Source organism: Lipophrys pholis, assembly GCF_963383615.2.
Source record: "Lipophrys pholis genome assembly, chromosome: 20".
NCBI classification, from domain to species: domain Eukaryota; kingdom Metazoa; phylum Chordata; class Actinopteri; order Blenniiformes; family Blenniidae; genus Lipophrys; species Lipophrys pholis.
Genome location: NC_137648.1, coordinates 12,655,836 through 12,943,056, shown reverse-complemented (window position 1 = coordinate 12,943,056; position 287,221 = coordinate 12,655,836). Strand labels below are relative to the sequence as shown.

The window sequence follows — 287,221 nt, the reverse complement described above, 5'->3', positions numbered from 1 at the left end:
CTTCTTTTACTCATCATCTCACTAGCCTCTGCCTCCATGACCTGGGTAAAAGAGTAACAGACCATAGAAGGAAAATTCCATTCCATTGTTGGAGTGAAAACTACCCAAAAATATTCCTCAAGATCAATGTTTTGGTGGCTGAACAGTTATGACAACTATTCAAACTCCATTACCAGGAATAACCAAGAAATGGAAATGTATCATTAATATGATTTTCACTTTTGTCCTCAATAAATGACTTTATATCACTATGAAGACAGTTTCAGTTGCAATTTATATTTTTAACATATGTTTAAAAGTGGCAATGCAATTAAATAAGTGTTTGTCAATTTATATCTCAATGCTAAAGCGGGATTTGTTTATCCACAAAATCAGGAATGTTCATTTCAACATGTTGGAGGATTTACAGTCTGTTTCAGTTTCTGTATTTTGTAAAACACTCACATTAAGCATGAGGATTCCCTCCTTAACTTGCCACGTGCTTCCAATGACATTTAAGGATGTTTCCGGTCTGGCTTTAAGCCCGTGATTTCCAGGTCTGTGTGTGAAGGCGTGGATTTGAAGCGTACACTGAGAGGGAAAGTGGGCGGAGAGTCGCTGCAGCCATGTTGTTTTGGGAAGGTACGAATAATCGTGAGTTACCTGCATAGCGAGCTGTGATGTTACCTGTCCTGACCTTTTCCCCTGCAGGTGACAGGATGCCGAGCAGCAGGCGAGCGCGGCAGTGAGTCCGTGATTAGAGCTGGTCTGAGCTGCGGGGTGTGGTGTTCTCGATACCGCTGTCACACACATCAAACAGTCAGGTGTCCCCATCAGGTACGAGTGAGCAGCAGGACACAGGGAGACTGGAGGTGGAGAGTGACTCAAAGCTTTACTCCCCCATTTCTCTTGTGTCTCTGCCGGCCCTGTGACCCCGGGCTCTGCTCACATCCTTCAGGCTGAGCGTCTACCTACGTTCTTGAAGTTCTCACTCTGTGGAGCCTGAAACCTGGGAGCACATTGCACTTGTTGGGTTCTTGATGCAGGGCATTATGGGGTTATTTTCTACATGTATTTAGAGGTTAAGATGCAGTTTTATGGTTAAGGTTACAGTGAAGGTCAGAGTCAAAGTAATGGACTCAATTGTGAGATTCGAGTTTCAGAACTTAAATGGAAATCTGAAAAGTATTTTGTTTCTAAGATCTCCAGCAGTGTTATCATCAATAGATACATAATTGAATAGCAGAGGAGTGTAGTCTAAAGGTGCTGTCCATATTATAATTCATTAGTTTCATTCAAGCAATAAGAAGAATGTATTATTTAAGGACAGGCAGGGAATGCATTATGTCAATAGGACGAACTCACATGGATACAGCTCTGTGTGTGTGTGTGTGTGTGTGTGTGTGTGTGTGTGTGTGTGTGTGTGTGTGTGTGTGTGTGTGTGTGTGTGTGTGTGTGTGTGTGTGTGTGTGTGTGTGTGTGTGTGTGTGTGTGTGTGTGTGTGTGTGTGTGTGTGTGTGCATGTGTGCGTGTGTGCGTGCCTGTGCAAGTGTGACAGCCAGGAGGAGGTGAAGGTGAATGAGTGTAAATGAATTAACCCTGAGCAGCTCTCACACCAGCAGAAAAACAAATTTGCACCTCTTTCACACTGACCTGGTTGCATAATTCATAAGCCTCCCTCATGAAAAAGGGCGTGACAGCAAACCTGGAGAACCTGCAGTAATGTATTATACTTGTAATGTTACAATTTAACACAAATGAACACTTCAACACTTAAAGTTTACACTAGTAACATTCACAGACACGTTTTGTTTTGCTGTGTGGTCTTTGTTGTGTATTCATTTGATTATTGTTTTTTTACAAGTAATCCTGAACTATAAGAGTAGTTTCACATAAAGTTGCTCCGTTTTCTCCACAAGTAAATCAGTGTCAAGTGCATAAAAACACTTGTTTAGCACGAGTAAACATTCATTAATTCTGCATCCAATAAAAATGCTTTGTTGAACATATTTGCCCCTCCCCTACATGACACACAGGGTTTCTCATATGCACCCTCAGCAAAGCAGGCTTTGGACATTGAGATGTTAAATGTGATGAGCACAAATGGCTACTGAGAATGTCAATCACATCTGGAACAAGTCTCTCCTGTTTTTTAATAGTTTTATGGAATACGCACAATAAAAAAACTCACGTTTCACAAAATTCACATGTTTTGTGACAAAAAAGCAATGACTACTATGTGAGCGTTTCTCTTTTTGCTTTATCTATTCTAAGGAATTGCACCGTTGGCGTGAGGTCAGCGTTGTTCCTTGGTCCTTGATCACATGTCAAAGTGTTATTGACTAAGACACTGAACCACAGATTGCTTCAAGTGGTGTGCAAAAACCTTGCCTATCATGCATCACCACTGGTATGTGAGCGTGTGAATGACTGTGTGAGTGAAAAGCTGAATGTGATTGATCATTTACGACATGTTGAGACTGCTCAGGCTGTAAAATGTGCTCTAGCATAGATACCTTTTTTTTTTTTGCCTTTATTTACTCACCACATTTACTCACTTTATTTAGTTGTTGTGATATCTGTTGAATCTGCAGCATTACTAAACATCTCTTATGTTAAGTTACTCATTTGCTTTCTCTGTAAACACTGGCACAGAATACACTTTTTGACACAAGCAACAAAAAAAGACTATAAACAAAAAATGTTATTTACTACACCTACATCTACTGTATATCACCTACAGTGATGCAATATCCATCGCTGACTCATGTTTCACTGCACTGAAGTTTTAGGTTAGATGTGAGTTGCATGCATATTAACAATAACCCTTACCATCTGGTTGGGTCAGCTGAGTTGAATGAGGCTACAGTTTTGTTAAAGTCTTCCTCGTTTCTTTTTTGAAGGTCTAACAGCTGACGTCAACCAGAGATTCATATGCAGACAGTTGGGATAAAACCTGAACCTCAATCGATGTACATAGGTGTCCGAGTGAGCTAATGAAACAGTATTTATACGAATGATTAATTAGGTGACAAGGGGCAGATGTGCAGGTAGGTAATGGTGGTACATCGAGAGGGAATGGAAAGTACCACCAGTTGATGAGGGAACAGCACAGTCTGAAATGAAAGGAACAAATGATGCGTAAAACAAGTGAGAGAAAGCTCAATCCATGACACACTGCCCACGTTTGAACTGACAGCTTATTTTTTTAAATGAAAAAAAATAAAAAATCTGGAATGAAAATTTAACTAAATGTTCCAGAAGGTGTGACTGTGGAAGTTGGCGTCATTATTGTTAGGACAAATGGATGAACTGATATCACACAAAGTGATAAGGAAGCCTTTTTTTTTTTTTTTTTTTTATGTTTTTGATGTCTGAATGTGTGAGTTGCACTAACTCCAAGGAGAAAATGAACACTAGAAGCTTTCAACTCTCTCTACTCCTGCTTTTCAGTGGAGTAGAAAGTGTGATGGGAAATCAGCGAGGAGTCAGCCAGACTGACCAGATCTATTTTCTGTCTGAATCGATATTCTAATGATTCTCTGACCCGAATCCCTAAAGAACCATATTCACTCCCCAAACGCTGTAATTCCAGTCTGACCTCAAGCGAGGGACCAGTGTGCTTTCGATCTATTGTTTCTTATGTTTAATGTTTTGTTTAATGGAGGACAAACTCTCAATTGTATCTACCTAAGTCGTGAAAATTTTATATTTGTAAGTATTCCGAAGGAAAATCTCAGTAAAGAGTAGAGTAATGACAAGGAGGCACAGTACTTCAATTTGGTTTCAGTGAGAGCCCATCCTCTATGTGTGGGTGTGCTCCTGGGTGAGTCTTTAGTGTCCTCTGGCCAGCAGGCAGTGTGATCTGTCACACCACAAAAGTGAGACAGTTCACCAGAACATCTGCCCGCACTGTTTAGTCGTGAACATTTCGGAGCCTCCTGATCTTTGGCCGTATCTGCGTCAGACAATGAGAAGCTGTCACAAAGTGTTTGTTTTATGAGGCTGAATTAAATGACCTAATGCTCAGTCTAAGTAAAGAAGTGAGGTTTGTCCGAGCTGCACGGGGCTGGGAGGGGCAAAGAGGTGAGGAATTACGTCATCTGGGAGCGGCTAAACACAAATCACCAGGGCCTTATGGTCGCAGTTCAGTGTTTACAGAAGGACTCATCGACACTGCTCTCAAAAGAAAACCAAGTGATTGAATCAAAAATAAAAGATAACACTTACAGAGAGAAGGGAGTTTGACATTGTGCTCTGATTCAGAGGAGGTGGATAAAAATAACTAAAAAATCTGAATTCAAGAGCTGCATCATCCCTTGCCAGATCCTCCATTCAATTAAATATTTCAATTTGATGTTTCATGCTGTGTTTTGGCCCGTCTGGATTAGCACCACTGAAAGATGAATGATGGGGGGAAAAAAAACAGTGAGGCGGGCGAGGCAGTAAGACATCCAACTCAAACTTTTCTCATTGCAAACTTCTGAGTTTGACTTTACAAGAAATATGTTGTGAATCTAATCTAATTTAAGATAGCTAAATGTTGCAGTGCAAAAACAATTTGGGGACTGCAACAAAAATAAATGAAAAAATCTGACAGATTAAAAAAGGCTTCTCACCTGCACTCATAATTAAAATGTAAAAGGTCATTTCATTATTTGCACATGTTGTGGGATTTAAAGTTTTAAAGTCGAGAAACTTCAGTTTTTGCCTTTAAACAGCCCATAAGACAGTTTACTGGTTTGTTACAGATGTCAGTCTCCTGATTACACATCACAATAAATCTCTTGAGGTCTTCCTAAAGGCTTAGCAAGTGTCTGGCCTAACAAATTCCCAAATATATGTTGTTGTTGTTTGGCCCACTTGTCATACCTGTTGGCTTCATAAGCGGTTCAAAATCTTTTTGCCAAAGACTTTTTTACCAACATACAAAAGCAGGAGACATTAAAGAAAAACATATGTGTCTAATACATGTAAGAGCAGGCAAAGCCTCAGCCACCTCAGCAAAACCCAAAGACCCCGGGTTGGGGAATCACTAATTTGTGCGGAATTACCCTTTAATCACCACAGCATGTGAAGCTGATGGTTGCGGTTGATTCTCTGACACTCGCTGTGTTATGTCAGGCAACGGATCTGCATGCGAGGGATACCTGTTAAACTGGGATCACACGCAACCAGCTGAGGCCCCGAGTCCATATGACGGGTGACTGAACGAGACGTGGCGTGATGAGGCAGGAGCTCAGACACGCATGGTGCCCTGTGATGTACAGCGCTCCCTCTCCCTGTTCTCATTATCCTCTCTCTGGGTGTTAAGGAGGAGTGGAGGCGAGAGGGAGGAGGGTTGTGGCGGTGGAGACTGGCTGGCTAACCCGACGTCCCCCATGGACAGGGAACAGATGGGACCTGACTCCCTTCACACACAGATCACTGCCAAGAAAGCTTCGGCCTGCTCCACTGACTGCTTCAAAGTGACGACTCGTGTTGGCTGAAATAAGGGGAGTGTCTGGGGTTAGGGGAGACACACACACTCCACTAACAGTAGCCAATGTGTTTTAGGGCAAATTCAAACTGTGCTCACGTTTTAGTGTAAGAGATTGCAATGTAACTCAACATATTTATTGAAACTCTACAGAAGTTCCACGTTTGTTGTTGTTGTTGCATGAAGTAGCTTTTCACTGCTGATGTTAGTATATGAAACACACACTTCTCTAGTGCATGATTACTATCGAACAACACATCATCAGTAGGGTAAAACTAACTGTACCTCACGTTCCCTATTAGTGGGTGGACAATCCAACACTTGGTGAACTCTGCTTCACAATGAGAGGAAGCGACGTCACTATGAATGCTTGGCAGTCACAAGCCAGTTTTCCCTGGGCTAACTTCCCTGACACCTGCTGCTTAAAACCCCAAAAGTCAGAAAGATGATGAGGCCTGCCTCACTGCCTGTATTCATACTGAAAATCAAGATCAAGCAAGCTTTTGCTCCTCTGCTCTACGGGAGGTTTCTCTCCTCCCTGAGCTCGTTCATCGCTATTTTGTTTCTTTATTTTATTATATATTCATATTATATTATGAAATAGCGTTCTGTTGCTGCACAACATGATGTTAGCTCTTGAAGGATACAATAGGTTCATTTGAATCTGCCTAATAGTCAAATAACATTTTGGACCATTAAGTACTGACACTACAATCAAATGTGGTCAAAACAGGAGAGAATATGCATTGATGGATTGATTGTAGCTCTTTACTCTCAGAAAGGACAGTACAACCTTGTACATCTAGGGCTTGGACAGAAACTTCCCATTGAAGTAGTATATACTAAACCACCTGCCTTTCTTCCTTTGGCCTCTGATTCCGCAGCGAAGACAAACACAAGAGCCTTGAAATTGAAAGCCGTTTTGTAGCTCTGAAGTAAAGCCTCAGAGGAGATAAATCCCACCGTGTGAGTGCAGATTCTAGACCCCACTTCTGTAGAGTACTGGCAAAGTCCCCTTTGGTTCATATCTGGTACAAAGACATAATTTCAGTGGTTGACCTTCATGTTTTTTATTCTGACATTGAGAGGAAAAAAGGTGCTGTGTATAAATATCTTCATATCATTTTTGGTGGACAAATTATCTATCTATCTATCTATCTATCTATCTATCTATCTATCTATCTATCTATCTATCTATCTATCTATCTATCTATCTATCTATCTATCTATCTATCTATCTATCTATCTATCTATCTATCTATCTATCTATCTATCTATCTATCTATCTATCTATCTCACAGTAATGACTGTGTGAGACTAGACAAGATACAAGCTTCCATTTTGAGGATATGTCGACGTAATTTGTGTCAAACATGGCAGAAATCTAAGATGGGTAGTTGGGAAGTCCCTGCTGCTTTCAAACTGTATGGCCCACACACAAAATGACATTGATTGTAAGATATAGAGAATGAAACTTAACTCTGGCAACACATGCATGCAGCCAGAGAGGGATTTAATAACTCATGTCAAGTAAAGTCAAGCCAATCTTTATAAGAGGTACATTTTTTATCTGTGTGTCGGTAGTCCTGCTGCTTAAAGCAGACACCCGCTTGCTTCACCTGTGTATGCATTCCATCATTGAGTGTTATTTCCAGAACCCCACTCTATACTTACTTTCCATTTCACTTATGGTGTCATACCAAAACATGCTCCATTCTGCCTTATCTTACACTCTTCACAGTATCCAGTTGGTTGCTTCCCTTAAGTAAATGCATTTCACTTATGTAGCACTTTTTCCACCCCTTCAGGGGTCCCAAAGCGCTTTACATCGTTCGTCACACACACTCACACTCACACTGTGTGCAGTAACAGCTGCCAATGCAAAGCACTCGACTTCCAATGGGAGCAACTTCAGGTTCAGTGTCTTGCTCAAGGACACGTTGACATTTTGGACAGGGTGAGATGTGGGAATAGAACCTTCAACTTTGCAGTTGAAAAGCAATCTGGTCGGACAACTAAAGCCACGGCTGTATTCGACATGAAGTCTATATATTTTTGTAACTCATTTTCAATGCATGACTCTCTAACTCCAAAATGAACCGTTGTTACAATAACTGAACACTTTTAGGTGTTTTGGAATTTGTGAATTATGTGAAGTGTTGGCATTACATTTCATTCTTCTTTTTTTTGTAATTAAGATCTTACTGCTGTTTACAAGTCATTAACAATTTTCCCAAGTATACATTAAAGTTTCAACTAATCACAACATGTGAAAAAAAAATCTCTATATGTAACTGGAAACTGGTATATATTGGATCCGCTTTGTGGTTTTGTTCTTATTTCAATATTTTACGATACACAGCCGGAAAAAAAAAAGAAAGGAAAAAGAGTCTAAAATGACATGATGAGAATAATGAGGTTTGCATTGCCAGACTATTTATGCTGTGTCCTGTAAAAATAATAAAAGTTCTTTCTTCAAAACAACAAAAAAAGTTCTTACCACAAGTCTAGTGGTCTGTCTGTGGGTTTAAGGCAATTATTCCATGAAAAAAAAAAAACCTACGAAAATGGAGGAAGAAGTTTTTAGTTAGAATTTCTACTGAGGGAAAAGGTTTGCTACCTTTGATAGGCTGTGGCTCAGTTTGTAGAGAGGGTTGTCTCAAGCATCTCAAGGCTGGTGTTGCACGGTCAAGGGACGGAGAGCCAAAGAGGACAAAACTCAAGAAAAGACACTGTTGTTGAGTTTATATATGTGTTCTTGTAGTTTTGAGTCCAACTAACTGAGTGCCATTCTGTTTTTACATATTGAATAGAAAACAAACCTCTGTACAAATAATGTCTGCAACACTCAGGATCCTTCATCAAAATAATACTGGTGGTGCGATATATTCGGACGACAGACATGACAAAAAAAAAAAAGATTTATTTGGTGCTGCTTGCATGCAAATCGTTTCACAGGAAAGCTGAATGTCTTGTTTCGTACATGACGTATTATAGGGCAAAGTCACTTCACAGCTTCAAACAAAAAGCAGCCAGCAGTGTCAGTCAGCTGTTTGTGTGAATTGAAGGGAGATTACAAACAGCAGTCACACCAACAGATCTTCACCATTTGTGAAAATGAATAAATAAATAGATAAATTAATTAATAAATAAATGAAAAAGGTTTAAATTCAGCTCTGAAGTGACGATAAACTCCCACTATCCTGATTAAGATTGTACTGTAATTGTGAACAAAGAAGCAGTGGCCCACTCTCCTTCCTCCAGGAATATTGGAAGAAGTGATTAATTAACGGTACCATTCATCCCACTGTCTTCCTCCAGTCCACCCACCCACCTGTCAGAAGCCTCGGGTACCTGGGTAATGTAGTCATCCACTGGGGACATAATTAGAGAGCTGCCACCTGTATTTCTCTCCTTCGTCCTCTTCTTATTCTCCTCCTTCCCTCTCCTCCTTCTCCTCCTCCTCCTCCTCCTCCTCCTCCTCCTCCTCCTCCACAATGAGACAGCCCTCATTAGAGAGACCTGAGCCTCTTTGTGTGGGGGAACAAGAGTAAATTAATCTACAGTAGAAATCTGACACTAATTAGTATTTTTGGCCGAAATGTTTAAAGGTCCGCAGAGACAAAAGCAGTTAGTCGTTGAATACATTTTAATTGTGCTTGTTAGACAGAGAAAACAAAAACACATCAAAACACAGTGACTGGATTTTAATGAACATCCATTAACAGCGCAAAACTGCCAGAACAGTGAAGCCCCCTCCAATCCTCCGAAGATTCGGGTCTATAAATACTACCTGACCAATGAGTGTGTTTGTGTGCATTCGTGTCACTCATGTTGAGGAGACATAAATGTGTTTAGACAGTCAAAAAATGGTCACACACATTTTCCCTTTTGCGAAACAAAACAAACAACAAGCAAAAAAAAAATTATTAAATGCTGAGGTAAGCTGTAACAATAAAGATGTTTCTCTTAGCACTACTGGGGATTGTTGATAGTTTTTGTTCATGTTTACCTCACCTGGTGAACAGCGAAGTCTGACATTTTCATTCTTAAAACACAAATTTGACAATAACCACATACAAGTTACCACACGCAATATCCAGAACAACATTTAATCAGCGAAACAGCTTGATTTTCACAGGCACAGTCTATATGAGACTAATAAAAAACAAAAATATCAATTAAAATAAGTTCAGAAATCTGTATTACTTTCATGTGCATGAGGCTCATTATGATTTGACAAATGGTGCTGTTCAGGGAAAAATGTTGGTTAATTGATTTTGATTTGTTTAACAATGTCTGACAGAGGCTACCGTTGTCACTTTGCAACAAGACCTTTCCTTTGAGAAGTTTGGATGTTCTGCCAGATCTGGTTTTATCCAGGTACTTTGGCTTAATCTGATAATAAAAAAACTACAAAAACTATGGCTGTTGGGTTGAATGGTGACTCCAAATTGGCAGTAAATTTTGTTTGTGAGGGTGGGTGATTGTCTGTCTCTATTTGTTAACTCCATGGTGGACTGGCATCCGGTCCAGACTGTTCCTGCCATCACCCAATGTTAGCCGAGACTGCGTACGACAGCCTTCTGAATAAAGTGTGTATAAAAGTTGGATGAATAAAAGGTTTGCAGTTTAGATGAGTTACACTGTGTTCTTCATTGTGTTTGCAGATGCAGTTTTAAGTAATCCCAGCTTCATTAAATAGGTTTTCACTGTTTCTTTTTGAGAAATCTTCCTCTACAAAAAAGAAAAAAAAAAAAAAAAAACATGCTGATCATGCCAGTTATCTGATTTGGCAAAAATAAATGTTGCACAAAAAGCTTAAAACCAAACAAATGTCATCCTGCGCACAAAGATATAAAACTAAAGCTTGATATTTAGCTTGAATTTTTCTAACTGCTGAAACATTATTATTATTAACTCTTCACCAAACTTAGAGTATATTTAAAAATACATCACCAACTTGCACACATGGCTCAGGGATTGGCAGATTTATTGTCACCAGGGCAAGTCTGCTAACTATTGGTTTATTCATAAACAATGGAACCGGCAGTAGTGGAGCAGATGCTGCTGTCATCCACTCAGATGGTCTGTTTGTCATCTTTTGGGAGGAAACAAAGATCAAATAGAGCCAAAACACATCTTGCTGCTTGGTGTAAACCAATGAGAGGAGGCACTGAGACGGAAAAACTATGTGACAAACAAATGTGTCAGTGATATGAATTTAATAGCCACAGAGTCGAGGTTCTGCCCGTCATATAGTGCATAATAAACAAATATCTTCATTATATAAACTGTGGTTACACAAAACTTGATTTCAAATTCCACACGGTTGAGAATTAACTGCATGGAGACGCAATGGAGCGAGCATTATTTAGTGCTATACAAAAAATACTTGTAACTAAACATACCATCCTGATACTGAAGTCATCCACAGACATGACTCAAGAACATTCAGTTCTCTTTTTTTTTTGACATCTTCAAAAATATCATTTTAACCCTTCTAAACCAATAGTGCTCACGACAAGAGAGTTCATAGTCAACCAGCAAGCTGCAGGTTCATTTGTAACACAAGCCGCTATTGTGGATACTATTGTGTCGGTCCATAGACATCTTGAATCAATGCATTCCACTTATATTTAACCCTTTGAAGCTATGTACTGTATACACCCCTCTGTTTCCACATCAGTAGAGTGTGCGTTTCATTTGTTGTGCAGTTTGGCATAAAGCCACAGATATATTTGGAAGTTGGTTGACTTAATGACACTAGATTGATTTTGTCATTTATTTGATTCGTGTTGGAATCATTATTCTTCTCCTATGTGTAACATCTCTATATTTTTCCATAATTTTTGCGCTGCTTTCACTGGTTATGGTTGAATTTTCCATCTGAAATATTTTCTCTGTTTTCCAAGGATTGAACGCTTCCTGTACCACGTGCATAAATCAGTCTGTGGGTAGCTTCACCCACCTCACAAAGCTGTTATGTCTCACTTCTCAACCACCAGTGAAGTGTAAAATGCACTATAATTAAAGAACATACAAAAAAAAAAGATACCAAACTATAAAGCTACATACAAACAAATGTAATGAAATCAATGCCACAAAACAAATGAGGAAACTGTTCTGCACTGCACCAATTTCCTCTTTAGAAATACACATGCAACCCCATCACAAAGCGAGAATGCTGTGCTATAGTTCTTAAAAGAAACAACATTGTGTGTTTACCCAATTGCTTCTCCAGGCTTAGATAAACACTTGCAGTATCTTCCAATAATTTTACCAATGTGGCACAAATATTTACATAATTCAAACCGATTGCAGAAGTCATATTTTAGTGGAATGTCTGTATTTAAACTGTCTGACAGACTGTGAAGCAATAGGAGACACCAATATGGTTAGGCACCAGATGGTAGAGACACAGAGTTTCTAGGCAGCAATTAATCAACATACATTCATGTAAATACACACAAACGAGACATTTGTGGACACTTTTAAAATAAGTCAACCTGTAAAACTGATCATTCCATAGCAATGCCGTTCAGGATTTACATTATATTTCACATTCAGATGTTCAACTGTACACGATCACCAGCAGACTCCCGGGGTCGGTCTGCCCTGGGTGGCACAAACAAATCAAACCCCAACAACAGTCAGAGCCGAAGTGAGAGGATGGTTAATTAACACTCTAAATTTAGCTGCAGCTCACACAATGCAGTTGTCGGGCAACATTATGAATGCTCGACTCATGTGAATGAAGCACAAACTCAATGAAGATGTCTGTAAAAAAAATTAAAAAAAGACAAGAAGGGCCACACTCAGCTTGTCTTCATCATTATGCGCATGTAAACTGCTGCTTGTGTCTCAAGGTTCAGGACCAGACGAGGAGAAAGCAACTCATGATGGAAAGGTGAGTGAGGCAGCAGGGCGACTGTGTCACTACAAAGAGAGCTAAAGATGTGGGAGGAGGTCCGGAGGTTTGTATGAGGTGGAGTAAATGTGTGAAGTAAGATGAGACACTTTCCAAGACGTCCACGGTTTCCCTGACAGCGTGGTCAAAGAGACAATCGGAGCTGGTTTGCCAAGAGATTGTGACAGAGTGTGAAAGAGGCTGACTCAGACCGCGTCCACACTAACAGGGAAGATTCTTGAGTACTCCAGTACAAAGTGTAAAAAGGACACAAAACAAGAGATCAGCGCACATCCAAGCTTTGCTCTCTTCCTTTTGTCAACCAAGTGGCAAAATTGCATCATAATTTCTTTGTGCCATTATTCATACTGTGTTCTGAACTCCGAGCTGCAAACTTTAAGGATCTCATCTCCTGCCTGCTTGCCTTTGTGCAACACTGAGCTGCGTGTGTTGACAAGTCAGAAATATACAACCAGAGGACAGATTGAAAGGTAAAATGTATTTTGAGAGACGTGTGTAGCAGCACAACATTTTTGTAATTTCTGTAACACATCCTCATAACCAAGTCATTGTCAAACCTTTAATTTTCTATTCCATTATCTTCCAATGTGAGGACGAAGGTCAACAATGGAATTTGTCAGGATATATATACTGTGTGTGTGTGTGTGTGTGTGTGTGTGTGTGTGTGTGTGTGTGTGTGTGTGTGTGTGTGTGTGTGTGTGTGTGTGTGTGTGTGTGTGTGTCCGTGTGCGTGGTTCTATCAGAGTTGCACCATATCGTTACTGACATTTGTGTTTTCCACCTACTCACCGCCACATGGAGAGAAGGCAAACAAAGGCGTGCAGAAGTGCGAATGTGATATCTGCAATTACACATGTTGAACTAACAAGGCAGGGAAACAAAGTGTTGACCAGCTTCTACATATCAAACAGGAGGCTGTGGAAATAAAGTGTACGGGAGCTCTCTCTCTCTCTCTCTCTCTCGCTCTCTCTCTCTCTCTCTCTCTCTCTCTCTCTCTCTCTCTCTCTCTCTCTCTCTCTCTCTCTCTCTCTCTCTCTCTCTCTGTTTCAGCAGTAATGTTTGAACCCAATAAACACACACAATGTTTGAAAAATTTAATGAAATCATAGTATTTAAGGTTCACTAATAGAGGTTGGTGTTGAGATGTGAAACAATAAAAGAGTCACATTGACAGTTTTAAAAATTGGCCACAATTCAGCTGCACTTAATTTGAAATGCATTAATTGATTTTCAGGGCATCATAAAGTTGTGGACTCAATCACAAAGCAAATATCCTTATAGTGTAGCAGCCGAGCCTGCCCATCTCTCGATCTCTGTCTCTTCTCTGCTTGTGTGTGTGGATCCTCACTCGTCAGGATACTCCTGCAAGCGATCATCTCATCATCCTGAAGCTTCGTTAAACTGGATCCCCAGCCGTTCACCTCCAGTTTGACAGTTTTGATTCATTCTGAAGGCTACAGCTACCTTAATACATATCCGAAGTCTTGTTAGTTTTACTTGAAAATAGCTTTTCCTCTCCAGGATCTCATCTTCTGCTGTCGTTTCTTCTTCCTTCCTCGTCGCCCTTTTCTCGAGTTCCCCTTCATATACACTCTAACATTTTCACACTTGAAGTCTGCATTTGAGTCCAATCTGTCACAAAATCTTAACACCTGACAATAAAATGCTGTGACTTTTCTTCTGATTCTCCTACTTTATAATCAAAAGGTTAAAATCACATGAACCTTCTCTGGTTTGAGTTTTAATGAGTATCTGAAATTGCAGCACTTTAATGAAACCACTCATTTGTTCTTAAACCCATTGTAGCTAGTTTCCCTCATTATACTCGTGTTTGTTGTCAGCATCGTAATTAAAGTCTGCCTCACCTGTTGGGTCTTAGATAACCTTCGAAGTTCATATTTGTCACTGATAACAGCCTTCTGAACTAACTTCCTTCATAGCTTCCTGAATATACGCAGTTAGTTTACCCTACAATCTCTGTGGAACCAATAAACAACAATGGCCTTTTAGCTGTTCTGATTTGAAATGAGCCGTGAGTCATAAAACTCCCCACTGGGAGGAGATGTGTTCACCTCACCTATTGTATTGTTGTTGTTTTTTAATTCAATCTCACAACCACCTAAAATCCAAAACAGTTGTTTTTTGATTATAACGTACCCATGTGAATGTGAGGGTGTATGGTTACCCCATGTTGGGCTGATATCCTATCCAAGGTGTGCCTTCGCCCATAGCCAGCATCCTTTGGTCAGAAAAGGAAATATACGCCATCACAGACACAGACAATGAATTACCGTGTCGTCTGTTTGTGTTTAGACACTATCATCTCCTGAATCCTTTTCTAGCTTTAATCAAAACTTAACAATTCTTATCTTTACCCGACGGATTCCAGCATAGCGAAACCCTAAATAGGGATTTCTTTATTTTTTATTAAGAGACTCGTGCGCACAATCGATGAGAGCTTGCTGGCCCTCTCTTGTGCTTGGCCAGGGGCATGCTCATACATGCAAACAGCAGGATTATGACGTCTGAGAGCGTTTGTCTATGGAGAGCATGGAGCAGCGGTTGGTGAGAGGGAAACACACACACACACACACACACACCCACACACACACACACACACACCCGCACAAGCCGTCACATATGTCACTGCGTGGGAATGTTTGTCAGTCAGTCACAAGTGGTGTGAATATTAGCTGCATGGACAGAATGCAAATGAATCCTTCCTACAAGGCCTTTCAGCATTTACTCATTAGCCTGAGTTGAATGTCTTGCCTTGTAAACTAAACACAAGACAGTAACATAACTTTGAATCAAACACCTCACTGAAAGTAGAAACAACACACCAGCACAATGAACCTTGCAGTAATTAAAAAAAGAAAATGACCAATGTGGTGAAAATTGTCAGGATAATTCACTTCCCATGGGAAGAGTTGAAGGGTTCGCTTCACTTTCTCTCCAGGCATCCCCGCAGGTAAACTCAGCTCTGTTCTGTGGCATCCTGTGCTCTGACTATAACTCAAGTCTTTATCCTTGACATGGAGCTGAAGAGGTTGGGCGTCTCCATTTTGAAATGCCTTCATAGTAGCTCGTCTGCTGGATGTGCACAAAAGCTATTTCTTTCTGCCACAATCACCATCGGTTATCTAAGCTTACAATGTGTCAGTTGTTGTTGTAACTCCAAGTCATTCTATGTGAATAATCCGTTTGGTTCCATTTAAGCTTTCCCTCTTCTACATTTTCTTTTTCCGACACCTTCATGTTGGGTTTTTATGAGGGTTAGAGGCCCCTCAGGGTGTTTGTGTAGTTTCATCCGAAGGTTTTGAATAATTCTTCTTCATGAATTCACAACTCCAGCTTCAGTTGCGAGAGATCTGGTTCAACAGCAGGAGGGAAGAGTTTTGTGGGATTACTTAATGAAGTAAAATCATTTGCCATAGCATTAGTGGTTCTCAAAGCTTTGTGTCTCTTAAAACCAAAGGTTGTGTTAATGTCTCTGTGGCGTTGACCCCGACTCCATGTTGGCCGGCAGAAGGATTTTCCACAAACACCAGATTAGGTGTGGTATTAATGAAATATCCCAAAATTGTAATGTAATCTCAGGTGGTGTGAACTCTGACATTATTGATTCTCTTCGTCGCTCTTGAGTGACTGATCAGCAAGGCCGAGGGTCAGGACTGAATCATTTTGGATGGGCTTTAAGTGCATGTCCTCTCTTGTCAGGTTTGGTGCAATGAAAACAAACGCTGCTGCAAATGGTGCGTCATTGTAGTTAATTAGTGAATGTATGCATGCTGCCATCTGGACCCTGGCAACACTCAGACTGAGTCAATCTAAAAAGTCCAAATAAACTGTGGTGCATTCTGATCCCAGTGTGACTCAATTATAGACGGTGCACATACTATACCTCTCTACACACTTAGCTGAGTTTTAGAAGTGCTGAATCCTCAAAGCTGTAAAAAAGAGACGTGCACTCAGCTACAGTTGGAAGGAGTTTAATCGGCAAACTGCTTTGTTGGAAAAGTTTGATAAGTTGAGTTGCATTAGAAGCTTCAGCATTTGTTATCTTGACATCTTCAGATGAAAAATGAGCAAACATCTGCAATGGCTTGAAAATAGGAGTCGATAGGGAGACATTTTGAGCGGGTAGGTATTTTGGAACCTTTCAGCAACCATACTGAATTATTAACCATTTTCAGCAATAGGCTTTTTAATTGACCTAACACAAAGGACAGTACTGTGTTACGTACACCCCCCCTACAGCTCAAATGTTCTTGGTTCGAATCCCGTTGGTTAACAATTCTCAAACATGCACATTGGTTGTCTGGAGACTGGAAGTTGGCCAATGGTGTGAATGTGTGTAACTGCGTGTCTCTGTGTTTGCCCTTTGATCGACTGGCCTCCTGTCTAGGGAATACCGTACCTCTCAAGATGCTGTTTCAAGTCAAAATGACAGACTTTGGTCGTGTTTTGGCTGTTTGTTTACGCCACAATGGTTTTCAGAGTTATTGACAACAGAATTTCATGAAATGTCTTTCATACACCAGGTTCTCAGTGGGCCATTACCCCAAAGAACGACAGTTTAAACTCAAGTGAATGTTTACATGTTCTCTGGGTGCATTCGTGGGTGGTTGTATTACAAAAACACAGCACTCTTTAATGGCCTCACGCGAAAACCACATAATTTCTGGTGTTTCTGTGTATTTTGCTATTGTTTTTAAGACATTGCCATCTCCACATGAAACTTTTCAGTGGTGTCATCAGTTGAATGGGATCTAAAAACACGTAGAGATGAATTTAAAATCCGTCTTAGCACTGGCAATAACGCCTGCATGAGCATCAGTGACCACAGGGAAAAAACAAAGAAGCACATGAAATGATTCTTAAGCAGCAACATTTCAGTTTACAAGCAACTAGTGTACACTGAAATTTGGAAACAAGACTTTCTTAATCAAGAAACTCAATCACGTACTGAAAGAGGGAAATCACTTCAAGCACCTGAATGAGCAAGAATAGATTTGAGTTTATGCAGTGTGATACTTACGTGTAATCCCCAAAGTTACAAACTTAATATAAAAACTGTTTTGATACAACAGGATGTCACACGTTGAGCTGAAGCGATGACAGCAGGGTCTCATTTCATACATTCACTGCACGATCGTACTGTAGATCATTCACACATAAACAACGAAGATACTTGGCTTTCCCCTGTTGGCCTGTGCTGTTTTTCAACCCCAACCAAGTCCTGAGCTGCTGATCTGAAACGTCTTTTGATATGGAAATTGAACTGCTAATTTGGTCGTACGTTTTACTCCTGAGAGGATTTACCAGACTGTTGAGTGGTCACGTCAAATAGATGAAATATTTAGTAAACATTGACATTTCTGCCATGCAGCTCTTTCATCTCCTTTGAAATGCCAACGGCAAAACTGATAGGATACTCTTTTTATTACCAGCTACTTGTGTTATCTATATTTAGATGTGAATGACGCATGAAGAGTTTGGACTTGTCTTGCACTTGCAAAATTGGAGAAAGTGATAAGTGTGTGGCCATAACAGTGAAGTGTGACAGATTGACAGATAAAGAGAAACACAGTCACAATTTTGCAGCTGCCAATTTTACACCCTCTTCATAGAAACCTGCAATATTATCGCTGTGACACCCACACCAACAGATTAATTTATATTACAGTGGGCAACTGCACAATGTTTGCCTACCTTAAGTCAACAGAAAGTGAGAACACATTCAAATTTCCTGTTTGTAATAAATGGGTGTTGTGAAGCATGTGTGATTTGTTTGACAGTCATTTGAAAGTCATTCAATTTTGTTTGCCTATTTGTTCAGATGGACGAGCAAACAACTTTATCGGCGGTGGAAATTAAGTGTTGTTTCTGGGTCAGTACAAGTTACCGCTTTCAGTACATTCATGTTCACTGCAAATCAAATCAAGTTTGAGTAATCCCGATTTTAGCTTTTTTTGGGGGGGGGCTTTTATGACTCTAGGCTCAAGATTTCAGCTCAGTTAAATGTACAAAATTTTATTTTAGAATACGTAAACTGACAAAGTTTTAGGCAAAGTAATTTCAGATGTATTACCAGAGGCAAATAACTTGAAATAATAAAGTCAGTAGAAAAATGAATACTAACTATGCGCTCTCTCACTTAACCCTTTATTTGCCTTAAATGGTGAGTCCGTGTTTTATAAATAGCAGAAGTTTTTCAAGTCGGGGGTATCCTAGCACCAAAAAACTATGATATAGTCATAATACTTTTTCTGAGAATAAAAAAAAACTCAACATATTACTAGAACGGATGTTTCATTTTAAATGTATGGAGAATTGGTCAATAATAGCGGCCTATCCTCCCACACTTTGAAAATCCCATTTTAAAGTGTGTTGCGCAGGCCGTGAATGACTAAACTGTTATTGTGTTATAACACATAAATTATTATTATCATAAATGTGACATGATGAGAAAAAAATTTCTTCAGTTTTATGTTTATAACATTAATTAAAATCTGTTTAAGCCTAGAGGTCACTGCAATTTACAGCTATTAAAAAGCTGTTTTATTGTATTTGCGTGAGTTTTTATAGTGTAGTTGCACAACTATCACTACAATGGAGGCTATTACATCATCTCATACATTGCTACCTGGTAGCAAGCCAATGCAAGTGAAAACCCACCAACAAGCAAAATCCCCAATTTTCTCCCCTTTTCTGCTTAAACACTGTATAAAGAAAGTTTTAGAAAGTTAGAAACATACGGTGACGTCAAGTACTAAAATCTCACCATAATGATTTTATATTGGGAGGAAATGATGGCTCATCACATGTTCGGTAAAGTGTACATCATGCTATATTTCAGGTACAGTTCATAGGCTACAATTAGTTTATTACAGCTGGTGTTATTGAAAATACTTAATCTGTAGTGACCTTTGTTCAGCGCTATAAATCACCTTGTGTTTGCAGTGCTAAACAGACAGCACAGAGGAGGTATCCAAACAATTACTTCAGTAAGAGTAATGAAGTACTTGGATTAAAAACTACACAACCAGGGAGTAAATGCTGACTAACCTCATTTCGTGTCATTAGAGTGTGCAAATTGAAGCCTGAGGGAAGTCAGTCAACACTGACACTGATAGCTAAGTGGTGGCGGTATATACCCTCATCAGGGAGTTCCAGGCTTTATGTTATGTAGTTAGAGAATTAGCTTTTCCTGAGCTGCTCACATTACTCTAATAATGGACAGGATCATTTGTCCTCAACTGATTTCTTCTTTTACTCTTTATCCGCTTCTGGGCGGGGGGTTCACGAGAAACAGTCATAATTCAGAAGTCTTTCGATAAGAAGGGGATTTATTTCCAATGAGGTTAAAAAAAAAAAAACAACAACTTCCAAGCAACTTCCTTTTTTTTCTCCAGTTTTACTTTTTAAGTGTTTTTAGTCAATACAGTACTTAAAGTTTTTAATGTGCTTTGTGGTGAAAAGCGGTCTGATGCTGGTATAAATAATATAGTGACACAGAGTAAAAGCGGAGCAATTTCACTTGAGGATAATCAATATGTTTGACTTTCCTGAGTTTCTTCTTCTAATCGCCGTAGTCTGACCACAGCGCCAAGCCGCTGATGGACTCGTGAGTGTCATTATCAGTGTGAGTACTCCCACGCTGCACACGGAGTGCCTCAGTAGTGAGCCAGTCCTTAACCTTTTGGGGGTCATTATAGGCAAATAGGAGCTCGTTTTGGTTTCATAACTAATGTCTGATATGAAATATTCAATGCCTCTGCCAATTAGCCAAGCTGTAGGTGGTCAATGATGCTTCTCTGACAGCCCTCATTGTGACTATATGAATACGTGACCCCTTTGCCGTCAAGGCTGCAGTCTGTGTCTTCGTCAGGGTGAGGAGGTGCATTCAGAGTAAGTGCATTTCATAAAGGAGCTGCAGTTTATTGTTTTCTACAACACAAAGGCGTGTTTTTTCTTGCAATATTCAAAGATTTTCCAAGGTTTTAGCTGTAACTATGCTATTTTTTTTTTTTTTGTAAAGTGTTGCAGGTTTGGAGCACTTGACAACTCAACCTCACCACTTACACTGTCACCAAAGTTTGTCTGGTTGAGATGAACTTAAACTGATAATATTCATTTTACTTAAATAATTAATACTTAATTTGGGATATGTGAGTTCCCAAACCTGCATGCTGGAGGGATTTGCTGAGAGTTAGATCAAGATAAGAATGATTGGTATATGATCAATTCAGAGTGCAAATTGTTGAATTGTATTGTTTTATCTAATAATCATCCAACTATAGTCATCAACTCAAGGTCAGAACACACGATGTTTGTAACACAAAAAGGCAAGAAAAGTGATGATGATGCACAGACTGATGAGGCAGAAATCTCTGCAAGAGTCCAACAACAAAAAGAAAAGGGTGTGTACAAAATATGAGAGTGAGAAAGAAAACTGACCTAATAAAGTAACCTAACTATTTTGGCTGGTCATGATATTTAGCTAAATAAATTTAGATATTACAGAAAATGTATTAAAAGAAGGTGCTAATAATAATCAGAATGGCAGTCATCTCACTTGTTAGAAAAGTCTGCAATCTGCCCAACGCATCCCTGAAGTCACCTCGCTCAGCGCAGGGCGGTGCAGGTAATTCTGTGTGACAGCTGAGGAGGAGGGAGTGGTGACGGGGACGTTGACGTGGGAAAATATCGTGCCACTGCTGAGATTAAACAGCAGCTGAATCAATGGGGAGCTCGCCTCATGAATGATGTATGAGGGGCGTTCTCCCGACAAGTCTCTTCAAAGCCTCAAACAGGAAGCACAAACAAAGTGTGTGCAGCTGGAGGTCAGACTGCTGGCATTTGGTCGTGAGTATGTCGAGGGAGTCGGACGACAGATCGGGTACAAGGGCATCAACATTTACATGGTGAACGTGACATGGGCATTTATTACTACCTTAAGTCAGGAGAACCTGAAACAAACGCTGCATTGGCTTCTTGATGGCCTGTTAAGGAAGGCTTTCCTTTTTGTTTTACAAGGTCTGAATGAAATTCAATGTGCTTGACCCTTCCAGGATGGTGGAAGAGGAAATAAATAGAAACACAGAGCAAACAGTATTTACACAATGCTTTAAAAGTGATGAGGAAGGAAATACCATTCATGGAAATATTTAAGTCACTTCAGTACGATTTTCATAGCTGGTAATGCCATATACAGGGTGATTTCAGCCTAAGAATAAAATAAAAAATAGAATCAATAGTTTATGTTGAAGGTCAAACATTAGAATGCTGCCGGGCACCATTGCTGGGATCCACTGAGTTTAGTTTCCATGTTTTATGGATGCTCACACGCATCAGCTTCTATTGGGCTTATCAAAAACCAATGACATTCTAACAACATCGTCTCTACTACACATTCTGTGTGACCAATCCCCTGCCTCACTGAAAAGGGTAGGTTGGGTCAACACAACAACTTCCTTTACTCGTGGCACTTGTAGCACTGTTGTTGCTTCCATTCCTGTTCCTGGTCTTCCACTTGATTCATTCTGGTGTAGCACTGCTCTCACTGGCTGACAAAAGAAGCTTTCACTCAGTAAAAATATAATAAACTTGAATATATGGGGCTGGTGAAAGCTACAGAAATTTCAAGATCTTAGTAAAAAAAGAAAGAACAAAAACAACAAAAAGTGACAACCACTTGTAACTTTAAGAAACAAAATATTCATGTTTATATCAATACTGTCAAATGAGAATCTTTTTGAATCAGATTAATCACAGGGTTGCTATAGATTAATTATGATTAATCGCCATTAAATATAATTTATTTTTAATCTGTATTCATCGTGTTTCATTTGTCATGACAGACTCAAGAAATAAGGAAAGATGTCTGCACTTAACACAATTAACAGTTCATGTTATTAAAAAAAGGGCTGACCACTTCTTACTGCAACTGAGAACAGTCAGCAGAATCCCAGACTATTGTATGCTTATGCTATTCCATCTTGTGGTTTTTCTTTTTTTACTAGTTCTGTCACTACCTGATCAATGGCCTATTTGTGCATGCGTAGCGACAATATATGCACGATATTCGCAGCGGTGGCGGTGTACGTTGTGGTAAGTCTACTTGGGATTTTGAGTCATTCTGTGCTACAGATGGGTTAACTATGATGGGCTAAAATGTTTAATCAGATTAATCATGATGATAGATTAATCCATTCATTTTGACAGCCCTAATTTATATACATCACAATGGGAATATATGAAGATAAACAGGGCGGCAAATGCACAATGTTTTGGGAAAGATGATTAATTGGGTGAAAAGATGGGATGTATGTCAAAAGGATTATAGCCATGCTTTGAAGGGAAAAATATATTGATACAAAAACAGTGATAATGATTTGCTGATCCACTAATAGTGGACTTTGCAGCTATAGTGCATATTCACTGCTTCATTAGTCTCATTGTGCTTCATACAATCATTAACATTCCCCCATTCATACACACAATTGTTCACCAATGGCCACAGCAGCCAAGCCATGGTTTCTTTTACTAGCAATGAGAGCAAATAGTGGTTCAGTCTCCTGCCCAGAGAAATTTCGACAAACGGACGTGCAGAGATGGAAATCAAACCAAGTTTGGCTTTTGGAAGATGGCCTCCTCTACCAACTGAGCTGCGGCCGCTCCACGAGGTGCTCACTTACAAATGCACCACACCACCAGTGGTTTTATCACTTCAATACAAGCATATGTGTTTTGGGAACTTCCTAAAATCACTGATGGTGCCATTTTTCTAACAGCTCAAAGGTGTGAAGCGATGTGAAAACGGTAGAAAAAAGCAAGTGCTAGCATTTTTAACAGCATATGATGAGGTGTTGAATTTGACAGCCACCGTTCAAGCACAAGTATGTGAGAGAAATCCAGATGACGGTGGTGGTGGGGATGATGGGGATGATGGGGATGATGATGCAAGCAATATTACTAAAATTAAGTTCTGTCTCTCTGAATCTATGTGAGTGCTGTCATTAGTTCTTGTGGTGAATCTAGAATTATTTTTTTAATTCTGTTAGTCTGTAAATGTTTCATTCGAGCTAACGGTCCTTCAGAGTTTCTATGCCAACAAGTCAGTTGTTCCTGAGAATACTGGGGGAGGCTGTGCACTTTCTGGAGGCATTCCTCGCTGTACACAACAGGTTCATGGTGTCATTGTGAAAAGCACTAACAAGCAGCCTGTTCATTAACACCTAATTCCAGTTTAAGAGCTCTGATATTAATTTACAAATTTCATGTTTAACAGCGGCACAATTATTTTCCAGAGAAGTTTCATAACACTTCTTGATGTTAAAGAAAGTCACAATTTCTCTTCCTGAAAATGTATAATTAGCTTTTTCAGAGTAAACCCACGTTTGATTTATATTTGCTCAAATTAAACTGTATTTTTGATGAACTTTTAATGGATTTCCTGCCACATATAATATGTTTAATTTTTTTTTTTTATTAATAATGATCATGGCTAAACTTTCACAATGAACTTCATGTTTGGTCTGGTTATTTTTTGTCTTTTGAAAATAAATCAATATATTTGTGTTCTTCCGCCCTCCTTGGGGCTCTGCGACTGTCTTGCAGGTAAACTGCAGAGCTCTAAATGGCATGTTCACAAGATTTTCCCGTTGCATCCTAAAGCAAGACACTTTGCCACACGCACTCCTTGGAATTCACATTAATTGGCAGCTTTGCAACAAACCTGGTCTATTGCTGGACATAATACAACCTCAAAACCCCAAACATTCCTGATACAGACCCTGGCAATGCACATCAGGAGAGCTTGTCACCCACTCACATTTTCACCTTTACTCCCACAACAACACACTCCTGCTATTGAATCTATTGTCCAGTAATGTGTAGAACTCCACATGCTACATACAAGCGGAAACCTGCGCAGGTTGCATCACATCACAGCTTTCATCTAGGGCACTTTTTTGTCACTAAAATTCAGCGAAGCCAGGTGTAGTGCTGGACGCATCAAAGGCCTTTCAATGCAACTCAATTTCAGAGGTGGTTTCCTGTCGGTCTACTACGGGAACACCTGCTCAGTTGGACCTGGCAGTGTTTTTCAGTCGTCCATTCAAATCTACTGGGAGCCTCATGCCTGAATGCCATGAGCGCTTTGCCATTTCAGAGTTACAACAATTCCAATAAGCAGCTAACCTTGAGCTTGTATTGATTACATTCACACAGTTTTATCATCAGACCTGTTTGGTGCTTTTTGTGTGTGTGTGTGTGTGTGTGTGTTGACAATCAATTTTTGTTGTAGAAACCAGAAATACAGCATTTTCCAGACGAGTCTAAGGTGTTGCATCAACTGCCGAGTGCAGTTTTTGCATGCTGGTATTTTGTTTCAAGTCATTTAATTAAGAGTATGATCCCTTGGCATTATGAGTGTGGTAGGTGGATGCACTCTCGGCTCGTGTTGATCAGACTCTAGTACCATCAACTTCAAGAAACAGGCCAGCGTGGGAATTCAGTGCAGCTCTGCCCTCCATCAGGGAGCTCAGCTGCTGCTGCTTCTTAATAATCACTAAACACACCTGAGCTCCATCTCAGAGAACCTAATTTAGATGCTCCCAGTTTGTTTTTAATTATGTCCTGCTTATATTAATTACACGCTCCCTCTTGAAAGTGTCCCTGTATTATTTTGTCGCACCAAATGTTTGATAGAATAGTTTTGTAAGTGTTTAAACAACCCAAGTAGCGGGACATATATGACTTTATCCTCCTTTACATATAGCTTTTTCTTAACAAAGAAATGTACTTCTCAGTCATATTTGAATCAATCTTAATTGTGTTTCAGAAGTTTGATTGACTGATGAGTTGATTGATATTGTAATCGAAATCAATTAGCAACATGTTTCCAGGGCTTTCAGGGTTTAGTTTGGCAAAAATAACATTAGAACTTAAGGTTAAGCAGTACATAAATAAGGTGGTGTTGGTAGAGGATGTTTAGAAAAACAAAGCACACTAACATTAGTTTAAATCCATGAGTAAACTACAGGATGGATGGATTGAACTAAATTGCCGATTAGAAGAAAAAAAAGTCAATAACTCGTAAATAATTAAAGCTCAGTTGAAGTGTGGAACGTCAGTTATGTTATACCGAGTAGTGATGAAATGAATACTAACACACAACTAGGCAACAAATGATACAGCTCCTGTAATGTTCCTTCAGACACCAACTTTGGGCCCGGTTCTCTCTGAAAGTGAACACTGTGGCTTAAAGACTGATTGAAAGAAGAAAGCAGACAGCTGTCTGGGAGCCACTCACTGACACAGTAAACATGGAGGATAAGCCTCAATTCACCATCACCGAAAGGAGTGGCTGTTTTCAGAGCCACATCAGAGCAGATTCATTAAAAGTTAACTGAGAGAGCAAGGTGTGACAGGAAATGGTGTGTGCGCAATGGGGATGAAGTCAGCCGTGAAAGACAGGCAAGGAAACTTGGAAGTTGAAGGGTTTTATAAGGAGTGAACTGAGGCTGGAGTCAAATCATCAATAGCTAACACACAGACAGACGTGTCCAGGAAATGAGCCTCAAGTGTCAAACTCACAATGTCAAACTACTACTGAGCAAGAGGAAATATCAGAGGCTTCTTACCTGGACTGACAGATGAACTAGATCATTGCACAGTGGTCTATTTTCCAAATTCAGAGTACGTCAATCTTTCATCTAGTTAATAATGCAACAGCTCGGCATTGCTGTTGTTCTTGTTTTGTTTTAGGTCGGATCGAGGGAGGTTTAACTGTTAAAATATAATTTTACCTTGTGCCAGAGCTGTTCGAGCTATGCTAATACTTTAAATGTTGAAACAAGAAACGTTTTATTCCACGATTATTTTCACTGAAAACTAAACTCTGTTTTTCTGAATCAGCCGCACAGAAAGACCCCCGAATCTCCTCCCACACATACCTTTTCACTTCACTTTCCCATAGTGTTTGTCAGCAGCTTGTTGCTCCAATACATCCATTCAATGCAGATGAATAATAGTGAATGTGCAGCCCCATAATGCACTTAATTCTTCAGTGGGCAGATCAATATAGAGCGGTAGGCCTTGACTGAATGGATGAGCGTGTGTGGGTTTAGGGGGATGATGCTGTCATTGCATGTTTGAATACATGTTAATTGACTGCACTGGATTTTTCTTTCTTTCAAAGCTCAACCTTGATGGGAATCATTGCTCTCGCCTTTTTTTTTTTCCTAATTGTTTGCATCCAATAATTTCATTGAAAGGTGTGAAATGTTGAGTCTCATGGCTGAACCTTGCCTCGAATAAGAGGCTAGCGTTTCTGAAAGAAAAAATGTTAATCAATACTAAATCCGTACATAGGTAGAGAGCTGTACTGTAACACAAATCTCCATATTGAATTACACTTAGATCACCAAGAAATGTTTTGTGGTTTAATGCATTGTTAAGTTTTCCAAGTTTAATATGGAAGAAACACCGATCTGCTAGTTGGTATTCTTCCATAAACACCTCCGCAGCAAAGCCTGACTGGTCATTTGTTCTCCCATGAGGCCATTACGCTTCCTGAAAGCTTAAGTAGCAGACTGAAGCAACAAGCTGCTAATGAGCAGGAAAACGTAGAGGGTGGACATGGCTTAATGAAACAAAATACTTGACTAAAGAAAGCTTTAACGATCACAGAGGAAATGTTTGGATCCATTTTAATGCTAATGATTGAAGACAACCGCTTTCACATTGAAGCATCTTTTCAATGACCTGCCACTGTTTGATTGATTGATTTATTTGTTTAGTTTGTCCGGATGAATAATACAAGATCGCGAATTTCACCATCTTTGCAAGGGACCGACTCAAATTAAAAATAAGGCAGTGCAATCAAAAACTTTAACGTTGAATTGTGTTGTCGGCATGTATTTGTTATTCATCTGTAACTTTGAGCTGAGCCGTTTCCTACTCGTATTAAGTTTGCCAACAAGTTTCATGTTGGTGTGACGTGCATTAATCTCCAGGTCGTAGTGCCACCATTCAAATAACAGGAACCATTAATTAAAGATAGTGACACTTGAACTTTTGCAGGAACAAGCTGACATGCAGCCAAACCCTATTCCTCCTCACACATAATGAGACACTGTGCAGCCGCCAATGGAGCATTTTTAATCCAAGTAAAGCTATTTGTACTCCAAAGAGCATTAACGTCTTGCACCTAGCATTTTTCCACAATGTTAGTTCGTCATCATTTTCTTTACTTTTAGTGAAAAAAATTCAATATTATAATTGAACAGCCTATAAAGACATAAAACGTTTGTTGCCGACTGTGAAGTTTGGCTTCATTATAAAACAAAACGCCACGGCAATAATTTGGTGTAAATCATGAAATATATCCCAAAAGGATCTTTGGTGATGATCACATTCATACTGTAAATTATCTGGCAATGGCCAAGAATTAAAATCTTTTTTTTTTTTTTTTTAATTTGATAGATAATTTATTATCTTAAATTTAGATGACGATTTAAAGATTTCCTCTCAAGTAAAATGTACTTGCTGCATGGATGATAATTTTCTTTTCAAATTTAGTGTTTATATCTCATTTTCTGGCTAGCCTTTGTTGCAGTGCATTGACCAGATAATGAAAGAAGGAAATTTTGGCTGAAAGAGTTTGCAATGACACATGTGAGAAGTTAGGAATTACAGTCAAATCAGATATTGAAATTCCCTGGCGATCTAAATTTATTATCAGAGGTTTGACAAACAGAGGTAATAATTCTTGGCCTAAATACGATGAATTTAGGATTCCAGTGTATCTGTAAGAGCAGTGCATGACGTGTGAAAAGTGGATTTTATGTGAATGTCAGTTGAGACGTTTGGCAAATCTTCCCTCCATCCCTTCATCTTCTGTACCACTTTATCCCCCGTCGCCAATCTTTAACTATTATATCCGAAGTGCACAATCAAAGCAAAGGTTTCAGTTCGCAGAGATTATCAAATCGCAGCTAAAAGTTCAGAGAAGGTTTGATCTTCGTTTGAATTGACATGTACAGTAGGCAGATTGGTCTCTCGCTCTCCCTCCCTCCCTCTCTCTCTCTCTCTTTCTGAAGATGACAGGGTCTGTGGAAACTGGTGACACCAACACGAAGCTATAGTCCACACACACACACACACACACACACACACACACACACACACACACACACACACACACACACACACACACACACACACACACACACACACACACACACACACACACACACACACACACACACACACACACACGCAGGCTGACATACATGACTCAGTGAGATGCTTGTTGCCCAGCAGGGAGGCTGCAAGAGGAGCTGATCTGTTCTACTATGCATCCCAAAATGCCAGCGGGTCAAACCCAAACCGCTCTGAATTCCCCAGTGCAGTATGTGCATTGTGAGACAATGCAAACCTCCTACAGGCTGCCTGCTGCTGTCCCTTCATGTAATAAGAGTACGGAGGTGAATACAAAGTACAGTCGCGCAATGACTGGTGGACTCGGGTTCAACTTTCACCGTCGGCTGAAAGGTGGAAAATCGATCAAACCATAGCACGTACAAAAATGTAACATGAAAAATAAAATCAATAATAAAAAAAAAGTTCCAATTATTCATCTATAATATGCTATTTGAATGTAAAAGTCTTATATTAGAGACCATAAGAATGTCATTTAAGTAAAGGTGGTGAGATATATAAAAAAGATAAAAAATAGCAGTGCTTAACCATCAAATTTCATTTTTGTACCTGTGGCACAAAATACCTCTCAAGCTCCATGCACGGGTGTTTCTAAAGATTATCAATTACATTTTAAGGATTTATTAGGTTTTGAGTAACGTTAGTCTGTAGTATTTTACAAAGCTTTTTCTTTTCGAGGCTCTAAAATCTATCCTAGCTGATAAGAAATGACAAAGGCTGTTTAATAGGAATACATTTTAATGTACATGTCCAGTGTCACCTAATTGCACTGTTGCGGATGTATGAAGCCTGGTCTCTCTCTCTCTCTCTCTCTCTCTCTCGCTCACGCTGTTTTCTGCTCTTTCATGCAATCTGCAAGTCAAAGCACGTTGGGAAATGTATCTGTTCCCTTCAACTGACAATGTGCTAAATGCCAAAGACCAATTAGCCTCCTGTGGCCACCACTGCTGGGTTTTCCAGCAGAGCCTTAATTCCAACCAAGCTCTTTGCCTGACACCTTGTCCAGCCACAAGGCCAACAGACGAAAGAGTCTCCACTTTCTCCCGTTACTTACAGTATCATCTTATCACAGAGGAAGCATGTCCCTGACATTAGTCCAAACAGTTTTATCCAGACATCCTTCACGGGAGGGTGATCTCTGAACTCCCTCTGTGTTTAGACGTGACCAAAGTGAAAAATAAAGATAATAATAATAATGCACTGTTACTTCTTGTCTATCATTCATTTGACACGTCTGAGAAGAATTTCATGATCTAAAAATGTCCATCAGACAGAATGACAACCAAAAGATGATATCCGGGAAAAGTTTCAGTTTTAGTTTTTTTTAACGTTTAGGTTTGAATTCTGTGATTTCAATTTCAACCACTGCATCACGTTCAAAACCTCTTTTACAGTTGTTGTCTTTTTCTAAATTCTTCTTCTTTGTTTGATCCGTCACCTGCTACGGCAGTATGGCAAAGTTGCCAAAGTCTGTGACAGACAATGTCTGTGTCTGTGTGAAACTAGAGGACAGATATTAACATACTTTTTGTCAAACATGGCGTGTGGTTGGGTTTTCTCTGTAAAAGTACACTGAAATGTCTTTGTTGTATTTGGCGCCATAGAAATAAAGTTGAATTGAAGATGGGTCATTGGGAAGCCCCTGCTGCTTTCATGCTGAATGACCTGTACACAAAATGACATTGAGTGTAAAACACAAGTGGAGGAAAATATCTTGTAGCGACCCATGGATGCAGCCAGAGATGGATTTATTAACTCATATAAAGTCAAGTCAATCTTTATAATAGGTTCATTTGTTGAATGAACATTTTCACGACTCAGTTAAATTCAATAAAAATTCACTGTGACCGTTATCTTCAATTACCAAAGTGTAGGGTAGACATAGTTTAGTGACACTATAGAGAAAATGGAACAGAAGAGATTATGGTAGAAAAGCCACTAATAATGCATTTTGTATGAGTATTTTGATGGTGACACTTGCAGCATAATGAAACCATAAACCAGAGTCTGATTGGAGGAGGGAGTGTAACAGTCTGCCCTATCATTGCCATGATTGACAGAATAAATCAGGCACAGAGCATGTGTCTGCCCCTTAAACTTTAATGAAGGTAATGAATGGACATGAGCAAATTATCCTGCCCCTCTTGCTGTCATGGCCCTCTGCTCACATACACTCCCAGCTCCCTCCTTCATCTCCATCAGGGAAATTCACTACTGCTCAATCCATAATCAAGGTGCTGCCCGGGGGGTGCCGTGTTCATATCAAATGTGTGAACAGATATGGTGCTGGTAGTTTCAAAGTTTTTTTTTTTTTTCTTGCTTTACTTTTTTCTCCAACAAATATGTCAGATGTTGCTCATTTATTCACATTCTATTTCTTAATGCCGTTTCCAGGGTAACTACAAGAATGTTATTAAAGCAAGATCTTCATCTAATTAGTTGCATCCGTAATTAAATCTTTTGAAAATCAGAAGAAGGCTCCTATTAACATAATTCAAGTTAATGACCCCAGAGAGGAACACTGGGGCATAATTTTATCGCAAATTTGGAAAATGAACCAAACTTCCACTTGAAAAATTTTGGACTGGCGTAGAGTTTTAGCAAAGTTTTCTAAAGAAACATTAACAGTAAGGGCCCCATAGTCTTGGTTAGCATTGCAAAACTGACTTTTTAGGCATCGCGTGGCCTTCCAAATCTGTCAATTCCACAACACAGAAATGAAGTTTTGCCATGCAAACAGTGTGCTTACTTCGTGTTTGATCGTTTGATTTGACACCTGAGAGTGAATGGAAGCTTGCAAAGATGGCATCTGTGCTTTGTTGATTTGCAAGTGAAATTGAGTTAGACTTTTCAACGGAACATCACAGGAATAATTGAGGAAGTTAGTCTTTGCCACACATTTTTGGGGGGTTTTACATGAGTGAGTTTTAAAGAGCTCATCTAAGTAGCTGTGACACAGATTTCTGAGATATAGCAAGGTCATGTAAGCGGGCCTCATTGTGAGAAGCCCAACAAATAATTTTCACAGCGAAGGGCGAGTGTCGAGACTACAGGAACATTTGCGCTCGTAAATCACAAATGACACTTTTATTTCAATCTTAGCCATATGTTACAATTTTGTGAGGCATGTATAAGCAGGACACATCTAGCAGACAGTGAAGGACATGAATCTGAGCCAAGACCATCAATATGAGAGCCAATCTCCTGGGTGGTCAGCTGACCAAGCGTACTCGATTTAGCAGGCCGGAGATACCATGATCAATGCAGTTTAGGTTTACTGATGAGAAAAAGGGCACTTTTGGTCATATATAGGAAGGTTCAAATAGGAAAATAATAACCGAAACAATTCAGAATCTCATATTAGCTGTTGAGAACTGGTGAAGAAATGCATCATCGACCAAAGTTAGTTTCATTCAGTCTTCTACAACCAATGTGATTTATGATTCATATTAATCTGCACGACAAAAAACTATTGAAGTCTTTTCTTACCGAGTTCTGTTGTTTTAGCTCTGTATTTAGTTTTCTCTGTTTTACCTGATTTGATCCTCCACTAATTAGATTAAGTAAAAAATTCAACGTAACTGTAATTTCATGCATGTGGGTCCACATTTAGACAGCCTTGGCACATCTAATGGCTCCTACAAGCTACAGATTTTGTAGTCTCAAAGGTTTGTTGCCTGTTGCACTGTGCAACATTGGTTTCAAAAACTTTGGTACGACTAAGTTCTATTGCACATCGTCACTCTCCATTGAATTGGAGTAGAATTTGCTATAAATAAAGCCAAGAATAGAGTCGTTGTTCTACTGGTGATGTAGATGTAGGTCAGGTTGCAGTGGCAGAAGGACGAGCAAAGGAGCTGAGACATCTCGACAAACCTGTCCCCCGCAACTTCCTCCCCTTCTGCTTCCTGTTTAATCTGTGTGCTCCGTTGAGCTATACTGCAATAGGACTGAAAACTTAAAAATCACAGAAAATACATTTTACCAACATCAGTCAATAAAGATGTTTCTTGAAGGAGAAAAACTACTGTAATTTAAACACTTAATTGTTTTTGGTGAGGAAAGCCAAGTTTGTGTTGCAAGTTGCAATGATTTGCTTTGGCGACCTCTCACACCTCCCACTCCCTTTATCTCTCTTACTCTCTTTCTTTTTAATGTCTCAAGTATATTTATATTAACTGGGACTTGTCTGCCGTCACACGTAATTACTGCAGGAGTTTGCTGATCCCAAAATAATTAGTGAGCTCATTTAATGTCAGTCTGCCAGCAGCTGTATTTCTGCACTTCAGCATTAAAATGTTATAGATTTGGTTTCAAGATGCAGCTTCTTTAATGAATAAAATGCAATGTAGCTGGATGAATAAATCCAAATATAGAACAGCGTGAATGTTTTTGTATATCTTTGGCTGAATGGCATTCGCAATAAAAAAAAAAAAAAGTAGAAATAGAAGAAATGAACTCATATTCTGAGACAATAAGACATTTTTTACCTGAATCTGAATAGCAAGAGTTATATAAACCTATTCAATATACAGTGAGGTGACTCAAATAGGCTCTAGGAGGTGGATACCACATTTCAGCAATATTAAAATGTCTGTGCGCCTGTATCGCCTATGGTGCTGTGGAACCTATGTTCTAATCACATCATGATCATTAATGATGTTGTAGAATTATTCCCCTTCGTTGTGATTTAGGAGCTGTTGTCATCTCAAACTTGCCATGAGTGAAGTTTTGAATTGAAGTTTTATACCAGCATAAACTCTTGGCAGAGTGAAGCAGAAACAAGCACCAGTCCTCATCAGGTCATTAAATATTTACAACTTTTCCAGCTCTCTCACATCTGCCGGCTGTCGCAGTCGCAAAATGTGTGAATTTGTTACATTTTTCAAACGCTGTTTAGCTCCAAACAAGACATTACTGCAGATTAGAAGAGATGAGAGTCGAGACCTGCGGATCGAGGATCATTGTCTCCTCAGCCACAAGGGCTTCATGCTCATGTTGCCCCTAACAGTGGCCAGCCAGACAGCAGCAATTATTCACCATAAAGCAACGCAGCGCTGGCTGGGAGTAAATTATTGAGAGAGCCTCGGCCAATTACGTCTTGTAATGGTGAGACAAATCTCATTTGACACTGAAACACCCTTGCATCGAATGGACCAATAATGAGCAAAATCCAATGTTTCTATAAAACAGGAGGAGGAAACACTCATCTCGGCAAAGCATCCTCTTAATTAAACATTGCATGAAGAAAAGGTTTTCAATATAAATACAACCTGCAAGCTCAGACTGTAGTTACATCTTTTTTATGATATTTTGTCAATTATTCAGATTTGAACCATTATAATCCAGTGTAATGTATACTGAGGGTCAACATGACAGCTGGATGTAAAATCCCCCACCAGGTAGATTTTGTTTGACCGGATACCCTTGGGCTATATGAGCTGTCTTATGTGAGCTGAGAGATCAGGCTGCCTTGCCCTGCCTGTCATCAGGAAAACGCTGCGCACACAAATGGAACCCCCACCCCCCACTGTTAATACCACACCCCCCTTCCGGTTCACGAGACCCTCCCCCAAAGGGTGACAGTGTGGTTTCAACTCTCACTTTACAAGATAATTATCTGTTTAAGTTTGAAAATTACAAACACAATCACAGTTATATCGAGAATATTTATATCTGAGGTGGTGTTTGCCGCCACTCAACCTTCCTACTATTAATTGGGAGGCAACATGTCACTTGGAAAAAACAAGAGTTATATCAGCATTTTACCACCCCGACACATATATGTATTTATACAGCATCCACAAAATACTGTATGTTTTGTGTAGGATTTCAGAACAAGGGAAATGAATACACTCTATATTGAACCTAATGCAAAATAAATATAAATGCACATAAAAAACATAATTTTTTTAATGTAATTAAAGAGACGGTTTTTTGCATCTTAAGTCCTTATTTCTTCATCGTGGTCCTCGTCAAAGTATCCTTCTTTAGGGTTGGTTTCAGGACATTAATACCACTTCAGGTTTGTTTGTTACATCAGATTAATCAGGCACCTCTTAATGGCATGTGCATCAATAATACAGTCTTTTGTGACCATTTTTTTTATTTCCAAAAAGGGCTTTTAGCCCTGCTTGTAGGTACTTAAATTAGACTTAAAGTTTGCTAAAAATGGCTAATAATTTCAATTTATTCAATGTTTGCGTCCTCCATTTGGATAGAAAATTCAGACATCAATTCAATGCTCGGAGGTCTATTTGTTTAATATTTTATTATCTACAACTATTTTGTAGAAGGGCTGTACATGACAGCCTCTTGAGGAATATGTCACACAATAAAGTGCTGCCGTATTCTTTACATAACCCCAGTCAATTCGAATGCATATCCTCTGAAAAAGTATAAAAAATTCATATACTCGTGAATTGATCCCCAAAATATGGTCGCACTAACAGGACTCAGAAAATGAAAAAAAATAAAAAATGGTGTTCATGTTAAATAGTGTAAAACTTTACATATTTTGAGAGCATTGCACATTAATGCAATGTGCCTCTACCTGGTGTGAAGAAATATATATAATGTCATACTTATAGTTAGTACTGTTGGGAAAATAAAGTCTCACTAAAGTTGCTTTAGTAAATTTTTTTGCTACAATGTATTTCTTATCACAGTAAAAAAATATATTGCGTGATTGCATTTGAATTTGCACATCCTGTTGTTAACATGAACGTCTTTAGATTTTATAAGTGAGACCACTCCGCATATAGTTCCCCCCCCCAACTAAAGGACAAACTATGAGTCGGTTTTCTCCAGCCCTCATTGGGAATTCCGCCATTCTCATAACATTTGATTCAATGCAAACAGTAAATATATTGTGGCGAATAAATGAAGAACTTGTCCTTTCCTCAGAGGTCACCGGGGGATTCATGGCATACAGTAGCTCACTGTATTTATCTCATATTGAATAAATGTTAATTTAAGGCGAGCGCATGTGAAATAGGTGGACTGCGGGATCAGCAAAAGTTTAGAAACTGAATGTGAGTTAGTGGTAAGAAAACAAACATCACAAATGCATCTGAAGAGCATTTCTTAGTAAATAAATAACAGCACCAAAGCAGACAAGGCCCTTAAATTAAAATAGTGAGGCAAAATCATTTGAAAGATTAATTTGCATGTCTTTACGTACATTTTTATTTCCACCTGGTGAACTTCCATCAAAGTTATATGAGAAGGAATTTCAGTTAAAAGCTTCCTGAAACCTCCTCAGTGTCAAACAGCCACTGTCCCTCTGGGGACGACTTGATGTGGATTATAATGGAACCATTAGCAACTGTGGCCCTCTTCATCTTATAGTCTATAAAAATTGATTCTTAATTATTTACAATTTTGTATTATTTATTTCATCAACAACATTTGGTAAACAGACTCAAGTTCACAGTCAGCTCTTATTATTTCTACACACTTTAACCTAATGTGTGACTAATTGCTGTATTACTGGCTACAATGATTGCTGATTAATGCGTTTTCCTGATTATGGTAATAATCTGTTATTCGTGCAGTGTTTGTGCAGCCGGGACGTCGTTAGTAAGCAGTTGGAAAGGTCTCTTTTACCAGGTCACATGACATTACAAACAAGCAACATGGCCACATCAAGCTGAAATGAAGCTCAGGAGGTTCATTGGAAATTCATACTACATCCATAAAGATTTATATTTCCATATCTCAAGAGAACCTGTTTATGTTTATGCGTATAAGCAAAAATGTGTTTGAAATAACTCAGGTAGTTTTTGTTTTAGTAGCCATGGAAAAGGTTTTTTTGAATCAATAAAAAAGCAAAAATCCTGGCTGAGAAAGCCTGACTGAACTTTTTGAGAGTAAAAATAATCAATAAAGCAAGATATACATGCAAATTCATTTCTATTGGAAATTGTTGATTAAAGTGACTTGATCTTCCTGGGCTGTTTTTAGAAAAAATTGCTCGACAGCAGACAGAAGTCTGTCGCAGATCTCTTCCTCTCTAATTCATAATGTGACCATTCATCTGAGAAAAAAACTGCTCTTTGGTGAGCTCTTTTAACTCACTGTGGTGCTTGATGGTGTTGTAAATATATGACATAATTAGCTTGGTTCAAATGGAGCACGAGGATATACAGATGACACCCAAGAGCCTCGCCCCTCCACTTTTTTTTTCACCCAGAAAACGGCTTTGTTGAATGATTCAGGGCTGTCAGTAGATATGGCGTGCTCAGTCTTTTTTAATAAGCCCCGAGCTTAACAGTACTGTTCACTTTTAGTCGGTTATGGTGCTGATTCTGTCATAACTGGTTGTTTGTTGCTCAGCAGAGATTTTTCAGTGTATGCGAGGGACAAATAAATGAGAATCATGCATATTTTAAGGCTCCAAACTTGAAGGAGACTGTAGATTTTATGTAAGAAATACAACTGTTTCCACCCTCACTCATCTTTAAAGTCTGGAGCAGCTGCGTTGCTGAGTTATTCATGGCCGTCTGTCTTTATAATAACTCATTTTGGCATTATTTATCAGCTACAAAATGATGATGTCAGTGCTTTGTGATTGTTCAGTCGTTCGCTCCCCGCTGCTTCATGAACACTTCCGCCCGGCAGCATTACCTCAGGAGGAATCTGAGAAGACAAGAGACTTTATTTCAGGAGCAGTCACTGTCTGCTAAGATGAACTGTGAACAGCTAAAGATAGAGACTCTATTTTAGTAACTGGGGATATTAAAGATACATATGAAACAGGCAGCTGAGAAGATGAGAATGATGGCGCACTCATTCACACAGTAGCTGACTGTAAAACAACTTCAATGAAACATCTAGAGGTCAGTCAGCGACCATCAGGGCACAGGACATTTACACTGAAGTACAACTTCTGCTACTTTGGTTAAATTGTACTCAATTACTAAACTAATGAGTTATACAGTAGTGTAGTGGTGAGCACTCACGCCTCACAGTGAATATATGGCACACTCGCAACTTGGCAAAGTCAAAGACATGGTGTAATTCTACTGAAATCTAAGTTTAAAAAAGATTTCTATGCTTGTCTTAATATGAAAATGGCTTCTGTTAATTCTGTTGTACATTATGACTGTGGTTGTTTTTTAAGTGGCTTTAGTTGTATTTTATATCACACTTGGTCGCGACTGTAAATAACCCAAAGTATCCTACTTTACTGATTAGATATGTCTGTTCCTGGTGTCCACCAGTGTAAAGTGTACGTTTAAGCAAATGTAACGGAGCTGCTAATTGGTTCAGTATTTGTTTGACATCATTAATCCACTGATTCATTATGTAAGCACATCAAACGCTCTGGGAATCCGAATCATCCAGATGATATGCAGCAAAGGGCCAAGAAGAGAAGGAAATGCTGTGTTTCTGTAAAGTTTGTCTACCTTACAAAAATATGTTAATGATATGTAAACTCCAAAGAGGGACGAATGACTCAGTTGTTTAACCATGAAGAGGATCAGGTTCAGAACAAGCTGTCTAATCAAGTGTGACAGGAAATTAATTTGACTCCAAAAAGCAGATTGTAATGGCCTTGGAGCTATTGCTCCGCTAATTTAGAAATATGTTTCATGTTGAGTCACATCTAATTACCTTTCCCATTCATCATTTGTTGATTTACGTGTCATTGTGACGGTGGCCACCTAAAAAGGGGTTAAAGGATTCCATGAAATCTGATTAGGCTGCCACTCACTTGGGCAACAAGGGAGACCGATGGAGGAAATCTGCAATGAAGACAAATAACAAGAGCTTTTCTTCAAATGTCAGCGCAAACCTTGTGCTGCGCTGATGTGAAATAAGACAAATGAAAGGCCCCGTCATAGAAATGCTGCCACGTATTGGCAGGATAGGAGGCAGCGATTGTACTCATATACTAAGAAGTGTGTGTGTGTGTGTGTGTGTGTGTGTGTGTGTGTGTGTGTGTGTGTGTGTGTGTGTGTGTGTGTGTGTGTGTGTGTGTGTGTGTGTGTGTGTGTGTGTGTGTGTGTGTGTGTGTGTGTGTGTGTGTGTGTGTGTGTGTGTGTGTGTGTGTGTAGATGGTACACTGTGATCGTGAAGTGACTGGAAGTAAAAAAAAGTTGAGGTGATCCGGGCATCTTATTAGGATGCACCTCCTATTACAAGTTTCCCCGGCACGTCCAACTGGGAGAAGGCCCCGAGGTTGGTGAGAAATTACATCCTTTGTTTGGTCTGGGAGCAGCTTGGGTTCCCCCAGAAGAGCTGGGAGGAGTTGCAGGGGAGAGGAACGTCTGGGTTTCTTTGCTCTCTGTACCTCCTCTGTGACCTCATGTGAACCAAACAGGAACGCAGATGGATGTTGAACTTGTCTCATTGCCTGTCCGGGTTATTGCTAAGAGTAGATCATCAGCTATGGTTAGTATCTCGTCTAAACTAACATTCAAGTTAAATTCTGATTGCTCCTTGGTGACTTAGTGTCTGGGATATTTCAAAGAAAGTGTTTTCCTCTCTTCTTTAAGGTTGTTTTAACTTTGTGCACCACTGAAAATAAAATTTGAGTAGGATTGAGGGTTATTATTTCCAGGTAGTAATTAGCACTGTATTTTGTCCCATCTTTAGTTCATGCACACACGCACGCACACTTTTGTCAATTATTCATGTAGATGGTGAGTCACTGGTCGGATTTGAAAAAAAAGAAGTTTTTTTTTTTTTTTCAGGACTGCTGAAGAACATAGAACAGAAGGCTAGAATGAATGAAATGAGTGCACTTGATGTATTTGATACAGTTTTTTTTAAGAAACGTCTGAACTATTCTGGTCGTGAATGATTTATTTGAGCTTGCTGTGTGCTTTCTGCAATAATAGAAGGCAGGTCTATATACACGTCAGCACAAGTGAGATGAATTTACTCTTCTGTCTTCGACAGGATTTGGAGCAAGTTGTTAAACTGATTGATTACCACTATCTCATTGGTGTCAGATGAATGATGACCATCCAGATATGAAAACTAATCCAAGAAGATAAGGAACAGCCTCTTTTTCCTCTGTTTTTTCCAACCTCCCAGCACAGCGCAGGAGCAGCGTTTGATGTGGAGACATGAGTATGATTTTAATTGTGTACCTAACTGCCAGATCTCTTCATGTGTGTTTGACCTTCTTTGTCCTGTATGCTCGCAAAACTTACAACCACTGTCTCTCTCAGTGATGATTTCATGAGGTAATACAGTCTGCTAATGGATGGATCGATAGTGTAACGACAGAAGATGCATATTAATGGCGCTGTGACGCGGGTATCTGTGGGTCCAGCTAAGCTTTGAGACCCACGGTGTCTCTAATGATGTGAGAGAAATGACATCAGGGGTCAGTTGACAAGCCCAGTAATGAGTACAACGTTCAGTCCAAATCCAGGAACATGCTCCCCAAACTCTAGCCTCTGAACCTGACCGCCATGACGTCTGAGGCAGGAGAATGCTAATTGGGCTCTGATGTACTGAACAGCACCCTCCGAGAGAAAGAAAGCGGCAAGGTTGAGGAGGAAACAAAAGAAAAAAGACCTGTGCTACAGTATGTGCAGCAAATCCAAGTTTGACAAGTCTATCCAAATAAAATATTCTGAATTCACAATTCAAATAAGAATCTTTGTTTTCGGCAGATTCTCATTGATCTGATTGTTATCTTTTGTCCAGCACATAATGATTCAGTGAGAAAGGAGAGATAAAAAGCTGAAATTCTAACCAGTTAACAAGGTAGGCTGTGAACTGCGGTCAGCTCTCTCCACTCACCGTACACCGCTCATGAAGAACAAAAACTACACACACACATAAAAACACACATGTATGCACATTGTAAAATTTTTTTACCTGAAAATACAATTAAACAAATTACTGCATCGGCCATTGCTGCTATATCAAATGTTCGAATGTCACATTTTCACGATTCACGTTTTCCTCTACCGATACAAACAAATAAAAATGGTAAATGGATTTCACTTATATATGTTCATCACATTCAACCATTCACTCACACATTCACACATCAGTGGAGGCTGCAGCCATACAAGGGGCTGCCACTCCAGTGGAAGCAGTTTGGGGTTCATTGTCTTGCCCAAGGACACTTTGGTATATAGACAGGTGGCGATAAGAATCGACCCTGTAACCTTCGTAACCCTAACCCCAAGAATATATGTGTAGTTTAATGGGGAAACATTTCATAATTCAACAATAACTGAATAAAATATGAAAGACAAAGAAATTACGAATAACTTTACAGAATCAGGCGATAATACTCCGAGCAAAGTGCACCCGGAGTGCTATCGCTAGTTTCTGTTAATGTGGTTGGCAGGTTCCCATTTGGTTCATGTACTTGTACTGTATATGATGTTCTCATCACAATTCACCTATACACCTGTTGGTCTTCAAATGCAGTTTATTTAAGAATATCGATGTTACACTGTTATCTAGAAGAAAGAAATTGCCGTTTTGATGAACAAAACCAAGCCGTATATCAGCAGAATGCTGTTTGCTTGTCTGCATTCACTGTTTCTTCAGAATGTGGCATTAAAAAAGATTATTCACCCAAATGTAAAGCTATTAGTCCTCATGGCGTCATATCGCCAACTCTCTGTGTGACATCGACTGTAAACTATCATTTTATCATATCCCCCAAAGTGAAGCTCGTAGATGTGTCTTGAACATAATATGTTAATGTAAATGTGAGAAATAGCATCAGTATTTATCTGTCTCTGACATAAGGACAGGATGGGTCGGGATCTGACAGAAGATAGTATTGTGTACATTTGACCTTTTCAGGTGAACGTGGTGTCACGCAGAAATAACTGATTCATCACACAGACCTAAGTCTTTTTTACTACTGTTTGTAAAATCTGCACAAAAGCAATGTGGCAAGCTGAGAGTGTGAAGGGCCAATATGAAGATTCAGCCACACCTCGACTCAACATTTATATTTAATACATACAGCACAAATAAGAATTTGTAACAAGAGCCTGCATAACAAAAAAAACATTCACCAACACCAGTGTCAGAGATTGGTAGACAATCGTGCAAAACTGAACCAATGGATTCTCATTAGAAGGGATAATACTCGTTTCCCACAGAGAACACACAGTTAGCTTTTCAACAACAAAAAAAGATCTATTAAACATTTATTAGCATTTATTAGGGACAATCTGTCAGGAATTTGTCCACAAAAAAAAAAAATAAACATTTGTCTTTATTGCTATAGTTTCCTTGGTATTCTTACATGTCATCTCTCCTGAAAAGGTTTTATCCAATTCAATCAAAAACTAACTTATCTGGCGTAAATAGTTTCATGCTGTATGTTTTCCTCCTGTGATGCAGGTGTCATTATATGCATGACACGTTGATCCTGAATTCCTCTTTTCGTTCATGAGTTTAGAAATGTTCAGCCAATCATACCAGACATTTTCACTCTATTGCTGCAAACTGTGTATTGAGTTGACCAAGGTTGTCTTTTGTTGCAGTAAAATTGACTTTTCATTTATGAAAGAGGTGTGTCATGTTTTTCCTTTCCTTTGCAAATTGAATGGCATCACCTTGAAAGGTTGCTGTTACAAGTAAGAATAAGAAAAAATACACATGGAACAAACAAAGCAGATCAGTGTCTTAACTATACAACTATGATCAAGCACTTAGTCAAATAATAAATTTGAGAGCTTATTCTTGAAAATATGAATCCATTCATGTTTTATAAATGTTAGTATTATACATACATGTAAGATGTTCTCCATATTTTAAATTGCCTGTCTCCCTGCTCCAGTACGTCTGGGGTAAATGAGTGGATCACTATCAAGCTCTGCCAGATTGATGTAAGTTGCATTCGTGTTTCTTTTCTTCCTTTAAAAGGTCACAGTGCCAAAAATAGACCGGCTGGGATGTTTTTCGTGGACTTTTTCACAGTCTCAAACTCAAACAGCAAAATACAGCAAAACTTTGATTAAACCCAACTACTTAACAGATTTCTCCTTCATGAGAAATCAGCCACTTGAAAATCTGTTCTAGCTTTGCATGAGACTCTTCATAAGGGCTGAACTTTTGCACCGTGCTGCAGTCAGTCAAGCAAGGCCCGGGGGGCAGGTCTGATGAAAGAGCTTCATGCGGATTCCCCCTCTAGAAAGCTGTCACTCACGCAAGCCCCCATTGGAGCAGAGGGGATCCTGAGATGATGCTTGGAGTTTAGATTGTGCAACAGTCGCCGAAAGTGTGAAAGCCAAGCTTTAAAGCAGCCACTGCAAACAGTGAGTGTTACCCTTAGTGGCAACATGGATCGATGTGCGTGCAATCTTCCATCCAACGGCAATTTGTTTTTAGTTTCATTCAAACATTATGCAGAAAACCATGAGGCTCAACTGCATTTTTGATTTGTTTGTTTGCTTTGTTTGCAATTTGTACCGATTTATAAAACCTGACAGCATCTCAGAAAATAACTACTTCACATGTACACTTTGTTCACCTAAGTGTGTTCACATGCTATCTTTAGCATCGATCTTACGAGACGACCGATCTCAAGTAAAGTCCCACAGCGCTGGAGCAATCACGTTCTTCAAATGCCAAATGTGTTTGCACCCATCTGAGCACACGTCTGTGTTGGTCTTAAAATAATGTGTGGCATGCACACCGTTGGGGTTTTGCTGTCTAGAGTTGCACAGAGCATTTCCACCGATGGTCATAAAGTCAAGAGTTAATTCAATCAACTCATTTTATTATTGTAGAGTGCTACATACCTGTATATATATGAGTAGTTCAAGTAAAGAAATTAACAAACAAACAAATCGATCATTTCGGTTTTTCCACCTGGCTTAATAGAAGGGGAATAATGCTGAATTTATGTGCAGCTCCAATGGTCCCACATTGTGATTTAATTCTTCTCTAGAGGGTTCACGCATTTTATATCAGTTGCAAGGCTGCAAAAAAAAAAAACTGTTCCACAAACATTCACAAATTACTTTCACAAATCACTGCACTGTAATCATAAAACTTCTTAACCATCAATGAAATCTTCACTGTTGTTTGTTGCTTTTCTACATGTACGGCAGCAGTGCAGCACAGAGAACAAAATGTTCTCTGAGTCTGCAAGATGTTGTTCCAACTGAAGTATTCCCCCTCACGTGATTACACTTAACATACAGTCCATTTGAAGCAGGCCTCTAACGACCTGTTCAGGTTACTACCTGGGAAACAGATAAAGGTGGAAGTGGAAACCAAAAGGCTCTTTTATCATGCGCTTTATATCCATCAGGAAATACATCAATTCGTGTTGGTTTTCGTAAGCCTTGGTGTTAGTGTTACTGAACTTGGAGGGATTAATATTTTCCTCTGATTGTTTTTTTTAACTCCTATATCACATCCTTTGTTTTGTGTTTCGTCTGTGAGGAGATATTTGTTACGCTGTGCGTGTTCCTGTCTGTGCACTTCTATGAATCACTGTGAATTACTCAACCTCTGTTTTCCTGGATGAGATCTTTCATCAGCCCCTCCCCGCAACTTGCCATTTCGGCCTGCAGAAGACAACATAGCTGAGACCGGAGCCATTTGAGTGAAATATATCCGACGTGATCTTTTGATTCTCGGGGAGGCCACCAGCACCTTACCCACTCCCGGCGCATCCTCCTGGGACCGGTTGCCTGGCAACACTGGCTGATTAGGTTAGCGGGGTTAAGAAAGGGTCTGGCACGGGCCAGAGGAATCAGATCATTCCCATTGATCATCCTCTGTCTGCGCTCCACTGAGAGCCGAGGCCGTGGTCACAAAATCAAAGCCCTGCCTTCATGTCTGAGAGGCAGTTATTACGCACACGGGGGAGCAGAAAGAGACACGACAAGCTTTGTGTGGCAGCCCAGTCTAACATCCCATACCGCACACGGCAGTGTGCTGCCGCAGCTACTCACAGGCACAAGTGATGTGATTGTAAATGAAGCCCATTAAAGAGATTTCAGGCATTACAGTGAGCATGTCTGCAGTGCGGGGGTGTGCAGACAAGCTTTCAAAGTGTAGAAAAGGTCCTGCTCTCTGGTGACCTATTAACAGATATCATGATATATGGGGGATCTATTTGAGGTCATTAGATGTAATTGAGAATGACATGCCGCTATAAAAAGGTGTCACTTGTGGGGAAAGAGAACAGGGTGGAGGGCTTTTCCAAATGCCACCCGCAGCACCCATAATGTAGGAGCCTCAGCGGGTGGGAGAGACACTAAATTGATACTGCCACACATCTCACTCTTTCATCATTAGCATTCTCCTTTTAAATAAACACAGTTTGTGTATTTCGAATCCCACTGATACTCTTGCTGCAGCAAAATATTTTGCTTTCACTCCATTATTCAGTCTGACATTGTTATTTTTCAAGTGAAATTTACACAGAAAACAGTGCTGGTGTAAATAGTTCTCCCACTGTGAACTGTTTCTAGTCATTTCTTATCAAGACAAGAAAACAATCACAATCGTCTTGACATTTCTTGTGAAAATGTGAGGGGGGGGGGGGACTATATACTGTAGTATCAAAATAACCACTAACATATTTAGCTGTGAAATGACTGTGATAGTGCACAGCAAGGCTTCATGGGTTTATTTTAATTGATAACTGACCTGGCATGTTTCTTAGCAGTAAGTTTCACTTTTTGTGCTGTTGATTGTCATATTATTGCACTGTATTATTGTTGTATTGTTAATGCAAGTTTTGATTAAAAAGCTTTTCTCTAACTTCCTGTTATTCTCCTTCATGTACAAATTGACCCCTTATCATTCTACAATCCGGTGAAGGAAAATATGATTCATTGACATGGGATAATTTCCCCTTCAGTTTTGGGAAATAATTTGAGATATTCCAATGAAGTCCATCTCAAATAGAGCCTGTAACTACTGTTTTTAAATCACAATCTGCATTTCAGTTCCCAACATGTGGGCATATACAGTACTCCCTGATTCCAGAACATGCCTAGTTGAAACCAGTTTGCGCCAGTTCATTTGCTTCACATTGTTGTGTTTGGCAGAAAAAAGTGCATGTACCAGTGTTGAGACTGGCCAACTGTTCAACCAGTCCCCCAAGCCTTTGGTGGTGAACGCTGAAGTCCTGGAGAGGTGTAAAGTGCAGCGAGGCAGTGTGCGGCGCGGGCTGGGTGATCCCTCCCACGTCTCTTTACTCATGCTGTCCTGAGGGGAGGTAGACACCCAGCCAACTGGTGTCACTGTTCCTCCGCCAAACCGACTGAGTCACTGTGAAAATGGGGCTGAGGCTTGGAGCTTTCTGGTCTTCCATTTTTTTTTTTTCCTTTGTTGCAGGCTTGTTTTGCATCTTCTTTAAGTTTCCGACCATCTACATAAATAACACCGACACCAATAAAGAAAACCGTTCTCACACTCCTTTTATTTGTTTTTCCAGGATGAGTAACCGGTGTCCGCTTCACACGTGTGCCCGTTGAGTCTGGTTTGTTTTATGATGCTGCATCATATTTGACTTCATGTGCTTTTGTTTTTTTGTGCTACTGATATTTCACTACCATTACACATTTAAATGTACCACACCATCCCATTGAACTGTTGAGGGAGGGTCGACTTCCAGTGTTTCCTCAAACAATGGTGCACTTTGTTTCCCTGTTAAATATCTTTTAAGACTTATGGTGATATTTGCTCCAAAGATTAGACGAAATGTTTTTGTTGTTTACAAAAATTTATTCATACAAATCTTACAACACGTTTTTTTTTGTTTTTTTTAAACATTTATTGACTTGACCCTTTGCAGATCGCCATTTGAAGAAGTAATCTAATACTCACTTTTCACACAGTAAATATATATATATATTTATATCTTTGAAGATTCTTTCATTTTTGTAAGGCTATTGGCGCTTTCATTATAATACAGATAATGTTTCATGAAGAGCAGGAAACTGTTCCTTCCCTGTATTTTCACACAAAAAATTACAACTAGAGCTCTAAAAACAAGGCGCAAATGAAAGCAGAGCAAGCAGCAACGCTTGGCATCTAAGCTGGATGATACTAAAGATCCTATCAAACATCTGTGCAACACAAAAACAACAACAAAAGGGTGAAATGTAAGCTGATGATGTGCAGCATTGTAGGGCCACTAAATAGCCATCTGTGATTCATGGCGATTTTAAAGTCGATGCAAGGCACCACAGCCGCAAACTGCTTCCTGCGTCACAAAGCCTAGAGGGGAATGCAAAATTAAAGAAAGATTGATACAGTAAACACAGATCGAAGAACTTCACCCTGCTGCTTGAAAAGGCTAAAGCCCAGCTTCCTCAAAATTTGTATTCCTTCCTCACAAATGTGTGCGCAGCCTGGGGAACCAATAAGACAGTTGGTCTTTGCTTGAACCATGCTGGCTGTATAAGATTTCCAGAACCCCTGACTCTTTATCATTTGTTTTCTTTCCTTTGGTTTCTCTCTAATTCAGTTTTCTTGCTCTAGTCCTTTTCTCTTCTGTAAATGTAGACATATGGCAGCTAATGTGCCTCACTGCTGAAAAGATCATTGAAAATGACCACTTTAATTCTTCAAAGCTTTTTCTACATGTCCAACTTAACAGTAGGTTACAAACGATCTCCAGTTGTCTAAATAACAGCATCTATAAAGCATTAGACATTAGACTGAGAAACTGTTGCCGGCATTAAAGTACATTCAGAGTGAATCTTCAATGGAGGACAAGGTTCAACATACATCTTGTGTAGAAATGTAAGTAAGGAGAACAGAACACAAAACAACATCCAGAGATGACAGAGATGTATGTTTGTAGTAGTCAGAAAGCAAGCAAAATCATCTTGTTGGAGTCGTCTGCACGGATGCGGTGGCTAGTGCAATTACTTTAATCATGCAATCTACTGTAGTTTTTACATTGGTTCACATGACAGAAGAGGGAAGCACAATAGACCCAAAAGGTTCAAACACAAAACTTTTAACTGCCTCAAATGTCTCTCACAATTAACAAACTGATGGTAAAAGTCACCATTTAACAAGTATCATATTGTTTTTCCTTTTCTTTTCTTTTCTTTTTTTTCTTTTTTACTTTTTTAAATTTGCCTTCTGGCGCTTGAGATGCCACTGATACTTATTATATGGGCAGAGAGACATGAGAAAACCTTCAGCAGAATCTGAGGTTTTCCAAACACAGAATCCAGTTGATAGAAACACAAGATTGGCACTTTACATAAGTCAAAGGTGTCAGCTCACTCTGTAAACAGTTGCGGGAGAAAAACGGCAGGAAAAACCTCAAAAGTACTCTGGTCCTCACCACAAATTTGGAATTTTTGACCCCCGACTTGACTTAAAACATTATCATTTGGAGGGATCCAAAGCCAACAAGGGATCTAATCTGATCCAGCCAAGAATGATTAAATTCTTATTTCTTTTTATATCAATCGGCACTGATATGTTGAAAATTGGCCTCTCTTTAAAGAGCCCCCACATTCAACCTGTATGCTCTTGACCATACAGGTGGCTTTAAAAAAAACAAAAACTGTGAGACTCTGGAAAGACAGGAGCACAAATGAGGTGGAAGAAGAGTTGAGTTTGAGTGTTTGAAGCAAGATCACAAGAGTTAAAAGGTAGGAAATAAAGGGAGGGGCATGAGACACCCCCGCAAGGACATGGCCTCAGGAAAGAGCCTAAAACTCACCAGAAATTCAGGAGAGAACTGTTTCAGCCAGTCTCCCAAAAAAGCCTCAAACTCATCCCCGTCCGGAAGGGCATCAAAGTCTATGTCTTGTAGGATAGGGTGAAAACCTATGTCTTCAAGGCTGTTGTGAATAAAGACAACTAATCTCTTAGTGTCACTTTACAAAAGCAGCATTCAATACATTGATTGTCTTTTAAACTATTTATTTTCTGCACATTCATATCTTTTTACTAAATGTTTAAAAGACAGGGCTGTTGGAGCATATCATCATGTCAAACAATTGTGTCCCCTCAATAAATAAGACTTAAAAAAATCAAATCAATGAATACATAAATAGAGGCTATTTTTTCTTTTCTTCAAATCAACAAAAATTGGTCCACAAAGTAGATATGTGCGTCCTCAAGTGCATTAAGTAGAAAATAAAAAACAATATTATTATCAAAATATTCATTTTAATGGCTTACTTCATACATAAATACATGTTTAGGAACACAAAAGCAATCCACTGATTGGTCAGATCTCAAAATGACTTCATTTGGGGCTGCACACACTTAAGATTTTTTTTGTTTGTTTGATTTTTTTTGTTAGTTTTTCAGGAGGGGAGAGAAGGATGCTACAAATATGCCAGCCGCCGTCCTTTGTTTCTAATTCTCTGTCTATACCTTTTCCCAAGGACTGCTGCCAGGTATTTCTTGACTGCCATTTGCTTTCGGTAGCGGCTGTAGCTGTCTGTGAAGATCCCATCTGAGTGTCGCTTGGACAGGGTCTCTGAGCTGTCATCCAACGCCTTCCCCCCACTGCAGGAGAGATGAGAGGCCCGTCTCACTACCATCACACTGACACATGTGCATTCACATGAACCCATCCTCCCCACTTCAACACCACCCTGTGTGTACAGCATAGACCGTTTGGATATGGAGCTGAGAGAATTTCCCTTATCTTTATTGCTACCAAACACAATCTTAGCTCCTGTTTTTAAGACACTGTAAAAAAAATTGGGGAATAATTTAAAAAAAAAAAGGCATTCAGTGTGAATTCTGGTTGTTTGAAGCAGGACTGTCTTTTGCAGACAGATTCTGCACGGAAAATGTTTCCTGAATGCTCCTCCAAAAGACTTTTAACCTGGAAAAATATTCCTAATCCCTTTCTTATTAACTTTTAGCCCGGCCCAGAACAATTTGGCATGTCTTTCCCACCCACAATAAGAAGTGCTGGGCCTGCTCATGAAGCTAGAGTAACAGCAACCCCCTCCTCCCATTGGGAATCACTGAGACTAAGACCTATAAATTATTCATATGGAAATAAATTTAAACTTGTGTGGGTTAATTCTTCCCTCTGAGCCTCACACTGCACTGAGCTCAGAAAACGACTCTTCCCAAATCAATCAAGTGCGCGTTTGTGCGCCTCAACAATTCTATAGCAATAATAAAGACTGATTCGGAGGGTGAGGGCGCCAGTTTTAACTGCATGCTGGAAGATAATGGGACCGCAGACACACACACAAGACATATAACAGCGTGAATTATGAGTTTTTACAGAATCAGTCAAATGGGAAAAAAAATGCACACTGGACAGGAAACAATAAATCTACAAATATATACATTAAAAAAAAAAGAAGACAGCCAAGAAGGTGTTCTTACCCTACACGTTTTGCCATCAGAGAATGAAGGTATTTCCTTGCTGATAACTGACCCAGCGCTTTCCTGTAGGCTTTATTAAACATGCCGTCTGCATGCCTTTCCGTTCTGGGATGATAGATAGCCACACAGTAAAATCACCACACACCCAGCGCAAGAGGCAACAATGTCAACTCCCTACACTGCAAAAACACATCCATCTGAAGCATGAGCCTAAAACCTGGCCTTAAACAACGTTTATCTTGTTTAAGGTTTAAATTATTCACGTAATTTCGAGATATTATGTTTTATAATATATTTATGTTAATGTAGGGAATATGGGTTGTTTTTCTTGACTGCATTATTTTTGCTTGGAAACACAAAAATCCACCATATATCGGAATATCTACTTCTCAACTTAAAAAGAAATGACCTTAAGGCTCAATCGGAGGGAGCGCCATTTCAGCGCATCTTTGCGCAGAACGATTTCTATCAGTCCAAGAAAGCACGAATTCACTCGATTAGCTTCCCCTTGGAGTTGAGTAAAAGAAAAAGAAATAGACAGGACTAATTCAATATGAAATTAGAAGAAATTAAATGAACAAAAGAAATGTTTTTATCTTGTTGGAAGTTGCAAAATTTCGACGATTGACACAAAACGCACAACATATGGACATAAATAAGATGAGATGTCGAACATGTAGATGTATTGAATGGGGAAAAGTTATTTTCCCTCAACGCGGGGGCAGTAGTCACCTTTTCTCCGGAGGATAGTACAACGTGTAGACGTCGTCAGCTACAGACGGAGCGCTTCTCACATCCAGTTGGTCTCTGTCATAATCCAGGGAGGACAAGGAATTGCCATCCTCATCATAAATCTCACTGTCAAGTCTGCAAAAAGATGTAACTTTTTCAAAAATCAGTCGTCCAGTTTGTACTCTGAGAGCGCACAATACTAGTTTTATTCAATCAAGTGAAATCGGGTAGAAGGAGATGATCAGACCGTTGAACCTTTTACGCACAATTATAACCACACATTATCGTGCAACTATCTAAAGATGTGACAAGTTGATAGCTTCTTTTTTTTTTTTAATCATATCATTTGCTTTTAATCATTTCATAAACGGTCGATCGCTGGCGGCAGATCAGATTCAGACGCTGTACTTTACTGCCACAACAGCCTCAATTACATTACCGCGACTCCCTGTGAATGTTTCTCTGCCCGATGGATTGGCTGTCAGATGATGTTACTCACTGATCCAATAGACTATTATAATCACTTACAGCAAAGCAAGTATGGTCTCTACCCTGTGACCTGCATCGGATGCTCTGCGTAAAAGTGACAAACTCGGCTTTCGAATGCGTAAAACAGAGAAAACGAAGTGAAGCATGAAAAGGGTGTACCTACCTAGCACTGGGAAAGCTAAGCCCCACAGGTGAGCAGTTGACGCTGTAATGCATTATGATCCCATAGATGAGTAATGCTAAAGTCGCTTTGCTTGACATTGTCCCGCTGCAAAAGAAAAAGACATCAAGTGAGTGAAGGTGTCAAATTTACAGTTCACCAATGTACAGAGGTAGAGTCACATTTCCCTATATTTAGCAACTTCAGCCACACACCAGTGTTAAAAAAAATCAGTCACTTCAGACTTTTTCCAAACTCTTTTTTTTTTCTTTTTCTTTTTTTTTCTCTTGCTGCGTGAAAACCCGGAGAAGTGCGTCCTCTTACCCGTTGCCAGACGCTGAACGCGATGCGCTGAAGATCTCAACTAGGAGAGTGAGATAGGATCTCTATCTCAGTCTCTCTCTAACTCTCTCTCTCTCTCTCACCCTTACTCTATCCCTTCAGTGAAGCTCTTCTTCAGCGCCTTTGTGCTTTTTCCGAGTGTGCAGCCCCTCCGTGCGCCCCGCAAGCTCAGTTCTTGGGAATTTCTACCCGGTCATGGACGGAATGGAGACCACCAAGCATTTATCTGCAGAAGCACTTCCCCTCCTGCGTCCTAAGAATTTGTCTTCCTTTTGGTTTTTTATCTATGAATCAGATAGGCATGCCTTTTTCACTTGGCACGTAGGTACAGGGGGGTGTGGATAGGGGAGGTGGGCAGTTGCGTCATCTGCCCCTGTCCCATCGGAGTGGATCCTTCTTCCGCGTCAATGAAAGACCCCAAGTCAAGTCCTAAAAAAGGAATGGATCTTAGATTCACACATTATCATTAATTAAACAGTGAATTAATATCAACACTTGACGTCACACCTTATAGAGAACCACGTGCTCGGCCCACTGAAGCCCGCAGGGAGGAGGAGCTGTCCAGTGCTGAAATTCACCTTACAGTTCACGATCTGTCTTCTACAAGAAGCTCCTTCAATTATTGCAATGAGAAATTTGTCTCTTTGGTATTTAATTCACAAAATTGATCAATACATGGTGCTTATTTTACTTTCTTAGCTTAAGTCAGAGGTGAGGCTTTGTTACACAATTAGATTTTTAATCCAGTTCATAGACGCACCTCATGCGTCTTAGTATTATGGTTAAATTGTTTTTTACATCCTCCTGGTTCCAGTTTTGATTATAAATTTGGTTTTGTTGCTTTCTTTCATCATAAAGCTGTCATATTTGCATTTTTATGAAGACTAATAGATGTGTAAGACTGGATCGTATCTTATGGAGCTGTTCAGCTTCACCCGATGGAAGTTATGGTACCAAAGAAATGGCTGAGGGAGCTTATTCAATTTAGCATTTATTATTATTTGTTATTCGCAGTGACGATATGTACCCAGGTTTTTCTAATACTTTGTATTTTATCAATAATTTCGAATTTTTTTTTCCTCCCTACAAAAAACATTGATGTAATTGTAGCTCCACTTCATATGAAAAAGAAAATCCACATTAAAATAAATTGTTATAAATGATCGTTTGCAGTGCCTTGTATCATATGTAATACAAACTATTCTCTTGTGGATCTGCTGAAATATGAGTCATTTTCTCGTCACTTCAACAAAATGCTTACATTGACTTCTCAGAATACTGGTATGTGTCATGCAGAAACTTTAATGTAATTGAGACTTTGAAGCTGAGTCACTTGTTTGAAGGTGATTCTCTTTGACGATTCTCTTCATGAAACACACTGTCATGAAATGAAAAACACCAACACAATATTGGAAATCTACTCTCATCCTGTACATTAGTAGAACATTAACTGGCCAAAACACACTGTTATAAGTGCATTCATAGTACAAAAGTACATTTCGCCACAATTGAAAAAAGTACCCCCTCTACAGAGAGCTCTATTATCTCATTATTGTTAATACTGATGCATCACCATGCTGTTGTAGCTCATCAGTGTGGAGCTACTTGATGTACTTTGATTTGGTCTCATGGTTCTCAAACTATGCCTCTTAAAAACCACAATCAATGATGATGAAGGATTATGATTTTTTTTTTTTTTACCAGAGCTGGACTTTTATTGCTGCTTGTTTTTATCACATATATGCATCTATCTAATGTAGCCATCTAAAAGGAGTTGTCGTTTTTTCAATTGTTGATAAATGGCATAAATTAAGAAATTTGTATGACGTGTGTGAGGTTTGCATGAGAAATTTGGGAATGAGACATAAAAGTGGGATCTGAAACATGAGGGGAAAAGCCACAAAAGAACCCTCGTGCTTCTTTTAGTATGGGGAAATAAGGAGAACCTGTTTTTTTTTTAACTCCAACTTTTGATTTGACACCCTTTTCCTCCTGCTGCTTTAATAGCATGGAAACATTTTATTGAAAATCAGCTGTGTCCAGCTCTCAGCATCAGAATTATGTGGGGGGCGGGGGCATAGTCTCTGACGTCACGTGCTTCAGCTCGAGTGACCCTCTACACTGAATTCTTAAGGAAGGGGGTTTAGGGGTTGAGGGGTGGTCTGTGAAAATATCTCTCCAAGCTGATTCCGTTTTCAGCTGTGAGTGAACACTGCACCCTAGTGGTTATGGCAAGAGTATGCCCCATTATATCTTCCAGCTTTATATCTAAGTCAGGGTCACAGGAAGTTATAGCCAATCCCAGCTGACTTTATCTAAAGGAGAGAAGTTTACTCAACAAGAAAACAGGCAGGACATGCACTCACATTCAAATCTAAGGCCAAGAGTTAACGTCAAATGTTTTTTAAACTGTGGGAGGAAAGCAGAATACTTTGACATATCTAAACATGTAAAGACAGAACAGCTTTGATATTTGAAATCATAATTGATACAGCCTACTGAGTCAACCACACAAAGAAACACATTTACTATAAAAAATATTTAACCGTTATCTAACCAGGAATAAAAACCCATTGAGACCGAGATCACTTTTACAAGGGCGACCTGACCAAGACGTCGACAGCACATCATCATATTTAAGACCAACAAATTTGACAATTATATAACAGTTAAAATGATCAAATGCAGATTGTGTAAAACAGATTGGAATAAAGTGCAATAGTTAGATATTAAGGTGCATTACCTTTCTGTAAAAAGACTAAAACCGACAAACACTGATTGAAGCTTGCTCTTGCATCAAAAAAGAAGAGGCAGATATACACTTTGTCCACACTTATAAAATGTAAAGGTGAACGCAATAATAAAGTGATACAAAACAATAGAGCTTTCAAAGGATAGCCAAAAAACTACTTCAAACACAAAACAATCAGCTGCAAAGGGACTCAAAACCAACACACACACACACACACACACACACACACACACACACACACACACACACACACACACACACACACACACACACACACACACACACACACACACACACACACACACACACACACACACACACACACACACACACACAGCCATAATTACAACAGTGATGCAAAAATAGCAGACTTAAAACAACAGTGAATATACACAAATAGCTGGTTCAGTGAAAACAAAGATTCAAAACAGCAGCAAATCTTTTCCACAGTTATGATCTTGTGTCAGTGGCCTCATCAAAACAAATATCATCTTAATACATACAGATGATATTTGTGTATAATTAGATATAGATATTTATGTATAATAATATCATTTCCTTGAACATTCTCTTTCTTCTCTTTCTGTAAAATGGTGCCAAGTGTTGGATGACTCATCCTGCACTCGTGGGAGTTTCCTCGCTCTGCATCCGATGTAAATGCGGAAGCAGCTTCACCCGCCGTCTCCTCTGCACCAACAGCAGTTCTGGTATATTTACACAAGATCACTTACAAGGTGAGTGATTCAGGTATTCACACCTTCAGCCACACGTCAAAAGTGGAATAGAGTAACTTTTCAGAGAGCGAGCAAGTTACTACAGTGGCATCAAAACAGCCAAAGATCCCTCCTGACTAATGTAAAGAAGCAGCAAATATTCAGTTGTATCAAAAGTGTGACCAGGACAAAGCCGTGTGTCTGTAAGAAAACATTTTGTTCATTATACATTAGGCTTCCCGCATTTCGCGTTAAGATGACATGTAACTAATGTGAGCAAGAGAAAGAACAAGAATATGCCCCCTTTAATTTCAAGCATTTCATACCTGAAATTGTCTACATAAAGGGGATAAATCAAATACCTTTCCTGCATGTTTTCACTGGTCCTTCAGTGTCAAGAACTAAAGGGAGGAAGAAACTGAAGACATAATCTGAACTCAAAATGTAAACATAGCTGTTTTTTTTATTTGTGAGGTGAAATGAACTCAAAGTGTTCTTGTTAACTATCAACTGCATAACTTTTTAAAATGGGTCAGCTGTTTCTTGAACCTGTAACTGTGTGATTATAATGAACACGATTAAGACACTCAAACAATGATCATAATTGTCTTTGGTTGAGTTGAATCAGAGCCATCAGGGTAAAGTGGTGATTACTCATTCAGCGCTGATCGTCATCTTTTAATAATGTTAAATAAGCATTTGCTCTGATGTTGCTTTATCTAAATCTAATTACAGAGAGCATAAAGTAGATAAGGATATTTATCCAGTAATCACACGATGCTTGACTCACCCACACCTTATTAGGGCGGAAACAATCGTGGCAGATTATTAATATACCTGCAGCCCTGAGGAGCTAATTTTGCCAGTTAAAAAACATATCTTTTTATTATCTCAAGTAGTAAGATGGCTGAAAAGATTCTTCACAATGTAGAGATATGCTAATTTACTGCTAGTGAGGAAAACACAGTAGCAGAACATCATGGGAATGACTTTCCTCTGCATGTTTTATCCCGTTAATGAATAAATATTGTTAAAAAGAAAGAAGATAGGCATTAGATCATTGGTTATTTCACAAAATCTTTAGAAATGAGGTGAATAAGCATAATAGAGACTGTTTAAAGCTAATAAATGAGCTTTAGGGTAAAACAGTTATGGCAGCAGCAGACTACGTATGAAGACTCATTTGAAAGCATCTAACTGGCATAGGAATTATACTATTATTATACTCCCTATAATCCCAAGAGCTGATAACAATATTATATTGTAACATTTCAGCTAAACAATAGTTAGTGTGAGACAAAGTGTGTATGACATGGAGGTTATGGGGGTGTTAAGTGATTCAAGCTGTTTGTTGTGGTAAAAACAGCTTCTGTGAACCTCCTTGCTAATATTTTTTTACCTTTTACTTGGAAAAGTACCAGACCACGCAATGTCTGCCCGAGCATTATCACACCAAACAACACGGAGGAACAACATATGACTCATTCTAATTTTAGCACTGTTCTCCTTTTTATAGCACCTGCCAGAGTAGTCAACCTTTATTGATACTGCAGTGCCATGGCTTAAGTCGGTAATACTCAGGTTGTACTGTTTGTGACTAAGTGCTGACAGAGCTTGTGTCAATCTAATTCGAAAGGTGCGTTTGTGTTTGTGTGACTCATGTTGTGGGAAGATATTTGTACAGTTGATGTGCATTGTAGGGGTTGTGGACAGAAACCAAATAAACTAAAGCCTCTCTTTGTGAGTCATCCAATTAAATGGTAAAGGGAGCGATTTATTGTGTGAAGGAAATTAATGTACAGCAATATAACATTCTGAAATGGATTAAAACACAAAAAGATGCCATTTATTCCCACAGTTGGAATAGAGTACTGAAAATCTTACAGCTTCAGTTTCATACATCCAGTCATTTTCCAGCTGACTGTTGGTGAAAGAAGGGTAAATCCTGGACAGGTTGACAGTCCATCGCGGGGCAAAAACAAAGAACGGCCGATCAAACACACACAGATTAACCTTGGGTTCAATATTTTTTGGACTGTGGGAGGAAATGAGAGTACTAAAAGTGGGTAGAACACAGCAAACTGCACAGAGAAAGACCCATTGCTGGACTCAAACCATTGATATTTTCACTGGGAGGCAGGAAGGCAAACCACCACTCACACATACAACTACTATTCAGCAGCTCTTTTTATTATACTGTAGACATGACTATTTTATTATTGCCAGACACCCTACCGTCCATGGCACAAATCGGCCACATTTTGAAAAAGTACTCCTAAAAATACAAGTTCCCTAATTCCAACTTTTTCTTTTGTTCCCATAAATGATTTAAAAGTTTCTGAGCTTGTTCAATTTTTTTTTTTGTTTTCAATGGAAAACATTATTGCTTCCATATGGAATATATTGAATAATAAAAATACAAATACGATCCGGGAGGTTTCTATATAAAAACACATTACACATATCCAGCCATTACGTTTATCAAAAATGTGTAAAACTGTCTTCTTAATAGAGGTATGTCAAAAGGTATTTTATAAAAACACAATTACATTGTGAAACTCTTCTTATGACAAGGTCAATTAGAGGTTGTTTTTTCACATGCTATGATCTATATATAATTGTCTGCATGTTTCAGTCTTTATTGACATACATGGAACCTTTTGATCAACACTAAAAGAGAAGTGGGTTTGTATTGAATAAACACAAATTAGAGTGTGGCCTCAATTACTGTCGGTGGCTGCTGTTTGGCAAGTGAGGAGAAATGTCCTGATAAGAAGTGGAAGGGCTGTCATTAAAGTGGTGATTTGTTCTGTATTAAAATTAGTTTTCAAAGCAGAGAGAGAGAGAGAGAGAGAGAGAGAGAGAGAGAGAGAGAGAGAGAGAGAGTTTCACTCTGAAGTATGATAACCTCAGGCAAGCGTTGTCAAACAGCTGATATATATATATATATATATATATATATATATATATATATATATATATATATATATATATATATATATATGTCCATAACTTAAAAAACAAAATCTAAAAAGTAAGTGAACTCAAGCAACAATTTATATAAAGATGAGTGAATCATCTAGAGTTACTTGTGGTATTGGTGAATTAATTCAGAGAGGAATCATCAACACTGATGATCATATATATTTTATAACAATCTTTTGTGTACTATTGTATTATTTCAAATGTTCCAATTCAGCAATAACACTTGTATTGCAGTTTTTTTTTCTATTGTGTGTGATTTGGGACAGTCTCAGAATTTATCACCAGTTATCATGTTAGCATGACTTTGTTGTTGTTTGGTACTATCTGATGGCAAACAATTTGTTATTGCCTCATTGTGAGTTTTATTCCATGGTTTCTCATCTTTTAATTAACATAAAAGGGCACACTCAGTAATGACAGGCCATTAAACTGTTGTCCTAACATCCGGCTAGCCATAGTCCACATGAAATAATTGTAACCTCGGAGGTGGCGGGCTGTAAACTTGAGGATGTTTTTACTGGAGCTATAAACAGACCAACAGCAATAACCAAACGTGGTAGTGGAAACAATAATCTATGATATACATATCTATTTTTTTAATACGCACACTCTCTTGTCCATAAAAAGTTTTACAAGACAATAAAAACTTTTTTTTCCATGTTATTTTGCTGATAATGGAACGGTGAAAGCTTCTCCTGTTGAACTTATTTTACCTTAATAACCTAAGATCTAACACACACACACACACACACACACACACACACACACACACACACACACACACACACACACACACACACACACACACACACACACACAGTCACTTTGTGAGTCACGGGTGAAGTTCAACTCTATTCAATATGCAGGAATTATTTCATGCAGTTGAACTGGCACGTGGCATAAGCAATTCATAATAAAAAAAACATATGTATCTGCATAGATATGAGAAAAGCACAAACACAATAATGAACAAATATAAAATAGAGGGGTTTTTCCTTGTGTGAGTACACTATTCCTCATGTTATGTGTGGTTTGTCTATAGTTTTGATAATATATGTGAATGCATGTGTAAGACTTCACTCATAAAACGGTTATAACATTGTTCCTGAATACACTGTTATGGTATCAGTGACTTTTCGCACTAAATTCAGAGTATCTTCTTCAAAATGCTTGAGATTTTTTTGTTCCCAGGTGAAAATGATTCTCATTCGTATTCGTAAGATACCTTGTGTAGATTAAAACCACAGCTGCAAGATGATGTATTGAAATTGAAGAAGAAAAGTTGATTCCTTTGCGTAACAAACTGTGTATTAAAGACATAAAAAAGCGCACGATCCCTTGTGCCACATGGCAGCTCCGCCCCTGTACCTGGAGCAGGCTCACGTGATCCCGGGTCACCTCTGCGTGAACTGAATCCTCGTGGCTGCACAGCTGCCTCGTGAGCTGCGTTAGGGGGCTTTCAACCAGCAGGGGGCGTCACAGACCTGCATTTGTGATTAAAAACCACACAAACTGAGTCCTCCTTTTTTTTTTCTTCCCCCACATACAACCGTCCCTCCTCCGGCCGCTCTCCGCGCCTTATTCTCTCGCACAGATCTCCCCCTTTTCCACCGTTATTGGTGATATTAATTATTCTCGCAGCTTCCCCCGGCTGGCCCCTCAGCGGTCGCCTCCTGCTCGCGCTCCACCAGGACGGATCCACTGCTCCTCGTGCGCCTCCTGCATCTCCAGCTGTGTGGCTCCAGCCCCGCAGGCTGGGTCGGCCATGTTGTTGTGTGGGGGTTGATGGAAGTTTAGTAGTAGGAAGTAAAGCCTACCAAGCGTTGGGATACTTTTTCTTTTTTCTTTTTTTAAATCCTTGCCATGCCGCTGCTGGATCCATCCTCTCTGACCTGCGCGCGCCCACAACAATGAGCGTCTCCTCCTGCTCCGCCGCCGCCGCCGCCGCCGCCATCCTCCTGGACCGCAACACTTGAGCCGCTTTGATTCAACTTCAACACACAAAAAAAAATAAAAAAATCTGAGCTCAGTCTCTCTGCTGGGAGGATGAAGTGAGGATGAGGGCGGCTCGGTCCCGGCTGGAATAACTCGGATTTCTCTTCTCTTCTCTTCTCTTCTCTTCTCTCATCTTCTCTTCTCTTCTCTTCTCCTGCTCCGATCGGAGGAAAAAAAAGGAGAAAACAGCTCAGGAGGACGTGGAATTGTGAAGGTAAATAGAGAAAAGTCTTTGTGAGAGAAGCAGGGTTTTAAATGAAGATGGGCCGCCTGTCTGACCTGTCATCAACAAAGGAATGACGCTTTCGTTTAGTAGTAATAAAGATGATAACCCTGGACTTTACACCCCAGGTTTCTTCTCTCTAAATCTGGCGCCACGTATTAATTATTTTTAATGGTTTACACGCAGATGAAATGTCAGTGAAAAGACAGCATGTACTGACCCCCCCATGAGGAAAATTAACACGACCATATGCAGATAAACACTAAAGTAGGGCAAGCACAGTATGTTACAGCATGGTAGAGTTTTCATTATAGTGAGGAGTTTTCCTGTCTCGGTTTAATTATCATTATGAGGTTTGACTTGTCATTGATGGATTGCACAGGGAACTCAAACGTTGAAACTTAAAACTCCTAAAACTGACTGATTCTATGAGCTTACGTGCACAATATTTGTATTTTGCACGATTCATTTAGACGAAAGTGTATTGGGAGAATTGCCACCTCATCATCTGAGTGTTTGACTCATGCTGATTCCGATTATTCAGAGATCAGGATGGAGTTAGGAAGGAGAGAGAGGAGGAGGAAGAGGGGGTGGAGGTCTGGGTCCATTTGATGATGTTGCACAGTTTAAGTTCAAAGTAACTGATATAACAGCTGAGTCACACTTTAAGCTGCTGCTTTATTCTTCTACTTTTCCATCTCCACTTTCAGGGCAGCGGCTGGGGGACTGCACTTTTCACTTTTCACCCACAGTCTTCTTTTTTTTTTCCCCAACTCCTTTCAAAGTTCGGCTTTAAAGTGACGAAGTTCGGCTGTCATATCCTGACTAGCTCTGCACTTTTTCACAGCTGAAAACTGAATCATGGACAGCATCTCTGAGTGATCACACAATCATCTTGGTTTGAAAACATAAACTTAAAATAAAAGATACATAAGGAAGAAACACGGTATTGATAAGTCGACAGTATTGTTTTTAAAGCATACCGGTACCTTTTTTTTTTAATCTTAATGTTTCTATAAAGTTATTATTGAGCTACGTGTCATTTAAGGTGTTGTATGGCTTCAGGTTTTCAAATTAGAAGATTTGTTGCTTGTTTCAAACTAATTCTAGTTTAGTTCCTCATTAATATGTTTGACAGCTTCATGCAAAATCTGTAGATTAATATACTCCTTTCTACTTTGATTACTTAATTATCTGTGTAGGAATCAAATTCAGACCTTCGCCTGTAAGTTATGGTTTCATGAGTCTGGGTGGAGTTTGCATGTTCTTCTTGGCTTTTCTGAGGTGCTCTGATTTCCTTCTGCAGTCTATTTACATCCAAAGAGGACAAATGATGTCACGATCACGCCTCACTGGGAAAACTTTGCCTGGTTCGATTCCCGCTTGGGTCTGTTTCTATCTTCTCCCTTGTGCCTGCTTGAGATGTCTTATGGGTGCTGCTGCTTCCAGCCACAGTCCAAATGCATATAATTAGGTGAATTAATGTCATCGTGTTCCTGGCAGTGGTGTAATTATCTGTCCTTTTTTGTACCTTGACCCCTGTGGTGGACTATTGACCCGTCCCTGCCTTTTGTCCAGTGTCAGCTGGATCCTGGGTGGGATAAAAGATGGATGGTTTGGCCAACAACAGACCGGCCAGAATATCTACGAATATCTTATCTGATAACTGTGCTCTTTTTGTTATGTCCCTGCATCACTAATTTAATACATGAATCAATTCCATACTGGTTATAGAAAGATGAACCAAACATGGAATTTAAAATTCACAAACAAGCTGTATTCAATGTGTGTTTGTCCCATTAACGGCTTAATTATAGGCCATTATTCGGAAATTTTGGACTCTCGACTTTAAATAGGTCACCATTTACCCTTTTGGTGCCCATACTGATGATACATCCTGCGTGACCCAAAAAGCAAACATCTGAAGGTGACCTTCTTATCAGCCCTCGATAGGGAAGAGCGGGTTCACATTCCTTTTGTCTGACTTAAATTATTCAGCATAAATGCAGGAGACTGCTGCCTGAATTTTAAACTCCTTGTGCCAAAATCCGCATGTAAAATTCAGTCTGAATTTTTTTGAATAAATTTTGCCAGAAAAGAGAGTCAAACACAGGATCTCGCATGTGTTCAACTGTCACTTTACAAGATGTTGACACTTTAAACATCCGGCACCGTTATGTGCTGACAAAAAGATGATAGCAGATGCACTCGGATTCCCAAAATAGCTCACACACCTTCCCATTCAGGTGTTCCCAGGAGGCCTGCTATTCTCCAAAGTGTGTGATGTCTGTTCTCTGGCAGCACAACTGACATGAGCACCGCCGCAAGCTGTTCGCCGAGGTCTTGTGCTTCACACGCTTGACAAGTTGAAAGTCAGTTTAAGTTAAAAAAAAAAGAAATAATAAAAAATCGGCGATGATACAAACACACAAATCTAGGACGGCTGTTTATTTATCCCGGTATGAAAGTGCCAGCGGATGAGGAGCAGCTTGAGCAGCTGTATTTTGAAGTGAAATATAATCGTTTCAAGCCTCCCGATCCGTTTACTATGAGCGTGCTCGCCGCAGAACTTGAAACCCGGCACAGTGTAAATGTCATTATGAGCCATTTATTGATGCTCTGCGGCGTCGCATACCCGTGGTCACATGACGACTCCTCAGACCCGGTTTTTAACACTTTGGTATCAGAGGAATGTGGCGAGCAGCATCTGTTGAGGATCTGAAGCCCAGTAAAGCTCCACGGACCCTTCCTGTCTGCAGCCACAGCGTCAGCCGCTCACAGCTGTCGGGCTGAGACATCGGTCAGACCGATGAATGTAGGAGCTCCACCGTCAGGCCAACCTCCAGCTAGACCGCCAGCTGTCAGCCGCCCAAACATCAACTTCAGATCGTGTGAACCTCCGAGGAACGAAGCCTGTTTGAACTAATGAGGCTCTAACTATAATTGACAACGAGGCTTCAAGATGTCTATAATGGATAAGATGCTAAATAAAGGGCTAAAAGTTAGTTTCAGTATTGAGGGATCCAATAATATGTGCTTCACAATTACTCCTCATATTCAGGGTAAAAGCGTCGACATGTATTTTTGATGAAACTCCCAAGCTTGAATTGGAGCCTTGTCGTACGCCACCACAGGTGGTAAAGTCGCAGTTGACCTCAATCAGTTTTCCCAGCAGTGACGACTGTTGAGAAGTGTAATTATAAGTCGAGTGTGTGGTCCATTGTTGAGATACATATTTTGAAAAAAAAAAAAGAAAGAAAAGGGGGACAAGAAGGAGGTCACACCCATGAGAGGAAGAGTGACAGAATTTAAGATTAATTCCAGGTTTTCAATGGGTTTGTTAAGGTGACCGTTTGCATTAAGTGTCTTTCCAGAGATATCACATCGAAGGGACATTACAGCCAAAGACATGGACTCCGTTAAAAATCATTTATTCACTCTATAGTTATTTAATCAAAGGCTTTCTTGATTCATAAAGCAGCACACACAGGGGACATGCCAACAGTCCGCCACAGGGTCAATTAATGAACACGGGAAGGAAAACGATTAATAAAACACAAATTTATTCGAATGGCCATTTGAAGTCAATCATTAACATAACAAGTATGTCTTATGTATAGTCAGTGGAGGTCGTATTATGCTCACCCAGGGAGAAAATACCAATTCCACACAGAAATACTTCAATCCTCAATAATGTCTGCATGGCCATGATCTTACGTCAACAAACAATTTCAGATGAAAACTTTTAACCAATCTTGGCGTATGAGGAGCAGCAGTCGGGGAGAAATAATAAATACAATTGACATAAATGATTCAGTGACTGATTCAAAGATTCAACTTTTTAAATGTATTTTATTTGCCGGTATTTTTCTTTGTCAACAAGGCCGCAAGTAACTGTTATACGTAATCAATATTGATCAATCTATTATTGTTTGGGATTTATTACTTCAACAAGTCTCTTTGTCTAAAAGTAGCCAGAGACTCCCTCCGACATTGTTGTGTTTTTATCTTCTTTAACTTAAACTTTGTCTCTGCAGTGCTTTTTAAAATTCTGAACCATGACCACCGTGATGCACAAGCTTCTACAGCACCACCAGAGAGTGCAGGAGGGAAAAACCTGAGCTGTCCTTCCTCTTATCAGCATTTTGTGAAGCCTGTATGGGATAATCACGCTGTGGTTGCAGAGGGGGAAGACAGCCGTAGGAAGGTCATTGATAAGAAGTATGCAGGTTAAAACGGTCACTTTCATAATACGTGAATAGTGACTCTGTAGGTTTAATATACCGAAATAGTTTTATTTTCTGTCCACAACTGGTGTTTCAGGTTGATTATCTGGACACAACCCTCCCTCAGTCGCCGTTGCACATTTTATGTTGGTATAAATTGACTAATTCTGGGATCATGTGATCCTAAAAGTTATTAAATGCATGAAAAGTGAAAGTGTGCAGCTAAAGTATGTGAAAAGGACACAGACAAAGAGTCTACGGAGCCACTAGCCTCTGGACATCCGTGCACGCATGAACTTCTGGCGTTCATGGAAAAACTGGGGTCTCTCGGGGAAACATCTGCAGCTGCGTCTGATGTCAGCAAATATAACTTGTTTATCATGCATTTCCTGTCATCTCAATGCAAGCCTGCCGTACTAACCCCCGACTAGCTTTAGAGGAATCCAGCAAATACGTCCCTCTATGACGTGTCCTTCTGTGAGACACTGAATCCTTTTCCGCTGTCAAGTCTCTGACAGAGCATTTGGACCTCACATAGGGAAATACATTAAACAAAGGTAATAACTATTTGAACTCCCTCGCTCAATCACCAGAGAATTCTTTATGTTTTTGTCTGTTTTTCTTTTCTTTTTGCTGCAGTACTTACCTCATTATTGTTGTTATGCATTACAACATAGCAGAATAAATCTCGCCACCAGAGCAGCCATATTAACATGATGAATAATTACAGAAATTAGTTTTTAGGATAAGTACATTTTTAACTGCTCTTTTACTTCTGTTTGGCCCCGATAGTCTGTGTGACTGACAGCGCAGCACAAGGAATAATAATGACTACTATACAGTCAGACACTACTACATAGAGAACACTGTAAAGTACATGTATAATGGCCTATATAGGGGACTGTGAGTGATTCCACAGAGGATCATTTCCATCCAATACCCTCTGTGTGTCATGAATCTCCTCACTGGCCTTCCTCTTTTCCTCTTTCCTCGCGGCTCCATCCTTAGCTTCCTTTTCCCGACTATCAAGTGTCCTAGATACACGACCAAACCACCTCAACCTTGTCCCTCCCACTTTCCCGTCAATCTGCCCATCAGAGCCTCAAATGAACTCGTTCTTAATCCCGTCCATTCTGCTCTCGCTCAGTAAAAAAAAAAAAGCAAACTAAACACCCTCAGCTGTCACACCTCTGGTTTGTCAGTCCCATCGTCTTTAAACCGTAGAGCTGCTCTCCCTCTCACCCTGCCTGTACTCTCTTCTGAGCTTTTTCACACCTTCCACTGCTTTGGGCGGCTCACCCTGAAGTAATGTAGTCTGTGGTCCTTAGAACTGTGGAGAAATGTTGTTATTCCAGTAACAACAGGAACTTTAGCAGTGGCTTTTCCAATATCTGTCTTTATGCCTTTTTGCAATATATTTCCATCTATTTGGTGTTCTTGTAAAAAGAAAAGAATGCTGGTCGCAGTAAAAAAAAAAAAGACTCACATAGCAGTCAAGTGAATACATCTTTGTTTTTAACATCTATCTCTCTTTCTTTCTTTCTCTCTCTCTCTCTCTCTCTCTGCACAATGGGATTTTCATTTTCAACCGAGCACTTTGAATAATGTGAAAGAAAATTGAACGGCTTTGATTCAGGCTGAGTGAAATGACAAGTTGACTTGTTCTTGATTTTTTTGTCTCTGTGAGGCAGAATGGAGAAGCGCTCAGACAATGGAGCCACACCTTTCTAATCAGACGGCGAGGAAGCCTCAGTTTACTCTGTGTGTGTAGAAAAAACTTCCTCACTGAAGGTAATTGTCTGTCCCGTGCATTGCTTCTTTGTGGCTCCGACGGTTGCGCCTGGCAGTCGTACCTTGTTTGCATGCGATCCACTGTTGTAGGTCATGGTATCATCCCAGGGGCAGAGGGATGCTGGTTGCAATTGGTATGAGTTACTATAATTAGCAGGAAAGCAGATTTTCCTTGTGGTTTCGTGACTCTGCTGTTCAGGGATGACGGTGTGTGAAGGTGAATAAACTTGGATCTAAAAGCGAGCGAGATATTTTATAGTTTCAGATTCATGGCCTCACAGTTTTGGCTTTGTTATTTCGCCGAGGTGTGATATTTCGTGTGAAGTTGGATTTTTTATTTTTTTTCTCTCCTACTTCTTCTTTTGCATTTTGACTGCTTGCCCTTTATATCTTCAAAATGCCACCCGAGGCACGTTGTTTGCTTTGCATCTTTATTCAGGACGAGTGCGGTTTTGGTTTGATGCTGCCTTGTACAATGCTTGCAAATGCACACCGAGATCGCGGTCACATTATGTGACGGCTGGCTGGTTTAACCGATTGATACCACAGGATGAGCTGATTTCAGGGGCAACGCCAGGCCGCATCGCATCATCACAAGCAGGAGTCCTTGTGATGAGCCTCTTCAACTGAGAGCTCACTCATGTGAAAAGCACATGAATGAACACAACAAATACTGAAGGATGCTACTGGCCAAGATGTCTGCAGAGTCAGGGGTCTTCTCTGTTTTTTAGGCGAGAGGCGTTGGTGGCCACTCCTGTTTTTTTTTTGGTTTGTGGGTATTATCCTCTTAGGGGAAATCCAAAATCCTCATAATCCTCCTGGTAGTTCAAACTGCCAGCGTGTGCCTGATTGCCCCCCCACCTTTCATTTAGCCAAACTGCTGTCTCCCTGCTTCTCCCTGCATGTATCATAAATCTCAATCCTTTCCTTTGTGCCCAAACAGACCCTAATAGGGATTTCTTTTTTTCTGAGTTTTTTTTTTATGTTTCCCTCTGCAGCGCTTCACTCATCATCTTGCACAGCACAAAAGCAAATATCATATTTTCTTGATCTGTGTTCATGCAAATATATATATGCATATACGCATCCCCTTGGTGTCTGAAAGCTTTATAGTGCTTGTTGCTCTCTTGGGAATTCCTGTGTATTTTGGAGCTCTGATTCAAAATCAAAATGGAAAAATAAAGCAAATTGTCAGCAGCTGTTCACAATCGGGTTGTTTGGACCACCTATTTAATCATTGGCTGATCATTTGCTGCACTAAATGTCTTTCACCTTTTTCCTCCTGTCCTGTCGCTTCTGCAAATTAAACCCCTATACCCCGTATGACATTGAGTAAATTCAAAGATTACCACAAAGAAGAGAAATAGATGTTTGCGCCTATACACAAGTCATTATGATGGCTTCCAGGACTGATAGTCCAAATAATGACAAGAGTCACCACTGTGTTGTTATGAAGCCGCTTCAGCATCTCCATGCAGCATGTTCGCAATTTGAACAATCCTGCTCTACATCAATCATTATGTGATTTTATTCTTCACTATGAATAAACGATAAAGATATTCACAAGCGGTGTTATATCGAAAAAAAAGTTATAATTTTCATAGTTGCTCAATAAAAGAACATCAGAAATACCTGCTAAGTTATTTACAGCAAATATAGCACAAGATAAAATAGACAAATATATAATGAAGTTTAATGTTTTAGAAGGCAAAGAGCATTTTCAGGTGCAGATATTCCCGGGATGCAGGCCAGTGTCTTACAGCTTCGTAACTTCTCTCCTGACCTGACGAGTCAGACTCACATCTGTCTGATCATAAAGTTCAAAGCCCACCGTGGTTGACCAAGCCAGTGAGCGAGCCTTCTGCTTTCCATGACGCTTGGTTTTGTCTGGAGGTTAAATGAAAGGTTGGCTCGGAAAAGGAAAGTCTTTTATTTTCTCCCTTGCCAGCGCGCTCAGCTTATTGGCAGCACATCTGACGTCTAAGATTAGATTTATTGGCGTATTAATTTTAAGGGATTTAAAGAAATCTGTTTAATTCGGAATCACCTCCATCAACTGACCACTCATAAAAAAGTTTTTTCGAGGACCGCCTCTGAAGGGAGCGCAACTTAGAACCTGCGATTTAAGCAGTTGTACATTTTTATTTGAGCAAAGTGTTCAGTATCTCTGCAGGGTTTCTGTGGCTGTCCCTGGTTTGTTGATGTCTTTGGCAGTTCAGCTGGAGAACTCGATGAACTCTTGATTGTGTACTTCCCTCGAGCATGAAGGCGAACAACTCCCTCCCACCTCCTAACACCAAGGCCACACTTCCAAAAACCAGAGAAAGATGCATTTCTGCACCAGCAGATCCTTTTTTATTTTTTATTTTTTTATCTTTTGAAAGTACGGCCGCGACCGTGGAACTCTGTGAACTTCCATCCTTGCCACTTCTCTCACCCGCTGTGCCACCATGCTGCTCCGTCGCCCTGTTTGCTTAATCACATCAAACGTCTCCTTTGCTTTTAGTGAAACACTCAGTTTCACATAATTTCTCTTCTTTCTTTTTTTTTACTGTCTTTTAACATGTCAACACCACTTACCCGCGTCCGGCTCCTCGTGCAGTCGCTGTTGTTGGCGAGCGGAATCGCTCAGGCCCCTCTGTGCTCTGACTTGCTTTACGAGCGTGTCTGATTGTCTCCACATTTTCCGGGCCTTCACCTCACAAAGGAATGGCTCAGTGTGACTGAGTCCAAATTATGTTGGAATACAGGAATGACAACCACGCAGATGGAGACAACACACTCCAGTGTTGTACATCTTCTCTGGCGTTGCCAGATGACTTGTGAATCAGTGGATCGCTGATCCCTCCTCACCTCACCTACAGAGAATATTGTGTTTCTTTGTTGTTGTTTTGAGGATTTTTGAAGTTCAACTTTTTAAATTATGAGTAACTTTTCTGCCATGAATCTTAAACCGTGACATGTTTTACTGACTTTTACATCCTATTCACACTCACACAAGATCATTCCTGAACAGCATGAAGCCACAAGGATTGATTTATGAATTGATGTTGAAAATCTTTTTGGGGGGGATTTCCATCATAATATTGTGTGGAAATCCTGACTCCATGATATTGTCAGGTATTGTGTGTAAAACTTTTTTTCCCCCTTGCTTTCTGATAGTTTCTCAAAAAATTCTAGATGTCATCAACAGTCAAGAAGTTGTAGTTCTGAGAAGTTCACATGTGGATATCGTGTCAGCTGCTGTTCATGGTTTTAGACAGATCAGGTTCAAATACCGACTTCAGGTAGGAGAGGGTTTCATTATGGGTAAGAGGGGACATAAAGAAGGTGGTGGTGATGATGATGATGATGATGATGATAAAGGAGAAACCATGTGGGCAGATGGGGGTGACACAAGTGGATTCTGAACAAACAAACAAAAGTGAATTGAGACAAACCAGCCAGATTTCCAATGTGAGCTTATGATGAGTGGATGAGGCTTCTCGGGTGTCTCTTTCCATGAACCTTCTGCAGTTTTGAGTTTTCTTTGTACTTTATCGGGTCTTTGGTCTTCGCTTGTCTGTTTGTAGCATTTTTCAAGCACTTTTTTATTTCCCTGTCTGGTTGTTGTCCACCCTGTTCAAGTTACATTGTGTGTCTTTTAACATCACTACTCATCGCGTTGTTATTGTTTCTCTTTGTACTTGTTTTTGTTCCTCCTTTCAGATTATTTTATGCCTCCTTGGAGCAGCTTTGTATATTTTTGTGGTTGGCTTTGTGTGTTTTGTCACCATTTGTGTGTGCTTTGACTGTTTTTGTCTCCTCTGTCTATTTGTTTCTGGAGTCGTTCATCACATTGTCTTCCTTTTGTGTGTCTAACTGGTCTGATTGTTTGTCTTTGTTGATAAAATACAGATGCTCAGATCTCTGAGCTCTGTGACCCCTCGGACCCCTGGTGAGGTTGTCTGGTAGATCTATTGGGTAACCATCTGTGTATTTAGGGCAGTGCAGAGGGCTGTTTGGGTGGAAGAAGACAGAAACATATAAACCACAATCTTTTCTCTACATTTGAAGACATACAAGAGAAGCTTTGGAAAAAAATGAAATCTGTCATTTGTTTACAAGCATTATGAAAATCACTTCTCTAAGTTGTCATGGAACATCACGACCATAAACTCACCTCATCTGCATTATCTTTTCATCTCTCGTGTAATACACCTCAAAACATTCATGCACAATTAAATCCACATGGCCATGTTTCAGTCAGGAGTGATTTAAAGCAGATTTACTGTTTATCCATATGTCCTAGTTACCACAAGGCTTATAGTCTTAACACTTGTATCAACAACAAGATGATTCACATGTCAATATCACATCTATCAGTTTCATTTCCCAACATTTGTTCCAGTACCTGCAGGCCTTGTGTTGCAGGACCATTCTCTCTATACTTTCCTGTCCTCTCATGTCTGCATTACACGATTTCTTGTTGTGTCTGTCCTGGCAGGGTGGGACGATGGGCTGCATTAAAAGCAAAGAAGACAAAGGCCCTGCCATGAAGTATCAGTCAGAGAATTCCCCGGTGTCGGACGCCAACACTGTCGCCACCACCCCCCATTTGGGCCACTACGGGCCAGATCCCACTCAGCTACAGCAGAATCAAGCTGCTTCATCTTCATCTGGCTCCGGGGTTGTAAATTTCAACCACACCCTCACGCCGTTCGGGGGCTCCTCCTCCGTCATGACTCCCTTTGGAGGGACATCATCCTCCTTCTCAGGCCCTGTATCCAACTCCTTCTCTGGTGCTGTCTCAAGTGAGTAGTGGATACACCATTGTCTCATGATGTGCTTGACTGATCTGGACCAAAGGTGATTAAAAAACAAACACACGCACAACTGAACAAGAGATGTAAAGAGAGCACACTGTGAACAGCTGCTGTGATGTAACCTTAATGTCTTCCATACTGATGTTGTGTTTGGGGATTATTGCAGTGCTTGTGGGATTATTGTGGTTGTTTATTGTTTCCATCTGAGGGTACACCAGCACACAGATCACATCTTAGCATATTTGTTTAAAAAAAGAATAGAGGTAGTGTTATTTTAGGGCCTTTAGCGTCCAATTGAAAACGCAGCAGAGCTCAACTACATTCTGACGGCTCTTGTGTTAATTGGTTCAATGTGCTTCCAGCTGTTTTGCTAAGTGGACTGCATAAATAAACCAGGTTAGAGCAAATACCTTTTCTCACCCTGAATATCAAAGTTACAGCAAATTTAACAAAATGTTTGTTGATTCTCAAAATCATATGTAGCACAAAGTTCATATGTATCTTAGTATCACCTGGACTTGCTTGAAGAGGCTTTTTACATCCATCAGGCCTCTTCTGAATTATCCATTTTCCATTTGATGATATTGCTTAGAGAAATTAAGTCACTTCCAGAAGGCTAAAATGCAACATTATATTAAGGAAAATTACCTTAATTTATGAAGGCGGACTTTAAACCTGTAAATGTCGATGAACATGCTTATTTTTGAAGGTGAAACAACGCCCCTGGCTTGATCATTTGCCTTACAAACAGCACATGTTCTGCATACGAAGAGAGGCGGTCCAGGTATTAAATAATGCCGTAGCTAGAACTTGTAAACACCTCCGAAATTAAACTCAGCTTGATCAGTATGCAGATTCACCTTCACAAAGTCACATCTATTACCGGCCATAAACAGGGGCCCACCATTAGATGTGATAACAAACATTAGAGCAGAGAGACGTTGCTGCTGAACCCTCCTGTTTAGGTGGGATTTATATTGTAATCCTCCTTGCTATTGGATTATCTGATCTCACAGGGGGATGAAGGTGGTATTGGCATTGTATTTTCTTTCAGCAGGTGATAATGGGATTACTGTTGACAACATTGTTGTCGGCGGTGGGTATATGACTGTCATCTATCTGGATCTGGATCTCAGGACAAAATGAGGAGCTGATTTATACCAATAACTGTAATAAAAAAACTGTGGCTTTCTAATGTTGTAAAGCTTTTTTAATGTGATGTGTGGTTAATGTGATCTATAATATGACCGCCTCAATGACTTTTATAAGCTGGTTTGAAATATGGAGTCCTATTTGGCTTGTTTATGCCCGACGGCTGCAGGACTCAGTCTCAGGTGTATTTCCATGCAGGCAAAGTACAGACGCAATAAAATCACAAGCAAAGAAAATCAATACAGACCTTGGCGAGACAGATTTATCCACCTAAACTGGCCTTTACACAGTCACAGATATAAAGACTCCCACCTACCATTAAGCTGCCCTCCCACATCACTGTCTGTGTTTACATTTCAGAAACTCGGGTTATTTGCTGATGTGTGTGTGTCTGCTCTTGTGTTTTCAGGTGGCGTTACATTCTTTGTGGCCTTGTATGACTATGAAGCCAGAACATCAGATGATCTCACATTTAAAAAGGGCGATCGCTTCCAGATCATTAACAACACGTAAGATTTTCTTACTTCACGGGTGTTTGTTTAAAAATGTTTCCTTGCGAGTGGCGCAGTGATTACAAGATACTTTTTCTTGTGGTTGGCGATGCCCAGCTGCACCTGCTCGCAGTGTGAATGAGGTAGATTGCGGGTTTCAAACGGAGCGCTGTCGTTTGCCTGAGGTTAAAGCTTTGTAATGTAAAGTTGATTAGTCTCATTCAATCCCATTGTGAAGGTGGTTTTCAGTCTTAAACACCTTTAAATACCTTTGATGTCAAATCTGGAGTTCTAGCAGAAAGGATGAGAAGTTACATGCCTCCAAACCCTTTCTGTAAAACACAATTGGCATGTTAAAGACTGGATAATTTTAGACGAGGGTGACCTGTGAGTCATTAGCAACCATTAACAGTATTTCATCCTCAGTATCAGCTACATTGCACTATATGAGCAGTGGTCCTTGGTTGACAGTAAAATGAGTCGTTAATCCCATCTCTCATTTGTCATTGTCATCCTGCAGGGAAGGAGACTGGTGGGAGGCTCGCTCCATCAACACGGGGAAGAAAGGCTATATCCCCAGCAATTATGTGGCTCCTGCTGACTCCATCCAGGCTGAAGAGTAAGACCTTGTTACAACGTCTCAGACTCTAGTGCCTCGTGGCAATTGTGCTACAAAGCTAATGGCAGTAGCAGGAGCTCATCTCTTGTGGCCGAAAGTGCACAGTCCAGTGTTAACAGCTCCAGTGACCCTCTGAGGAAGAATCTTCATGTGAATTTGATGTTGATATCTTTTCATAATCTAGTTTTACAGCCGTTTTGTTCACGTGTTGTTGCGTTCGCAGGTGGTACTTTGGTAAAATGGGACGCAAAGATGCTGAGAGGCTGCTGCTGAATCCTGGGAATCACCGGGGAACATTCCTGGTGCGAGAAAGTGAAACTACTAAAGGTGATAATCGCCTTCTTAAAACGAAGCAGAAAAAAGAGGACCGTCAATGTCAGGCAGACAAGCTATTGCTTGTGCATATTTTTCTTTTCTTTTTTTTTTTAACACTTTTTTTTTTGAATTGTTTACCTTTCAAGTCTAATTCATTTTCTGTCTGGATGATCTGAGCAACTTCATCAATCTCGATGTAAACCGACATGGAAAATCACTTATTTAATCAACATTACAAATTATGAGGAAGTAATCAGGTACAGTAATTAGAATCTGAAAAATTTATTTACTTTCAGACAAAAGAATTAATCATCACAGAACTTATCAAAAATATATTGTCAGCACATCAACAGCTGAGCAACAGCTAGGAAAGATGATTATTAGAAAATAGATGAGCCGCTTTTCATCATGGTATTTCCAGATCCTCGGTGCATATCGATGGGTGAAAAAACATACCGGCAACCTTCATTTGGTAGTGTCACTGACTTTTTTTTTGTACAGTTTAGTTTTGCAGTATTTAAAAAAAAAATTTTAATTAAAAAAAGAAGACGATGAAATAAAAGTTCAAAGTTAAAGACCACAAACACTTTCTGAAGCTTTGAGTCAAACCCATATAATATAACTCACCAGCCTGTGAGCATGCTATTATGTGCTTATGAGCTTCAAACACAGGGTCTGAACCCTTCTTGACTTTTTATGTTAGATATTAGTCACTCATGTCAACTCAACTATTCATCAGTCTCACCCAAAGAAAGAAAATGATTTCATTTAAATCCTAAAATATTACACAATCTTGATGCATTAGTGAATATATAAGGTAAAGAAGTTGCCAACTCCTGGGCATTGAGCATGAGAGTCACGCATCGATCAACCAACTATAAACATTCGACCCTCACCAAACACTCAAATACATCTTCTTGAGCAACGAGAGAAAACTCAGAGAGAACATGCAAACTCCCCACAGCAAGGCCGACAAACAAAACCCAGACCTGAACAAAAATCTACAAATCTCTTAAAAAATCTCATCATTGTGTCTATTTTTCTTCTCTAGTTGATGCTTTTGGCATTATTGTATTCTGGATTGGTAATAAATGCATTCTGTGTGTGTGCCTGTGTGTCCAAGCACATTACAACTGTTTTTTTTTTTTCAACCTGTGAAATTTCCATGTTAAAAATGTCTCCAAGCTTCTGTTTAAGAGATGTATGGTTTTATAGGCAGCATACTGTCACGTTATGGATGCCCAAGACTGGAAGCATGAGCAACGTGTCGTCTGTCTCCCCCAGGTGCCTACTCTCTCTCCATAAGAGACTGGGATGAAGCCAAAGGAGACAATGTGAAACACTACAAGATCCGCAAGCTTGATAACGGAGGGTACTACATCACCACGCGAGCACAGTTCGACACGTTACAGAAACTCGTCAAACACTACACAGGTATTTCGTGGATGTCGTTCCCTACAATGTGCGCGCTCTCTTCTTGCATCTCCTCTCATTCATAATTCATCAGTCTTTCATCACACCTCCAGGAATGATCATGAAAATTAGTCCCAGTCTCACCCGCTGCTCCTCGCCATACAGTTTGCTGTGTTACCGCGGCGTTACCATGGGAGATGAATGGCCTTTAATTTTAATAACAATTGATGGCGCACTTATGATTTTGAGCCTCCCGCCTGAGGTGGACTGAGGTTGAGTCTCTGTGATCCCAACTTCATTTCAGTTTGACTCCAGAGAGAGCTTCGGTGTGTTAAAAAGCCACTTCATCTCATTTATATTTGATCACAGTTCGTATAAGAGCATCTAAATTCATCCATATTAAATGGAATGAAGTGACGCATGTAACAGACTGAAGTTAATAAAAATTAATTAATTAATTAAAAAAAACTGCTTCCTGCTGTTGCAGACACTTTGTGTGGGTGTGAGTGCGGCACCGACGGGAGTAAGGCTGCATTTTAATCTCTCTCTTCCTGCATTACAGAGCATGCAGATGGGCTTTGCCACAGACTGACCACAGTATGCCCCACAGTCAAGCCTCAGACTCAGGGGCTCGCTAAAGATGCCTGGGAGATTCCCCGGGAGTCCCTGCAACTGGAGCTCAAACTGGGCCAGGGCTGCTTTGGAGAGGTCTGGATGGGTAAGAGAGCAAAACCGACATGACAGAGAAAACGCCTCATGGTGATCGTCAATGTTTAGTATTTGCTTGCAGTCATCTGGACGTGGAAATACAAACTAAGACCAGGTTTATGAGAGAAACGCAGGAAAAGTACATTTCATATTTATTGCGTTTGTGTTTTTCCAAACTGGAGTTTTGCACGTCCTGCAGTTGCTTCCTCTGTCGAATCTCCAGAGATCTCCTCGCTCAGGAGGACTGTGCCACCGCAATCTATTCACTCGCTTTTGAATTGCGAGCTTGCATCCACTCATCCCAGGGATATTATTGCAAGAAGTGCATGCATGACAGCACATGTCTGAGCGAATTACAAGACCTAATTAATGATATTGTCCTGCTCCCAGCCCATTAACAACTCTGATTACCCATGTGGCCTGTGGGGGTTTCACTCTCCTCCCTTTATCTCTGCAGGCACATGGAATGGCACCACCAAGGTAGCCATAAAGACGCTGAAGCCGGGAACCATGTCGCCGGAGGCCTTCCTCCAAGAGGCGCAGATTATGAAGAAGCTCAGACATGATAAACTGGTGCCTCTTTATGCAGTGGTGTCTGAGGAACCCATCTATATCGTCACAGAGTACATGGCCAAAGGTAAAGTCAGTTATTTGACAAATTTCAACAAAGATTCTGGCATGTTTTTGTCGCAGTCAAACAATTTTATTGTGAAGCACAATGCATTTTTAAGGTAAATGCAATCGGGCCTGCACTTGCACGCTTTTCACGCACCTGATCACACACCCTCGGTCTGCCAGGCACAGGGGTGATGTCAGAGTTATGCACGACGACTTCCTCAGAGGAGAAAATGTACATTTTATGTACGTTTTAATTAATACGCTCTACAGATTGAAAGTCCTTGAAAGTCTCTTGTGGTTCCCCGAAGCCTGAAGCTGGGGATGGTTAATTGAAAGCTGCAGCAGTTTTGTGGGCAGCTTCCACAGCTTTCGCTGCAATGTATTTTATTTTTAATGTTTAATGAGTAATTAGATTTATGTGCGTGTAAATGCTTAACTCTATGGCATATGCTACTTGTGCGTGTTTCAGTGCCGGCAGTTTGTTGGGATTTCATAGAACGACTGTGTTTGTATCTTGCAAAGTTGTTCAGAAATCGCCTTTGATAGACTCTCAATGGAAAACATGGATTAGCTGCCACATGTATTATTCAGTTTAATTTAGCATTTTGTATAATGTTGCTGTATATCAGTAGGCAGCTCACTCACGTTCCTCGCACGTGCAGTATATCACACAGCTGCCCTGTACTATAAGCTTCTCGTGTTTGCTGTTTTCATAGGGAGCTTGCTCGACTTCCTCAAAGAAGGTGACGGTAAATACTTGAAGCTCGTCCTGCTGGTGGACATGGCTGCAAAGGTGAGACAAACACCTGCGTTTTCCTTGAGAGCAGAATGTGTGCCAGTGAACTGTTAGAATTGGAGCTGTATTTAAAGTCTCTGATTCAAAAAAAGAAAGAGCCTCGGGTAACCATGTCTTCCTCCTCCTGTCATGGCAGGCTTTTGCTTTTTGTTCTTTTGCTTTGTGTCGGCTTTTCTGCTCGGCGCGAGAGAAACGGCGAGGATATTTACTCAAGCGCCGTCAAAATGCTCTGTTTTCCAGATAGCTGACGGGATGGCTTTCATCGAGAGGATGAACTACATTCACAGGGACCTGCGTGCCGCCAACATCCTCGTGGGTGAGAACCTGGCGTGCAAGATCGCCGACTTTGGCCTGGCCAGGTTGATAGAGGACAACGAGTACACAGCAAGGCAAGGTTGGTACACACACACACACACACACACACACACACACACACACACACACACACACACACACACACACACAGTCACTTTGTGAGTCACGGGTGAACGGGGTGTCAGGGTAGAAATGGAAAGAGAAGTGACCTCACTGCTGGGATGACTCCCTGTTGCCTGCTATCATGGTGAATTACTCTAATAGTGGAAACCAGACGCTTCTATTCTCTCTGATTAGTTACACTTTTTTCGTGCTGGGAGAGTTCATCTCTCTGCCATGTCGGCAGAGAGTGTTAAATTCACACAGACACACACACACACTCACACTCACACACACACACACACACACACACACACACACACACTCAAATCAAATTTTCCACTGGTGGTTTTGAAGATGGATGGATAGAATATTGAGTATTTGTGTATTTTGACACTACAATAGAGTGTCTGCTCTTGGGTTTAGCTGCGTAGCTATATGATAAGTCAAACACTCTTTGGGGTAAACAGACATTTGTTGGTGGTTCACAATACAATGGAACATTACTTGTAACAAAACAATGCAATTTCTGAAAAAAAAACTGGCATAAAATTGCTGCTTGTGATTGATCCAAAAACAAGGGTTTGGACAAGTTCAAGTTCAAGTTCAAGTTCAAAAAGTTTATTTGTCAGATATGCTGCATGTTGCCATGCAGCACAAATGAAATTGCAGTCCTCCCCATCAGTGCAAAAGTGCAAACAATTTAGGAGTAAATAAAGTAAAAGAAAACAAAATAACAGGAATAGAATACTATACAGTCTATACAATCTATACAATCTATACAATCTATACAACAGTGCGGAAACAGATTCAAGTTGGCAGGTTGGCAGTGAGTGTAGTGATTGTGGGAATGGGGGGGAGAGCAGGGAGTGAGTTGAGTCTCCTGACTGCTTGGGGGAAAAAGCTGTCCTTGAGCCTGCTGGTTCGAGCTCGGAGACTCTGCAGTCTCCTCCCGGATGGCAGCCGGCTGAAGAGGCTGTGAGACGGGTGGGTGGGGTCGCCTGCAATCCTGATGGATTTGCGGGTGAGACGGGAGTTGTAGATGTCCAGAAGGGGGGGAAGAGAGACACCAATGATCTTCTCCGCTGCTCTCACGATGCCTCACAAAGACAAGGTTCATAAAAAACGTAAATTAAAGTTTTGAAACAGCAGAGACACTAATGAGTACCTAAATGAGTAGTGTGCCGCAGCCTGAAGGGAAGGTCGTAATGCTGATTTCCTGTCAGAACTGTAACTCCTATCACTAAAGTTAAAATGCCATAATTACTCTGACAAGTGTTTCACTTAAAAGTGTCAATTTAAGATGATTTGTGTCGGAAATATGGACACAGGAGCACTTGAATCTGTCTTTCAGATATCGCTTTTCATCATTCCATGGCTCACCTTACGGAAAAGTGGGTAATTCAGGGAATAAATATACATTTTCCTTGGTTTTAGTGACATAAAAAAGCTTGCTGAACGAAAGACACTCGTTTTGCAGGAAGTTGTAATGATTTTATAGAAATATATAACTGCCCTTCTGTTTTTCCCTGTTTTCTTCCCGTTTCTTGTTTCAGAACAAATTAGATTCTTTGTTTTTTTGTTGGGTTTTGCCCACCAAAAGATTGTTAAAGATTGCTAGTTGTTTAGTTGTTTTTTTTTGTCTCCTGGAGCATCTGGGAATAAACCCATTCCTGACAAACAATTTCAATTATTTCCACTCTGAATTTTCTGTCCATGCAATTCAAGTTTGGAGCAAATCCCAGATGATTATAGGTGAAGACAGGTTACGCCCTGGTCACAGACAGACACTCCAACTCCCACTCACACCTCCAGGTGATCTTAGACACCACTTAACCTTAGAAGTCTGTTTTGGACTGTGTGGGGAAACTGAAGTACCTGAGGAAAAACCCATGCAAGCACTGGGAACATACAGTAAACGTCACTCAGAAAGGCCCTTCTATACTTTTGCATGCCTTTAATCACATTTTTTTGTTGTTGGATTTTTAAAGCGGTGAATGTAGTTATATAGGTAGCTCAACTGGATAGACGCAATTCAAATTCAAGATAAAACTACTCTTAAATAAATGTTTTCTGTAGTATTTTGCTTTGTTTTGAGCCTCACAGATATATTTGTCTGACAAAGTCACTTTTTAAATTCTCACATTTTCCATTCCTCAATTCTTTAATGGGAATGCTTGCGTCATGCTTGGATCACGGGAAGTCACACTCAAGTTATTTTATCCCAAGATTCCCTCCTTCTCATCCCTCCAAGCCTAATTTTCAGAGTTGTAGGAACTTCCTTTGAGCTGCATGAGACTCGTTACCAAAACATGATTCATGACTCTTGTAATTGCTGTAATTGTGTGTCACTGAGCTTTGTCATTTCCTGGAAGCCAGAAGTAAAGTCAAATGCCCTCTAGTGGAAACATGTCAACCGACTCCTCTCCACTGCGCGCAGGAGCCAAGTTCCCCATTAAGTGGACGGCCCCGGAGGCTGCGCTGTACGGTCGCTTCACCATCAAGTCGGACGTCTGGTCTTTTGGCATCCTGCTTACCGAGCTTGTCACCAAAGGCAGAGTGCCCTACCCAGGTATGTGACAGGGTCATCACTCTCCCTCTCTCTCTCTCTCTGTCTCTCTCTCACACACACACACACACACACACTGGATTAAACGTGTGTTGGTTGTGGCAGCAGAGGGAGGTGATTCATGGCCAAAGTTATCAGCCTCTTCTCTGTCAGAAGACGTCAAACTGTCGTGCTTGTTAATGTCGGAGGATGAAGTGAAGCTGTCTGACATTGTCTGTGCCGGTTGTTTATGCCTCTGCAGGGAAAGCACTGAGACACACACACACACACACACACACACACACACACACACACACACACACACACACACACACACACACAGATGTCCTCACACACACATCTGAGATTAGACGAGACCATCTGGTGGCGGACGATCGGGAGATTGAACACCATTCTTGTTTCTAACCATCTGCCACACTGATCCGGCCCCGGGGAGCCGTCGCCTGCGGCGTTCTGCGCTACCTTTACACAGCTCAATAACAAACCTGACGTAGCGCCGAAACAATTAATAGATTGGTTCAGTGAGAGGAAATAATGGGGGGAAATGTTTAAGATAATTAGTTTTTCAGTTTGGGAAATACACTCAGTTGCGTCTTTGACAAGAGCTGGATGGGAGGATTTAAGTCATTCAGTCAGAGTGGTGTCAATCTTTTCATCCAACAGTTGGTCAGAAAATGAAAGTACAGACAGTTTTCACAATTTTGCTACGTTTGTGTTGGAAAATGTCGACGTGTGAATACTTTAGAAAGGCTGAAAAGATGAAGAAATGCTTTTCAACAGCGCACACAAAGGCCTCCCAGGAAAATACAAAAAATTATCTGCTGTTTTGTGTTTCAAGGATAAAATCAAAAGGTTGAAATAAAGTATTCTCAATGGTTCATATTTATGCTCAAAATACTCTTTTAGCTTTATTCTTTAGATTTGAAATTATTGTCAATCTTATCATTTGACAATTTTTCTAGACATTTGATCTCTATTTCTAATATTATTTGTCATTTTTAGTTCAGGGGTCAAATTTAACCCAGTTTGATCTCAAATCAGTGAGATGACTCTAATAACCTACAGATGTGAAGAACTCTGAGGTTCTTCACATCTTCAGTGCACAACAATTCAAATAAATGCTGATTTGTTCATCTTTAATGGATTGTTATGACACAAAGGTCCCCACAAAACGTGGATCAGCATTTCTTTTTCGACTAATATGAGAAAAAGCATTTTGGTTTTTCTCATTACACAGGATATCTGCAGACCTTTTAGTTCATGTTTTCACCAACTCACCCTCATGTGAGTGCTGTGATGCATTCACTTAGCTTTAACTGTTGCCTCACCGATCTCTGTAATCATTATTGTTGCCATCTGCTGTTCACTTTACAGTCTCATGGTGCATTCTTCTCCTATCTTCTTTATTTATTCGCACAAAGATTGATGTGAAATAACAACAAAGAATAGAAATGTTGAATTACAAAGTCTTGCACAAGAAAGTGACAAGCCTAAAGTTATATCACTATAACAAGTCATTAAAACGTGCAATCTTAAAAACCAGTCAGAGAAAAAATATAAACATACACCAGATGAATACTAGTTATACAAGAGTCTCCTCCAATAAAGGTTTATTGTTTTTCAGATATATCTTAAAGAAGATGATAGAGATTAAATCGTTTAAAAAAGGAGCTCTGAATTTGATGACCTTCATAATGAAACACAGCGACCCCTAGTGAATAAACCGGGAACAGCAGCTGTTATTCTAGGAAACATTATAGTTAATGTCTTCTTTGTTGTTTTAAAAAATTTGTAAGTTCATAGCACAAGTCAGAAAGCTTTTGCAAGGCAATTTCTGTTTGACATGCATGATTTATACTAAACTCAGCTCATTTTACTTCAGGGGCCACATACAGCACACATTGATCTCAAATGGGCCAGACCAGTGTAATATCTAAATAACTACAACTCCAAATCTCTGTCTTGTACAGCAAACTATTATTATATCATTAATAGGTTCCCATTTAATGAACTATCCCTTTACAACACATGACAGACCGGGAATTTCAATAAAAGAACTGCAATTTCAACAAATTATGCCTCATTTCACTATATGCTTTAAGACTTACAGATCAATGTGGATTTTTATTATACTATTTACATCTTTATAAAACATTTGGTCAGAATATGATCAGAATAACTTCTAGAAATGATCTTTAGTCATATTTCTACATCTGTGTAGTAATCCTGTTCAGCTGGTCTCAGTGGCCACATAATACAAACTAAATTGCTCCCCTGGTGGTAAAATAAACACATTGCAGTTAATGTCATGATTTCTCACAGCTGGCAGATTAAAATTTTGCAAGGATTAGACTCTGGCAGGATAGTTCTGTCCCCGCGGTCCGTATGTTTGACATCCCTGATTTAGACCTTCTTAAAATTGTATTCTCAACATTTCTTAAAAAGGTGCCAAGTTACCAGAATTGATCTTCCTGCACATTGAAAACCCCTGGTATAGTCGATATCTTGGGTTATTCAGGTCCTTCAGGCTGCTTCATTCATGGCATGAAGTTTCTGTCTTCTTCTCTCACACCTCGTCTTCCTCCGTCTCAGGCATGGTGAACCGTGAGGTGCTGGAGCAGGTGGAGCGCGGCTACCGAATGCCGTGCCCTCAGGGTTGCCCCGAGTCGCTGCACGAGATGATGAAGCTCTGCTGGAAGAAAGAGCCCGACGAGAGGCCCACCTTCGAGTACCTGCAGTCTTTCCTGGAGGATTACTTCACCTCCACAGAGCCTCAGTACCAGCCTGGAGAGAACCTATAGCCTGCCTGCACTGTGCGGCGGACCCTTCCCCCCCGGATGGAGGCTCGGTTAACGACAGACACGTCTACAACAGTCATTCGCACAAACAACAACTTGCTCCCCTCTTTTGGTCCTCATTCTTTTGGATTATATGGTTTTGTTACATTTCTATATATTTTTTTAATTCTCATTACTGCATAAGTCTTAGCTGTGTGAAATGTACATTTTTTTATGTGGATATTTCCACCACACGTGTTCGATCAGATGTTTTAAAAAAGCGTCACTAAATGCGGCATTCTTTCTGACAAACGCAGTATTATATTTCTGTGAAATAAGCTGTGACTAAGGCTTGCAAAATAGAAATAAACCCCAAAGTTAACCCCAATAAGTGATTGAATGTGGACATTTTCAGCTGATTTTTCCTCCAAATTGTAGCACATTAGCAAAATATGCACCCAAATGATTCGCTATTGAAAATTTATATATTTTCTTAATAGGCAGACATGCTCAGGGGGTTGATGGTTTTTGTCACAGCCCAGTTGGCAGTGATGATTTCAAAGCAAGTCCCACACAGCCTAACTATAATTACATTTCATCTGTTTCTCCTTTTGGTTGTTTTTTTGTTTTTTTTTTAAATAATGTTTGACTAAGATTTTATCATGAGTGTGTTCATATCAAATGGACTTTGTTTGAAAGCCTCATTTTAACACTTATTTTGCAGTTCATCATCTTCCAGAAAAGTCCTTTATGAAACTGAGGCCATAATACCTCCTGCCCTTCCCTGCCCTGCTTGTTATAATCTCACTGTAATCATTACAGAGACACGCTTACATAACAGCAGGTTGGATGTAGTGTCACTGATTTGATTTCAATTCGTGGAAGGTTTTTTTTTTTTTTTTTCAAACCAGACTGACACATAGGGTGTAGTAATCATCTGTTTGGGCGTAAAAGAGGATTTTACTGGTTGTTGGACTATTTTTGATGCGATCAAAGCCACAAAAGAGACAGAAACAACCGTTTTATCCTCTGCTGAAGAGCTCGCTGACTTTCACGGTCACGTATTTGAAGGTGGCACAGTAAAGCCATTTGCACTGCACTGACATGGCAGTTTTTACAGAAAGTGTTTGGTATTTTGTTCCTGTATGGATTCATGAGGACCGTATTAAAGTGAGAGCTCACCAAGAAGGGCTTTGCATATTTCAAAGTTCTCATTTTGTATTACAATTAATAACGCTGACAAGACAGTAGACGTGATTTGAGACTCTTCTGAGGGTATTTGTACAATAAAGATGTGATTTTAAAAGCGCGTGCTTGTGTTTTTAAAATAATTAACTAATAATTAGTTTCTGTGTGCCTCTTTAAGCGAGAAGTGGGTGTGGTCACCTTTGACAGGTCCCTTCCAAACAAACTTCTCCCAACAGTTTTCGTCTGAGTTCCAAATATCACTGCAGTCTGAAAGGTGAGATGTTGCACAAAATCCTTGACGTGACCGTGAAGGATGTGAGATTCCCGACGTCTCTGGAGCAGCACGGCTCAGACGCAATGGTGAGGAACTTTCTGCAGGACTTTGTGTGTCAACTTCCAAATGCGCCGTGAATGCAACTGCATGCCTGCAGGAATAAAGAGACTTTATGCTGCAGCACACCGACCCGGATTATTCCGTCGCTTATGTGATCGTCCACACGGACTGCGGACTGAAAGGCTTCGGCTTCACGTTCACGTTGGGGAAAGGCACTGAGATCGGTAAGATTTACTCAGTCAGTAGATAACGTAGTTCAACAAAAACAAACGGAACACCAAGGCCGCAGCTTGCTGTTGCGTCCAGGAACGCCCAATAAAGTCGGAATATGTAAACGCGTAATTTGGTTCAGCTGGAAAGACACATTAAGTACAATTAAATACACATTGTTTAGCAAGAGCGTTTTCTGGATATTTTCTTTTACACATTGCATTTCACGTTGCTACTTTAAATAAACATTTAATACACCCACAATTTATAATGCTACAGCGCAGTGTTTTATGTAATCTGAAGGGCAAACGGAGCTGTATTTTTTTTTTCTTGAACTGTAAGCTACTTGCATAATTCAAGGATTGAAACAGCAGAGCTTGTTTTTCCTGACTGTCCCTGAATCTAGCACTTGCCTCACGGCGCCCTCTAGTGGTTCATGTTGCATCTGTCCAGAGCAAACGTACAATCTGTAACAGCGATTTATTTTGAGAATAATAAAATTGATAAATACTGTAAACAATCCTCCTTTCGTGTGTGGATTGTGTCCTGATAGTTATGAGGAGCTTTATTTAAATATGTGGGCATTTTAAAAGTTACAGCTTTGTTTTTTTTATGAATATTATTTGATTATTCTAACTGCTGTTTCTATTCTGCCCTGTTATGAAATGTCTGTGCTCAAGAGCGGAAGCACCACTGAGTATCATGTAACAGAAACTAAAATCAACAAGTCACAACCTTCATGGGGGCAAGAGTTATAAAACTGTTAAACTCTTTATGGCGTCTGTGAAAGCTTGTATTCATTGAGGGGTTGTTTTCTGCTTGTTTGAACGCTGCAGTGGTGTGTGCTGTCAAGGCTCTGGCCCCACTGCTGGTTGGCAAAACTTTACAGGAGATTGTGAGCGACTTTGGTGGGTTTTACCGGCTCCTGACCAGTGATGGCCAGATGAGATGGGTAAGAGTAATCAAACTCACCTTTACAACGTTTATCGTAGTATAATTGTTTTACCCCCCCCAAAAAAGCAGCTTTTCTTTATACTGTTCTGTTCTGTCACTTGTTTGTCATTTCTGAAAATTACAAATGATTTTACACTCAATACATTCAATCTTTTTGTTTATTTTTTACTTTGTTAGGGTTTTTATTTTTTTTTAACATCTTACCTGTTTTAACTTACCAGTGTTTTGATTGATTCTGACCTCTGCAGCCACTGCTATCACCTGGGGGACATTAAGGGCCTTGCTCAGGCCGTTTTTTTTTGAACAAGTAGGACCTTTCACTTTCCCCACCAAACTCTTTTGTCCATCCATAATTTGAACCTTCCCGTGAGAAGCTCGCTAAATTTTAGGTCACCTCTGCTCCCATCGATGGCCTTTTACTACATATCAGTTAAGACATTGAGTAAAATCAGTTGAAAGCGGAGTCATGAAAAGACCAAATGTAAAAATGATTCACTGACACAGTGTCTCCCAGTCATGTTTATATAACACTGATTTAATTAGGAGAACATCAAGAGTGTTGAAATCGGCGCTCTTGTCTGTCACAGTTGGGTCCAGAGAAAGGTGTGATCCACTTGGCCACCGCGGCCGTCCTGAACGCCGTGTGGGACCTGTGGGCGAGGGCCGAGGGGAAGGTGAGGCCTCCACATGTGAACTGCAATTCCTGTCACAACTATGTCGCCTGGTGACTCACAGCCTGCTGTCACCATTTTCCTCATAGCCTCTGTGGAAGCTGCTGGTCGACATGGTGAGTCACAGATAATTCCCAACATTGATTTATGTTCGGGATGTGATCACTGTGGGGGGGGGAAATATCAGGTCTTCGTGTGTGTTGATCCAAGGATCCCAGGCAGATTGTGTCATGCATCGACTTCAGATACATCACTGATGTGCTCACAGAGGAGGAAGCTCTTGGTAAGACTGGCCTAAAAGGACATGTCTAATGTCCAATACATGTCAAGAGAAGGAATCCCTTGTTTCTATGTGTGGCAGAGACATAAAAGAACTCATCTCACACAGATTTACTCGTGAAAGCTCGGGAAGGCAAGCAGCAAAGAGGTGAGCACACTGATCAGTCATCGCGCTGTTTCCAGGAGCTTTAGCTGTTAAAGTAGATTCCTTCTTCATCCGCCAGAGGATCAGATGCTGAGGGAGGGTTACCCGGCATACACCACCTCCTGCGCTTGGCTTGGCTACTCAGACCGGCGGCTCAAACAGGTCTCCGTGCTATAAAACACCTGAAATGCAGCATCTTCAGTGACAGCCACAGGTTTTCACCTACAACTCCTTTTTTCCTCAAGCTCTGCACAGACGCGCTCCGAAGTGGTTGGACCAGGTTCAAGGTGAAGGTCGGCGCTGATCTCCAGGACGACATTCGCAGATGCCGCCTGATAAGGGAAATGATCGGACCTGAGAACATCATGGTGAAGTGGTTTCCCTCCCGTCGCTCTCGCACGTCAAACAAACGGCCGCAAAACTGAAGTGTTTTCGTGTGCCAGATGATTGATGCCAACCAGAGGTGGGACGTAGCGGAGGCCATCCGCTGGGTGGGCAGTCTGGCTGAATTCAAGCCTCTTTGGATCGAAGAGCCCACGTCGCCTGATGACATCCTCGGTCACGCCACTATTTCGAAGGTGAAACGTTGGCCATAGGTGCTGAATCCCAATCAAGATTGAATAATGAGACGTTCGGAGTGCAAATGGAGGAAACGGATCACCTAGAAAACTGTATCTGTCATTTACATTCTTTTTGATTTTATATTTGACATATTTTGAGTATTTTAATGGTTGTTCTTCATCTCTTTGACGCTACGCTTGTAAGGTGTTTTGTGTCTTAATCGTTTCATGTCTATTTGAACTTGTTTTCTTGGGTGGCTGGTTTAAACTTTATCTGTACATAGCTGTTTGGCAAAAGCCTAATAGAGGTTTATATTTAAGCGGGGACTCTGTCAAGAGTCTCTCGCTGTACATTTAATAATTTGTTGCAGGCTTTGGCTCCACTCGGGATCGGAGTGGCCACCGGAGAGCAGGTCAGCGCTTGTATTTGATCAGACGCACAAAAAGGAGAAAACGGAGGCTGTTCTGAGTGTATTTGGGTTTCCCCTGCAGTGTCACAACAGGGTGATGTTTAAGCAGCTCCTGCAGGCTTCCGCGCTGCAGTTCGTCCAGATCGACGGCTGCCGGCTGGGCAGCGTCAACGAGAACCTCGCCGTGCTGCTGATGGCGCACAAGTTTCAAGGTGGGGAAAAGCTTGAGGGATTACAACGGTCACAACTCACAAGGAGCCCCAATGTAAAAGCGTGACATGTTTCAGGAAGCCAAAGGGCGAAAAGGAAAACGGACAAAACAAAAGCCTTTAACAAAAAACTATTATAAAAACCTTACAAAGAACACATCAAATGAGCAGATTGCATAAATAATATCTTACATGGTGTGCTTTGAGATTGGATTTAAATATTAATTTAAGTTTTGAAAAGTTACTCAACCAAGTAATTCAGTGACTCATTTCAATTGTATAAAAATGTACGTTAAATGTCACTGCTGTTGAATCTCATAACCAATTACCGGTAAAACATCCTCAAATGTAAACACACTGCAGATTAAACTAGTGAGCCGAGGTTTAAATATGTATGGTATATTAATACCTTCCCACCGTTGATTCATGTGTGTGACTGTATTTCTTGTTCCTCAGTGCCGGTGTGTCCTCACGCCGGAGGTGTTGGTCTCTGTGAGCTCGTGCAACATCTCATTCTGTTCGACTACATCTGCGTGTCTGCAGATCTGAGCAACAGGTAACAGCTGCCCTCATCTAGTGGTTTTTTTTTTTTTTTTTTAACTGATCATCACTGATCTGACTGATCATTTCTTTTCCAGAATGTGTGAGTTTGTAGATCACCTCCACGAGCACTTCACCAGTCCCGTGGTGATTCAGAACGCCCGCTACATGCCCCCAAAGGTCTGGATTGAATCCAGTATTAACAACCACTTAAGTTTGTTGGGAGCAATTAATCGGAGCTTTAAAAAAAACCACAACAAATATTCTTGTTTTGCCTGAGTTGGTGGTCGTGTACTTTGTTTTCAGGATCCAGGTTATTCTTGTGAGATGTTGGAGGCGTCAGTGAAGACACACGAGTTCCCTGAAGGGGAAATATGGAGGCAGCACATGAAGAAATGAGTCTGATAAATAAATCAGTTTTTGCACCATTTGAGGATCGTGAGAATCAAAAATGCTTCAATTCATTTAAGCACATTTTTCTTCCGCCACCAGTTTTATCTATCTAGTAACGACAAGGTACTCTGAACAGATCCTCCTTCACACAGATTTCATGAGTTCACCTCCCATTGATTTTTAGCGATTCACACTCAGTTGAAGACCTATGTGTGCATTATGTGATGTTAAATGGTCATGGGTCTCTGCAACAAAGCTTCCAGTCGTCAATGCTCCACTCTGACTTTAACGCATTTAATGCAGGAACAAACCAACTGTGGAAGACCTTCAGAGTTAATATATTTGTAAAACACAAGAAATACTTTTTCTAATTCTGTAAATATAATATAAAATACATTTTTTACTAAATGACAAACAGATTTACTCAACAAAACCACTTTCAGTTATCAGAATGTCTAACTTTGAGGCAGACATCCAGCATTGTACCAACAGAGAACATATAGAATTATTTAATAAACCATTTGACAGTTTCACACAGCCATCTGCATCTTTATGGCGGGATGTGGGTTGTAGTCGCAGATCTCAAAGTCCTCTACCAGGAAGTCATCGATGTTCTCAACCTGTCTCCGGATCTTCAGTTTGGGGAACGCTCGGATTTCTCTCTGAAGCTGCACATTTTGACAGGAGAGACGGCGAGTTAAAAAGGTGGACAGAGAAGAGAAACGTTGGGGGAGGGGGGGCAGTGACAAACTCACCTGCTCTTTGAGAGGCTCGACATGGTTGATGTAGACGTGAGCGTCTCCTAGGGTGTGAACGAAGTCGCCCGGCTGAAGGAGCAAAGCACAAGGACATGCAGGTCAGATGAGCTAATGATGATGATGACGATGATGATGAGCTCGCTGCAGGAGAAAGACAACGTGTCACCTTGAGCCCTGTAATGTGTGCGATCATGTAGGTGAGAAGAGCGTAGCTGGCGATGTTGAAAGGCACCCCCAGGCCCATGTCGCCGGAGCGCTGGTACAGCTGACACGACAGCTCGCCGTCGCACACGAAGAACTGACAGAGGGCGTGGCAGGGGGGCAGAGCCATGAGGGGCAGATCTGCGGGGGGGGGGGGGCACAGTACCAAGAATTCTTCACCAAGACACAAGAACCCAGCAGGAGTGTTGACTTCATCTTTACACGCTTCATCTCTCAAACATCTTTTTGCAGCCGTCTCACCTTTTGGGTTCCAGGCGCACATGATGATCCGTCGATCCTCCGGGTTTCTCTTGATGGTGTCAATGATTTTCTGCAGCTGGTCAACACCTTGTCCTGAGTAATCTGCCCGGAGAATTAATGTCAATGACAGCTTGGGAAAGACGTGTCCAAACAACGGCCAGTGGTCCATTATGAATCAACCTCTAGGATTTATTAAACAGAATTTCCAAACATTATACTACTGTTACTTTAATAGACCCATGATACCCATGAAGTTGTGCAACTAAACTGTCGAGTAAGAAGAGGTTTGTCAGCACGTCTGGATACCAAATGAAGTAGATCCATCCTCTGCTCATTGTGCCGTGAACACGGCATAAAGGACATAGCGAATTATTAACAGATTGATTTAAAATAAATCTTTTAAATTTCACAAAGGGTTCTTTGTAATGAACGCTAAACGTCTCACTTTAAATAAAAAAGTGCACATGATGGCAGCAGACGTCGTCTCTCAACGTACCTGCATGCATGTCGCTGTACTCGGCACCAAAGTGCCTCCACTGGAACCCGTACACAGGCCCCAGGTCGCCCTCCTCTCTGCCCGTGAAGCCGAGCTTATCCAGGAAGGCACGGGATCCGTTTGCTTCCCAGATCTTCACACCTTTCTCTGACAGCTCCTTGGCATTCGTGGATCCCTGCGATACATCACGGCAGTGTTGGTGGGGTTTGGACGAGGTTGTGTCACCACGGCAAACAATAACTGAAAAGAACTGAACTTTCATCCTCTTCACCAGTCTCACCTTGACGAACCACAGCAGCTCCTCCAGGATCCCTCTCCAGAACACTCGCTTGGTCGTCAGCAAAGGAAACTGATCTGAAAATGTTAATGACAGAAAGACATTGTAGTCTGATGGGACATTTTCACAAGATCTTAAAACATTTCAACACAATCCAAATAAACATCGGGACACTTGTATGTATTAAAGGCGTCATTACTTTGGTTATCAAAGATAGTGTACCGAGTGAAATTAGTAAGACATGTAACATGTCTTTCTAAACTAAAACCGCACTTATCAGCGCTCTCTGGTGGACAAACTATTTAATACAGTTTGCATATAATAAAGACAAGCTACAGCATATATCTCCAGTTTGCGCTTACCAATATCAATAATTTGGGACACATTATTCCACAATAAATATGAGAGGAATCAAAACAATGTTCTTTTCGATAAATGTAAAAATTAAATGGGTTTTATATAAATGCCTCTCAAAGTATTTGATTATTGAAAATGTCATTTTTATGTCGGTTATGGATCTACTCCTATCGTTAGAACTAAAAAGGTTCAAGATATAATAATGATTAATATGATCTCTGATTAAAAAAAAGTAGAAACACCACTTCTTATAGAACAGAAGTTGATATAAGGGAAAGTGGGTTTACATACTTTCACTTTATGATCTCAAAAGGAATTATATAACTAAAATCACACTATAACTGTTTGCAGTCACTGACATGTGTAGAGATTGGGTGCATTTAATCTGATTATCATCATGCTGATTTATAAGTTTAACTTTAATCTGAATATCAATGCAGTGTATACATCAACAACTACCGGAAGTTAGTTTTCTGGACTTGATGTTATAGAAAGGATACTTCATCATATAGTATTGTACCTCGAAGGCTGTATCTGGCCTGAGCCCCGAACACAGAGATGACTCCGGTCCCGGTTCGGTCTCCCTTCGTGCGGCCGTTCTGCAGGATGAACTCCACCTGGTCCAGATACCCGCGCTCGTCACAGAAAATACCAAACTTCTTGGCTTCCGCCGCAGGAGTCTTCTCCTCCTTCTTCTCTGGCTGCAAGCTGAGGATTTCAGAGTGCATTTTGACTGAACAAGTCGCACTAAAACACAAACTGATGCCGTGAGCGGTGAGAGCCACTTTTCCCGGGTGATTTTGTACAAACCCGCTCACAAGCTGAACAGCCAATAGGAGAGCGGAGTGCCAACACGAGAAGTATCGAGAAATCGCGCGCGATTTCTTAAAAATGCGAGGGGTGGGTTGTTTTCTTTCCCCCCTCTAACTTTATGTAGAAATTCAGGAAACACAACCGACCAACAACAAACAGATAGAAAAGAGCGCGCATTAAGATTTAATTGTTAAAAGTGAGGTCGAATATCAAAAGAACATGATCTTAAATATATAGATTCATTTAGTTGAATAGACTTAAGAAACTTTTTTGACAAATAAATTAACAAAAACAAACAAATGAAAGACTGGCTTGTGCAATGTGCAGTTTTATTGCAGAAAGAGGTAAAACACAAATAATAAGCAGCATACATAAACAACAATATAATCTGTACATGTAAAAGTTTAGAAGTCTATCGTGAGACGATCGGGTTGTTAAAATAATGATCTTGATTGCATGATTGTGCAGAACTCTTTATTCAGCATCTATAGAATCTGTTGGTATGTCGGGATCTTCACAGTTGCCCATTCCTGTGTAAAAGAAAATAGCAATAAAACAGGTTTGTGAACATTCATAGGCCAACAAATGCCAGTAAATTTCATATGGTTCTGAGATTGATTCATTATCTTATTAAACACTTTGTAATTGACAATGTGTATCTTTGAATTAAATTTTTATTTTTTTTTTTAATTTTGCTCAATCTCTATTTGGAGCTCAAGATATTGCTGGAGCCAGAATATTGCAGTAAAGGCTGAATGCCGGTGGGATAAATACCTCTGAGTTGATGTTTATGAATCTCCAGGGCCTCCTGAGCAACAAACTGGATGAAAGCCGGTTCATCCACTTCCAGATCTGCAGGGACGGATATGCTAAGTGGGGCTGAGTGGAGTATGGAGACAACTACGCTGGTGTTGGCTTGAGATCTGTTATCCATCACCTGTTGCTGTGGATTTACCTGCAAAAATGAGGTAAGGAGGAATTGCATTAGGTCTCTTTTCCAACACAAAATAGTTGGGGAATACACTGATTGCTGATTATGCTTATATTTAAAACTGAAAGTTATTAATATATTTCTACAGCATCAGATAGAAACTGAGCACAACGTTTGATTAAACCACAAACATACTGTGATCACATGGAAGATGTTGGCTGGCTCCACTGTGCTGCCAGACAGCTGGCTGACCCAGCCGTGCTTATCGTCCATGGATCTGAGCCACCTCCAAGTGTCTGCCGTGTGTCTGTGGACCAGCTGCAGCCTGTCGTCGTACTTCTGACGGGAGGCGTTCAGCAGCATGTACATCTGCTCCAACTCAGAGTACAACTGCTGCACGCTGGAGCACTCTGCCATAGGGAAGCGTGGATAAATAGACAAGTACAGGAAGAACGCATGCAGAGAAGGCCACACAGCTTCATTTGCAGATTTTCACTCAAGCCCAGACGTTCCCGTCCCCTGCAACTTTTCTCCAGCTCTTTGGCTTAACCCCACGCCCCTGACAGACCAACCCAGAGAAGTAATCCCTGCAGCCGCCACAGACCTGAGGCCTCTTCCCGGCTGAAACTACACAAACTGACTGCTCTCAACGTGGAGCACCACTGAACAAATCTTCAATCTCAGATGAAACAAACAGAAAGATCTTGCACGAGTGATTTACCTTTTAATAGAAGATCCCGACACGTTTCACAGAAGTCTTGGAGTTGCCAGCACTCTGACGCTTGCCTGCGCAGTCGCCGGCACAGATTTCCACTTGAATACTGCCAGGCAGAGAATGATCCTGTAGATTTTACAGATTAAGACAACCAATCATTACCCGGGAACAAATAAAGTGAACAAGCTTCTACATACTGGAACAGAAAGCACGCAGTACCTGCGGTGGATTGTTGGACATACTCTTCAGCTTCTTGTATTTCCTCATACACTTCAGCCACAGTGGAGCTGAAATCCTCCAGAACATTCTTTCCAAAATCATACGCTGAGTCAAGGATTCGATCTAAACCCACAGAGCCAAAGAGGAAAGCTTTCAGTCCACCCTGTGTGGTTGAGCGCAAGCTGATTTGGGGCTCCGTGGTGATGGCTGCAAGAAAGGAGCGGTCAGACACCTGCTGGATCTTCCTGATCAGAAGGAGGCTGTGGTTGTACAGAACGCTGACATTTGACTGCAGGTGGTTGAACGACGCTTCGGCCTGCAGGAGCTCCAGATTGTCTCCATCTTCTGTGAGTTGTTTGTCAGCCGAGGGGGTCACACCGGAATCTTCCTGTTTCTGATCGTCAACATGCTCTGGTGCTTCCAACTGGATGTCCATTTCCCTGAAGAAGTCTTCGACCTAAACAAAGAGAGTCGTTCATAAATCTGTACCATCTGTCTTGACTCAATTGGTAAAAGCATTTTTGTCGATTAAACCTTTGGAATCAAACCTTGGAGGAGAAGGAGGCAAAGCCGCGGCGACACGTCGAAGTGTAGAAGCCTTTACAACGGTCTTCCAGACAAGGTCGACAGTTCCGAAAAGAAGATTTGGTTGAATCTTGACAATGTTTTTCAGCTTCCTTGAGTTTCCCCTCTGTCTCTTTGGCCAGGTGAGCGGCTCCCTGAAGGAATCCCAAAACAAAAGAACTCAGTCTCAGATATGTTAAACCAGGTAAAACCTGATTTTTCATCTAAAATAACCTAGAGAAACTATTTAAATCTACTGGCAGTTGTCTTATCACAAAACTGCAATACTAATTCAGAATGTACCTTCTTCTTTTCACTGCTGAGTCTCACGGCCTCCACCAGGTGCCTGTGCTTCTCTTCTTTTTCCAGTATCTTTTCCTTCATCTGCATCACTCCAAGTAAACTCTGCTTTATTTCTTCATCAATGTACCTTTGTCCGGCCACCGACAGCTCTGCACACACCAGTGAAATGCACTGCATTTAGTTTCTCCAACACCAACTCTTAAAATCTTGTTTTCTGACCGGACCTTACTTGTCAGGCGGTCCTCACTGAGCAGAAGAGGCCCAGCGGCACAAAGCAGAACTTCAGTGATGCAGAAAAGTTCAATAACAAGCTTCCTCATCTTGGGGAAAAAGTAAAGCAATTGTTATTTCCATGACATAATATGCAGGAAATAAAGCTAAACTGAAATACACCACAAGATGGTGCCATTTTTCAAGCAGATTTATTCAGAAGCCATTTCTAAGCGTATACAACAATAAACTAAGTACCATTGTAGGAATAAAGGCTTTATCATTATCTCCATGCACCTCATCAGTGTTTCAACAAACATGACTAACTGATGAAATCCGTATTAAGTAATGCAGCCCTCAGTTAATCTTTATGCAGCACCATTTCATACTACATGCAACTGAAAGGTACATCGAACTACAAAGTGGATTTCTAGGGGAAAAGACATTAGATGCTCCTGCTGTTGGACCTGGAAAGGTAGTAATTGTCACTCAAAGACAGAATTGCATGTCTATGAGCATTTGACACACACGTTTAAAGAAAACAATGCAATTTAAGTGTAACATAGTCAGCTTTACAGCAGTTATATCTGTAAATTTGTATTGTTTCATATTATAACCTCCCTCCTAAAAGATCATTTCCCTTTGCCTCACTCCTTTTGCTTTTGTATTTCTTGGGAATAAGATCCAGAGCTGTACACTATAACTAATGGAGCAAACTGAAATCACCTCCAAAGATAAACACAATCTTACTCTCTTTAAATAATATAACACAAACAAAAGAAAACTAGAGCATAAAGGTTATTTGGCACATATTGTTCAACTCCAAATTTGAGTAAACTCCTGTATGTTTGCAAGTACTCTTCAATAAATCTTTATTTATTCACATAATTATGCTTTTTAAGTAGCTTGTGTATTCAAAGTCAAGTTTACCAGCATAAACACACTCTTATATACTTACTATGAAAGACACATCACTGCCAGATCTGCCTTCACACTTTGAATTGTGTGTGTCTGTGTGATTCTCCATAAAACAGAAAGGTAGAGCAGCAAATTACCTTGAGAATTATGAAAACATCCGACTCCAGCACAAAAAGCAGCCTGTTGAGAGGTTGGTGAGGTGAGACTGAGGGAATCTGCTACCCTTGGAGGGTTGTTCTATTTTTATTGATCTACTCAGTGGTTCAGATCCTATTAGTGTGTTGGCATTATTGGTTATTAATCCTCATGTGCAATGCAAACCGTCAGATTATGCTGGGCTTTAATGCACAGTAAATATAACATGCTCACTTGTTTGCAGGTCAAGCTCTCTCACTTAATGGTCTCCGGAGCCCTCCTCAGCTGAAACGTTATGCTCTAATCTCCATCAGACTGACAGTAAGCCTGGACCTCCTGTAGGGACCTGGCACATAATAGCATGGTTTCAATCATGGACTAAGCTCAACAGGGGCAGGAGGTCTCCATGCACGTGTACTAAACAGCACGAAGAGAAAAGCAAGCTGTTTACATGGTTTCCTTTGGCTACGAAGCATGCATATTATTTGTGGATCTCTGTCATTAAAGACAATCAAAGACACTTTAATAAACCTGAAGTATCAAGTCACCACAGTCAGCGATGTTGGAGCAGAGCCACATCACTCTGTGGTTTGTGGTTTGACTTTAATTGTCGGCACTGCTTTGGGTCAAACAGGTCACGAATACAAAATCTCTTTCAAATTTCTAAAGTATAGCTGCATGTTTTGTGAAATGTATGTTATACACTTAAATACATAAAATGTATCAATTTATCAAAAAATTATCTCAAACTGCAAAACCACCTCTAACTCCTGATGCCCGGATAAAAAAAATCTTGGGAAGCCAAGAGAAGCATTGGAGTAGCGAGTCTACCTTCCTTCAGCAATCCAAAAACAGGTTTCTAAGGTGTGTATGTGTGTGTAGATGATTTGTATTGACCTTGTTAAAGACAAGAGACCTGACCACAGTGTACACTAGTGTTTGCATCATGGTGTTATTGGGTGCAAATTTCCAATCACAATTATCTGAATGAAATAGAGTGAGGAGATGGACGGATGGGTGGCTGGGTCCTGGACTAGGACAGAGACGATCATTTCATTCCCTGGGTGATCTGGAGCGAAGGGTCACAGGAGGGGGGGGAGATGGAGGTTGTCTCCTGGTTTGCACTGTTGTCCTTGGTGCCTATCGTCATGCTGCTATTTGGGTTCATTATCCCAAGGACATGATGTAGGAAGCAATCTGGACCCAATGATATTTGGATGATCCTCATCCGGTTTGAAGTGTCAATGAACTTTATCCTACTGGAGATGCATGTTAAAGTCAGCCACATAATCAGGGCTAAAAGGTAAGAGAAAGATTCACTTCTTGTCATGAAAAGGAGCTTGTTGCATCTATTATATATTACTCCTGGCCCTCGGTTTAGTCCTAATTGTTGAACTATATTTCTGCGACCTTGTTTGCCTTTTCTGCCTGTGGTGCGTCCTGAGTCAATTTTTTGTCGTGCATTTCATTCAGAACTGTCACGTTGTGATTTCGGTTAAATTTTCACCCACCAGGTTTTAATGGAGGCCAAAATTTGCACTTTGTAAATCAATCATATTTCTGTAATTGAATGAAACTTGTCCCTGTTGCCGCTGGGTTATCAAAATCAAGATGTTCTTTGCAGTTCACCTAAACTTTCTGTTTAAAAATCCAACAGAATACATATACATTCTAATTATACTCCATATAGTATCAAAGCTATTTCTTTTTAAATAAATATAAACTGGGAAATTGCGGCTACTGTGTTATTATTGTGGCGCTGTATAAAAGAGTGCATCTTTTCCTGACTGCCTCTCTTCTCCCTCGACTGACTTTCCTGCAACAGGCTGGATCATCTGAGTCGTCGTTGTTCATATCATGAGATCTGAACATGGGAGCAGCGTGGTTAATGTGGAATTTCTGTGTGCTTTCTAAGTCTTCTGTTAATCTCAGCCCACTGCCGAAAGCCTTGACCCAGCAAATGAGGTCCCAACCCCTGAATGAGGACCAGCAGGAGCCTGGCTGTAAGATACCTGACCCTCAGCTGCTTTTTATCAGCTTGCCACAATCTCTATCTGGGCCCTAATACCAGCCTGCTGCTCCAATTATGGCCGACAGTAAAATAACCGTTTTGAAGCCTTTAGCAAAACAAGTAATTAGTCGCTTTATCATCTCAGGCTGGTCTGGAATCTAATATGTGGCAGGCTGGGTCAAACTGGAGCTATTAGTGCTGAGCCTGGGTTTGAAGGCTGTGTTATCTAAAGAGAGAAGGAAAACAGATCTGAGTTTGATGTCTGTGTGGCTTTAGAAAAAAGAAGCTGAGGATTTCACAGCTGAGACAGAGGATGTTATCTCTAACTTTTCCTCTAAAACGACTGGTTTGACTTGAGTGCGTTTGTAATGATAAAAAACAGAAAATCCACATCGAGGCCACATCGTGTAACTCGGTGACATTAACGGGCACTGCAGCTGTGAGAGTGGCTCTGTCTCATTTCTTTGACGGCCATTGTAAGTCTGGGAGGATGCAGCTGGTTTTCTGCCTTTGATGAGTGATTTGCATCTGCAGACCTGAGAGATTATAGACTCAGGAAGTGTTGGAATTATCACAGCACCTGGAGGCGTTAAATAGAAATGGTCACTGATGCATCCCAGAGTCAACGATGGATAATTGTCAGGGAAAAGTAAACTAATCAAAATACCTGTATCTTTTCTGTCTTTGAATAACCACAAGTACCTTGTATAAATTATCATGAAGCTTTATCGATGGGGAATGAAAACCTATCAAGCCTGACAGAGCCAGTTCAGCAGTGAAAACTGTGGATGTCTATTTGAAAATGACAATCGCTGTGTAGAATATTAATACATTGTGACAATGCATAAACAAAAACATTGTCAGTGATCACATAAAAGACATTTATTTCAGGCAGAAAAAGAGAATTTCCAGAAGAAAAGATAAAAGGGAGAACATGCAAACTCCAAAGAAAAGCAAACCTGAACTCAAACCAGGAACTGATGTTTATTCATTCATTCATTCGTTTATTCATTCATTATTTCATTCATTCGTTCATATACGTATTTGCATTTATATCAGAAAATGCATAAGACAAACTACTGATTCCTATCAAAAAAAGGAAAAATAATCAAGCAAATTCTACTGTACTGTACTGTACTGTACTGTACTGTACTGTACCGTACCGTACTGTACCGTACGCTTTTGACTGATGTTATTCCCTGACTATTATTAAATCTATATATACACTACACTGTTGTATATTGCCATGTGTACATATAGCTGTTCACTCAATTTCTTTAAAAGAAACATTTCTTTTAAACATGTCAGATTTTGCTGTATATCTCTCTCGAACTCACAGTTAATTTATTATGAAGTGACACATAGATTTAATAGATTTTCACGTCAATCTCAAAGTGTTCTCTTTTTTTGGGGGGGGGGTGTCCTTGAAAGTCGAGTTCTATAATGTAAAACTGAGGAAGTGCACAGCCTCGCTCCCTCCCCTTCACCTTCCAAAAACCTTTGAAATGATCTGTAATGGGTACCAGATTTTCACCAGGGGACGCGATTGCCATCATCAAACCCCCAGTAACTCAATCTCACCTCCGGCTGGATTAGCGCGGACGTCCCGGGGTGTGCGGTGTTGAAAGCGGTGCGCACCTCCTCTCTGCGGGACAACGGGACCGGCACCGGGAAAGACACATGGAGACACAGACAACCACAGATGACACGAGAGGAAAAGGTGACACCACTGCCAAAGGTGTGCACAGATGATCTGTGCCAGAGGTCTTCATCTTTTGTCACCCGAAGAGACGTTTTTGTCACTTTCCACTTAAAGAAAAATGACATTTCTGTTGTATATGCGTTCAACGTTTAATTTTTTTTTTTAATACATGTGTTTATTGCTCTCACCTCTATCAGGTGGCATGGTTAGTGTTCTCATCTCATAGAAACAAAAGCTTGTTTGAATCAAGTTTTTTCTATGTGGAGTTTGCACGTTCTCCACATGCATCTAAAAACACACACGTGAGGTTAATTGATGACCCTCAATTGCCCCTTGGCGTCTCAGTGTCCAGGATGTGCCTTGTCAGCCCGAGCTGGATGAAGAAGTAGAACATGAATGGATGGAACTAAACTTGTATCAACTACAAAAACCAAAATGTCGAAACAACTGAAAATAATACTTAAGTAACTAAAAAAAAAAACAACGGAGTTCCAGTCGCTCCTGTCACGTTTGTTTTGGCACTAATGTCACACAGAATCCTCATACAACCTGAGCAGTTGAAGGTTGAGAAACAAGCGAAATTGTTGGAGGGCTTTGCATTGAAAGGGTTTTTTTGTTTGTTTTTGGTGATGGAAACAGTAGATGTACTGTAGGATTGGCGTGTTGCAGCAGGAGCAGCAGCATGTTGGACCCTCATGTCCTGTAACTTGACACTTTGCTCGGCTCTCCTCCTCCAGCTGTGCGCTCTGAGCTCATCACAGCTCCGCCACAGAGAGAAGAAACTCCTCCGAGCCGCAGCGAGCAGCACATCGCTTACGATGGGATTTTAAACTTCAAAACCAAACATGAACATACGCCTGTAACTTTTTTTTTTTTTTTTTTTGTTGCTCTGGTTCATCGGCCACAGTCTGTGGAGAAAGTTCGCACCTCAACACTGGATGCGGAGATGCGCGCAAAGTAAAAAAAAAAAAAAAAGTGACAGTTGGTCCTCATCGCTTCTACAGTCCACAACAAGTTATAAAACGCCATGAAAGGTAGGTAGCCTGTAGCTCAAAGCCAAGTGCATGCTTTTACATGTAAATCCACATAATTCCCCTCTTCGGGGACTTCTCTCAATCCGTGCGTATTTCTTTGTGGTCTGAGAGCCACATCTGGATGACATTACGGTGCTGCGGTGCAGAAATTGTGAAATACTCGGGAGTTGTTGTTGTTTTTTTTCCTTCTTCTTCCTCCACCAGTTGCTATTAAAAAGATTGAAACACCAAAATTTGCATGCGCAGCTTCTATAAATCCCCCAAAACATCGAAGGACAGTCAGATCCGGATGCAGGTCAAATGATACAAATGATGACACGCAACGTTTCATCAATAAGAGCTGGGCTGGTGTTCATACTCAAAAAGTAGCCTAGAAATAATATGTGTGTATGTGCAGCATCAGTAAATACAACATTTGATTCCCTTTGAGAGAAAGTGAAATAAAGCAGCTCATGGATGAATGATTTTCTCAGCATCAGTGGATCTCTGTACTCTTGACCCCCCACCAACAAACACACTCAGCTCATCCCTCCAGGTCTCCCCTGTCTTCCCCGGTTCTCCCCATCTGTTTACCATTAGCAGAGATGTTCTCCATGCTCTGCTCCAGTCCTCAGTGTAGTGGAGCAGAGTGTAATTAGGGTTTACTGTCAACAACCCAGAGAAACCGCAGCCTGTGGCTTTTACGGTTCTCTGGAACCCCCCCCCCCAACTTATCTACGCACACACACACACACACACACACACACACACACACACACACACACACACACACACACACACACACACACACACACACACACGCACACACACAATACTCCATATCTCCCCCCTGTCTTGCTCTATGCTTTATCTTTTTATTCAAATATGATAGTGTAATTGGCTCTGTGCTGTTTCCCTGCACTGTTTTTTTCTTTTTCTCATTTTGTTTACGGACCCCCACCAAATGCTTTAAACACACCATAACCCCCTGTAGCGTGTGTTCAGCCTATTGATGTCATATGTTTCTGATTATGTCACACAGACGACTTTGCAGACGAGGAGGAAGTACAGTCTTTTGGATACAAGAGGTTCGGTGAGTAACCCTTTCGCTTCTTTTTAAAGGTGGAGGCTAGAAAAGGCCAGCTCACTTGGAGCTCCAATCATAAAACTTTTACTGTTTTGTGAAAAGAAAATTTCCATGGATTTAAAGTGCTAAGTGTGTGGGCTTAGCTCTTTCTCTTTTCCCTGCTGTTACATGCCCAGAATTAGCTTTATATTTATGGACATGCTGCTCTTGAGTCCTTTTTTCGTGTCAGGTGAGACAGCTGGCTGCCTGAGCCTCATCTGTTCTGATATTTGGCTCTAATAATCTGTCAGGATTTGGATGTGCAGAATTTGGTTTGAATATGAATGTGGGCGGACAGTCTGTGAGGTCCGGCTCACCACAGGCCCAAGAACTGCTATCAGAGCCCCTCCGACCTCAAGACGTTTCTCCTCACTCTCTTTTATCCTGTTAAACGGAGTCACTTAAACATGTTGACTCACACAAGCATGCCTCGAAGATGTGGTTCCTCAGACTGAAATTACAGTCGAAGCAGATTTCTCTGTTGTGGCACAACACAAGCATTTGTTTTGCGAACAAGCGCCACAATTGTGAAACTCTGACGAAGTCGTCCTTCCCTTTTTCCAAACACATTTTACAAGTTTCCCTCCTACAGTTCTAAACTTGCAGTGAACCGGTCCGGACCTTACAGATAAAGTTTAGAAAACTTAAGGGATCACTTAACCCAAATTACATGCAAACTTATTTTCTCACTTATCACTCAGTTTCTCATGCGGCTGGTTTTTGAGCATCTTATTTTCCCAGGATTCTCTTTGTTCTGCCTAAAAACACTGATAACGATGCCTCAGACCCACAAAGGGGGTCACATGAAACTTTCTATCCAGCTGGATAATTATGAACAAGCTGTGCACATCATGTATACAACCTCGCTCATGCTATTAACACAGGGCTGCAAAGTGGTGTAGTGGTTAGCTCTCTTGCCTCACACGAAGAATATCCCTCATTCAAGTACGAACTTGGTGGCCTTTCTGTACTGAGGCGGCATGTTCCCCCAGTGCGAGTTGGATCAGCTCTGTCACCCCGTAACTCGGTTGACGAATGCACGAAAACATCAAATGTAAATCTAAGACAGTCTGAGAACTGAGTACCTTCACTGTACCTTCACCCTAGTCATTGTTTTGTATTATCTAAATACTGTAAAATTAAACAGTTCTGTCTTTATAATCAGATGTCTCTCATTGCTCTAAATCTAAACAAACCGTTTTGATGAATTTTCCTGCTAAAACAAAAAAATTTTTCTGTCAGAGCGTGTGTCCAAACAGCTGGGAAAGTTAGCAATAGGGAAAATCCAACTTCCAAGTTTGGAGTAGTCGCATAACAACAACAAAACGCTTAGAAGTCTGCCCTCATATGATCTGTTTTCCTCAGTCAGGAGTGGGAACTTGGATAGAAGTCCTTGTTACCTGCAAACACACCATCACAGGAAAAGACATTTACAGGATACCTCCTTTCTGTGTACTTCTAAATGTACTTTCTTTCGCTCATTCATGCTAGTTTAATTTCTGAAGTTGCAACAGATACGCCAGATCTTTTTTGGCAGGATTTTTGAATCAAGTACATGGACTCATGCTTTTGGAAGAGAATTAAAAAGAGGCACCAAACGACATTTGCCTTGTCACACTTACTCAAACACGTCATTGTCAACTACGGGTGGAGACAGAACACTCGCGCCGTCTCTTGTCCCGTTACAGTGATTTGGGATCAGGAGTCAGAGTGTCTCTGTACCGAGGGTGTTACTGCAGGATGACTCACACACACATGCATACACACTTTGAATGAGGTCCGTGAGAAGAGATGGGAGGCGGCAGACGAGGCTGCTTAACTCGGCAGCGGCGGAGACGAATTCAAACTGTGTTGAAACACAATGTCTTTCATCCCCAGTCACCCAAGCCCAGGCATCCTGTTTGTCTTTCCCTGCGAGCGCGTGCAAAGTCCCATTCGTGGGTTAGATTAGAGCGCAGCACGGAACCGATCCAAATCCAGCTCGCTTTTAACTTTATTCAAATGAACTCTTGACATTCATCGGAGGAGGAAGACAGCGCCGCTGAACTCTTCGCCGAGTGCCGTTGGCCCTCGCAGGGACACGGCAGCTGTTTGGAGGGGCCGGCTCCAAGGGTCTGCCTCACTCCTCCAGAGGCTCCGTTATGCAATAGAACTGTATTCATACAAACCACCACAAGCTGCTCATACCTCCATGATTAGTGTTGTAACATCAGCACTCAAGGGGAAGCAAACACTTATTTCCTCCCAACATGTTTTGCTTTCATTCATTCTGGTGTCCCAGGAGACTCGTACTGTTTGGACGTGTTGTGACATGTCAAAGCTGCTAATGTTGTGTTCAGTTGTAAAGCTACTGCCAAACTTAAAAGGGGATCAATTTGCAGGGGAATACGCAGCACTTAATCTTGCTTCTACAGAGTGAAAGTAAAGTCGGAACAATGTTTAGAGTGAGATTTTCAAAAATCAAGAAGATATATTGTGCAGAGTGTGGCAACATTAGTTTTCAAAGTTTTGCAACTTATGTTGCAATGAGCTCTCATGGAGGCTCCACTAGATTGTTTTATTGTATTAGTCTTTCAACGTTTTCTATTGTGCTGATTATTTTTGTGTGCAGCACTTTGTGTCCCTGTGTTTGTTTTTAAGTGAGAGCCACCCAGCAGGGTTTTTTTTTAATTTCTAAAGAAGTACATGTGATGCTAGAATCTTCGTCAACAGCCTGAAAATATCTATTCTAGGAGTAACTGTTAATATTCATAACAAAATGTTAAAACGACAGTTCCAGTGCACAGAATTAACCCTAACCCTAAACCCCGGGTTTGAGAGAAAACTGGAGTACCTTGAAGAAACCTTTTGCACGCATAGTGAGAAAAACATGCAACTGGGGACCTTTCCCCCAATGAGGAGAGACTGCTAACCACTACATCAGTGCATGTAGCCCTATTTAGCACATTTTATCCACTTTGCAAGGCCCCTGAACGTTTTCAGAAGCTCTTCATAAGTTTTCCTGTCAGCAACGAATTACTGCAAATTCTTTCACTGAATGAAAATCATCTCGCAGAGGCCTGAAACGGGGGATACCTCAGGAATGGGCAGCTGTCAGCAGATCATGCATTCCCCGAGTTTAGACCCACGCCTTGCATGATTGCTCACTGGCATTAGTCTGTGAGAATCTGTGAATAACCAATATACAACTCAAAGGTGACGTGTTGTGTCATAGTGTCCAAGAAATCAAGTGTGGTTTCAAAATGAAAACATTCCTATAATCTGAGTTGGTCAGAAGGAAATTAAAAAGTGGCCTCCAGCATTTGAGTCACTACATCATACATGCAGTCAATTTAAAAATAGCTAAATGTCATAAATTATATTAAAAAACTCCACCACATACAAAAACACTTGCAGAACTAATTGGACTACGAATATGTGTGTGTCACAGGTTATTAGCAGCTGTAGTAAGGTTGAGGTGACAGGGACTGTGTAGCTTCTGGATCTTGTACTTTCCCACCAGCACTTGAATTACAAAAGCATCACCTCAGAAACATAAATGTTTTTAGTATCTCAAGGAAATTTCATACCCTATCTAACTTTGAACAAATCTGCTCTAATAGCAGTTGCTATGTAATCAAAAGCATGCTACAGTTTTGTAAAGGGTTTTAATTAATTATCTGCAATGTGCAATGTGTCCTTGCAACAATGGTGCTTTTCAGCCCTAAATGTTTTTGAACAAGCAACTCGAGTGTTTTGACTTTCTCTAAGGAATATATGAGAAACGTTAGTGGAGCCATAAAGTACCACGTTGTTTGATTGTGAGTTTCATCTTCCCAGACGGTTGTTTATCAAACCCTCCTCCTCATTTCATGCAGTCATTTCAGTTCTGCAGTATTGCAGCTGGAATGAAAATTTGCACAACTTTCATCCAGTTTCCGGGCTAAAACTTCAACAAACCAGCAAACTCAGGCATACCTCTCTCCTTGTTTCAAGGATCTTTGTAAGGGTTGTTTTAAAACTATAAGGTATAATATCAACACGCATGGACTAAGTAACACATCATGGCCATGTGTTGAGATGTTTTAAAAAGTATGTTTGGGGTTTGTAGACTTTTGCTGACATGCAAAGTAAAAGGTCAGATTCCCTAAGGGCAGAAAAAGCCAGATAGGGAAACTGACATGCATTTTAACCAGTGTGGGCTGTTTCTGATATATATATATATCTTTAACATAATGTCATACATAAAGCAAGCATACATCATGTATATGTACATGCCTATATACATTTTGCAATCTTTTATATACAGATATAAATGAACGGCACATTACACATAAGCACACACACCAGAGTGTATTCATATGGTAATCCCATCTGTCTTCCTGCCAAGTTGAAACCGGGCCAGAATAGCTTCCACAGAGCTCAAGGTTTGAACATATTTATTTTTCTGTGGGGGGTTGACATAAGAAGGCCATCTGAATAAAAACAAAACCTACCTGAGCTTTGGCTGAACTCTCACTGCTCTTACAGCTCCACTCGGGCCAGTTGAAGTCAGTGGAAGTAAGCAGATGGTTTTGGCCGGCCTTAAACCATGAACTCTTCATGAAGCATTATTGAAAGGAGTCAAAATGGCTGCACAGATGTGTTTTATTCCAGTTAAATTGGTATTTCAGTTGTTCTGTCGTGTGTCAGCCTTAAACTGAAGTGTAGTTTGCAACAAGACAAGATGGAGAGTACTTCAATGGGGGCGCTCCATAATTGGGTTTCACTATCAATACAATAAGCCACCTTGCTGCTAGACTTTTAAGTTGTTGTTTTTTTTTGTCTGCTGGTGAAGTTACATTAAATGAAAGGAATATACAGTTTATGATACCTGCAGTTAAACCAATATGTAGACCAGAAATGGGGTACGTCCTTTTGTTCCCACAACAAATTACAAATTACACCCTGATGATAACCTTTGTCCAAAACACCATTGGGAAGCTTCTGGACTGGCTCACACAAAGCACAGACACTATCTTTCACTCCAACAGGAAATTTAAAGAAAGCAAATAACCTAAAATGGAAGTTTTTGTTCTGTCTGTGGACAAATCTCATGCACATACAAAGAGTACATGCAAACTTCACATAGAAAGGCCCCCAAGACTCAAACTAGGAATATTTTCACTGTGAAGCAGGAGTAATAACCCCTACTCCACCATGTGTTTACAATTACGATCCGATAGGCAGTAATAATAGTGGTGCAGTGACATTAGCATAGTGTATACAGTGGTAGACTTCGTAATTTGACCTTCTCAGAAAATGGCAAGTCAGAAGATTTTGGAAAACTGGCAAATGGGGACCCTTCCCCCAGGTTATCCAGCGAAGGATGGAGATAAATGAAAACAGGCAAGACAGGTTGGCAAAGTCAACACGCTAAAAAAGTGCATGCCATGGCTGTTCTCTTGTGCATTGATGTCTGGATGGGGTTGAACTCCTCCTGCTGCCATGTCTCCTGTTCCCACACATGTGGGTTTGGAGAAGCCGGGCTCAGTAGGTTTGCGGCTGGTGTGGAACCCAGAGTGCACTAATCTATTTCCTGCACTTGTTATGGTTTCTCCAGTGAGACCCGGAACATTCCTGGATGTGAGCGCTGGTGTTGGGGCGTCTGGGCCTGGAACCAGCTGTGTCAGCACAGCCCGGGCTCGGTTCGGTCCGGTGGGTTTCTCTGGCAGAGGGTACTCCACGGCTTCACGGCAGCCTTCAGCCGGAGTCACAGTGACACCTCAGCCGTCACCTCATTCATCCTGGTTAGCAGAGAATCAAACATGCCAACATCAGTGTTCGTCAAACACCGATACATTTAATATGTACCGTCATGTGATACTTCGCAGACCATTTGTCAGAATGTTTGATGAGGATTTTTATGCACTTTGCTGTGGTTTCTGTAGGTTTTTTTTTGCACTTTTGTGTTGTGGGATTCTCATATTCTGCTTCTTAGTTCTTTCCTTAAACTGCAAGACTGCTCTTGATCACCTAATACTTGTGTGAAGAAAATGAAAACACTTTCACTCTTTACCATACCACTGTCAGATTTTTCTGCTGCCCTTGAAACTTTACAGCCAGCATGCCTTCGCAAGCACATTTATTATGGTTGTGGGGGAGTGCAAGACTATTTGACTTTCCAGTGATTGAGTGTTTCTCTTTGGTACTAATATCTCACTCGTATGATCTTCATAATGTAGTAGCTCACATTCCTATTTCTTCTTCTTCCCAGAAGCTCCTCACTGGGTTTAGACAACTTTTAACTGGGTAGACGCTCAAAACTTACAAGAAAAAAGAGAAAATGCAACAATTTTCACTTGAAAAACCACTGAATTGGTACTTTGAGTATGTTGAAACGGATGTAAACATTGGCACAACAGTTATACAAACAATTAAGAATTCATGATATCGCTCCTCAGGGAAGCATTGATTTTTAAAAAAAATTTTTATCAGATGCCATTGCTGCTTTAGGACCAAACAGACATGCTGAAGGCCCACATTTCTTTTTAGTTGAAGAAAAAGTGATGAAAAGTCAATTCAGGGCTCCAGATGAGGTTCAAGTCCAAAAATATCTATCTTTATAATGTGACATGTTTGCAAGGCCCTGCGACTTGCATAAGGAAGTTGCAAACTCCTGCAATGTTGTTTTTTTTGTCCCCTTGCAAAATTCATCTTGAGAATATTGTTTGACTTGAACCAGGGACCTTTTAACAGTGAGGCATTAATGCTAAGAACTACATTCAAATCTCTCCAGCCCCACAATAGAGCAAAAATATACTGTGTGAATATAATGAATTACTGAGCAGCTAATTCCCTCAGAAGTAATTCAAATCCAATTTTCCTTAATCAACATTGAACCGATGTACTCGAGCACTGCTCCAAACTGATCACGTCACTCCTCATGTCTCAAAAAATGACAGTGCTGCGTTCACAACCTGGTCCTGTGTCTCCCAACAGGTTCAAAATAATTTGAAGCAGGTTTAGGTTAAGTGCTCCGTCGTGACCTTCTCTGCTGAAGCGAGTGCTCACAGAGGCTCCAGACGAAGCAACGTCAGGCTGAGCGGAGCGTGCAGTGGGTTAACACCTGTTGCAGACAGCAGACATGCTGTAGATGGGAAAACACTTACTGAAGTCACCTGCTGGAGTGGAGCAGACGGAGCTATAAAACACTGGGGCTTTCTCTTTTACTATTCCGGGGCTTGTGGAGGAAAAAATCTGGAAGTTAAAATTGGCTTGTGTTCTAAGGTCAGCTTAGACTTTTAACACATTGTATTAAAACCATTCATGTTAAAGTACATGAGGGACAGATCACAAGCCTGCATTTTTCTTTTTCTTTTTAGCTCATAGAGACACACATTGACTACTCAGAAGTGTAGTGGTGACCGGCCTTGAAATGAATATCCCTGGTTTGACTCCGGGCCTTCATGTGTAAAGTTTGCTCTTTCTTATTGTGTGCATGGGTTTTTTTTCTCCCCCAGATACTCTGATTTACTCCCACAATCCAAAAATATGCATTTAGGATAAAATGACCAGTTTCTAGATTATCCCTTAGTTATGTGAGTGGTGATTGTCTGTATGTCTGTGTTTGCCCTATGATGAACTGGTGACCTGTCTGCAGTTTCACCTGTATTCTCCGATATAGTCAACTGGGATCGACGCAGGTTCTCTACATTAGATGAAGGAGTGAGAAGGAGTCAGTATAGAAGATATATGGAGAATAATATCAAATCCTATGTATGTCTCTATCTGTTATATTTAGTTGCTTAAATGGCTCTTCTTATTTACTTTAATTTTCTTTTAATTTATTCATTGCGTACAGTCATTTTGGGTGTCTTGAAAGGTGCTGATAGATTAAATGTATTATTATTATAATTATTATTATTATGCTGCATTCTTCCTGTAGTGACTTGATCTGGGGCTCGTGTTGTTAGGATGACACTTCCGCGAGTGTTATGGTGAAGCACTTCAGAAGCAACCTGTATGTACTTATAACAAATAGTCTGCATCAATAAACTAATAAAACATCTTAATACTTTTCTATATGAAATCTGACATAACACTGGTGGCTAATTTAAAAACCTGTATGCTTCATTCCAATTACATAAATGGGCTTTGTGTCCAATTATACCCACACCTGAAATACCTTAAAGAAACACACCTAGGAATTCACCCCTAACATGAAGTAAACAAAATTGCTTTAGCCATGTATTGCCTTAGCTCATTACACAAATTTGACGTTGCTCTACTTCTTCTTTAAAGTCCATCTGGTATCACATGCGGCAGCGTTTGTTCAGTTTTTTTTCTTCACACACTCTTTTTTTTGTTCAATACTCTTGATCTATAATCACTTCAACATTCGGTCTTCAAAATGTTCAAACCACAAGCATTTTTAATGTGTTTTAAAGTCTTTGGAGAACCTTGAAACTTTCTCAAAACACATTTGAGAGGAAGGCACATGATTAATGTGGTGACACCAACACAAAGTGGAGAATGAAATCTGCGTGATTGAGTTAATGAAAGTAAGAAACATATTGGCTCGAGTTATTTCCCTCGGCGACAGCAGCAAACAATAGAGTGTAAAGTGATTGTAAAATAAAGTCAGTTGTAGGAGAGGGCCTTTAGAGCAGCTTGATGTCTCATTTTAAGTCAACCTCCAACTCGGTACAGGCAGAGGAGACAAGACTTTAGGATGTAAACAAACCGATGATGTACAAGCGGGGGATTTGGGATTTACACTTATCTGGGTTTGGGAGAACCTCACACCGCACGACAGACGGGAGAAGAGATAACACATAATGCTGAATGAGCTATGAGAGCAAGAGGTGCCGGGCTACAGGCTATTTCATCCCAGGAGATGGTTGAGGGAGGGAAATTGAAGTGGGAGAAGGTGGAGATAATACAGCCGGTGTAAAGTGAAAAGCAGGAGGGGATGGATGGGTGTGGAGGAGCCGGAATGGAGCTCTGTCTGAAGAGAAACGGCTGTATGAGTGAGTTATGTTAGTGGACAAAAAAGAGGAGGGAGTAGTAACAGTAAGAGATCTATCTGGAAGTGTTTATATAAAGGCCAACCTACACACATTCATGACACATTAACATAAATGCAGTTGAAAGAAATCATCAGTCTATAACTGCAGACTTCTCTCTCAGACATGTATGTCTCTTCTTACCTCAGCTAATTATAACAAACTGTCTGACGGCATAAATACATTGAGATAGCACCCCGGCACAGAAAGGACATCAATAACATCAGTTTTGTTATTTTATTTTTTTCATATTTGTTTTAGCTTCAGAAGCAGGTCCTCTCTTGAGTATACAAACTTGAGAATGCCAACTTGATGCTACTGTATACTCCACAAGGAGGAGGAAACAGGGATTGTCAGCTCTCACCTCGCAGGGAGGAAATCCATGCTGGTCCTTTCTGTATGGAGTTTGCATATAATCCTTGTGCATGCATGTTTTCACCCCCGACAGACTTGGGTTTACTTCCAAAGATCAAAAACCAGTGTTTGAGGTGACTTAGTAGTTTTAAAATCTCCCTGTGGTGACCGTGCAGAGTGTACTCTGCCATTTCCCATAAGCAGATACAAAATTGGGTAAAACTGCATTTTGTGGTCCCTATAGTTTCAGGTTAAGATTTCACATGTGAAACAAACAATTGCTTTAAATAACCTGTTGATTGTTGATTAAATTATGTGCTGTTCACATAACTTATCACTGTATCAAATACTGAGTGCTGGATACAGAGCATGTTGGTTTAGAAGTGTTGTGTCAGGGCTCGTCTGTGTGGGGATTTGCATGTTAACCCTGTGGATTCTCTGAAGTGTAACCGAGCTGCCTAGGTTATGTTAGTTCTGTTGTGTCTGCATGTTTAACTTGACAAGCATTATGCTGAGTGCTATTTGTAATACTGTACTTCTCTCATGTGTGCTGATTAACACATATATTGACACAAATATTACAAACAGCTCTCGATAGAATGCAAACTACAACCCCAGAAAGGATCATACTATTACATCAAAAGCTCAGATCTTATCTTATTCTCTTGTTCAAACTGTTTCAGTATGAGTGGTCATAATGAACCGAGAGATCAATAGTAAAGCGGTGAAAGCTGGATACCTTTGTGGTGTAACAGCATTGGCATCAAGCCAGAAGATGTTTGTGAGATCAGGCATGCAAAGGGCTGCAGAAATCTTGTTTTCTTTGATAATCAACAGACTTTACAAACATTAATTTGACAAGAAACACTCTGGCGGGTTTTATTTCAGATTCAGAAAGTGTGTAGAATGTGAACATATTCAGAATAGTCTTTTTAGCAGTAAGACCAAGATAAAATGTGGAAATTGTCAGTATTTGTACGAGTATATTTTAAACAGTCTGAACCAGTTGAAATGAAACTGAACTGCATGTGCCCCTCTGAACACTAAATTGTACAAGTGGCCCAAATGAATTGACTGATAAATGCGAATTAATTGTTTGTTGGAAAAGTTAGAAACATTTGTATTTACCTAATTGAGCATTGTCTGTTAAATGTTGGTTCACTTCAGTCTTTAGCTGATCCATGTTTGCACGTCCGTATAATTCTTAGGGTCTCACAGTTTACCTGTTTCATGAGGCCTAAATAAGACTTTAATGTTCACAGTTATTTGACTTTAGTATGTAAAATCAGGGACGTGAAACCCGAAAGACAAAGACATCTCTCAGCACAAGAAAGAATGCAGACAAATAATATAGTTTTAGTGTCAGTCTGATTGAAGAGATCCTGTAAACCTTCACCCAAACTTTCCACCTACTGCTTCTTTTTATCTATTGAACGCTATCATTATCCCACATAACACAACAGTAACAAGACGAGGCTTCCAATGGGAGGAACAGACATGGACCGATGATGTTTTTGCCAGAACAACACATGTGCTGGTAGTTAGTTTTCAGCTAAATCTGGCCTGTGATCGTCTTGAGTGTCTCTGACTTCTTTGACTCACCTTTAAGAGTGAGGAAAAGCAGCAAAGCTCCACACGTCCCTCCTCCGGCGCTCACACACCATAATAACGCTGGTGTCCTTGACGTGACCCACATGCAGATGTCAGGAGAGAATTTCTGGAGTTTGCTGTGCTCTATGTGGAGTGCCTATTTCACTGCCTTTTCAAACAGGGGGTCTGCGTCACTGATTGAGATATTGAATGAACTAATGGCAGAGCAGAGAGAAATTTCTCACGTTTCTGTTGTGCGTGTGCGTCTGCGTGTGCATTCGTCCTGGAATAGAACGCAACCTCTTGTAATACAACGTGATACTTTTATGTGATACTTGTGTTCGCGAACACTTTTGGATTTGTACAACACCTCACGGCAGCAGAACACACAGGCACATTCCCGTTTACAGTGAAGTTGGGGATTGTAATCCCGCCTCCTTTAGTTAAAGCAATAAAGCCGAACCAAATCTCTTATTCACAGTGCAAAATGTTAATGAAAGGGGGGTGGGGGTGGGTCGGGGTGCGGGGTGACGATAGGAACGGCTGCCAACATCAACTCTCAGCTTCCTGGTTTGCAAAAGGGAGTTGAAGCAGAGAGGAATGGTGTTCAGCTCCAAAGACCTGTCAGATCCATAATGACTATCACATTTTCCATGTGTGGCTCAGACTGCAGACAGATGGAATTCACTAAATTAAAGCTTAAAGCTTTCCATGCATTCATGCATGTTTAATTAATATATTAGGATCACATTTCTCTTTTTGCACATACCTGACACACTTGGGTGCAAGCATCTCTGAACACATAGACATTGTACTATTAGGGCCGCTTGGGTTGGTCTGTTATCAGTCACTCCACATGTTTGGTGCTTCCAGGTTTCCCTGTATGGTAGCACAGTCGAGGAATTAGCCAAAAAAGTGAGCGATTATTTGAAATAATTACTCGAACATGAACATTCATGATGTTTTGTCCAGACAAACAGAAGCTGGACTTCTTTAATATTGATAACATTCTTAACAGAAGCAGGCAATGCAAAGCTTTCTATTCAGTTTGTCACAGTGCAACATGCCCAGTGAGAAGGCGTTGGATCTTTAAAACATTTGAAACTTTCAAAACAGAATCGCCTTCTAAAGTGCATGACGGATGGGAACGAACCATTTTGGTTCCAAAGTTGCGGCTGCATGATGACAATCGTGTCTAATATTATTTCAAGGTGGACCAGGATTAACGTGCAGATCCAATATCGCGGTGCACAACTGCTCTCGTGTAATTTCCTACCAGTTACCAAAATGCTGTGTTTTTATGACACTTTGACCAAACAAAGTTTTAAAATACAATCACCTGATTTCCTTCACAGGTAGCATGATGCTCATTCCTCCTATATAATATAAATCATGTATAATATTGAGGTATTTGCTCAGGGGAATGACGCTGTGGTTCTCTGTGGAAGATACCAATTTACTGTATGTTGACTTTAGTAAGGTGTTTGTGTATACTTCCAAAATTCTATTTCAATGCTACAATTTGCTACTGACTTAGGCATGCAAAGTTAATTTTCATTAGAATTTTCTTTACAACAAAAATCTTGTAAATGATCCGTCCATCCATTCGCCTCTTTCTCCTGATGAATTGCCCATTTTTTTCCCCTTTATTTGTCCACATGATTTGTTTTTGCAGGTTAATATCGAAAGTGGATCTTTCTTGCAGTTGCCAAGTGGTTTTGGAGCAGCATGAGAATGTACTGAATATATACTGTGGAACTGACAAGGGATATACACTGTTTGTGTGAGGGGATGAATGGATGACATTTATCTCAAAACTCGAGCTCAGTTTCCTCCCTACAGAGACACTGAACATAAATTCATCTCAATCATCAATCTAATATTTTTTTAGAGAGACTTTATATGAATCTATAACCTCAATGGTCCATCAGTTTGATAGCAAGGTTTAGATAATGAAATCTGAATGTTTGGTTAATAAGAATCATCACTCTGACCTCTAGTGGCGCTTGAGAATCACAGATTCAGATCTCCCATCCTTCAGGAGTCTCCTCTCAAGCACTCCTTCTAAATTACTCTAAACAAACAGTTGTGTAGAGTAATTTAGAGCAATTGTCTGGTGTCGATTACCGCCTTCGGTGAGCGGTCTCCATGCGATTCACAATCCAGATGTCAGACGGCTCCTCCTGCCTTGTGAGGCTTTGCCTTGACTGCTCGGAGGTAAAAGACCGTGCCACCCTCAAGTCTGGAGTGTGTCTGTCTAAACAGGATTCAGCATTAAAACACAGTTCCTCTCCCGGACCAGGATGGCTTGTTGTCAGTCAGACTGACACGCTACACCCCCGCATCTGACCGCAGATCCACCAGGCCACCCAGAAGAAAGCCTCGCACCCATGATGCAGCGTGAACAGAGAGCAGCGGTTCCTACCTCAAATGAATCCCTGCTCCGTTTCGTACTTTGTCTTGCTGATTTTGGAGGTGTCGGAATATTCTGGGAAAAGTGTACAATCTTAATAATTGAACAATTTGCTGGTGGTTTGACCTCCCTCTTTTAAATGAATCGCTGTGGGGAACAGCTCAAACATGATTGGGATTTATTTGCTTCCACTGGAAGAAATGCATATTTGGATCAAGATCTGCTGTCACTGAATCACAGTATATTCGAAATGTACATGAATGTCAAACTGGATATATCTGACATGAAACTAAACTTTATTAATGCTCAGAACCACCTGACAGTGACCAGACCACAGTCATATTTATGGTTTATTGCTCTAAAAAGCTACCATTAAATGATAGAGCCTCTTATTGCAAGAAATCCCTAAATCACAGAGTGGCTTATTCCACGTCGACCATAATGTTATACAGACGTTACCCACAAGCGACACCAAAAGTACCACGAAGAATCTATTGGGACAAGAAGCCCTTCACTGGGCTTGGGTTTGACCAGTCCTGCCTTAATATGCTGGAGTCCGTGGTGAATGGTGGCCCAAGTGTTGATGAGTTTGGCTACTGTGGGCACAGTCTGTGAAAGAGTCGTCCTGCAGAGATTATCCCAACCACTTCAGTTCTTGTCAGATATCCCAAATATCCACATGGCCGTTTTACTGCTTCAAGGTTCACTGTGGCTGCATCTCAGCAAGACAGGCACCGGATTTCAGTGCATTAACATGCGGGAGCCAGTTTCAGAGGGATCCAGAGCATGGAGTTGGCTTTTTCTTTTGTTGGGTTTTTACAGATGACAACTTCAGAACAATTCCAGTTATTTATAGATAACCTTTGCATAATCACAAATCTCACAGTTGTGTAATTTCTGATCAAATAAGAAGGAGGATGTTTGTGATGACCGGCTGAGAGATTACATTCCCAGCATGCCTTTTCTCTTGTGTGTTATTATCAAGCAAAAACAAAACACTTTTTTTTTTTTTTTTTTTACTTATGAATCCCAGCAAAAATCAAAAAGAAGTTGTTGGGAAGTCCGGCATCAACCGAAACTTGCAACTTAAGTTCAAGCGCAAATATCTTAATCAAGATGGCCCTACAGCCAGTGATATGAAAAAAATATATATAAACCGAACATCCATACATGATACAACAAACACACACATGAACATTAGATTTATTAGTTTATTAGTGTGAGTTCCCACCTCTGCTTTATTTGGGTTTTAATATACATTCATTTGCTGGTTTTAGTTTGGTCTCTTGGTGAAGTAACTTTATATATTGTATTAAAAAAAAATCAGATGGTGCAGATGGTGCAATACATTGACCAGAGTGACTAAATCCCACCCTGGAGACAGTGATGTTTACAACAATATATCCAGAGTTCTGTCTGGTTTGTTATCAGTTAACAACTCTAAACACCAAGGTCCAAACTCTGTAATGGCCAAAGATGAATGAAAAAGAAAATCAACAGTGAGCACAGACCGGTTTTAAACATTATTCAAAGAGTAAATGATCTGTACAAGATGCTTTAAGTCCCCATCCCCAATCTCCAAAAACACCAACGAAAGCCTCTCCAGTAGGAGGCCGAGCCACAAACACTGTATTGTGGTTTATTATCCCAGCTGCTCATCAGAGACGGAGAACTTCATGATATTTATTTTATTTCTGGTTTTCTCCGACTGGTGACATTCGGCTGTTTGTTTTTCCATGAAGCGCTCGCCAGCGCTCCGTCAGCACTGGGGGTCTTTGTAGTGGGTTTCACATTTTGACTGGCAACCTGAAGCAACTGGCAGGGGACCTGGCCCAGGAGATATCAAGTCTGATGAAATTCATTTTGCAGCTAAGAACTAAGAACCAACTAATTTAATACTGAATTCTGTTTCCCTTGTGTTTTGTTTTCACTGGAAGAAGATAATGCTGAATATTAATTATCATGAGCTGCATGATAATTTCTTGCAGCTCACTAAGACAGAAGGCCTTTGAATGACGCTTTCCTTTGGGTGGTTTTCTTGTTTTCTTGTCCTGCGTCCCAGCATTCTCACTTTGAACTCACCGTTTCCACGCTTTTTGCTGATCGCCTTGTAATTCTTTCAAAGTCAAGGCTCGGCACGATATCAAATTCAGGATGCTAGTGTGTGGCTCATTAACCAGTGGGCCACACACACACTCACATACACAGAAAAAAAAAAAGAAACACACACACACACTTACTAGAGAGCTGCAGCGTTTGGAGTGCTCAAGCACCAATGTTTTCCTTTGTAACTAAAACCCAAGTCGCTCCATGGGCCCCAAATCCCCGAGCTGAGTAAAGTCCATTTCCACTCCCCACTCCATTGTTGGTGAAGTTTTCTGGAAAGACGACCTGTTTGTGTTACTGCAGCGAGCGCTGAGTCTGTGCAGAGCCAAGCAGGGCCTCTGGGTTGGTGGGAGGGGGCGGGGCAGGAGAGGTTGTAGATGCTGCCTGAACGCCTGTCAGACCACAACTCATCTGAAAACCTTTTTGGAGGTATTTATTTCCTTACCCTTTTGGTGCTACGTCATCACTGTGAGGGAGGAGTGCGCTCATCATGCGAGGCCTGTCTCAGTTTTGGTGCTGCATGTCGCTGGTCCAGTCACTGAGCATTAATCTGCACTTTAATTGCAATTAGTCAACATATCCAAGTATACTCATAACAAACCCGAAGGAATGTATCACCTTAGGCTGCTGTTAGTTTAATCCCTTCAAAATCTGTAGCTTTTAGTCCCGTTTTTTTGTTTTAAATCATCACCATCACACAACCGTGACCCTTCAGCACTGCAAATTTCACCTCAGTGTCCCTGGAACCACGGTGTCATTTGCTGTGGGGATGTGTATGATTTTATTTTGTCTGCATTTCCTCATTGCATTGGTGACATTGATTAATACTGAATCTAATGATTCAGAGTTTGTGGTTAATGTCCAAATGAACCCTCTTTTTCTACCGTCACACATCACAGGATTACCCTAGCAACAGCAACAACCTGAAACAACTTATAAAAACAGTCCCCACAATCTAAAGGTAACAAATGATAAAATGCTGACAAAAAATGACACCAAAAAGTGCAACACATGGAAGAAAAAATGACACACATGACATGGGTACTCAGCACCTCCATTGCATCATAAAACATTGTCCTGTATCATACCCATTTCAGTGTGTTTAGGGGACATCTTCTAACGCGTATATCCAGCATAGATAACTGTATTTTCTGCTTTATTGGACTCTTTCTCATCAATGACAGTGCCGTATGAGCTGAGATTCGTTGATCTGGTCAGAGCAACTGCCTGTGTCACTGTAACCTTGATGAGGAGGATTTCTTCTGATGTGTATATGACATTTTTCCATGTTCACAAAATGTACTGCCAATATGGCTACTTCACAGGTTTGTGAGGACAATTCAAGTGTTGGAAAACCACAAACACCTGAATGAATGAAATTAACTCAAAATGAAATGATTATCTCCCACCATAGAGATCATCCACATCTGTCACGGTTATATATTAAGTGGGGTCAGACTCTTTATCAGTGTTTATACAGTCTGTAAGCTAAAATACTGCCGTATGCCGTTCAAAGTCTCGCCACCTGAGTATGGAAACCGGCCTATAGATCAAAAAGAGTCTGACAGATGAACTAGATCTTTATGTGGAAAATCTAAACCTGCCTCTCTCCCCTTCGTTGAAGCAGCAGACATTTGGAGCCTGTGAGAGCTGCGGGATGCTGTAATCTCGGTTGCCTCTCAGTTTGACAATCCCTTTTGTTGGCAGTGATAGAAAGCACAAGGAGAGAAGTCCTGTCAAAGAGACACCCTTTTTTTTTTTTTAAACTTTCCTCACTCTCCTCCACTTTTTACTTGGACGATCTGGCCAGTATTACAGTCCCTGAGAGGTTCTTGGCTTGTGGCTATGGATGTCATAGTGGTTTTAGCTTTTACATTTCATCGAGCTCAATCATTATTTCCCCTCCACCTTGTAGATCTTTAAATCGTTTTGCCTCCTCTATTTCTCTTTTTGTCGGATTTTCTCTGAAATATCTCTCGTGTGACAGAACTTTGGCTTTGTCCCGATCATCCTCACCTCTTCTCTCTCTTTTACCTCATTTACTGCAGGTCATTATGCCCACATATGTCTCCTGTGGTGGCAGCGTATGGTTTCCATCACAATAAAAGTGATGGAACCAAAATCAGGCCACACATGAAGCCGGGATGGTGTCAGTTTCCTGCAGGGCCCCAGAGCCATCCCGCAAACCCAGAATCCTCTTGCCCCAACTCTGTACTTCCTGTGATTGCATCATTGACAGGTACAGCCTCAAAGTGCACATGCAGAATAAATTCTCCATGCTGTTCAGAGACAGCCAGTTAATAGGCGGTGCAGTCACACTGCCAGGACCTCCACTGCAAGTGAAATCTGTGTATTGCCAGTAGATGGTGTTCAGCATGGATGCACAACCCGTCCCCTTTGCTCAACAGGGCCGTTACAAGAGCTGTAACTGACGACTTTATTTGTTAGGAGGTTCCAGACTTTTGCATAAAGACATCCAAATACATTTTTTCTTTACTGGAAAATCTTGTTCACCATCCTTTTTCAAGGTCCAAGTTCTAAGGATTCATGGCGCAGGGTCAGACTTAAAAGCCTCGAGGATATTCTGCTGCAGAAGGACATTGGTAGAGACAGGTAATTCAAAACATCACAAACAGCACAGCTTTGATTTTAGAGAAACATCTTGGTTACAGACTTTTCTATCATAAGTCTGAGTACTTCAAAATGATTGATTTATGTCCAAAAATGCATGCTCGCAGCCTTGCATGCACGCCAGACACACACTGCAGAGCAGGACTAAAAGCAGGCCACCTCTCATTGCCACTGAGCTGACTGAGCTGTGTATGACTCATTCACGGGGCCATCATCTCCCCCCTGACTGTAAAGCAACTTGGCTTGGATTACAGTGTATTAGAGATCCTGTAAAACATCTTTGTTCAGTTTCAATAATGAATGACAGATGTCTTGAACTATGGCAGCTATTTATAAACAACAATATAAGCAGAACATGTACAGTTTTGGCCTTCGCAGTCAAATCGGAGCTTATAATAGCCCTTTAAGCTTCATTGTGTGGCTGTAGCTGAGAAATTATTTAATATTATGATAGTTCTGTTTGTTATTGTTGGATTTATCTATGTAATGTCTGGATAGTGGGTTATTATTTTAGTCACGCATGTTCATATGGTCTTGGTTGCGACATATCTTATATAAGCGTGTGTCTGGATAGAGGTCAGGTCTCCGAGCTAATATTTTACCATAAAGCATGAGACGTCCAGTAGCATTTGCAAAATGAATGATAATTTAAAATGAAATGGTGAAAATGATGTGTACTTTTTCAAAGATCACAATTCCAGTTTAAATGTTCTTCCCTTTTATAAACCGTGGGGCTTTTAGGCTTAAATTTGATTTGTGACAGCAGCAAAATCTTATCACCGGGTATCAACTGGATTGTGACCGATGCTTTCCTCATGTTAGGCAAATGTAAATTGAGTCACCAGTCCCACCTGCGTGTCGAAGCAGATCCTCCTATCAAAAAATGTGGAGGGGAGAAAAAAAATATCCTAACTACCTTTCCAGAGTGTTCAAATATATATAAAAGCTGGATGGATGGAGAAACCTGGTAAACATAGTCATTCATGCACACAGTACTTTTCATAACTTCAGAGCACCGTTGATTTAGGTCCTAAAAATAGCAAAGTTGCCCAGTACGCAGGGCCGCAATTCAGTCACCAACACACCGACGGGTACATTTCTAAAAAAGGACTTGAAGACTTCAATTCATGCTGAACTCGCTGCTTTCTGCATTTGTGATGGGTATAACTTTGTGACTGCCCTCTTGGAGAAGTTGTGTACTCCAGTTCCTGGAAAGGCCCGGGTGTTAGGCAATGCCTTGAGCCAAATCACAGTTTGTGTGACCTCAGCTCACAGTTTTGTTTTCATCCGTTACTATAGTGTTTCTGCTGCACATTTACAGTAAATAAACACGGCCACTCAGTGAACAGGGCTCGTGTATGAGCTGTGCGTCATTGTGGCCTCATGGATATTATTTTGGTATTTCAGGGGGCCATGTTTGGGGAACCCTTTGTTTCAGGGAATGAGGCTGGTGTAAGATCAAGGCTGGAATACACTTTATTATCACCAAGGTAGGCATTGCAGAGACATCTTTCCAACAAAGAAGGTTTTTAAAAAACAAAAAAACAATGGTGGACTTTGTTGAAGCGGAGCTTACAATTACAAAGGAGATCCATTTACATTTAAAACCCCACTGGTGTCTTGTTCTTCTTGTGGAAAAGCCCTTTGTATTGGAATATCATTTATATTTTGCCATGAGCAGTAGAAATGTTGTCAGTCTGTGGTTTCAGCGTCCTAAACTGGGTTGTTTTTGTGTTAGCGGTGGATATGATCTGACGGGCTCTGCAGGCAAAAGGGAAAGATGATGAATTCTGTGTCTGCTCAAATGATGAGCGGCCAAACTGAAGGAAAACTAGCCTCTCACGGCAAACTGTGAACAACTAGTTTAATGTTCACATGTGTTTTTCCACTCACTCCTTAGATTTTTTTATTATTATTTGGAATATTTATTGAAAAACTTGCCACTTTTCTTTTCTTTTTTTTTTACTTTATCCGCATAAGTATTAAACATGAATTCACATGCAGATTTATCATTAGATGCTACTTACTCAGCATATTTTACCTCTGTGTTTATACATCTGTGCTTTCTTATTAAGAGAAAATGACAAACCGTCATGGCTATTTTGTTTGTTTAGAATGGCATGAATATGACAAGATTCACTCACAGGCCACAACATGAGACAATCATGAGACAAGTTAAACCAGATGATGAGTCTTAGAGCTCGATTGACTAAGAAAGGCCGTCGACTCTCTCGCCCTGACATCTAACTTTGCTGTAAATAAACCATTAGTTATTCTCTCACATCTGCTCAGGATTCCCGAAACTTTGTTATTATGGGTTTCCTTGATGTGTGCAAAACGATTTTCTGCAAAATCTGTTGTGTCAACCAGTTTTACCAGAATGCTGAAGTGTTGATGGGATGGAAGCGTCTTGCACATCGCCAGCGTGAGAGCGCTGTCGGTTAGAATAACATAGAACTTCTTTCTTAGTTGAAAAGTTAAAAATATCCTTTTCCCATTCAAGCTACAAAAATCCAAGTGTTGTGTTGTTTGTCCACTAATGGGGAACAGGGTTTCAGATCTTTGGGGAGATCATCCGAGGCAACAGTGGGATTTCTCTGACCTGCTGTTTAGTCTGTGTGCCTGGAGTGAAACTCCTCTCTCGCTGGGATATCAGGAACTTTTTTTGCGTCATGCCAGTTGACAGCCAGCTCCAAATTCTGCACTTATTCTGAGCACGGCGTCTGAAAATCCTCACTCAAGTGTACAGCGAAATAGAGAAAAACGTGTGCCTGTGCAAGTTTCTATCTTTAATACAAATTGTTTTGGTATCATTTCAGTGCAGCAGATTTATAAACATGGTCCTCGTGTTTGGATTCCAAGAGAAAATCTGAGCTGCAGCGATTTGATTACCTCAAGCTCATGACCCGGTGTGTTTCCTTTATTGTGCAAGCACACACGCGCTGACTCTTCAAACATGTCAGCAGTTACGAATGATTCAAAAAAATCAATTATTTATCGTGGCTGAATTCCCGGAGTGCACTTCTCTTTTTGGAGTTGAACAAGTGGCGAGGGGAAGACTTTAGTAACTTCTGATGGCACACAGCTGCACTAGTCACTCTCTGATGAAGGAACGATGTCTCTCACGCATAGATACTTGTTAATATGCCTTGAAAACCCAATTACAGCTCTTTACGTGAACTGTATGTGGCTATGAGCCGCATGTTGAGACTTTACAAGCTGAGGTCACTCTCAGCAGTGTCCACTTCCACATAATGATCCAATTGTTGACAAGAAATCACTCTTTTGACAAAAGATGCCGTGCTTTGAAACAATGATGAGATGTGATGGTGTCATTTGTGTTGGCAGTCAAAAATTGTTAAAACTAAAAATCCTTTGTTTTATCCTAATCCAACTGATGATCTTTTTTTATTTACACTTTTAAGACTTAATCAACATCCCTAAATAAAAGGGAAAGTGCAAAACTGACCAAAATATGAGAAGTAGAAGTAGATCTGTTCGCGTGAACCTTTTTGCTCTCAGCCAAGAAAGAAGATGTAAAACAAGGTGAATGTATGTATGGAAGCAGCATTAAGATGCTGCAAGATTGAAGAAAGCCGTTGATGAAGACCAACAGCAAGAAAACCAATGTTCAGCAAATCATCTGGATTCATTTTTGAATACCTCATACCTTGTCTATTGACACCTCCACCATATCCATGAATCTTCATATGTGCTAAGAAATCACCAGAATCACGCAGATTCACACAGGGAGAAGGAGAACATGCAAATTCAGAGATCCACCTTATAAGTTGTACGGACAAATTTCTGATGAACATCCTGATATCTTATCTCTGTTTGTTATGGATGGGATTAATTTTCATTTTTCAGACACATTTGTCTCCTCCTCTGCATTAAAGAAGACACCAATTCTCATCACATGTTTAATGAGATACTGTAGATTCTGAGGAGGTACAAAACTGAGACAGAAAATCCCAGCTTGGAATAAACTCAGACCTTATTTCCATGAGTTGACGGTTCTCCAACACAGGAGGAGTCACGTTTGAAACCGCCTGTTAGTTTTTCAGCTGGACTCGCTCAACCTCCTTTACGGTAAATCCCCCCCCCCCCCCCCCCCCCCAGCTGGACCTGCTGTTAAACTCTCAATGATCATTAACAATCCCTTCACACCTGTAAGAGCAAATCATGTTGTTAACTTTGGCATCTGAAGGCCCAGCGGGATGCTGACGAGCCAATCAGCACTGCATTTGGTGTTGGTTTAAGCATTACCTCAGCATATAAAACACACTTGAACGAGATGTGTGGTGAAGCCTTTGGCAGCGAGTGGTCGTTAGAGCTCTCAGGTTGATGCGTGATGGTAACTGACTGGCTTCTGTTCACATGATTATGTCCGGCGTTGTGTTTCCATGCCGGATGACAACTTTCTTTTCATATTTGAGCGTGTAAGGAGAGTTTCTTTTTGTGTGCATGAACGTCAGAACCCCTCTGCACACACACACACACACACACACACACACACACACACACACACACACACACACACACACACACACACACACACACACACACACACACACACACACACACACACACACACACACACACACACACACTTCCTGTATTGAAAATGAAACGCAGCTGTGTTCCCGGCAGCACTGTGGGCCTTGCCACTCATCTGTCATGAAAACTATCCACAAATAAAGAATAATCAACAAGTGTACCCAATTTAGATTTGATTCTGAAACTGAAGGAAAACAGGTGAAAGATTTGCATACAATGTTTTCTGTTGCACAATAGGAGCAGACACACTTTGCTCTGCAACTTGGCTGAGTGAAGACTGAGTTCAGGAAAATAAGAATGTCCTTAAGTGTAAACAAGTCAGCAGGGGGGATTGTTTTTGTGTCCCCTACCCCTTCAACCACCCAGGCCCTGAGGGAACTGCTGGATTCTTTTAATGTAGACTACAGGGTTGTTTGTCCAGATGTGGAACTCCCGGAGCCCTGAAGTAACCAACCTCTGCCCACTCGTCTGCTTCAGAAAGACTGCGGCACATTGCATTGAGTCCTGTTCTTTGCTTTTCACACAGCGATCCAGGAAGGCTCCCAGTGCACCAAGTGTAAGAATGACTGGGCGCTGAAGACCTCCATAGCTCTGCTCTACGTGCTGTGCACCCTCCTCACCATCGCTGTGGCCGTGCTTGGATACAAAGGTGAGATGAGGTTACTTTCCTTTGAGCCCTCTGCTGTCGCAGTGACCTCACAGCTCTTTGTGTCCTAAAATGTTATAATCACTCATTTACATTGTGTTGAAAGAGCTGCTGTCCAAACACATCATTAGGTTGTTCTTTGTGCTGCCAAGAAATAGGAGCTCTCTGTCCCCCTAGTGGCCTTTAACTTCCCGAGCACGACATGAATGATTTTTGGCAAAGCCTTGTGGTCATTATTTAATGGCAGTAAATCAGTAATGGAAACTTCGACGTACGTTCCGCTACACCTACATGTCAAATCAGCAGTTTTAGTCTCAGATAGAGACATAGAAGTGAACTTCAGAAAGTCAGATTTTTTACTGCAAACAATTCCTTTAACACAATCACGCTGCAGTCATGCTTGCCCATGTTTTGAAATGTCTCTCAGATTTCAGATGTTGTGCTCCCTAATGCCGAGCAAGATAGCTCAAATACTCTGTCGTCGAGCTTATTTTTTTTTTTTTTTTTTTTTATTTTATTTTATTTTATTTTATTTTTTTTTTCTTTTGCCCTTGTCCTGTTCGGCAGCTTGGGCCAACAATATGATGTGATTGAGAGCCTTCGGAGTCAGAACAGTTTTTGGTCTTGCAACAGGGAGAGACCTGGAGTCTCCTCCTGTTGCCTTCTCCGTCAGAAGCTGGCATGGCTGCCGTACACGACCGGGGGGGAACGCACAAAGAGAGAGAGAAGAGAAGAGAGAGAAGAAAGTCGAGGGGGGAGGGGGGAGGGGGGTGGGGGGAAGGGGATAACATACAATGTCCTTGTTGTGCTACATATATTATTTGCAATAATCACACTCATCCAAATACTTTCCAACTGTTATTAGATTGAACCAGCCTGAGCAGCTCTATCTAGACAGTAAGATGATTTCCTAGATTTAACCAGCCTGAGCAGCTCTATCTAGACAGTAACGTGAAGCAGGAACATGAAATAACAAAGAGGCAACAACAAAAGAGGAACATGATTTTTAAAGTTTGAGCAAATGATGACAGACAACAAGCAACTTCAGAAGCACCTTTCGTGAGGAGTGAAAGTGTGTGTGTGTGTGTGTGCGTGTATGTGAGTGTGTGTGGCTTGTCCACTGGGTGTGGCCGGAACTGTTGTGGGGGGACCCGTGGTGACACCCCGGGGTCCGAGGCCACCGCGCCCGGACACCGCCACCCCGGCAGACAGAAGCCCCCCAGGCCCGGGGAGACCCCAGCGAACCACCCCAGAGAGCCCCGCCCCCGCCCAAAAAGCACCCGACGGAGAATGCAGAGAGGAATCCCCCCCAGGCAAGAGGGGCCCACAAGAGAAGGACAAAGGGCACAGGGCCCCAGGCCCCGACCCAAGCCGCCAAGCCGAGAAAAGGCCGGAGCAGGGCCCCCGGGCCGAGCGGGCCGAGAGCCCCCCCAACCCCGGCGGCGAGTCCCACCGCACCCCCGGGAACAGGCCCACCCACCGCCCCCCCCAACCCGGTAAGGCAGAGACGGCCCCAGCCGCCGCGCCCCGGACCAGCCCCGCCCCCAGACCCAGGAAAGCGAAGCCCGGCGCAGGCCCCGGTCGGAGAACAGTCAACTCTACACCCCCAGGAGCCTCATAATCCACCCGCCCCATAACCCCTCCCCCCGGGTCTTGATTGGGAAACCCAATCATCGAGCTTATTAAATCCACGTGTCTCTGCCGGAGGAGCCCACCCAATGTATTTTTTAAGCCCTCTTATATGAAGACTGCAACAATTCTACACTGTCAATTGAGTGACCGGACCCTTTAGGTTTAAACTTCTGACTGTCTGCCCCCCCCCCCCCCCCCCTTTCTGTGCTTCAGCCCCTCCGTTTCCACCCCATAAACCTCCTCTCCCTTTATATTACCGACACCCCCAAGCTCACACCTCTGCCGAAGTTCTTTAGGCTTTGTGGAGCTGAACTTCCTGGTTCGGCTTTCCTCATTCTTTCCAGCTTGGGAATCCAGCCCGCCGTCTTTCGGAGAATTGAACTCTGAATGTTCCTGCCATAATTGTGCTAAACATTCCCACATGTGGCTCAGTTATGTCCCCTCTTTATTTTCATTTGGTGAAAATGGCATGAAGTTAGCATGTTCTCGGGGGTTATCTGTGTGTCGGGTGCAGGAAGAACGATGTCCCCTCGCTCTCGTTCGGTTAAGTCGGCCCTTCTTGTTCCACGCTGCATGTTTTCATCCTGGCCTAATTGATCCCAGATGAGCAGCAAGTGAACTCGGTGCAACTCCAGCAGAACCCACTGAAATTGGGCTTTTTACTGGCACTGAAGCGCTGCTCTGTCAGGGGAACCACAGCTCCTAAACACACCCCTGCTCCAGATGGTCATGGAGTGAGCTCCACACTGCTCTATGCACTTAACATGTGTGCTTGTCTCTCTGTCCTCAATCGCTGACCCACAGAAATGTCCTCCATGTGCTCCCTTTTGTTTTGGTGCAGCGAAACCCCAGAAGTATAACTGGGATTCAGCGACCTCTGTCTTCTCTCCTGCAGCTTGTTTTTTGAATCACGTGACCAAAAGCAATATGAGGTCCCTCTCTGGGCTCAGAAGATTCACGTCTTTTTCATTTTCCCTAAAGAAAGGGACGACGCTCCACCTCCCTGTGGCATTGTCTTTTTCTTTTTTTTCTTTTTTAATTAAAATGAAAAGTTGTAAAACACACAACAGCAAGTTAATACTTAAAATAAACAATACAAGCTTAACGTCATTCCTTGTTGTAGTTTTTAGTGCCTCCTAGTGGTATTAACCTTGAGTACAGGGAACCCAGGTTTGAATCACTGTTGCAAACGCTATCCAAGTCTACCATGCAAGTTGTAATGACATGCTGTGGTGACCACTATAGCAAATGGATCATTGTAGGCAGTCAAACAGGCTTTGGAGGATGCAATGCAGGTACATATTAAAAAAGTAAATTGGTATACAGAAGTTGGTGGTGAGAGAAAATCAAATTAACTTCTTCGTAGTCCTTTTCAAACATCATTACTATTTGTGTGCTTGTGAAGTAGGAGTGAGTTTATCAGAATCACAATCAGAACATTTTTTATTGCCCGGTGTGTTCACCTGAGGAGGGATTAGTTTTCAGTTCTTTAGGGAGCATTAATTGAAAACAAGAAGAGACAGGACACCTACACAAATACACTATAAGTTAACATAATGTAATATTTAAGGTATAGTTGCACATTTTCACATGAAGCCATAATAAAAAGATCAATAATTACAATATAATAGACATACAATATAACGTGTTTACAGGCAACCTACTTATTTAAAACAAGGTCTACATGTCTTAAATAAATTACAATTGTATATGCTTTTCTTAATGAACTATTTCCAAGACCTAGTTTCATTTTTGTTTGTTTTGTTTGCTTAAAAAGGTAAATCTGGTTATTTCATATGTACAGCACATGGTATCTTTGCTATTTTCCTGTTACAGTGGGATGTAGTTGGAGTGACTCGCCTGATAACATCTGTTCTGCCGTGGGACTTTATGGACTGTTGCTAAATAGATTAAGAGTGGCCTTTGTTGTTTGGTGTGGTTGGCAATATCTGCCAGCAGCTCTCGTAAGTTATTAAACTAAACACTCAATGAATGGAAATTGATGTTTGAACACACTTGGACGTTAAGCCTTTATTGCCTTGGCCTATGCTATGTAGGAATAATAGCATTTTCTATTAAAAAAAAGTTGACTCTTGTTACTAATTCAATCTGTATGATTTTACAAGAGTCTGGACAGTGTTGATACACACTTCCAGTCACCACCCCCACAAAATCTGGAAAAAGTTGAAATTAGGTAAAAACTAGCACCATTCCTCCAACAGTTGAGACCCATGAGCAGAAATAATGCTTTCCTTTGCAGATCTTTTTGAAATTTCAACCTGTGTTTTGTAATTGGTTTTACCACAGAGTGATGCAACGATCCTCTCTAGAACAATTCTCTGTTTCCTGGTTCTGAATGAAATATACACGTTTGACAGATTGTTGTGTGTTGCAGGTCTCATCGAAAGGATCCTTTTATTTTAGGGCTTTGTATGGTTTTGATGTATTTACTTTAGATGGACCTTGGTTAACAGAGGAACACATTTTATTTCTAACTCATATGACTGATATGTTGATATGAAGCTAAAGATAAGGTTATCTTTGTTTGACATCGAGGCCAAGAACAGTTTATAACAGCCCTCCCAGGTTTGTCCATGTCTGTAAACAGTCCTCTCAACAATTATTTTGAGTGTTACAGTATGTGTGGGATTATTAGCAGGGCTTTCCTCCCTTATATTGAGCTAAACTAATTGACTCCTGCTAGTTTTATGATTTGTATGCATGAATGGCCTCAATGTAATTTCCATGTATATATCCACTATACCAGTTGACAGTTTCATTTACGGTGTTTTGTTCATTACATATTTGTATATCTGTGTTTGATGGTACCACAGCGTATTATATAACACTTTGCACTAGCTGTAGTGGTGACTTCATCCAACTTTCTGTAAGACATTAAATAAGTTCTCTTGAAAACACACAAAATTAAATAAAGTTGCACTTCAGGCTAACATTAGTACTATTCAATCTGTGTCCTCATTTTGAATGATGGATGGATTTATAGCAGCTCAGTCTTTTTTGGTAGAAGTGAAAGTCTCAGTTTTTTTTTTTTTTTTTTAACTCCTGGAGTAAACTGCTGAGATGCAGCTTCCCAGCAGAGGAGCCCACGCTGTTCCTAGTTATAAGATGCATCCCCCTGGCGAGGCTGGTGGTAGGAGTGGGCCGCTTCCCAGGAATCCCAGACACATACCAAAGGAAATGAACCCCGGTGTCGCCTGTGGGGGCGTGAAGAGCCTCGCTGCCACAGTGTCTGTCTCCTCTGGGTCGTCTTTGATCCTCCTGTTTACTGCAGACCCCCCCCCCCAGGTCACTTCCTGTTCCCCGCGGCCCTCGCCTGTGTCCTCCCGTGCACCTCCACTGTCAGTCTCTGTCATTGGCCACCCACTCCATCTTTTCCGAAGCATTTCTTCCTCCCTCCAGCTCTTACCTTGCATCTCAACTCAAAGCAGATGCGCTACAACTCAAAATTCCTATTTTTCTACATCACTCTGCCTGTGTCACAGACTAATTCTTACCTAACCCATGAGATTACGTTAATTGAGTCCACTGTTATTACATGCCTACAAGACATAGGGATGAATCTCTCATAGTATCAGTTGGTGACTGGCTTTGGTTCCCTCTCTGATCCTTTGTTATATATTACATCTGTGGTTGCAGACAGCTCAATCATCCCTGTTTGGTCTGTTAATAAAGAACAGAGCTTGTGACACTAATCTTTGTTCTACTTCACTTGTTTCTTTCCAGTGGTGCAAAAGGTTGACAGTGTGTCTGAAGGCATCGAAAAATATGGAGGAAAGATAACGGCTTTTGAGATGGATTTGAAAAAACTAGGTACGTGTGTGGGCTCATGTCGAAGAAACAACTGCTGGAACATTTGCGGGACTTACTGTATTCAGTTTTCTTTTCAGATGATCAATCTGGGGAGAAGTCTGAGAATACCACGACAGACATGCAGGCCTTTAAGAACAACATCTGGAGTCTTCAGCGGCAGCTGTCTGCGGTGGAAGAACGCATCCACAGCCATCAAGTTAAGCTCAATCAGCTGCAAAACATTGACTCGGACCATCAGAGCAGCCAGGGTTCCATTCGGGTGCTGCTGACCAGCAACACGGCCAGCTTGCGCATTGTAAATAGTACCCTGCAGTCTTATGGCAGCATTATCGAAGGCCTACAGGAAGACACGACCAGGCTGCAGCGAGAACTCCAGCAGCAGGCAAAACTCCAAAACCAGGCACTGCTCGGCATCAGCAGCCTTAACCTCACTCAGGCCCAGCAGAGAGGCCTCATTGCTGCACTGCAGCGCTCTGTGGATGACACCAGCCAGGCTATACAGAAAATGCGCAACGACTTCCAGAGTCTTGAGCAAACTGCCCGACAGACGCGTTCTGATACTGAGTGGCTTCGTGGGAAAGTGGAGAACCTGCACGTCATTGCCAGTAATGTCTCGGTTCTAGCTAAAGCCAACAATGACAGCCTGGAGGATGTCGGGTCGCAGCTTACTTTTATGAGCAGCCAGCTCCAAAACACCAGCAGCCTTACGCACAGTCATGACCAAACCCTGAGGGAGATCATGGACTGGCAGAGGGACTTTGGAAACCTCACATCTGCAAACTTTGATCGGTTAGAAGTGCGACTGGATGAGTACGAACAGGGTGTGGACCGTGTGACTGGCAACATCAGCTTCTCCACACAGCTTCTGGGAGCCATCAACCTCAACCTGAATGATTTACGCACGTGTTCCGAGACAGTCGGCCGTCACTCAGACTTCTTGCTAAACCTCAACAGCAGCATGATGGACATGACGTCGGACACTGCCGCTCTGAGATCCCAGCAGGAGGAGCTGGCAGTGCGTTTGGACAAAGAGGTCACCGACCTGTCGATGGTCATGGAGGAAATGAAGCTCGTGGACACCAAGCACGCACAACTTATAACCAACTTTACCATTTTAAAAGGTGAGCGGTGTGTGGCTATACCGTGTTCGACCAAAAAAAGGGGGATTTGGAAGTTTAGCCAAGAGTCAAGTGAAAAAAAAAAAGAAAAACCAGTAAATTGTTGTTTTCCAGAAGCTCAGTCGAGTAGTTCAAATTAGATTTCCTTTCTGACTGTTCTTTTCACACGCATTTGTTTTTCGTTTCAGGTGCCCCTGGTCCCCGAGGTGAAAAAGGAGATAGAGGATCTACAGGACCAGCTGGGCTGACTGGTCAAAAGGGAGAAAAGGGACCGGTAGGAAATGTGGGATCTAAAGGACCTAGAGGAGTGGTTGGCGAGCAAGGACCTTCAGGTCTACCAGGGATTAAGGGCCCACGAGGCACACCTGGTACTCCCGGAGTCAAAGGCAGCCGGGGATCAGGAGGCCGGGCTGGACCCCCTGGAGACAGAGGAGAGCCAGGTACTAATGGCCTACCCGGAAGAGACGGACAGCCTGGTCCTCAGGGGGCACAGGGTCCTTCAGGAATTCGTGGCTCAATTGGACCAGCTGGGGAGCAAGGACCAAGGGGGCTGCCAGGGCTGCCAGGACCAGCAGGGCCTCCAGGACCAGCAGGACCACCAGGACCAGCTGGACCACCAGTTCAGCTAGGGGTCAAAGATCCTTTTGGACCTGTGTCTCTGCAGGATGAGGCAGTGTCTCCAACTCTGTGGGCCTCAGGTACGATATCAAAGACTTCTGACCAACCAAACAGAGGCTATAACCGCCCATTATCTTTTTCTATATGCAATTGTTGATGTGTCTCAGAGCGTGCTGTTTTCTTTTGCCCCAACATACATGTTAAAAGTTTTTTTTTTTTGTTAAACTTTTGTCGCAGTACGTTAATCCCATGAGAGTGTTTGGCTCAAAACACATCATTGCCTTGGGTATTTTGGAAGGTCAATCACATAATCAATGACATAAAAGCGAACAGTTTAGCATCCGTTTGCATCATTTAGTCAAAGAGCCTCTCTGTATTATCTGGTTCAATGAAGCACACAAGGGTAAACTTAGCTTTTATTACCTTTTTTGTTTCTCATGTATTTGCAATGACCAATGCAGATGTTTTTTTGTTTTGTTTTTTACCACTGAGATCGATAACACTTTTAAACCAGTGTTACATGAAGCTACTGCAGGCAACTAATAAGTTTATTTCAACCCATAAAACCCCCAGCTATTTTTGATAAAGAGATTGATTTGATTATTGACGAACCAAGAGTCAATTATCAAATTTCATTCCAAGCAAGCCTTGATTATAATGTCTTTGAGTGATAAATGAAGTGATTTTGTTTGTTGCAGGGTGTCCTGTGGAGTGGCTGAACTACAAAGACAAATGCTACTTCTTCTCCAAAGACCTGCACAGCTTTGATGATGCACAGAGAACCTGTGAATCCACCTCTGCCTCATTACTGATTATTAACAATGAAGAGGAGCAGGTAACTTGTACTTTTCATCCTTTGAAGTGCATCTTTGGGTGTGTTGTGTATTTTAAAGTGCAACTTATGTGTCCTCCTGTGACTGCTGTGACCTCAGAAATGGCTGCAGAAGCAGATTTTTGGAAAGGGTTACTTCTGGATGGGGCTGACCGACAGGGCCGAGGAGAACACGTGGCGCTGGCTGGATGGGACTGAGCCCACTCTCACGTCAGTAATATATCAGAAACATAACTTCCAGAAATGGGTGTTTTATTTTCCCAACAATAATACCACAAATTGACCTCACACTTACCACTGCTAAAGGTGTAGGTATTTGGTTGCATGAAACAACATCAAGTAAGCTTGTGGATTCCTTTCAGTATTCTCAACTGTCAAATAGTTTCTGGTTACATATAGAACTCCACATCCTGTGTCCTGCTGCCATTACAAACAAAACACTTTCTGAAGGTTTCACTCACGCTTTATTTCTACAGAATCATCCAATTGGAGCAGTCCATTTGTAAACATTAGGTACATGAAGGCCTACATAGCTGCAAAATAAATGACAGCTAGTTAAACATAACCCAGCAATACAACCAGATAAATGATTACATCTTCCAGTACAGCAGACATGAGAGGCTTGTGGATCCTATCCCAATACCTTGCAGCCTGGGAGTCAGTTCAGGAAATTAAGTCAATTATTGGTTTATAGGGTAATTTTAAGCACATTTGAGCTATAATGGGTTTAGTTCAAGGTCAAACACATCAAATGCATGCATGTGCACACAATTAGTCCTTTTCATTAAATTAGCTGCCATAATTCCGATAAATCTTTTTGCTGGATGTGCTCAATGACAATTTGGTCCTTTTAATAGTGAGGGTCAAATTCCTTCTGGCTCCTACAATAATCAGAGTTGTTCATCCTGCACTATAGTCGTGAGTTTAGCCACTGTGAATGTGATGTGTGATTGCCCTCTGTTGTCTGATTTTAGAAAGTGGAAGGCCGGCCAGCCTGACAACTGGGGCCACGGCCATGAAACAGGTGAAGACTGTGCTGGTCTCATCCATGACGGGTTATGGAACGATTTCTTCTGTGAAGATCTCATTAGCTACATCTGTGAGAAGGAAACCTGTGAGTCTACTTGTGTGTCGCTCTGTTCACATGTGGATGTTTTCCCTGCAGTGTTCCCTTCATGGTTCGTTTTCTTTGCAGCGAGATCGTATGAATCTTAGCGGTGTGATGATGACAGCAAGCGCACAGTTGAGCAGCTAGACTTCAACCATGTGGCACGGGTCCACCGATGCAACACGTGGGGCGGTTCACGGAGGGAGCAAAGGGACAGTTTTGAAAGGAGCCCGGGGCTGCAGCAGCAAACGTCTGTCCAACGCTGGCGATACGCCGCTCTCCTCCAGTATGAAGCCGACATCACCAGTAAGTGCAATACAGCAGGGCAAACAATGGAGGGAGATCGGTTCTTTTTTTTTTTAATTACCAAAACACCAACTGATTTTTATATGTATGAAAATGTTTTTGAAATACATTTTATAAAACTGTACTCGATGTACAACTGAATATCTGAATGTATATTTCATTATGCAAGTTTTGTAGGAAAATATACAATTCTATGAAGCCAAATGGACTCACAATAATGCTTTTGTATGTGTAATTGTCTGAATAAAAAGTGCAAAATGTGGTGCAAAGAAACCCCCGGAATGCCGCTGATGTGCTATTTTCAAAGAAACTGTCATCAAACCTCATAAATATAACATTTTTATTTTACACACACAGGAATAAATTAAGTATAGAAATGTGTCTCAAGTTTCACTTTCAGGTTCATAAGTTTGTGAGGTTTTTTTTTTTTACACTATATGCAATTTATTTCTCACTATTACTCTTAAATATGTCCTTGAGTTCAAAAATCTGTGGATGTTATGAATATAAAATGTGCCATTCTCTGCACTCAGGTTTTTCCTGTTAAATAAACACACAAAATGAAGGAAGAACTCAAAAATAAATATGTAAAACCCATGGGGTGTTTGTATTTATTGACTCTTTCCTACAATGACAGCAGACAAACAAACAGGTATCTGGTGTGAAGTCCATCACAAAACTCCTTGGTATCAATATTGATTTAGTTTATTGATTTGGCACAGAAAAAGGTATTTTCACATTTTGGTTGTTGTATATTCTTGTTCCTTTTATTTGGACATAGAAATTTTTTTTTTTAAATATCTCCTCTCTAACCCAGATCAGAAGCAAAGATGCAGATATTTTTCTATATATAATCTCGGGCTCTGCAGTTCATTGGCTAACATTTCCTCTCAGGTCATTTCACATCCTGCTTTCCTGCTTTAGGTCAAACTCCAGTCACTCCTTCAGCTGCACAGAAGATTGAAATGATCTTATGATAGCACCTTTTGTCAGTAGGAGGGAGTCCAACTACTTTTTTTTACCAATACGGACACCGAGGTCTTACAAACCTAACAAACAAAACAAAACAAAACAAAGAGACTGAAGACTGTGAGTGCTCACAAGGATTTGAACAGCTGTCTGGAGAAAAGCTTCTGTGAAGCTTCAAATTTGCTTAAGATGCACTCTTGTAACTTAGTTTGACATTGTAAACATCAAAACAAACATGAAAGAATGCAGGAGCTGAGCCTGGCAGACAAAATGTTAAGTTTGACCTCTGCTTGCTCAAAGTGACACAGTGGGTGAATCAATCAATATTGCTCATTTCATTTGGCATCATATACATGAAAGGTAAAGCAAACATACGCAAAAGAAGCAGCACATTGTCTAAATGTGGATTTATTGTTGAGGTATGTTGGAACTATGAATATTCTCTCTGGTTTCTTACAGTCACACTGTTTCATGTGACGAATCTGTCGAATCTGTTGTGCTGGACAATGGAGCGCGGAGACGCAACTTACAACCTTCTTTCCTTTTTTCACATTTACCTCTTACTTCCTTCGGGGTGCAGTGTTTAGGTTCAGTGCTGGTTTCGCTCAGGCTGCAATGCTTGCAAGTGGAACAGGACTCTGTAAGGCTGAATAAAGGACTTGGGCTTTTGTCTGTAACTCCTGTAAACATGTTTCCAATATTACCGTCCAGGTGGGAATTCATCCTGCAAAGACATTCTCTGGATCAGTTAGCATTACTCCTTGGGGCGAGGGGGCTGTTATCTCTGATCATTGATACAGGGGTTTTGGTTCTCATCAGTGGTTGGGTGGCTCTCTTCGGGTCCCGGTGCAGAGAAAAATGTGACGGCCGGCGTTGCTGCGGATGAGGTGGAGGTGAAGCGAAGGGAGGCGACGTGACGAGGAGGGCTGGCTCAAAACGGAGGCACGGGGTCAAAGCTCGTCTAGTCGTCCTTCTCCACAATGACCTCGCCGTGAAGAACCCTTCTCCTCTGCCGCAACATGTGGAAGTAGAGCTGAGGGAACACTGCAGAAGAAAGAGAACTCAGTGCTCTGGACCTAATGCTCAATGAGAAAATCAACACACTGTCATAGTAGCAGTATGTTGTTAATGCTGATCGTTCTTAATGGGATATGATTTAAGCCGAGAAGAGCGGACTTTCTGCGTGTAGTTGCATGTTCACAATGTGCTTGCATGGGTTTCCGCGTGGTATTGCTTTTGACCCGCCCAGGGTGGACACTGCTTTGAAATAACACTAAGAAAGTCTGATCAGACTAATGGTTTTTTTCACCCAGCGTGCCTCACTTGATTCCTTTACAAGGAAATCATGATTAAAGATAAGCTGAGTTTAAAAATAATATCTATTTGATTTGAAAACCCATTTTTAGGATAGCATGTAATTTAAATGTAATGAAGGGAAATCAAGATGATAAAATATGTGAAAGTATGACAGCATGACAATGTATTTGTAAGACTCACCTGCTGCTTTGAAAGCAAAAACGTCTCACTTGCACTCTTTAGATAAAGGTTGTTATTGCCTATGAATCCCAACAGCTGTCTTATGTGCTGTGTGTAATATCAGGGTTAATAGCTTGACTTTCATTGTGATGCATTTGTGTTATCTATACTTATTTACTTGAATTTGGTGTGCTGGTGAAGTAGCTTTGATCACTTTGAAAAGGAGAAAGTCATGCAACTCATATTGCAACAACAGAAAAATCGCCTTTAACTTAAAGCTGCAGTTTGCAGCTTCACGTGTAAGTGGATGCACCAGGATTGTCATATAATCCAACAAACTCTATGCTCCTTACGTGGGATGTAGGACAGCATGATGATGATGAGGCAGTAGTAGTAGTCAAACGACACGTTATACTTGTTGGGAAGCCTCATGGAGTACATTCCAGACCGGCGCACAAACGGTAGCGCAGCGTAAATGGTGAACAGCTCACCGACGACTCCCAGCGGGTACAAGACGATGAAGAGGTTGTATCTGCGACAAGAGCAGAGAGAGAGAGAGAAAGAGAGAGAGAGGGGGTGAGGCATCTTCATATCCTTTCTTCAGATCGCCAACAAACACAGGAATGCAGCCGCACGGTCTTGCCGAGGATGTTAACACACTCGCATGCACAAATACATGAAACAGTACACTGCAGGATAATGTTAACAAAGGCAAAAATTCTACTTTCTGGCCTTCTTAAAAAGTGCTATTATATTAATATTGACATTATAATACCAGTTAGTCTATAGTCAGCAACTTCTCCAGAAGCAAACCGTGTTTATAAGCAAAATTAGGGATTCTTACAGCTTGCAGAACATGGAGCCGATTTGATTGATATGTTTCATACTATAAGCTGCTTGGTTTAACGTATTTCTCATGACTTTCCATTAGCTCGTCATCTGTCTTCCACCACTCATGTAACTTCATGTCAGCTGTTCACATGACCAGCGTCCATTTCTGCAGCAAAAGCACATTTGGTTTCATAAAGTGTTCTTGATGATGCCAATGCACCAAGGTGTTTGTGGGAAGTTGTGACATCTGAGGTTTAAACGCTGGCAAATGAGCTGCTATTCTGTGCGCAAAATGTCAAGAACCTCAAGAAATATTATCACGAGTGCTGTGTGTATATTTGGCCGTTTGTTTAACTTCTGGATACAAACCCAAAACCTGACAAACCCAAACACACTATTAACCAGAAGCCAATATTAAAGCTGCTTTCTAGCAAAGTCCATGAGATTAATGAATTCTAGTAAATGTAAAGCAAGAAGTAGGAGTTTCAAGAAAATGATATAACTTGAAGCTATGGAAAGAAGGAGATGAGGTTCAAGTTTTGAGGTTAGTCAGATTTTCAATAAACTGACTTTTGGCTTCAACTTTGAAGCGATTTTATTGTTCACTGTCTGAAGACATCCATATTATTGTGACCCAGTGACGCAAGTCAGCTGCAGCGGTGATGATGGGCGGGGCATGAGCCTCGGAAAAGAGAGCCGGGATTCCCCAGTGGAAAAGGATTTGATTTGGCACAACACTGTGATGGGCAAAGCCGCGGGATCAAGTTATAGCTGCAATTGAGTCCTCAGACAAAACGTCAGCGAATGAAACGCTGCACTACATGATTGATTACTGCACTGACAAGCAATGCATTTCTGTCAATCAAATGCATACACAGGCTGTTCATTTCCAAAACAATGCTTCATATCATAAAGCAATAACTTGTTTTTTTTTGTTTCTTTTCAACCAGAACACAAGTAGCATATATTTTCATAGTGATGAAAGCACATGTATAAATGATACAATAAAATAAGCTCACAAATTGGTCATAGGATTCAACCACCTTGAGAAAAACTTAATCTACAAAGACCTGCAGACCACTTCAGGCAAAATGTCAGACAGAATATTTTCTTTTGTGACAGCACGGCTCTCTAGGAGCGTGCTATGTGATGACTCAGGACTACAGAGAGCCTCTATTTAGTCAAGACCACAGCAAAGGCTCGGGGGAGCGTCTCAGCGGATGTGAGAGAAATGTTGGGTGAACATTCCATGACCAAAACAGATGGTCTTAAAAACAGGAGCAGCTGAACATGAGCCCCTCTCCAGAGGCCTGGCGTCTCCTCCGTGCTTAAAGAAAGAGGTGAAGGGTGGGGGCAGGGGAGGAGAGTTGCCATTCAGTGCGCAAGAATCAAAACCAGGAACAAAGGGATAGCTGGCAAAGGACTAGACAGACCCTTCAAGGTCACATGGTGCAGCAGAGTGGCAAAATAAATCCAGATCCTCGCTTGCAGGCTGAAGACCCGAGCCTGAGAAATGGCTGCGCTAATCAAAAAAGGCTGATACAATATGAAAACGTTGCCAATCTGCAGAGAGGTTGTTCTGTCTGTGCGGCAAGGTGCCTGCGTGTTGGACAGCTATCAGTGTGTACAGCCGACGTGCCTCACAGCGACTCTGATTTCAGGTGAGGGCAAGCCGCCACGTTACAAGTAGTGTCCATATCGTAGAAAGTAGCACGTATGTCAGTCCGCGGCTGAGAAACTTTCATTAACCGCCTCAAACTCCCATTGATGAGTGAATACAGGAGGAAATAGGCGTGTTGCAATGGAAGCTTCTGGAACTTTGTGAGAAGCTCACATGTGGTGTCCAGAGTTCATGAATGTGTGAGATTTCGAGAACATGTTGAAATTCTTCTGTTTGTGAGAGTACTACAATTTGTTTAGCGTTCAAGAACCTCATCAAATAGCCTTCTTCTCCTCTTACTTACTCACACAATATTCAACACACACTCAGCTACCCTCCATCCCGATGCAAAGTTAGTCTCAATTTAGCCAAGTCACAGAGTTGAAAAACGCCAAGTCATGCTGAAAACACAACACCCGACACACACGTAATGAAACGACATCTCCACCTGGCCCATTTGATGAAGTATGGCAGGTGGTGGAGGAGGTTAAACGTGTAGTAGGAATATCTGGTAATCTCTGTCACCGTCCACACAACCAGGAATAGGATAACACTCTCTTCATTCTGGATCTTTATTTAAGGCGGGAAAAAAAAGTAGCATAAGGCACTTAAACCTGGCAGGTGCTTCTCAAACAGTTGCTGTGATCTGTTGATGTGTTCCAGTGTGAGGAAGCAGCATTTTATGCAACAAGCGCAATAATAAGACAGAGAAAATACGTTTCACTTGAGTAGTTGTACACTAATGGTTTGGTTGAATGATCTGTGACATATGCAATAAGAAAGAATTACATTGTTCATGTTCACATCCAAGCAGTATCACAGTTGCTCTCATTTTTACCTGTCGGATGCTGTTAGTGATGAACCAAACCATGAAAATCCGAGAACACACTTGAACCCCAGTTACAATCACAGAAGTCCTCACGATTCCTACAGCAAAGCGATAAAGACCAAAACAAAATTTTAAATCTACAAAAAAACTCTCTTAAAAGTGTAGAAAACACATTTCTTTTTCATAAATCAGCTTAAAGATCACATACCAATGGCACAATGTCCCACCTGTAAGGCATCATCATGAGAAACAGAAAATGCATTCAGTTAATTTTCTACTAACTTGTTCAGAAGAATTATACTTCAAAAATAATTGGGCCACATTATTTCTTACCTCAACTAATGCAAAGGTCTGGAAGAACTTGAGCGTCCTTGCTATACTCCTGTACAGACCCTTGTGTGTGCCTTTCTGGATGTAGAAGCGCATCATTGCCATGGCCAGAACCAGCCACCTGCAGGAAACAACACGGAAATATTAAGATACAAGTCAGACGTTATAGGAACAGTTAGGCGCACAAAAAGCCAAACGGGATTTATGATTTTTCCCTCATTTAGAGTACATACATTAATGGGTGAATGAGCAGCATAATGTGGGAAAACTGAGAAATAAAACAATAACAATACAAACCGCAACAATAAATAATGATCTGGAGAGTTAGCCGACGATATTTAATGTGTAGAAAATGCAACATAATCCACATCTTTGTGAACCTGGATCAAAAGACTGTATAACTTCATTCATAATACGAAATAAACAGATTGTATCCATAAATGCTAATACAGTCAAAACAATTAACCTTTCAGTGAGATCTTTACATGTTGTACTATAAGTTGGTTAAAATCAGCCTCATGAAACGCAACAAATGGAACTCATAACAAAGCCAAAATAATGATTCGAAAAATACAATATTTTAATGAAAGTAGCAACATTAAATGCAGCATCACATTGAGTCTCTATTCCTGAATCCATAGGGAAATCAATGGGGGCAAATTAAATTGAACTGTTATAACTTTTATACAAGCTGCATAACTATAGCATGCACTAAGCTTTTATATATCCACAGTTCTAAAAATATTTATAGAATAACCCTCTTCTTGCTTCTTTTTATGTGTTCCTCCTAAAATATTTAATGGCAAAGGTCATGCTGAAAAAAGCATCCATCCATCCATCCATCCATCAGGTAGCAGTATAGAGAGCAAAGACCTGAATCAACTTCACTGAAGCTCAGACTGGCAGAAAACTTTTTTTGAAATTATTATTTTTCTTGCATTTGAACAAAGGAGCTACCAGTACAGCAAGAACCAGGAAGCCATCAGAAAACTGCATATTTCTTCAAACCTGACACAACACCTTAAAAAATCAGCCAATAAAAAACGTCTCACAGAGCTGTTTAATCCTGGCATCAACACCTCCAGACGTATGGAGACTTAATATTTGAGCGGCCATGATGGAAATGTTGTGATAATCAAATGAATGGTATTTGTAGGAAAAACCTTTGTTTTTACTCTGTATATGATATTCCAAGAGAATTCCGAATCAAAAATGAATCTTTTTAGATAAGAAAATTAGAAATGGCTATATGGTGCTTTAAATGGTAGATATAACCAGTGACAAACTTTAATTTTGCAGTTACTTTTTCTAGAAAAATAACATTAAATTTGCTTCAATATGATTATTTGATACAATAATGTCGAGCGTGATTATTGTAGGTTGAAAACCTGACAATGTAAGTAAGACAACTTCTATCAATAGAACATTGAAACTTCACCAGTAAATTGTGCTTCATATATCATTCAAAAAAAAAAGACTGATTATATGCTTGTTAATGCACCTCAATTTTTTACATAGTACAGAATAGTTTCTTCTACTGTTTGTGCAGCATGTTAGAGAACTGCTCAGAGCTGTTTTGTTTTGTGGTTATATCTATTTATACTTTTTTGGAGGGAAGTTACATAAGTTATATGTTAAGATGTTCCAGAGCTCAGTAATACAGAAGAAGACAGTTTTTGTCCAGAGTGCCCCTTTCTCAATATATATAATGTATTAGGCCACTTTTCATCTCAGCGTCTCAGGAGTCTCCTTGTCAATTTATTTGATTATTTTTGGTGTTACAGAGAGAACAATTAAACAGAAGTGTGGATTAACATGTGTGGGTTGAGCTCAAGAAAGATCCACGTTGAGAATCTGACTTAGCTGAGGGAGAATCAGCTTAAAGTGAGACAATACACCATAATTAAAGCAATAATTTGTTATAATCATAATAATCAATAGCAGGAATATGTTGCCTGACAACTGCTTGTGCTTGTGGAATAAGAACTCTTAATGTGTTCACATTCAAATCCCAGTGACACAAAGTAGTATTTTAATAAATAATTTTTTATTCATCCATGGTGGGTTTTCAGTCCCATGCTTGAATTGGCAAACAAATAACTTATATTCCTGGTAGGTTTCAAATACTAGGGTTTTCCCGAACTTGAGAATACTAGGTATGCTTTTACACCTGCAGTTCCACCACACCAAATGGTGACTGCCTGTTGGATATTGTGCTGGGATTTATAAAACGCTTTGATGGAATAAAAGATTTTCCACAGACTGAACAGAGGAATCCGGTTTTTAAACTTATATAAGAATCTATTTATCCTCCTCGAGTTGTAAATAAAGGGGTGACAGACAGCAGAGGCACTGTGCCAAACTCCATAAGCGCGTTTAGTCGCTCCTGCTGATCCAAACATTTCACTCAAACTCAAAGCCCAGAATATCATGTGTCTGCCTCACACTGTCACAATGCTCCGTTTTCACCGCGCAAACCTCGCGTTGTTCTTAAAAAACTGCTCATTGAAGCATATCGGTGTCGGAGCGCAGAGCTCCAGTGTCAGTGCGCTCCTTCTATACTTATCACTGCGGCTGCGGGACGCGCTGTGGGCCTCGACGTTGACACCACGCAGTCAGCCCTATTTGGACACGGCCAGCACGCAGCGCCAGCCTGTCACTCTACCCAACCGCCATCCATTCATTTCCAAACACTCTCAAAACAAAAACACTTTAAATCCTCATTTAGTTTCTTGGACCTCGCACCGGCCGGCGGACTTTTCTCCGACTACAGCGCGACGAAGAGCCGCAGAAAGCAGCGAGCTGAACGAGGCACTTTGGGCTTTGACACAGAGACACACAGTCCTATAAACAGCAACACACGCTTACAGTTTTTTAAGGGAGCGGCGAACTTGTGCGCTTTTTCTTATTAATACGCGACGGGGGCGCGGAATTACGCACGTACCCGGCGGTCATGGCGATGTTGTAGAAAGTGAGCCATGCGGTCGCGAGGGCGCTTTTCGTTCTCTTCTTGTTGTTGTTTTCCTTCTCCTCAACCGTGCCGTCCTCCTCGCTGGACGCCATGGTACCGGGGGCAGGGTGGGGAAGTCAGGAAGGGAGCTGACAGCTGGGGCTGGGAGGGAGGGGGGCAGGCTGCAGGGTCATCCATCCATCCACCCACGGAGCCCTCTGTCGCGCTCTCTCTGTCTCTCTGTCTTTCGAGTGAGACAAGCGCGTGGCCTGCCGGTGGCCCCAGGGGGCCACAAGAAAATCCAGTGAACTTGTTTCTCCTCAGGGGCCAAGTTATTCCTGCACGTGGCCCCTCCCCAAGACACCTGTTACAGAAACTCTTGAAATAAAGACGATTTTGCGCCAAACAGTTTCTGTGATTAACAATGTAATAACACGAATAGACAGCCTTGGACTGTGCGGTGGTGAAGGGTACACAGCAAAGTAACAATGTTCCAGGTTCCAGTGAGTTTGTGTGCAGGTCGCATGTTCTCCCTGTGCAGGTTCCAGGATATAAACAACATTTGAGGATCATTGTCCAATATGTGAATGTGAGATACGCTGTGTTTGGAGATTTATACAGTTTGTGTCCTGCCTTTACCCATAGCTGAGATTGGCTCCCCCTTGGATTATAATACACCTGACAGACGGACAGACAGTTTTTTTGTTTGGTTTTTTTTCCAATCAGGATTGATGAAACGTGAGCATCAATGGACTTGTTTGTCCATAAATCAATACTCAGGTTAGAGGTTGAGCTGCATGTACATCGCAGAGATTTGACAGGAGAGACAGTGCTGTTGGGTGGCAGTGGCCAAACTGCAGAATCAATGTTGATGGTGAGGTGAGAGAAAGGTGCACGTTCTCCTCATCACCACTGCAATGTATATATTTAAAGAGGGTTTTAGAAGTCAAAACATTTGTATTTAAAATCCCCCCCCCCCCCCCCCCCTCCAAAAAAAAAGAAAAATCCACATACAATGAAATAAAGTTTGTTTTGGATGAAAAAAAAAAGATGTTGCTGGAATGTTTTGTTCGTGTTTAACAGTTGAGCCTTCCTCTGCTCCATTAAGAGAGATATTGAGATTATGTGGGAGCTGATCACAGAACTCTAGCACAGGGAATAAAAGCATAATGAGAAATGTTTAGGCGATTTTTTCTTTATTTGTTTGTTTGTTTTTTGTATTTCTGCTGCTGCTTTCGAAGAGGCTGTGAGAAGAGGCCAGTAGATGATTTGCAACCCTACCGTGGCTGTTGAGTGACAGAAAGATTGTTTTTGCTATCACTTCTACTGAGGAATCCAGAATGTGGTCATTTCACTCCAATCAACATGAATATATTGGATTTGTTTTTTATTTACTGTATTTGTTCACGTTTTATACTTCTGTATCGTAGCCAGGGTCACAGGGCTGCAGTGTGGCGCTCTGGTCGTGGAGCTCTCCTCTGTAAGAAGAGAGTCTGCTCAGAGCAGCTGCAGGACCTTCAATGAGGTGTAACGTTGTTTAACTCGTACGCACCACAGGTACCAATCTGTCCCGGTCTCAGTTCACCTCTTATGAAGCCACTGCCTGAGAAACTGCATTGATGCAGAAGCTAAAATTAGCTTTCATAATGACACCGTGTAGAAATGAGTGTAAACTAAAGACAGCGCCAAATATAGTTGACACCATTTAATCCTGATGCAGTTACATGATCAGGTGTTCAGGTGTCTGAGGTCAGCAGCACAATGTCCTGCTCTTCTGAAGTCCAAATGAAACAAATCACCAACATTTTCTCCCCATCCTCAGCTGTGACATAAAAAGACTAAATGCTGGACCATCAACCTTTTTTAAAGTGCGGGCACCTCTGAATACTGAGTTAAGGCTACTTGTTACAAACTTCCTGAACAATTAAAGTTAATTTGTAGGACTTTGTTTGTAATCATACCTTTTGCATCCACCCTTCTCTCTTCTGTAGCACTCTATCAAAGTGCAGAGGTCCAGAGGTCTGCAGCCAATCAGCTGACAATGGGTACACATTGACATGTCTTCACAGATCTCTTGTCCATCGCGTGCAAAACACAGAATAGACAATTAAACACATTAGTATTCTGTGTAGTACACGTTTGTGCAAATTGTGATTTTGGTCTTTTTTTCTTTATAGGAAGTCAATCACTCGCATCTTTCAATCATGTTGTTTCATCCTGCAGGGAGCATTTTGACTTCCCTCTGGACTGAAGAGACTGATAACAAAACCTTCAGGGCACCCAACACCTTTAAAATGCTTAGAAAAATAAACACGGCACTGTCATCTTCAGAATGCAAGTCAAACATGTGAAGAGGAGGAGTTGAAAAATGTCCTTGCATGTTCTCTGTGTGCCAGTGTGGGTATTCTCCAGGGACTCCAGTTTGGCCAAACAGCCAACGTGCGTTTGAGGTTAATTGCAGTTGGACAAAGATGGTTGGATAACTATTTGTCCTATTGCATCACTGTGCAGGTTCTCACGTTGTAGTTCTCATATTTTGCCGCTAGATGGAGACGTGTGGCTATGATAGGATGTTCTCTGGGTTTACAGCTATTAATTCTTAGATGGTGATTTTGCTTTTGGATTTATCAACATCAATTCTGTTTGATGAATTGTGAAATAGCCTTAAGTAGACAACATGATTCAGACATATGCTTCATAATACTGATAGTAATATCAGCTGTAAATCAAATTAACCCAGTCTGAAGGCTGAAGTAGTAGATGCACATCCTTTGGGTCGCAAAGTTACATGAACTTTGTTTGTATCCTGTGTAAAAAGAGAGTAAAGGGCCAGTCACATCACCGTCACATCGAAGTACACAATGCCTAGTGCAGTGTAAGCAATTGGGTGAGCGGAGAGCCAGGGCTGTGGTGTGTGGAAAATGCTAGTGGAGGCAGACAATGCAGCAGTCCGAGGCCGGACCAGCCCTCAGAGGGACAGGGGTCGCTTCACTGCGACAACAACCCCCCCCCCCCCGTCTCCCTCCCATCTTTTGCCTTTTTTTTTGTGTACACAACCACAGGATGGGCTCCGGGAGGACTCTGAAGTTCGCTCTATGTGAGGTGCTGCAGTTTGCAGGCTTGTGTGTGCCACTCTTCATCGTCATGCAGAGGTTCGCCGTCATCGTGGCCAAAGTCAAAACATCAGCAAACCCCCCCGGAGATGGCAGCACGGCCTACTGGTTGATCGTGGCTTCCTCCATAGCTTATGTCACCTCCACCGCCCTGCTGGTCTGGGTACCCGTGAAGTACATGGTCTTCATAAAGAAGAGGTTCCTCATAGGGAGGAAGAAGTGGTGAGTGTCTCCAGCCTTTGACCTGATTGCAGGGGGCTCCAGTTTCTGGGATCCATGCACAGCTCTGACTGACACCTGACCAGTTCTTTTGAGTCTGAACAGATCAGTGGCTGGTTTGAGCAGCTCTTGGCCAGGAAATACCACGACTTGGCAAGTCCATGCATCTGCACTTGCCTTCCTCCCTTACTTTTCTGCGCTTCCCTCTTTCTGTGCTCCTATCAGGCGGCCCGTGACCCTGGTATATGTGATCCTGTCCACATTACCCTGCTTTGCCTTCCTCATCGCCAGCTCTGAGGTACAACTTTCAGACGATTTGCTTCACATCTGATGCTTACTTCTACTCAATTTCAACCCGAGTGCCGCTATATTTGTAACAAGGAGCAGCCTGTATTTGTAGATCATTTGTAGTTATTTTGAGGGCGATTGTGTTTATATTTCTAAAGGAGTGGCAGGGAACAAGTGCTACTAAGATATCTTGCGAGTGAGTGAAAATCACAGTGTGGGGCCTCCGTGAGTGGAACAAAGGTGATGATTTGCGAGAAACGTTTCAGTTCTCGGGGGAGGAATATCCAGCTTTATGGATAAGGAGCTACTGATAAGCAGCTTTTTTCCTCTTCCTGTCCATGTTGCCCTTGTCAAATCATCTGTCTATGAGGCACATTTTCACTTCCTCACTTGCTGCAGCCCAGGCTCTTTTCTGAAGCTTAAGCTGACCTCTTGGCCCTTCCTTATCTGGTGTCTTTTACATAAGAGCAATAAATTCTGCTAAGATGACCAGCTCGCTTGCTTTGTTCTGTGTCCTGTTGGCATGAAGCCCTGACTCCAGCAAATACCAGAGCTGCAAGTGATGTAGCTCGCTCAGTGCATTATTGCGGACGTAAATTGATAGTACTGATCAGAAATGAATAATTACAATAACTACTAATATGAAATGTCCATTCCACAGGTTCAGATAAATAACAACATGAAACACGATACGTTCACAGAGCTCCCTGTGTCACTCGTCCTCTTTTCACTCATCTGTATAGACGTGGTGGAGAGGATACGCCACTGCAGACTCACCGGCCAAGGTGAGCACAACTCAAGTAGCAAATGACTCGGTGAGTGCTGCAGATACTGATTTTTTCATCAACTACTCACCCAATCACATCTTCAGCGGTCAAAGGACATGGAGAACAAATTTGCTGCACTTATCCCTTGAGCATTTCTCTTTTCAGAAACTTTGCACTATTACTACTGTTTCAAACAAATACCTGCTGTGCTTGAAACCCACATTGCTGAACGGATTTATTATATGATAATTTAGTCTGGATGTGAACGCCAATATCCATTCTGTGTGTCTGCTGTGTCATTGTATACTGTCATAACATCACCACTGACTTGAACATAAATGAGGGTATAGCAAAACATGAAAAAGAGTTCTTTTCATATTTGACAGACTTAAAAGATGAAATTGACATAAAAACGTTATGAGAACAAACAGACAAGAGAGAAAAGGGCTCTTGAATATGATGTACGTGACAGAAAGCGTAGCTGAATGGGTTACAGTCAAACAGAAAACAATGATGACTAAGAAGACCAATGCAGTAATACCTGGAATTACTAACAGGATGCACTTGAAGTTTCCAGCAAAAGAACAGAATGAGCAGGTGGAAATACCTTTTAATGGGCTACTACATTGTACTCTTTAACCTTTATTTCAAGAAAGAAGTTGATTCAGTATTAATGTAAACAAGTTGTATCTGCACTTATGCTTCAGTCAATTAGGTGTACATTTCTTATATTTTGACACTGAATTATTTAATAAGCAAAAACAAGTAGCAGATTCTCCTGGACGATCCCGTTTCATTTCTCAGCTCAAAGCCTTTCTGTGTGTCGTCTGTATATATTCATCTTGTGCCTAAGCGGCTTTTGTCTGAATACTCGACCTCCCTCCAACAATCCAAAGACATGCTCGTTGAGTTTAATTGGGTTTGATTGAGGCTGTGAATTGCCTGTAGGCATGAACGTGTAAAAGTGTGTGATTGTGTCACTCTGCATTAGTGCTGTGACCCTGATATGTATAGAAGATAGATAACTGTTAAAGTACTGCTTTTGTCTCTCTCACCTTTGGCCAAATACCAATTATTTATATATATTTATATATATATAGTTTTTTACTTGTTTCATTTGGTTATGTGTCATCTTTGCTTTTCTCTCCTCAGCTAACAACATGGAAAGAGATGCAGACATCCCCTCCACTGTCCTGACACATGTGGAGCAGGTAACTCCTGTAAACACCATCACTCCCGCTGTCCCGGGGCCGGCAGTGCCCGGGCAGGCCGTACCCACCCCTCTGCAACCGGGCGCAAACCAGAACAATGACAGGAACCAGAATGGAGCAGGAGCTCGACCTGAGACCAATGGGACAGTCCCGGGGGTGCCGGGAAACCCCAGGAGGCCATTCAGCATCTCCGGATTGAGCTCCCGATCAGCAAGCACCACAGCGTACCGTCCATCTCCCTATGACTACACGGGGCCTCTGAGATTCCTGTGTGCCAGCGACGCCCGAGCGGATGTGTTCGTGGACAGTTTCATGTTCTGGATGGATACGGTGGAGATGGTTAGGGTGGCAGGTCATCCTCTGGTGTACTACTCAGGCTGGGTGTTCCCCATCTACATCTTCAGCTACCTGTCTTGTTTGCGTGTGGTGGTCATGCCACACAGCCCACTGCTGTCCTCCCTGGGAGTGGCCCTGCAGGATTTACCCTTCTTCTTCGTGCGTGTTGGCCTGATCGCCTTCTTTGGCTTTGTCACTCCCATCCTCTACCTAATGAAGAACCTGCTGGTGTGCTTGGCCTTCATCTATTTTAACTTCATGACCAAGCTGAGGATCTTCAATACAGAGAGGATGTTCTTCTGAAGCAAATATCTGAAGGACACACAGCCTGACAAAACTACAAAATGCATTGTAATATATTCATGGGTGGTTGGACCGGCTTATAATAGGCTTCAACTTAATGTGTTCAGAAGTCTGAAGGGTAAAAAAAAAAAATGACCCAATTAAAATGGGATGCAACTGAACTAGGTTTCCCTTTACAAAAAATATTCGAAAATTGTCTTTTGGAACAAACTTACATTTGTTTCTGCTCTCAGGAAGAAAAAAAAGCCAAGATGAAACACAACCTCTCCTTTCAAAAACTGGAATGTTTTTAAATTTTAAATTCCACACATAACATTTCTGACATCATAGAGATAATGTTTAACCAAAGAATATAAAATAGACAAATTTAAAACCTTCTGCAGTTTGCATGTATATTTGAGTTCCTTAAAACTCCTTAAAATAAAATTACATTTGAAATGTATCTAATGTGTATTTTTTGTGATGGAAGAAAACCCATTTTAGTTGTACAAATCTGATAAGGAGAATTGATAAACTGTATTTGTTTGTTGTTGAGTAAAACCTTATATAAAATATAATTCCCAATTTCTTAAAATTGATGCTAAAATAAAATAAATCTAACATTCGGTTACATTTTCTGAAATAGATAAAAGTAGATATTTGAAATCCACCCATTCCTTCAGTTATGATGTTTGATGAAAATGAGCAGAAGTCTTAAGAAGGTTTCTCTTTTTCCACAGCATAGCCACTGTTCAAAATTTGAAACATGCTTGATTTGGCTTAAGCTTTTGACTTTTGATGAATGTAATAAAAGCTGTGCAACCCAACAAACATGTGAATTTGCATCCACGCGACATAATCACTCTAGATATCAATGATGGTAATTATTACAGGCCAGAAAGGAGCTTGCACACAATGGACATCGTGTATAAATCTATTGAGTTAAGTGTGACCTTAATGTAAATATTCTTTTTTTACCTTTTAAGAGATCACAGAAGTTTTTTCTACGATCATAAAGTGCAGTGAAAATATAAATACATTTTTGTAATTATTAGGTTTTTCTTTGCTTTGCTTTGGTAAGGTTATTAAAAAAGCTCCTTTTAAACATGTATGTTTCATTATGTATGTGTGTGAGTTCCCATGCACATCTCTGTCAGGCCGAATTGATGCACAAACGGGGTTTCTAAGTCATGAATGTGAATAAATAATGTGGATGTACGATCAAGCAAATTGAAATGAGACAATTTTCACAGTTTTGACTGAAATGTTTTAATGAGCTGGTGGGGGTATTGTTTTCTTATTTTATTTTTTTTACAGTACTATTCATATTTGACCGACAATAAATGAAAGCATATACTTCACAAGAAGAAAAGTATTTTGGTATTTTGTGTGACTTTTGTCTAGTTTTAAGGTGAGACAATACAGAGAAATGGGCTGAGTGGTGCTCTGGTATAGTATCAGCTTCAGCATTAATAATCATCAGTTGTCTTACAATAATGATGAGCTTTTGCACATTTGCTGTCACTGACCAAAAAAAAAAAGAAATACACAAACAGGGACTTCTGCTTAGTGAGCCATCTGGCCATTTTTGCTCCTCAGCTGGTTGGACTCTTGGTTATATTTGAACAAGATGAGATCAATTCTGTTCATTAACATGATAACATTACTATACATTGGCTATGGTTAACTGATGAGCACATAGTCGTTATAATCATCATGTCAATGAGTGAAACATGGAGTGATTGTATGTTTGTGAGTTTCTACGTATAATGAAACTTCACAGGAATTCGACAAAAGTTCCTGTTCTTAGTCTTACCAATGAATCCCTGCAGTTAGTGTTTACCGATCAGAATATGAGCTGAAAGCAGCATTCCACCTTCCTTTACTGTAAATGTCCAACACAGAACTCCAGGCCGTCAGAGGAAAGATTTCCCATCATTCCTCGACAAACAAAAATAGGTCAAAGCCCAACATGTGTCTGGGTCATATGTTGGAGGGCTTTTTAATTTGAAACGGATACGAGAAGTCAGAACTCTTCACTTATCTTGATGTACATCTACAGATCTGAGGGGTTATTACTGGGTATTCATGCAGTTTTAAACCTAAGTGGTCAGATGGACAGTCTTTTCCCCCCAATAGGAAGCAGGATTTCCTCCTGTCCTCTCCGTCCACTGACTTGTATCATCACTGCACTCGTCACCCGAAGCCTGGTAGTCCTCTTGGGAGGTACTGTCCCACAAAGAAATCCACACCATCAGCAAAAAGCTGCAAACTTCATTCAATCCTCGTTCACTTTGGTGCTGAAGTCAACATCTGGTCTCTTGGATCTTTAAACAGGTGCAGAGTCAAACACAAACTGATATATCATAACATATATTGGGGAAAAAAAACACAACATATAGTGAAAATGATAGTTTTGGAAAAAAAAGTAAAAAGATTTGAAATTTTCTCTTTCCACACCTTTTAGTTTTTCTCGGATTGACAATGTTGGTTCACAAATGTTCTTGCTGAATAATGTGATCAGATTGTTTCCCATTTCCTGCCTTCCTCTCCTCAGCCGAGAGGTCAGTGAAAGCTCATGGATGCTGCAGTTCTTTGACCTGCAGTGACTACTCATGTGACAGGATGTCCATCAGAGTGATTAAGAGGGGAAGGCACCGTGTCTCTGTGTCATTGTTGTTCCATGTCACATACCTTTGAGCACATCGGGCCACTCCACTACACAACTGGAAAACCCTCCTGCAGCCTCGTCCACCACTGAGTGCAACCACCACTGGAATGATAATGTTACCCTGTTCACATTTTGCTGTAGTCATCTGCCTCCTGCAAGTCCTCTGCATCGCTGCTGACCTAGGTAAGTACCACACATTCATCTATTGTTTCAGTGAGTAAAATGTTTGTGAACATAAAGCTCTCCTGCTCTATTCCAGACAGTGGTACCTTCCTGATCTTCAACAGTGACCACATCAGGTGCATAAAGGTGGAGAGTGCCTCCTCCATCACGGTGGCTCCTTGCAATCCTCATGACAAAGAGCAGCAGTTCCGTTGGGCTTCGGAGTCCCGCATCCTCAGTATATCTCTCAAGCTGTGTTTGGGTGCAGCAGAGATAAAAGACTGGGTGAAGGTGCTCCTCTTCGAGTGCGATGAAAATAGTAACCTACAGCACTGGCAGTGCAAGAACGACACCCTCTTCGGCCTGAAAGACGAGGACCTGCACTTGAACTGGGGGAACCACCATGAGAGGAACATGATGATCTTCAAAGGCTCGGGATCCTGGAGTCGCTGGAGGATATATGGCTCTCAGGGTGACCTGTGCTCAAAGGGCTTCCAAGGTAGCAATTCTTGGTCGACAATCAAAGAAGCCATGATGATATCACAGCTGGAGTGTTTTGTTTAAAACACATAATAAAAGTATTCTCTGGCTGCCTCAAAACGTTGAGGCACGCTACAGAAACGTTAGTAGTTTGCACATGTTTATGACGTTCTTAAATTGAGATGAATATCTTGGGGGACTTTAAACATGATGGTTTATTTTGGCGGTATCAATGAGAAAAAAAAAAGTCATATTGAACAAATCTCATTTCTAGTTGCAAAAGCATGTCATGGCCACCTTTCAGATCTGAGATTGTGCAAAAATGTTTAAACCAATAGTTTTCCAGGAAGCCAGCTTGATGAATAATCATTGCTATAAACAGCACAGATTTATAAATTGATAGTTTAAAGTTTAAGATGCTTGGTAGTGCTCTGGGTGTGTTTTGCGTGTTTAATGGATAAATACAATGTTTGTGTTTAGATGAACAGAAAAAACCCGAAACAAAACTGAAAGATCCGACAGAAAGAAAAATATTCAAATTTCATAGCGGGTCGTCAGTTCAATCTGTGGGTCTGTGAAAAGACACACATACTAACTTAAAAAGGTCTTCTCAAAGATCATGATAGATCTCTGTATACGGGTGTAGCTTGGCCTTGATGGTCATCAATTAAGTTTTCCTTCAGATGCATGAAAAGAAACAAACTCACAAGACAAGCTTCCAATCTGAAGCAGATTTCGGCCAAAGATTCCCATAAATGTAAAATTTGCTGAATGCTCCTCAGAATTGCTCCCACATTCCTGAAAATGCAGGCATATCATATATCATGATGTTCAAATTGACATTGCTGTAACATAATGCTGAAACTCCACATTTCACTCGTTTGGATTCTTTGTGTCTCCTACATGTCATGTACTACGACAGTCCAGCTGATGACAATGTGCAGTTTGTGTTTGTGTACAAACAGAGTTGTATTTATAAGGGAAGTAATGATGGCACAACATATTTTTTATTTTTTAATTTGCTTTGCATTAATGTTACTGACTTTCAATTATTTCCTCTGTATCTCCTCAGAGATTTTCACCCTCGGAGGCAATTCCTTTGGAGCACCTTGTCAGTTTCCTTTCAAGTACAATGATAAGTGGTACTCCGAATGCACAAAGGATGGACCCGCAGATGAACTGTGGTGTGGCACGGACCGAGATTATGATAAGGACCAAAAGTGGGGATTATGTCCTACTAAGGGTAAGTGTCACAGCACAAAATGACCGGTTTGCTCTTTCTGACATCAGTGCGACTTTTCACCGTTACTGCTGTCGACCCCCTCGATGATCTTGTTTTATTTTACTGAGGTCAGTGCTCACAGGTCTGGTTTCTGACCCCGCTTTACTCTGCGCCACTGGTAGAACAACAGCACCACTTCCTGTCATGAGTTGTCAACACAGCCCTGTCCTTGTCTTCCTCTTTCCACATGCCCATCTTTCCCCTGACGCTGCTCTAACTCTGGGGCAGGAAAACAGCAGAAAAATGGACGCGCGTCACTTCACCGTAGTTTTTTATAAACCAGAGATAATCAGCACTAGAACACACGTTGACCTTTATTTCTCATACAAGTTTGTTTTACTCAACCTGATTAACACTACGTTCACTTTATGAGGTCACTAATTTCCAGAAGTGCAATGATTCGGGGTTTTTTTGTGTCTTTTCCATAATCCAGCCTCGTCTCGCTGGGTCACTGACCCAGTCACAGGGGTCCAGTACCAAATGAATTTGCAGTCAGTGTTGACCTGGCATCAAGCCAGGAAGAGCTGCCAGCAGCAGGGTGCGGACCTCCTCAGCATCGTGCAGCTCCATGAGCAGTCATACCTGTCAGGTACATGCCAACCCTCTCTCCCCTACTCATTTATTTGTATATTGTCTAAAACCTGTTGCTTCGTAATATTTGTGTTGAAACAGGATTAATAAATCATCTGGACACACCTCTTTGGTTTGGACTGAACAGCTTGACCTCTGCGACTGGATGGCAGTGGAGCAATGGGAACCCATTTAGATATTTGAACTGGGCTCCAGGTAGGTGAGGATTTGGTATTGTATGATGTGTTTTTTAGCACTTAATTTGAGTTTGCAAAAGAAACTACAACCTGTACTTCCTACAGGTCATCCCTCATCAGAGCCCGGGCTCTCCTGTGCGATCCTGAATCCTGCAAAAGCTTCAAAATGGGAAACCAGCAGCTGCTCTAAGAAACTCGGCTACATTTGTCGGAGAGGAAACTCAACCAGGCTGCCTCCACCACCAAGTAGGATCTTTATTCAAAATTGATCCGAAGAGAACAAGGTGACACGGGAACGAAAGCTCAGCTGTTTTGATCTTTGTTCACAGGTAAAGAGCCCAGTTTCTGCCCCAATCACTGGATCCCTTATGTAGGAAACTGCTACTACTTGGAGAGGAGCAAAAAGATGTGGAAAGATGCTTTGGCTGCATGCCGCAAGGATGAGGCAGATTTGGCCAGCATAGGCAATATAGAGGAACAAAGCTTCATTATCTCTCAATCTGGATATTGTAAGTTTACAATGAACCCAAACAATATTCTTCTCGGACCAAAGTATTGATCATGGCAGACAGTATTATGACAGTTATGGAATTCCTGATACTGTTTTTATATCAACAAATGAAAAGATGCATGTTGGATCTATTTAACTTGGATTATCAGCTGTTAGTGTTTTTGATTGTTGATACCAAGAGCTATATATTTGAGTGTCATGTTGCCCTCTGTATAGCTAAAAATTATTTAGTTTTGGGCTGTTTAGCCTAGATTGAATTAGTGATTGTACCCAACATACACTACCTAACTGGAGACGGGAATTTTACTGCAAGTTTATATGCTCCGTTTTTCACAGTCCTGATCATTTCAAACACTGCCTTGCATATTTTAGATATCTCACTGCACCAGCACACCTGGTTGAAAGGAAGGATTCAGGGTCACAACTCATCATTTGAATGATATTTGGGAAAAGAGGAAACATTTCTGACATGTGGGACAGAAGTCACTGGAATCAATAGTCATAAACACTCCAGCTGTGCATTTATATGGTGTCAGCAATAATCAGAAATCAAATGATTTACTGGCAAACAGAATTCACACAAACACCTTAAAATAGAACTTTGGTCAGAATAATCGCTTCATTTATTTATTTATTTGGATGACTAAAAGCGCACCAAAATGTCCAGAGAGAAAGAAAGAAATAACAGGTTTTTTCAGTCTCTAAGTGCCATGTTCACCCGCTATTTCTAATAGTCCACCTGCTATTTGGGAAATTCCCTGTAGGGTCATCATGACAAGATGTTCCCTGGTTCATGACTGTCATTGTAAAGCACCCAGTGTAAAAAAAAAAAAACATTAGAAAAGATCAAAACTGCTCATTGCTCTGTGTATTTCTAACCTTAGTGCCGACTGATGTCCTCTGGATCGGCCTGAATGATCGGCAGAGCCAGATGCTGTTTGAATGGTCCGATAACTCCGACGTCACATTCACCCAGTGGCTGAGTGGTGAGCCCTCTCATGCCGCCGGCATCCAAGAAGACTGTGTCCTCATCAGAGGGAAGGTAACAGCCATCACCGTGACAACAAATGCAAAAGGACCAACCGAAATGTTAAGGCATTAAACGTCAGCTCTAATAATTACTATGTTTTCCATGCAGGATGGGAAGTGGGCAGATCACATGTGTGAGAAGACATATGGTTATATCTGTAAGAAGAAAGGGTCCACCAAACCAGCTGGAGGGATCCAGGAGGACGTCAACCCAGGATGCGCAATTGTGAGTGGTGCTTTTTGACGACAAGTACTACTATGAAAACAAAGCGGGAATATTATTGGATATCACGGTGTCTTCCTGTTTCAGGGATCTGTGAGGTTTGGTTTATACTGCTATAACACAGGAGCGGAAACAAAAACGTTTGAAGAAGCAAAGCAGGCATGCTCACGGGCTGGCGCTCGTCTGGTGGATGTAGCCGACAGGTATATTGATGTTATGCTCGCATGCAGAAGCCACTTCATAAAAGTATCAGGAGCAGCTGTTTTGAACACTAAAAACAAATGTATGCTTTTGGGATGGTTGCCGTGACTAAATTAAGCTATTTTGCATTGTTATAACTTAAAAAGGGATTCATTTACAAGGAAAACCAGAGTTTCGTGAAAGAATGTTGCTTTGCACCTTTCTGAGTCCACACTTTTTCTTGCAGATATGAGAATGCTTTCCTGGTTAGTTTGGTGGGTTTGAGGCCGGAAAAGTATTTTTGGACAGGTCTTTCCAACACAGATGACAAAAGCACCTTCAAGTGGACGACGAGAAGACAAGTCACCTTCACTCATTTCAATGCAGGCATGCCAGGTAAACTACACAAAATTACACCATTCATCCTTTCTAGAATATAATTGCAAGATGCAACCCCAATTCCAAAAGTGTGGAATAATGATTTGAAATTGTATTTTATTTATGCTTATTAACCTACATTATTCACAATACAACGTAAACCACAAATTAGATTTGGAAATCAAGACATTTTATAATGTCACAAAACAATTTTACTTGAAAAACATACCTCAAGAAAAGTCGACAAAGCACAATGTTTACTTTTCTGAGGATAGGCTGTTGATATGATTGTGCACTGTTGTTGAGTTTTGTCAAGGTGAAATATGGCCAAGGATGCCCTAGACACTGAAACAAAGACAGGACAAAGCACCATCTGACTACTAAACATCATACATTTTTACTTATTGATTTCTTGGGAGACATAATTGTGCACAAAGGAGTGATATAAAGGCCACTTACTGCTCATGGGACAGAAGACTGAGGTTTAAAGAATAGCCTTGCTATAAAAAACAACAACATATTTTTGTATATTTTGGTGAAAGGATAGTACATGTTGAACAAAAACATTTTGGAGAAAACTAACTATTAACCTTCCTCACTTATTTGAACATTAGTCTCACTGTGGCTCACAATTGACCTAAAGGTTTATTTATGATACATGATTCCATAATTAGAAATTAGAAATATATCATCATATATTATCATTATAAATACTTTAAATAGTATGTCTTACAACTCAGTTTATTTGTTTTTTTTGCTATATTTGAATTTTTTTTCAATAAAAGACAGACATCAGGGATGCGTTGCAATGACAACTGGGATTTTTGCTGGGCTTTGGGACGTCGTCAGCTGCAGCAACAAGGAGAAATATATCTGCAAGAAACCGGCCGAGGGTGTGCATGTGACAACAGTTCCACCCTCCACTCCGGCCCCGAGCTGCGCATCCGGCTGGACCCCTGTCGCAGGGAGGAATGTCTGCTTCAAAGTAGGAGAAGAAACTCAACAGCGGAAGTTGTTAGTGTTTGAAGTGCATTACACTGACCTTTTTTATTCATCGAATAGCATTACAAGAACAAAAAGAGCCTCAAGAAGACTTGGCAGGAATCCAATGACTTCTGCCAGGCCATCGGAGGAAACCTGATAAGCATTCACAGTTTGGAAGACCTGGAAAATGTGGTGTATGTTAGGAGGCACTTCTACCCTGTATTGTAGGTCAGAATTCGGGTTAAAGAAAATTAAGGTAACCTCCAGGTAATCTGTGCTTGTGTTTTCTAAAGATTGAGCAGAAATGAACCAGCTTGGATAGGCCTCACCTACCGTGGCGTTCATGAAGGTTTTGTCTGGAGTGATGGATCACCTGTAAGCAGGAATTCACAATCACATGTCGCTTTCCTTTCTATTTTGATTTCCCTGGTTTAATTATGTGCATTTCCCCCCCCCCAAAAAATGTGATTTAGTTTGCCCATGAAAACTGGGGCTATGGAGAACCAAACAACCACAATGACAATGAGCATTGTGCAGAGGTCTATGATTACTACGGGCAGCACTGGAACGATGGACACTGTGAGAAATACAATAATTGGATCTGCCAGATACGCAAAGGTAACACTGACCGTAACCGTCCCTACAGAGAAGTTCTTGCTCATATATTCTGTTAGATTAAAGAATTTATGTGTCGTTTGGGGTGTGTGTACTGTGATCCTTGTGCTTTCAGGTGTAGAGCCCAAACCTGAGCCTGCAATTGTGGAAACAGGTAGGTTTCAGTATGCGCCATTTACTAAATTAAAATAAATGCTGGTATTCAATAAGTAACAGAATAGTAATTTGTTGATTCGTAATGCAGGACTGACAATAAATGGACTGCATGAGACTACATGTGAAATCTTTTTGGTTTCCTGAAGATAAAACCAAGTGATTTTGGATAGCTTTGTTTATCATTGCTGTGGCAAAAGAACAGCACTGCAGATGTGCTATAAATGAACAGCTGTTTTCTCCTTACAGTCTACAACACCACGGCGGATGGATGGCTTATATATAACGACACACAATATTACATCAACAACGAAAATCAGCCAATGGAACCTGCCCGAGCCTATTGCAAGCAAAACTTTGGTGATCTTGCCGTCATCACGGGAGAAAGTGAAAGGAGGTTTCTTTGGAAACAGGCAAGAAAAACCAATGCTTAGTCAAAATGTATCACCATGGTGCAAGCATTCAAAAATCCTGAGTGCAAAAGTTTCACTTCGCAGTATTTAATATCTTAACTTTCAAATAGATATCTCGAGGCTCGGAAGGACAGTACTACATTGGCTTGACAGTGAACCTGGATAAATCATTTGGGTAAATCAAAGTATAATATTTGAGCATGATATTAGGAGCTCCAAGAAATCACTGATACATTATTTTCAGAAATCTCGTAATTTTGAGGTGTCATTCATTTTCTCATTTTATTTACAGCTGGGTAGATGGGACTCCAGTGACGTACACTGCATGGGAGCACAATGAGCCTAACTTTGCAAACAACGATGAAAACTGTGTCACTATATACAGGAGCATGGGTCAGTCTAATGAAAGGAAAACTCAATTTGTTTGTTCAGTTCAAGATTTCAAAATTCAAAATTTTCATCAATTCTGCTTGTTTAGGATTCTGGAACGATATTAACTGTGGCCTCAAATTACCCTCCATTTGCAAAAGAAGCATCCATTCAATCAATACAACAATGGTCCCAACCACAGTTCCTACGGGAGGATGTGCACCAGAGTGGTTGTCTTTCCAAAGTAAGGTAATAATAAATAAATAGATCATTATATGTCTGCATGACATGTAAGTCCTTTATCTAGAAAAGTTCCTCCTCCCGTTTTGAATTAAAACTCTGTGCAAATGAAAATTATTGGTGTGTTGTTATTCCAAATCAAACTGTAACTTCCCCCTTTTGACACAGTGCTACAAAATAGTCACAGGGAACGACAATAAGAACTGGCAGGACGCAAGGAAATACTGCCACGACCAGGGAGGAAATCTGGTTTCTATCCTGAATGAAAAGGAACAAGGTGACCGATGTGCAGTGACCTCAGATCACCTCCATTATGATTAACTTTGAATGATATGTTTCCAAATTGTAAAGAAAAAACATTTGATTTATTGTTCTGTCCCCCCACCCCCCCTTAATCATCTTTTCATTTCTTTCTATGTAGCATTCCTGACAACACAGATGCTCCACTACAATCAAGACTTTTGGATTGGCATGAATGACATCAACTGGGAGATGCACTTTGTGTGGACAGACGGCAGAGGCATTACATACACCAACTGGGCCAAAGGCCACCCACTTTCAGCACCTGACCATCGCTATTTTTTGGAAGAGGTTATTTTTCAAGCTAATATTAATATCTATCAGGAGCAATATATATTTCTTCTGGTAGAGTCACCCAGAGCAGCACCACCAATGGCGATTGGTGGCCAGGTAGACTACGTGTACTGGTGAAGCACCAATCGAACAAGCTGTGTAGGAGCAGTACGTTGTTAACACAATGCAAGAAAAGCCTCTGGTCTAGTACTTTCCAATGGGAAAGTAAAGTAAAGTAAAGTAAACATCTATGTCCAACAAAATGGGACCTTATTTCTTGCCGCTGTGACTAAGCACAAAAGAAGCTGGATGAACATTTATAACTAGTTTATTTTGTTTATTTCCACATCTTAGAGTTGGCCAGTTGCTCAAAAAGCAGCTGTGACGACATGTTCAAAATTATTACCATGAAACTACTGATGAATTTTAAATGCTCAAAATAATACAAAGTTGATGATTAAATAATAAGACAACAATGACATTATGCTGTTCCGTTTAATGAATAGTTCATGCGTAGGTTAGAATTTAAAGGAGGCACATTAGAAACTATATTTCTAAAATATAAAAGATATGACATTTGGAGGAAGACTTACAAAGCCTGCACAACGTTTCTAAAAAGCGAGTAACTTAATTGAAACTCGTGAAATTCCATGATACCAGGGGGAGCTGATCTACCTTTCTCTGTCTGATAGATGTTTGACTGTGTGACGTTGGTGGGGAGTGTCGCAAAAATGATTGGCCACTGGAAGGTGGAGGACTGCACCTCGAAACTTAGTTTCATCTGTAAAAGAAACAGTGGTGAGTGAGATCTTGTATTATTCTTATTTTTTAATCAGGACCACATGGGCATGACGCACACTGATAGAATCAACTTCATGTCGAGCTTCATGAAAATCATCTAATGTGTTACATTTATCCAGATCCTCAGATTGCAGTGGCACCCACCACTGTGTTACCAAATGCCTTCTACAAGCTTGGCAATGACTCCTACAAACTGGTGGCTCAGAAGATGAGATGGGATGAAGCTCGGAGGCAGTGCCAAGCGGATGATGCTGATCTAGCCAGTATCTTGAACCCTGTAACCCAGGCTTACATCACGCTGCAGATTTCTAAGCACAATGAGTCTGTTTGGATCGGTCTCAACAACAATGTGGTAAGGAATCTACCAGTTCTGTCCTATGAAACCAAAATGCTCGCAGGCCAGATTGTTCATTCATTTGAAAAAAAAAAAAAAATTATGTTTTTTGAAAACATGGCGTTTAATATTACCAAAGGAGATACAATAGATTTTTATTGCTAATGCAGCAGATATGGCAAAAGATTCACGGCAATTTCTTAAATCACCTCTTTTCTATAAAATTCTAAATTATAGAGTGCTGTTTGTTAAGAGCGGGAAATACACATTTTATATTAAAATATTGCCTATTCAAGGGAATAACATGAAAAGATGAATCCGCCTGAATAAACGGCAAAACACACGTTCAGTTGACCTCTATTGAATTGCTTTATAAAGTGTGATGTAGTTACGAGTGTATAAAGATGCAAAGCTATTGAAACTTTTAGATTAAAATCTGGCCCACCCTCAAGATAATTCAATGATACTCGAAGTTCACGCAAATACGTTGTTTAATTCTAATATATTCAAAGTGCACCTTCTCTGAATGGAAAGAAAATTCAGTTGAATGACAAAATACTATCTAAACCAAACACACAAATTCAGATAAACCTCTCAAACGTCACATGGTTTATTATGCTTCAAATAATCTCTCTTTGACCATCAGTATTCAAAAAGAAAAAACAACATTTGAGATGAAATAATGATAGAGATTACGTCTTTTTGATGCTGAAAATCAAATCAAAACTAATTTCAATTTAGAAATGATTAAAACATGAAACAATGTACTGAATAATAAATATTTCATTTTAGAAAATCCATACCAAAATTTCTGTTTTTTCAATATAATAATGTAAACATAACAGTTACTAGTAGCAGTAGTAAAGGTACTAGTTACACAAACAAAAATGATCTACACTTACAGCAAGTCAGTATTGAATACTGAAGTATAGGTAATTTAACATATTTATATTTTTTCTTCTGTTGTTCTGAAACAATTGTTGTAGGTACATTTGAAGTAGCGTCACCCCAACTTCTGCTCCTTCTGTTTCTGGCACAGCAAAGTCATTCGGAAGACACACGCTGTACATTTCTGTGCAAAGTTTAAGACCATTTTAACATATCTCTAGAAAAACAGTGAAAACCACCGGACATTTTCAAAACGTTAGAGAAACTTCTGTATCTACTTCCCACTGTCTTTGTTTGGCTGTGTTATTGAATATCACACTACACTACTTTGTATCCAGCTTTATGCATATTTTCATCAGCGATGTCTATTTCCAGACCGGAGGTCGCTTCAAGTGGGTTGATAACTGGTTCCTGTCTTACACCAAATGGGGCAAAAATGAGCCCAAAAACAACTACGGCTGTGTTTACATAGATGTGGACAAACAATGGAAGACTGCTCCGTGTACCAACACTCACTATGCCCTTTGCAAAAGATCACCAGGTCAGACCTTTACAGGTTTTCCACTGTATATTACCAGTAAGCATTCTTGGCCCAACATTTTGAAGACTGACATGCAATCTTGGGCCTCTTTTCCAGACGTAGCTCCCACTGAGCCCCCACAGCTTCCTGGCAGATGTCCAGACTCAAAAGATAACAGCTGGATACCTTTCAGAGGCCATTGTTATTCATTTTTCCACTCAGAATCAGCTAGTTGGCCCTATGCTTCAGTGGAATGTCTAAAATTCGGTAAAATATTATGAATTCCAATTTTAACACAGTTAAATTGTTCCCATTTTACCATTGTGCGTAAACTGTAACATTGCACTATTGTGGCTGGTCTTGTTAGGCGCCTCTCTACTCAGCATTCAGGACCCTACAGAGGGTCTGTTCATACAGCAGAACCTGGAGCTTCTGCAGGATGATGTTAAAACGTTATGGATTGGCATGTACAAGTCCAACGATGGTGAGCATATAATGTGAAACTCAGCTTGAGTGTCTTTTAAAGAGCCTTAAAAAAGGGGCAACTGTTGGTCAGTTAAAATTATTCAAGTGACCGACTAGCGGCTCATGGACAGGAATGTTGTGTGATCAACAGTCGGTGAAGATTTTTTAATTTTTTTACAGGCGACTGGATGTGGATCGATAACACTGTTGTAGACTATACCAACTGGAAACAAGACAATCCAAAGTCAGATAAGTGTGTGAACATAAATTCCAACAGCGGACAGTGGGTTACGAACAGCTGTAGGAGATACGCAGCCTACATTTGCAAAAAACCAAAAGGTAAGCTCAATCATTTGCTTACCTTTCAGCAAACATAAAATTCACTTGAACTGAGTTGGATTTGAGTAAAATGAAGAGTTTAAAGGCAGTTTGTTGGGATGGCATACCTGTGGCGGCATGAAGATGCCTATGAGAGAGTGTGGTGCGCAATTTAAATATGGCTAGAAGAGTAAAGGCCTGTACTGATCTTGAAGAACAAGGGTGATATGTGAGGCTGCAAAAATTGCAGAGGTACTGAGTTGATCTGAGAAATACTTGTTGAAGCCAGTCTGAGGCAAATGTAGTGTGAGAAAGTAACGGAACCTGCTGTAGTGAATGGTTAGAAGACAGCACTATCTCAAAGAGACTCTCTTTGGAAAGTAACAGAAAACAGTAGGACATTAGAGGTTGAACAATTTAGAGATTAGGTTTAAGAATGAAGATCAATTCACTTAACTCTGTTTTTTTCTTATCTGTTTTGTTTATTTTCATCAGTTATCACTCCGACAGAAAAACCTCCAGCTGTTGGTATGTTCAAGAAAACTATCCAATGTTTATGTTCCCAATGAAAGCTTTGCCACTGATAATGTTGATGTCTGTTTTGCTTCCTCAGCACAAATTAAAGAACCTTCGCATGGCTCTGCTGGCATCCCTGTAGCGGTGGTACTGATTGTGATCGCTTTAGTTGGACTTGGTGCCTTCCTCCTCTTCCGCAAACGAATACCAACCCCGATCCTGGGGGAAAGCACTTTTGACAACAATTTGTACTTTAACAATCCAATTCGAGTTCCTGTGGACACCAAAGGTCTGGTGGTCAACATCGAGCAAAATGAGCAAGCATAGAGGGACGGAGTGTTAAACAACGCAACCAGGTCAAATAATATCAGCAGATCATAACACCTTTTTTTTTTTTTATCACTTTACTGGGAAACTGGGTGTCAAGAAAACCCTGTAGTGTTTTGTTTTTGTTTGTTCGTTTTTACATTGAATTGATAAACTGATTATGTTCTGTGGAATTGTTGTGTAATAATTGATAAAGACTCGAGCACAAAACAGAGTATTTGGGATAAGATGTTCTATGTATACAAAAACACATTAAGACAGTTTGTGGGATGTGTACAGATATTTTGTTTTTATACTTTCAGCAATGAGTTTAACCAGCATCATTTACATGATACAAATCAGAAGACGTCCTTAAAGGCAGTTTGGCAGATCTTTCTCAATCAAGTTGTTATTTTTTTCTGCTCTGGTCTTTGATACTGTAAATAAATGTCCCGTAAATAATGATACAGTTAAATTGTCCTATTTTCATTATTTCACTTTTATATTTTCAAGTCATGAATCAAAAAACCCAAAAATTGGATGCATGAAGCCCATGACCCATTAACATGATCCTTATTGTGAAAATGCAGAAAGTGCAGAATGTCCTAATTCACAACATAACATGGTTCGTGTGCTGTGCTGTGCATGTGTGTGCGTGTTTAGGGGTAATAGTGTGTGATAGAGTTGGTAGCTCATTTTACATTTGTTTTAAAGACATTTATTAGCTTTTTATTTCCTGTTGGTGAAGTGGTTTTAATCACCTGCAGTGAAAATAATTAAAAGGAAGTGAGAATACATAGCGTAGAGGATGGTATATCCTTCCAGGAAATCTGCTGCCACACAGCACAGACTATACTGGAACTAATGAATTAAAGTGCCGTAAATTGGCCAAGATGATTGAAAAGTAATGACATGAATGAATATCCTCAACATGTTGGAAATTTTCATGACACAATTCACTGGGATGGCAGTGCTTTATTTTGTTAGAATATAATATAACTGTCCAAAATGGAAAATTTGAATAGTAAAATTAAAAAATTAAGCTCTGCTAAACAATCTATGCAACACTTTCAAAGTAATTGTTGTTTGACCACCCATATGCAACAATGTGAGGATGACATGGATTGCCCTTAACTTTATATAATGACTACATATATATATATAATGTGTATGACCCAATTAAATACAATGTGCAGGCACATAAAAAATCTAATCAAATTTATATGAAAATTTAATTAATACCTTTTTGAGGAATTCTGGCTGCAAAAATGTATTTTTCAGTGCAAAATGTAGGTAAAGGAGTAAAGGAATCCTCTACAAAAGCAAAAACAATTAAAGTTAAGAGAAAATCTATTTATCGAGGGAATTCTTTTGTTTTTTAATGTATTACCCTGTAATACCCAGCCATTCACTCACCTCTACTAAAGCCCCCCCCTCCATCACCTCATTGTTGAAAATGAGGCAGCGCTCTCCATGGAAACCACAGTCCTCTAAGGCTGTCGCAGTTAATCCTCGGGAGCTTACTCAATTCTTACTTCTCGTAAGAGGGCTTTATGAACAACACTGATGCCCAAGAATTCTCCCCAAGCGAGCGTTGCGTCTTCTGTTTATCCGACGGGAAAACCTACATCTCAGGGGGAAAACAAATCTAGTTAAAGCACCGGAGAGGGGAGCACGGCAGGCCTGGTTCATCTGGTAAGCTTTATTTTTTTCTTTTTTAATCGGTTCTATTGCAGGTGTTACTGTTGCTCTCAGGATTTTTCTGCAATCATTATGTCCTCTCGTTGCTGGCTTGAATCGACCTGCGGGGAGTGGGAGGATGCTGGGAAGCATGTTCTGCTTTGTATGATTGATCCTTGATGACTCAGAGATCACGCACAATTAGACAACCTTCGATTTAAGCGTCACTAGTGATCTATTCATGTCAGCGTATGAACATGCTCACAAATGCTTTCGTGTCTCCTGAAGAGCTGATGCTAAAAAAAAGGACACTGCTTTAACCGATAGACCATCAGGAAAAGGAATGTTTTAAGTCAAGGTATTTTCTAAACTGACATTACATAAAGGGTGCTTTAAACATCCCCACTGTGCAAATTACTTTGAGGTAGTTCATTTTAGATGAGCAGCTCTGTCTCCATCTTCACGACATTATCAACAACTTATCCCTTGTCTCTAGTTTTCTTTAATACTAATGATTTTCCCTGTAGTCTCCCCCTTCGTGCCCCCTTCTCCCTGCCCCTGTGCTCTCTCTCCCTTGCCTGCAATAATCCTTTTGTTGTGGACTGAGGGGCCCAGGCTTTGGCGGACCAGTCGGCACAGTAAGGGCTGCTTCAGTTGAAGAGTGCCGGGCGAGTCCTCGTGTCCCCCAGCAGATCAGCAGTGCCTATTATTAACGCCTCCCTCAGCAAGAACACGTTGCTGCTCTCCTTTTAGAGACGCTTCTCAGTTCTCCATGGTCATTTACCTTGATGTAAATTTCTCTCTCAGTTCTAATTTTAGCCTATATTTTCTGTGTATCACCTCCTTGTGGATTCAATCCTTCAGACAGTGCCAGGAACTGGAGAAACAGCCCTGGTAGCAACATGCACTTCAGGAACAGCGCTCCACGTCTGCTTCTACTGCTGCTCCATTTATGTCTGCTTCTGAGAGGGCTGGAGGTGAAAGGGCAGGACCAGGGGTACCTGCAGGAGGCTCTCAGAGCCCTGGATTTGCCCCTGGGGATGAGCAACGAGGTGAAGCTCCAGACGAACAGAACCAGGGACCTGATCAGCACGCTGCTGCAGGCAGTGCACTGTGCGGAGCAGACGGGTACATCACAGGACACGTGTGAGAAGGTAAGGCCCACCCCAGTCCTAATGTCACTTAACTCACAGTATATTATAACTTCTATATCATTTTTCTTTAAGTGTTTATCCTGTTCTGTATCCCGGAGGCATGCTTGTTATGGCAGGAATGTGTGTGAATGTTGAGGCTTAAGCTCTTGACCTGTATGGGGCATTCATGCTGAGTAGCCAGACATCCTTAAGTTTGACACAATAAACTCAGAAGAGCGGATTTAGAGGTACTAAACGCAGGTGAACTGACAATAACAGTTTGAATTTGTTAAGCCGTGAAATTGTAAAAGTAATTCATTGAAATAGCAATCTCTTACATTTCGTCTCTGTTCACGGAACAGGCAGGTTTTTTTTGTTTTTTTTTCTTAAATTGAACGACGCTCACCCACTCTCCTAACCTTGGTTGATTTGTGCGTGGGTGTAATTGGGCTTGTGTTCAAGTCACCACAACACAAACAGCACCATGAAACCTTTTCCAAGAAGCATGGTACAGTGTGTGCAGAAAGAAAACAGACCTTTCATCAAGCTGACCCATTCTGTCACCTCATGCTGACTAAACATCTACGCTAAACATTTCAGTTTGTCTGAAAGTCGATATTCACGGCTTTCTGTTTTAAGGTCCAACTGAATCCGTCTTACTCTTTTTTTCAAATGGTCTTTCTGATTTTGCAGTGCCTGACATCTGGCATCGTCCTCTCTGTGCTTGAGGACAATGGGAAGGCTTACTTAACAGAAGAGGACTATATAAGGATGTCAACCGTTTTGCTATACTATATAATTAATCTGCAAGACCTGTGTGTGTCGAACGTTGCTCCCCGTCCCTCCTCATCCTCCTCATCTGGGAACTTCCAGTTCTACGTATTAGCCCTCACCAACCTACATCCAGCGGAGGACAGCCAATTCCTTTCTTGCAGTGAAACAGAAAGTATTCTCCAGCTCATCAACCAGCACTATGACCCCTCCAATGGGAATACAGCATCGGATTTGCAAGTGAGGGACTATTTTCTCACAGGCTTGTCCCATCATCTCAGACGTACTCGTGTATATAAATATTACATGCTTTATTCCACAGTGTATTGATGCAGCTCACCTACTAGAAAGTGTCGACGTTACGGGGAGTTCAGGTGCCGGGGAATCCACGGTGCCCAAAGTGGCTGCAGCAGTCGTCAGCCACATCCTGCGGGGCGATTGCTTCCGACGAACCAACCTCCCGTCACCTGCCTTCTTTACAGACTACATCTTTCAATCTTTAAATAGAACAAGTAACCTACAGGTTTTTGGTAAGTTCAGGAAAACATGTTGGAGCAAATAAAGAAATCCCTCTTGATCACAGCTCCACACACTCCACAAGCAGTAACTTGATCCACTATTTTCTGCACCATTATAAATATATTGACTCAGTTTTCTGCTGTTGTTGTAAAAGCAGCCAATTTTACACATGAAACCTGATTGATATTCATTTTGTGCATTTCACGTCAATGGTTTAGTAGTTGCGACAACATTAAGTCTTCATCATGTTACCATTTATCCGGCCGCCATTGGCTGCTGCTTCTTCATCCCCTCATGTAGGATGAAAAGTGGACTCAAGCCAAAGGCACTCATTGCATCACCTTGTGCCACAAAATGGTTAAATATGTTGCTTATTTCAGTATATATATACTTTATATGTTGCACAAAGATTCCATTGAGATCAAATTATGACAGTTGTTTCTCTCGCTCTTTATCCTCAATTCATTTTGAAAGCTTGAAAGAAATATTGTTTGTTTTGTTTTTTTCACCTTTGGATAAAGAAGAATATGCTCAGGCTCAGTTTAAATGATGCAGTAAGTCAATTGAAATATTTCAAATAAATTGTTTATCTATCTTCCCTTTAAAGAGGTTAGATTGCTGAATTTCAACCCAGTGCTATTACATCATCGCCACTTCTTTGCTTAGACTTGGAGGAGCTGCTTCATCAGCTGGGAGTAGGACGAGAAGGGAAAACGCACTCTCACAGGAAGAGGCGGGGCATCACAAGCAATTCAAAGAAGTTGCCCGTGCATACACTTGAAGACTGCAACCATGATACTGAGGGAAAAGGCAGAGATTGGGCACAGGTGAGGCTGAAATAAATGACTGGTGTAGCCTGGAGAAACAGTAATGTACATGGCGGTGAACTACATGCAGGTACAGTGGGTCTTGATTTGAAAAGCCACTCATCTTCACATTGATCGGTTTTCTTTTGATTCCAATCAGGTGTGTTTTTCAGCCAATCAGTTGGTGGATATTTTTGCTCTGGATCCTCATTTGCCAATTTCCAAGGAGCACTTCAGACATATTTGCCCAGCCATCATTCAGCAGTTGCTAGGCAATGCCTGCGAATCCGCAGAGCAAAAAACAAGAGGCTCTCTACCCACTGCCGTGGAGAGTAAGACATTTTACTCCATTGCTTTGCTCTACAAACAGAAATATATATAGAAAATAAGGGAGGACATTTTCCATTGAATATTGTGTTTTATTACATTTTAGGATGTTGTGTGAAAACAGTAAGGACAATGGTTAAGATATAACACATAATCTTTGAATAAATTAAGAACTTCATTCAAATTAAAGTTGTAGATCACATATTAAAACTTTTAAATTAAATTGAAATAATTACTTTTTCATTGAAATTGAATATGTAAGTCATTCTGTAAATTACCATACATATACAAAATCATTCTCACTCTAATGAGTACAGTTTAACATGTCATCACTAATTCAGTTAAAAATGTATTTAGTTTTGAAGAAATTTTAAGCACATAGTTACTTTATTCTGTTCACTTATGACATAGACCACATACAGTGCTTTTTAAGCTCATGGCTGTCTCTCTTTTCCAGAGTATGGCTACAGCACAGCTGCTGTGCTGCTCATCACAGTGGGCTCTATGTTCGGTATCTGCTTGATCTTCTTCAACTCCTGTCAGGAAACCTACTCCCTCATCCTGCAGCTGTTTGTGGGCCTGGCAGTGGGAACCCTCTCTGGAGATGCTCTCCTGCACCTCATACCTCAGGTACAAAGACGCCGCTCGATAAATCGAAAGCTATCGACGGTACACCGCTCAGAAAAAGGCTGGGATGTTCAACTTTCAGGCAACATTTTTGGATGAAACTAAAATGCATTACAACCTTGACACGTGAATTTAATGTGACCTTCTCTAAACCTTTCAAAGCACATGTCCAACTGTTTGACATCATGAGAGCAAGACGACACCGAACAACTGATCCACAGCACCTCGCCACTGATTCTTCAAACAGGATGTTCCCAGGCAGAAGTCTGATTTAAAGTGTAATCATCAGGTTGAACATAGAGACTGGAAGAGTCACGGAAAGACATAGAAGTGGACATCCTTTGCCCACCTCTTGCACTTTCTCCAGACCTGAATATCATAGAAAACCTCCGGGATTAGTCGAGTCTCTGTGTAGAGGCTCGTAACTCTGTACCCAGAACCTCAATGACCTGAGAGCCGCCATTCAAAAAGAAGGGCAGCTCAGCAGACAATAAGTCCACTTGTGATCAACATGAATTGTTATTTCAAGTCGTAATTGATGCTCAAGGAAAGATGACATGTTATTTAGACATTTACTTTTTTTTTGTTGCGGTATATCCACCACTGTTTTTGGCTTTTGTTTCCATTTGATTTGTTTGAGATGAGGAAATCACAATTTCATGCTTAAATGCCCTACTTTCATGATATAATTTCACTGTAGCGTGAATTTCTTACATTTTCCATAAATTTCTCCTGAAAGCCAAATATCCCTAACTTTGTATGACTTCAGTGTGAATTACTTTTGTTCCTTTTCATTGGTTATGCAGATCCTTGGCCTCCACGATTTCACTCATAGTCATGATGATGCCATTGGAGAGAAGGAGTATCTCTGGAAGATTCTGGGCATCATAGCTGGAATCTATGGCTTTTTCCTTATTGAAAGAATATTTTCCTTTTTACTTCCTTCGCATAGCCACGTAAGATTTCTGTTTTGTTATGTTCACCTTTGTATTAGCACAGAGTATAGATATATTGACTGCTGATGAAGTGATGTTTGTCATACTGTGCATGATGAGAAACAGCAGTATCATGACTATCTTTTGTGTGCAGGGTCACTTCAGTGACCTGTCGTCAGAGCTGAGCTGCAATGGTCATTCACAGAGGGGCAAGTCAATCTCCACCATACAGCTGGTGAGTCTTATCAGAACCAACACTGAGCGCTGATATTTTTTTTTTCTAAAATGTTCTTGGCAAAAAGCCTTGATTCCTGTCAGCATTTGTGCTATTTACTTAAAGTGATAACAAAGTCTATAGGGATGGTGACAGGACAGTTCTTGGAAATTCACCATCAAACCACATTGCACCACATATGTGCACTTTTACAGAATAAAGAGAGGAAATAAGGGTTTAAAGCTGAAGTGAACACATTTGTCTCACTTGTGTTTGTGTTAGGGTTAGTGTTATTTTGATGTTATGCTCATTTTTATTGATGTAAAACCAAGTATTGCTACTATTTCAGTAAAGTCCATCTAGTAATAATTGCTTAAACTTAATGTTCATGTTTGATTTCATGCTGCGATTTTCAGAAGCTGTTTATTTCTTTAATTCTTCACTATGTTGGAGCTATCTGTTTCTTGACAAGATTGACTTATTCTAAAGCGCTTTTCACTGGCTTAAAGGAATCTTTTATGGTCGTTTTCTATGTGTATTTGCACACAAGCCACTATTCTCTTTTTCTATTATTCAGTGGACCTTATTTCCTTCTCTATCAGTAAAAGAGTCTTTGTAGATTTTCTCTTTAAAGAAAGCTAACCTGCAGGTCTTTGTCATTTTATACTGGCCTCAGAGCTCTGGTGAATACTGATCTGCGGTGCAAAAGATTTTCAAATGTCTAATATGTTAATAACAAGCTGAAATCACCAAGTCAGAAGATAAATGTGCTTTCCCAAAGGAGTTATTTCAAATAATAATGGTGAGTCTTCTTGAATATGAACACCCATCACTATTAGGTTTGAGCCATCATTGAAATTATGGAAAGAAACAATAGTAATTCATCAGCTGATATAAAAACTGAAATGGATGATTTCAAATGAATTTGATGACCAACAGAGACTGTGAAACTAAAAAGGTAAATTTTTACTGTTCCAGTTCAACAATGCGTCCGGAAAGTATTCACAATGCTTTATCATCAAACTACTGAAACGTTCCTAAATTTAAGAGTCACATTCATCACCTCAAAAATAAAAGTAACATTACATATCAGATGACATGGCTTATTTAAATATACTTCTGTGAAGGTTACAGGGAGGGGCATGTGGCTTTAGGGCAGTAGGTGGCTGACCTGTGACACTTTGGCCCTATTCAGGTTTATGTTTCATTCCGCCCAATAATGCCTTCAGTCGTATTAAGGGAACTGCTTATGTGACAAGTTTAAAGACTGCGCAACACATTGGCATGCTTTTGGCCAAATTAGCTTCCATCCAAAACTTTTAGGCAAACGGGCAGTGGTATTAATCCAGTGAAATCCACATAAACGGTTCTGGCGTTGCTCTTATACAACAGATAAAGAGGAGTGGTGTGGGAGGGGGTAAAGGAACAGAGCATGTAGGATGTTGGAGAATGAGAAACATTGAATCATTCAGAAAGCACTTCACGCTTGTGTTGAATCATGTACATACAGTGCATACCTAATTGGGTGAACAATTTGGGCTTGAAGATGGGTGTGAAAGAGCAAGACCTTTCCATTTAAGGCCACCTTCGTAGTCAGAAGACATGAACCTTGTGCTTGTCTCGTTACGCTACGTTACGTAACCTATGATTGAATCAAAGGTGAATATTGTTTGAATCTGTTGTAAATAGTTCTATTTATATATTTATATCTATATATGTATATATGATCTATCCTGCAGGGACCAGTGGATGACTTGGAGTGTACAGAAATATCTCCTGAACATACAGGCATACAGAGGCCCTCACAGCAGAGTAAGCTAAACTGCCTCTTCAGAAAGAGCTGCACATTGATCTGCAGACAGATGAACATGTTGTACTATCTCATCAGTTGCCGGGCACCACAAAGCAATTGTCACGGTCTGCTGATGAGCTCCGACAACACAGACTCTCTTTGTGTTCCCAGGGCCAGGGGTTCCTCTGCTGGCTGTGATGGTAATCGTTGGAGACAGTCTTCATAATTTTGCAGATGGCCTGGTCGTCGGGGCGGCTTTCTCCTCTTCGGTTGAAACTGGCATGGCGACGACCGTCGCCATCCTGTGCCATGAGATCCCTCATGAGATGGGTGAGGGGTCACAGTGTTTACCTTTGAGATGACTTTGTTCCTTTGGCTGCTGAATGACAACAATCTGCCCGACATGACCGGCTCATCTTCTCTGCTTTTTGTCTTGAAGGAGACTTTGCCGTCCTGCTCAGTTCAGGACTCTCGGTGAAGACCGCTGTGCTCATGAACTTTCTCAGCGCACTGACAGCCTTCATGGGGCTTTACATTGGACTCTTTGTATCTTCCGAGATAGAGGTCCAGCAGTGGATTTTTTCCGTCACTGCTGGGATCTTTCTCTACTTGTCGCTTGTAGAAATGGTGAGCAACACATCTACAGTCATGTGGCCTCGTCACTGTGGCCATTTGGTCTTTTCACAGTGTCATATGAACAATGTTTCCACTCTTTGTTTGCTTTCTTTCCTCAGCTTCCAGAGATGAGCCGAGTGAAGACTGACCGACCATGCCTCATGTTTCTCCTCCAGAACCTCGGCCTCCTGTTGGGTTGGACCTGTCTTTTGTTGCTCGCTCTCTTTGAACATGAACTCAAATTCTAAGCAAAGCACACGTCTCTCCAGACAAGGCTGAACATAAGCCAACATTGACATGTTTTAGGGTATTTAAAAATTGTTGTTGGTTACACATTGATGTATATGAAAGCATCATGTTGTAACACGTACTTATTGTTTGTTAGTGTTTCATGAGGTTGTAGTCTGGATCTAAAATAATACCATGTATATGTTATACAAAGCCTCTTTCTTTTTTTTTTTTTACAGGTGATGATTTATTTTTCTATGTTATGTATGACTAGTGCCTGTATCTGGACACTAAATGTCTAGTTTGCCAGCAGCACAGGTGAAGCTGTTGCTCTGTGAAATGTTCACGTTGCCTCAGACAATCAAATTGATTCAGTATTGTCACGTATTGTAAAACTACTCATTTTACATTTGTTGTCAATCTATTTTTTGTTATCGTCTTCAAACCGATGAAAAAGTAATTTTATAATCATCACATTCATCTGGAGATTTGTTGATTTTGTACTTTGTTGGTTTGGGTGTCACTTTAAATGCTTGTAATATTCATATAATTTAAAATATATCATATCAAAGAACTGTGAAATTTCAATGAATCTCAAAAGGACGTTAGAGACCGTGCTCGAAAATCTCATGTTAATTAAATTACTGAAGGGATCTTCTATTGTCTCCAAAACTGTGTCTGTGAGGTAGTCGTCAATCTGTGGTGTGAGTTTGCTTATGCTTATGTTGCTCAAGAACCAGTAGATTTGCAAAAAAGTTTGCTGACTTTATAAAAGCAGCAGCCAATCCTATGTCCAGGGAAAATCTGTTTCTGGAAGGAAAGCCCAGCTCGTATGCATGTTGTCACCTCCGTTTTCAAATTATGATAAACTGTGGATTTTTTGTTTTTTTAATTTAGTAGGATTTAGACATCAGTAGTACAAAGTAGATTTTCTTTTCAGATGATTAAAGTAATCATTTAAAGCAGCAAGCAAGCACACATCCATACCAAGAGTGACCAGTTAATGTCAAATGCATGTTTGTTTGTTTTTTCTGTGCGAGGTACTGGAGTACCTTGAGAAAACCCTTTCAGGGAAAAAATACAAACTACTCTACTACTAAACTACTACCAACTAAACTCTAACTGAAGATATTCTTGCTGTGAGGTGAGAGAGCAAGCAAAATGACTACCATCTGGCCACATTGAGTCAATATTTAATCCATATTTAATTAGTTTCTCTCAGTCATGCAATCCTCTTGTCTGTTGAGGTCAAAAACCCTTAATACTTCAAAGAATGCATTTTCTGTAATACGTATAAAATTACACAAAGTAGCGACTTCCAGGAAACTTACATAATGTTGAGAGATATTATTAGGGGATTTTAACCCATAAAGTTGAACATGACCTCCATCAGATTTACAAAGAAATTTACAAAACCAGATTGGGTAAATGGCTAAATGAGAAAATCTAACATCAGGTACAAAACAAGGACTAAAACCGTTTTGTCAGGCATAAGCTGTTCTCCAACAGTTTATTTTTGGAGGCCCGGTTTGAAAACCGTTGTTCTGCTTCAGCCTCTCATCTCAGAGGAATTGTTCTTTGTTTTTTGAGGCCTCTCTGTGATCCAATATGAGGGCACTTCCACCCACCTGAGCTACTTGTTCTTCTCATCCACCAACCTGGATGACTAACGCTCGTTGCCGTGCAAGACAGAAATGCGGCAGCGATCCGACCCACACAGAGCACACGCTCTGTGCCGGTCAGAGTGGGCCTGAAAAGGGAGGGGGCGGAAGAAAGACTGTGATGAATACATTAGCACAATGAGATACATGAGACACAATAAATCAAATATTTGTACCAAAAAAGAAAAAATTGGGATTTTGGAAAACGGACAGAGGGAGTGGGCTAGCGGGAATACTTTCATCCTAGTTTCAATTAATATTAATTAAGAGTGTTCAACAACATATTTGAGTCAGATTTAATCTTATTTGTGCTGGGGATTAGTTTCATTACTCAACTGCTGTGGTGATTAGGCTCCTTTGTCATTTTCTGCAAAATGCTAAGTCAGATGTATCAACACTGTCATAAGATTATTTTGCTATCAAGTCAGAAAAAGCTGGCGTCGATTATTGCGACTTACCCACTACTGTTCAAACAATAGGAGGAAGTCCCGAGCATTTTCTCTTATTCGAGCGATTTTGTTGTTATTTTAGAAATACCAACGTCTTTGGCATTTCCAGGAAAGCTTTTGGCCGACATTTTTTTGTGTGCAAATCCCGCTCCTCACTACCAAAGACACGTTGGGGTTTTGTTTTTGGCATGTGTGCACCTTTTTCAGGGCAACTGGTGCCAGGATGGAGGAAGGAAAGGCTCGCTTTTATCTGGGCCTTGTTGGTGTGAACACTTGCTCAGCACAGACTTGCCAGAAGAAGAGTTCAACTCCCGGGTCAACAGGGCAGCAGAGCAAAGAAACAATAGAGAGGCGAAGAGAGAAACACAGAACAGGAAACAGAGGGATATTTTCCCTTTTGTGCAAAACGATCTGAATGAAAACAATCTGCTGCACCTGCTGCTATCAAATGAAACCCCACTGGCTCCGTCTTTGTTGACTACTTTTTAAAAGGCATTTATATATAATAAATAGTATAATAATAGTATAAATACTAGTATATTGGCTTTATCCAATTTAGGGCCACTAAATGGGGTTGATGCACACACGCACACATCCAATGAAAATGTTGGCAGTTACATTTTAAAATATCATTAAAAAAAAAATTATCTACATGAGATCTTGAGGACATTGTAGAAAGAAAAAAAAAACTGGATAGTGCATTTCCCAGCTTGTAACCACTGCTACTATCTTCAGTTCAATATCCATGATCAATTGAATTCTAGAATTCCCTTGACAACAACAAAATGCTCCATCACTAAAAACAGTTGTATGACATTTCAGTAGTGTGCCCTCCGAATTGCAAATGTACATGAAGCCACCAGAGGGCAATGAAGCTGAGAAACCTTGAGGACTGGATGAAAATGATTTTTTTTTTTAGAAGCAGGACGTGTGACACAGTTCTCTTTACTAACTGTATGACTTAATGAATGAGGCATGTGCCCCGTTTTCTTTTGTCTGTGGCTGTTTATATTCGCACAGGTAAAGTCAAGGAACAAACGTTGCATTATTGATCTTCCACTGTGTGTGAACAAATGTGGTGCACAGATGGATGACCTGAAAATAAAATACAGCACAAACTACAATTTCTCTTTGCAGTTGCTCAGGAATACAAATGCAAAGACTGATGCCATTCTGTTTCCTGTTAAAGCAGGTAGAATGTATTTACATTTTTAGATAACTGTTTAACAAGTATAAGCGTGTCAATTTTAGTTTTGGTCATTAATACTTAACAATAATAAAATGAGCAATACATAACTTTATTTACAATAATATACTGTATATATATGTATATGAACAAATGCATAAACCATATTCTCACTGAATGTAACCTGGGTCATAAAATAGTGGCCATAGCACTCTCCCCTCACAGTTAACCCCCGGCTGGAGTGTCTTTGCTGGGTTTTTATGTGCCTCACAGTTCAAAAACATGAACTTGGGGTCAACTGAAGGCTGTTGGACTGATCAGGTCCCTGGGATCAGCTGCAAACCACCAATACACTGAGGTGGATGAAACAGTACAGAACATCGATGGATGACAGGGATTCACCTGCAAACGTTCACTGTGTCACTCCCTGCATCACCTGTGCCTCATATAGAATGTCCCACATTAACTCTAACTCATTTTTGCATTGTTAGAGATCAACAAAAACAGGTGCTTTTGTCTTTTTTCTTTTCCTGTACCCTGCAGGTATGTTTACTATCAATAAAAAAGAATATGACCCAGCATACTGAGTACTTTGATTGTGCATCACCTTGCAGGTTTGACATTTCACTTGCAGAGCTTTGTCAGTCTGCAACAGTGTGAATTAGTGTCTGTGGGATTCTCTGCATGTTGTCTCTGTGCTGAGAGGAGGCAGAGGTGTTGGCGTTGGACGAGGGTTTGCATGGAGCAGGAGGGCTCTCACTCAATGTGGGTAGGAGCTGCTGTGCAGCGCTGAGGAGGCTCAGTGAGGCTGAGAGCTACATTATCCGAGAATTCGAATCACCCTTCATCAGCATCTGAAGTTGAGAGAGAGAGAGAGAGAGAGAGAGAGAGAGAGAGAGAGAGAGAGAGAGAGAGAGAGAGAGAGAGAGAGAGAGAGAGAGAATAAAGAAAAAAAAAAAAAAGCAGCGAGCCTCTTTCTTCCGCACAGGCTCCTCCTTTCTCTCTGAAAACTTCTCGACTGGCAGCAGAACAGCAGCAGCTTCTTCTCTCATCAACGCCCTGAAATAAGTGTGTAAAGATGCACTCACACGACTTCCGTCCAGACAGGCGTGTTTTGTTTTCTCTCTGCTGGTGTGATGATGGTCCTCAATAATACTCCAAAGACCAGACGAGCTCCGGACAAACACATGGATTCCTTCGAGCACTCGACGTTACAAGTAAGTTCATTGTAATCCCACTTTAAAAAGTAGTGTGTAGTTTTCTTCACTTAAACTTGACTGGACTTGGGTGGAGGAGTGCGTCTGTTTCTCACCTGTTCCTCACCTGTTTCTCCTCCCTCCACGCCATTGGCTGTCACTGATCCACGAGGAATGTCGCGTGTCGGCACGATTTTAATTCGATTTTTCTATTAAATCTCCTAATAATTTCATAGTTTGAGTATTTGTGAAAAATGTATATATCTTAATAAATACACGAGGTTGTGTTTAGTGTGTGTGTTTGTTGTTTGTAATACTAAAAACAAAATGTGTTACATGTATTAATTTAGCCCATGTGTATCATTTAATTGGGTAAACAATGCAAAATACTGAAAAACCGAGATTCTGCAAAAGCAAACAATTAGCAAATAACATTACATATTTATATTATGATATAGTGTATTATATTTTACACATATGGTATAGAGATACTGTTAATTGTTTATGTATCTGTATAGTATCTCAAAGAAATCTTGTTCGGAGTGACTTTGTCAAGTCACAACTATTATTTAAGACTTTTTTTTTCTGATCTTTGTCTTGGAAGCCTGAGGTATTTAATGTCTTCACAGATTTGTCTGTTAAAATATTGCCCATATCCTTACAATATTGTAATAGTTTAAAACCATCTGGTTAACCAAACATAACTTAAATATACAACTGTCTTCATTAGCTGAACCCAGGTTCATCATACTTTGTACCTTGAAACTACATGACACGTTAACTTGCTCAAACAAACTACCACTACACATAGTTAGACAAAAAAAATCTGGGTAAAATATGCTCATAATTAATATCATTAGTTTTAAAAACAATAGCTATTTCTTAAAAAAATGTCTAAAAATGACTTTGGATCAACTACAACAAACCAGCAAGCTGTAATTTGTAAACAAAACAAATAAATAAATGTTGTTTTAACCAATGATTAATATGCTATTACAAGATAAAATTACAAGAAAACGTACATTCATTCAACACACCCTTATCAACTAATGGCAAAATATATATTTTTGTTTGGATTGAATTTGATTCTCTGAAGTAAAGTGGATTTTCTTTTTTTAGTAGCTCAACTTTAACCACAACTCTACTTTAGTAAATGTAAAATCTGATTTAGTAAAAGCTTTATCTGAAAAGTCTTTCTTCTACATTTCTTTACGTTGAAAACGAGACAAAAGAGGGAATATAAAAGTGAAACATGATTATTTAAGTGTATTTCTTTCCTACATGCACGATGTTCGGTTATCCGCTGTCTCGCTCTCTTGGCAGCTTCAACCGGTCTAAAGGACTGGCTCCTTAGAAACGATCTGCTTGCGCTTCATATGCATGATTAACATGTCCCGAGGGAGCAGGCTGGAATAAAAGGCAGCTTCAGAATGAATTTCTGGTTTTTCAGTTGCTATTGGCAACATATGCCGTATAAGCACTTGTGCATTACTTTTCCAGCTTGCACAGTCGACCACCCACATAATTGCCATCATCTTATGAGACACGTCATAATATTATACTTTGAATAAAATGCTGCTTACTGTAATAATTTCACTTACGGTGATTGTTTATGGCTGTGCCTGGCTCATGGGTTTGATGAGGCCACAAAAAGTTTGAGTTAGTGACACAAACTTTCGTTTGAACAAAAGGTTCATTTTGATTTAACGTTCCAAACTTTGTAAACACGGCGAGAAAAGAGTGTTGACGTAAATACAAAGACATACGTTGAAAAAGTCCTAGAGTCAGATAACTAATTACAGAGTTTGTTGAAAGGAAAAACATCCACATTTCTTTATCCTTGTTTGTTTTTTTCTGACAAACACCATTTAACCTTTAGATTACTTTGCACTGAACCTTGATCCATCCGTATTGTCTTTCACTGCAACTATGTCAACAAGAGATTTCATGGTGATAAGACAATTTGGCTGCACAAACAATTGTTTCTTTAGATGGACTTGAGAACACTGTAAATTCTATTTAATTTAACAGTCTGTCCTTTTCTACTCTGAAGTCTCAAAACAAAGGAGCTCGAAGAAAAAGCCGTTTCAAAGGTTCGGATGGCAGCACCTCGTCTGACACCACAACCAACAGCCTTGTTCGCCAGGTAAGTGTCTCAGCTCAGGTTTTTATTCAATTTCTCTCTCAGCCATTGGCCTTGACTCTTTTCTACTGGCTGATTCATACTCCATAAAAAAAACAACCCAAAAAAACCTGTGTTATACAAACCTACTAAAATATCATGTTACCAGATCACAGATAAAAAACTTTGATATGTAACTGTTGTGTGTCCACCTGAGATTTTGGAAATACAATAAATGCAATCTTGCATAAGAGCTCGATCTGCGTCATCATCATCATCTATCAGGGATAAGAAGAGCCGTTGGTTTGAAAGCTCAGTATAAACACAGTGGGTACACCGTGTTGAGGGGTAGGCTCTCCTCGGACCTGCAGCCCCGGTGCTTTGAGTGCAACAGCAACACACTGGCCTGGTATAAAACAGACCCTGCAAGGTACACACACTCCTCGGGTCTGGTCTTTGTAGAGCAGACCTGAAAAGGGACACCGTGGGCTGGGTTAAGGATGCACACTGCTCGCCTAAATGTTTCTGCCTTTTTTGGAGGAGGCACGGATCGCCTCGTCTCTGGCAGCGGAGGAGTGACGGGAAGTTGAGGAGATCAGAGAAAGCGCACCTCCGAGACTGCTGCCTGCTTCTTCTCACGGCCACGGAGAACTCCTGAATGAGCTGCTGCGGCTTCGTACGAGTTGCTTAGTGAGAAATTGCCCAATTTTCCAGCCAGCCCTTGGGAGCTTGTGCCCATTCCCACACTCTTTTCTCCTCCAAATGAGGAGTTCCCCTAAATTCATTGTCATCACTCGGCTCAACTGGCAATGACCATCAGTCTGCAGTGCAACGCCACATCATGTCGCAAAGCCATCCAAGGCCATTCAAATGAGAGAAGAGGAGTAATGTGTTTCAGGCTCAGCGATGCGCGTGTCTGCCAAGAAGAAATATCCTCTTTTAGATATTTGCTTCGCTAAGGTCCCAGAAATAGCATATCTTCCAGTAATGTCTCCTCTGTTTGGATAACAATGTAAATACTGTTATTCAGTTGTGTCATCACAGCGGCGGGTTTCGTCTGACCTTGTTCCCTTAACTCGTGCTCAATCATACTGAATGTGATTGTTTTCACTTTTCACAGAAAAATGAGGGCGTGGTATCAGAACTGCTGAACTAATCGCAACCCGGAATACTCAGAAGCTCACTTCAGTGAGGTTATATCTCACAACCTATTCACCAATCTGTCATCCAGTTCTCTCTTCATAGTAAACAGGAAAAGTTGCCAGGCTAGAAAGTAGGATTTTAAAAGAATATTGTTTTGTTTTTGTTTTTTTCTCGCCAATGCTTCTATCTAACATGCTGCTTTTGTGCCTCATGGTCCTTATATACTTGTAGGCGTCTTGAGAAGTTTTGGTCAGGGTCAGCATGTGATCGATCCAACAGAGCTTCGAGCGTTAAGACAATTTTGCGGTAACTGCGTATAAACAGCTCCTGAAAGACAGAATTACTCATGCTCCTACGGATAGAGGGGTTAGAGGTCAGACGTAGAGTATGTTGCAAGAGAAAGAATGAGAGACGTTCCCTGTAGTCCTGTCCTGATTCCCGGAGGGGGTGGAGGAAGGCTATGGAGGAGGGAGGTAAGAATGAAAGTCCAGGCCAGACCAGTCTACCCAGCCGTGGGAGTGGCAAGGTCAACGTTTCACTGGAGCTCAGCGGTCCATTGAGAAAGAAAAGGGGCATCGCTCACGGATCTGTTTGCAAACTTCAGCATCGTCAGGTGGATAGTTTATTTTTATTTGTCCGTAGGTGGTTTCTTTCAGACAGCAGGAGGATCGACTTACTGATGGCACATCAGTGTCTGTGTGTTTTTGGCAACATTGAAGGGCTATGAATTCCCATAAAGACCAGGACAATATGGTGTGCATCCTTTTGGGAAACCAGGCAGTATCAGAACGGTACCAAACTGATGAGAGCTGACATTTCATTCTTTATTGAATAATATGTCTCAGCAGTGAATAGTATTTCTTTAAATTGTGCCCTTGATCTTTTTTCATGTATTTATATTGTGACAAGCTTGTGTAGATAAATACTGATTTAACCAATAAGCTAAGTGATAGCCACACATTCATTACGTGACATGAACATTTGCCATTTCACATGACATCCTGGTGTTCAGGCAACTTGAGTACGCGTCTGCAATCTGCATCTTATGTGCATATTGCTCTGCTTTGTTGAGGAAGCAGGATCCTGAGCTCAGTGCTCCATAATCACAAATAATGGACCTCGTTGTTGAGAGAACATTCATCTGCCGTCGATATGGCTTGTCAGGAAGAACCAAATTTGAGCATTTATCATTTTTATCTTCTTTGCCACTCCCTCATTTTAATGAATTACTGAACCTCCTCCACATGATGGCTGTGGATGCAGATAAAGCAAAATCAGCACCTCAGGCCCACTCACTGGAACCTGCATTTCAACACGTGTAACGCACATAGGCTACCGACTTAATACTGTACGTGTCCACTGGATCTGTGAAAAGACTTTAGGTTGTATAAACATTCATATTTAATGGCAGCTATAAAGAGAACCAGAGGATACGACTGTGTACAATCTGTACCTTTTCGGTATTTCACTGAGAAGTATAATACAGTATATAACTATCTTAAATAGTTGTGTCAACCACATGGCAATATACAATACTTTTTGTGACCATCGTCTGATTGTTTGCTTTTCTTTTTGAAATAGATGAAATGGCCTTAAATGTTGTATCATCTGGTTGTCTTCAAAACTACTCATAGGTGCCTGACACCAGCGATTGTCCACCCATAGACTGGCACTCTGCTTGGAGTGTCTGTTTTCGTCTGTTGCATCCTGGGAAATGATCCAGTCCCCAATGACCCTGAATAATAATAAACTTTCTTTATATAGCTCTCCTCTAAAAACAGTCCTAACAAAGTGCCTCACAGAGAGTGAGAAACAAAGCACAGAACAGACAACAGGATTAAACACAAGTGGATGAATGGTTTAAAAGAACATGTATAAAAGTGTTTCCTGAGTAGTGAAGTTGAAAAAAGACCATGAGTCCTGGAGCTTCATTTATTCTGTCAGGTTATATTAATGTGAAATTGCTAATGATAGATACCCAATCATTTTACTCTTCTCCTGTACAGAGATACTGTTAGTTGAGCTTAACATGAGGATGTCAAGCTCTTGGATGTAAATGTTGTGATTTAGGTGTTAGATGTCGCTATAAATCAAATGGCTCTTAGATGTTTATATCAGAAAGGAGCACCTTGTTCAGACACAAGGCAGTTTACTGTGCTTTACAAAGAAATAAAAGAAATATAAAAGATTATGAAATACAAAAATAAGGGGATCAAAAACAGCACAAACATCAGTACATGAAGTAAAAGCTTTATTAATCCAATTAGCCATATGTCTGCTCTATACAGCCTTTATTCAAAGTAGGTTTGAGGAGGCTGTAGCCTCCAAGGTGATATCATGAGACAGGTCTCCAGTCCATTGCTGAGTATATATATATTTTTTATATTTTAGGTTTAAAAAAAATTTAATAAAAAATGGAGTAACTATTCCCTATGGAAAACTCCTGTTCAAAGGGATTTAACTTGAGTGCATCTGCTGTATAGAAAACAATACAGAAATAAAGAAGTGTTTTGATGTACAGGCATGTCAGTTTAAACTGTGATTTACATAGCTCATGGAGTATTATGTCATAATTAACCTCCCGCTGCTTCCCACACATTATGTTTATGTAAATGGTTGTGTGTGTGTGTGTGTGTGTTGCCCGCCTCCTCTTGCCTCGTTCACCTCTATCTCTGTACAACTCTCATGATATTTATTCCCAATAGCAGTAACAGGCCTCGTTGCAGTCTGACCCTTGCTGTATGCTCCGTCTGTACATTCAGACTGGAGGGACGGATTTGGTGCTGAAAGGCTGCCCGAGAGCTTGCGGTGAGCACAGGAAGCTTTTTTGCAAGCTTTTTTTCCCCCCTTCACATCATTCTCCAGACTTTTTTCTACTTAATGGAGAAAAAAGAATGACACTAAACACTTGTTATGGCTACAGTGATTATCAAATCTGGCAGATGTGGGTATTTTTTTATATAATGCATATGTATTATGACCTACAGTTGCAGCCTCTATTTATTCTCGAAGGTAAAGCATTAACCCTGTGAACGTTTATGGCAACAAATGTCAAGGTTTTTTTTTTTAATGTAAACATTCACTGGCAAACCAATTGTGACGTATAGTATCAGACTCCAGTAATTATGCCATGTCTAAAATACTCTATGAAGTAATCAAGAAAAGCAGCTGTAATCCTCTGCTGCTGTTCAGACACCCGTCACTATGGCACCAGACTGCCATCTAGTGAAAATATATTTTAGTGGTTTTTTTTCTATTTTATTTTTTTTACCTTGGCGTGACATTACAATTACTTCAGATTGTTTTAACTATTTAGTTTCAAAGCATAATATCTAATAATCATGGTGAAGGATCAGGTTCTCAGTACGGGTCCCTCATACAATATGTATCACATAGATTTAGTGAATGGTAAGCAAATTACGAAAAAAGGTACAGACTGTGTTTAGCAAACCGGAAAGGTTTGGCTTCAATACTTGGCATGCTTTGCTTTTACATTTGACCTGAATCCAAGTTACTCTGCCTCCCTGCTTGCCCCACCCTGCTGTGTTGCAGCTAAGACTAAATTTATTTGCCAAGTTTATATTTGGAACTCACAAATTTATGGCAGCAGGTCTCACGTTGATATTGTTCTATTCAGATAACTTAGTATATCTGATATAGTCCATTTATTTGATCTAATATGAGATAAATCTGCCTCTAATATACATCCGTCTCATAGAACAGAAAAGCAAGAAGTTCCTGCATTTGATGTATAACGGGCAACTGCGTATCCTCTCCTTTTTTCTTGTTTTAATCATAAAATGGATTAATTTAATTAGCTCCTACTCTTGCCCTGAAAGATCACTGTTTCTGCCCGGGTGATTGATTGTGGCTCTCTTCCTGGTAGTGAAGCAGATGTAGAGCGAGTACGGAAACATTTTTACTGTTCTCTTACTTCAATGGTCATTGTGCATGTCCAGCTATCGTTGTCTGTTGTGTGTACAGGGTCTCAAAAAGAAGAACTGTAAGTAGCACCTTGAGTGAAATCCACGCCAGGTGCTATCTGCAAGGCACATCCAGGAAGCACATAATAAACCCGAATCAAACAGGCAGCATGTGATCGTGTAGACCTGTTCCACTGCTGTGTTTGTCACAACACACGCAGGCGGGTGATGATTACTACTGAACGGGGGGCGTCTGCTGACAGGTGAGCTGATAGATAGGACTCCTTTTTCACTGTAAGGTGCACAGTTCTGTCTTGATAATGACGCCTCTCTATCACAGTGACACATGTCAGCCGGTAAAATATTGGCAGTAAACTAACGAAGCTCTGATACTGATGAAAGATGGTGCCAGGTTTACATTGGGGCTGAGTGTTTGTCAGACCTCAGAAGATATATATATATATATATATATATATATATATATATATATATATATATATATATATATATATATATATATATATATATATATATACACACGTACTATCAGCTGATGAGCTTCAAAGCCTTACATCACCATTTGGCCCTTGTGCAAACCAGTGTTATTTATATTCACCAAAGCACACATTTCTTCATTTAAAATTTAGTTTTCATAAGTTTTAAGGGTTTCACTTTTCAATTAGGGACTATTTCTCCTTGCTGAAAGTCAAACTTATTAACTTGTACATGAATTAGGAGTTAAAGCTTGAATGTCACTTGAAAGTTAGGTTTTAAAAGATTCTGTATTTACTTGGAATATATACCTGGAGACTGATTACAGCATTGGATGTAAAAATTTAGGTAGATAGCCTTTCAGGTGCAAGACTGATGATATGTTCTTATCATAAGCCCTCGTCGCTGTGTAGAAACAATGAGTATCACATCTTTCTGAAGATGGTAAACTGAGTTTGTCTTCGTATTGACTCATTATCTGACAGCAGAAATCTTGTTTATATCCTGATGACAGTCGGTTGCATGTCAGTCAGAGCAACAGCACTGATAGTGACTGGTGATATCTTCAGCATCAAAACCAGCTCTGCACAATATTACGACGGCGTTCCTGGTTATAAAAAAAGCTGATTGTATATTTTGTGTTTTTGAACACAATGGAAATGCAATCCTAATGCACAATTAGTGAGCTTACTCCTTCAGAAATAAAAATATATGCAACCATAAATGCGCAATAGACATGAAAGTATTACCAGTTATACTATCGAACTGCATTTATTAATCAAACACTATACATTTTTGATTTAGTTTAGCTCCACGATTAGAATATTCTAACTTAAATCCTGCAGCTCAGAATGATTGAAAGCCACAATGTCTTCACTGGTTTTCATCTTCATGAACATAAATCCTAATTTCACGACAGGCTATTATCATCTGCTCTTATTCATTAACATTCAGTCCATAATAACTTTTTAATATCGCTGCACAATATGCAGATGTCCTGAATCTATATTAGATTTAGGAGGAGCACTGTCAGAGCATTAACATTCAGCCAGTAGCTCACACTGCGTACCCTGCTGCCCTTGCTGCCAGATGAGTTACTAAAAAGAAAAAAGAAAAAAAAACAGCTACAGTCATGCTGTTCATATGAATATTACCTCTTCATCCCTGCTATGACTGTTTTCGTTAGCTGCTGAGACATGAAGTGAAAAAAAGAAAAAAAACGTCATTTATGGCTGACGCAGCAGTTGCGACGCAGCAGTGAAGCTGCGTGTCACTCAGGACTCAATCACCTGAACACAGCAGGGAGGAACAGGGGTGGGGAGGAGGTGTGAGGACAAGTAATAAGCGCCGTAGCTCTGCGGTTACACTCCGCTCATTGTGTGAGTGACTTCCCTCTGCACCACAGGCGGAGTTGCACTGCCACACTGTTGTTGACACACACACATACACGCTGGTTCATGGAGCACGTAGCACAGTGCAACCTCTCCAGCAACCGGTAGCTTTCTCAGTGTCTTATTGTAAAATGAGATGAAAGGGAAAGAAGCTGAGGAAAGAGCAGAATACAGAAAGTCAATAAAGCAAGGGTGCATGTGTGTGTATCAATGTTTTAAAGCAAACTCAACCTTGACAGATAGGAAAAAGATGAGGTGTGTGTGTGTGTGGGGGGGGGGGGGGGGGGGGGGGTAGAGGCGTGTCCTCCATTAGAAAGCAGGAGACAGCGGTCAATAAAGGACGCTCTGAACTCCACCTCCTCCCCTTGTTGAGCAGTAACTTGTGTGTGTGTGTGCGCGCGTGTGTGTGTGTGTGTGTGTGTGTGTGTGTGTGTGTGTGTGTGTGTGTGTGTGTGTGTGTGTGTGTGTGTGTGTGTGTGTGTGTGTGTATGTGTGTGTGTATGTGTATGTGTGTGTGACAAGGACTGTGTGTAAATCTATTTGCGGCTGAACTATCCTGCCACCCTGCAACGGTGCGTCTCTGCCACAGCACAGCAGCGCTGCAGAGGATTTGGCAGCACAGAGGATCTGCTGGCGCGTGCACAGATTTTCGGGGTGGGGTAAACAGTTCAGCCCAGACGTTGCACTTCGCCGTTTAGCCGGTGGACACTTTACTGCAACAGTCTGGAGATGGGTGGAAGATGAGGAGGTGGAGGGCGGGGAGTATCGCAATCTGACTTTTTCTCAGATCTCAGAGTTTCTGAATCCTGAGGGGAGGAATTGGATGCACACGTGGGGAGGGGTGAACAGAAGTAGTGGGGCTGGTTTGGATACAACAGTCCTCTGCTCCCTCTGCTCACTCCTCCATTAAGGATATCTCCTGTTCTCGCCATCTTCCTCTGCGTCTTTTGGCGGTCCACAACCCGGTGAGCCAAGTCTGCAAGCATGGACCGAGGCTGAGTAGATGCTGCTGCCTGACAGGGGAGTCTGTGAGACGGCCTTCCGTTCCTCCCCTCCCTGGTCCCCTTCATGCCGTGCTGTGGGCTGGGCCATCGCCGGAGAGCAGCGCTTCCATATGTGAGTTTGTGGCTCTGATGCTGAGAGGCTACAGGACAGATGAAGCCAACAGTTGCTGAAGCCAACAGGCGTAGATTAATGTGTTTTGCTATAATTGCTTCACGATGGCTTGTGCCGTCAGAATTATTCAGAAATTATTTTTGCAGATGTTTCCATACGTGCACAACTTTCCTGAATATATCAGTGCTGCTTCAAAGCGCCAGTCTGAGCAGTCACTGGATGCCTGCCAGCTCTCTCCCCTCGATGTTGATCGCTGTTCCCTGCCTGTGTAGATCTCTATCCTGAAACGGTCCTGAAGGCTGCAGGACTTAGCTGAAATATCTCACCAGCACTGCCCTCAGTTTCCCGCAGATCTCTGTTCTCAGTGCTGCCAGACTTAATAAATCTTTCATTTCATATTTATTCCTGGGTTTGGACAGAGAGCTTAGGCTGTTGTGTTTTTTTTTTTTTAGTCCTGTGGGTTTACGCTGCATAAAACATTGCTATGACAGTTTCACTTTTTGGGCTTTGGATTTATTTATAGTGTAAAGTGTCATTAGATTAAGTTTATTGGTACTGTTCAGCTTAATGTAATGCAGCAAGAAGAAAATGTTGATCTGTTTCTCTATATTCAAGGTATGAACATGATGATACATGCATTTCCTTTTATCTCTTATTCTTTCTTCACCGTCATTTGGTTGCAGCTGGCATCAGTGGATTCATCTGTGTGGAGTATACTGTTCACATAGTCTCCATTACACTGTTCATCAATGGGGCTGGTTAAAGAATCAGTGTATTTTGGCTTCTTGTACACAAGTCTACAGTACTGCAGATAAAAATGATCCGCTCTTGTTGAGTTTTACCACTAGATGGCCATGTCACACTTTTACTCTCCTGCACATGTTACATTCACACATACTGTAAACACAAACACACAAGTAGCACACTGTCAATAATACCATCAGTAATCAAACAAATCATATACATGAAGCAGTGTGTCTTTTATTCATTAACAAAGCAAGTTATGAAGTCATCCTTAGAATTTAGGCGACTCATTGCAGGATGGAACAAAATGTTCTGAATACACTAACAGATTCAATCTGATAATAAAGCGTATAAAAGTCCTTCTAACAAAATAAGTGCATTTTGATTCAATGTGACAATGATGCTTGCACTTAACTTTTTAAAATGGAAATGTCCAGTCAACATGGGGAAAACTTGGATATAGTGCATTGACAGTTAAATAAAGGTGCCAGTAAATGTAAGTTGTCTGGTTTTGAGATTATTTGGCAGAAAATTAAAAACATTCTGTCCTTTTGCGAGATTTCAATTTTTTTCAGAAAAAACATCAACTTTTAATCACTCAGTTACTTTAACTTATGGAGGTTCAATGCTATTAGTGAAGTCAAAGATCTCCAAATGTTTAGGAAATAATCTGATACTGTGAGTGGCATGCAATGCATTACTTATGTCCAAGTTCAGCCAAAGGAGGGCTGCTTTTCTAAATCACATTCAGAGACACGTGGTCCCATTATGATCTAGTCTGTCGAGAAATGTGGGCCCAACTTCTGAAGTGGAACGAAACCTTCCTCGCTGATCTTGTAGAGTAGAAAAAGGGATGTGCATGTGGACCCAAGCAGGCTACTGTAGTTTGGTTATGCAATCTGATTTTATGTGACATGCACCACAGTAGGCTGGATCAATGTTTAGTGTACAACTGAGTAAGCTTTAATTTAACTGATGAGTGGATTAGTGCAGGACCAGCTGCTGAAACGCCACACTGGAGCATCTAAGCCCCATGTGTAAGGTGTGTGCATGAAAATAAACCATCCACTGTGGCGGCGTATCACTGACGACATGTGCTAATATTTAATGACTGAAATTAATGAAACGAGCAGAGTTAAAACCGGATGGACTTCTTGGCATAGGTGGCAGTTCGGGGGCCTGAACTTGCAAGGACCCCGGCTGCCGTGACACGCCGGTCTCCCTATGACACTCCTCTCACATGTTTCCAATATGGAGCAGTAAACCACCGTTTTACGCCTGAAATGGGGCAGAACACAATTCTGCTCTGGATGGAATGTGGAGCACGGAGACCCGGCCGGATGGGACTCCGTCTGACACACGGAGTAGCCTGTCCCAGACGCTCCTCACGGAAACTCAGCTAATTGAAGCCAGCAGGGTCTACTCCATTCCCCCCCCTTTTTTTGTTTTCTAGGCTCTCCTGCTTACCATGATGCAGCAGTAGTCAGCTCTGTCTGAGTCATTTGTTGAAATTTCCGCTCAAAAAACATTCTACTTTCATTTTTGTACAAATATTCATGAGTTTTGTCACAGTGCTTTTTTCTGAATGCAGGATTATATGGTGTATGGCTCAGATTTTTTTCAAAATTACCTAATAGAACGTGATAATATGCAAAGATTTGTGAGTTTGACATTGCAGGCTAATTAATTGATGACTTGTTCAAGATGTTGGTTTAGTTCACATTTCCGAAAGTACTCAGTTCTACATACAGATAAACAATTTCTGTTTCCATTTCATAAGGATGAACTCAACAAAGTGTCTTTTTCATTTTATTAACATTTTCAGTTCTTTCGAGTAATTCTTCTTGTTTTGGGAAGCTTGGCTAAAAGTCCATCCATCTTCGATCGCTCTTCATTCAGTTCAGGGTTGCGTTGCACTGCAGTCGTATCCCAGCCAACTATGGGCGAAGGCAGGGTACACTGTGGACAGATCGCCAGTCCCAGGATAGCCCTGGTTAAGAAATGCCTGGAAGTCTTTTGTTTGTTTCTTGCTGTTTTGTATTATTGCCAGGGCAATAGAAGTACCAGACATCATAGTTTGTTTGCGAGAACTGTGTTAAGAACTGTCTGTCATGCAGTTTATCTTTGGGAAATTATATTTTACCCAGAGTAAGAGTCACTTCTGGGGTGCCTGGCTGGTGACGTGCCCTTCTTAGCGGCCATCAACCCTAAATTGGGGTTATTATAATATTCAGTGTTTGTTTATGGACATACTAAAGTCAGCAACTACAATTGTGTTTCACAAACCCGGTGTGTCATGTTGATCTATTGAAATGACATGCAACTGAGAGTTGAAGGAAGACCTTTAGTTTACCTGAACACAGCACTGATCAAAAGAAAGCTAAAAGTCATGCATAGAGAGGCCTACTGAATATCTGCAGCACATTTCAAAGCGGGTCATCCAGCAAAAATATTAAACTAAAACCAGAAACTTGAATTTCAGAGTGGGACAAGAGGAAAAGTAATCGAACTCTATGAGTCATTGTTTTCTTCAACATTTTGTGCCAGTTAATTCACTAAATGTAGTAAATCAGTAAAACTTCGACCTGCTGGAGGCTGTGAAGTAACCACATAACGACCGAGAAAAGGCAAACTCTCTGGTTTTACACAGACGAGTGTCATTTTTCCCAGAAACTGTTGAGCTTGGTGAGTGGTGAGCTAACCTCCCATTGCAAAAGTGTGACTTGGAATTCCCAGTTTTCCAGGCACTGGGATGCACGCCCAGCAAAGAGTGTCGAGCCAGCGCAGAGGAGACTGCAGCAGGGTTTCCTTGGCTGAGAACATGCATTCTTTCACCTTTCCAGAAAATATGGAAATGTCCGGAAACTGAGCGGCTAATTGGCCACAGAGGCCCTCAGGAATGTCTCAGATTGAGGTGGATTTTTACTGCTTTTACATAATCCATCACATCGCCATTGGACTGGAAAGTGTGATATATATCTGTGGAGGCCCGTATAGTGTATAGCTCTGCCCCGGCATGGAAACACTGATGTCAGCGACACTATGCACTGACCCTGCTTTAGTTACAACTGACACTATGAGATTTAAAACTCTCTCTGCTCTACGCTGTGGAAACAGTGAAGTCATGGATGGAACTCAGTATCTCCAAAATATATGGTATACAACCGATGAGGGTAAACCCAGTGTAAAGCTGCAATAAGACTTACCTTCTTTTTGTCTTCTTGAAATCACGTTATCAGAGTATTGTGGAGTGTGTCAAGTAAGTTAAAACAAACACAACACCAATAGGCAGAGACATTTCCCTCCACTGATTTTGTCAATGTGTCCTGTGATGAATCCTGAAGTCAATACAATTCCTCTTTAGCAAAAGATGAATATTTATTCAGGCAAAAGATCCAATAGGTGGGAACGGATAAAGCTAAGGTAAACATGAACATTTTCTTTTTTTTTTCAATATTAAGGAAAAGTAGTAGAGATGTTGGAGCAACATTAATAGCATGGGTATAAAAATAACGCGTCGAAAACACACTTTGGTTATCTATTTTGACATATATTTGGCAATATAACTTCCATAACAATGGTGTGTGATAGAATAAATGAAAAAGCTTAAGCCGTTCCTTTAGTCAAGATATGCTGAATCACTGTGTTTGCACTGTGATCCAGTGCCTTGCCTTTGGTCTGCTCAGACGATTTTATTTGTGATGTTTTCATACTCGTACTTAGATTAAACCCGACCAGAGTGTGTTTGGGAGTGCACCAAGACCTGTTCTCTAAACAGTCTCAGTCCACTTGTTTGCTGTGCACCACATTTGGTGAGCAGTGCTCACACTTCCACAAATGGGCCGCATTACTTCAGCTCCAGACGCAAGGCTTCTTTTAATCGGATTAAACCTGAGCGTGAACACGCCAAGTACGCAACTTCTGACATCTGCTTGAGAACACCTGAATGCAGGCGTTCCCAAAAATGTACACTTAAAAGTCCTTCAGTATAAATTTGTCCTTAAAATGTCAGTAATTACATTTTTTCTGTGCGTTTGCTGTGTAAGACGTGATGAAGCCATCTCTCGCTCTCTCACTCTCTCTCTCTGTCTCTCTCTCTCTCTCTCTCTCTGCTGCTATCAGTGAAAACCAGATGCTTTGAGGACTGTAGTGCTATCATCATTTTTTGTGAGGCTTGCAATTTCTGGCAAAGTCAGTAATTCCATTTATTACTGTCGTAACGTTACACTACAACAAATTCCTTCGGAGAGGAATACGTCGCCGAGAGGCTCCACAGTTGGAAAGGCTGTGGGATTTATTTAGTTTCCATGAAACGCTAAATCTTCACATACTTTCACTTATACCTTCCTCATTGTTCACCGTGACTCCTATAGACCAATGGGCTCACAGTAACTTGATGACATTTCCGTCTTACTGGTGTAACGGCTGTGAGCTTTGCTTGCCTTTATTTAAATGGCACCTCAGACAGGCAGGACGCCCTGGACAAACTGAGCCTCACTTAAAACAGGAGCAGATGTTCTTTGTAGCCAATTAACAGGAGAGCGATGCAGACAACCTTGTGCACCAGAGGAGGGCTGCTGGCCCATATGGATGTGAGAGACAATTAATTAGAGCGACAGACGTTAAAAATGGATCAGGAGCTGCAGAAAGTCTTCCTCCATAACCGGTTTTTATGGCATGTGTTTATGTTTTTAATTACTATGTGGAATTTGCAGGTTTCCCATGAAATACAAACTAAACAGGGCAACTATGAATCAAAGAAGAGTGGGCGATAAAGATGGTTATGCAGAAAATTACAGTCAGGAGCTGCAATAATTGCTTGGCTTAACTGTTTAAGTGAAGTTTTTCTTTGTCATGCAAATAAATTGATATAAAATGGGCTTTTAAATGAACAAATGAACAAACTGAAAGCGTTCAGAAAACATTTTGGTTTCAAAATAATGGTAAAGACCAATTCAGACATTTCCTTATTAGCAGCTACTCTGAATATTAGACTTGGAAGTGATTGCAATAATAATATTTGCAGTTTACACAAGTTAACAACTACTGGTTAACACTTGGTTTGATTCAAGGCTTGGAAGGCTTTTTGTGTGGAGTTTATATATTCTCCCTATGTTTTGCAGATACTCTTCAATTGACAACTTTAATATTCTTATAGGTGTAAATTTGAGTGTGCATATACAAGATGGGTGAGGAAAGATTCATTAGTGAGAAAGTCAAGTTAGAAATGATTGATTCAGACGTTCTAAATACTTCAAAAAGCTGTTGAGCTAAGGCTTCGGCACAGATTTTACTTACTTTAGAGCACTGGTTGTTCTGCATGTGTAATGTTCACTCTGTTGACTTTCCTGCGCGATAATCCAGAGATTAACACACTGCTTTTGTGGCTCAATTTCACCTAAGTGCGGCCACTCAGATCAGCATTTATTGCCTGTGAACTCTTCACTGATTTTTTTTTTACGGGTAATCCAGATCAACTTGTACACAATGACTTTGAAGTGTGAAAGGGATGGTGGGAAGATGTTGATGTAAAAAGTATGATGTAGATTAGGCTCCGAGGGGGTGGGAGTCAAGGCATCATTTAATGATTAAATTGCTGGTTGAGAGGGTCCATTTAATCCTGGATCAAAGAGCGGTGACACAACTGGCTGGGAAATATCAGCCAGAAAATACTCGGCAACTCTCCCTTGCCTTCTCTGTCTGTCGTGGTATTCGTGCCTCAGCAAAAGAAAACGTCATGACAACAGGTGCCAGCTGGGTGGGAAGAGGAACCCCAGAGAGAAGGAATTGTAGAGGAAAGGAAAGCGACATAAATACGAGAGCGTGAGGTAACACGGACATGTTCAGAGAGCGATGAGAGGACGAGCCGCCTCCAGCACACAAAGACAAAGTCAATTACTTTCAAGTTTCATTCTGCTTCTCGATGATGATACTCACTGATATCTGGGGTTAGGGTTAGGTGTCGTTGAACCTGCCAACCAGCGGGAAGCCCCTGCATGTTTGTCCTAATACTCCTATAAGCTCACCCTCGGGAGCTGGCCACACAGATCTGCTCTGCCATTGGGTGCCCGCTGTGGCTCAGCAGGGCGGGGTTAAACCTGCTGCGATGTTTCATATTCATACTCTGCTTGAATACATAATCAGACCATCAGGTCACTGTGTGCTGTCAGGAGGAAGAGATTCATGACTTTGCTGGATATATTCTCGCCTGATCTTTTTGCCTTTTGCAGGAGTCCATACACCCCCCCCCTGAAAACTTTGTCATTCTTCATATGTTTCTCGTGCGATACCCTCTTAACAGATGCTGGATTCAGTCAAAGCCGGAGTTTTGAGCTCGCAAGTTTGCAGGGCAGACGATGATGACCTATGGCTTAGAGTGCCTCTGGCCGTCACCCAGGATCCTGCGCAGACCTCCTCAAGCAACAGGCTGCTGTGGGGCTGAAATCTGCTGAGCGGGGGCGGGGGGGGGGGGGGGGGGGTAGGGCTCCTCTCGCCTGGTTACCGGCCTGCTCTTGTTGCCATGATCAAACAAACCAAGAATAAAAATGTCTCATGGGTAAGTGGGGTGTGTTGATGTGGAAGGAGTTTCCTCTTCTTTTTCATGTGTAGTTTCATTCCAAACTGCTGAAACTTGAGGGAACATTTTCATTTCTATTGATGAGATTGATTTGACGGGTTATGTAGAGACTATTGCAGTGTATCTCCGTTGGTTTCTGAGGCTTTTGTAGCCATTGGCTATCCCAAACTGAGGCTCACAGATTTAGGTTTTATATAACCACAAGCTACTACATGCCCACTTCATGAAATCTGTCAGTCTACCAACTCTGTCTGTGCAACAAGACTCATGGCAGATGTTGATATCTTGAAATTGTATGCAATGGCAAGTCAGTGCAGAATCTGCCAGGAGAAAAACGTGCATGTTTGACTAAAACTAGTATTGTATCCATGCGTGAGTTAGTTTTTGTTTTAGAGTCGGTGAGTTTGATATCTGATTCTTTGCCAGTACAGACGGATCAGGGGAGATTAGAGTGAGAGTGGCTTTGCGAGGATGAAATCAGCTACTTGGCGGGGTGGGGGTGGGGGGGCAGAGAAGAGAGACTATGTGATGGAGTTACTGTTTACTACTGATTCCACCATCTATCTGTCTGTCGTCATGGTCCCCTTTTGATTCTGCAGTCATATGACATCCTGCCACTCGCCTCAGCTTGTTTTTGACGCAAGTTGTTCAGTCGCTGCATATCAGGTGCGAGTGACACCATAACGGTGTGATGAACCCAGGGCTAAATCCCCCCTCCGTATGCAACACCATATGTTGTGTTCTCTTAAACAAGCATTTGTGTTTGACAGCGTGAATAGTTTGCTTTTTTTTTTTTTTTTTTTTTTTTTGGCCAATACATTGTACATGTGCATGTGTGCAGAAATAGAGATGTACTTATGTGTTTTACTCCGGAGGGAAACTCTGCTCCACTTTCCTTCAGCCCACCCATATGGCACATATGTCGTGCTGCTGCTGCTGCTGCTCTCTGCAGCACAGCGAACTGTCCTCAGTGAACCTGACGAGTCCTGCTCAAACAAAAGCTGGAGAGTTGAGTAAAGTACACCAAAGCCTGATGGGACAATGTCACACTGCCGCGTCTCACCAGGACGACAGGAAATGCGATAGTGAATATACAGTGGTTGCTATTTAAGCAATCAGTCATCTAGCTTTTTAAAGTGTAGCACTTTTAATTAACTCGGGGATGAAGGAAGTATTGATTGTTCGTGTCCTTTGGTGGATTTGTTTAGTTTTTAAAGCAAATATTATTTGAAGGCTCCGGACTGTTTTCTGCATGTGACATTATTACCGACGCTGGCACTGTATTGCTATTTTATGATGACTGTAATATAGTGAAAAAAACAAACAAACATGATGTCCATTATGGGCATGGACACATAGACCACTGGGATCTCATCACGAGCCCTAGACGGGAAGGAGTTTATCCTTTGGGAACCTTCATAAAGTTTCATAAATATCTGACAGTCAGATTTTATTGTTTCTTACATAGCTTGGTGCAAGACAGAAAATGTCCAAAATGTTACTCAGAAAGCCATAAATATCCATGGAAATGTCACCCGGAATTTCAGCATTTATTTTTTCATCTAAAATGTTCCCATATAGGTGTAGCCGTCAACACTCTGAGTGAAATTCTCTCAGGTTCGATCTCAGGCTTGAGGGACCTTTCAGTGTGAAGGTTGCATGTTCTTCTTGCGTGTATGTCATCTTGAATTAGTATGATTATGCATGTGTGTGTTATTGACTGTATTTCTGCTCTGTGATGGTCTGGGGACCTGTTGAGGATGTCCAGTGTCCCCCTAATGACCTCACGCTGGGCAAAGCAGTTCATAACTATGGATGGAGATAATGCATGTATGTTTGTAATGTTATGTGGTATTAGAGAGCAGACATACTGTAAAGACTTCAGCCAGTGATTCTCAACCATATTTTATAATGTGTAATATTCAACTTGTTGTGGCCAGCCTGAGAGCCCTTTCCTTTCATACAGAAACATATTAGAACATTATGCCTTTGTTTCTGATCTATCAAATCCACTAAATTTAATTTGGGACAAACCACTTTTTGTCTGCATGTTGTAATGTTTTTCATAGAGTTGGAGACAGTTATTGGCTATATTTATTTGCAGTAGTTATTGAAGTTATATAAATGCTAGATTATATTTAGTTAAACATAATGTAGGATTCATCAAAAAGATGATTGCTCTTTCGTTTACTATTATATAGTGTTACTGTTTTTGTGTGAATATAATGACCTTGATTATCTGATAAAAAACAGTTGTTGACAACAAACTTTACATACTTACAAAAAAGCTTTCAAAGGGTTTACAGTCTCGAGAGTACTGCTCCTTGCAAAGGTTTCCTGCTCCGCCTGTTTCAGTCCAGCTACTGTCTCTCTTGTGCACTGGTCCTACCTTCTCATCCCTCAGCACATCATGCTCGCTGCCATCCAACGACTTAGAGATGGCACTTTTTATAGATTGCCTTGTCAACAACAACAACAACACCCAGCACCTGTAGCTGGTATGAAATCATTAATTTACTGGTAAATTCATGACACTTGATGTTTGACCGGCTGATTCAGGCGTCTACATATTACCAGCATGTCCCTCCTGTTTCTGAGGCCACTGTTGTTGTTTTTCAGAACTCTGCATTACTCTGGGAATAAAAAGCAATCCCTCATTTTCAGACATTTTTCCTGGAAAAACAGCTTGTTCTTTTTATTTTAATATTTGGACCACTATGGGCTTTTTTTTTTTTGTTGTTGTTGTTGTTGTAATTATTATTATTTTTTTCGGAAACACTGAACCAGATGGCTTGAGACATTTCATGTCAAACCGCTGAAGGACATGACATGTTAAGATTAATAATTGGAACAATCCCACTTATTCAACTAGCGATATAATCCCATAGAACACACGTGTCGAACTCCAGGCCTCGAGGGCCGCAGCCCTGCACGTTTTGCATGTCTCCCAGCTTCAACACAGCTGATTGCAATGAGCAGCTCGTTATCTGGCTTTGTGCTGAATGTGATGATGAACCATCAGGACATTCAGGGGAGGGAGACATTGAAAACGTGCAGGGCTGCGGCCCACGAGGATCTGAGTTTGACACCCCTGCCATAGAACATAGTGTCTGGTATGTTTTTGTCGCAGAGATTATGCTGATTTCGTCTGGAGGTGACTGAACTTTTTGGAAATGACATTAGACATAAGCTTAACTTAATACAAGAGAGTTGTATTTCCAGCTTTAATAACTAGTAGATGTTGGTCTCAACTGAAATGTTTAATGGACTGACCATCTGAACCAGTGGGAGAGGAAAAAAATGCAATTGCTAAATGAAGTACCTTCATACCTTCTTTTGTTTCACCTGATTCATATAGATATAGACTTTTCTGATGCAGCTGCAGAGCCTCTGCAATGTGCTCATCCCAGGTATTTACTTATCCGACCAATAAGCCTAATGACTTTTGAGGGCCACATTCATAATCACAGGGGTGGACAGTGCCAGGAGGATTAGGACTCCAGATGGTGCTGTTACTGCCTGACTGTCTGTCTGGAAACGCATGTACAGCTGCAGGAGGTCACATGTTTTACTACAGCGGTCAGCTCAGCCTCTGCAGCGCTGCCACTAAGCATCACACACTCTGCTCAGTGACGCTCAGGCTGACTGCCACCGCTGACTGTTCAGAGTGTTTCCGGACAGAATCAGGTATGTGACGTCGTGCGCGTTTCTGTCCGCCTTGTGTGGATTCATATGGTTGACAGGACCGTGCAACAGATGTCACACTATCAAATTAAAGCTTAATGCCCGGGCCAGCTAAAGAAAAACACTTAGGAGTTAACTATGACACCGGACAGCTTACGCGCTTGTATGTGTGTCTGTGTGAGCGGTCTGGTGTAGACACTCTTTAGCCAGCTTCGCTCTACATGAGGTATGACACTAAATGTTGGAAGAGCTCTGGAGGATGACCACGTTCACTCCTTCCTCGCATGCTAGACACTCGTATCACCTCAGTACTGACACCGGCTGTATTTAAGAGTGACTTGCCAGGCGGCACAGCAGTCACTCTTATCCCTTTTGACTGAGGCAGGGCGCTTGGCTTTTTTTTTTTTTTTTTTTCATGCCAGGCGTCAGCTGCTTGCACCCCTGGGTCATGGTACTCTGAACAAAAACCAGGGGATTTGCATAATTCATTACAGTTGCTGTGGAGCGGAGAGGCGACACAGGTGTCCCGGGCATTGTGGGAGAACGAGCATGTCTAAGAAGCCGAAGGTAAAGACAAAAACAAAGAGGAATGACATCAACCTGTCCTTGTTTCTGTGTAAATCAGCAGCTTACTTCTTCTTCCAGAGCTTGTTTTATCAGTTGTCGGGCTGGCTTGTTCTCCAAAATGCTTTTGCATTGCTCGTCATGGATTTTGTGTTTGGAGTTTTTGCTGTTTGCGGTTTTATTCATGACAATGTCAAGTGTTCCAACCTGCTGTGTTAACACAGGCCTGTATTGCTGGGATTGCACTTAGTATACTGTAAGTAGAGCTTAGTTTTTAATCATGGATTGCTGCAGGACTGCGTCTGCGCTTTAGTCCTGGGGACATCAGGCATTTCTGTAAGTGAAAGACAATCTGCGGGGTCATCTTTCTTTCTCTTTCCATGTGCCGATAACTCAAACGGGTCTCGTGACATCGTCTGGTCATGCAGCTAAGTCCTAAGCTTGAAAATCAAATTATACAATGTTGGGGCAGAGGTATTTAATCTCTCATTTTACACAGCATATGCCACGTCTCCAAACTTGTATTTCATTTTGACTCTGAAATTGTTGTATTTTGGAATCATTTAATGTCGTCATCATCGTGTCAGAGGACCATCCACATTGTTTATTTCAAACTTGTAAACATTTTTTGTTTTTGTTTTATTTGATGGTACATTTGATATCTACGTATAGGTTGATAAAACCAAAGCTTCTGAAGTGGTTCATGCACAATCACGGTCTATTATATCAGCTGAGTGTCCTGTTTTTAACTGCCTTTTATATTTGGCAGGCACTGTCAGCTGGGAAACAGGAATATGTGTTGTCATGCTCATGTGTTCACTCATGCGTGTGGGTTTTCATACAAAGGAAGGAAAATGGCAACTCACTCAGAAAAAAACGTTGACCCAAAGGGATTAAGCACTACATTATAAAACATATTTCAAGATTTTAGTGGCATCAAGATCAGATATTATTATTTTGATAAAAAAATGCACAAGTCAAAACCTTTATAAAATATACTACTGTGCAATATTAACCTCATATATCATTTCAAATTCTGTGTGTATGGAGCCCAAAAGAATGTAGCTTAAATACTGCTTTCCTGAAAAAATTTAAATCTGATCATTGATCAAAAAATAACAGAGTCTGCAGGGGAAAAAATGCAAAAATACATATTCTCGTTTCCTCATGTTCAAAATCATCTTTAATCTCAGCCTTTCTGCTGCCGGCGGCTGCCTTTTCGTTCCACTCTGACTTTAGGGCCACAGATCCTTCCAAAAGCAGCTTCGAACCATGTTTCATGTCAGTCATTTCTTCTTCTCTAAATCCTGGATTGGTTGAAAAGCTGAAGCAGATTTAAATCTCCTTACTGAGAGAAGCAATCATTACAAAGTGAGTCAGGGGATCAAATGGACACAAGCAATCACCCCTGTGGGGGTTATTGTATATCGGTGTGAAATTGGTGTCCTACCTTCTGCAAAGATGTGGAGTCGAGTGAGGAGGACCACTCGGCTGGCGATTGAGTCACTGAGCTGCTCAAACAGGAGTGAAAGGATGAGGCATTATATGATTTCATAACTACATGCGGATAAAACATTTAAATCTGCAAATTGACTTGACATTAATGGCGCTGAACTGGGTGCAAATGCTTTGAATGACCCCGGGTGTAGTATTAATGGTTTAGTTGAACTTCCTTTAGAAATGTGTTACTGAAAGCTCTAGCAGTAAATATCAAATGCTTTGAGCTGACACAACTGAGTCTCTCGTCAATAAAACAATGACCTTTTCATGTTGCGTCGGAGGTGAGTATTCCCAGTCCTGGAAGACCAGAATCTGTCACACTTTTAAAACACAACAAAATGTAGTGAATGTTTAAACAGGCACATGCTGACACCATGCAGGAGCGTCGACAATGTGGCATTTAAAGTGCCTTGAACGGACTGTGTTGCATTTGGCGATGTTGCCCTCCCCCCCCTTCAAAGAAAAAAGAATTGAATTGAATTCCCAATGGCTGAAATGATAACGATCGCTGGAGCCTATACGAGTGAAACCTGAACAGGTCATCAACACAAAGAAACAGACCATAAAACAGACTCATACTTCAGTTTACTGTAAAGTCATGTATCCACTGAACAAACATCTTTGGATTGGTTGAGGACGCCGGAGCAGCGAACTAAAACCCGCATAGAACATTCTTCCGTTAAACAGAGCTACTCACTGTACCCCAAGCAGCACATGCTTGCATTAATGAATCCCTACAAAAAAGTTCATTTCAAAGAAGTTTTTTTAGTATCTTTACGTTTATTTTTTGGTTTTTAAGCCGACAGGTTAAATTCCTTGGCTCGGACTGAAGATAAATAAAAAACAAAAAAAACTGCCTGTCAGGTACATAGTGGACTATTTTACAGCTGAGAAGGCAAACATTTCATGAATGAGTTGAGAGAGACCAAAAATTGAGGAAAAAGAGAATATATATCTCGCACATTCAGACAGAAACACAATGCCACTGGATGAAGGATGTGATATGTCAGCAGTGTATTGACAGTTTATGTTTGTGGCCAGAAAAGTCCTGAAAATATAAGGACAAAAAAATGTTAGTGGTAACAAGTATTAGAGTATATATGTTGTATTTTCCTCCATCCTATCCCCACGGCATGTGTACAGTTGGAGTGTTTAGTACTTGTGAAAGTCAGTTAGCGTACGCAGGGTGAGGGTGTCGCTCTCAGTGTTTTTCCTGCCCCGTGCTTGACTGCATGGGTCACAGCGGTCCCAATTTGCTGGCTGAATAGTTTTTCCTATGACTCCATGTGGATCGGGAGATGTGTTGATGTGCTCAGCGAGCGTGAAGTGGCTCAGTTGGCGCCGCACGCTGCACGCGCGGGCCACCCCACACTGTAACGTCCACATACATGTCAGCGCTTCAGGAGTCATCAAGGGTTTGCTTCTCCAAGCTGTACGGCAACACCGAGCTCATGATCCTTATTCCCTTGGGCGTGCTGGACAGGCTCCCTCTGTCTCCACGGACAAAACACTTCCTGGGAAGGGTAAGCTTGTGTCGACTTTTGTTTATTTGTATTTTTTTTAGTTCAGTCGTCAAGACTGCTTTGCTTCCATGATGAATGCTGCTTTTCTACGACAGCTGAGATGAGAAGTGTTTGCGTCATTTAAAGGGTGTGCGTTGCACCTTCAGTGCTGTTCTCAGGTTTGGCGCTCTCGGGGTGATCTGCGAGGCAAAATAAAGCAGAACAGCTGTGTCTTCCACCTCTCTCTCGCTCATCCTCCACCTCAACCCATTTTTTGAAGTACTCCACTTTTTCTTTCAGTGTCTCCACCTATTTTTCCCCTCCTTTCCTTTTGCTCGTTATAATTATAGATGGTCCCAGGTCTCAAGTGCCCCAGCGTGTGCTGTAGCTAAGTAACCTCAGTCAGATGCTGGCTGCCCGCCCTGGGGGTTTCATTAGACGTGAATCATCAGGTCCAGTATGGATTCTCCAACCTGTTTTGGGTGTTTTACAATCAGCAATTCTACTTCAGATCTACGCAGGGCTGCTCTTTTTCTTCTTTCCCACTGGTGGAAATTCCGTACTTGTTATTGGTACGAAGACAATACTTTTGTTTGTACCTCACATGCTTTGAATGACCAATATTAATATTTTGATGAATATATTACTTAAATTACAATAAATAGATTTTGCATAAGTAATTGCATGGAATGACATTTCTGCTTTCAAACATCTTATATATTGACATAATGATTGGTTTTGCCACTTTGTATTGGAAAAGTCCTCCTTACTCCCTTTGGGTGCACGATGTCATCAGATGGATGCTTTCATTTTGGAAAATTGCGACACCTTATTTAATCAGTGTCCATAAAACAAATGATAGTTGACATTTTAGCCCCCTTTGTTGCCAAAACCACATCACACTGTGGGGCAGCTGCACTGAATAACAGAGATGTGTCAACAAGATTTAATAGTCTCTTAGGAAAAAATATATTTCAACAGAACTTTCAGCTATGAATCCTAAACTCTTTGAATATTTGGTCAGTTTTATTTTGTTTCCTTGAAATTTTATTTCAAATTGTTACGATTGGGGTTAACTCAAACAGGACCTTGAGGTTAGGGCAACATGGTTTGTTACTGATTGAAATATTAAGGTTCATTTAAGAAAAAACTTACAGAATGTAACAGCTCAGAAATGTTAACATTACCATGACAGTTAAGGATTACAGGATCAACTGAGCATCATAAATGTTGAATAAGGCTTCATTCAGTGGTGGAGTATTAGGGTGTATTTTTCTTTTTTTCGGGCAGAGTGGTCGATTGATCCAGCAGCATTTGCTGGCTTCTGAGAGAGTTTCATTTGTATAACAGCATTCTTGGCAGCGCAAAACTGCTTTGGATGTGCCTTTCTGACATTTCCTCCGTGATCTAATTGTGGTGTGTTTTAGCCCATCGGTCACCTTTTTTTTTAGGTTTACTGAATATCATCTGTGAAGTCTGTTTTGAAAGTGTATTTGACAGAAAATAAATCACTGCCATTAACATTGGGCATTATCGCTGTCATTGGCAATATGCTCTTGTCACAATCAATCAATAATCACCAGCTTCTACTCTTGCGTCTCCTGTTATGAAGTCCTTGGTGTTGTTGAATTAACGTAATGCAGATTAACTCATGATCTTTGGTTCTTTGTCACTGGCTGGTGTGTTTGGCTTTGCTGTTGAGGGGTGATGAAAATTGAGTGATGCCCTCTGTGGAGTTATACAAGCCTAAAAGTGTCCTCTCATGGTCTGCTGTCGCTGACAAACATTATCCAAATACTTGGCATACACGGGTCTCATGCAAAATAATGTGCATAGTCTATTTAAGCACATTTGCCCTCATTGATGAGCAACATCAAGCATTTTTTTTTATCAGAAAGTATCGGGATAAGCTTAATTTACCCTAAACTTAAGTGAGGCTCTATATGTTAGATAGTCATTTCTTTGTATCTGCACCTTCAAATCAGCCCAGATTCAAGTCCTGTTTGCACGGCAACATTTTCAAGTGAAAATGGAAAACTTTCACAGCCTTTTGGGTGTCTGTTTAAATGACTATGGTGCTCGGAGCCACTGAAAACACAACTTTTTGAAAACGACTCCCAAGATGGAACTTTTTGAGAACGCTTCGATTCAGTCTCCTGGAAATCTGTTCCTGTTCACTTGAAATGTTGTCATGTAAAAGGGGGCCTGAGTCAGTGACGGTTACTCCCACTGCATCTGAAATGTAAAGAACCCTAAGCTGGACAATACAATGTGATTTTTTACTTTGGAATAACTAATTCATCTGTGAGTCTGCAACGCCTGACATAACAGAAGTGAAAAATAATAGCTATTCAGTATATAAAAGCCCCAACGCTGTAGGTGCAACAAATGGTCCTTTGAATAATCTGTTAATGTGCTATTTGCTGATTGCTGAAAGTACAGTTGCTTAGTACAGTTGCTTCCAACTTAATAGTTGGAAGGATTAGACTAAAGCCATTCTCTCAGTTGACAAGATTTTTGTTATTATACAGTACATGTTCATGACAAGCCACTTCTCAAGCATCCACAGTGTGAAGCCACAAGCACACCAAATGACAAGGCATACACTGCAATAGAGAATAACAGGTTGAACAAAAGTGTACTTTAATAATGTATTTGTTGATTGCTGAATTGCTAGTTAAGTGTTCAAGCTGGCAGCTTCCGGAATAATGTCATTCTCCTCACGCTTTGCAAGGTGACTCTTTAGTGACAACGTAATGAAAGGAAACAAGTGTTGGCCGTGCTTTTGTTCGCTGAAACACATTGGGAGGTTATATTGATTCCCCCACATGGTCCAATTACTGTATGCTGGTTGTGTAAGCTATCCTTGTTGGCCTTTGTGTGCCTGTCAGAGCGAGTGCCTGCTGACGTCAGTGCGTGCATGTATACTGATCGATAAGCCGAAGGCAACGCTGGCACTGATTTCCCAGCTGTGGCAGAACGCGCAGACATCTATCTGTCAAATCCCTCTCAGGAAGCACATTAAGAGAGAGCTGATGACCGCTGCTGGCATTCAGCGCCGTTCTTACATTACATTATATGACAGAGACATTATCGTCAAATAAAACAGGTAATCTGCTATATTATTTTGTTACTTTTGGCATCTGTTGCACACGTTAAACAGTGAAGTCTGCCCTTGGCATAAAAATCTTGGCAGTGGCTGCATAGGGTCAGTCAACATGCAGTACTTTATACATCTAATTAGGTGACATCTTAAGATCACTGCTCTCTTTATTTCTAAAGGCTGTCTTTCGGTCGTTATCATAATCCCACTGGGTTCCTTTTTATGGGTGGATTTCCCACACAAGAGTCTGTGTTAGAGAGCATTAAGAGACAACAACTCACACTTCTGGATAGAATGTCATCACGCACAGCATGCTGAAGGTTTTTTCCTCCAGGCTTGGTCTTATTTAAAGTTGGCTTTTCCCCTTCCTTTACCTTGACCTCATGTTCCCACTACGAGACTGGACAACAAGACTTTGACATATCATTCTAGGTAAATAGTTCAAATGATTCTTATCGATCATGCATGTAAGCATCTGATTAATTGTCCAACTAGACTCATAAAAGCTTATCTGCCTAGAGAACAAGATGTTCTCCACCAGGTAACGCCTGAAAAAAAACCTCTTTGCCAAAAACCTAAATGACTGTGTAGAGGGAGCGTCTGGTCCAACCAAATAAGTCAGTCCTGAACAGCGTTCAGCTTTCAGGTTCACAGTTGTAAATGTTTATGGGTTTTCTTTAATCTTTTTTTTTTTCTCTTTGGTCATAAATTGGGATTTCAGTGTTTCTGTAATGAGTAGAAAATAAAATGACACCTTTAAAACCTGCAGATTGACTGCTAAGGAAAGTCATTTATTGGTTGTTACCCTAAAGTATTATAGTACAATCAAAAAGTCTTCATGGTTTCTACATATAGTTAAGTTTTTACATAAAATCTGTTTATTTACCTTTGTGCTATAGATGCTTCCTCTTTGCTTTGCTTCCTCTTTGCTTGATGATAAAAATGGTTAATTTAGCAGACTAAAACTGGAAACTGACATATAGGTGAGGTATGAAAACATATTAAGAAGTTTTAGTGGAAAGATTGTTAAATAACTGTAAAAAGTAATAAATGTATTTTCTTTTAATCTGGATTTATCTTTCAAAAAAAGATCACTGTGAAGTGAATTCCTCAAAAGGGCTTTTCTATTTAAAAAGCAGTTTGTTGTTTGTATGTTTAACAGAAATGCTCTGGGGCTGACTGCCTTTGTCACGGAGGGATGAGGATAACTATCCCGCAGTTTGTCACGTGCTGAGCACACATCCTGGTTGATAATCCCCAGAAAGGGGTTAACCCTGATCAAACACAATATAATCTAGGATTTAGGCTGGGCCGGTCAGCAAAACAAAAAAAAAAAAACATTTTCTCTTCACTGAAAAACATACAAATCTGGGTTTTAGCAGAATGTCGAATAAAGCTTGGAGCTTACTTGATCTTTCAGGTTGGACATAAAATGGCACTTACTGCTCGCTCAGTACTCATTCGGGTTGCATGTTTTCGCTGCCTTCTGCTGTTGCTCCTGTTTTATAACTGGAAAATTAGGATTATTAATGGTTTGATTTTTCTGAACTCATGACTAAGCTGTTACCCGATACGCACTGACTCATGTTTTACCACTATTGCGATGCGTAATGTCTCGGCCTGCATGAGCTCTGTCGTAACAGCAGCGTGATTACAAATCGCACAGCACAGCTCCGACATCCCTGATGTCAGATCATAGAGAGATGCATCTGCTGGGAGTTTCTTTCAAGTAACCGCAGCGCTCTTTGAATGCACACCAGCAGCAATCTGTCGCTTGATTACTTAACCAACTTTTATATGGCTGCAATTTTATAGACGTGGGCATTTGTTGTAGTATTTTACGTACTCTGACAAACTTGATTTCGCCGTACTTTGTGATGTGGAGTTAAACACAGGCGTGATTGTCTGGCATCGAATAACCAAACGGAAAATTTTTGATGGCTTTTGTCCCGTTGGAGATGAAAGCGAATATGGCATTTTGTCGATGTAGTGAAGATAATTACTTCCTGACGTTTTGGTCTCTGCAACATGTGTTGAGACTATACAGTGTTCAAATCCTTCAGCCCCGCGCTCCGCCGAGTGTAACCTCTTGAAGGCAAAGTGGAACACATGTAAACTTCCCAGATCACACACTCACACTCAGACATAAAAAGCCTCTGCAGCTGCTTTTGGTGCTTTCTGGAATTTTCAGGCCAGCCCTGTTGGCCGGAGATCTTACTTCCTAACTAGCTCTCTCTCTCTCTCTCTCTCTCTCTCTCTCTCTCTCTCTCTCTCTCTCTGTGTGTGTGTGTGTGTGTGTGTGTGTGTGTGTGTGTGTGTGTGTGTGTGTGTGTGTGTGTGTGTGTGTGTGTGTGTGTGTGTGTGTGGGAGGGGAATAGGGACAGGGGGCAGGGGGGCTTGTTTTTGGGGCTGGAGGACGGCCGCGGTACTCTCAAGGAGTGCTCTCCCAGCGTGGGAAAGACGCTCGTCTTTTCTCTGTCTCTCAGGGAAGAAAGTAGGCCAAAGAAGGGCTGAGAGGAGTTAACTTTCTCCTCCGGCTCCCTACTTTCTCCGCTCGAGCAACAGAGGCAGATCCGCTCCTCATTGGAGCCGGGAAAAGGGGATTTGTAGGAGTCTGGCCGGTCGGAGTTTCGGTCCTCCGAGAGAAGATGGACAGCAGCTGAGGAGACTTTGTCCCCGGCGGGCTAAACAGCAGAGTCGATAGGGCAGATATGTATCATTCTGGCAGTGAGGAGTCAGATCTGGTAAGTTTGTCTAAACATGCTTTCTTCTCCTCACACTCTGTCCTCTAAAACTTTCCTGAGCCATCGTCCTCTCCACTCTTCTGAACAAAGAGGAAGGGCTTGGGCTGCAGGAGAATGGAGGTTATTAGTGCGGGATTTAAAGGGGCAAATATCACACAATTCGTATTTCTCTCCCCTTGTGGCTTTTCTGTTGAGATAGTCAGCGTCGTTTCTGAGATGCACACTCGTGCAGCATGCAGTTTTCAGACAAAGAGACTCACATGAGCACCCAGAATGATTTTGTGGGCACCGCTGCAGGACCACTGCTCGCCGAGTCGAGACGGTAGTCAACAAGTAGACAGAAGAAAAGAAAGTAAACAACCAGGACAAATTTGGTTTGTGTTTACAGTGACCAGCAGAACGTGGTTCTGTTTTAAACTTTGTTTCGAAGCCACAAGAAGGGACTCTTGTTTTTTACAACTTTAGTGCAGTCACAGCACCGTGACTGTAAATGACTGGATGTCATGTCGGCATAAGTTTCTCGTTAGTATTACAAATATTTCATGTTCTGCTTGTGTGGTTGTGTTTGTATGTGTGTGAAAGATATGGTGATGAAAAAGTTCAGTCTAAATATTTTCCAGGGGCAAAGATCAGTGGTTGTCATCAGCCACACCGTAACACTAATGACTGGGCCATGTCCACTCACGCAATAATGCTCAAAACAAAACACGTTTTATAATAATTAAATGAATATATATTCTAAGGTACCTCAACAAGTTTGCTGTTTGACACAATTTCAACATTGAGTACTTTTAATGAGAAAAAAGATCAACATCAGTATGGAAGCATGATATCGTCAATAATCTACAAAGTTGTTCAGAAGACATTCAGAGAACCAGCCGCTTGTAAAGCCGGGTCTTTTTAAGAGATCTGTATTTGTCACAGTCTGAACATTTGTTTTTTTCAAACTGCCTACAACTGTGAAAAGCTGCTTGATCTATTGGTCTTGGAGAAGCAGTTACTAACTTAGAGGCACTTTTTTTGATTATGTAAGGAGTGTGTATAGGAGTAGCAGTTCAAAGTGTTCATGTGATTCAGTGAACTCAATGGCCTGTGCATCCATTTGTGGTGATTCGTTAAGCGATGCTTACTGTGTGTGTGCGTGCGTGCGTGCGGGTGCGTGTCACTGTGTGAATATCTCTCGCGCAGAGCTGTGAATTTTCGTTGCTCCATATAGGGTTAAGTATAAATCGATTAGGCGAAAAAATAAAATAAAATCAAACCACATACCGGATCCCATCTCACCCCCACCCCCATCTCGCCCCCACCATCACTTCTGTCTCAGCCAAAAACACAAAGCGATAAGCTATGTAAATTTGTTTCATTTATTGAATGTATTTCTTATATTTTCTGTTAAACCAAAGCACAGTTCTTGTTTTCCTTATTTAGGAAGAGTATTCTTGTTTAATAAATAATTTCAAAAGCCATCAAAACAAAACATTTTGCATACATGGCTTTTGTCGGAAAAACCATGCCGCATACAACAATGAAAATACTGCGATGGTGTGGATGGTATTCCCCTAAATTAATAGATTTCAGTGCTTTCGTCGTATAAGAGGTTTGAATCACTCACAGCTTGAAGCATATTATTTAGTACAGACTTTTCTTTGTATTAGATGCAAACTGCAATCATCGTACAGTGTGAGCCACTGTAAAAACAAAAAACCATTGAAAGCCTCTCCAAAATTGTCAGACTCAGACAGCTGGCACTCCAAACTCTCAGACAATGCTTAAGCAGCTCTTCATGCTCAATGACACCAAAACACAATAAAGACTCTCAGCAGAGGAGTTTTCTGTTGATTTGGACCCGTGGAAAAACATGAATGGACGGAGTGTCGCCACTGTTAACTGTATAACATTAAGCCATGTAGCGGTATGGCACCATAACATCAACAGAGCTGGCATATTACCAGGCCAGATGTGGCTACAGGGGGGGGTTAAGACTCCGTTGATTGACTGGGTGGTCGCTCACTGGGAAGGCTGCAGATATATATTACATACGTCAACAAATTTGTGATACCGCTGTTGATGTGAATTATACAGTGAGGTACTTCCTCAACAGTTATATACGATAATTGTGATGTAATATGTGGTTTTAATTCATTGCTTTTGTTGTTGTAATACGTGATATACCAGATATAAAGTAGAGCCTGAGCATCCAGGTTCACAAGAGGCTTGGCGCTTTCATCCATTTTTCTGGTGGAGAGTAAAATGAGATGTGTCGTTAATCAATATCCAACAGGAAATGTCTTGGTAGACTTTCCTTTTCCAAGATATAATTAAAATGCACTTCGGTGGAACCTGGCATTTTATAAAGGAGGGTTTTGTTTTATTAATCATTGAGTTACTGGGGGAATTCCCTGTGTGTCTTTTGGCAGCACGGTCAGTTTTTTCTTTGAATTGTAGATTTTCTCTGAAATTGGTCCAGAGTACATAATATATCAAAGTACGATTTAAAATAAATGAGGCTGAAATCATTTCACTTGTGCACAGTGCCATTTGTAGGGTGGTTTGTTTTGCCCCAGTGAAGATGGTTAGCAGCCCCGTTCCGCTCCCAGCGTCGGTCCTCATCAATCATCCACAGCCTGCTTCATACACCAGCAAAGTGCCAGAATATTGATGACGCAAGCACAAAACAGCACAGAACGCACCCCCCCATCCCCTCTACTGAATCCCCCCTTGGTTGGCCATCATCCTATTATGGCGCTATGTTTCACAGAGAAACCTGAGGGGGGGTATGTGCAGATAGATAAACTACCTCTCGTTGTGAGGGGGATTCACCCGTAATGGGAGCTGCATGTCTGGAGGGACTCTGGGTGCTGGTTGCAGGAAATATTTTCTGTAGGAAAAGTATAAGCACATAATTTGCACTTGTTAGGTACGCTCACCCTGCATTTGTCTTGCTGTGTTGTGGCTCAGGTTTTTTGGGTTGTTTTTTTTGAACGACTTGGTGCATCAGCACATATTGTTCATTTGGAAATAGTTTAAATCGGAGTAATGTTTATTATAAAGAATAAACTGTGGTCGTTTAGAGGATGAATTCTCTTTCATTTGTCCCATCGAGAAACTTCTATCCGTTTAGTTTTTTTTTAAATAAATTTTAGCAACTGCTGCATGAAGATAAGCCTTAGTGGCACTAATTATCTTGTAACATTTTAATATATGCAACTAGCAGATCAAATTTGAATTCTCACTGTCAAATATCCTCAAGTTCAGCACAAATTTTCTGTATAGTAGCATTTATTGATTGTTAGCAGGTTAAGGACCGTACCTGTTGTAAAGGCAAGGCAAGGCACATTGATTACCATTCAAACACAGGGCAATTCACAGTGCTTAAAGAAATTAAAGAAATACAGAAAAGCTTTACAAAGACATAATAAATATATTAATAGAAGAAATACCTCATAAAATTTGCAAAAACTGCTTAAAAAGTAGAATAAATAAGGTAAGAGATTTATTAAGATACATTTAATAAAGTAAGTAAAATCTATTGTTTATTCGAAAGCCTGTGCAACTAAGAATGTTTTAAGTCCTGATTTAGAAGAAGTGAGTGTGTCAGCACAACATGCATAGTTGTGGGTATTTTTTTTTCTTTTTCTAAATCTTTTCTGGATTAATTGTTCTGTTAAAACCTTTTCGATGCATCTTCCCAAGACCCAGTGTTACATGCCAATGTTTACGTCTCCTTGACGTTTTGCAGCATTTCACTAGATTAGGAGCTTACAAATTATGACAACAACACGCGTGTGTTCAATCTCGTTTTATAGCCAAAGGTATGGGTGCCTCACTCAACTTCTTAGTGTAATTATTGGATGACATTATCAAAATTAACATGAAAAATAAAAAACAAAACAAAGTTAACCTCCATCAGGCAGACGTTACAACTGCTGATGTCAACTGCTGTTTTCTGTTTGGTTTTTTTATATTTCCTTTAGATGTCTGTACTTGTGAACTTGTCTTATGTGTGTTTCAAATGTATATTGCTTTATTGTTGTCAAAGAAGAATTTTTGTCACCATTTTGGGCAGACAATAAAGTTGTTGTATTCTATTCTATTCTATTCTATTCTATTCTATTCTATTCTATTCTATAAATGTCCCCTCATGCTCACTGTAGTAAATCTTTGATTAGTTTTCTTCTTTTTTCCTTTCATCAACTCCTTGCAGTATCATGAATGTAGTCCACGGTGAGGTCAAAGTTTCTCGGTAGCCTTTAGCTTCAGTGCACCCTGGGATCCTGTCATGTAATTGACAGCCAGCAGGTCCATCACCTCGATGGAATCATGCACTTATCTAATGCACTGGCACATGGAATGCTGGGTAAACACTTTTTTCACGGGCCTGTCAGTGTCACCTTGACGTCCATGCAGCCAATCCCTCTTCAGCCATGCCAGGGAGAACATCACTCCCTCCCTCCTTGTTGTCTCTCTCCACATTTCTCTCCCACACTTTCATTGCACAGATGTAACGGCAGTCTGGTTCTCTTTGCTCTCTCGCGCTCAGTTGCGAGCCACTCCTCTGTTAAGCGTCGATTATTAGTAAGCGCTGCTTGTAGCGGTCACAGATATCACACTCTTGGTTGTCATCTCTGCTCCCATTGTCTCCTCTTGACGAAGGATTCGCTTCTCACGCAACGATGATTTAATTGACTTTGTGTTGCACCGACTGAAGTGGCAGTGATTGACAGATGGCCGGGAGAAGAAGCTTTGAATCCAGCCAAGAACGAGCCATGCCAAGACTGGAATCGCTCGCACACTTTGCTCAGCTCCTTGTCAGTGCGCTGCAGTCAGCCACAGCCCGTCAGCCAGAACTGAAGATAACTTGGCACGATCGTAATCTTCGTTCTTCAGTCATGACGCGGGATGTGCGGTATATGGTAGCGTTTGACCACACTGCTGACACTCTGAAATGAAAGTTTTTCAGAACTTAGAGGCCTCATTCTGTCTCAGAGTTCATGGTGTGGATTTAGAAAGCATCTATGGGGAAATAAAAGAGCGGGGGGGCGTTACGTGACCAAGCTGAGAATGGTAGGGTAGCGAGGGAGCGCCGTAGTTGACCTTAACACATTCATTTCCACGTTATTCCACGTTAACTCATCAGAGGTGCTCGGCAATCTAAAATCACTCTGAGCGGACTTTGGAGCTAAGTTTGATGATATCAATATGCGCACCACTGAAATGGCAAGCTCAACGGCTACACCGGAGGGAAAGATGATGGGAATAAACCGAGAAGTCTCCTCTAACACGGCACGCATTGAAGAAGCAGAACGCCGAGTGGGTGACACAGAAGAACTGGTGGAAAAATTAGAAGCCTCTGTGGACGCGGCCATCAAGCGAGTCGGTTACCTTGAATCCAAAATGTCCAGCTGTTTGGTGTGCGAGAGGGCGCTGAGGGCCAACGATCACTTTATTTTATAAAAGACATGCAAACACGATGGCTGAGTCTAAATCCTGAGAGATCATTCACTTTAAAAGGGGTGCATTCATGTTCCCTCTAACCTGAACTTATTACTTTTTACTGAATGACCTGGTCAACATGGAATTATTAGTGGCGTAGGTGAATGTATTTATGTATATATGCAAGTTTGTGAAGGTAATATGTTATTGCTGTTCATGATCAGTTCTTGGAAGACGGGGTGAAAAGAAATTGACAATAAAGACATTGTGAAAATAAAATAAAAGAGTAGCTGAGAATTTAAAAAAGGCAGGACAAGAGGTCCGTGGCATCAGTGTCAACACGAGAGGAAGACATCAGTGTCCCTTAAGTTAAGTCGCAGAGAAATAATCAACGATTACAATATTGAAACATTCACTTTGAGCCAAATGAGCCACTTGGACTGTGAGAGCAGTTTATCAAACAAACACAGTGTTGGTTTTCCGCATGACCAAACTCAATTTTTTACAGTGGACAAGCACATAGATCTAGTAGCTAAAAATGTAAATGGACGCTCTCAGCTCATGGAGAGATTCCCCGGTGTATCTGCATTGTCCGCGCCACAGTAAGTGGTTCGGTCGGATATAGGAGGCAGCAGCAGCAGCAGCAAGTGACTCACAGTCGCCTATTTCATTGTGGCTATCAGCACTGTGATTTGTATGTTTCAGCATAATGATTGCTGTGCCATCCCTGCATGGAGAGGTCACCGGTGGTCTTGCAGCAAGGACCTCTGTCTAAATGAATCAATAAGAGCCATATCGAGACCACGGCACCGTTGCCCTTTCAATTTCCTCCTTCATCTCTCTTCCTCTGACTGCTGCATAAAAGAGCTGCCACCTCTCACACGGCTCTGCTTCTTTATTCTGCCTCTCAAGGTTGCAAGTAGAGGCAGAATTCCTGGCGGGCAATCCTCATGAATCTCACCGTTTTTTTTTTGTTTTGTTTTGTTTTGTACGTTTCTCACAAGTTATTTATAAGGAATATTATTTACCAAAAAAGAAGAAAAACCCGAAGTATTCCAAAGCAAAAAAAAACACAAAAAAACAACACACTTGAGTTTAAGTGATGTTACTACAGCAATGGTGCAGCCCTCCATCATTTGTGTTTCTGCAGCTCAATGTACCACATTGGTCCAAGTACACATACAAATACAGCTTTCTTGGCCTTGCAAATTGAAATGTACATAAAAACAGGAAGGAGTGATGTTGAATCATTTTGTGAAGGAATGATGTGGTCTGAACTGCATGGTGGTTGATTGGATAGCACTTACAGTCTCTATAGAGTTTGCATGTTCTTCCTGGTTGTACCAGGTTTCTTTTGGGTATTCTGGCTTTTTCCCCACTGTCCAAAAACATTTTAGGCGAAAGGATGATCGGGTTAGAATGTGTGTGTGCCTCTGTGTGTTTATGTTGTGATGGACCGGTGACCTGTCCAGGTTGTAGCCCATCTTACCGGGAGTGGGATATGTGTCAAAGAAAATGGACGTGGTTCACATCTAGTCAAGCATTTCATTTGAAACTGATGCCAATTTATCATCGCAGTGGGTGTTCATTTTGATGGGAAATACTGCAAGTATTTTGCATTTTTATGCCATGTGTCACATCAAGCTTCAGGTTGTGGTAGGGCTGCACAATAATTTGCAAATAGATTGTAATCAACATTTGCAATGTACAGGTCGCAAAAGAATGAGAGCAATTCTGATTCATTGCACTCTGCATTGAGGCTCCACAAACTCTGAAAACAAAAGATAAGGGTGATTAATTGTGAATAATTCACAAAAAAAAACCAATGTGATCAACAAGTTAACATTTTTAATTGACTGAAAGAAAAAGAGCACTGCTATTTGAAAGAACAAATATCAAAGCACAAAGATATTCATCTCCTGAAACATTTGTATTTATCACAAATCATGTCATTTATGCCACACTCAGCAACATTATTGCATATCGTACAGTCACATAATATCGAGCAGCTCTAATTTGTGGTGTTACAGCTGATTGCATCCACATTTATTCCTTCTCAGCCATGCCCATAACCCACATCCACCCAAAGTAATTAAGTAATGCTGTAAATAGTCTGTTTTTCGTATTCTTAACAGTGCTGGGTAGATCTGAATGAATTTGTCAATCAAGACGTGTTAAGCGTTGTGATTCATTGGAGCTGATTTTGTTCACGCTAGTAAAGTTTCCATTTATTGCATCAATGGATTTCTGTAAGTTTAACTCAAAATAAATCTTAAAGATAGAATTCCTTCATATTTTTTGATTAATCCCTGATGCTTCAAACGCACTGACAGAAACCTTCATAGAGCTCCCGGGCAACAGGCTCGTTGACAGCCACTTGTGTGATGTGATTCGTGGCTTTTTCTGGATCGTACTGTGGTGAAAAAATGTTTACTGGATGAGGATCTTGCAAACAGAAGACATTCAAGCTTTCCAGCAGCCAAACCTCGAGATGTATTTCATCATGGTGTCAAATTCCAACAAGCTGTGATTGTCAGTCTGCCGGGTGATTCCAGAAACACCCGATCATCTCCTCGAGGATCATCGCAGTATCACATTCCCGTTAGATTATTATTACTGTGTGCTGGTGACACCATGTTGTCAGTATCAGCAAGGCGGCGGGTGCAGAGGTCGGCTGTGTCAGGCGGCCCGGGGCTCGTTCTGTCGCTGTTAGTGTTTGTCAGCATTGTCATCAGAGCGCGGTCTTCACAGCTTCACCAGCCTGTTCTCCACGCTCGGCTTCTCCACGTTCAGATCAGCATCTGAGCCTTTTCCTCACAGCTGTGAAGGCGAGTGTCAACCCACTGTATCAAAACATATGTGACCCTGGAGTGGCTCGAAAGTGCTATAGATGTGTACGCCGCTGTCTTCCCTGAGTGGCCTGGTGGCTTAGTAAGTAATTAGACCACAATATTGTTTTGTCTTGACCAAGTCTCACATCAATCTATATTCCAAATATAATCTACGTCAGGTAATCGCCTTCCTCGTTAGGCTAATTGGTCCTAATGAGCTGAAATTACTTCGCTCTTCCCCGTGCCGTTCTTTTCATGTAAGATGTAATCTTTTTAAGTGAATGTGTCTTTTTGAAAAGACCCTGAGCAGATGGAGTCCTGTCATTGATTGGTTATGATAAGCACCACTGATTAGCGCTTCATCCTTTGATCTACAGTTAGTGCTCCTCAGGGAGCCGCTGCCGGTCACGAACCGGCGAGTTCGTTTCACCCGCTCGTCCCCACTGAGACAAACCTGACTCCTGTGACCTCGCGCGACCTCGTCACGGGTCAACGAGAGGAGAAGCTTTTCAATAATCCTCCGTCAGGTATTTAAATTCGACAGGTCGTGCATGGGGAAGGGAAATTTTTAATTAACGCTGTAATTATTCTCATTTGTCCTGCGTGGCTTTGTGACACTCTGCTAAAATGTAATGAATGAATCTGACAGGGTTTAGAGCAGCTTCCACCTGAAATATCCCTACCGCTGAGTGAGGAAGAGACGACGACGTGAAAATAATGCCACCTTCTGATGTATTCTGTTTTAACTCAGTTCTTTTGTGAATGAGCAGAGGTCTCTGAGGTGCTGCATTGATCGTAATATTCATCGTAAAAAGCCGAGACTTCTTGTTTGCATTTAAAAAAAAAAAAAGGAATGGTATTTTACACACTACAGCATCAACATTTGTGATCTCATATACTCATGCCGAGTACTCACATAGTACTTCCAGTATCGAAGTAGTCTGCAGTGTCTTGTGTGTGATATTTAGCACCTCACAAGTAACCATTTCAAATCCACCCATGACCGAGCACACTGCTCAAGTAGATCACTTTCATTTTTCGCATGTCAATTTAATAGATGCCCCAAGATTGATCAAATGGAGTGGTTTATATTGGGATTTCAAAAGAGGGAATTAAAGAAAGGATTTCAGCAATAACGCAGAGTCGCACACAATGATACTGATAATGCGCCGTTATTGACAGAGAAGAGAATATCGCTTGACATTCCAATTATTTTCCATAAATAATAAACAACTTGCTGCCAATTTTCCATAAACAGCTCACATCACAGTGTGTTTACATGTGAAACAACATGACACATAAGCAGTATTCATATAGCGCTGCCCTGCACTGATCACTGCAGAGACGCAACGACAAGCAGATGGATTGACTGCAAGGGGTAACTGAAAAGAAAAAAAAAAAGAAGAAGAACAGAAGGGGAGTGACAGAGGAGGAGGGGAAGGAGGGGTGGGAAGGGACAGAGATAGAAAGGCAGAATCACTAAAGTCGCAAAGGAGAGCTTGAGAAGCGGAGCGAGCAGGACCGAGACACAGAGAGGGAGAAGGGGAGCGCTTGCAGCCGCTTCATTTGCATCAGTAGGGGAGTCGGTCACATGCGCCCACACCGGGACTCACATTGATAAAGCGCTTTTACCCGTCGCTCTAGAAGCGGCTCAGGGGGGAGCCCACGGCGGAGGAGACTGGAGCCAGAAGAGGATGGGAAAGCATCACTGTCACCACCTGACTTGCACGGGGAGTTAGCGCGGCAACTGCAGCAGCAGTCTGAACACTCCGGCTATCAAGGAGACCGGGGCAGACGGAGAGAGAGCTGCTGAGATTATGCACGGGGCAGAGAGCTCCTGTGGATTCCCCATCTTTGGCAACAGCAGCGGTAGCACGGGGAGCGGGAGCTGTGGCTCTGCAGACGGCAGCAGCAAGGCTAGCTGGGGCTGCAGCAAAACAGAGAACCCCGACTCCAAAGATATTTGTTTATCCAGAGATGAAGGTAGCATTTACAGCCCAGGTGTAGCAGGAAGCAGCTTTCCATGTAGCCACGGTGTTGAGCGTACCTGTAGCCAGAGCAGTCGCAGTAGCTGCGCCGTTGGTGCGGAGGTGACCACAGCGGTGCGTCTGAGTGTAGTTGTAGTAGCAGCACGGGGGGGCAGTGGCTCAGGACCCTGAATGACCAGTGTGGCTGATGAAGGCCACCTGGATCCGATTGCTGAAACGAGCCAAAGGAGGTCGTGTCAAGAGCTCCGATGCCTGCGTAAGCGTGTGTTTACATCACGAAAGTTGTGGTGTGTTTTCTTTTCTTGTGTGCATGCGCTTGTCGAAGTCGTTGTTCCCCTGGCACATCCATCAGCGCAGAGTGTCAGGGTCAGTGTGGCATGGTCGTGTATTGCCTGGTAATGATGAGAAGTTGGTGTTGTTATCAGTTATGGCTGTCAGATTCTGGGCAGAGCTCCATATCACCTCCTCCTGACCCAGTGGGACATCATTCTGCATCAAGCCCCGTTTTTAACCATGACCTGATGTAATGATCGCAGGTATATTCACCTGTATTTTGCCAGGCTAAAAATTGCTTAAAAGACTTGCAATAAAAAAATAAAAAAATACAATTCACAACATGTATACCCTTGCATGGACGAGCTCCTTGTTAAGCATGAAGAAGCACAAACGTGACACATAGTTTACATGTTTATATTGAATGGAATATTATCATGACAGCGAAAGCAGCTCATGAATGGTTAATTAGCTCGATTTCAAAAGAGTTATTCATCACAGGTACACAGTGGGGAAGATAAAAGACACGGAGGCGACTGATGAGCAGGCAGGGCTTTGTGTAAGATGGAGGACATAAATATGAACAACCTTGTGTTATGTGGGGCGACAACACTTGGTGTCGACTCTATCCATATGTCAGGTGGCGTAAGTGGAGAGGAAGGAGAGGTGCGATCCGCCGTTGTATGTATGTGATGGCTGGGTAATTCTAATCAGGCACAGAGTGAGGGAGGCTATTTTTAACTCAGACAGCAGAGTGTAATGGTGCAGTGAGATGAATGAAAGACCTTGTGTGGGTGGCATAGTAGCGTGCAGGTAAGGATAAGGTTCACACTGCCTCAACTTTGTAAAAAAATTAATAAAAATCCTTTTTTGTTTTTATTCTGACAGCTTAATCATTGTTTGAAATGAGCTCATGGATTATTGGGGTCGTTATGTCTTTAACTGCTGACAGCCACAAATTAGATTATGAAACCTTTTTTGTTTCCACATTTTTCTTAAATTTAGAATTTGATAAATTGAGGTTTTGATTTGAGGTTGTTGAGCAGTGCTTGATTCACACATTTGAATGCATAAACTAAACAAATGATAATGGTTTCAAAGAAAATCTTATCAGGAGGTAACTATATGTAACAATATAAAGATCCACAATGCTCATTATGGTTTCTAATCAATCGCTGAATATATCATATCCTGTCTGTCAGTCTGCCTAAAAACAACTTGAATACAACTTTTCCACCGGACAACATGATTGATAGAGAAACTTTACAGTGTGCACGCAATGATCTTTTCAGCAAGAGCTTGAAAGCATCACCGTATACATTTAATCAATTATTTATAGTTTTCGTGCAGCATACAACATAGGGGATGTGAGTCACTATGTGGGGATGTGCACTCCAACATCATGTTTATGAGATGTTCAGGAACCTCGTGTCCCTCACCTGGTTCCCCCAGTGATTTTAAAAGTCATCAGTAATCTGCAGCAGAGAAACAGTTAAGTCTGTAACAACAAAGGAGATGCACAGTTTGTTTATTGGTATCTTTTACTTAAAAAAAAAAAAGTTATTTGACTGCTCTTTTTCTGCTTATTAGTTAATTAAAATAACACTGATGTCTGTGATCATCAAAGTTTAACACTTAACGCCATTAACATTTATTTGAAGAGCAAAGGCGATCAAAAACTAATTATTTTTTCTACACTGTAGCCCTTCATGGCTTGCAACAGCTGTCATCTTGAAAGTGTGAATCAAAATGAGTGTCAGTGTTGCGTGCGTGTGTCACTGAGGTGTTGCTGCTTGTATCTCCGCAGGGTTCGGCCGACTCCTACACCAGCCGTCCATCAGACTCCGATGTGTCCCTGGAGGAAGATAAGGAGGCAGTGCGCAGAGAGGCAGAGCGACAGGCTCAGGCACAGCTTGACAAGGCCAAGGTTGGTATCACTTTGTCCAGCTCCTATACCTGCTGCCCGGTGTGTGGACCCCGAGAGGGGCTTGTCAGCGCCGTATACTTCCACTTTGTGGACGGGCAGCACATGTTACACACTTGGAAAATAAGAGGTCCTGGCTTCTTCTTCTCTTGAGTCTTTCGGTCTTATCGATATCAGCCCAACATAATTGTTTCAAATAATAAAATAAACATTGATGCTTAACTTATTGATGCTTTTTTGAATAAAACAAAGTGATAGATTTGACTGCATTCATCACGGTTACACATTTTGACGCAGTGTATTTTAATGCTTCATTCACACAACAACTCATCACATTAACAGTATGCGTGACAAAGTTTCATGACAAAGAAGAAACTTGATTTTATCTGTGTAGAGTTTGCTCTCATTCCTCACACACTCCAAAGGAAAGCGATTTAATACAATGGATGAATCTAAATTGTCTGTTGATATGTTGGCCTGATTCGGTGGACACATAGTCTATAGCGTTGCTGTATGAAGTTTCAGTGTTGCAGAATTTTTCTCTTCTCAAGTTTTAAGCTTGGTTGTTGAGTTGCTTAATAGTGACACTGCTGCAACGACATGCTTAAATGAGCGGTCCCTCTTGACTTTGTGTGGTGACACAGGGACTGTTGGTGTTTGAGTCATAAGTCTCGTGCTCCAAAAGTGTGCGATTCAAAGAAAATCTGCTTCATATTGGGTGAATGAAGGATGGCTGGCATCATTCACATTCTAACATAAACTTTACTTGGGTTTGTTTGTCTTTAAAAGAAAACTAGTCTGTTTTCTTTTTGGCTTTGTTTTTCTTCCTTCTCAACCTTCATGGTTTTTTCTGGGGGGGTGGGGGTTCTTTTCATGTTGACAAACAACTAAAAGTCATTTGTAAAACTTAAAAAGCCACTGTGGTCTGATTATCTTGGTGACGTTGGACTATATGCAGACAATTCTTACTTTTGCTATCCCGAGGTCACCTTTCCTACTTTTACTATTCAAAGTTACAAGTGACTCAGAGTGACTGGGGATATTAGAGCTGATTCCAACTGGTTTCTCACATGACAGGGCTGTTATAGGGTCACTGATGTGAGAGGTTAGTGGCCTCCGAGGGTTCGGTGTCTGTTTATCATAGCCAGGCTTTTTTGCCTGCTCTGCTCTGAGCCACAATTAGCAGCACATAAACAAACATGCACACGAGCGCGCAGGCCTGCCTTTGTGCGACAGGAATTGCAATCAGCGATCGCTTCCACAGAATCTCTCAAATCGCCTCCTCTGTTAAGATTTATGCCTTTGATCTGTGAAATAATGCCGCTATCTTCAGCGCACATTCTGTTCTCTTCCTGCTTTACAGCCCATTGGGTCGCTCGTGGTCTTCTATTGTTGCTTAATAATTCGAGCAAGTGTCTGAAAAAAATTGGTTCTATTGTCTCTCTTTGGGTGTTTAGTGTTTATAACAGCTAGTTTGCTCATTAGCTGTAAGCCTGAAGCTTTTGGCTATCCATCCATTTAAGCAGACATTTTCCTCCTGCGCTGCGTCTCATAGCTGGCAGAGACGAATCATTCCAGCACATCTATTTTGTTATTTTCCAGAGTCACCCTCTCCGGCTCACTAATTAAAAAGATAAGTTGGCTTTATAGATAACCTGGCATAGATTATCCTCTCTGGCATTTTACATGACAGATGACTAGTAAAAAATAGCCTCTCTGTGGTCTGGCCACCAGAGAGAGAGCAGGCTGAGGTCAGAGGAAGTGCAGGCTGCTTGACTGTGAGTCCTTATGGGCAGTAATTCACTATCACTTCCTCGACATACCACTGATATTTGGAGGTAATGAAAACAGGGTTGATGCCTGTAATGTTATGTACTGCAACATTGATATAATTAACATATACCCATACAAACACCGTCTGTTTGTCTTGTATCAGCTTCACATGGGGGTTTGAGTGGTTTTACGCATTAGGACCTGTTCATTACTGACTGCTACCATTCAGCCTCTAAAGCTGTTGTATGATTTATCTGGGAGAGACTGAGGTAGTAATGCGAATGATGGAACAAGAGGTTGTCTCGGATTTGACTTGGATGACTGCTTTACTTTTCGATTTTCTGTTACAAACCTCCCATATTTTTGAAAGGGCAGTATTGTTGGGCACATAGTATAGTCGTGTTTCTGTCTAGTCCAGGGCTCTGCAACCTTTATGACCAAAATAAACGCTTTTGTCACTTTCCACCAAATCAAATTTAACGGGAGCCGCAAAACACCTTTAACCTTTAAAATGACGCTAACACTGTTCTCAAAGTTTCATACAATGAAAATAATAATATTATTCGATTTTATTTGAAGGCGCGTGTCTTGGCACTCAAGGACATCATACAATCAAACAGTTATGTATAGTTTTGATATGTGAACATAAACGGATCTATGTGACATGTGAAATTCAGGATTGCAAATGTCACATTTCATTACATTTTCAGCTGTTTTTGTACCTGATATTAGTGGTTTCTTCTGTCTTTATTGTTACTTAAGCTGTTCTATCCATTTGGGCTCTTTTTTAAGCAGTTTTGTGTGCTTCCCCCTCCCCCATTTATAAGCTTTTTTTTTGTTTGTTTTAGAAATCCCTGTCATTTTAGGGTTTTCACTGTTTTTTGTGGTTTTAGCTATTTTTCTCCTTTTAACCCATTTCGCCAAGAGTTAAAACTCTTTTTTTAAAAAGACTTTTTGTGCGTAAATATAACGAGTAGAAGATTATTTAGGTGTAATATTATGAAAAGTTCAGAGAGCACAGTATGGAAGGACCAAGAAGAGTAGAAGTAGAAGAGTGGAAAACCTCTGTGGACAATACATTACAATGTTGTGCTGAGTAGATTTGTTTCAAACTGTTGCCGTTTCTCTGATACTTTCACTGACAGCGATCATCAGAGGTCACATTGCATTCTATAACTAACTCCTCTGTACTGCACAGCTCTACTGAGCTGTTCAGCATCTTTGAGTTCACCGTTTCAACTTCACCCCATATTTCTATTGCACATTTCCCATATAACACAAACTGTTATGATTTGCTTTCATCCAAAAAGCAGGTAAGCAAAATTAGAAATAACTTATTGATAAATGTGAAGCACTTACCAGCTGCCAAGACTTATCGAATGGGTGAATGTTATCACCAATGAAGTTTCTTTTACATTATGTCGCGTAGAGTTTTAGAGCACACAATGTGAATCATTCCCAAAACGTTCCATAGAGTAAAATCTAAATAACGACTGTGATTTGCATGTATCGTAACCAATATAATACAACATAGGCAACAGTTCAGATGAAGTTAGGACAAGGCCGTATTTGGCATTCAATTATGTCGTGTCCTCTCCTCTTTTAACTGGAGTCTATAAACGTCAGAGAATTGAAGAGACAATCCAGAACCTGGAGATTACAACTAATAAGTCTTGATCTCATCTCTGGTGCATTAAAAGCTTCATGTTATGTCCAGTAGATCCATCCATTTATCAATCTACATACGGCGTTATTTAACTGCTGATCTAAGCACGTTGCACAAGTTTTAAATGACAAACAACAATTCACACCGAGACGCGATTTACAGTAAACAATTAGCCTCAAACACAATCGTTTATTCTGTGGGGGAAAACTAGAGTACATGAGAACGATGAGATTTACGTAATTCATTGCAAAATGCATCTTTTTGTTTTGTTAGTATCTCACTTTTCCACCCTTTTGTTATCATTGGTTTTTTGATTTTATTTCTACTGAAATTTTCAACGATTCAGATGTAACATCTTTCCTGTGTGTTCTCTGAAATAATATGGGTACTTTAATTCTGCATTGCATGTTGTTTTTGTTTACATTCACACATCGTCCTAATCTTTGTGGACTAAAGATGAGACTTGAGAAAAATGTGATGAATAAAAAACTCTTTTAACTTGAGGCATAAAAGAAAGAATAATTGGCCGCTGCAGGGTTTCAACCACTATACCCATTGCTGGATAATTAGAGAAATATTTTCACACACTAAATTAATGGAGGGTTATGGTTGCCTGTATGTGATAAATATAATATGTGGACTCTCCGTACCGCCTGAAGCCAGTGTGCTGAGCTGAGGTGAATTCTTTTCAAATCGATCCACAACATTCAAGGTGAAACAATGTGGGAATCTTGATTTATGGCTGGAGACCCTGAGCGATCTGCTAATGGAGCGGCTGTGGCGTGTTACGCGGCGAATCAGCACCAGTGAGGGCAGGTGTTGGCTCAGTCACTAAGCACAGAGAGCACAGGGAGGTATTATCTAATGAAATATGCATGATGCGATGTGATATTGTGACAGGCGTCGCGGGCTGTTAATTGGCTGGGGTCTATAGCACCGCCTCACAGGGATCCCAGTTACAGACAGGTTGGTTATCGTGTGTTTTATTTTTAGCCTACCATCCTTCTGCTTTATTTATCTATTTATTTTTACACACTTTGCTCTTTCCGTCCATTTTGACCGTCGTTCTCTGTCCTCGCCCCTCGCCCCCGCCTCTTGCCCAGTGTGTAACCCTCCGCCTCGTTCCTCCCTCCCTCAGTGCAGTCAATATGGCATCTTTAATGAAGGCCTCCGTTACGTAACAGGCAATGGAGCAGCATGGGCTCGGTCAGCAGATGAAAGGATGCTGTTCGGCCAGCGTAAAGGTGTCATCACGAGCAGATCCTGCAGTCACCTGTGATATGAGGTGGCGTGTCAGAAGGCGAAAGTGTGCGAGATTGCTGGCAGGTCTGTAAAATGTCATTAAGGCTGAGAACGCCTGATCTAACAGCCAGCCATGGAAAGTCTAGGCAAGCACAGCAGCTGGGAGGGAGGAAAGAGGCAGCAGTCCATGAGACGACTGAGGGAGGGCTCATATGTATAAGTGTACTAATGGACCACATACCTTCATGCAGCCATGTGACTCATCGCATGCAAACGCCAAGGACTCGGTGTCCTCTACGAGACCCAGCACTGCAAACTCTGGACTGAATGAGCTTCTCAATGGAGATGTCGGACATATACACACCAGCTTTCAATCATCAGCAGACCGAGTATTTACATTGCTATCGGCCTGAGCACAATGATTCCAGGAGGATTTGACTAATGCGTGATTTCTATAATCCCTATAGTTCATCATGTCACACCTGTTATATTTCAATGAGGTGTAAGGGCACAGGAAAAAAACATCACTTCTTGTAAAGCCTTTCTGCAGATGAATAACTTCATTATTACGTAGCCGAGCGTTACGGATAGAAGTTCTATCCCAGCAAGGACTGATGGGGGTTAGTTTAATTTAGCTTAGCTTTTTTTCTCCCAGCTTTTTCTCTAGTTTTGCTTCATTTGATTGAGTTTAGCTTTGGATATTTAGTTTGCATGAAGAGATTTAGTTCAGTTGATATGATACAATAATTTTGAGTTATGTAGGTGTTCTTCCATTTTAGATAGGGGTGTGTCACAACTTTTTGTTAACACAGTTTACCACATTATGGGACAATGTAGATTCTACTAACTGAGAACAAACAACAGCTAAAAGCCATGGAATTGTCTATTATTTTGATGAAATCACAGTTTTCCTTCCATTATAAAAGATTTTATGACTGCAAGTCACATGAAAACAGATTAACAAGTTAGATTTTGTTACTTTCAACTCAAATACAGAAGAATTCTTTCACTTGATGCGCACGGCTTTGGACACAGGGACTCCACACAGAAAGACCCTCAATCCTGCGCCTGCGTTTGTGATGTATGCTTCAAAATGAAACTGACAAATTCAACACCGTTGTGTAGATTTAAAGCTTTAAGCTCTAGGTTAAGTGGATTAACTATTATGCAAATTTTATATTGATATAATTTAGATTCTTCATGACAGCTGTGGATCAATTGGTAAAGGTTGCTGGTTCGATCCCCCATCTTGCCCTGGTCTTGTTTTGATGTGTCCATATTGAACCCTAAAGTACTCCCAGTGGAGGTTGAGCATTTTTGAGCACTTTGCATGCCAGCTGTTACCATTGGTGTGTGAATGGGTGAATGTGAATAATAGTTCTTTAATGAGGAAAGCCGGTTTGACCCTTCGTCTATATTTTATTCACCACATGAAGATGCAAGTACCAAATGACAAAACGAGCCTGTATCGCATTGTATTTTCAACAAAAGAATCCATGTTCTGAAACAGAATGACTGAAAAAAAAAAAGATTCTAAAATCTTTCAAATGTGAGTCCAATCCCACTTTTCATTCCGCTGTATTGATGAGCAACTCTTTCGTTCTGCTGATAGATAACGACAAGAGTCGTGAGATCAAATCAAAAACAATAAGCTTTTAGGCTGAAAGCTCTGAAACAAAGGTCCACGGGTTGTGAAAAAGAGAGGAGGCAGGCTTGCGTAATGACCCTCTGCGGGTTTACCCATGTGAGGAACCACTTTCACATGCAAGTACTCATTTCACCCACTATTGATTGTAGCTGCTTCAAAGCCCCACTAATCAATTGTTTCTAAATTGCCAGTGCGTCAGATGACTGTGTATGATGTGATCATGTGAAGCCACAGGGATTCACCGTGCAACACTGCGGTTCATCTCAAATCTCTGGAGCTTTTCAACCTGTTTGGCTCATTAGGTTGATTGCAAAGAATTAAAATACACTCCTATATATGGTATCGTACACCGACTATATATATTCTATATATTTAGACAACAAGCTTCTTCTCACAGTCATGAATTAATAACACTTGAAGGATAAATTATTCTTAATTTCGATGGCACTTTTCATAAACTACAACACAGCACTGTGTTGATTAAACAAAAACGAAAGCAGCAAAGACAGTATTTCACATCATCATTAAGGAAACACTTGAGCCAGAGTAAAGCATTGAAAAAAATCATCTAAATTGAAAACTAAGATATATTAGTGAAGGTTAAAATACTCAAACAAATAGATATTTAAATAAAAATCGAAACCAAGTACCAGAATATGAAAACGGGAAACTAAGACAAAATAAAACAATATAAGTAAGAAATCTACAATCTAAAATTGTTCCGGTTGTCCAAAACACAACTTAATTAGTACATACCTAAAGTGCCTTGTCTCTTTGGATTAGGAGCAGTACTGGTGCTGTAACTTGGGGCTAACACACTCTTTTTGATAACACTTAAATAGCAAAGTGATATTATGTGCATTCATGTCGAGGGCAATAAAAGGATACAGCTGATAAAGGACAATATGACCATTTTTACTTTTCATTCTCATCCAGATGTACTCAGCTTCACACGGGTGGTGTAGGGGTGATGTAGGGTGGTACGGAGGAAGGGCGGGGGGTGGGGGGGTCTTTGCTGTGAGATTAAACTACGTTCATCCCTGATCCCTGTGCATTCAATTCAGCTTTTTGGTCAACTTCATTCGGCTTGTCTCTGTCAAAGGTAATGTAATCTATTTGAGGGCACGACCATGTTGACAACTGTTGCAACCACTGCTGCCAGACTGGCTCCGAGATTATATCCATAAACATTTTATGTAATATATGAAGGGATGTGTGCCTTAAGTCAACACAGATTCGAGATTGCCCTGCAAGTATAATGTTGTCTCATTATAGTATGTTATGTTGTGGCTCTTATTGTGCTCATTTGAGATGTTGTGCAGAAAGTATATAAAAAAAAATAAAAAAAAAGGTATTTCATATAATATGTGGAAATTGAGTTGTGTATTGTGGCTATGTTACAGCCTGTAAAGTGCAAGAAAGCACTTCATTAGCTTTATTTATTATCTGAAGGGCTGATTTCCTCTGCAAGAAATGAACAGGAAGGTCACGAGTGATTCAGTCATTATAAACATCATTGGATTGATTCATGCATCACTTACACTAGTGCTGCTTGTGCAAGACGAGACTTTAATTTTACTGACAAGGTTGAGGAAGTGATTGCTTCGAATGCTAACCGGTAAGTGCCTTAACATGTAGTGCGGCAGAGGAGACTAAACCAAGTCCGGATGACTCACAGCCCACTTGTCTTTCTCACCAAGGTTATATTTACACTTCACACCAAGACAAGCATCACAGCTCAGCAAGTTGAGCATAAAAAGAAGGTTTTTATGGGGCTATTATGGCACCAAAATGACTTTTGCATGCCTTTAGAGAGCTGACATTTGGTTTGACATACCGAGATCCATGCAAACACTGATTTGTATGTGCGACGTAAAATTTGGTGCATGCGTAATTACATTTATGCATGGCTAATACAATTTGTACGGCTGTACAATCTTTGGTGTGCGTATGTGCGCACCTCTCTGTCAGCTGTATTACAACAATTCGATTATAAGATTAGAATAGCAACGCGGTTCAAACCCTATGAGAGGGCGCTGATCCTGCCAGACTTTTTGCATCGCTGAGCTAAGATGAGGATGTGTCACCAACATCCAGAGCCAGCCCGTCTGCAACAAGGGCAAAAAAATTAATAAACAAAAATTAAAAATGCAGCAACATTACAGGAAAAACTTGAGTATACCAGAAGAGCAGCTAAATTCAACCAGGAGGCTTGTCTGAAGTGGAGCTCAGGAGGGAGACAGTCACAGGCCTTAAGCACACACACATCACAAACTCACAACTTTTGCACACACAGTAAAAATGCACAACTTTGCGAGATGACTTCAGTGCTCATGTGGACATGTGCGTGTCTTTTCAACCAGTGAGAATGCCATTGCTTTTTTTGCTTTTTCCACAATCTCTCATATGTATATAATTTCTGCTTCGTTCCCACCTATAGACCAAACCAGTTGCATTTGCTGTTCGCACAAATGTCAACTACAGCCCGAGTCACGATGATGACGTCCCCGTGCCAGGCATGGCCATCTCCTTTGAGGCTAAAGACTTCCTCCACGTTAAAGAGGTGAGCGGCAAGATCCAATAATTAGAAGATGATCGCCACTATATTGAGTGTACAGGGGATGTTCGAGTTACTCGTCTTGAATTGTTTCATGTAGAAATTCAACAATGACTGGTGGATAGGCCGCCTGGTTAAAGAAGGCTGTGAAATCGGGTTTATCCCCAGTCCAGTGAAGCTTGAAAACACTCGAATCCTCCAGGAGCAGAGAGCCAAGCAGGGCAAATTCCACTCCAGGTAAGGAACCCTCATTTCTTCCACACATTTGGCTTCTGCTGTGAGGTCATCTGAAATTTACGTTGACTTCCTCTCTTTGGTTTCAGTAAACTTGGAGCAAACTCATCATCGAGCTTAGGTGAAGTCGTTCCCAACTCACGGAAATCTACTCCTCCTTCGTCTGGTAAGTAGCTCCAGTGGTCACTGTCGTTCAACTTTATATTTGTGCTTTATCTTTTGTGACAACGTTAAAGCTCTGAAATCAGGTCGCAGGTGGAATTTTTGTTCTTCATATCTTAAGTAGAGTGAACAATGTTCTTGTTTTGATTGTATTTGTACATGTTTCATTTGCTGTGCAGTTAATGAGAAATGTTGCCCGTTGCCTGTGTAACTTGTTTTTCTACCTGTGTGCTGTGTCATGATGCCCTTGTCTGTCTGTGTGGGTAGCCATTGACATAGACGCCACAGGCTTAGACCCTGAGGACAATGAGCTTCCAGTCAACCTGCGCTCCCCTAAAGCCAGTCCAAACACTGTCATGTCACCCCTAGCAAAAGAGAAACGAATGCCCTTCTTTAAGAAGGTAAACGCTGGACCGCCCCATCATCTCCTTCTCTTTTGTCCGTCCGCACTGCTCCATGCCTGTGGCCGCTCGGCCTCACTCTGCGCCCGTCCTGTCCGTCCACGCGTCCGTCTTGAACTATTGGCGCGCACGCCGCTACCAGCATGCATGCCTGTTCTTAACCTCTCTCTCTCTCTCTCTCTCTCTCTCTCTCTCTCTCTCTCTCTCTCTCTCCTCTTCCGTCCCGCTGCAGCTAAGCAGAAGCAGAAGTCGGTAAGTCTTGGTGTGCAGTGCGCCGGCACAGCGGGGTCCGGGGATGACCTCCGTGGTCTGAACTGTTTCGTACTGGCTTCCCTCCCTACTTCCTGCTCTCGCAAAACCTCTGTGCTGTGTTTGTGAATGATCCTGTGCCCTGATTCAGTGAGACCTCAGTGTTTGTACAGCCTGTTTATTGCGTTGATGATGGAATGAGTGGAAAACAACCAGCTCTGTCCAAAGATACGAAATAATTCTAACAAGCAGAAACTTGTGCAGCCAAAAAAAACACCTCCCTCATTCGATAGCACTATGTGGAGTTGCACTTGACTTTAGGATCAAATTAAATGATATATTACATGTATTAATGAGTTGGATTTTGTTTTCTTAGGGCAAAGTCAGGCTTCCTGTTTCCATGTTTCAGGGGAACAAGCTCTTGGCTCCAGCTTTGTAGTGAAAACAAAAGTATCTAAAAAAAAAAAAAATCCTCTTATCTACAGCCTGGTATAGATTTCAGCTTCAAAGAAAACCCGTAGCTTCACATATGTGTATGTAACTACAAACCACAGCAATCCATGTAGCAAAAGCTCCAATCAGGAGCTCTACGCTGCTCTGCCTCTTCCATTCATCAATCACTTTGGAATCATTTCAGCTAATTCTTGACATAATTTGATTAGTTTCAATTGCAGTCTTCATGAAAAAGGCATGAGTCAACAACCAAATGCAGAGTGCTTATAAATGAATGCACATGCAGATGTATAAACCAAATTATTTTCAAGATAGACACTGTCCCTTTGAATAAAACACAAATAATGCATAAATTAAATGTATATAAATGAACGTACAGTGCAAATAACTAACATGAGACTGTTATGTGACTGTAAAGTGATTCCAATACAACCCTTGGTATGTGTGGAGTATGCATTAGTTTTTATGCCTCACACATCCACAGAGTATGTCTTAATCCTGCCCCTAAGCTACAACCAGTAACATTTTCTTCATCACAAAATTCAAAACTTTTGCTCTCGATTGACACACGATTCACAGCAAATAATCTTCTCCCGGCTAAAAATATTGACACTGTAATCCGGGGGTTAACGACGCAGTATTTCCGCCGAACCCGAACCCTTCATTAGTATCGTCGTGTCAGTCAGCAACAGAAGCATCAGTTCCCACCGCGTCCTCGGGGACGCGCAGTGACGACAGCAGACGTCCGACAGAAAATGTTTAGACGCGGGGAGGTGAGTGCGAGAAGAGGGGAGACTGCAACGAAAATATCAGAATCAGTCCTCTGAATCATGCTATCGTAAAGATAACACGCTGGAAAAAAGGTTGAACTTAAGGACAAACGAGGGGCGACTGAGAAATGATCTCATAACCAGCGGTTCTTCAGATTCGCTGTTGAAAGTGAAAATCTCTCCCAGCTGTCTGGCCTCAAACCGAGCTTTGACTTAGCGTAGTTGTATTTTTATTTTTGTCTGGCGTGCTGACATGTCCGCATATCCTTCAGACACGCCGCTCTGCGAGACAACCAGGACACACAGCCGGGGAAGGTTCACTGCCTGCCTGACTGTCAGATACACCGAACGGTGCGGGTCTCTAGGAATGAAAAGGATTTTCGAGCAAAAGGTAGACATATTGGACTTCATGCTCAGAATTTAAACATGGCAGTAAAAATAAAAACCGGACTGACTTTAACCCTTTTGTTCCTGCCCTCTCGTCACGACACTCGACAAGCAATACACTAGTGGTCTGTACTGAGCAATACAAAAACACAAACACAAAAAAAACCCCATATAATAAAATCTATATATTTGTGACTACAATGCAGCATTTACGGATCCATTTATCTCAAGATCATGTCCCGAAAAGTAAAGTTTGAAATAGATTTTCTTAAGATCCATATCCACACAACAGCTCTACCTCTTGTGAAAGAATCGACAACATGGCCCGGATTATTAACGGCACTGAGTACAATCGGGTACATCTGAAATTAAACGGAATGTTAAATCGAGGCTACTCCACTAACTGAGCTCCCACTTTGTCTGCAGCAAGCAAACCTCCCTGGCTGCATCCAGATCCTTCACTGTGATGTCTTCCCCCTCTCAGACTAACCTTTCCCGTGATGTGTCTTCTTTTCATCACAACCGTGAGACGGGAAACGTGAGCCGTCATGAGACGTCACTTACTGTAACGAGCTCTGACGTTTAGACCTGGTGGCATTAAAACGCGTGCCAAAGCCATTAAAAGGTCGGGCTGCGCTCGTGTTTTGTCGGGTTGCCGGCTGACACTTCCCGTTTCATGGTTCACGGTGTTCCCGACGCTTTTAAATGGCCTCGCTCGTTGTTGTTCCAACCCCTCGAGTGATTTGCGATGGCGAGTGTTTACTTTGTCTCCATAACTGTGCAAACGTTTCTCCTCCTCTTCTGCTCCCCTCCAAAGACGGAACACATTCCTCCATACGACGTTGTGCCTTCCATGCGGCCCGTGGTTCTGGTGGGACCGTCACTTAAGGGCTACGAGGTGCGTCGAAGCTTCGCCGTGTCAGACTGCGCCTGCCTACCTGTGGCCTGTTCTTTATCTGTCGTCTCCTCTCACTCTCTCTCTCCCGCAGGTGACAGACATGATGCAAAAAGCGTTGTTCGACTTTTTGAAACACAGATTCGAGGGAAGGTAAGTTCCCCTTGACCTTTTTCAAATACGAGCTCTCGTCCCCGTTTCCTTCCTCATTCCTTCTTTCCTCACGTCTTATAGGCTGGTATTTATCTGTCCCCCGGGGTGAGTCAAGGGAGTGTGTAACAAGTTTGTTTGGCCTGGAGATGTATGCAGCTGCTTTAAATAGGCCTCCTCCATGTCCTTAATAGGCCATAGTGGGTCCTGAGCAGAGCAGGATTCTCTTTATTCAATGTCGAGTCTGTCCTCCCGTCCAAAGGGCAAAGACGCCGAAAAAGTTGCACAACACCAAGATCGAGTTGCTCGTTTGCTTCAAATCACTTCATATTTTTTTACACCGTTTCACACCTTAAGAAATCCCTCCGTCTCTCCGCTTTCCATCATTTTCTTTGTTTTGTTGGTTTAGTTTTCTCATCGAAAACAGCAAACGATCAATTAGTAGTTGATTCATCGCGCACGGCTGTAATGCAAGATTAATCATTTTGACTCAGAGTCCCATTTCAACTCCCGAAATATGAATATGTTCTTTCTCCTACAGCTCTCAGTTGAAATGAGCATTCGATTGGTTGCAGGTTTAGAACTGTTGTTCTTTGCACAACATGGAGCTTTAATCTTCGTCTCAAGCTTTAGAAAACTCTGGTTGACATTTGTTTACAGTGTTTTGACAGTTTAATGACTAAACGACGAACCCATTAATCAAGAAACACACTGACACGTTAATCAATAAAGAAAATAACTGTTAATTGTGGCTTCACATGCATCAATCTTTTATTGACTTTACTTTGAATCCATATACTTAAACATAGATTGCTGACTTGGATTACGTCGCCTTGCGCATGACGTTATATTTGTCATTGTGTGAGCGCTCGCCACCATGAACTTTTAAAGCCTTATATGTGTAAATCTTTTCATCATTACATTCCACATTTTACGAGGACATTTGATAAATACCATTTATGTAGCTGGTGAAGAGGACATTCGCCTGAATTGTTTAGTGAAATGGGTTAAAAAACAAACTGAAAATGAGACACAATTTCTGTAGTTTTTGCTTAAAACATGATTGTTTTCACCAAAGCAGTGAAGAGGAAAAATCTATTTTTTTTGGCATAGTTTGGTGATGGAGGCATTTATTACCTATTAACATGTGTGTTAACCCTTTAGAGGTCAATCGTCAAAGTATGCTACTTAACTAAATCAGAACCTGTATGTCACATTTATAAATAATACTGCTAATAATCTGCTGCCACACATTTCTAGAAGTGTGGAAGAGAGTTTCATCGCTCTCAATCTTGTGAAACGATGCCGAAGTGGTGTTTGATTGAACAAACAGTACGTGCATTGAGAGCCCATGTCTAAATCTCCCATCACGGCGTGTCACCTTCACGTCATCACTTCCTCTGATGGCTTCCCTCGTCTTTCTGTCAGGATATCCATCACTCGAGTCACGGCAGACATCTCTCTTGCCAAACGCTCCGTCCTGAACAATCCCAGCAAGCACGCCATCATCGAACGCTCCAACACACGCTCCAACTTGGGTAAGTCGGTTCGAGACATCCGCGGTGCCTGGAAACCGTCTGTTTTATTTATTTTTTTTCTTTAGTTTTTTTTCTTTGATTCATAACGTTTTTAAGGAGACCCACTTGCAATGGAAAAGGAAGGAAACGATTAAGGAAACTCTTGACAGTGGCAATGATAAGTCCCGACTGCCCCGAGTGGCCTTGGCTGGGTGCGTTTGTGAGGAATGAAAGATAGAGCGCAAAAACGCACGATAACAAGTTCAAGAGCCGCTCTGATTTGACTGAGGTTGATTGGAGTTTAGATGTGATTAGGACAGATTCCTGAGTCAAATGGAGGTGACAGGATTAATCTCTGCTATGCATCACCATAAACATGAGGCGGCTGAGGAAGACATTCCTGGAAAATGTGTTTTATGGCGGCAGGACAAGTATTAAATGTCTTTTTATGATCAAAGAGAGGCAGGGAAGGAAAACATTGCCCTCCTTTCTTTTTTTTTTCGCAAGAGGCACTGCTTTAAAAAAACCGAAACAGATATATATATATTTTTTTTAAATGTGTGGTTGTAACAGGTACAAATCAATATTGAATCAATTATGTATTGTATGCAGACAATAGTGTTCAAGTTTTAGAAGTGGTCACTTGTTCCTTTTTAAAAAAAAAAAAAAGCTACTTGAATGGAGGCCCAGTAAAAATGATCAACACTCCAAGATGAGGTATACGCTCGCCTTCATCGCCTGCAGATATCATAACTTCATACCACCCCACACATCAATACACCTTCTGAAGTAGCTTCATTAAAACTGGGGTTCCTCGTTGAATTATCTGTACTTGTTGGAGCCAAAATTTTATACAAAGCTTGACTTTCAATCAGAGTCCCATAGGGTCTGTTTGGTCTTTCAGCTGTGATCTGTTCTTCAGTCTCCTGCCAGGAGGAGCAGGGTCTTTGCATTTTGTTCAATCCCCGTGATTTAGTATTTCTTGAATCAAGAGAAACAGTGTTGGCTAGGAACTGGATCACGTCCACGTTGGGGGGAATGATTTCAGGAAGGTTAAACATTAAAAAAGATGAAACCCTCCCTCTCCTCTGGCATAGTGTTGCAGGGAAATGAGTCTGAATGAGCTGTTCGGCTGGAATGTTTTCATGCGATAAGTTTACTTCGGACCCTGTCGTGACGGGAAGTCACGAAGCTTGGCCGTGATTTCCCCTCAGACTGGGACTCGTGCCTCCCTCTGATATTTGTTAGGTTGTTTTTGTCTTCGTGATGTAACCGTCAGTCTTAGTTAGAGGTAACAAAGTGTGACCTGCTGCTCCCCTCTGAGCTGTTAGTCTCGAAGCCTTCTCCCTGAAGTCATCAAGTCTGTTGAATATTTAAGACTGTGAGAAGCAGGAAAAAAAAAAAGACATTCAAAAACAAATCAGTATTACATGGCAGACAGACACTTTGAAGACAAAATTTGAGAATGATACAATGCATACAACTGTATGTTTGTAGGTTCTATTTTATGGACATTTATAGTCTTCAAAGCCATGGTATTACTTTCTTAACTTTACATATACCGCCATCATCAGGTCAAAATGTGATTATTAATTTAGATAACCTGTAAAACTGCCCCATCGCCCACAGATGGTCTGTGCTTGAAACAGTGAACGTGGTTTCTGCAGCCGCAATAGGAGTGTAACACCAAGTGATAATGACCAAGTGATTCCTATACTGACTTAATAGAGCAAATTAATGTATACAAGGAAGATCGGCCTCTAATATATTATGTTTGGATAAAAACTGCAGTAATTTGATAGTATTTTTAGCACGTACTTTATGAACAGATGAGTTAGATAAAGTCCAACCTGAGAATAAAACAATTTAAAAGGGATTGTTGTGTCGCCGGTAGAAATATCAAGGTCTCAAAACATAATATTAATTGCAAATTTTGTTTAATATCAGGTTTAAGTTGCACATATAAAAGAAGAGACGGTAAACATATTTTGATGGTTTATTTTGGAGAAGCAGCCTTCTGAACCCACACACAATCTCAGGAAAGGGTCATCAACAAAACGTTTGCTCCCTTTCAGACTTTCCACTTTTAATAAATGTTTATCGTTGCAAGCGGGGGGGGACCATTTAAAACCATTGCACTAATCGTGATATCGGGCAGAAAGGTGACGGTGCACTGCAAGCTTCCTCTTCGAAGCCAATGAAGTCCATTATGTACTAAACCATTTCAGTCAGTCATTTTTTAATCTTCTGCAACTTTGAAGATCTGACGCCACCAACACATTTCCAGTACGTCTCTCACAACAGCTGACTGACTCCTGTGGTCTCCCTGATTGCTCTTTGGCCTCGTCCCGCAGAGATTTCTCAAAATTGTTTATGAATATCTTGAAATGTTTTTTTTACTGAGAATCATTTTTTCCTGAAATTGCTGCACATTCTTCGTTTATTGATTAATCAACTCCTGCCCATCTTTTCCTTTGGGAGACACTAGAATATTCTCACTTTGGTGCCAATGAACTGAATAAGTTTCAGAACTCTTCTCCGGCTGTTTTTCTTTCTCTCTCCTTCCAACTTTTTCTGAGAAATCGAGCCACCATCAAATTCCGAATGCGCCAAAGTTGTTTATCAAATGGTAAAATGTCACACTGGTCATCTGATATTTAGTCTGTTTTCTGAGTATGATATGGGTTTATGACATTTGCAAAGAAAAAAGTGTTTAAATGGATTATTATCCTGCTGCGGCTCCACAGAGAGATGATGAGTTTCACTGAATCGTCTCCAGCCCTAATTTGAATGAATCATAACATCTGTATCTCCCATCAGCCGAAGTGCAGAGTGAGATCGAGCGGATTTTCGAACTTGCGCGGACGTTACAGCTGGTTGTTCTGGATGCTGACACCATCAACCACCCGTCGCAGCTGGGCAAGACGTCCCTCGCTCCGATCATCGTCTACGTCAAGATCACCTCTCCCAAGGTGAGATGGAGTCAACTTTTTTTTTTTATCACCGGAGGAAAACAAACCAATAATTCTGCGATGACAGAGAGATGATTAAAAGAATAAAAGCAGACAGAGGCGACGCTCCCTCCTCTCCCATTAAATTATTCTGCCAGTGTGTCTGCGTCTCCCGTCACTTCTCCTGTTGCCTCTACGTAACCGAGCTGCTCCTTGGCTTTGACTTTAAATCCAACAATTCAGACGTGACTGTTCGCTTGAGATTAAATAAATGCGGAGGAGGACCGATTCATCACTCTGACCTTCAGAGTTGGGCAAAAAAAAAAAGACTTGTGATTTAGCAATCAATAAAGAAGACTCGGGCATTTCGACGACGCAAATTTGAAGGAAAGCACAGCTAAAGAGGCAGCGGATGCAAGTTTCAAATCATTGTGTCAGCTAAGTGAATCACACTCCAAGCGGGATCAAATAAACAGCTCTTTATCACCCGTCTTCTCAATTAGATCCTGTTTCCACTTTACAAAGAGCTCACTCTGGCTGAAATTATACATCAATAGAGTTTAAATGCTGTTCGGTACTTTCTTTTCTTTGAGAGTGTCAAAACACAAGACACTCAGGCTGTCTATATTTTCAGTAGTTTTACTTATCAAGGTTGGTGCAGGTCTTCGGTCAGGCTGCTGCATTTGTTCGGAAATAACTTTTTTGAACCTTCAAAGTAAACCGTGTGACATCTGGAGCTTCAAACAAGCGTTTAAATGAAACCATCTGACACGCTCTTTGTCGGATCTGACGACGGCTCCCGAAAGGATCCCAACTCGACTTTGTATTTTGAACAGGGGCCATGGAGGTTTTTGAAAAAAATGTTAATCCTGAGACATCACTTGTCACCACATCCCGCCACCTTCACACCGCAGTCTGTCTTTTGTTTGAACAGCGTTAAGCTCGGGTTCACCGACTTGAATACAGAAGACACAAAGCTTCCGTTTAGTTTCGTCGCCCGCCGTCGTGACCTCGGCGCGTCCTGTTCTCTTCCGCCTTCAGGTGCTGCAGCGGCTCATCAAGTCTCGAGGAAAGTCTCAGGCCAAACACCTCAACGTCCAGATGGTGGCTGCCGACAAGCTGGCTCAGTGTCCTCCCGTGAGTCTCCCAAAACGTACCGCCAACTTCAACGCTGCAGCTTTGTCCTTTGTGGCTATGGGTTTATAGTCTTCGGCAGATCTGAAGTTCCTCCTTTTTTTTGGGAATGCGTTTTAGAGCCTGCCAGTTCTATTTCCGTTCTCCTCTAATCTGCTTGGTTATTATTTTAGAAAATGAAGCAAGCTCTCCAGGCTTGTGAAAGCGAAGGCTTAATTTAGTTTAAATTGCAGGCGATATCCTCAGGGAATTATCACTCAGGATTTCCTCTGAATTAACAGCTAATGCTGTTTAGTTTATAATTGAGGACGCAGCATTGACATTTTGTATATATTACAAATCAGCCTTATCATTCTTATCTATTGTAATGTATTCCTTATTACTAATTTACAGACAGATCACAATTTAAATGCTCGGCGGTTTCTGAAAAGCAGGACTGCCTCTTTTTATGAAACTCCACCTGAGCACCGTCTGTTCCTCTTGACCCTGTCTTGTTTCATTTCCTGTAACTCAGTCTGCTTCCGTCTCGGCCTTCCTCAGGAGATGTTTGACATCATCCTCGACGAGAACCAGCTGGAGGATGCATGCGAGCATATGGCCGATTACCTGGAGGCCTACTGGAAAAGCACTCACCCCACCAGCTGCAACCCCCCGAACCCCGTGCTAACGAAGCTGCCCACAGCCGCCCTGCCGTCCAGCCCCGCCCCGGTCTCCGGCATGCAGGTACAGAGCCGAGCAGCTCCAGGGCGTCACGACCAGGCAGAACATGACAAAGGAAAACCATCAAGTACATTTAAAAACGTTAGATGCTTAAAGTCTCAACTTACTCCTGCGTCTGCCATAGTTGTTATTATTGTGGCACTTATTTCTAATATCTGTCTTCTAAGTTGGTTAAATCAATAGATGCCAATTCATATTTCTGTTTATTGACTAATTAAGTAGCTGTAATGGACAGTCAAATAGTTATCAATCTATGCAAGCAAAAAGAAAAACCTGCAGTGTGTAGAAGAGGGAAAACAAAGGAAAGATAAAAACAATGCAGACACCTTCGTTCATTAGCGTCTGTTTTGAGTTTAGTCCAATCCAGATGGGAACTATAGCCTAATATTCCATTGTTCTCATGGTAAAATCTCTTTTGTTCATTAACACTTGATATATAGTATGAAGACCTCCTGAGGTTTTGCGCTCCAGCCACTCATGAGCATTTAAAATTTGGACAAACACGTTTCCGGCAGACGAACTTGTGGAATAATCCGCAAATTAGCTCAGAGGCCAGAATTATCATCATGCATGGCATTCCTATATTCGGCAAACTTGAGACATTTGGATACCCAGCCTCCTGGCCTACTGTGTCACCTTTGTTGATGTGTTTGCTTTAAACTATACCTGCACCGATTTGAGTAGTTTGTAAATTGTTCTATAACCCCTTCCCTTCACCCTCTCTCCGTCCACAACCGTCACGATGGGGAATGTAAGGCTGGCATTGTGGAAAACGCTGATATTGATGAGGAGCAGGAGTGAACTTGACATGTATTTGATAGTGTGGTAAGTGGAAGGTTGAAAGAGTGCACCTTGAATTTCTTTTCCTCCGGGATCGAGAGTAGGTGTCCATGGATTTGATGATGGTGTGAGTTTTCAGAGTGACATTTCATGCTTTGTGTGAATATTAGGTGAATGTGTTTGATGTGCAATGGAAACAAATAGCTTGTGTGTTTGCAGTGGTGCCTCTCTGTGTTTGTGCCATCATACTGACGGGCTGTGTGTCACTGATCGCAGGGCAACAGTACAGAGCAGAAAGGAGAGAAGGCGTTAGTGGAGAGGAAGGGCTCCAAAGAGGATTACCAGCACCATCACCACCACCATCACCACCACCACCACCAGAGCCTGGACCAGGCCGACGCTGACGTGGACATCGAGGGGGAGGGCAACGAGGAGGAGAGGCCCCTCAGAACAGAGTCTTCCAGGAGAGCGCAGCACATCCACCACCGGTCGTCTTCCACCAGGACTGAGCACCACAACCACCACCACCACCGCCACCACCACAGCAGCAGTAGAGCCCGGGGTCTCTCCCGGCAGGAGACATTGGACTCGGAGACCCCCGAGAGTCGGGAGAGCAAGGACTCGGCGTATATCGAGCCGCGCACTCAGCTCCTCCATCAAGAGGAGGAGGAGGAGGAGGAAGAGGAGGAGGAGGAGGAGGAAGAAGAGGAGGAGGAGGATGAGGACGTAGGGGAGGGGCACCCCCAGCAGCAGCAGCGCTATGAACCACTGCCCCACCGGGACCACAACCACCATCACCACCACCACCACCACCGCAGCGGCGGCGGCGGCGGGGCGGACGAGGCCGGCCACGGTCAGGGACACCACCGCTCCAAGGAGCGCGAGCAGGACCACAACGAGCGAAACAAGCAGCGCTCACACCACCACCACCGGCCGGCACGCGACCACCACCACCACTACTATGACCGGGACAGGGAGAGGGACCGAGAGGGGGAGGTGGCTCCCAAAAAGAGAGGTGAGGCAGGAGAGTGGGCCAGGGACTCGTACATCCACCAGTGACCAACCAACCCCCCCCCGGAGCGTGTCCGGACTCCTCCGTTCTGTTCTCCCATCGTGCTGCTACACCCCGAAACCACAGCATCCTATTTATGTACACTTCTTTGTAAATGCTGTTGCATCTTTTTCAATGGAGGGATTTTGATTACATAGATACCAATATATATATATATATATATATATATATATAAATATATGTATGTGTGTATCTATGCATAGACGTTGTTTATGTGTGGATATGCATGGATATTCTCAAAATATATGCATATTTTAAACCTGTGTTTGATAAAGCATGACACAAAAGCAGAATTTTTTTCTGTACTGAGCTGTGCTTTCTGTGATTAGCATTATAATTTTTATTGTTTCTATTATTATTATTATTGTTATTATTGATTTTTATTGCTTGCTACCACTTGAATTATTTGTTCCTTCAGACTACTGTGACGGGTGACTGCAGGGGATGACCACAAAACATAGCTTGATGCTGTATTTGCAGAACAGTTTGGCAGTTTGGGAAATTCACGTATTGGCCTGCTTGCACTTTATAAGGTACACTGAGCTGGAAACTAATGCAGCCGACTTCAGAAACAAACCCCACTCTGATAATGTTCAGTTTTAGTTGTTGTAAAGCTGAGATGATTCAGTTTCTATTGTTTTGTCCACACTTCAAATGAAAGAAGCACCAAAAACTTGAAAACAATTCTAAAGTCAAATGAAGAAAACAGCTCAGGCTGTATTACTTTCAGCTTGGTGTGCCTAATAAACCGAGAAGTTTAATATCACTCTCACGTCACTTTCACAAACAGCCGGCTTTGTTTAACACAAAGGTAACAGCCTCACTATTTTACACTTTAATCGGGAACAAAGGCAGTTTTCAGCCACTAAACATAAATGAATACAAACTTAATACAAACTCCTCTGAACAAACAGGTGCATCTCCAAAATTAGCGTATCATAGAAAAATGTATTGGTTTTTTTTGGACTGTGACTATATATAAACTAAATCGTTGGAGGTATTATTTTATATTATATCAATGACAACAATGGCTATTGGCTAGAAAATGGAAAAGAAAATCTGATCTTATGAAATTATACATTTCAGGAATTTTAGACTGAAATTGTAAAGAAATCAGGTTTAAAAAAGGCTTGAAATCCTTCAGTTAATGATAATACATTTATATATGGACGTTTCTCTCTTTTTATACATTTCTTTTGTATTCAAATTTTTTCAGATGCAAAAAAGTAGTGGAATATACATATTTCACTTGAATTTTAAACACTATGAATGTGTTTATTGGCTGATTGTGGAGTGTTTTCCCACCAAATTTGATCGTCATCCTCAGTTCTGCATCCAACAAAAGATGCTCTTTTGTGCAGCAGAGACCAGTTCAGACTTTCAATACGTGTTATAATTCGCTTCTGGAGCTTGTCCCATCCACTTTAAAATGTTTTTACCAGAACTAAATAATTATTTGCCAACACACGTCCCATAGACATTTGTTTAAAACGTCTTTAATCTGAAACCAACAAAACACAAATCAGAAAAGTTAGCTTTTTTATTTTATTTTTTTTGCATATACACACATTTGTCATAGATAAAAGTTCACAAACCTCTTTGAATAAAAGCCGTTGAAGGAAATAAATAAATAAATCTTTCTGGCAAGTAAAAGTAAAAATGCACGGGGAATCAAATTCACTCAAAGTCTAAAAGTAAAAGGATATTATTTCTTTTTCTGTTGTCTGAGCCAACTTCAAACATTCCTCTTTAATAACACCATTGGTAAGGAGCGCGCTGCTGCTTTACGTTTGCTCCATTGTCTGTTTGTTCTGGTGCACATTCAGACATGTGGCTTCTTCGCCACAGTGGCACATTCACAGACATCCCATTAAACAGGCACATTTTCTTTCAAGGTTGATTCTGACATTGTTCTTGGCTTCTTTTCTTTTTTTCTCTCTCTCTCTCTCTCTCTTTTTTTCTATCATGTGTTCAATAACTGATGGCATCGTCGTTTTTCTAAGTTACCTTGCCCATTGCAGCCAACTAAGAGCGAAGGCAGGTTACATCATGGACAGGTCGAAGATAGAGCCACAATTGATAAATGTGGCAAAAAAAAAAAACAATGGGCGTAAATGAAGTGTGTCATATCTTCTCAGGACCGACCGCTAAAGCTTCAATAGCTTCCTATGTGTTTGAAGTGTCAGCTGAACAGATCGACTAAAGAAGCGCGAGGCTGGATTGCTGCGATTGGACCAGACACAGTTGAAAGCAGCTTCATCTGGATAAAAAACAGTAATAAATGAAGACATTTTGGGGCTAACCTGAGCTCCGTCTTTCCAAAAGAATAATGCAGCGTGAGAGTGCTTCAATTCTAATCCGTGTATTTCCCAAACTGCCCGTCAACTCCCTTTTACTTTTCTACTCATTTACTGCTTTCTTTCTTTCTTTTTTGTTTAATTCTACGTCCGTAATTCTATTTCTTTTTTTTTTTTTTTGACATATTTATGCCTCTTTTGAGGCGCACCTTAGTCTTGCCTTACAAGACAAACGAGTTCAACAGTAACTTCCTCTCTTACATGCAGTACTGTTCTTTGTATGGGTCCAGAAACATTTTATAACATTGGTACACCCTTTTTTCTGCACTTTTACTGATTCACGCTGGTTTCAAGTGAAAGCAATTTGATATGACACTGCGATTTAATGTACATCTGTCAACGGAACTCCTGTCATGGGTCATCGTTTGGGTCCAATCCCCTTTTTTCTAATCAGTGTTGTTTGACTCCCACTTTTAACTCTTTAGTTCAGAGGATCTTGATTTGGTGTGTTCTTCACAAAAAATTAAAAAGATGCATTTGGAAAAACGAAAACCATTCAAAATGTTTACCATATGAACAGTTTTTTTTTTTTTTTTTCATCATTATTTTTCTGCCATGTGTTCATAGGATCTGTTTCAGCTCTTAACTGCTCTGAATCCTCCATAGTCCAAACGACTGTGTATTAATTCATGAATGCTAAACTTTGGTTTGAGTCTGTGCACTCTGCCCCCGTTTACACACAAACAGCCCTACCCAATACAATACAATTCTGCCTGACAATTGTAAGAATAAAAACTCCTCCGTTTCTATGCTACGTTGGTGGCACAACACATTTTCTATGGGTGTACATGTGTATGTACATAATGCGTAAATATGAAGAATAAAGTTGGCAACACGGGACAGACGTGAAGGGAGAAGATGTTGACGTGTGCTTTGTGAGGAGACCCAGACAGTCCGAGGAGGGAAGTGCGGTCTATAAATAGTCCATCTGAAACTCTACTGAAAAATTGAGGTAGACTCACCGGCACTGCCTCCCGCGTTGTCATGACAACCTCCACATGAATGACAACACCGTGAGGGGATGCAGCGAAAATAGCTGCACACAGCTGCCTGCCTCCAAAATAGACAAACAAGCACTCCCGGAAATGCAGCTGATTTGATCTCTGAATTTGAATGCCGCTGAAAACAGATGAGAAGAAAAGGGAGGATAAAAACACTGATAAAAAAACAAAAATGTTTCAAAAATCTGGAGTGCTGCAGCGAGTCGAGCAGCCATTTTAATCAGCCCCCACATGCAGCGATGGATCCAGGGAGGTGAAGTGCGGCGTGGACGTGTGTGTGGACCGATGGTGGTCTGATGGTATTCCCAGGAAGAGGGATTGAGCCGAGGTCGTCGTGAAGGTCCTCAAAAATGCGGCGTGACAGCAGAGCGGGCCAGATGTTTGTGCACTGCAGGCACAAATCTATAAATCACGCTCGGCATGCAGCTTTAATGGGAACTCACAGTCCAATCTGCACAGACCAAATAAGTGAAGATACCATTAACCTCCATATTTACCGTTTTTAGGCGGCATAGGACCGTGTAACAAATGTTTTTTAACACTATCGTCATATAGGATTGAGACTCCTCATATGGAAGATTTTAATTATGTTTGGGAAAACTTATTAAAATAATCCCCCCCCTTGAGATTAACAGAGAAGCCATCTGTTAACTCTGTTTAACATTAAGTTTGTAGTGTGAAGTGATTTCACTGTATCGACAAATGTCCAGTATTCAGCTCAGAACGTTTTAATAATGTTCAACTGAGCAACGCCAGCACACCAGGGAGCTTTATAGTACAAATAGAACACAATTATCACCTCACAGAGGCAAACAGTCAATACTTTTTATTGCTTTGTGCAGTTTTTCCTGTCTAATATGTTATATTTTTAAATATGCTTTAATTAATCTTTAGTTATGAAGCATGGAAATATTTTTACTCCAAACCTAAAATGATTCGAAAGATATTGTGAAGTTACAGCCGAGTATGTTTAGTTTTTTGATTATTAAACTTGTTGATGATGTCTGATTGACAAATAAACATCATTCTACCTCTTAATAAAGATTCTCGTCAAATTGTAATTAGAATTCTATGCTTTGTGATATTAAATTTGTTCAAGCTGCAACATATTTGTCAGTGAGGAACTAATGGATCCATGAAAACGGTGAAACTTGGATTTATTACATAGACTGAAATACTTCATGTTTGAAGTGATTACAAGGTTGAAATTAGTCATTTTTCGCATTTTTTTTTGTTTTTTTTATGTTCTTTGATGTAGGAATTTTTGATACATTTTAAGGCCAAACCAACCATTTTACTCATCACTTTGTGCTTTGGATGATGTAATCGATTCAGAGGTTTTATTATATGTATGAATAGAATGACTTGTACTCACATCTGCTAAACTGCATTAAGCAGTGTTGAAAAGCTTTTATCAAATATTTATTTGGTGCCTTGTAAATGTCCCAAAGTAATCACAGAACAACAACAAAACTTGTTTTAAACCTTGTTTAAGTTGGGAGAATAATTGTTGTACTTTGTGTGTTTGGTGCGTCCTGATCGCAGACGTCGTCGGCGCTAATTAGACGTCCCAGCTGACTCCAGCCCGACCAAAGACTCACACTAAATTGTTAATACCTCCCATGACCTCTTTCTGCACACTACTTCCTGATCCGCGCTCCCTCGTCCAGCGAATCCACGGTCGCCATAGCAGCTGTGTCGTCACTGTTGTTATGGCGACACGAGCACTGCTGCATTCGCCAGCACTCATTCAGTCTTCATCCCCACGTGCCTCCCTCCTCCTCCTCCTCCTCCTCCTCCTCCTCCTCCTCCTCCTCCTGCCCTAAGTGTTTATAAAGCTTATCCCTATATGGCCCGTAGTTTTAGAGAGCAGCTGTTAGGAAGCAGATGCTGTAAACAGCGCAGTGAGCTCTTTGTCAACACCGGCCCGTCAGCGCTCGCACAGTGTCGTAGCATAAACACGGTTGTTCCCGTCTCGTGTGACGGGGCTCGACGAGAAAACATGCCAGTAATCAGTTTTTCAGGAACTTGGCGATGAAGAAGCCGATGGTGTCGCTGTCGGCTCTGCGGGGGTCCATGCCGGTGTCTGCCGTCTGATCCCAGCTCAGCTCGGGACTGAACCTCTGGAGGAGGCGCAGCTGCTCAGGTGACAGGCCGGCTCCCAGCATGCCCTCTGCCCCGAGGTGGGGCTCCTGCCGTGAGGGAGAGCGAGAGTCAGAGGCGCTTCTCTGAGTCTCCGGGTGCGTTTGTGGATGGGTTTTACCTGTGGCTGAAGCGTGAGGCAGGGGAAGGTGTGGAGGGCCCAGGCTACCTGCTCCTCGTTCTCGGCCAGCGTTACGGTGCAGGTGCTGTAGACCAACACGCCTCCTTTCTTCAACAACCGCACGGCCTGCACCAAGACAACACCAAGAGCATCCCAGACTGACTTCAATCACTATTTTAGAGTATTTATTCTCAGTTGGGGGGGGGGGGGGGTGATGCAGCAGTTGGACACAAGTGGGGGTTGGGGGGATTCCTTTTCCCAGGATGACCCTTTTTTCTATTAACTTTTTACAAAAATGAGTCTGCATTTTTTTCTGTGTCGGACGGTTCAAGTAAATATTTATCAGAGGATTTAAAGAGGCTTTATGTCAGTTATCAGGTGGCCACACTGAGCAAAGCCATAAAGACTCTGTGAAAGCAAAACTCACATTACAATAAAAAACACAAAAATGGCCGACCCAGGACTGAAAGCGCAGGAAAAAAATGAACAGCACTGCCCTCAACATGATTTCACTGCAGCTTTACCAGTTGAATCATTTTCTGTCACGTCAAGGCTTTTAGAAACCAAAGAACAAAAACTGAAGGAAAAAAAACCGAGGCGTGCTCTCAAATCAAGATCTACCTAAAACTGAAACTATTAAATACGTACAATTAGATCCTCTGTTTTAGAGTAATGACAGCGTGGAAAATGTCTTTATTGTTCACCGTGACGAAGCTCCCCACAACAATCAGTAAGTCTTTGACATTGATGTCTCCTATCCTGTAAAAATCGTCTAAGTCGTGAGGATGACATTTCGGCACCTCATCCTGCAATAAAGTGCATGTCCTTATTGTTGTGTGTACTGCCCCCTAGTGGACAACACCAGTCATTACAGGTTTAACTCTCACTTGTCACATAATTCAAAACCTGCCAGCGTGTGTCACATACAAGCACTTGCACATACATCCTTCAGAAAGGCGTCTGTCTCCAGCCCGCACGCTGAACAACCTTGAAGAGACTCTGACAGACACTGATAGAGAACTATGTGTCAACACAGTAAATGATGTCCTCTGTGCTGGACCTCATCCGACAGCCTCAACTCAAGTGTTTTATGTGCATGGGGAATACTGAGCAGGTTGTTAAAGGTGGCCTGAGGAGATTTCTTTTCGTTTTTTTCACCCACTTTTTTTCTTTCACAGCTGAACATGTGGCTCCTTCAAAGACACATTTCATCAATATCAATATCAGCATATCTGCGTCAGGGTTTTTAAATCCTGTTGTTTGCCTGAATAAGTAGTTTAAAAGAAGAAGCTGTAACTTTCATGCAAATAATTTATGGAGGATTTCACTGGCGTGCCACTCAATCAGATTTCTATTTGCAGAGGAGTTTGAGAGTGTTTAGGCGTATGGGCATTCTCATGAATTATCATGCAAACATTAATAGAGTGATCTCAGTCAGTCTTCAGGAGATTGTGGCTCCTCTTCACCTTTATATCACAAATAGATTTAAAGTTTGAACTATCTTATACAGCACCATTCCAACATGATCAACTTGCGCTGCATACCAGGGTAAAGTATTTGTAATGCTGCCACCTAGGGGTCAACCTGAGTTACTGTCAACTGACAGCAGCAGAAGACACAAAGGAGAGTGAAGCGTGGGTAGAAACACAAAAAGTAAACGTACCGCATGAAACAGTTTGCGCTGCAGCGGCTGGTAGGAGCGGAGCTCCTTCAGGCTGAAGCTGAGGGCCATGTTGGGTCTCTGTCCGAGGCCGCTGCAGGGAGCGTCCAGCAACACCCGGTCGAAGCTCTCCGGAGGAAATGGTGGGCCTAGAGTAAAGCACGTAACATTTTAATTAAGTGACTCGGGGAAAAAACAGCAAGATTTACAGCATTGAATCAGAAAGACAAAAGTTTACCTTCAGTCAACTGAGCAGGGTCATTGCTCACAGCCTGAATGCTGTTAAAGCAAAATGTCTTGATGCTCTGCAAATTCAACATGTGTGCATTTCGACAAATACGCTCGATCTTATTTCGACTCTTCTCCAAAGCCACCACTTCTCCCTGTGAGGAGAAACAGAAAGACACAAAAAGTCAGAAACGAGACACTTAAACAGCCACTGACACTTTTTCCGATCAACCCAGTGACTTTAAACATGTGAAATAAAGGCCACACTTAAATGAACTTAAACAACAAGATTTTTTTTAACACTGCATCAAACTGAAATAGACAACTTGAGGGAAATTAACTGAAGCAACCTAAACTACAGCAAGAGAAAACAAGACAGATCTCAAAACATGTGAATACACATTGATTTAGAGAACAAACATTAATTCCTGAATTGTAACCGTGGTCTGCAAGAGTTTAGGGTACCTGATCCCCCATGAGAGCGGCGATGTGGCAGGTCTTTCCTCCAGGTGCAGCACACATGTCCAGGATTCGCTCTCCAGGACGAGGGCCAAGGACGTGACCGACCACCACAGACGGCAGGTTCTGCACAACAGAGGCCAAAAAAAATAATAATAATAATTTTTTCTGACTGCCTCAAACTTGGGGAAAGAAAGTCTCTTAAAAGACCTAAAAAATAATTAAAAAAAGATTCTAAACATTACTAATCACTTTTTTTTCATCATTTCAGTTTTTTGCATCCTCTATAATAAATATTATTATTTGCTATTTGCTGCTATACAAGACATTTTAGGCTGCCTCTAAGCTTCAAGGAACAATATTGAAATTGTTTTCATCTTTGACACTTAAAAGATGCATTTATGGTCTTAAAAGGTCTGTATAGATGAGATTCATTGTCTTTGTACACACACCTACCCAATGAACTTGGCTGTGCTACAATCTGAAGGTACGTCATTGGTACAGAAAAGGAAAAAAAAAAAAAAAAAAGCACTTAAACATGACAATCTGTAAAAACACCTCCAAGACTCAGAGCTTTAAAGAAAAAAGGTTTTAAAAACGGTCAAATCCATTACAGATTAATAATAGGTGTTCGATATTGTCCTTGACTGCCTGCTAGAGATGAATGACAAATTATAATATTAATGAACATCAGTGTGGTAACTGCACGTTACTTATATGAGGCAGTTCCTCCAGTTCAGTACAATCGAAGGGCTTCACACCGTCTCATTCACGTACACATTTATGGCGACAGCTGCTGTTTAAGGAGTTCAACTTCTATCAAAGCAACATTGTGATTGAAGGACGACTCGCTCTACCAGCTGAGCCGCTCCAGTTGTATCCACGCAACACAACTGCGATGCTTTCCTTTTGAAGGTTGCGGCAGAATTTTTCCAGTGTTTGACAGTAGCTTATTCAAATAAAGTAATGAAGTGTCTTAACCTCCAACAGCGCAAGTTGGGTTAGGAAAGAACACCGACTAAAACTTGGGCCAAATCAAACATGTGGCTCACAAGATCCCGCAGTGGCGACGACTGAATGGAGCTAAAACACTCAGGAATGTGTATTTTCAGTGAAGTACTGTCCTTTCTGAAAGTCTGCATGCAAAATCCTATCTGTGACCACAGTTTATAGATGAAAGGGGCGTCATTAAATTATGAAAATAACCAATAATTTCATAATTGTGTGTGCGTTTTTGATTGGACCAAAGAAGCTCATGCAACAAAAACCTCACTATGACGACTTAATTGAAAGACGGTGATTAAGAATAACCTTGACATGATGTTATAAGTGTGTAATCAATAGAAATACCTGAAGGAAGGTCAGGCTGGGCAGAACACCATCAAAGGAGGGACTCTGGTAAAGAGGCTCCACCATCCGGATACCTACACCTCTGAAAGCACAGAGTCACTGTGAGACCCTTCTGGAGAAAGCTCAGATTTTTTTGAAAACATAAAAGAGCCATGAGAGCAACGGGGGCACAACATGTATTTACCTGGCAGGTTCACCGGTGCAGAAAATGCTGGATCTGTCCATTTCTGCAACTCCATTTCCCACAAACACCTTCTTGCCCTGGAAGGTCGTGGCCCCGCGAGTGCAGCTGCCATTGAGGTCGGAGAAGACAGACACCATATCCCCTACCTTCATGTCTAAGAGAAAGAGCACAGCTCAGGATGAAAACATGAAGTCAAGTCAGACAAACTGACTTTCATGTCTCAACAGAAGAGGGAGCATGGTTATTATCTTCTATACCACTACATCAAACTCAGTGACAGATCACATACACTCATGCCCAGGGGCGATTCTGAGACACCAATTCACCGCAAATGCATGTTTCTGGGGTGTACGAGGTAACAACAGCACAGAGAAAAACTATGCACACATCGGAAAAACATGGAAACTCCCAATGTTTTAAGTGCGTCTTACACTTGGGGCTGGCGATTATTCCCTGGGCGAAGACGTGAGCTCCTCTCAGTACGGCGTTCCCACACTGAGCGCCCACCACCACCTCTGAGCTGAGCTGCTTCACGGGTCTGAGAACACCAGAGGAAACACCAACACCCTCCGCTCAGACAAACGGTCTCACTGCTGTGATTACAACTGCAGTTGTATCTGGAGTTCCTGAACTTCCATGTGGTTTGTGGGCTTCAGAAATATGTGGTGAGGCCAGCAGAATTTTTCCTTGACTTGGCACCGACATTTCTCACATACCTGGGGCCGTCGACAGGAAGAAGCAGCACATCTGTCACTTGCGGGTGTGGAAGAATCTGAACGTGGTTGTCTGAGGAGCTCGACATCTGCTGCTTCAAAAATAACAACATGCCGAGAGATCATTCTGAGTCTGCTGAGCACATCCACAGTCAAACTACAACATAAAAAGACTCACCCTTTTCAGCTCCTCTCCCAGCTTGTCGTGGATTTCTTCCAAGGGAGCCAGATGAGTGCTGGCCCGCACACACGTGTACGACGGTGGATGAGAGAGACACGAGAGCAGCTTCTGGAAGCGACACTCAGCCTCTCGAGGACCCACGGCTGCAAGAACCTGAACACAACGGAAACCAGTGGACAGATGAAACATACAAAACATGTTAGAAGTGCTAGGAAACCAAATTTCAGGTGAAATCATTTCTGATTATCTATAAGACATCATTTTGTTACCTCCTTGTTCATGAAAACACTTTTAAGATAGTCCATCACTTCAGGCTTCAAGGAAATGTTTGGAAAAATCGACATGTCTTCAGGGTTTTTTCACACAACTCCAGCCTTTGCAAAAAAAAAAAAAAAAAAGTAAACAACTTTTGAGTTAATTTGGAAATGAACAAAGTGGTGAAAGAGTGCAGAAGAAGCTGGGAAAGACCAGTCGAGTAAGAAACAGAACCAAAGCTTGATTTATTCTGTGCATTTTGATTATAGTATGATTAAATCTAATAACTACATGGATATGCACTCAAATAGAAACAATTGTGAGTAAGTAATGGTGACATTGATAATTCAATCTCATAATGGAGCTGCATTGTTTGAAAAATGTCTAATTTGATATCCTGTCTATGTGCCAATAAGTAAATAAAAAGGAATGAGGTTAGAACCATTTTCGTGTGTTTTTATAGTCAATTAACACCATGTCTCCATCTTATGAGAAATGAACCTTAGTTTAAGATTTTAAATTAAGGTTTAATATTGTAAATCCCGTTTATTGTTTTGAGTGTAATAAACCAACACTGAAATTACTAAACACATTCGATTCGCTCCTACAATGTTATCATGACAATAAACACGGTATGGCCATAAAATAATAATAATAATAACAGCAAGAGGAACAAGAATAAAGGCAAATCAGAGAAGCGCGAAAACAAACACGAAAAAAGCCAATGAAGAGGAAATGAATGCATAAGGACCACTTTTCACTTCTTTCTTTCAATCAACCGCTATGATATTTCAATGCGAGATGCTCGAGTAACAAATAATATTCTGTATCGGTAACCGAAGAAAAAAATATATGCTCCCAACAATAAATAACATGTCAGGGCAAACATTCGTCGTGCGAATTTGTATCGCCATACTGACCTAAACGTTCTGAAAGTGGTTTTATTCCTCTGTCTGCTTCTCTGTCTATTGCTTTTCACATGTGAGGGGCTGCTGCCACTTCCGCATACGTCAGCGGCGTGATCACATGGCTCAAAGTTCTTTTTGTCTTTGTGCGCGTGCAGTTATTTGGATATAATTTCTTATCATTTAGATATATATTTCCTCGTCCTTACAAGTGTTTCAAATATGTTTCAGGAAACATTCGGTGAAGTGGAGCACACACATTAATTATTAGTAAAAGCTCGAACTGAAAAGCTAAAAATAGTTATTTCTATCTATCTATCTATCTATCTATCTATCTATCTATCTATCTATCTATCTATCTATCTATCTATCCATCTATAATGTAAAGGTTATAAAATAAATAAAGAACAAATAAAAAGAGGAAAAACAAAGGTTATTCAGATTATAATATTCTGATGATAACTGAACTTAATCTGGCGTTTAGAGATAGAGCTTTCTGTGATTAAAAATATCGTTTGGTTGGATGGATGGATGGATGAATGGATGGATGGATGGATGGACAATCCAATATCAAATGAGGAATTGTTTGCAAAAAAACCAAACAGGTATCAATGTGTTATGTGTGTTTTTTGCAGGATATAATGTGCAGAAATTTGAATTTCACATTGATGGACAATATTTATTACGAAAGGAGAGAGTCTCCAAAAATAAAAATCTCCTCTGTTGGATGAGTCTATCTCACTTCTGAAGAAAAAAAGTGAACATGATTTGAGCACTTTTGTGTATTGTGATAGCTGAAATACAAACCTGTTATATTGAGTTATTTGTGATTGCATTCAGGAAAATTATATATTCATTAAAGGTTAGTTACTTGGAATTTCATTTTCCGGATTTTTTTTTAAGCATCTATTTACTTTATCACACACAGATATGGAAGACGATAAAGACCATTTGCCTTTCAAGTAAAGTTTTTAAAAAGCCAACGTATAGGCTTTGACGTCATCGCGTAACCGGAAAACCACTGAATTGTGTGCGTTGCATTTCTGGCCGTAGCACCGGAGCTGGCAGCTAACGGGCAGAGGGAGCGGAGCCGTTAACCAGCGCAGTCCACTTCGAGCTGCTTTCCAACAACCCCTCCGGTCTGGACACTGTGGAGGCTTGACAGACAGCCCGTGATCAGAAGTCACCACGCCACCGTGTTTATCTCTTCATCGGTTTCGTTCTGGATGTTACCGGGTCGCATGGAGTCCGTGCAGAAAAGAGACCATCCAGCTAATGTTAGCTAGCCGCGGACTGCGCCGTGCGGACGAAGAAGCGGAGAAGCTCGGAGCTGCCCGGCCGCTGTACGGGACGGACAGAGAGACGTCGGTATCCACCTCAACGATGGGCCTCATATTCGCCAAACTCTGGAGCTTCTTCTGTAACCAAGGTGGGTGTCGGTCGGGGAAGGGGGGGTTGTTGCGGCTCCCCTCCCTCGCACGAGCCGCTCAGCCGGGGATAATGTGAAGTGTTAGTGTTCGCCCGTGAGCACAAAGTGAGCAGCGGTAACAGATGGGGGAGAATTATCTCGCCGCACATCTCTTTGGCTTCAGCACTCCGGCTGCCCTGCCAGCTGAACTGTCTTTGTTCCACTCGCACGACAACAACAACCAGTTCAACGGCACTTTTGTGGACAAGCTCACTCGGCGGACAACCGCTGCTATTAATCCGTGTGTCAACCAACGTGGTTACCTTAAGTATCATAGTTGTCAGTCAGCACAAGTCCTCTCTCTGGGACTTGGTGTAAACATTTTTCCTCACTTTCTGGAGAGTTTCTTTTTTTTTTTCTTCTCCCCCGTCTGGCCTCACTCAGAATCAGATGTGTGTTGAGTGATTTGCCTCAGAGGAAAGTCACAAATCATGCAGCTGTTGCTCCTTTCTCATTTAATGCAACAAGTTAGGACACTATGGATTCTTGTTTAGTCCAAATATATAGATGTTTGCAAAAAGCTGGAAAGAATATTGCATGTTCTCAACTGTTTCTATTATTTTCTACTCGTGTCGTTTTAGTAGTAGATGTGGGTCATTTTAGTTGAAATTATTGCAAAAAGCTTACAAATAATATTGCCCTTGTGTAATACAGTGCATTTGAAATTATTGTCCTTTAGTAAATGTGAAAATGTTGTTGTACTTGGAAAATTAGGCATCAAATAAGATGGAACAAAGACAACAAAGGAGATCTGCTGATGGAATATCTCGGTATTCAACAAGTAGGTAGTACTTAGAGGAGGAGTGAACCCTTATTCAACAGTTTGAGAATAAGTTTAAGGAGTAACAGGGGAGAGGGTGTGAATTCAATCATCTGCTGCACTAAAAAATAATTAAAATACTCTGGAGAAGTCTCTGCATGGAAGAGGCGGCTGAAAAGGATCCGAGCTGGCTGACCTTCAGGTGTTCAGGCAGAACTGAAGTAAAAAAAACCTCTGTGAAAGTAGGTCTGAGCACCACTGCATTCACCAAACCTAAAACACGAGCGAGACACAAACAATATGCTGAGATGTCTCCTTCGAAAGCCCATTTTAATTGAAGTCATTTGACTGAATCATAGTAATGCATTGCTCTGGGTGTAAAACTGGCCTGCCTGCAGTCTAGACTTATCACCCACTGGCAATATTTGCTATACAAACAAAAGAGAGTCCAAATTGATAGTCAGCTTGAAGTCTGAACTAGTCCATATAGAGGGAATTGTTGTTGTAAAAAGAAGAGTTACAGTGTACAGAGAAACAAGTAAAAACGTAAATTTCCATGTCATTGTATTCGTTCGTCATTGTGTCGTTTTTTTAATCCAAATTTTTACACACTTCCAACAGTTTCCGTACGAAAATTGAACATGATCGCAGAGAATTAGTGTCAAGGCCTTTGGTGGTGACTCCTTTCACCACTGTGGTAATACTGCCTGGCCTGGAGGACGGCAGCCTCTACACCTACACCTACTTACCATCCCTAACTCAGGATTACACTGATCCCAGTGTCAAGTTTCACTCACTTAAGAAGATTACAGTGTCGACTGAGTGAAATCGTCCGACTCAAAGTTGCCTCTAAATGCACGTAATCAACGCAGTGTGGACAGAAGGAGACGCAACTTACCAGACGGGACGATGGAAACTTGTAATCTCCTCTGGTGTTACTGTAAGTGTGGATGAGCATCTCAAATTGGGTGAAATTATCAGTTGATTGTGTTCAGTGATTTTTTTATTTTATTTATTTATTTTTTTCTCTGCTGTTAATTTTGCTGAGCGAGTGGCCTCTCGGTAGCTCCTCTTTGAGGAAGCGATACACGTGTTTTTGAAAACCCCGCACAGTTTAGCTTCAGAACTGCGAGTCGCCGGAGCAGACTTCCTTCCTCTGGGGCAGACGGAGGCCTCAGGAGGGCAGAAAAGTCAAAACACTCGTCTGGGCTATTTTGTCATGAGCGTGTCTGTTCTGATTTGGTATTTGCTCCGTCTCTGTTTGCCTCGCTTCAGTTATCAGAACCCTCCCTGTTGTTGTGGCCTGGCTTATGAATGGAGAGGGGGTTGCTGTAGGTCGTCGCTATGTTTGGGGAAAAATGAGGTCAGGAAGAGTCGAGGAAGGAAGGAAGTTCAGCTTTTATGATTTTCAATGTGCTTCAGTGAATGGCGTGAATGCTTTCAGTGCCACGTAATGTTTTTACACTGACTGAGTGACGTGTTTTAGTTCACACATGTTTTGTTTTGTGTTTTGTTTTTTTTGGCCTCCTGGTAATTGAATTTCCTACAGATTATAGGGGGAAAATGATAATGAATGGGTTGCGTTCATTTTTCAGAGCACAAAGTGATCATCGTGGGACTCGACAACGCGGGGAAAACCACTATCCTCTACCAGTTGTAAGTACCATTGCTTTTTATTTTTGTGAGCTTCTCAAGATTGAGCGCGCTCGCAAATGCTCACTCGACGTTTCTGCTCAAGTTTGATGAACGAGGTGGTCCACACGTCGCCCACCATCGGAAGCAACGTGGAGGAAATCGTGGTGAAGAACACGCACTTCTTGATGTGGGACATCGGAGGGCAGGAGTCCCTCAGGTCCTCCTGGAACACCTACTATTCCAACACAGAGGTGAGAAACGGTGCCTCTTTCCGCCGGACTCTCCTCCCCTCCGAGCTCAGCAGCTGGCGTGTTTGTTCGGAGCGCAGACGGCAGCGGGGTCCGCCCAAAGTCAAGAGGTCAGCCCGATCACAAAAGCGTCTGAAATGTAAAGCCGGGGGTCAGCTGCTGCTCTCGGCCGCGGGGGCAGATGTGTGGGAGACCCCGGAGAGAGTTTCACAATAGTAACACAAACCCAATTCATGACATGGGACATTCAGTAAAGGGTTAAACCCGGCCTGTTGGACCACACATATACAACCGGTTGTCAGAAAATTCCTTTGAAACTAACTAGGTTGTTTTTTATTTTATTTCAACTAAACATCTATAATAAAGATTTCTCTGCATTTTTCTACAGTTTCAGACCAAAACAAACCAATAAAACTTGTTGCTTTTTATTTATTTATTTTTTTACTGCTCTCTTACACTTCATAGACTGAACTGTCTTTGTGGATGTTTTGATTGGTCAACTAATTTGTTAAATAGTTGCTAATTTTCTTCTTTTAGCCCGTCTGTCTCGATTTGATGGTAGAATGCCTTTATGGTATGTATGGTAATTTAACATACAACTTTGTTTCACTGTTGATTAATTATAAGTCTGGCAAAAACACATTTTCTCCTTATATATATATATATATCTGTTTGTTCCACTTTTGTTGTGCTTTTAAAGTATTATTTTCAGATTCACGCTGCTTATCAGAGTTTTACATTTTTGGTTATTTCCATCGTAATGAAGAAAGCAACTCTCACGTTGGGCCGACTGACGTAAACCCAGTAAACTAAACTTGGTCAAAGTTTTGTGATGCTGTTTTAACTTTAACCAGACGGAGCAAATAAATGTGAGAAGTCACACTATTTTCCACTCATCAAAGACGATAATATGGTTTGGCGAGTTAGCAGATTGGATGCTGGCCTCGCTGGAATAACTTGTTTTTCTCTCTTCATTTCAACACGGCAGTCGTGTGAAGCGACTGGGATGAAGGTCACATGTTGGTCCGTGTTCTGCCTTCCTCTCGGGTCATGTCTGTCACATCTCTTCAGATGTTGGTCTTTTCTCATTTTATCTCAAAAAGGAGCTGTCGGTGTCGCGGCGCCCTCTGCTCTTTTGTGACGAGGCTCTGGGCCCGGAAGTGACCCCCCTGCCACGCTGCGTTTAATTGCCCGTGAACGTCTTTCTGAAAAGAGGTTGCTGGGTGTGATTCGTGCCTTTCTGCTCTGCAGTTCATCATTCTGGTGGTGGACAGCACGGACAGAGAGAGGCTGGCCATCTCTAAAGAGGAGCTCTACAGGATGCTGGCTCACGAGGTAAAACGCAATCTTGGTGTCTCCCAGGCTGAGTCGTTTACAGCTTGTGGTTGAAACGGTGGCAGAGCAAGTGAGGTTGTAGTTCCATTGTTCTCCGTCCATCTCCCTCAGGACCTGCGGAAAGCAGCTGTGTTGATATTTGCCAATAAGCAGGATATGAAGGACTGCATGTCTGCGGCCGAGATCTCCAAATACCTCACACTGAGCTCCATCAAAGACCACCCCTGGCACATACAGTCCTGCTGTGCACTGACAGGAGAGGGGTAAGACACGGCTGCTGATTCTGCACAAGTGATAAAGTCAACAGTTTAAATAAACTCTTAATACACACTGTAATATTATCATGGCCCCACCTTCGTCCAGCTGCTGAGCTGCCCCCAGGGCACAGCTGGGATACACACATTTCAACTTGTTTGTTTAGAAATCTAAAACGGAAAAAAAACAACAATTTCATGATGATGTACATTTTTTAAAGTCACATGCTCAGCGTCTACATTTCAGATATCAAGAAGCTGCACTGACTTCTGCAACCCACCAGGTGTCGCTGTTCCTTCTGGCTTTAGAGCGCCAAGAAATCAGCAGAATTGATCCTCAGATATTTAGAGTAAATAGCTGAACCAGCTGTCACTCAGCTGGTGGATCGGTTAATCTCTAACGTACTTTCATCCCATCTTTTCACACTGAAACCAGATCAGAGGTGTTTTGCGTGTGAGAGTATGAGCCCTCACAAGTTTTTTTCTTGTTATTCCCACATTGTTGTTAATAGCTGCTCAGATCTATTTTTGTCCCCTCACGAATTAGGACAAAATAGTGCTGGGAAAACATCACGACTCTGGGAGAAGCCTGCCCTACACTTGCAAAGAAAATCCAGAGCTGCTGTTTTACAAAATTACACATTTTTTAAAACGTATACTTCTTATTTCTGCTGAAACAAAAGTCCTACCAGCTGTCTTGCCAGCACTAATCTCTGTCCGTCTCTCCCCAGATTGTGCCAAGGCCTTGAGTGGATGACCTCCAGAGCTGGACTCAGATAGCCCCCGTCTCTGCCTGCGATGGCCTGTCTACCTGCACCACCGCCCCGCGGTGGCACGACTTGTTGGCTTATCGTTTACTTCTTCTTTATTCTTTTTTTTTTTTTTTAAATGACACATTTTGGAACGTTTCATCGACACTCCTCCACATAGGAATAGTTTCTGTGGAGCCGGTGCTCGTCCTGGTCAGCAGGAAGAAGGAAGAGACCTTTAAATCAGACTCTCACAGCAGAGGAGAGGACTCCCCTACCAGTGACGCTACATAAATATCACCTTGCATTACAGTCAGATCAGGGGACGCCATAAGCACCATGGGGAAGTCCAGACACGGACCAGGTCTGTTGTGGCTTTTTTTGTTTTGTTTTGTTTTTTTAGTTGATTTATCACAAAACAGTGTTGTTGAGGTTGTTTTGGTGGGAGGGTTTGTTACACTGCACAATGACTCATAAAGTTCTCATGACGTCTTCTGACTCTCAGCACAGCTATTGATATCCGTTACCTTTGATTTCAGTTTCATAAGCTACTACTGTTGGTGGTTGATCTCACTAGAAAAAAAAAAAAGACCTTACTGGTGCCACATTGAATCATCGGAAACTACAAAGTCCTATTTTATTACCTGTGAGCCTGTACTTGGTTATTATTGTGCAGAATGGTGTCATTCACAGCATTAGCATGCTACTTTTTTTTCTCTCCTTTGTGTATCCTCTTAAGAAACGAACTTAACCGTTACGTCATGGTTTTAAATGCAAGTACAGCGCTCAGTTTTATTAACAGTATTTTAAATGTAAATGCTCTGTTTTTTTTTTTTAAGGGTTGCATTATGACTTATTTAATTTTATTTCCTCTTTATTGACGTGGTTTTCATCCGTGCGAGTTGGCACCTAGTCCTGTTTTGTATCGACAGAAGGTTGCCGATTCCTGCCTCCTCGTCTCTTTTAACTCATACTCCTTTTTATACTTTTGAGACAAAGGGATCCGAACGAGTCGCCTTCAAACCGGTGACACTCTTATGGGAAGCTGAGAGCCCGCTCAGTTGTTCAGTAGCATAAACATGAGCTTAATGGTCCGTTACATAGTTCCAATACTTGATCCTCAGCCTTAACCGAGCTGTTCCCAGTGTCTGGAGGGCTGCCTGTGACTTTTTCTTCTTTTTTTTTACTCCTTTTCCCATCTCTAACCTGGTAAAAGAATTCCTTAAACTTGCTGACAGATCTATGCACGCGTCACTTTGAAACTTTGTAAATCTACAAGTTCTGCAGTGGCCAAAAAGGAGGAGGTGCATAAGTTTCATCAAGTCAGAGTGAAAAAGGAAGAAGAAAAAAAAAAAGAACTGAACCATCGGGGTCGGCGGGGGGGGGAGTTCCTCTGTGTCTCTGGGATATTTTGTGAGCAAGGTTCTTTTTTTCACCAGCAGTGCGAAGGTGAAGCGTGCAGCCCCCAGACCGCCGCAGCTTTCAGGTTCACGGCTTTTTACCTTGAGCTCACAAAGCAAGGAAACCGATCACATACTGTGTGGCGACGTTCAGTCCGGGTCATGTACTGTATTTCAGCTTCGTTTCCAATAAAAAGTTTGTTTTGGACTTTGAGCTGCGAGTTTCTCTGTTGGGACAATGTTCACACCATAGAGCGTGTACACAAGAGGCCTGAGTACAGCTTGGATAAAGCAGTCAAGATAATCTAGCCAATAGATATACCAGTCATGTACTATTGAGGTAATAACTGAAGGGAGGGAATGACTTGTTTTGCTTCCAACCACTAGGGGGCAATCCAAACTCATTTTTAAGCTATAAAACGAAGGGGAATAAGACACGTGACCTCCAGTTTGTTCTGAAATGAGAAAACAGATGTGTCACACGCAGCTCTGAGGAAATCAAGCACATTGAGCTTCAGTGGGTTTTGAGTAATTGAAGTCGCTCTGCTCTCCACCGAGAGACGATCAAAGACTAGTGTTCAATGGGTTTTTTTTTCCGGCCGCTGTGAAAGTGCTATTGGAAGAGACTTTAGTCCCGTTTTAAAAAGTGCTGAATGAAGACGGGCAGTGGCGATAACACCTTTTCATTCACACAAAAAACAAACTGACTCCATCTAGTTTCTTTGGGCAAACGTGTTGCAGAGCCCTCGTTTGTTTTGAAAGACACACACGCTGAAGCTGCTCTGATCCAAACACCAGTTTTATTCACAGCTGCAATATATTGGCTGATCAAACGAAGCACAGAGCAGTTAATAAAAGACACACAACTCCTAATTTTTTTTAAAGAGCGTATAGGGAAGCATCAACTTCTACAAAAGGAATCTCATGTTTCTGTCTTTTAAACCGGACCATACATTCACTGAAGCCTTTGTGCCGAGGTAATGGGCAAAGAAAAAACACTGGCATGATACGATCAGGGATAAGTGGGGTTAAATCTGGACAATAATAATTAAAAAAAAAATATACTGAATTTAGACAACACACATAAAGGAACTATAGTGAGTGCTTGAGTGCAGTTATGCTTTCGAAGCTGCGACCCCGACACCAGGACTTTGCTCGTTCTGTTAGAAAGGTACAGACGAGCACACGGGGTAAAGATGTTTCAGTAATAAATGCAACATTTTAGTTTGGGAAAAAAAAAAAAAAAAAAAGTTCTCACAGTAACTTCACATAGGGGAAGAGCAACAGAAAGCAGCTAATGATGAGGAACAGAAGAGCTCTCGGCTGATCACTCAGTGTCTTTAGGAACTCGGCCCATTTCCAGGTGGGGGATATCAAAACTTCAATCAGTTTTTCATAGATGCTGGTGTTTTCTGGACTCCTCTTTGTGACATCATTAACAAGCGACCCAACCTCTCGACAGTCTTTTTGTTTTCCAGCGGACCTCCTTCTGCTTGAGCGTCCATGAAGTGGTCTCTTTGGAGAAGCTGGCTGTACGTTTCGAGCTCAGGGTCGGGGTGGAAAAAAAAAACAAAAAAACAAACAAACGTATACTTGGGAGAATCACCAAGGGACCATCACAGATCGTTCACTACCACCGACGCGCAGTCCGCCGCCGGCTGACGAGAAGGACATGCATTAAGTCTAAAGTGTGAAGATGACTTTGGACGAGGCGGCCACATCCCACGAAGAAAAACAATGGCTTAAGAAGTAAATGGAGCGAAGAAATGGCTGAAGGAAAAAGCCAAGATGGATCATCTTTGGCTGAGGCGTGTCTGATGTCTACACGCACAGAGCTCTGGGGCACCTGAGGGCAGGAAGGACCACGAGTTAGAAACTCATTCACTTCAAACCCCTGCCGTGTCATACAAAAGACAATCCCGCCTCACCTGTCCTCACAGAAGCCGTCCATCTCCTCTTCGTCGTCCAGCTCCATGTCCAACTCGTTGTCGAGACAACCATGACCATAGCCGCTCAGGACGCTGCAGAAACAAGAAGGCTGTTAGTGGTCAAACTCTTCTAGTTCGAGCATTTCTAATGTCCACCTGATCTGAGCAGTGGTGGTGAGAGGTGTTGCAGTTACCGACCTGATGGAGCGACACGTGAAGAACACAATCCGCTTCAGCTTCTTGTTGTAGAAGAAGTAATTGAAGGACCACAGACTGCCCTCCTCGCCGAAAGGGTCCGAGTCCAGATCTGGGTTGTAGCTACGAACAGAAGTTACATTCTATGAAGACTTCATTTTGATTTAAACTTCCTGCAATACACAGATGCAACTAAAAGAATGACTATAAAGTCAACTGTTTTGTTAGTCACTGCCACACTCACAAGCTATAAAAGAAAAGCTCAAATCATTTTTTTTTTAAATTTACAACAAAAAGAATTGTCAATTAAATTTTAAAATGGGTGTATCTGAAAAATGCATGACTATTAATAAGCTACAATAAGAAAGAAAAAAAAGCTTGATATTCTTACACCTCAAACTTTAAGCAATCTGCTACCTGTAAATGTCGCAACCCTGCAGGTTGATCTCCTGGTCCATGGCGTTCCACAGCTCAGGCCCCAGAGAGTTGAACACCTCCCCCACGGCAGAGAACAGGCTGCTGTTCACTGCATTCGCCACCTGGAGACAAACGCCGGTCAGTAATCAGTAAGATCAGGACGCGGGACTCCCTCATCTGTCGGGATGAGAAGCCGCCAGCAGGGAGACGCACTGACCCAGTTGAGGCTTGGCTCGCGGCTGAACTCGTGGGCCCGTGCCGCGGTGAAGTCGTAGTCCGGCCTGAAGGACTCGTTGAGGGTGGTGATGAGGTAGAAGAGGGTCTTCCTGCAACACTTGTCACTCAGAGGGTTTTCTCCGTCCTCGCTGCTCTTGCCCAGCCTGCAGACACAACAAACGGTTTAAACACTCCTCACAAAGCCAGAAACGTCACCTCCAGGCACCAGACAGGAGCTGCAGTACTGACTGTGAGGGGCTGGTGGCGCTCGTGGACTGAGGGGGAGAGAGGGCCTCCAGGACGTGTGGCTCCCCCTCCTGGCAGAACTGCTTAAACATGTGTTTGTCGTCTCCTGCCATCTTACAGGAGTAGCTCTCGATCCTGTCACACAGAAAAGAAGCAGCCAGAATATAAACACCTTTCAAACTAATTTTTAATAAAGATCTATTTAAAATATCTCCAGAGTTTCTGTGATGTCATTTAGTTGATGTTGGTGTAATTAGAAATATGTGAACTAACTATTTTCCCATGCATGTAAGACGATATAAATGATCTAAGGTTTCTACATAAATTCAATTCTTTTCTACCGAGGTTGCAACAATTAGATGGATTAGTTCAGGAATTCAACACATTGGCCAACGTTTGTGTTTAATATATTTCAGGCCACTGTAGCATTGAGATGAAGAGTGTCATATCAGGCCCCCGTCACAGTTTAAATACCAAACGCATCCAGCTAGCTCGCAGCCCGTCTGTTGATAAGAGGTCGTATGTTTCCACTCCTATCTGTACGAACACCTGACAGCTGGGTGCTAAAATGTCCTGCGTGCTCCGTCATGTTTTTAGGTCAGACGCTGCCGCTACCGATATGCGAGAGGGTGCTGTGCACTTGTTTATTTTGCCACTCCTACCTCTCAAGGTTATATAAGAGCAAAAGGTTGTGCAAGTCAGGATTGGAAAGGGTCTCAGTAGGGAGACTATCCTGACGGTCTAAATATAGGGGCATCGGAGGACGACTGAGTGGAAATACATGCTCTGGTATTTCACCACAACACAGCTGACCGGCCGCCTAAACACTGCGGGTAATCCGAGGACTCAGAGGAGATCACAAACACTCCATTATTTTTGTACTTGCTGATATATTCCCACTTCAATCCATTTAGTTAAATTTGCATATTTGAAGCACTGTGCAACGTCTAAGAGCCGTGCTACTGAATACAGTTCCACGTTATTTCAGTTTTTTCCTCTACAAGCCAGCAGGAAATACCATAAATGTGCTGGAAGCTTGACGCGTACACCATCAGCTCGCGTCCTGCTGCCTCACTAATCTCCTAAGCAGCCTGAACACTCCGCCTGGCAGCTCCAGAAGCACTCAGCCATCATGCAGTGTCATCATGCATGTGTACATACATCACACACTCCACCTGACGGTCTCCAGACTGACTACATCTGCATCACTCTATGTCACAACAGACACCGAAGTATCGCTTCACCGCCCCCACACAGGCTGGGCTGCATATCTGTACAACCCACTGCCCTTTATGCAAGTACACCAACAGTCTATCCTCCAACTTTACGTAACATCATTCTTATCCTAAAAGAAAAAAACCCCAACACTGGTGTTATTTATTAACTTTCCATCCAGACTCTGAAAGTGGGACTTCAGTGTAGTAATTTGTTATCGTGATATTGTGCAACAGATTGCTCGCCCTACTACCCTGTTTATGAGCAGTGTGCGCTACCAGCCGTACCGCTCACACTCTCACTCCGCTGTGTGAATTTCCGCCAGGTAAGAAGTCGCTTATAGAAAACACGGTCATGGTTTTTACATTAACAATATGACAGGGCCCAAGAACTGTTGCTCCTGTTAAGCCCGTAAATCTACTCGACACAAACTGAAACCGTAAAGCTATCCGTCACCTAGAATGGAAGTCTGCGTATCAGGGATTAGCGTGTGTGTGTGTCTGTGTGTGTGTGTCTGTTTACAAATTCCTGTGCTGAAGTGGTACAGCTCTTTGGAAGGCGACGAACCGAAACAGTCCGATAAGGGATTTATGATTGCCCCACATTCAAATTACAGTCCGTTAGTGTCCATTTCTGACTCGTACCTGCCAAGGATGCGAGAGTCCCCCATTTCCACACACAGCCGGGAGCTGAGGGCTTCAAAGCTGGAGTTTTCCAACAGTTTCATTGCGGTCTGTAAGCCAACAAAAAAGTTCTATTAGCAAGTCTTACTAGGACAAAATGCACTTGTACTCCAAAGGTCTTCATTAGTTTTATGTACCCAACCCTCTTGGCAGTGAGAACACATGCCTTAGAGATTATAAAACTAAGTTCCGTTCTTTCTTTTTTTTTTTTAATACTGTTGGAATTGTGTGATTAGAAATCCAACAAAACCAGATATCTGGATATGAGGCTTCTGACTTCTGCTCTGCTGACACCAGATAGGGTGTACTGATGAAACCGAATTAAATATGATCCGTTGTTTACAGAATCCAGTGCAAGTCCACTTGACAGGTCTAATGTGTGGACATGCAGAGGAAAATATCATTTATTACTTTTAATTGAGGAACAATTTGCACACGTTTTGCAACGCTAATGGATTGTTTTTAAAACGCCACATAGAGGGTGCTTCCGGGTGACAGACTACTAACTAGAATTAAAAAAAATAAAAAAATAAATGCAATGACTAAAGCAAAGAATTACACTAAACGTACATCTTGGATCATTAGTATATGACTATTATAGCTGTTCCTCACAGGTTAAGTAAGTAGTACACAATCATAACAGTCACGAATTATATATTCTGATTAATAATTATTAATAATCTGATCTGAGATAATTATGATGGTTGTCATTATTATTCTAAAGCAGAAATATTCAAAGAAATCTCTCCAGATTACGTCTCGATGCCAAGGTAACCGTTACCTGGCACCAGGACATGTCGTCCAGTGCAGCCGTTATAAGAATAGAAATCATAATAAAGAAAATAGAGTGCAGCTATAAATGTTTGAGGGTCTGTACATCTGTAAAGGATTGTATTTTTCGAAATCAAATTATTATTTCCTCTTGCACAACCCGCCGCCCCTCCCCCACCCAAGTTAATCGTCTTTCTTCCTGGTTCGCGACATCAATTTAGCAACCACAAAAAAAAAAAAAAACATTTGAAACACTTACTTTTAATTTCAGCACAGACAGAATCCAGCGGGGCAAACGTCGGTCGGCTGTGTGGTTTGATACTCGAGCCTTTCCTCGGACTGTTTATCGGAGATTAACGAGCCGCGCTTTGTTGTTGACCAGCTAATGTCAAGTTAGCCGTTAGCTTCGGGGTTTTTTCTTCCTGCTGTTGACGCTCCTGTCTTCAGTTCACCAGCCGAGCTATTAATTCGCAGCACTCGCGTTCAAGCATCTTCCGAAAGCACTCGGTCGAAAGGGAGTTATTCTGAGGCCTTCTAAACTTATGCAAAAACTGCTCTTCCCGATTAAATGCGACGAGATTAAATCCAGGGACAGTTGTCGTACGTCGGAGTCTGTCTGCAGCGGCATCCCTTTCGACCTGATTTTACTAAAGCGATCTGGATTAGCGGGACCAAGTCGCCTTTTTTCTCAGCGACTCGATCGAGAGAAAAAAACCGAGTAAAAGATTTAGATAAACCTGGTGATCTAACAGAACGCGTTAGAGTTGCTGCAAATCGTCGATTACCTCAACAACACCTCTATTCTCCACTAAACAACGGAATCTACTGTACAAACAAGCCCAGCCCCCTTTGTTTTATATAGGCTTGTCTGTTGTACCCGCCCACTTTTGTCTGTTCGCTGTTTTGATTGGATGGTTGAACCTGTCAATTTTGAACGGAAAATAACCCGATTGGTTAAACCTTGTTGGTCGCCAGGGTGAAATAGAAACCCAAAGAGCCCAAACAAGAGAGGAAATTCAGAGCTGCTCGCTGTCTACAAGTTGTTTAAGTCCGCAGGCCCCTGAAATAATGCAATTACAAAATACAACGCTCAGGATTAAATCTGAGAAATCCATATACAATACGTATCTTATTATTTGGATCATAAAAATTCAACATCAACTTGATTTCTGACATGTCATCGATAAGGTTTTAGTTTCTGTATGACACATTATGGATCAGGTGTGTTGGCTATTCCAACACAGGATACACAATCGAACTCACATACTATATGCAATCATATATGATTGTGACATTTTTATGATTTTTCAAAATAAAGGGGCCCAGTGGCCTAATGGATAAGGCATCAGCCTCCGGAGCTGGGGATTGTGGGTTCAAGTCCCACCTGGGTCGATTGGCAAGCATGACTTCTTGTGATCTTTTAAATGACTGAATATAATCAAATCTAACAGATTTCCATTGCTAATGGCACCATTTATGACTCAGTACAATTATGTAATTGATATTCATTGACAAAAGACAAACTGTTCCACAGGAATGGGCACAAGAGATCATGGTTTTGGCCACAAAAGTTTAATTCTCTCCACCAGAGCACCAAAATTGAATGGGCTTTGCACTGTAATGGTATGTACTAAAGCTGTGAATAAACCTTATCTATGGACACCCGTGCAGAGAGGAAGGATCTCCAGAGGGTGGTTATGACGGTAGAGGGGATCATTAAGGCATTAAGGCTGACCTTCCTTCTATGGATCAACTAAACACAGAACAATGTTTAAAAAAAAAAAAAAAAAGCAAACAACATAATCAAAGACACACATCACCCTGCTCACTCACTTCTCAGACACACTCAGTGTACAATCTGAGGAAGAAGAGAGCAGACAGCACACTTACACACACGACAAGTTTTCACAAGAGCTTCTTCCCTGCCGCAGTCAGACTGATAACAGACACAAAATAATAAACTGGACTCACAATTATGGAATGTACCGTATATGGTGTTCGTTGTAGATGTTTTTTGTACATGCTTTCTTCACTGTGTTTTTGATAGTTTTAAAATATTTACTTGTCTAATACATAACCTATTCATTGATGTGTATATAAATCCATGCTTTTATCTATATACTGTATGTGCATACAATGTCTTATCCCTGTGCACCCCCCTCCCGACTAAATGCCCTGTACACAGGACCCCTCATCTCCCCAGCTCTGTTAGCCCTGCACAAAAAATTAATCTGTAATGAATTGCATGTTTTTGTATGTATGGCAAATAAAGTTTATGAATTATTGAATCGAAATGCATGGACAAAATCATTTTCACTTTAAAATGCATTTAGTTTAAAAACAAATAAACAATAACTGCAATTTATTGGGTTCATATATGGTACATGTACATTCTTCCTTGCCTCAATATGATTTTGGAAAATATCTAGTGAGTTACAAAGAAGTGAAACAGTGGCTGCAGTTGTCCACATCATCTGTAAACTGAACTTTAACTCCTGATGTCGATGGGTCATGTCTGTGTGACATAGTCAGAAACGTCCTCCAGGCCCGTGCACTCATTGTCCAGGTACTCCATGATTACATTACCCCCATTATATAGGGGCGTGTCTGGGTGAGATAGCAGGGAGAGGAGCGTATCATCCATCCGGAAGGCATCACCAGTCTGAGGATGGCATAACCTCAGCTTCTGCAAATACAGAGGGGAAAATCTTTAGATGCATCAATATTGTTTTCTAATGTAGCGGCATATGTGTATATGAAGCTGATTTAACTTTGTTTAAGCTGGCTCATAACTGATTTAATTCAGAGTGTCACTCAGACTCTTGAGATACTTTTTACCATTAATAAAATAGAGAACTGAAGAAAAAAACAAACAGGAAGTGTGTCTCACAGCAGTATTATGGTTAATGCTTCAAGGACAGATACTCCTACGGATACTCAGCATTAGAAAACAGTGGGTGAACCCGCTTCCTGCAAGTAGAGGTCTTTTCTTGCTGCTATTACATCTATGAGCAGGAAAGTGTTGGCACTTCAGCATTTCAAGTATGTAAACAGATTTAATCTAATTGTAGATATGGAGGACAATTCTAATGATAAACAGACAATCTCTAGTACAGATAGAAGCATTGAAGTAAGAGTCGATGCAAACAGAATGTACAGTGAAACGAGCAGATCAGGAGTTCAGCATCAGTCACTAATGTGTTTACAAAATTTCTTGTAATTGTCAGTGACCCCAACGCCGTCTTACCTTAGCAGTTGAGAGATTGTTGTTGTTCTTGAGGCTGGCGAGTGAGGCTGCGTAATCCACAACTTTTCCCACACTCCATTTGGAAGAGAAGAACATGGGCTGGCTCGAGTCTTTCGATTCTTTTGGAAGATACACCTGAAAATAGGTTCTCTCGGTCTGGAAAGCAAAAACAGAAGAGCACTTGAAACACTGTGAGATTGACCGGTCCTTAATAAAGTCAAACTAGCTTAGCGCGTGATCAGGACTTCAGGAAACGATCAGTAGGACCTCCCTGCCATCCTTCCAGGGACAGTCTGACCAGAGCCCGCAGCCTCATCACCGACTTCTCACACCTACATCATGTACTGTACCTGCTGTTGTCTCTGCATCAGTGCAGAAAAAAACACATTCTGAAAATGTTTCCTCCACCAAACCATCAGACTATTTAATATAATATATTCATACAATCACTGCTCCACACAATCCTGTATCTGTGCAAGACTAATACAAACCACTTTAAGACAAAGACAGAAAATCCAAAGATGTGGTTGATGACATCACTTTTTATTTATCTGAATGGGGATTTTTTTGTTGATCATTTGAGGCATCACTGAATGGCTATCTATCTTTCTATCTATCTATCTATCTATCTATCTATCTATCTATCTATCTATCTATCTATCTATCTATCTATCTATCATAAACATTACTCCAAAATATTTGTAGCAATGAATTTCTGACAGATTTACAGATACCACAGTCCTAATATTTCACACTTACAAAGAAGTGATCCGCAATCCATCTTATATCACCCTGACAATCCAAAGTAACTTATGAAGGCCCAAAAGGCATCGGGCTGTTCGGCCTTTCTAAACCGTGTCAGTCATTACATGTCAGAAGTGTCTTTCAGACCGTCAAAATGCATAAAACACCACAATCAAAGTGAAGCTTGAAATTTTAAAGCCATGAGCGGATTGGATGTTACCTGTGGCAGTCCCTTGTCTCCGGCCGCATGCATCTTCAGTTTCATTAGAGCTACTTTAGCTGCAGTGGCACTGTTCTTTGCTCCTCTGCGCCCTTTACTTTTGGATCCCTCCTTCGACTCTGTGCAGTCACAAGACAGATTTTAAACGCACAATTAAAAAAGAAAGTTTTAGTGGTTATTGTTTGCTTATGACAGAGATGATAGCCTTTTTTGTTTAATACTGATCCCATGTGGGACAAATTAGGAACAACAGAAGAACAGGAAATCAACTGACCTACAATCTTTTGGACCAACTCTTTGGTGGCAGCCATTCGAGGTTTTTGGACCTCCAACTTTTCGCACCTGTGATCATCTTGATGACGGTGGCTGTGACGCAAAAACACGTTCATTGAAGAAGAGTAGAGCTCCATAAAATTTTGTTGCTTTGTTAAAAAGTTAAAAGGACAAAAGAGAAAAGGACACACTTACGCCAAACAGAAATGTTTCTCACACTGTGGACATATAACCGGTAGCAGTTCTTTTCCTTTACAGTCCTCAAATGAGCATGGATAACTTTTAGTGCCACCAACACTCTGGACGTCCATTTTCACGGGCTCCTAGAGAAAAGCAAGATTACAAAGACAAACAGGACACTCGGCATATAGTTAAAATAAAGAGAGGAACAACTACCAATGACAATTCCAATGCTATCATCAGAAAACATGAACACTAAGTTGTAAACAGTTTGACCTACCTCTGAGCATGAGTGGGCTTCTCTGCTTCTGTGCTCCAGACTATAAGATTAAGAAGAAATCATGTTTCAAACTAAGTTACGCTATCCACCTGGAGAGAAAAATACCTGTACTTACAGTAACAAAGGATGTTTCAGTGTTTCTTTGTTTTTATTAGTAAAAAACAAACAGTAATTAAGGGTTCCTGTAGTGAGATTCACATATTATTACGTCTACTTTCATCAACATGGCCTACTGACAGACGAGGAGCCAAAAGGTAATGCTTTTCAGATTGTAAACTTTAATGAAATGAATTGCTATCTTTTGATAATGGTAACAGGATCCTGCTGAAATAGCCTGGAAGTGTATGATTGTACAGTCTCATCTATCTAAATAAAAAAGACAACAGTAGGTCTGCATAAACGTATTCATTAAAAATACCATTTCATAGACATCAAAATGTATTACAACTTTCTAACTGGAGAAATATACATTGTAATTCAAGACAAGCAATGCGATTATGGAAATGAGCATCTATACTTAAATTATTTCACACCAAAAGAGGACGATATCTTACCAGAAAACTCCATGGCAGGAGTCACAGACAAACGGAAGAAAATCTATAAAGAAAACAAACCAAGTATGATTATTCTTTTGATTATAAATCATATAATATAAACACAACAGAATCGGGGACAGTGTTCTAATTCTGAGTGAAATAAGCAGCAAAGTTACCAAGGATTCAACGTTATTGATTCGTAATACTTCGCTGACGATTGCTCACTTCGTTTAGAGAAATTTTTCGAGAAGAAGAATGAGTTCTTTTTTGAAAATACCAAGATGAACACTTCTAAAGTCACATATAGCGGTTAGCTTGTGAGCTAACTTGGCTAACAAGCTAGTCATGCTAGAGAGTAACTTCTCCATTAAATAAAACAAAACCCAACAACCCAGTAATACTGTCCCTCAAACTGTTTATTTGTGGTAGTTTAGGTTAATTTCAACGGACCTTTGACATTGCAGGCCTCGATCTGACAATGTTTTCCAATGTCAAACTCAGCCATCTGTTAGCCGAAGAGCTAGCGAGCATGTCAACACGAACTCTGACCTCAGCACTGTGATCACGTGACTATTAAAAAAAAAGAAGGAAAATAAGATCTCTTTGTTATTTAAAAAATGTAATACTATAATATATGTTTCTTATTTTCACAACAGAAATACTTATATGTAACGTAAAAAAAAATATTGTCACTCACGGCAAAAACTGTATCCATGGCAACGAGACGTGCTATTAACATTAACTTAAGAGCGGAATAAGCTTGAAAAACGAGAAAACTGTGAAGCAGTAAACAGATACAACAAAAGTGTGAGAGCTGTAGTTTGTTGTCTTACAATTAGCACGAATATTTTTTCTAAATATATCAAGTGACGTCACAATAGCTCTCTCTTAATGGTACTAAAATAAATACTAAACAAATTTATTGATCTCAGACAAAACGCCTAAAAGTTGTCTCTGCTTTGTAAAGTGAGCACAGAGGAGGAGGAGAGAGGAAGAGGGAGGAGACCGCCAGGTATGCAGACGTCACGCAGGTGATAGTGAAGGCAAAGGTGTGGTGGTGAAAGCTGACTGGCTGCTCTGAATGGAAACCACCAAGTCGCCAAGCAGGAAATTCTGCCCTCTACAACACACACCCGCCTGCAGAGGAACAAGAGACTGGACGGCTGTACCCGCAGCTCCGCTCCCAGTTTGTGATCCTTACACACCTGCGTAGTTTTAGTCTACACGCTGCGGAAGGGAGACAAAATGAGTAAAATCTCCAGCTTCTTTAAGGGGGGTTCCTCCAGCTCCTCCAAGTCCAAACACCACCGGTCTCGGGGGGCTCCGTCCCCCCAGGAGGCCATCAACAAACTGCGGGAAACCGAGGAAATGCTGACCAAGAAGCAAGACTACCTGGAGAAGAGGATAGAGCAGGAGCTGGCCACTGCCAAGAAGCATGGCACTAAAAACAAGAAAGGTAAGAGTTTGTTTCTCTCATTGCACCTGTTGTCCTCAGCCATGTAGGCCATGCTTTCAGCCTGTTTGCTGGGACCTCTGAATAGTTATTGAATCGTTTTTATCCAAAACAAGGACATTAATCTATATTATTGATATTAAGAAAGTTGTTTTACCTCCCTATGGTGGGCAATTTGTGTCTATTTATACCTGTTTTCTCGCTTATTAACTCAGATGACGTCATGTAAACACGGAAGTGAGGCCTCGCTGTTGAAGTTGGACACGACCACAAAATACAAAAACCTTGAAACATAAACTTCATCTCAAAGAACAGGTCAAATTCTGATTAAACGGTTTATTTTTTTAAATTTTCACATTGGAAGTACTCATGTTTTACATTTCCTGATATAACACCCTCTGAGCATGAGTGTATCAAATTTCCTTTAAAAGCATTACATTTCAAAAGTAAGAACAGAGCCATCAAGGGGGTCCTTCGAAGAATTAAAAGTGTAGTTTCACACAAGGGTAGTTTATAAATTTGGGATCTACATTTGTATGAATTGCAAGTGGAAAACCTTGTTAATGAGCAACTTGATTTATCACACTCTAGACTTTGACATGCCAGGAGGTTCAGCTGAAAGGGTTTAGATGAGTTAAAACACGATAAGTTCCTTCGACACACTTGTAAGACTGACCTGCAGTAGTTATATTTAATTGCGTTATTGTGGGGTAAATTATTCACATTTGATTTGTAGACAACAACAAGTTGTATATGATGTTTGTAAACCTGAGAGACTTTTTTCTTCTTGGGAATCCTATAGCACTTGTCATTGTCATCTGTTATCTTAGTGTTATGCATGGCTCACCTTTATAAGTCCACATAGTTCAGGGAGGAACCATGGTTCTTTTGTTTGTGCACGCCCAGATGCTTCTCAGCCAGAGGAAAGAAAGACATGCAATTACAGGTGAGGATCACACAAAGGACTTAACAACATCTTTCCTTCCTCAGCTGCCCTGGCGGCCTTGAAGAAGAAGAAGCGATTGGAGCAGCAGCTTACCCAGATCGACGGCACGCTGTCCACCATCGAGTTTCAGAGGGAAGCGCTGGAGAACTCGCACACCAACACAGAGGTCCTGAAGAACATGGGCTATGCTGCCAAGGCCATGAAGCAGGTCCACGAAAACATGTAAGAAGAAATATGATTGAAATTGCATGTTGTTTCTCACCGTTTGTTCGATTGGAAATTGTGAATGGTTCTATATTACCTTTCGGTATTGACAATAATAATAATAAAGTAGGTCTGTCCCCAGAAAAGGCGAGATGTAAACCCCTCCCCATATTCACTGAAATAAAATGATAGAATGTACTGTTTACTTTTTCTATTTATCTTTTTTTAAATACAAAATGTTAAATCTGTTTTATCCGTCTTCTCTGAATCTTCAGGGATGTTAACAAGATAGACGACCTCATGGCGGACATCACAGACCAACAGGACGTGGCCCAGGAGATCAGCGAGGCGATCTCCCGGCCTTTCGGCGAGACTTACGACGAGGTGCATATTTCTGGACTGTCTCGATCTAAATGAACATTTGTTGAATCTCTTGTCACAATCTTCCTGTTGTTTTGAGAAGGTGTGTGTGTGTGTGTGTGTGTGTGTGTGTGTGTGTGTGTGTGTGTGTGTGTGTGTGTGTGTGTGTGTGTGTGTGTGTGTGTGTGTGTGTGTGTGTGTGTGTGTGTGTGTGTGTGTGTGTGTGTGTGTGTGTGTGTGTGTGTGTGTGTGTGTGTGTGTGTGTGTGTGTGTGTGTGTGTGTGTGTGTGTGTGTGTGTGTGTGTGTGTGTGTGTGTGTGTGTGTGTGTGTGTGTGTGTGTGTGTGTGTGTGTGTGTGTGTGTGTGTGTGTGTGTGTGTGTGTGTGTGTGACGTGCTGATGTGTTTCCTGTTTTCGTCATTTGTTTGGTCAGGATGAGCTGCTGGCTGAGCTGGAGGAGCTGGAGAATGAAGCAGAGGAGGAAGGAATGCTGACTATGGGCGGACTCCCCAGCGTTCCAAGCGCCAACCTGCCTTCACTACGGCCCGATCAGCGTGCAAGTAAGTCTGCGACACTGTGATATTCAATGAGATTAATAATCACAAAAAGCACTCGGTGGCATTCTGTTTGCATGTAAAGTGATATAGAGTTTGATTTGATCCCTTTTATCAAAATTTCTTGAGAATATCGAACAGTAACCACATTAATGTTTGACTGTTGTTCTTCCTTACAGCGACCAGGAGAAGGGCCGAAGAGGACGACGACATGCAAATGCTGTCATCATGGGGAACCTAAGTACACTTACTGAAGTTAACATGAAATAAATGTTACATTCAAAAAGTGCCCAGAAAGCTACATCATATTTGTTTTCTCTTTTTTTGTATCATTATTGAAGATTTTTGGGGTAAATGAAGAGCATTCCATTTTATTAAAATAAGCTTTTTGCTTTGCAGCTTTTAGTCCCTCTTTACGATTTGTAAAAATATTAAAAGTGAAGGAATTAAGATTTTCGATTTGTCTCACTGCTTTTTCCTTTCTGTTTTGCTTGAGTAAACTACTTTTCAGACTGCTAATGATAATTTTGGACAGGTAATGTTATTTTCCAGGGCAAAACTCTCCATGCAGAATTTTGTGCAGCTGTAAATATTGCCTGATTTAACTTTAATGTTGTACATATGTTGCTTCTTTGTCACAATAAAAACCTGCTTCTTGTTGACATGTCGTCTCTGCTGTCAATATATGGCGTTCTTGTGTATTATAAGACTAGTTGTGTGCTGAACATTTGTTTTGTTGCATCAAATGTTTTTTGCTAGTTTCCGGCAAAAGACACTCATCGTAAACGATAAATGAAAGCGCTTTACTTTAACTACATTCACCCATTCACAAACCAATGGAGGCAGTTGCCATGCAATGTGCGCAGTTCATCCATTTCAACATGTGGATAGTCAGGGAGTCAAACCTGCAACCTCTGATTGAGAAATGACCAACTGAGACAACGTCGCTGTTTTAATGTGTTTCCTAATCCTAATCGCTTAGCATTCCTAATTGCCTTGTTTTAATGTATTCCCTGGTAAAGCCGTGTGAATTGCCTTGTCTGAATGGTGCTATAGAAATACATTTGCCTTGCCTAATAACACCCTTGAAAAATTTAAGAATATATGAAACATTTATCAGCTATAGTACCTTAATAACTACTACATTATATATGGTGGAAACAAAGGGATCTGAAACAATACAGAATGATGTTTTGGTGCCGCTTCTGATGGTCCTATCTGTCTATGAGTTTAAAGACGGAACTCCGATTTTATTTCTTAGAACCATGACGCAAACATTTTTGTAATTCTGACTTTAAAGTCATAATTCTGATAAAGAAAATTAAAATTGTGGGAATACTGTCACAATAACTTGAAACCAGAATATAAATATATAGTCAGAATTCTGACTTTAAAGTTGGAACTAAATGACTTTAGAGTTGGAATTATAACTTTATTCTCAGAATTCAGATTTTAATCTGGGAATTCAACTTTAAAGGTCAAAATAAATTAAGAATTCTGACTTAATTCTGACCCTTATAAAGTCAGTTTTAGTTAATATTTTTTAGGTAACCCTAATCCTCATCCGTCCATCTGAAGTTGCATTGGTGTGTTTATTTGCAGTGAGTTGATGTGTCCTCACTGTGTGTTGAATGACTCCGCAATGAGTCCAGGTTCCGGGTTTATTGTGAAAAATCCGCTGCGGGTTTCCGGTAACTTCTGTCATCAGTAGGAAGTCTTTTCTCCGGACTAAACGCCCAAAGACAAATAACCCCCACAGTCCCGAATAAAACCCACAATGGCAGAAAACAATCCACTGGAGACGACGGGTGAGTTCCTATATTTACTGTTTTCTTCGCCTTTCTTTCTTTCTGACAGAGAAACTCGAGGCGGGGCCCTGAAGTTGACAAAGTGTTTCCCGGTTCAACAACTGAACCGGAGTTTGACGCGTTCACACCGACCTGCCTTATAAACACACAATAACTACAGATGGCCTCTATTTAACTTCGTCTTTTAGTTGTTAACATCAGTTAAGGCTTTATTACCAAGGAACTTCAGCTGAAGCCTGTGGATTTATACTTCAGAGAGTCAGTTTCATTTTAACTTGCATCATCCAGGGAGAGCTATGGCAGTTTCTGTTAATCAAGTTTTTTATTACATTGATATAATATATTTTTTTAAGTGATATATATATATATATATATATATATATATATATATATATATATATACATCTCAAGATGATTGTTGTGCTGATATTGTGAACTCTCGAGGTTGTTATATATTGTACTTGTTTTCACATGAACTGCCCTTTACACAACGACTGCTACACTCAGTTGTTTTTGACCTACTTTTTTTAAAATATTGAGTATCATGAAGGATCCAAATCTCAACAATATTCTTTCTCTTTCTCCTCTCAAATGCTGAAACCGCTGGCTCCCTGCACGCAGCTGGAGATGCCTCTGGACCCGAGGAAGAGGCCAAACAGGCAGCAGCAGCCGCCAAGGCGGCCATGCATCTGCCTGAAGTCCGTTTGGTGGTGCTGGGCTGGAGGTGGCCGGGAAAGAGCCTCACAGCCAACACCATCATGGGCAGGGAGGAGTTTCACCTGGAGCGCGCGGCTGAGTTCTGCATCAAGAGGGAGACGGAGGTGCAGGGTCGCCAGGTGACCGTGGTGGACACTCCGGGCTGGTTCTCGGCCCAGGACACGCCCCCGTCTTACAAAGAGGAGTTGGTACGGGGAGCCTCCCTCTGTCCCCCGGGCCCACACGCCTTCCTGCTGGCCATCCCCGTGGGGATGTTCACAGAAGTGGACCGGGCCCGCATCGAGGAGCACGTGAGCCTGTTCGGGGAGCACGTATGGAAACACACGATCGTGGTGTTCACCTGGGCAGAGGTGTTGCGAAAGATTTCCATCGAGAGGTACATTCGCAGGGAGGGCAAAGAGCTGCAGTGGGTGCTGGAGAAGTGCAAGCGAAGGTACTTTGTCATTAATAACTGCATCTTTGGGGAGCATCCCCAGGTCGGACGTTTAATGGAGAGAGTGGAGAAGATGGTGGCAGAGGAAGGGGGCCACTATATTCCAGAGGTGGGCAAGGGGGAGAAGAAACCTCTGGATGAGAACAAGAACCCCACCCGAGACGTGCAGGAGCTGGGGGCCCGGCCCAAACAGAATTCTGGACTGGCTTTGTCAGAAGCGGCGCAGGTGGAGTCGCTTTCCAGTGAGTGAAGCCTTTTGTACTACTGCTCATCAAAAGTCCAATGATGAATTTCATGTTTTATATTATTACTGGTTAACCCAATCATGGTGAACACAGACTCGCCACCTTCTGAGTAAACAAACACTCACGCAGGCTTTTCAAATTTGACGATTTTGTCGTCAGTCAGGAAAAAATGAGGACTATTGTCCCTATCGCTATTTTATTACAAGTACAAATGTCTCAATGGTAAGGCTCACAACATTTCACAACAGCATCTTAACAGCAGCAGAAATCCGAGGCTCACGGAAAAACCTTTTCCCAGGTTATTTTCACTTTAATATACGAGAGGAAATTCTGATAAAGCCAAAGTAGTATGAATGATTTTTTTAATCAGAACATGTTTTCATTACTGAGTTACACTCCAGTTGGAAATTATGCTGTAAAACCTGTTGGAACCGTCGATGACGTTGCTTTGAAAAAAAAAAAAAAAAAAAAAGAGCATTCCTTTTATTTTTTTTGTTCTCGACTTGATGACCCCGAATGATCTTTGTTTTTGCTTTCAGATTAACGAGGCGATACGAAGGCTCCTCAGACTCCCGAGACCCTCGACTCACATCCACCTGGTGACAAATCTCATGTGGCGCAGAAAAAGGGTGAAATGTTACTGAATGTACAATTCTGTGTGATTTATTCTATTTATTGTTGTTTTTTTAAAAATCCAACATGTTACTGCCTGTATTCTCGACAGCGCAGCCCTCCTGGAGATATCAAAGGGCTTTTAACTTCTTTTTTTTTTTTTTCACCCCCATGCTGTCCAGAGACTCATTGTCATGTTTTCACCTGTAATCGCATCAGGAACATGATTGTCTCTACGGCAGTTTGATGCAAGAAACCAACACTATCATATACCAAAAAGCCGCCATCATTTTTTCACACCCCATGCTTCCACTCCTCTGCACTGACAGATCTGCACTACGAAACTGTCACTGTCATATTCTGCTGTCGAGGGAATCAAACATTTCCCACTTGTGACCAAACTAAATGTTGTTGGGGTTTTTTTCTCATGCGCTGTAATGTGTGTACAGTTGTGAAGCACTTGCGTAGGTAGTTATTGATTATTGATTATTGATTATTGAGTGATTATGTTTCGATCAAGTAGATCTTTTATCTGTTGATGTAACTTTGTAATAGATTCATCTATTGGAAAAAAAAAAAAAAAAGATGAGCTACTATATTAGCGTCGGCGTTGTTGAATCGGTTATTACGCAGATTGATTGTCTGAAGTTTTCCAGTATCTAGTAAGCAAGGATGGATTTCTGTCACTGGTCAGTTTGTTCTCTTTTCATTTGTTGCTGTTAGTCGATTAAACATTTTTGGGTTTAGGGTCTTCTTTTGAATCATCTGGTTTGTCAGTGGCGTAGCCTCAATACCTCCTTATTCAGGTACACATCAATGTTCACCCTGATTTAAAAAAAAAAACAACAACTCAGGTTTAGAAGTCAGAAACAACCTGATAGGTGGAACTTTGTTATTATTATTATTATTGTTTAAGATAGACCTGTTACAGTTTTCACATTGACTTATATATGGGTAAGGATCACAATCATTTCCATTTACCCATATAAAGATGATACTAACATCTAAAAAAAATGTACATATGTTTTTCTTTTTAAATTGTGGTTTAAAACTGACATTTTAAAAGAGCATTGACTGACATGAACGTCCCAGATTTTGTTCCAAAGTTATACCACAGGACACATTTTGGTTTCAGGCCAAACAAAGAAGATCCTGTTGCATAGGAGACTAGAATTATTGCATGACATAAGGAAAAAAAAGAAAAAGGAAATTGCTGATTCATTTGTATTGTAATTGTCACATTGTTGTGGCCGTCTGAGTTTAAAGTTGCCGTTTTATTGTTTGAGATGTCAATAAAAAAAGACTTCCTCATCTCTCGGTTTTGACTTGTCTTCATTTACAAGTTCACTTTTGAACCCTGTGCTGAAGTAATATTTTTCGATCTTTGTTCAATTGTGTGTAAAACTTTAACAAACCAGGAATGCCAGAACGGGATGGTGCTCTCACAGTCACCATCAAAGAAAAGTGAACTACTACTGGTTAAAAAAGAAGTTGTTAGCGATTACATGCACTATGTGCACATGTTAACGTGCAGTAAAAAGTACCTACTGCTATCAGTACTGTCTGGGAAAGGTGTGTGAAGGCTGTCGAGGAACCATTCAGGCCCATTCGTCAGTCAAAGGAAGTTATTTGCGAAACTTCTGGGATCTATTTACAAAGAAACTTCCTGGAATAAAGGGATCGCTGCACAGGCAGGTGGAGCTGGTTATGCTTGAGCTGATCTGAGCTTCTTTATTTCATCACGTTCACAAACTGTTATAAAGGACACCACTCTGCACTGAGGATTGTGGGAGGCTTCAAAACATGGCTGCTGAGCAGCCAGAGGGCAATATTTACTACCAGAGGGCAAAATTGTAATGAGGATATCTGGGAGGTTTGTCAATGAATCAAGATTTAGTTTTAAATAAACGTTTAATGATTAAATTCCAGAGTATATCTGATTCAAATAAGGTTAAAACAGCTCAGCGACTTTCCCATAACTGCTCTGCAATAGAAGGTGTGAGTTCTGTTGTAATGCTGGGCAGTTAGTAAACTATGAGAATGTGAGATCAAAGAATAAGAAAATCAGAGAACTTACATGGATTATTGCAAACAATGCAGCACCATCCATCCGTTCCTCCATCTCCTCTGCTCCGTAGAGGTCAGGGTCACAAGGTGCTGGGTCGGATCCCAGCTGGCTGTGACTGCAGGCGTTGTTCACCCTGGACAGGTCACCAGTCCATCACAGAGATATTCAACCACACGTACTCGCAATCATCACCACAGGCAATTTTTGACATTTTGAAACCAGAGTACCCGGAGGAAATCCAGACCTGCTGCGAGAGAACATGGAAATTCCACGCAGGAAGTCCCCCAGAGCCCAACCAAGGTACATGCTGAATACGTAACAAAAATAATCTCAGATTTTGCTTTACAATGACTTTACTGTTAAAACACATTCATGCAGGACATCCTCTCGATTTTCTTGAATTACAAATGACCTGTATGTCATTGTTGCCTTGAGTTTATTTTTCCAAACAGATCTAACACAGTCCAGATAAAATGGTGGCGTGTTGTGCAGGGCAGCCCTCGCTTGCAGGACTCTTCTGGATGCAGCTACCTGGAGCTTTTTTTTTTTTTTTTTTAAAGTGACAGAGGAAAGTCAGCTGCTGTGGACAGACACTCAGCTCCTCCACAAAGAGCCAGCTATCTCCACAGTCATTCAACGCCTCATTTCGCCAACTGAACTGACTGTATGCACCAGGAAGTGGATCTAGTCCCTCGCAGTAGTTTATCGTTGCTGTCTGACCTTGTTTGGTCACTTCAGTCGTACAATCAGACATGCACTGTGATTGTTTGGCTCAGTTTGTTGACATCTTTGTCGACGTTTACCCCTGGAGCCTGAAGGCGTTCTGCTGTAGTGTTATGATACCTTTCACCCCCTAAGGTATCGTATTATAACTAATATTTCATTGCACATTAGCACAGAATTACATTGACTGACACTGATGCACCTGGTTTAGGGATGGAAAGACTCTTTTAAAATGACAGTTAAGCACATTCCATCATTAAAAAGCAAAAAAAAAAAAAAGGATTGGTAACAAGGAACTAAGCATGCACAAAAGCTGCCCTTGGAAATGTAACTGGATACAGTGCACCTTTGCAGAAGTGCTTCCTGACACTGTTTAGGATCATACCTCAGGTTTGTTTCACAGGGCTGCACGAGAGTCAAGTTACTCTTAAGAAATTCATGAATCCAGAAGGCTGGGTCGCCTTTTCAGACTTCACGCTGAACACTTACTGACCAACACGATTGAATTCTGCTTGTGATTCTAAAATAAATATTTGACCTTAATAAGATCTGCACTGGTTCCCGTCCAGTGGAAATAAATGTCTACGTGAGGATCGACTGTAAACACGAAACATTTGGCAAGAGATTTTTAAGTGACATTTCTCTCTATTAAGTCACGGAGTTAGTCTGTCAACAAATAAGATTCTTTATCAATGAAACTTTAACTTAGTTAAAGTGGAAAATCTATGATTTCATCTACTTAAAGGTGCATGATTTGTTGTACTTTCAGTCTTCCATGATAATAACTTGAAGATATTTGGCTGTGGACTGTTGGTTGGGACAAATCAATACTTAGAATCCTTTGAAGGAAACTTATTAAAATTCTTTTTAGGGTGAAAATTGCAACCCCTGTGAAATGAGTAAAGTTCTCTCACTTGTGTGATTTAAAAAAAAAAAAAAAGTTAAAAAATGCTATTTACAATAAAAAATATATAATAAAATCTGTTTTTGAAAATAAAACGGACTAAAATCACATTTTCTTTTCCAGAGTTCAATATATAATATCTTGTATTTCTTGCTGGAACTTTGTGTTTATTAAGCACTAAAAAAACAATAATTTAATTGATTTTTTTTGTGCCAACTATACTCTATTATGTCTTACTAGACATAAACATTTCACAGCACTCATTATGTATGACTATTTGGTTTTTATATGTTGTATAGCAGGCATGCTATACATTGTTTTACAAAGTTTTTCTTTTCTTATGGAATCTAATCTAATCTTAATTCTTTATTTTGGCTTTAAACAATATGGCTGAAATCAACTACCTTCAGAAAGTGGATAAAAACAGCTGTCAGACTCTATTTGAATAATGTTGATAGAAACATTGCAAAAATACAGTTGTATTGAATTTAAACGCGAAACGCTCTTTTCCGTTACAACCTGCAGCTCTCCAATTTGGCCACTAGATGGCAGTAAAGCGCGGGCCAGCGGCATGATTCACAGAGCTGGTATGACCTTGCTTACCATAGAGTCATTAACTTGATTTGTAAAATGTAATGGCTGGCTGTCCAGCTATTAACACCCACTTATTCTCGTTTATAATGAAAACATGCAGTGGTTTGCATTTTGTAGCACGCACCATTAACGAGTCATTCTCTTTAAATAACAGCACTATACTTTACAAACTATACCACAGAGCTGGCTCCGTCTCGACGCTGTAAATTGGAAAGTCAGAGACGGGCTCAGTGTGATATCACGTTTCTTAAATCTGCTTCGCTCCCAGTTTGCTGAAGTCGCCTCTGTGTCTCTTCTGCCGTCTTGTTTACTCAGCTTTCTCTCACTGAGCTGCATCCCCTCCGTCTGCAGAGAGGCACAGCCACTATCTACCTGATGCAAGGATTCCACAGAAACTGGGCACACAGCATTTTTCACGGCTTTATATCTCAGGGCCAAAACAGTGTTTAAAGTAGAAAATTGCATTTTTTTTCCCTCAGAGGTGAGGATGGATTTTGTGGATTTACTGAAAATGAGCACAGCAAAAACATTGGCTTTCATACACATTTGTGTTCCGTCTTGAATTTTTCACGTAAATGATGATGGCACGTTGGCTGTTAAATAGCCAAACGTAATCTTTCAACTGCACAGTGCCTTTGATTGAAACAGTATTTTCTGCCTAATTGAACTAAAAGGGAATAATTACAATCCAATAGCATTTAGAAATGCAAGCTTGAATGAAAACATCAACAATTTTGTGTCGTGACACCAGACACATAAATGGAACAAGGGTGGCTGTTTTTAGCAACATTATTTATTATTTCAAATGTAATCAAAACAACAGTAGTTACAGAAATTACAGACAGCTATGATACCGTGTGGTCTTATTGTGTGCTATGAAGTGTCATGATGATAAACAAGGTCAGAAATGGAAGGAGGCTCCCATTCTCGTTTCTATATATTGAACTGTTATGGATTGTCGCTGAATCTGTGATTCAACATCATTGAATAAAACTCGTGAGATAAGAAAAAAAAAGAGAGCACACAGCTGATCTTAACAACAACCACTATGCTGCTACCCACCGTCTAAAATAACATGTTAATAAAGGAGTGAAAGCAATTAGTCACGCCCATTTGAAGCAAGCAAACTCTTCAGCAGCTTGACAACTTCCTGTTTCTAAGATATGACTGTTTCAGCTTCCACAGACAAACACATTCAAGCTTCAGCCACTCCCAAGTTTAACTGTGGCTGTAGAAACACTTGCAGTTTCAGGTGGCAGCGTACAGCAAGCAAGTCTTCCTCCACAGGGACCGATCGCTGAGGTCACTGGCCTTTAAACCTAAACGTTTTGTGCAAAGGGCTTTTTAGTGGCATTTAAATTAGGAAATTGTATCTGTGGTCGACACCAATGAGACAATACCAGTGTGAATGTGAAGAAGGGCAATCATGAATTGTTGAACTAGACTAAGTCCTTCATGTGGTGCATCTTTGGACGAGGTGTGTTCTTATTGAGAAGATGACAACTTTTATCTCAGACAAACAAGATGGCTGTTAACTAAACCTTGGTTAGTGTTGCTAAGTGCGTAGAGTGGTTTGATTTTGAAGGTTAGATTAGAAAGACGAATATAATTGTGTAGAATTTATTCTCACTGTTTAAGAATCAACAACAAAATAAAAACCCCAGCGTGTCACCCTGAACATCTAAAAGTGGACTCCTTGAGGTTTGAGGGAACTGATAACGTCACTTGTTGAGGGAGAATATTCACACATCATTAAGTTCATAATTGAAAACTAACAAACAATTTTCATGTAAAATATTGCTTCCTCTAAAAATGTTGTTTAGTCGTTAAAACTTGAAACTTAGTGGGCCGCCATCTTTGTTTACAAGTATTGACGGAAGTGAAATTGACGTAAATTCAAAGAAGAACGCCTTTTTCTTAAAAAGAGTATAGGTTTTGGCAGTAAACATTTTAAGTGCTTAGAAATTACGCTTTTGCAAC

At 41.1% G+C, this 287,221-nt stretch overlaps 17 protein-coding genes across 24 annotated transcripts; 10 read left to right on the top strand and 7 right to left on the bottom strand.

Annotated features, from left to right (window-relative positions):
- Positions 1-46,352: 46,352 nt before the first annotated feature.
- Positions 46,353-51,891, bottom strand: adcyap1a (adenylate cyclase activating polypeptide 1a). The gene is made up of 7 exons (XM_080489801.1): positions 51,619-51,891; positions 51,298-51,402; positions 50,646-50,780; positions 49,914-50,018; positions 48,936-49,070; positions 48,274-48,394; positions 46,353-46,805 (listed from the first exon to the last, which is right to left on the bottom strand). The coding sequence occupies exons 2-7, from the start codon at positions 51,393-51,395 to the stop codon at positions 46,797-46,799; spliced, it is 603 nt and encodes a 200-aa protein (XP_080345927.1). The 5' UTR covers positions 51,396-51,402; positions 51,619-51,891; the 3' UTR covers positions 46,353-46,796.
- Positions 51,892-59,629: 7,738 nt separating this feature from the next.
- LOC308125545 (tyrosine-protein kinase yes-like) lies at positions 59,630-84,307 on the top strand. The gene is made up of 12 exons (XM_080489401.1): positions 59,630-60,295; positions 70,808-71,114; positions 72,688-72,787; positions 73,290-73,388; positions 73,612-73,715; positions 74,988-75,137; positions 75,679-75,834; positions 76,282-76,461; positions 77,159-77,235; positions 77,479-77,632; positions 80,093-80,224; positions 82,814-84,307. Exons 2-12 carry the CDS (start codon positions 70,817-70,819, stop codon positions 83,020-83,022), a joined length of 1,659 nt encoding a protein of 552 aa, XP_080345527.1. The 5' UTR covers positions 59,630-60,295; positions 70,808-70,816; the 3' UTR covers positions 83,023-84,307.
- A 56-nt stretch (positions 84,308-84,363) lies between these two features.
- enosf1 (enolase superfamily member 1) lies at positions 84,364-89,178 on the top strand. Its single transcript, XM_080489734.1, has 15 exons — positions 84,364-84,546; positions 84,642-84,744; positions 85,567-85,682; positions 86,272-86,358; positions 86,445-86,471; positions 86,566-86,638; positions 86,744-86,782; positions 86,859-86,941; positions 87,025-87,147; positions 87,223-87,357; positions 87,711-87,752; positions 87,832-87,961; positions 88,415-88,514; positions 88,597-88,678; positions 88,805-89,178. Exons 1-15 carry the CDS (start codon positions 84,466-84,468, stop codon positions 88,895-88,897), a joined length of 1,314 nt encoding a protein of 437 aa, XP_080345860.1. The 5' UTR covers positions 84,364-84,465; the 3' UTR covers positions 88,898-89,178.
- tyms (thymidylate synthetase) lies at positions 89,172-92,059 on the bottom strand. Its single transcript, XM_080489735.1, has 7 exons — positions 91,762-92,059; positions 90,888-90,961; positions 90,608-90,782; positions 90,112-90,213; positions 89,816-89,991; positions 89,647-89,718; positions 89,172-89,559 (listed from the first exon to the last, which is right to left on the bottom strand). Exons 1-7 carry the CDS (start codon positions 91,967-91,969, stop codon positions 89,422-89,424), a joined length of 945 nt encoding a protein of 314 aa, XP_080345861.1. The 5' UTR covers positions 91,970-92,059; the 3' UTR covers positions 89,172-89,421.
- Positions 92,060-92,363: 304 nt separating this feature from the next.
- Positions 92,364-96,366, bottom strand: LOC308125435 (clusterin-like protein 1). The gene is made up of 9 exons (XM_080489167.1): positions 96,052-96,366; positions 95,016-95,106; positions 94,787-94,935; positions 94,468-94,638; positions 93,920-94,376; positions 93,707-93,826; positions 93,181-93,395; positions 92,829-93,009; positions 92,364-92,584 (listed from the first exon to the last, which is right to left on the bottom strand). The coding sequence occupies exons 2-9, from the start codon at positions 95,104-95,106 to the stop codon at positions 92,529-92,531; spliced, it is 1,440 nt and encodes a 479-aa protein (XP_080345293.1). The 5' UTR covers positions 96,052-96,366; the 3' UTR covers positions 92,364-92,528.
- A 4,150-nt stretch (positions 96,367-100,516) lies between these two features.
- Positions 100,517-135,268, top strand: LOC308125763 (collectin-12-like). The gene is made up of 10 exons (XM_080489740.1): positions 100,517-100,796; positions 101,818-101,868; positions 125,108-125,230; positions 130,604-130,690; positions 130,768-131,811; positions 131,997-132,506; positions 133,125-133,261; positions 133,359-133,468; positions 134,233-134,372; positions 134,454-135,268. The coding sequence occupies exons 1-10, from the start codon at positions 100,790-100,792 to the stop codon at positions 134,471-134,473; spliced, it is 2,229 nt and encodes a 742-aa protein (XP_080345866.1). The 5' UTR covers positions 100,517-100,789; the 3' UTR covers positions 134,474-135,268.
- hacd1 (3-hydroxyacyl-CoA dehydratase 1) lies at positions 135,254-143,836 on the bottom strand. Its single transcript, XM_080489741.1, has 7 exons — positions 143,712-143,836; positions 140,771-140,888; positions 140,646-140,664; positions 140,447-140,535; positions 140,057-140,178; positions 137,471-137,649; positions 135,254-136,685 (listed from the first exon to the last, which is right to left on the bottom strand). The coding sequence occupies exons 1-7, from the start codon at positions 143,828-143,830 to the stop codon at positions 136,603-136,605; spliced, it is 729 nt and encodes a 242-aa protein (XP_080345867.1). The 5' UTR covers positions 143,831-143,836; the 3' UTR covers positions 135,254-136,602.
- A 2,802-nt stretch (positions 143,837-146,638) lies between these two features.
- On the top strand, positions 146,639-149,954 carry LOC308125308 (transmembrane protein 236-like; the record flags this gene model as incomplete). Its single annotated transcript, XM_080488958.1, is given in 5 exon segments — positions 146,639-146,754; positions 146,756-147,052; positions 147,275-147,347; positions 147,999-148,122; positions 149,257-149,954. Coding segments are annotated over 5 exon segments (1,308 nt in total).
- Positions 149,955-152,652: 2,698 nt separating this feature from the next.
- Positions 152,653-165,583, top strand: mrc1a (mannose receptor, C type 1a). Its single transcript, XM_080488957.1, has 30 exons — positions 152,653-152,787; positions 152,864-153,265; positions 154,319-154,489; positions 154,962-155,117; positions 155,201-155,314; positions 155,401-155,541; positions 155,625-155,804; positions 156,691-156,848; positions 156,945-157,061; positions 157,146-157,261; positions 157,486-157,634; positions 158,402-158,601; positions 158,679-158,794; positions 158,894-158,975; positions 159,074-159,218; positions 159,331-159,369; positions 159,618-159,781; positions 159,892-159,956; positions 160,074-160,174; positions 160,260-160,399; positions 160,559-160,667; positions 160,812-160,981; positions 161,656-161,761; positions 161,884-162,116; positions 163,362-163,527; positions 163,624-163,773; positions 163,874-163,990; positions 164,152-164,310; positions 164,785-164,817; positions 164,903-165,583. The coding sequence occupies exons 1-30, from the start codon at positions 152,712-152,714 to the stop codon at positions 165,130-165,132; spliced, it is 4,305 nt and encodes a 1,434-aa protein (XP_080345083.1). The 5' UTR covers positions 152,653-152,711; the 3' UTR covers positions 165,133-165,583.
- A 977-nt stretch (positions 165,584-166,560) lies between these two features.
- Positions 166,561-175,426, top strand: LOC308125724 (zinc transporter ZIP12-like). Its single transcript, XM_080489682.1, has 13 exons — positions 166,561-166,806; positions 167,656-167,945; positions 168,618-168,935; positions 169,018-169,225; positions 169,881-170,041; positions 170,181-170,352; positions 170,805-170,977; positions 171,781-171,930; positions 172,064-172,144; positions 173,863-173,935; positions 174,087-174,245; positions 174,355-174,542; positions 174,650-175,426. The coding sequence occupies exons 2-13, from the start codon at positions 167,694-167,696 to the stop codon at positions 174,776-174,778; spliced, it is 2,064 nt and encodes a 687-aa protein (XP_080345808.1). The 5' UTR covers positions 166,561-166,806; positions 167,656-167,693; the 3' UTR covers positions 174,779-175,426.
- A 3,767-nt stretch (positions 175,427-179,193) lies between these two features.
- cacnb2a (calcium channel, voltage-dependent, beta 2a) lies at positions 179,194-243,052 on the top strand (the record flags this gene model as incomplete). Its single annotated transcript, XM_080489687.1, has 14 exons — positions 179,194-179,271; positions 181,304-181,396; positions 222,188-222,307; positions 231,074-231,196; positions 231,291-231,427; positions 231,514-231,590; positions 231,854-231,987; positions 234,664-234,744; positions 234,836-234,894; positions 236,320-236,429; positions 239,229-239,380; positions 240,401-240,496; positions 241,034-241,216; positions 242,270-243,052. The coding sequence occupies 14 exons, from the start codon at positions 179,194-179,196 to the stop codon at positions 243,050-243,052; spliced, it is 2,226 nt and encodes a 741-aa protein (XP_080345813.1).
- Positions 243,053-247,137: 4,085 nt separating this feature from the next.
- Positions 247,138-254,725, bottom strand: nsun6 (NOP2/Sun RNA methyltransferase 6). The gene is made up of 12 exons (XM_080489712.1): positions 254,637-254,725; positions 253,731-253,835; positions 253,459-253,614; positions 253,284-253,372; positions 252,999-253,105; positions 252,568-252,721; positions 252,384-252,465; positions 251,040-251,159; positions 250,585-250,729; positions 250,350-250,495; positions 248,687-248,812; positions 247,138-248,615 (listed from the first exon to the last, which is right to left on the bottom strand). The coding sequence occupies exons 2-12, from the start codon at positions 253,803-253,805 to the stop codon at positions 248,436-248,438; spliced, it is 1,380 nt and encodes a 459-aa protein (XP_080345838.1). The 5' UTR covers positions 253,806-253,835; positions 254,637-254,725; the 3' UTR covers positions 247,138-248,435.
- Positions 254,726-255,641: 916 nt separating this feature from the next.
- On the top strand, positions 255,642-261,738 carry arl8 (ADP-ribosylation factor-like 8). 2 transcript variants are annotated; one of them, XM_080489372.1, is made up of 7 exons: positions 255,699-256,050; positions 257,471-257,789; positions 258,445-258,505; positions 258,588-258,735; positions 259,984-260,067; positions 260,179-260,330; positions 261,053-261,738. In XM_080489372.1, exons 4-7 carry the CDS (start codon positions 258,592-258,594, stop codon positions 261,099-261,101), a joined length of 429 nt encoding a protein of 142 aa, XP_080345498.1. In that variant the 5' UTR covers positions 255,699-256,050; positions 257,471-257,789; positions 258,445-258,505; positions 258,588-258,591; the 3' UTR covers positions 261,102-261,738. The 2 variants fall into 2 exon arrangements, with proteins under 2 accessions (XP_080345497.1, XP_080345498.1); XM_080489371.1 differs by lacking the exon at positions 257,471-257,789 and having other exon boundaries at positions 255,642-256,050.
- A 1,456-nt stretch (positions 261,739-263,194) lies between these two features.
- maf1b (MAF1 homolog, negative regulator of RNA polymerase III b) lies at positions 263,195-268,986 on the bottom strand. The gene is made up of 8 exons (XM_080489510.1): positions 268,401-268,986; positions 267,332-267,420; positions 265,476-265,607; positions 265,228-265,390; positions 265,011-265,132; positions 264,597-264,716; positions 264,399-264,491; positions 263,195-264,316 (listed from the first exon to the last, which is right to left on the bottom strand). Exons 2-8 carry the CDS (start codon positions 267,412-267,414, stop codon positions 264,292-264,294), a joined length of 738 nt encoding a protein of 245 aa, XP_080345636.1. The 5' UTR covers positions 267,415-267,420; positions 268,401-268,986; the 3' UTR covers positions 263,195-264,291.
- Positions 268,987-269,670: 684 nt separating this feature from the next.
- Positions 269,671-274,599, bottom strand: zfand1 (zinc finger, AN1-type domain 1). 6 transcript variants are annotated; one of them, XM_080489532.1, is made up of 9 exons: positions 274,072-274,161; positions 273,640-273,682; positions 273,201-273,267; positions 273,086-273,125; positions 272,821-272,948; positions 272,627-272,718; positions 272,353-272,471; positions 271,389-271,544; positions 269,671-270,827 (listed from the first exon to the last, which is right to left on the bottom strand). In XM_080489532.1, exons 1-9 carry the CDS (start codon positions 274,150-274,152, stop codon positions 270,651-270,653), a joined length of 903 nt encoding a protein of 300 aa, XP_080345658.1. In that variant the 5' UTR covers positions 274,153-274,161; the 3' UTR covers positions 269,671-270,650. The 6 variants fall into 6 exon arrangements, with proteins under 6 accessions (XP_080345658.1, XP_080345659.1, XP_080345662.1 ...); XM_080489533.1 differs by having other exon boundaries at positions 273,201-273,225; XM_080489536.1 differs by lacking the exons at positions 273,201-273,267; positions 274,072-274,161 and adding an exon at positions 274,319-274,599.
- A 47-nt stretch (positions 274,600-274,646) lies between these two features.
- On the top strand, positions 274,647-277,799 carry chmp4c (charged multivesicular body protein 4C). The gene is made up of 5 exons (XM_080489698.1): positions 274,647-275,077; positions 276,065-276,242; positions 276,500-276,608; positions 277,017-277,143; positions 277,317-277,799. Exons 1-5 carry the CDS (start codon positions 274,867-274,869, stop codon positions 277,376-277,378), a joined length of 687 nt encoding a protein of 228 aa, XP_080345824.1. The 5' UTR covers positions 274,647-274,866; the 3' UTR covers positions 277,379-277,799.
- Positions 277,800-278,737: 938 nt separating this feature from the next.
- On the top strand, positions 278,738-282,266 carry gimap4 (GTPase IMAP family member 4; the record flags this gene model as incomplete). Of its 2 annotated transcripts, XM_080489866.1 has the most annotated exons (3): positions 278,738-278,945; positions 279,567-280,337; positions 280,880-282,266. In XM_080489866.1, exons 1-3 carry the CDS (start codon positions 278,915-278,917, stop codon positions 280,882-280,884), a joined length of 807 nt encoding a protein of 268 aa, XP_080345992.1. In that variant the 5' UTR covers positions 278,738-278,914. The 2 variants fall into 2 exon arrangements, with proteins under 2 accessions (XP_080345992.1, XP_080345991.1); XM_080489865.1 differs by lacking the exon at positions 280,880-282,266 and having other exon boundaries at positions 278,818-278,945; positions 279,567-280,345.
- Between the last annotated feature and the right edge of the window lie 4,955 nt (positions 282,267-287,221).

Bases quoted from the DNA above. Each gene is read 5' to 3' on its own strand.
- tyms (XM_080489735.1), bottom strand. From the start codon at position 91,969: ATGCACTCTGAAATCCTCAGCTTGCAGCCAGAGAAGAAGGAGGAGAAG. The intron at 89,992-90,111 runs GTGAGACGGCTG...CCCCCCCCGCAG, and splicing joins GTGCGCCTGGAACCCAAAAG to ATCTGCCCCTCATGGCTCTG. The intron at 89,560-89,646 runs GTGAGTTTGTCA...CAAAATGTGCAG, and splicing joins TCGAGCCTCTCAAAGAGCAG to CTTCAGAGAGAAATCCGAGC.
- zfand1 (XM_080489532.1), bottom strand. From the start codon at position 274,152: ATGCTCGCTAGCTCTTCGGCTAACAGATGGCTGAGTTTGACATTGGAA. The intron at 271,545-272,352 runs GTAACATCCAAT...TTTGCTTTCCAG, and splicing joins GAGACAAGGGACTGCCACAG to ACCGAGAGAACCTATTTTCA. The intron at 270,828-271,388 runs GTAAGACGGCGT...CTGTATTTGCAG, and splicing joins ACAATCTCTCAACTGCTAAG to AAGCTGAGGTTATGCCATCC.
- arl8 (XM_080489371.1), top strand. From the start codon at position 255,897: ATGTTAGCTAGCCGCGGACTGCGCCGTGCGGACGAAGAAGCGGAGAAG. The intron at 260,068-260,178 runs GTAAAACGCAAT...CATCTCCCTCAG, and splicing joins ACAGGATGCTGGCTCACGAG to GACCTGCGGAAAGCAGCTGT. The intron at 260,331-261,052 runs GTAAGACACGGC...GTCTCTCCCCAG, and splicing joins TGTGCACTGACAGGAGAGGG to ATTGTGCCAAGGCCTTGAGT.
- enosf1 (XM_080489734.1), top strand. From the start codon at position 84,466: ATGTTGCACAAAATCCTTGACGTGACCGTGAAGGATGTGAGATTCCCG. The intron at 87,148-87,222 runs GTGAAGTGGTTT...TTCGTGTGCCAG, and splicing joins TCGGACCTGAGAACATCATG to ATGATTGATGCCAACCAGAG. The intron at 88,515-88,596 runs GTAACAGCTGCC...TTTCTTTTCCAG, and splicing joins TCTGCAGATCTGAGCAACAG to AATGTGTGAGTTTGTAGATC.
- hacd1 (XM_080489741.1), bottom strand. From the start codon at position 143,830: ATGGCGTCCAGCGAGGAGGACGGCACGGTTGAGGAGAAGGAAAACAAC. The intron at 137,650-140,056 runs GTGGAGATGTCG...CTCTTGTCGCAG, and splicing joins TACTTCATCAAATGGGCCAG to ATACAACCTCTTCATCGTCT. The intron at 136,686-137,470 runs GTAAGGAGCATA...TTTCTTCTGCAG, and splicing joins CATGCTGTCCTACATCCCAC to TGTTCCCTCAGCTCTACTTC.
- LOC308125545 (XM_080489401.1), top strand. From the start codon at position 70,817: ATGGGCTGCATTAAAAGCAAAGAAGACAAAGGCCCTGCCATGAAGTAT. The intron at 71,115-72,687 runs GTGAGTAGTGGA...TTGTGTTTTCAG, and splicing joins CTTCTCTGGTGCTGTCTCAA to GTGGCGTTACATTCTTTGTG. The intron at 75,138-75,678 runs GTATTTCGTGGA...CCTGCATTACAG, and splicing joins ACTCGTCAAACACTACACAG to AGCATGCAGATGGGCTTTGC.
- LOC308125763 (XM_080489740.1), top strand. The intron at 125,231-130,603 runs GTGAGATGAGGT...GTTTCTTTCCAG, and splicing joins GGCCGTGCTTGGATACAAAG to TGGTGCAAAAGGTTGACAGT. The intron at 131,812-131,996 runs GTGAGCGGTGTG...TTTTCGTTTCAG, and splicing joins CAACTTTACCATTTTAAAAG to GTGCCCCTGGTCCCCGAGGT.
- nsun6 (XM_080489712.1), bottom strand. From the start codon at position 253,805: ATGTCGATTTTTCCAAACATTTCCTTGAAGCCTGAAGTGATGGACTAT. The intron at 253,106-253,283 runs GTATGTGAGAAA...TGGTGTTCTCAG, and splicing joins CTTCCTGTCGACGGCCCCAG to ACCCGTGAAGCAGCTCAGCT. The intron at 250,730-251,039 runs GTACCCTAAACT...TTCTCCTCACAG, and splicing joins CCGCTCTCATGGGGGATCAG to GGAGAAGTGGTGGCTTTGGA.
- chmp4c (XM_080489698.1), top strand. From the start codon at position 274,867: ATGAGTAAAATCTCCAGCTTCTTTAAGGGGGGTTCCTCCAGCTCCTCC. The intron at 275,078-276,064 runs GTAAGAGTTTGT...TTCCTTCCTCAG, and splicing joins TGGCACTAAAAACAAGAAAG to CTGCCCTGGCGGCCTTGAAG. The intron at 276,243-276,499 runs GTAAGAAGAAAT...CTGAATCTTCAG, and splicing joins AAGCAGGTCCACGAAAACAT to GGATGTTAACAAGATAGACG.
- adcyap1a (XM_080489801.1), bottom strand. From the start codon at position 51,395: ATGTCAAGCAAAGCGACTTTAGCATTACTCATCTATGGGATCATAATG. The intron at 50,019-50,645 runs GTGACTACTGCC...CTATCATCCCAG, and splicing joins TACTATCCTCCGGAGAAAAG to AACGGAAAGGCATGCAGACG. The intron at 49,071-49,913 runs GTAAGAACACCT...TCTCTCCTGCAG, and splicing joins CTGATGGCAAAACGTGTAGG to TGGGGGGAAGGCGTTGGATG.
- mrc1a (XM_080488957.1), top strand. From the start codon at position 152,712: ATGATAATGTTACCCTGTTCACATTTTGCTGTAGTCATCTGCCTCCTG. The intron at 155,805-156,690 runs GTAAGTTTACAA...TTCTAACCTTAG, and splicing joins TATCTCTCAATCTGGATATT to TGCCGACTGATGTCCTCTGG. The intron at 164,311-164,784 runs GTAAGCTCAATC...TATTTTCATCAG, and splicing joins CATTTGCAAAAAACCAAAAG to TTATCACTCCGACAGAAAAA.
- LOC308125724 (XM_080489682.1), top strand. From the start codon at position 167,694: ATGCACTTCAGGAACAGCGCTCCACGTCTGCTTCTACTGCTGCTCCAT. The intron at 170,353-170,804 runs GTAAGACATTTT...TCTCTTTTCCAG, and splicing joins TCTACCCACTGCCGTGGAGA to AGTATGGCTACAGCACAGCT. The intron at 173,936-174,086 runs GTAAGCTAAACT...TTGTGTTCCCAG, and splicing joins ACAGAGGCCCTCACAGCAGA to GGCCAGGGGTTCCTCTGCTG.
- LOC308125435 (XM_080489167.1), bottom strand. From the start codon at position 95,106: ATGAGGAAGCTTGTTATTGAACTTTTCTGCATCACTGAAGTTCTGCTT. The intron at 94,936-95,015 runs GTAAGGTCCGGT...TGGTGTGTGCAG, and splicing joins CAGTGAGGACCGCCTGACAA to AGCTGTCGGTGGCCGGACAA. The intron at 94,639-94,786 runs GTACATTCTGAA...GGATTCCTTCAG, and splicing joins TCAGCAGTGAAAAGAAGAAG to GGAGCCGCTCACCTGGCCAA.
- maf1b (XM_080489510.1), bottom strand. From the start codon at position 267,414: ATGAAACTGTTGGAAAACTCCAGCTTTGAAGCCCTCAGCTCCCGGCTG. The intron at 265,133-265,227 runs GTCAGTGCGTCT...GTTTGTCTCCAG, and splicing joins GCGAGCCAAGCCTCAACTGG to GTGGCGAATGCAGTGAACAG. The intron at 264,317-264,398 runs GTGAGGCGGGAT...TCCTGCCCTCAG, and splicing joins GACGGCTTCTGTGAGGACAG to GTGCCCCAGAGCTCTGTGCG.